This window comes from Heterodontus francisci, chromosome 6, assembly GCF_036365525.1.
Source record: "Heterodontus francisci isolate sHetFra1 chromosome 6, sHetFra1.hap1, whole genome shotgun sequence".
In the NCBI taxonomy this organism is placed as follows: domain Eukaryota; kingdom Metazoa; phylum Chordata; class Chondrichthyes; order Heterodontiformes; family Heterodontidae; genus Heterodontus; species Heterodontus francisci.
The window spans coordinates 121,601,967-121,880,991 of NC_090376.1; the positions used below are offsets into that span (position 1 = coordinate 121,601,967).

Consider the following 279,025-nt stretch of genomic DNA (forward strand, 5'->3'; position numbering starts at 1 on the left):
ACCTGATGTAAATCAATTTGGAGTATTGGCAATTTTATATTGCATGTAAAATGTAACACATGCTGGGGTATTGATTGAAAAAGAATATATGTGTTTTTCCTTTGAATATAATCAACTAATGAAGGGGAAACTGTTTTCTTGTTGGCCAACAGCCAATTGATTAAGGATCAGGTGACTGGCAGAAGGCTATTACAACCCTTTGTGAGGTCATCACAGAAGGATTACAGCAAGGATTGACTTGGTACCCAGCAATTACATAAAGAGCAATAGATTCATGGGAGTTATTACAAGGGTGGAATATTCAAAAGGGTCAGGTGACCTCACCAAACTCAGAGATTCCAGCATCGCTTGCAGCTTTGCCCAAGGTTAATCCTTAGTTCACATAAGTGTGAAAAGTAGAGAGATGGCATGGTGCATTTACTCTTCAAGCTCCAACAGACAGTACCTCAGGTGATAGAACCTTGGTTCACACTTGATGACTTCCAACACAACAATCACAACTTATATTTATATAGCATCTTTAATGTAATAAACCATCCCAAGGTGCTTCACAGGGGCATCATAAAACAAAATATGACACCGAGCCACATAAGGAGGTATTCGGTCAGATGGCTAACAGCTTGATCAAAGAGATAGGTTTTAAGGACTGTTTTAAAGGAGGAAAGCGAGGTAAAGAGATTTAGGGAGGGTATTCCAGAACTGAGGACCTAAGCAACTGAAGGCACAGCCATCAACTTTGGAGCAATTAAAATCGAGGTTGCACAAGAGGCCAGAATTAGAGGTGTGCAGACATCTCAGAGGGTTGTGGGACTGGAGGAGATTACAGAGATAGGGAAGGGCGAGACCTTGAGGGATTTGAAAACAATAATGAGAATTTTATAATCAAGATGCTGCTTGACTGGAAACAAGGTAGTGAGCACAGGGGTGATAGGGGAACAGGACTTGGAGCGAGTTAAAACATGGGGTACAAGAGTTTTGAATGACCTGAAGATAACGAAGAGTAGAATGTGAGAGACCAGCCAGGAGTGCATTTAAATAGTCAAGGCTAGAGGTAATGAAGGCATGGAAGAGGGTTTCAGCAGATGAGCTGAGACGGGGCAAAGTTGGGTGATGCTATGGAGGTGGAAATCGGTGGTCTTAGTGAGGGCATGAGTATGAGGTCAGTAGCACATTCTTGATCTTGACTGAGCCGTCAAGGATAGCTGTGTTGATTTGACTCAGGGAAGGAGGGATATTTAGAGGAGGATGTATTTATGCAATAGCTACAGTCCAGATGGCTCAGATTTGTTTTGGGAGATTCACCCACCGTAATGGCGCATCTAAGACACAGGGAGCAATGAACAGTTCAGAAAAAGTTAGGGGAATTTTTTACAGAGTAGGTGACACATCACATTTTCCTGGGACTTTTGCATCGCTCCATCATTACCCTCACTGGATTAATGACCATGGACTCAAAAGTAGCTGGAAAATAAAACCTAGTTCACGGCACTCGCCTTTATTAGCGCATTTAAGACTCAGCGACTTGTGGCGAGGATGAGATTCCCCATGACCTGTTGCTGGATGATTTGCTCCGATCTGTCGTTAGCCTCCTGAAAAAGGCTGCTTGTCCTCAATCTCCCTTCGGGTTTAAGGAAATTGCTGCATTTGCTCATTAATTACCATTAAATTCACCGCAGAAAGTTAGGGCTGGTATTTCATGGCAGAAGAACCCTATTAATAAAGTGATTTATGCTCCTGACATGAAACTCATTCTAGGAGTCTTAGAAAGTGGCAATTGAGATTTTGGAATGTCATTCCCATAGATAAAAAATTATACCTTGTGGTTTATTACATTTATACTGCAAATTTTTTTCCTTAACTTTCCTTTTTGACTTTTTTCTCTCTTAAATCCAACTGTTCTTTCCCTCTCTCTATCTCTCTTCCTGTAACTGGTTTAACTCGATTTCCTTCTTCATTGTTCCTCTGTCTCTTTTTCAATTCTTACAACTCATTGGTTGAGGAGACAGACTGTTGGAGCTGATGTCCAGGAGGTTGCACTGGCCCTATTGCAACATTCCATCTAAACAGCATCAGTGTGTTGCCACACAGCAATCGGGAATGTACCGTGCAGGGGACAAGCAGCCCGGACATAAGCAGTGGTCCCTTTAAGATGCACGTATCTATTTCCATGCGGAAATCTTAAAGGGACTGCGTAATGCAACCATGCACAGTGAAGGGAAATTAAAGGGAACTTTGCCCTGTTGCCTCCACAATTCGCATTTCCATCAATCTGAAAGGTGAGGAAAATAACAGTGCTCGCTGCGCGATGCCCCGTTCTAGCAAGTTCTGGGTCAAAGAGTCCAGGAGGTCCAATGGACCACCTGAGCTCTTTGTAATGCAGGTTTGGCATGCTATTGGAAGTTACACTCCATACAGTGTCAAACCAAAGAGGTGGAAAACTAATCCTGTAATCGCCCCTTGCTTCAGTCAATTAGGCCAGGCTCTGACTACTGATTAACACTGCCAATTTTTAAAAACAAATCTTCTCTGGATATCTTCTTCTTTCATATGGTGGCATCAAAAACAAATCAAATTTCAATATCTAAGACTGATATCCAAGCCAAAGTTCATGGGGTAAAAGCATAGATACCTTGTAAGTTGCCTGCGGATTTCTTCAGAGGGCAATGTTCATTCGATGTGATCCAGGGGTCTGATTAAGAGCTCTGCAGTCACATGATGTGGGTAATGCTGGCAAGATCCCATTTATACTCTATCTCAAATTGCCCTGAGTAGGCTGAGATTGAGGCCAAAACATTGTATGTTTTCAAGAAGGAGTTAGATATAGCTCTTTGGCCTAAAGGGATCAAAGGGTATGGGGAGAAAGCGGGAGCAGGTTACTGAGTTGGATGATCAGCCATGATCATAATGAATAGCGGAGCAGGCTCGAAGGGCCGAATGGCCTACTCTGCTCCTATTTTCTATGTTTCTATGACTGCTGCCTTGAACTAATGTAATCTTGCAGTTTAGCATAGTGTGAATCAGATATCATCTCACACTGATGTCAAACCTTTGACCCCTGTCCTGAACCAGTTAACAGGCTACATTTGGCTCAGGAGTGAGGGTCCCATCTCACCTAGAATCATACAGCACAAGCGGAGTCCATTCAGCCCATCATGCCTGTGCCGGCTCTTTGAAAGAGCTATCCAATTAGTTACACTCCCTGCTCTTTCTCCACAGCCCTGCAAATGTTTCCTTTGCAAGTATATATCTAATTCCCTTTTGAAAGTTATTATTGAATCTGCTTAGAGCACCCTTTCAGGCAGCACATTCCAGATCACAACAACTCACTGTCAAAAAAAATTCTCCTCTTCTCCCCTCTGGTTTTTTTGCCAATTACCTTAAATTTGTGTCCTCTGGTTACCGAGCCTCCTGCCAGTGGAAACAGTTTCTCCTTATTTAATCTATCAGAACCCATCGCCTAGTCAAAGAATGGTGTATAGACTATGCAGGTCCTGAAGGGGAGAGGATGATAAAGCAGCAAAACTGGAAGGCAAAGAAGGATTTTTTTAAAGAAAAGATTTTTCATTCTGGCAAGGTGGCAGCCATTTTGATTGCAGTTGGAATGTAGAAGTGAAGGCTTGAAGCAGATTGTGTTGTTGAACTTTTATTACAAGGACCTTTATATAAATATTCAGCATCTTAGAATCTGTCCAAGCTACTCAGTGTCCTTGTATTTTCTATAAACTACCAACCTGTAAATTGTAGATTGACAGAGATGACAGATTCTCTCAAATCCTCTGACAGATTGACAGAGGATGTAAAACATGTTCTTGTAGTTTTTTGTTTTTTTTATTTCCAAAATATACTTTATTCATAAAAATCTGTAAAAATTACATTCCCAAACAGCTTAAAACAGCATCAAGTCAAAAAATACAAACAGTGCAAAGGTGATCAGTTTCCTTCTATACAATTATGAATTGCCTCACAACCCTTCCATTTCATTGTCATGCCAGATACATTTTTACATTTACAGCACACAAAATTTTCCCGATACAGTTCGAAGGGTTTCCCATGGATCCAGCCCCTCAGTTCAGCTTGGTGGGGGGACCTTACACTGTGGTCTTTCCCCATTGAGCCTTTGCTGCAGCTGCCCCAAGCTTTAGTGTGTCCCTCAGCACGTAGTCCTGGACCTTGGAATGTGCCAGTCTGCAACATTCGGTGGTGGACAACTCTTTGCTCTGGAAGACCAGCAAGTTTCGGGCAGACCAAAGGGCATCTTTCACCGAATTGATAGTCCTCCAGCAGCAGTTGATGTTTATCTCGGTGTGCGTCCCTGGGAACAGCCTGTAGAGCACAGACTCCTGTGTTACAGAGCTGCTTGGGATGAACCTCGACAAAAACCACTGCATCTTTTTCCACACCTGCTTTGCAAAGACACATTCCAGGAGGAGGTGGGCAACCGTCTCTTCCCCACCACAGCCATCGCGGGGGCATTGTGCGGAGGGAGTGAGACTTCGGGTGTGCATGAAGGATCTGACGGGGAGGGCCCTTCTCACCACCAGCCAAGCTACGTCTTGGTGCTTGTTTGAAAGTTCTGGTGATGAGGCATTCCGCCAAATGACTTTGACGGTCTGCTCGGGGAACCATCCGACAGGATCCACCATCTCCTTTTCCCGTAGGGCCTTGAGGACATTCCATGCAGACCACTGCCTGATGGACCGGTGGTCAAAGGTGTTTTCCCGCAGTAACTGCTCCACGAAGGATAGGTGGTACGGCACGGTCCAACTGCATGGAGCGTTCCGCGGCAATGTGACCAGGCCCATCCTTCGCAACACCGGGGACAGATAGAACCTCAACACGTAGTGATACTTGGAGTTTGCGTACTGGAGGTCTACACACAGCTTGATGCAGCCGCACACGAAGGTGGTCATCAGGATGAGGGCCACGTTGGGTACATTTTTCCCGTCCTTATCCAGAGATTTGAACATCGTGTCCCTCCGGACCCGGTCCATTTTAGATCCCCAGATGAAGCGGAAAATGGCTCGGATGACCGCCACAGCGCAGGAGTGGGGTATGGGCCAGACCTGCGCCACGCACAGCAACAACGTGAGTGCCTCGCACCTGATGACCAGGTTCTTACCCACAATGGAGAGAGATCGCTGCCCCCACATGCTCAACTTTTGTTGTACCTTGGCTACTCGCTCCTCCCAGGTTTTGGTGCACGTCCCGGCCCTTCCAAACCATATCCCCAGCACCTTCAGGTAGTCTGACCTGACGGTGAAGGGGACAAAGGATCAGTCAGCCCAGTTCCCAAAGAACATGGCCTCGCTCTGTAGTTTTCACCTTGGGAGATCAGGTGAAATTGTCCTGCATTGGTGGATATCTCTTGTACCTCACAGGCCACTTTAACCTTTTATGAATCTCTATATATTACACAAAGTTTGGATATATGAGCCATGAATTACAAGTGTGCATGTATAGGGGCAGCCACATGAGTTTAGGAGCTTATATGATCACTTTTGGCTCTTTTAGCCACAAGACAAATCTGCACCATTCTTGAAACAATATATGTGCTATATATGTATTACAATAATTTACTATGGAGCATTTATTTGACATTATCAACTCCAGTGTAATATAGCAATATTCTTTCACAATAACAACTTGCATTTATATAGTATCTTTAATGCAGTAAAACAACCCAAGGTGCTAACAGGAACATTATGAAACAAAATTTCACACAGATCCGTGTAAAGTGATGCTAGGAAAGAGGCAAGTTTGAAGGAGTATCATAAGGAAGAGAGAGAGAGAGTGGCAGAATGGTTTAGGGAGGGAATTCCAGAGTTTAGGGCCCAGGCATTTGAAGGCATAGCTGCCAATAGTGGAGCGAACTAAATTGGGAATTTTACATGACTATTACACTAAACGCATAACATGAAAGACTCAGTAATTTCCCCTACATATTACCGGTCTACAAATCACAACAAGCAAAAGGAGAGCAAACACAACTGTAAAAGACTTCCACTTAAAAATAAATCCTTTTTTTCCCCTCTAACCCATCGAGTCCATCTCTCCCTCTTGGAGCTGGTTCACCTCTCATTACAAATACAAATGCAAGTCACAGCCTATAGAAGAAAGAGAAAGAACTTGGAATTATATCGCATTTTTGACAACTTCAGGGCATCCCAAAATGCTTTACAGCCAATGAAGTACTTCTGGAGTGTTGTCACCCTTGGAATGTAGGAGATACAGTAGTCAATTTGTGAACAGCAAGCTCCCACAAACAGCAATGTCATAGTTAATCAGTTTTGGTTATTGGTAGAGGGGTAAATATTTGCCAGGACACTGGGGAAAACTCTCCTGTGCTTGTTCGAAATAGTGCCGAGGGATCTTTTGCATCCACCTGAGAGGGCAGATGGGGCCTTAGTTTCACATCTCATCCAAAAGGCAACACCTCCAACAGTGCAACACTCCCTCAGTACTGCACTGGGAGTGTCAGCCTACATTTTGTGCTTAAGTTCTGGGGAAGGATTTGAATCCACAAGGTTCTGACTCAGAGACAAGACTGCGACCCACTGAGTCTCGGCTGATGCAATAAGCAGCAGGAGTGAGAACACTAGCTATTTTTCCCCGCCAACGTTCTGGGATGTTTGAACCATTTGTTGCACCCCGACTGCACTCTATTTAAGCTCAGCTAACTCTGCATTGATTTATTTTTCTTAGGAAAGTGTATTAAGGTTTACGAAACCAAGGCAGGCAGATGGAATTGAGATACAGATCAACCATGATCGAAGAGGCTTGAGGGAGCTGAACGGCTTATAATCTGTTCCTATGTTCCTAAACCTGTATGTTTCAGCATCACACAGAGTTGGGCATTTACCCTCTCAAACGTTAAGACTTTTAAAACATTTTTCCAGGTCTCTTCTTCTTAGTGATATGGCTGCTTTCATACTATACTGTCATATTTGCATCACATGATGAGGAGAGCCTAATCACACAAATTAGTTTTCCAATAAAAACAATTGGGCTGATTTTAGTTGTGCCGGTGGGGCTCCCCAGCACCGGGCTGAAAAGGCGAGGGGAACCCCGCCTTGGCCTTTCAGAGCCCGCCACCTCTGCGGGGGTGCAGGGGGGGAGGTGGGGAGGGGTTGGGGGGTGCGATTCAACAGCGCTCCAGTGATTAACAGCCTGGTGCCGGGTTCGCTGTCCTTTTAAGGATGGGAGTCCCGCTTCCAAGAGCTGCCAGCCAATCGGATGGCCTGCAGCTCAGTAGCGTCAGCTGTGCCACCAGGAGCAGTGGTCACTGCTGGTACTACACCAGACCGGCCCAGTGCTGGAGCCCCAGACCAGAGGTAAGTGAAGCAGGGTCACTGGGGCCAGTCTGGCAGGCCCCAGCAATTGGCAGGGGGGAGGGTGGGCAATGAGGGCTGTGTCTGTTACCGGAGGTACGGCCTTTGCCGCCAGGGGCCCTCTCTGAGCCAAAGGAGGCCCTCCCTCCCGCAAGCCCGCAGAAAGGACATTTTGTTTTACTGGGTGACTTCCCAGCATGGCAGAGGCTCCCTCTACAGTTGGTTTAATTCCAGCGGCGGTGGGAAGTGGCGACTGATTGTCCACCTAAGGGCATCAATTGGCCTTTTGGGGGGGAAGACCATCTTTGACCTTTCCCACCCCCAACTTAATCGCGGTGTGGCAGGAAGGCGACGGGACCTCTGCCCCACCCCACCTTCCATCGCAATTCTATAGGTCTCCTCCACCTCCTAGCCTGTCTCCTGGTGGCCCATTAAATACTCCCCAATATTTCAGTCCAGGAAATTTACAGAGCTGTGGGGAAAGCGGAGGTGAGAATGGGACAAAATTTTCAAAGAGTCGGCAAAAGCATGATGGGTTGAATGGCCTCCTCCTGTGCTGTAAGATTCTATGAAAATTAGATGCATATGCTTTTTTAAATTCATTTATGGAATGTAGGCATCGCTGGCCAGGCCAGCATTTATTGCCCTTGAGAAGGTGGTGGTGAGCTGCCTTCTTGAACCGCTGCAGTCCATGTGGGGTAGGTACACCCACAGTGTTGTTAGGAAGGGAGTTCCAGGATCTTGACCCAGCCACAGTGAAGGAACGGCGATATAGTTCCAAGTCAGGATGGTGTGTGGCTTGGAGGGGAACTTGCAGGTGGTGGTGTTCCCAAGCATGTACTGCCCTTGTCCTTCTAGTTGGTAGAGCCCGCGGGTTTGGAAGGTGCTGTCTAAGGAGCCTTGGTGCATTGCTGCAGTGCATCTTTTTAGATTAGATTAGATTAGAGATACAGCACTGAAACAGGCCCTTCGGCCCACCGAGTCTGTGCCGACCATCAACCACCCATTTATACTAATCCTACACTAATCCCATATTCCTACCAAACATCCCCACCTGTCCCTATATTTCCCTACCACCTACCTATACTAGTGACAATTTATAATGGCCAATTTACCTACCAACCTGCAAGTCTTTTGGCTTGTGGGAGGAAACCGGAGCACCCGGAGGAAACCCATACAGACACAGGGAGAACTTGCAAACTCCACACAGGCAGTACCCAGAATCGAACCCGGGTCCCTGGAGCTGTGAGGCTGCGGTGCTAACCACTGCGCCACTGTGCGTCGGTGGTGGGTGGGAGTGAATGTTTGTGGATGGGGTGCCAATCAAGCAGGCTGCTTTGTCCTGGATGGTGTTAAGCTTCATGAGTGTTGTTGGAGCTGCACCCATCCAGGCAAGTGGAGAGTATTCCATCATACTCCTGACTTGTGCCTTGTAGATGGTGGATAGGCTTTGGGGAGTCAGGAGGTGAGTTACTCGCTGTAGAATTCCTAACCTCTGACCTGCTCTTGTAGCCACGGTATTTATATAGCTACTCCAGTTCAGTTTCTGGTCAATGGTAGCCCCCAGGTGGTTAATAGTGGGGGATTCAGCGATGGTAATGCTATTGAATGTCAAGGGGAGATGGTTAGATTCTCTTTTGTTGGAGATGGTCATTGCCTGGCACTTGTGTGGTGCAAATGTTACTTGCCAATTTTCAGCCCAGGTCTGGATATTGTCCAGGTCTTGCTGCACTTCTACACGGACTGCTTCAGTATCTGAGGAGTTGCGAATGGTGCAATCATCAGCGAACATCCCCATTTCTGACCTTATGATTGAAGGAAGGTCATTGATGAAGCAGCTGAAGATGGTTGAGCCTAGGACACTACCCTGAGGAACTCCTGCAGTGATGTCCTGGACCTCAGATGATTGACCTCCAACAACCACAACCATCTTCCTTTGTGCTAGGTATGACTCCAACCAGCGGAGAGTTTTCCCCCGATTCCCATTGGCTCCAATTTTGCTAGGGCTCCTCGATGCCATACTCGGTCAAATACTGCCTTGATGTCAAGGGCAGTCACTCTCACCTCATCTCTTGAGTTCAGATCTTTTGTCCATGTTTGAACCAAGACTGTAATGAGGTCAGGAGCTGAGTGGCCCTGGCGGAACCCAAACTGAGCATCATTGAGCAGGTTATTGCTAAGCAAGTGCCTCTTGATAGCACTGTTGACAACATCTTACATCACTTTACTGATGATTGAGAGTAGACTGATGGGGGTGGTTATTGGCCAGGTTGGACTTGTCCTGCTTTTTGTGTACAGGACATACCTGGGCAATTTTCCACATTGCCGGGTAGATATAAGTGTTGTAGCTGTACTGGAATAACTTGGCTAGGGGTGTGGAAAGTTCTGGAGCACAGGTCTTCAGTACTGTTGTCGGAATGTTGTCAGGGCCCATAGCATTTGCAGTATCCCATGCCTTCAGTCGTTTCTTGATATCACGCGGAGTGAATCAAATTGGCTGAAGATTGACATCTGTGATGCTGGGGGAATTCAGGAGGAGGCTGAGATGGATCATCAACTTCTGGCTGAAGATCGTTGCAAATGCTTCAGCCTTATCTTTTGCACTGATGTGCCGGGCAACCCCATCATTGAGGATGGGGATATTTGTGGAGCCACCTCCTCCAGTTAGTTTTTTAATTGTCCACCACCATTCATGCTGCAAACATAAATGATGGTATTACAAAGATGTGATTTGACGTTTAAAGTACTTGTGGTCACAACAAGACCCAACAATCTGACTCGCAGTTTTATTGCTTGGGTTTTTTGCAGTCCATCTAATTACTTAAATGCTGGATCACTGCAACTGATGTGGTAGCTTTTATCTTCTCTGTGACTATGGTCATTTGTAATAAGCAGCTTGGCTGTTTCTTATGTTAAGTTTATCCCCTCCTGAAGACATTGACGGCTTGCAGTGTTTGCGGTCCAGTACCTAGCTGCGGTAATTATTATTCATGTGTGATCCCACTTTGTGAGCGCTCACAGGTTAGTTGACCACAGTGGTAGTGGGGTGAAGAGGGGCGTAGACAGGGTATCACAGAGAAACCTCATCCAATGTCCACACGGCTTCAGCATGGGACAATCAATGGATAACAATCAGAAGCGCAAAGCCCAGGTGAGCCTTCTTAATTCTTGAGTTGATGTCAATTGTAGCATGCCTATTGTTTCCCTGGGTAGTGGATTTATCAGAGCAAAGTTAAACCTAGCTGCAACGTAGCCCTTAATCAAATAACTTGCTGGAAAAACTTGTACATGAATACAGAATCATAGAATCACAGAACTGTTACAGTGCAGAAGGAGGCCATTCGGCCCATCATGTCTGCACTGGCTCTCCTAAAGAGCATTTCACCTAGTGCCACTCCCCTGCCTTCTCCCCGTAACCTTGCATATTCTTCCTTTTCATAAAACAGTTTAATTCTCTTTTGAATGCATCGACCGAACCTACCTACACCACACTCTCAGGCAGTGCATTCCAGACCTTAACTACTCTCTGTGTGTAAAAGGTTTTCCTCATGTCACTTTTGCTTCTTTTACCAAATACTTTAAATCTGTGCCCTCTTGCTCTCAATCCTTCTACAAGTGGGAACGGTTTCTCCCTATCTACTCTGTCCAGACCCCTCATGAGGTGGATTGGGAAAATATATTAAAAGGTATGACAGTACATAGACAATGGATAGTCTTTAAAGAATTATTACATAGTTTACAGCAACTATACATTCCTTCAAGGCACAAAAACCCCAAAAGTAAAGGCAGTCAACCGTGGATAACAAAGGAAGTTAAGGATCGTATAAGATTAAAAGAAAAGGCCTATAAAGTTGCCAGAAATAGGAATAAACCTGAGAATTGGGAGGATTTTAGAATACAGCAAAGGAGGACCAAGAAACTGATAAAGAAAGGGAGAATTGGATATAAATGTAAACAAGCAAAAAAACTTAAAAACAGACCGTGAAAGCTTCGATAGGTACATAAAAAGGAAACGTTTGGCTAAGACAAATGTGGGTCCATTACAGGCAGAGTCAGGAGAATTTATAATGGGGAATAGAGAAATGGCAGAAAAGCTAAATGATTACTTTGTGTCTGTCTTCACTGAGGAAGATACAAGAAATCTCCCAGAATTAGAGATCCAAGGGATTAGGGAGAATGAGGAATTGAAGGAAATTAGTATTAGTAAGAAGGCTGTATTGGAGAAATTAATGGGGCTGAAGGTTGATAAATCTCCGGGACCTGATATTTGACATCCCATAATGTTGAAAAAGGTAGCTATGGAGATAGTGGTTGCATTGGTGATCATCTGCCAAAATGCTATAGATTCTGGAGTGGTTCCTGCAGATTGGAAAGTAACAAATGTCACACCACTATTTAAGAAGGGAGGGAGAGAGAAAACAGGGAACTACAGACCTGTTAGTCTTACATCAGTAGTAGGGAAAATGCTAGAATCTATTCTAAAGGATGTGATAAATGGACACTTAGATAATAATGATCTGATTGGGTATAGTCAACATGGATTTATGAAGGGGAAATCATGTTTGACGAACCTTTTGGAGTTTTTTAAGGATGTTACTGACAGAATTGATAAAGGGGAGTTGGTGAGTGTAGTATACTTGGATTTTCAGAAGGCTTTTGATAAAGTCCCCCACAGGGTGTTGGTTAGCAAAATTAAAGCACATGGGATAGGAGGTAATATACTGGCAAGGATTAAGGATTGGTTAACAGGCAGAAAACAAAGGGTAGGAATAAATGGGCCATTCTCGTGTTGGCAAGCTGTGACTAATGGGGTACTGCAAGGATCAGTACTTGGGCCCCAGCTGTTCACAATATTTATAAATGATTTGGATGGGGGGACCAAATGTAATATTTCCAAGTTTGCGGATGACACAAAACTAGGTGGGAATGTGTGTTGTGAGGAAGATGCAAAGCGGCTTCAAGGGGATTTGGACAGACTTAGTGTGTGGGCAAGAAAACGGCAGATGGAATATAATGTGGAAAAATGTAAGGCTATCCACTTTGCTCGAAGGAACAGATGTGCAGAGTATTTCTTAAATGATAACAGATTAGAAAGTGTAGATGTACAAAGGGACCTGGGTGTCCTTGTCAATAAGTCACTGAAAGCTAGTATACAGGTGCAGTGAGCAATTAGGAAAGTTAATGGTGTGTTAGTCTTTATTGCAAGAGGATTTGAGTACAAGAGTAACAAAGTCTTGCTCCAATTGTATAGAACCTTGGTTAGACTGCACCTGGACTGTGTGCAGTTTTGGTCCCCTTACATTAGGAAGGACATTATTGCTATCGAGGGAGTGCAACAAAGGTTCACCAGACTTGTTCCCGAGATGGCGGGACTGTCCTATGAAGAGAGATTGGGGAACTGGGCCTGTATTCTCTAGAGTTTCGAAGAATGAGAGGTGATCTCATTGAAACCTAAAAAATACTTAAAGGGGTTGACAGGGTAGATGCAGGTAAGATGTTTCCCCTGGCTGAGGAGTCTAGAACCAGGGGACGCACTTTCAAAATAAGGGGGAAGCCATTTAGGACAGAGATGATGAGAAATATCTTTACTGAGAGGATCGTGAATCTTTGGAATTCTCTACCCCAGAGGACTGTGGAAGCTCAGTCATTGAGTATGTTTAAAGCAGAGATTGACAGATTTCTAAATACCAATGACATAGAGGGTTATGGGGATAGTGTGGGAGAAAGGCCTTGAACTGGATGATCAGTCATGATCGTGTTGAACGGCGGAGCAGGCTCGATGGGCTGAATGGCCTACTCCTGTTCCTATGTCCCTATGATTTTGAATACCTCTATCAAATCACCTCTCAGCCTTCTCTTCTCCTAAGAAAACAGTCCCATCTTCTCCACTCTATCTTCATACCTGAAGTTCCTCATCCCTGGAATCATTCTCGTGAATCTTTTCTGTACTCTCTCCAATGCCCTCACATCATTCCTAAAGCGCGGCAACCAGAACTGGACGCAATACTCCAGCTGAGGCCGAACGAGTGTCTTATATAAGTTTAACGTAACCTCCTTGCTCTTGTACTCTATGTACCTATTAATAAAACCCAGGATACTGTATGCTTTATTAACTGCTCGCTCAACCTGTCCTGCCACCTTCAATGATTTATGCACATATACACCCAGATCCCTCTGCTCCTGCATCCCCTTTAGAATTGTACAAGCAATTGCGAATCAAATCTGGGATTTTCCTGATTCATATAATTCAACTACCCTTTGGAAAAGCTTGCGAAGGGATTGGTTGAGTTATTCTGTTTTTTAGCAAGGACAACAACTGACATTTATATAGTGCCTTTAATATAGGAAAACATCCCAAGGACTTCACAGGAGTGTTATCAGACAAAAACTGACACTGAGCCACAAAAGGAGATGTTCGGCCGGGTGACCAAATGCTTGGCCAAAGTGGTAGATTTTAAGGAGTGACTTAAAATGGGAGAGGTACAAAGGGAGAGAATTTCAAAGCTTAGGATTTAGTCAACTGAAGGCAGGGTCACCAATAGTGGAGAAAAGGAAATCAGGAAGCGCAAGAGGCCAGAATTGGAGTAGCACAGAGATTGCAGAGGTTTGTAGAGCTGGAGAAGGTTATAGAAATAGTGAGGGGGTGAGGTCATGGAAGGATTTAAACACAAGGATGAGAATTTTTAGATCAAGATGTTGCTGGATCGGGAGCCAATGTAGGTCAGCGAGCACAGGAGATGATGGGTGAACAGGACTTGATGTGAGTTAGGACACGGGCAGCTGAGTTTTGGAGGGATTCTAGGGGAAGAACAGTTAGAATTATAAATGTTTTCTTGCAAAGCAAAACTTAATCAGTTATCACCCAACTGTCTTTTCAAAAACTTTCTCCTCTGAATGATACTCCCGTCTCTTAGCCAAGGTACTGAGACAATTAGAATGCTGCTACGACCCTCCTGACTGGGATTTGCTAATGCAATCCAGACTCTAGACTGAACATGACACCTTCATAATCTGGATTACTCACAGGATAATTTCATTGAGCCATCAAGAAAATCACATTTACATTTCTGAAGATAAGCAACCATAGATGGAAATATTACAGGCTTATGCTCAAGATAAACCTTGCAAAAAGCAATAGGGATTCATCAAGCACACCTTTTAGCCACTCCCCCTTCATGCTTTATTAAGCTGATGAGTATTAGACAGGCAGCGTTTGATGCATTTCCCTTTTGTCCCCAAAGATCAATAAATTACTCCAGTCGGTTTTAATTTAAATGAAACGATTTATTTAATTGGGAAAATTCTCTCTGTTGTGAAGATGATGTTGTCAAAGATTGTAATAAAGGACCTTGAAACAATGAAGACATTGGTTAGGGAAGCCCTAGGCATGAATTAACAGAATAAAACAAATGTTGCCTGCATGTCCTGTTGAGATGAATTAAAATATTATGCAAAAACATACAATGTTGATTGTATTAGTTCCATGGGCTTATTTTGGTTTTATGTTACTTTTGGAGACTTAGGACTGGTATATTTAATATTAGTACATTCACACTTTACCTAATACATCTTATTTTATTTTTATGCTCTGTGCATAATCTGGTTACATTGAAGAAGGTTACATGTTCTTCAAAATATTATAAATTACAAAGTATAGATCAGATTGCAATACTGAATTATGTTACCAATTCACTCACTAACTCTGTGATACATTTACTAAATCATGACCCCCATTAAGGCATTTGACAAGTGAATACTTATTAGGATATAGTGCAAGTGTCCTGTAAAACAATTACACCTAAAACTAAGTCAATAGGTTAAGGGAATGCAATAAATAACATGGTGTACAGTTGGGGTCAGGGACAGATATGTAGGTAGGCTGGTATATGCTTTGCATATGACAGTGAGAGATGGATTTCATTTTGGTGCATTTGGAAGTGTGCACTTTAATTTCATAAACAATACCACACTCACCAGTTGCGGTTGTTATTTGAATGTAATGAATCATGTTTATAATAGTACTCCATGTAAACTGCAAGAATATATATATATAATTTCACAGTTACATTTTGGTGCTATATTGCAAGGCATACATTTGATACATGCTCGTGGATGGAATATGCAGACTGATATATATCCGTTAAGTGAGTGGACAAAAATCTGGCAGACGGAGTATAATGTGGGAAAATATGAAGTTGTTCACTTTGGCAGGAAGAATAAAAAAGCAGAGTATTACTTAAACGGAGAACGATTGCAGAATTCTGAGGTGCAGAGGGATCAAGGTGTTGTGCATTAGTCACAAAAAGTTAGTATGCAGGTACAGCAAGTAATAAAGAAAGATAATGGAATGCTGTCCTTTATTACCAGAGGAATTTGAAAATAAAGGTAAGGATGTTATACTTCAGTTATACAGGGCATTTGTGAGATCACATCTCGAATACTGTTTGCAGTTTTGGTCTCCTTATATAAGGAAGGATGTAAATGCATTGGAGGCGGTTCAGAGGAGGTTTGCTCGATTGATACCTGGAATGAGCGGGTTGTCTTATGAGGAAAGGTTGGACAGACTGGGCTTGTTTTCACTGGAGTCTAGAAGAGTGAGGGGAGACTTGATTGAAGTATATAAGTTCCTGAATGGTCTTGACAAGGTGGATGTGGAAAGGATGTTTCCTCTTGTGGGTGAGTCCAGAACTAGGGGGCACTGTTTTAAAATTAGGGGTCGCCCTTTTAGGATAGAGGTGAGGAGAATTTTTTTCTCTCAGAGGGTTGTGCGACTTTGGAACTCTCTGCCTCAGAAGGTGGTGGAGGTGGGGGTCAGTGAATATTTTTAAGGCGGAGGTAGATAGATTCTTGTTAGGAAAGGGAATCAAAGGTTATTGGGGGTAGATGAGAGTGTGGAATTCGAGACACAAACAGATCAGCCATGATCTAATTGAATGAAGGAGCAGGCTTGAGGTGTCGAATGGCTACTTCTGCTCCTTATTTGTATGGTTGTATGTTGTCACAAAGTGAAGATCGGACAAAGTAAATCAGAATTCCTAGAAGTCATGGCTGAACTGGGATTTGCAACATATTATAGGTATTAGAATTTAACAGCAGGGAAACAGGTAATTTGGCCCAAAAGGCCTATGCCAGTGTTTATGCTCCACATGAGCCTCTTCCCACCCTCTGCATCTAACCTTTCTCCCATATGTGTTTATGTAGCTTCCCCTTAAATGCATCTATGCTATTCACCTTACCTACTCCAGGTGGTAGCGGGTACCACATTCTCACCACTCTCTGGCTAAGGAGTTTTCTCTTAAATTACTTATTGGATCTATTAGTGTCTATATTATATTTATTTTTATTCATTCATGGGATGTGGGCGTCTCTGGTCAGGTGCATTTATTGCCCATCCCTAATTGCCCTTGAGAAGGTGGTGGTGAGCTGCCTTCTTGAACCACTGCAGTCCATGTGATGTAGGTACACCCACAGTGCTGTTCGGAAGGGAGTTCCAGGATTTTGACCGAGCGACAGTGAAGGAATGGTGATATAGTTCCAAGTCGGGATGGTGCGTGGCTTGGAGGGGAACTTGGAGGTTGTGTTCCCATGCATTTGCTGGCCTTTTCCTTCTAGTTGGTAGAGTTTGCGGGTTTGGAAGGTGCTGTCTAAGGTGCCTTGGTACGTGCTGCAGTGCATCGTGTAGATGGTACACACTGCTGCCACTGTGCATCGGTGGTGGAGGGAGTGAATGTTTGTGGATGGGGTGCCAATCAAGTGGGCTGATATGACCCGGATGGTGTCGAGCTTCCTGAGTGTTGTGGGAGCTGCAGCCATCCAGGCAGCTGTTTTAAAATTTAAAATTAAAATTATACACCCTACCTTTGGACTATGTCTACTTTATCAAACCACTTCATAATTTTGAAAGACCTCTGTCAGCTCAACTCTCAGCCTTCTCTTTTCTCGAGAAAAGTCCCAACCTGTTCAATCCTTCCTGATAGATATAGATCTCTTACTTCTGGCATCATCCTTGTAAATCTTCTCGAGTATCTCGATGTTCTTGATCACAATCCAGCTTTCCTAGACTAAGAGTGAATGCCCTTTAATAGGAGCATAGGAACAGGAAGAGGCCATTCAGCCCCTCAAGCCTGTTCCACCATTCAATTAGATCATGGTTGATCGGTATTGCAACTCCATCTACCTGCCCTAGTTCAATAACCCTTAATGCCCTTACCCAACAAAAATCTATCAATCTCAGTTTTGGAATTTTCAATTGACTCCCCAGCCTCAAAAGCTTTTCTGGGGAAGAGAGTTCCAGATTTCCACTACTTCTTGTGTGAAGTACTTCCTGACATCACCCCTGAACAGCCTGGCTCTAATTTTAAAGTTTAGCCCCCTTGTTCTGCACTCCCCCCACCAGAGGAAATAGCTTCTATCTACCCTATCAAATCCTTTAAAAACCTGGAACACCTCAATTTGATCACCCCTTTATCTTCTATAGTCAAGGGAATACAAGCCTTGTCTTTGCAACCTGTCCTCATAACTTAATGCTTTTAGCTCCTGTATCATTCTGGAGTGAATCTGCACTGCACCCCCTGCAAGTCTAGACACCTGCAACCTACAGCAAGAGTTAAGATCCTTTTACACCTGACTAGGTCTTTCACTTGAAACACTGAAAATTATATTCTCAAAACAACTGAGATCAATATTCCCATATTCATTCAAATATTAAATGATGTAATTTTTAAAAATGATCAGTAATGTTTGAATAGACTTTAACAATTATTAGTTTAATGACTAGTAAGCTTATGAACGTACCACAACTTGGAACAATTAATAAAGATTATTTGCATAAGTGGTAAAATGGATAAAGAACATTTCTATATTTAAGAAAATATAATTCACACATTGAGGTAGAACAGGTAGTAAATCTATAAACAGTTAAAAATGTGGCAGATGCTGAATCTTTGCTGATTTTCCATGGATTTACATTATCAAAGTAGAACAAACAAAACTATAGACAACTGTGAAATAAACAATTAATTCTAGTACGTTTCAAGTTTGGAGAAAGACGTGCACATTTCATGACCTCAGGATGTCCCAAAGTGCTTTACAGCCACTTTTACTGAAGTGTGGTCACTGTTGTAATGTAGGAAACGCAGCAGCCAATTTTTGCACAGCAAGCTCCCAGAAACAGCAAAGTGATAATGGCCAGATAATGTTTTTTGTGATGTTGGTTGAGAGATAGTGGTGTTAGCCAAGGACACGGGCGGGGGAGAACCCTCCTGGTCTTCTTCGAAATATTGCCCGTGGGATCTTTAAAGTCCACCTGAGAAGGCAGACAGAGCCTCAGTTTGATGTCTCTAAAGAGAGGTTATTGTTTTATGTCTGGAATGAAACATGCATTTAATACTGATTCAAATGACCTGTACACTCTGGAAAAGCTGGAGAAATTGGGCTGTTAGCAGCAAATGGATATTCGCAAGATAATGGTGATGCCGACAGTGCCTTAGTTTGTTTAGTGCCATGCAGGAACACCTGTTCTATATTATTTACAGTACAAAGTGACAAAGATGGAGTGTTCAGCGGTGATTTTTGCACTTTGAACACTACATGACTTCCAGCCCTATTGGAGCCATTCGTAACTCTAGATCCAGATTACAAGTTTGATTTGTAGAAAAGGATTTTTTGGACTGCTCTTCAGCTTGTTTTTACAGAAGCTCCAGTGTCTTGTATATGTGAAAGCAACACACACCAAAAGCACTTTACTTTGCACGATGTGCTCATTTTATTCAGATGATTGTCTTGAGTCACAGTACAGTTCAAAAGAATTTCCAATGTTCATATTTGCAAGCAATGCTGATGCAGTGAAATAGTTTTACTTCAAAAAGATGTAATGATAAATCTCTGACAGCAGGAAGTACACTATGGGACCAGAAAAGTAATCACTGTGTGACATATGCTTCAATCATTGCCTTTTTAAAAAATGTCAAAATGCAATTAACCATAGGATAGCAAAACAACTTTAGAACTTTCCCATTTTTTAATTTGATATGCAAAAAAATCAAAAACACATCTGTTATTTCTTTAAAAATAATTGGAGGTAATATTAAAATATAACCTGCAGTCTCTGGAGGAGCCAGTTCAGCTGATGTGTAAGCCTTGGGACAGGGTCAAATATTTTGTTATTTGTGAAAACCCCTCACTTTCTGAAGATCTTTCTCAGCAATGCGAAATTCATTTGCATTCTATAGTAACCAAACTTCGGCCATTCAGCACAGGATCTCTGCTCCATTGTGTAACAATGGGAGATTGTTGAGCTTGTTTACCCTGATACAAGCCGGGCAAACCTTTAGTTAAACAGGCTTGTGCCCTGGCCCATTAACTAGCTAAAACATCTGACCTGCAGCAGTGTTTTGTTTATTGTGATATGAAAACTGACAGGGGTCCACCCAAAGAAGCTCCGCTGCACCATGTTTCTAATCGTTGCACCAGAAAAAAAATTACCACAGCTCAGTATCTATCAGTGTCCCTAACTATACAGTATAAAGTTACTGGGGGCTAGTTATGCACAACTGCCGCACTCAGTAGGACAGTTTGGTCTATACAATCTTATATGACTACACCATCCTAAAAATTGAGCAAATGTTTTTTATTTAAATTACAACGGCACAGGTCTTAAGGTATCATATTATTAAACCACAGCAGTGATGCAGTGACCTCCATAACACTTCCCACAAACAACTGGTCTCTGTCTCCGTTTTCTGCTGACCATTGCATCTGCCAGTGATCTACGGCTTGAGCCTCTCTCCTTTCAAGTTTTCACATTTCTTTGATGATTGAGGCCAGCGTCATGATGTTCTGTGCCTGCTTCAAAGATGGCATGTCGATCATACTTCCGTGTAAAGTGAAGGCCCCCTGGCATAAATCAAAAAAAAACAGTAAGAAGAACTTTCTGCTTCCCAGAACAACGACACACTGTCATTTTTTATTACCTGAGACTTCCCTTCCCATTGGAGTATTGCAAAGTCAAATATTTGAAGATTGAAAGTATCAATGCTGAAATGTTACCTTGCAAAATCAGCGAATAACAAGAAATATTTTCAAGATAGCGAATGCAAGAAGTATGACAGTAAAAAGACACACAAGATCAACAGTACATTATTTTCTCTCCATGTCGGAGTTAGGATAGGGTACCATTTATTTCCTATTACCTTGGCACAGTAGACTATTAACCTCATCTAAAATTATAAAGTTTCCTCGAAATGCTTCACAATTATTAATTACATACACTTACTAATATGCACCTTGCAAGTAAAAAGAACACAAATAATTTTCATGGTATTTTATCACACTTCATTTTGCAAGGACTTAATTTTTCGGAATTGTAATTAATAGTCAAGCTTTTTTCTGTAATTTTTCAAGATTTATAAATTGTTACTCCTCCAACTGAAACAACAAAAACGTGACATTTTCTTTCATGCCAACAAATATGATTTTGAACAAAAAATTCTTATAAAGGAAGACGCCAAACTTGGGCAACTGTTGGGATGGATGATGAGGATTATATGGTGTTAAATTGTTCCTATGGAAGAGTTCATAGGATGTAAACATAAGGTTCTTCTAAGATAATTAACTGACAACGCCACGATTACCACAAATTCTTCCTCCAGGCTATCCTTAATCTGAGCATCAGTGGGACAAAGCAGGAGCAGACTGTGGATCACCACTGAAATATATATACAACAATAACCCACAGAGCAGGAAGCACAATGCGATTCAATGATGCAATAAATTAGGAAAGCAATGCGACATCACTAATTTACTTCTATTTGCCACACTAATGGGCCTCAAAATGTTTTAATCCCATTTGAAGAATTTAGCTCTCATACAGAGACTTAATAATCCTAACATTCAGTTGCAAAAATGGCAAAACTTCAATTTGGTCATTAACCAAACTGTTCAAATAATTAAGTAAGGATGATGCGTGCAAGTACGAAAGTTCACCTTTCCCAGTTTTTGATGTTCTCCAAAAGCATCAATCAGTTCCCGAGCCCATTTCACTCTCTCAGGATTTGGCGAAAATGCTTCTTGTACAATTGGAATCTGACTGGGGTGAATCACTTGTTTACCTGAACACAGAAACCACATCACAATTTATTATTCTTGCACAGTACTCGCAAAGACACATTTTCGAAATACACAGCATATTTATTAATTGTGGAATATTGGCTAATATCCTGCATGCATCATTACTCAGCCCAGCTGTGGCACTTTGTCACATCAATCACCCTCTGTACGGACAACTGCTTTTATTTTATATATGCGCACACAGGTATACCTTTCTTCAACATGTCCACTTTGCAAACAATAAGGGTACTAAATAAATAAGTTATTCAGCAGAATACTGTCATTTTAATCATGATTAACCCTTCAGTTACTATTTCCAGAATTGCACACTTTATCTTTGGTCATGTAAATCTTATTTTGTGCTTTGGGGATAAGAATTATCTGTGTACATATATTTACAACACTCATTTCACACCTTGGCTGTTTGGTGTTAGACAGAAAGTTCTGGCCACCCATAGAACATTGATAAACGGAAAAGCTTTCTATAAATTAATTGCGGCAATTAAATTTATTTTTCAATTGGAGGTACATCCTCTAAAATTACTTGTGTTGTGTTCAATGTTGTATTTACAATTTACTGAGCTGCAGCTCCAACCTAATCTTCCTGAATACATTTGGTTGAAATACACTGTGTATTCACACTACAATTTTGTAATACCCATAAGTTAAAGTATGACTGTGTGCATCCCAAAGAACACCTCATATAAGGAGTGGATTTACGCACTTTCAAAAGTTGTATGTTACTGGGCACCATCATAAATGTAATTTAAGCATTTATCACAGTTTCAAGTTAAATTGTAAACATTTAACATGCTAAATTGAGACTGCTAGTTGGTATCAATAAGAATATAAAAGATAAAATGTGTTTGATTAAATGCAAGATATATACAAGATCAGACGTCTGTCATATTTCAGAACTGTGCAGGCAACAATATTAGAATTCAAATAGTTAGTGCAAATACATAATCAGTATTATTTTATACAGCTATGTATCTATATAAATAATAGTTTTTTTATTTTATTTATATAGAATAGTCTGTATTATTTTATATAAATAGTTAGTATGCTTTGTTATATATATTGCATGAAAAGTGCTCGATGCAGATTATATAATATATAAATTCATAGGTTTTGTCCTGTAAGCTTCCAGATCAGAGCCACAAGTTTGTATGCTAGGCTTTATTAGATGCTCAAATTTACCTGAATTTACTGACCAAACTTCTTTCAGCCAGTAGTCACAATGGCGGCAGGCATTTTCTATGTCTGGCCACAGTACAAGAAGGTAAAAGAAAAAAAAAGTACTGGCAGGATCAATTGTTTCCTGAATCAACAGACCGCTTCCATTCTGCTGACCATGGGACAGTGTCGCTGGGCACCCTGGAAATTTCTGTGCCTTGAATTATGCTGCCTCCCCAGTCAAAGAGGGACCGTTTTGCTGGGAGTCAGCAGTGGGGGGCACGATGAGGCCATCATTTGTTCGTATGTATGTAAGTGTATGCCCGTGTGGGGGTGAGAATCATGTTTTAAAAGATTAAACATGAATTACCTGCATGCTTAATGTACTTCTGAATGTAGGTGAAAAGCTATAATCACTGGATTCTGAGCCTTCTAATAACACGATATGCAATATTCCCTTTCGTCACTGTCATCACACTGATCACTGTATGCAAACTTCAGAAATAATCGTAAAGTTGATTTCTATTGTTAAATTTTGCACGATTCCAATTCCTTAATGAAAATACTTTGAACTAGGTAGCCTCAAATAAATAGTGAGTTAAATATGCAAAATTACTAAGTTGTTACATAAGCTTAAGTTCATATCGCAGACTGTGCTGACTGACAGAAAATCACTCTTTAGTAAGTATTTGAAAAAAGACACTGTACAAAACGACAATTTTGTGCCAATGTTAATAACTGACTGGATGGCTTTAGAACATTTCAAATATTTATTTACAAATCCGTTTCATCTAAATGGATAATCCAAATAATGTACCCCATTAGTAAATTAATGTCAGTTTCCAAAAACTCAAAAATATTACCTGCAACAGCAAGAATATCTGTGAATATCCGTCAAAATGAATATTATAAAGTCAAACTATAGACATGAAAGGAACAATATTTAATTGTGGTACTTTTTAAGTGAAGTTCACAATAACTGGGTTAAAATACTGGTTAAGTTGTTTTAAGTGCAATAATTACAGTGTTGCTGAAAAAGCTCCATTGCATGTTATTAACTGTTACAAATTCATATTCATAGTCATCAATCATATTGCTAATTTAATGCAGAATTGCAGGTAGAGAAAAATCAGCACTCAGCATCATGGTAACATTTTTAAAACATGTTTCAAATTGGTTTCTCGCAATTTAATGTGAGCTGCAAAATTTCCAAAAGCTGAAGTTCATAATAAAACACCAAAAGGTAGTCACAGGAGTTCTTCTCCATAAAGAAAATGTTGAGTTATTTGAGCACAGTAAGGTGGCATTTCTGATTGACAAAAATTACGCCTATTAATCGTGAGCTAAGAGCATGAAAAATCAGAAAAGATTGCGAAGGCGCGATTATTTGCAGCCAGCAAAGTACGTCCTTGTAACACACCATTTGATATGTCCTGTTTTTGATCAATGTTTGTCAGATCCATGCTGAAAGGACAGCATTAACATTCCTTATTGTTTTGTGACTAGGACAAAAATGCTAAAACATATACAATCATTTCTTATTTAGGGCTTTCCTTTTACGTGTGTTTTTCATGTTCCAAACTCCCATACAAGTTAGAAAGTAGCTTAATTTTTAAGCTTATGCCGTTGGTACGAAAATGTTAATTTTTATTTTAAAATAAAGAACTATTATAGCAAATGCATTGTAGGCTTTTTAGGGAGAGTTTAATGAGCCACATAAAACTGATAACATCTTAGTGCAAACTATTTCCCTCTTCTGCAAACAAATAGTTTTTCCTGAGATAAAAATGCATTAAATTCAGGTGCAGCAACACCATAGTTCATTTATGCAGTAGTTTATTTCTGATCTGATTTGCCAGTTTGGGAAAACTAGGGCACAGTATTTCTGTTTTCCATGTGCTACATCTCATTTAATAGAGGAAGAGGAAAGTCACAAATGTTGGAAAACTGATTTTTTTTTTAAAAGCAGAAAATATTGTAAATGTACAGCTTGTTTCACTGAAACAGACTCGATGGGCCGAATGGCCTTCCTTCTGTGCTCCAATATTCTTTGATTCTCTGATCAGTATCTGAAAGTGGAAGGCTAACAGTTTGGGTTCCAAAAGATGCTCACATCTATAAGTAATAATTAATAAATTAGTTCTTTAACAATACTTTTCTAAGTTCCTTAAAGTACATTAAAAAAGAAAGATACAACAAAGAATGATTGAGGAAACTGAAATCCTGCAAAACACTTTGCAAAATCATCTGTGTAATTAAGTCCCCAGAATGTAATTTCCAAAAACAACTAATTTCTTTTGCTTATTTTTAACTGAATTTCTGAATAATCAATTTGACATAATTTGTAATAATTTAAGTACCAATGGAAATATTTATTAGCATTTATTCCTTATTAAAGAATGATTTCCTGTTAAATAATTAAAATATGAGGGTGCACGTTTAAATTTTTTTAACCACTTCAAACTCAGGCACATGACATATTATATGTTGCCTATTAAACTCCCTGAATACATCAAAAATATTTTTTTAAAATTTTGATGTCATGTCTAGACGCACTTTTTGTTCCATCCACTATTCTAAAAAGGGGCGTGATTAGTGGAAAACATACCAGTGAACCCCATCAAGGCACCCTCTCTCGATTGCCTGCGAAGGCCTTCTTCATCCTTGTAGTCAATATAGACAAGATCTATGGCTTGGAGACCAAACGCCTTTGCTATAACAACCACCTTCTGCCTCGCATAAACTAGCTCTCTAGCATCTTCAGTTCTGGTCGCACCTGGAGCAGTTCAACAAAAGTAGTAAAAGCACAACTGTTGTAATTCCACAAGGAAATGATTTCACAAATCGGTTTTGAAATAGTTACATCCCGCAAGCAGGACAGGCTTCTTTTCCACTAGATATTACTGACGTATTTCATGTTTTAAAATAATTGATACATACAAAATGAATTACTATGAAAATCTTAAACGATGTTTAATCTTCTTGCGAAAAGCTCGATTAAAACATTTCTTGTGAATGGCAATGATTCCCATGCTTTGTTTTAATATTTCTGCCTGCTGTTTGTAACAGTTAACTGAACAAATTAAATACTGAACAAAATATAATACAACTAAAAAGTTCAGTTGGAAATAGAAACTAGGAACATATAAATATTTTATGAATTTGTTTTTTCAAGTTAGCTAATCACTATGATCATCAAAAATAAAATGAAGACAAAGAAGTATATTTATATATTTATGGTGGATTGAAGGTTGATTTCAGTGATACAAAAATAAAATTACTAATTTAATTATTTTTCTGTTTAAAAAGTAAAATACCTGGAAGATTTCTAAACAAATTTAAAGAAGTAAAACACAAAGAATGAGCCTGACTGTAGGCCGCAAAAGGAGGAAAAGAAACATTAAGGAAAAGGCCCTTTTTCTCACCTATGCTGGCACAGAAATCATCCGACCCAAATACCACCCCATCGAGCTGAAAGCCAGCATGCGCTCCTAAACGCTGTGCTTCTTCACATCCAGCCTTCAAGAAAAATAACATTTCACAATAACAATGTTGATGGAATATTCTATTTACCTTGTAACTTCCAAATCGGGTTTAAATCACGCTAACGTTATCAGGGGCTATAATAACCATTCAAACTGCATGAAGGACACTAAGATTTTTTTCCTCCCTGATGTGCTAAGCAAATGTGAAAATTCTACTTCATAATATTTTTGGGTCGCTAGGTAAAAGGAAAATCATTTAATTAAGAAAAAAAGAGCAGCCATAGCTTTTTTTCCTGGCCAACTCCTTTATGAAAGACAAAATACAGACAAGTATAACCCTCCACAATTCAGTTACTGTGTGCTTATCCACTTATTTTTCTTGTGGTATTCTGGTTAGCAAACTTCAAGAAGTTTTTGATTACACATTTTTTTTCATATTTGTGGTGCTGAAACACAATAATCTTATTGTAACCGGAGAAAACGTGCGAGAAAAAAATATTTTAAACATTTTCAAGCATATTTTTGGACATATATTCAGAAGCAGCTTGCCTTTCAGCATTACTAATTACGTATAAACTCTTTAGGGTGTCAGAAATCTGTGTGTAACAGTACACATTTCTGTTCTTTATTGACCATCTCATTAATTTTACACATTCTTATTTTTAATGTTTTTCAAAATAAAATAAATCTTTTCGTCATAAATTAACTTATAAAATAGCATTTATGATTAAATGTTACCTGGATAATTTTCAAACTAGTTTTGTTTGCATGCTGGACATTTCCCAACATTTTTACTGAAATGTGAATGCTTTGTTGTAAATAAAATTAAATATTTATTTGAATTTTTGTTGCCTGGATTGAGTTTATATGAAAGAGCACGTGGCTAACTGTATTTAAATACTGTAATGCCTTAGTTTTCAATTTATGAAACCATGGTAATATAAAACTTACATATGCAAAAATACTGACTGTGCTTTTTTTTTTGCATTGTTCTGTTCATCCATGATTAAAATAAATGATTTTGTTTGAATATATTTTTGTTACCTTGAAATTCAGCAATCCTACTGCTGTCTCCACAAAGGTGATTAAATTCATTGGCTCCTTTAATGTCCGACCCTTTGAGTATTTTGCAAATCTGTCTGCAAACTAGAAATGGAAATCATTTATTTATTTTTCCCTGTTTTAAAAAATTGAAGAAATAATGACTGAGCAGGATGCGAATTGTACTCCAAGGTTTTAATTTCTACAATATGCAAAGTCATTTTATATTTTTTATTGAGTACAACTGCGTTTACGAGGCCTCTTTGGAAGATACTGAAAATTGAGGTGTTTTTTAAACAGTTCTTTGAGATTATAAAATACTTTAATGGCTTTTTAAAATAAAATTTACACGTAGATTTTATAAGTCTCACGTCATTAACACTTGGATCAATGTTGATCTACAACTTAAAAGTGGCTAAATATTCATCTTTAATTTATTGATGTGATAGTATGCTAATTTCAAAATGTATAAATAAAAAACATGCACTTTAATGAATAAATATACTTGATTCTAGCAATACTCAGAAATTAACACCTTTATGTATATTGCTTTTTGTGTGTATTTTACACTGAGGCTGCACCACCTCTCATAGTACTTCATTCAATTTCTGGAGCAGATTTGAATTAAACTGAAATATATTATTAAATACACATAATATGACACAAAGTCTAATAATTCAGAATTCTGAAAGGCAGGGATTACAACAGACAAATCCTTTTGCCATTTTATTATGGGTGTAATTCCCAAATGAAGAATCGGCCTTTCAGACCAGCAAGCTCTCTTTTCACCTTTTATGCTATATGATTTTCCCTAATACTTCAAGTTTTACTTGGGAGTCATGAAGAAAGCAGGTTTCTTTCTTTGAACACCAAGGATTGCAAAAATTGTCGCCAATTCACAGCCCGTACTGGGTTGTCAGTGGGGTAGCCCAAATTCCAAAATCTATCATCTGGAAAGATACAATAGCTCTTGCAATCTACTCTTTTTGTTCTTCTTTCAGAGGCAGGATTAGAGTACAAAAGGTACTACATTTAAGTTGTAATCATCATAGTTCTATAGTTGATAAAAGTATCTCAGGTAAACCAGTGAAGACAAAAAAAGCAGACATCTAAAAATTTAAAGAATATTCATTGCTGAAGGATTTCAAATGAAAAAGTGGAATTTTAATCATCTCCCCATTCAATCTCAGTTGGGTAAATCATATCTAAGAGATTTGCATAAATATAAACCATCAAAGCCTTTTCATCTTCAAAGGGGGTTTCGGGACCCTATAAGCTTTGTACTGTAATCATCACAGGTCACAACCCTGCAGGAGTAGAGCTGCTATGGCAACATAAGAAACTAAAGCTACAGGCTTAACATAATATTCTGGTTCATAGAAAAGTGGAGTGACAGAAATGCCTTTTATAGATGGCCAACTTATATTACAACACCTGAATTTCACTTTCGACTGTATAAAGTCCCAATTCTTTTATTAATTACATGTGTAGATGCAATTAGTTTTGGATTCGCTTTTTTTAAAAAATAAAACAAACTATTACTTCATTTTGTTACACAATTTTCACTCCTCCTTACCGCACCGAAAGGTTCTTTTGCTTGTGCAAATTGCAGAGTCAAACCACAAATTACAGCGAATATTAACACACAAAAGTGCCTGGTAAACAGGTTTCAATTAATTTTTTTTTCTCTCTCAAAGAGACGATTAAAAGTTTCCGGCTCGGTCCAGTGTTCACTGCACTAAAGTAAAAGAAAGAGAAATTGGGGAGGAGAAGTAGCAAGCCTCAGCAATTCTTTCAATTCCAAAGCACACCCAATACTATGTTGGCAAGAATGCACACTGTTCAGGATTTGCGCTGGAATTGTTTTACAACAAAGGAGGCAGAGTTACGCTTGTTATAGTCCAATAAGCCATGCCAGTCAAACAAGTGCCCATAGCCAGGACAAAGGAGAGCAAGAGATTCTCACACAATAGACAACAAGTAAGTCCATCTTTTAGTTACAAATCAGCCTCCAGGTTTATTCTTCATATGATTTTTTTTTCAAATGGGCAAAATGAACAGTAAAGGGATTTCGGTTATGCTTGCAATCTGTGAGAATGAAAATGGCCGTGTTCAAACTGGGAATCCCCATGAGAAATCGAAAATTAAGCCAAGGCCGGTCAAACAAAGTTATCTACCAACTCGTTATGTTGTAGCTTTAACATCACAGAAGTGGGGGCTGTGTGTATTGGTGATGGTGGGGTGGGGGTGGAGAGAAAAAGGACTATTAATTACAGTCACTGTCATTCTTGCCGTAAATGCAGCCAAACCACTTTTCATTGGTGCTGAAGATTCACATTTAGATCAAGTTCTGTAGCCATTGCAAAATTTAAAAAAATATAGAAACAATACTGCAGGTTTTAGTGGGTGAACTTATTTATATTTTCATCATGAAAACAACTGCAGTAAACACTTCAAAATGAGTAAGTATTTCACTTGTTCATCATAAAAATCAGAGTTAAAGATCCTTCTTAAAGTTTTATAAATAGGTCTGCATCGATCCTATTTAAGATTAACTGTTCCTATATTTTATAATCGTCCCCATTTATTGAAAGCATGTTAAGGTAATGAGGGTTATTTCAAAGTTGACTTAAGTAATTTGATGTGTCTCCTGTTTTTATTTCAAGACTTTATGGGCTTAAAAAACTCCAGTCATGAAGCAAAAACACACCTGCTAGCAATTAAAAAGGAAGAAATACAGAACTATTCAGGAAATAATATCTGTAGTAATTAAAAACAGTGGTTAAAAGCTTCCTGTTCATTTCTCTGGTTTGCCCCAAGCACAACCCCTTATATTTCTTTTCCTCTTTTTCATTTAACCCCTCTCTCTTCCTCTATTTATACCGGCCTGAATTCATACTTTACTTTCCCATCCCCGGAATCCCACTTTCAACCACAGCTGGAAAGGTCAGGAGGTGTGGGCGGTTCGAACTTTCCTGACCTCCCTTTGGCCCAAATGATCTGGTGTATGATCAAAGTGCAAGACTTTGCCAAATCGCGGCCAACTCACCCATTTTATTTCTTCGACAGTTTCCACTTTAGGGAGCATTAGGGTTGGAGGAAGATCTTTCGATTGTAAGATACCTTCCATGTCCAGCTCAGCCAGGCCACTGGAGACAGAGTTGATTCGCACACACAGATCTGTGCGGCCTGCGTGAGGTTGAGAGAGAGTCTTTACGATAGTCAGCCGTGCTTCTTCCTTGAGTCAAAAGAAAATCTTTTCTCAGCGGTGACTTGCGGTTTGTAAAACGACTTAACGTATCATCAAATAAGAAAAGCATTCAACAATTTACACTGCCTGCAATAGTCATCTCTTTTAATACAACTTGAGAGCATGCATATCTGGTAATGATATGCTGTAAAATGAGGTGCATTGCGATGTAAAATAATCTATAAAAATCAGCAGTTTCAGGCCTGCTATATTAAATTTAGTGGCATCTGTTTCAATGATTCAACTGTCCCTGGTGCTGGATGTTTGTGAATGGATCAGAGATTGACGACAGTTCTAGTAAATCGCGTTACAAAGCCCTTGTGATATTATTTTTGTTAAATATCATGTATTTGCCATATGCAACACAAAGAAACATTAGGAGAGAAGTGAAGTCCAGCATTCTGTCAGGGACATGGGCACAATCATGAATTCCAAACAGACAGATCAAAAACTATGCCAAAGCGCAGAAAAAAAAATGGCAATAAGATTTGAAAATGTGGTCTGAGTTAAATGGCATGAGGAAACAGTAGCTTACAGTTGTCAGATCAGATCAGAAATGGGCACATAAAGTAGCTTAAGACAGCTCCGCAGAGCCACTGATTTACGGGGGTCTAGGCTGCTGATAATTAGGGTAAGCACAGACACAGAATGAAGTGATGGCTCTCTGCAGTTCAAGTGAAAAGAATAATAAACCCCAAGGTTAATGAAACCTGAATCAAATAGCCTTGAGCCTGGTATCATCACACTTTCATGAAGGGCTAACACATGCCAGTCAGTGGGAGGGTGAAGCTGGAACCGTCTGGTGATCATTACTATAATGCACAAAATGCTGCAAGTAAAAAATAAATAAATAAATAAAGGCGTATGTGAACCTGCAGACAAATCCAGATGCGACTTTACAAGAAAAAGAAAAAAAAAGTACAGTGCAGCCAAATAGACAGCTGTTCATCATTCTTGTTGCAGACGAAATAGAACACTCCTGTCCAATCAAACAACCAATCAAATCACACTTTCAGTTCCAATATGCTGAGGACAAACTTAAAACGGACACAGTTAGGTGCGTTGTTCCTCAGGATTTCCAAACTGTTAACTATTCAACTCTTCAAGTTCAAACATGTGAAGTTATCCAAAATCACTAAGGAATGGTCACAATAAAACCCTTTATTACAGAAACTTACAGCACAGAAGGCGGCCATTCAGCCCATCGTGCCTGTACCAGCTCTTTGAAAGAGCTATTCAATTTTTCCATTCCTCTGTTCTTTCCCTATAGCCCTGCAAATGTCTTCTTTGCATGTATATATCCAATTAACTCCTGAAAGTTACTTTGAATCTGCTTTGACCATCCTTTCAGGTAACGCATTCCAGATCACAACAACTCACTGCGTTAAAAAGTCTCCTCATCGCTTCTTCCGATTGTTATGCATGTACAATATTCTCCACTTAGTCAAACAGTGCATTTCATAGTGAGAGGGAAGTACTCACTTGACCACCCCTGAATGGTTGTTTTAAGTGTTTGAACTGCTTAGAACATACTTTTTCCTAAGGATTTAGTAAGGAAGCACTGATCCCAAACACAGCCTCAACAATACTTTGCCATTCAGGGCACAGTATTAAGTAGATTTCCTTGAAAAATGTTCTTGAGTCTATTCATTTGTGTATAAGATGGATATAAACATGTCAAAATAGATTTGAAATCCCCATCAGACCCTATGGTTTCTAATGGGATCTGACAGTAACAGAGTTACACTGAATCATCAGTCTGGCTGCTTTGTGCAGCAGCTGAAAATGTTCCTAGTTGGATGTTGTAGGTAATCTCAAATGGTCATCTTCATCAGGCATGATCCTGATATTCAGTCACATGGACATTTCCATCATTGCCAGGCACAGACACCCAAAGCAGATGATATTATTCCCACAGCAATGCAATCTGGTGCTCTACTCCAAACAATCTACGTGACATAGTTAGAAAGCAAGGCTGTGCTACCACAACCAAAACTTGCTTTTAAATAAAGGAATTCAGAACAAAAAAGCTTCACATTTTTCTCAATATCCGAGCTTAAAATTGTACGACTCTGAAATGCTCCTCAAATATAAAACCTAATTCTTTCCTCATCACTTATTTCTGCTTCACAAAATTGCTCCTCATATTGCCACTGATTTGTCCACATTATCAACCCCACGCGTCCTTTGCATGAATGTAGAACTGTCCCACACCTTGGGATTCTGAAATCTCGGTAACCTTTCTCTAAAAGATCTGGCACAGGCACGATCGGCTGAATGGTCTCCTTCTGTGCTGCATCATTGTAAAATGTATTTTTGTTACAAAGTAAATAGTGTTTTCCGACTCGTGACACTGATAAACATGTCAAATTCCCACAATGCAATGCTCTCAGGGTAGCGCCTAGGAATTACAATAGCCTTTTCTACTGAAAAGCATTAATGAGTCTTCCATTGTCACCTCTTGTTTTAGTTTCTGACATTACAAACACAGATCATCGCTGTGAAATTCAATTTTTAGCTCTGTCCCATAACCATCTAACAGCACAGGAGGACCAGTGACTAATAAATATGTTATTGTGCTGATTCTCACGTACAGCTGTGAGCTGATGAAAAGCCAAGAGACATTAAGATTTCTGCTACCATGCAGCCACAAACACCTGGAGCAGAATAGAGCCAAGCTGATAGAGAAGTCAGGCTGTACCAGCCATAAACACACAAGATGGCAAAAATTAAAGATTAGAACTCGCCGGCAGTCACACAAAAGAGGGAAACAAAAAGATAAATCAGCAGCCATTAGACCCACTAACCAATCAGCCTTGTGTGTTCCAAGCTCCTGAATTATCAAAACTGTAAAGAAAACAACATCCGTCCACTTTCACACTCCAGTGGAAGTGGTGGTCCCTCACGGCAGGGCTGCACAGTCTCACCATCTGGAGAATAAATCGTGTGTGAAGTACAGTATAGTTTGGGATCGAAATCTGTGGCGGCAACTCAGCGGTTAGTTCATTAGTTCCAAACTTCCAGGGATTAGTCCGGCATCTATTCTGCTGTCAGAAAGGATAAGACGGACAGAATGCAAAAACTTCAAGGAGGACAGGGACAACTAGGGAGAACGTGGCAACACTAGGGCTCATTTTCACAGTACAGATTATAACAGTGTATATTCACTCCCCCACCATGCAAAAAGAAATTATCAATATTATTACTAAACAAAATGACTAATTCATTTGTTTGACTGAAGAATATTAAACAAGTCACATGACTGAACAATGTTTCAGTTTTTCAAATGGGAGTGCTTAACAAGATCGTACCACACAGCATAATTCCATAGTTTAGTGGTTACATTACAATAGTGTGGTCATGGGTTCTTAGGCTAGTGCTGTCGGACACTTGAATCGCCCATCTACACGTATTGTAAGTTCTGTTATTTCCCTGGTGAAGGGAGACTTACTCAGCTTCAAGATAAAGCAAAACAAAAAGGTCCATTTAAAAAGGTTTATTCAGTGTGGCACAGTGATCAAGTAAGCAGTCAGTATCATTCAAACAGATTACTTGGTCATTATCACACCGATGGTCGTAGGTTCAAGTCCTACTCCAGAGACATGAGCACAGAAATCTTGACTGGTGCTCCCAGTGCAGTACTGTTGGAAGTGCTGTCTTTCAGATGAGACAATAAATCAGATTTGGACATGACAAAGGCACATCCAGCCCAGTCAATCCTGCAAAGTCCGCCTCATTAACACTTTAGATGCACCCAAAAATGAAGTGCCAAAGCTCTGCAGTCCTGCCACATCTAGCCTTGAACGGTGGACAATTAAACAACTAATGGGAGGAGCAGGAGGAAGCTTCACAAACATCCCCATCATCAATGATGGGGGAGTCCTGCACGTCAGTGCAAAAGACAAGGCTGTGAAACATTTGCAACCATCTTCAGCCAGAAGTGCCGAGTGGATGAGCTATCTCGGTCTCCTCCTGAGGTCCTCACCATCACAGAAGCCAATTTTCAGCCAATTCGATAATTCCAAGTGATATCAAGAAACAGCTGAGCACATTGGTTACAGCAAAGGCTATTGGCCCCAACAACATCCCAGCTGCAACACTGAAGTCTGAAACTCCAGAACTAGCCATGCCCCTACCCAAGCTGTTCCAGTACAGCTACAACACTGGCATCTACCGGCAATGTGGAAAATTGCTCACGTATGTCCGGTCCACAAAAATCAGAACAAATCAAATTCAGCCAATTACTGCTCCATCAGTTTACTCTCAATCAACAGCAAAGTGATGGAGGGTGTCACTGACAATGCTTTTAAGCGGCACTTACTAATAACTTGCTCACCGATGTTCAGTTTGGGTTCTGCCAGGGCTACTCCGCTCAGACCTCATTATAGCCTTCGTCCAAACATGGACCAAAGATGAGGTAAGAGTGACCGCCCTTGATATCACGGCAGGATTTGACAGAGTGTGGCGTCAAGGAGCCCTACTAAAATTGTTGTCAATGGGAACTGGGTGGAGGGGGGCGGGGGAAGCACTGGCTGGAGTCATACCTAGCACAAAGGAAGATGGTTGCAGTTGTTGGCGGACAATCATCTCAGTCCCGGGACATCACTGCAGGAGTTCCTCAGGGTAGTGTCCTAGGCTCAACCATCTTCAGTTGCTTCATCAATTACCTTCCCTCCATCATAAGGTCAGAAGTGAAGATGTTTGCTGATGATTACACGGTGTTCAGTATCATTTGCAACTCCTCAGATACTGAAGCAGTCCGTTCCCTCATGCAGCAAGACCTGGATAACATTCAGGCTTGGGATGATAAGTGGCAACTAACATTCATGCCACACAAGTGTCAGACAATGACTATATCCAACGAGAGAGAGTCTATCCAACTCCCCTAGACATTCAGTGCTGAATCCATCACTATCAACATCACTGACCAGAAACTTAACTAGACAAACCATGTAAGTACTGTGGCTACAAGAGCAGGTCAGAGACTGGGAATTCTGTAGCGAGTAACTCACCTCCTTACTCCCTGAAGACTTTCCACCACCACCTACAAGGCACAATCAGGTGTGTGATGAACTATTCTCCATTTGCCTGCATGAGTGCAGTTCCAACAACACTCAAGAAGCTCAACACCATCCAGGACAAAGCAGCCCACTTGATCAGCACCCCACCCATCACCATAAACATTCACTCCCTCCACCACTGGTGCACAGTAGCTGCAAAAACAACTTGCACGTAAAGAGCGTCTTTAGTAGAACATCCTAAGATGCTTCACAGGAGTGATAGAAAACAAAAATTTGATTCCGAACCACATAAGGGGATATTAGAAAAGATGACCAAAAGCTTGGTCAAAGAGGTAGGTTGTAAGGAGTGTGTTAAAGGAGGAGAGAGAGGTGGAGCGGCGGAAAAGTTTATGGAGGGAATTCCAGGGTTTAGGGCCTAAGTGACTGAAAGCACCCAGGATACGATATAAAAGATTTGTTACAATTATTAAGGATGATGCAATAGTAGCACTTTCATTGCTCACAACTTCCAAATTGAGGGCAACTTTACAGGAACTTTGTGCAGTCTTGGGGGGGATTTGTGATTGTTTTGTATTGTGGGAGTCATGGCCAGTGATAGTTACGCTATTTGCTGCTTAATGCTTTCAGCCACAGCTAACATAGCAACACAACAAAAAGCAACTTCACATGTCAGAGGGAAATGATGCCACACAACCAGCATTCAGCACCAATAATCACATGTCAGCACCTTAATGGACAGGAAATAAGCATGTCACCCTCTTGAGAGACACTAGATGGGCAATAATCCACATGTGCTGATTGAACAAGTGTAAGCTGATCAGAGTCAGCATGGATGTATAACGGGTACGTCAAAGGTTACGACATGGCACAGGCACAATGGGCCGAATGGCCTCCTCCTCTGCTGCAACATTCAATAATTCTTGCAATCGGCCTGTCAAGAAAACAAAGAAGGTTTTACTGAGGCAGATGGTGGAATTATTGAGGAGAGCAGCATTCTTAGGCGCTGGACCTCACTTTCCCAATACCAGAGGGCAGGAAGAAATCCTGAGAGGAAATGGCCGTGCACCTGAATGCTATTTCGACCAACAATAGGGTGACAGTAATTTTATAAATGACTTAAGGAGTCAGGTTTGGCTCAAGGGGTAGCACTCGCTGCTCTAAGTCTGGAGGTTCTAAGTTCAAGACCCACCCCAGAGACTTGAGCACAGAATCTAGGCTGAGACTCCAATGCAGTGCTGGGGATGTGCTGCACTGTCAGAGTTGCCGTCTTTCAGCTGAGACATTAAACTGAGGCTCAGTTTGACATAACAAGATCTTATGGCTATTTTGAAGAAGAGCAGGGGTGTTTTCACCAGTGTCCTGGGCTAATATCGCTCAGTTATTATGACTAAAAAAAAAACCTGTTCATTGTCTCATTGTTGTTTGTGGGATCTTGCTGTGCACAAATTGGCTGCCATGTTTCCTACATTAAAACAGTGACTACGCTTCAAAAGTACTTCACTGGGTGTAAAGCGCTTTGGGACGTCCTGAGGTGCTATGTAAATGCAAGTCTGTCTTTCAGCAGAGGAAGAAAGAAAATCAGACCCAAAAATGTCACGTCTAACAAACGCAAGAATGTAAATAATTAGCAACCCTTTACAATACTGCGCTCTTCCAATAAGTTCACAGTGAAACCTTGTGCTATTCCATATTTGCATCTTTATTTGTATGCATTATGTAGTACCTTCTTGTTTAATGCAACACCATCTTCACAGTCAAGGACAGCACAATCTACATGGAGACTGGTAATCTTGTGCAGCTTCCTTTCATCATTTCCGGGTACATAAAGCACAGCTCTCCGAGGTATGTACTTGCGATTGGTGTTTGCACTGCAGGCATAGTGACAACACTGCACAGGCCTGATAGCGCTGCATGTCTTGGAAGAGCTACATCTGAAAAAGCAAGGGTGAATGTCATTGAACATTCAAAGTCATACTAAAACAAAGAGAAACAGGCTTCAAAACTTCTCAAACAGATTAGAAATACCAACTATCCACTTTCTTTTTATGGGGAAATACGATTAGTGTCAGTGCTGGAATGTGAATCTCTGCAAGCTATTGATAGCACACCTTTAGTGACAACTTGGGTTACAGTACAGATTAATTTATAGACAATGTTTTGTGTATCCTGGTGGGTACTGGATTAAGAAAATGGTTCACAAAAGGGTCAGGTTCAGTTATATGGCTGCACTAAATGGGGAAGAGGGAGTGGAAAGGGGCAGGAGAGGGGTTGATAGTAGGGAATTGGACAGGATGTGAGGAGAATGGGAAAAGGAGAGTGGGAAGAGGAGGGTCACGTCAACAACAAGCTGCATTTATATTACGCTTTTAACATAGGAAATAACAGGAGCAATTATCAGACAAAATTTGACACTGAGCTACATATTAGGTCAGTGATCAAAAACTTGATCAAAGAGGCAGGTTTTAAGGAGTATCTTAAAGGAGGAGAGAGAAGTATAGAGACGGAGAGGTTTAGAGAGGGTATTTCGGAGCTTAGGGCCCAGGCAGCTGAAGGCACGGTCACCAATGGTGGAGTAATTGAAATTGGGGATGTGCAAGAGACCAGAATTGGGGAAGTGCAGAGATTTTGGAGATTTCTAGGGCTGGAGGAGATCACAGAGGGATGAAGCCATGGAGGGATGTGAACACAGGGTGGAGAATTTTAAAATCAAGGTATTGCTGGACCGTGAGCCGATGTAAGCCAGCGAGCTCAGGGGTGATGGGTGAATGGGACAGTGCGAATTAGGATACAGAGTTTGGATGAGCTCAAGTTTACGGAGAGTGAAAAGTGGGAGACTGGCCTGGAGAGCATTGGAACAGTGAAGATGAAAGGTAAAAAAGGCATGGATGAGTGCTTCAAAAGCAGATGGGATGGAGGCAGGGTTGGAGATAGGTGACGTGTGGGTAGTGGTGGAAATAGACAGTCTCGGTGACAGTGAGGATATGGGGAGGAGGGATGGAGAATGTTTAGCATTTTAGAGCTCGGGGGTACAGTTTCTCAGGGCCTGTTTTGATACCTTGTGGAAGGGGGTGCAGGGAGCTGTGGGTCAGGAACAATTTTCCTGCTCACAGGGGAAGGGGCTGTTAGACTGGTTCAAGGTCATTGTGTCTTTGGACACCACCAAGTTTAGAAGAATGAGAGGTGATCTCATTGAAACACATAAAATTCTTAGAGGACTAGATGCTGAGAGATTGTTTGCCCTGAGAGAATTTAAAGCTTGTGGTGATAACCTCAAATTAAGGGATTGGCCATGAGGAGAAATTTCTTCACTCAGAAGGTTGTGAATCCTCTACCCTGAAGAGCTGTGAATGCTCAGTTACTGAGTATATTCAAGACACAGGTTGATAGATTTTTGGGCACTAAGGGTTTCAAAAGACATGGGGATAGAGCAGGAAAGTGAAGTTATGGTAGAATTTCAGCTATGCTCTGACTGAATGGCAGAGCAGGCTCAGAGAGACGAATGGCCTACTCCTGCTCCTATTTCTTATGTTCTTATATCTTGCCACGGAGGTGGGTCAGCAACAATTTTAGCACGTTGTGAGGGAGAGGAGGAAGAGCGACTGAAGAGTTGGTTGGTGGGTTAGAGTATGGTAACTAATGATAGTGGACTAGCAACCCAGAGACGTGCGTTGACATGTGCATACCGAATTGTGAAACTGAAGCCAGGATGGGTGATTGGTAAAGTTGTTAAAGACTGACACTTTTTTTAAAGGTTTTTTCCCCACAGGATGTTGATACAGCAACTCACTCAGCGATTTTAATATATAACCTGTCAATTCATCATGATTTTCACCAAGACTTAATTGTTTTTTTAATTATAATCTTCTATAGTTTTAACTTTAAAGGGTTTAGTCATGGCAGGAGAGCTTGAAAGTTTGCTCCTCTTGCTGCATGTGGGAATCCGGGAACATTTTCAGTCCCCGGGACCAGCACATGTGCAGGAAGTGTGTCCAGCTGCACTTCCTGCAAGCTCGGGTTTCAGAGCTGGAACGGCGGCTGGAAACACTGTGGAGCATCTGCGAGTCTGAGAGCATTGTGGATAGCACGTATAGAGAGGTGGTCACACCGCAGCTGAAAGGACTTGAGGAAGGAAGGGAATGGGTGACCACCAGGCAGTCCAAGAGAAACAGGCAGGTAGTTCAGGAGTCCCGCTTGCAAATCGGTATTCCATTTTGGAGGCTGATGAGGCTGGTTCCTCCAGGGAGTGCGGACAGAGCCAAGCTTCTGGCACCGCAAGCAGCCTGGCTGCACAGGAAGGGGGAAAGAGAGGAAGACCAATAGTAATAGGGGATTCTATAGTCAGGGGAACAGATAGGCGCTACTGTGGCCGTCAACGTGACTCCAGGATGATGTGTTGCCTCCCTGGTGCCAGGGTCCGGGATGTCACTGAACGGCTGCAGGGCATCCTGAAGGGGGAGGGTGATAAGTCAGAGGTCATGGTACATGTTGGTACCAATGACATAGGTAGAAAGAGGGATGAGGTCTTGCATCAAGAATTCAGGGAGTTAGGCAGTAGACTAAAAAGCAGGACCTCTCGGGTTGTAATCTCTGGATTACTCCCAGTGCCACGTTCTAGCGAGGATAGAAATAGGAGAATAGCACAGCTGAATGCGTGGCTTAAGAGTTGGTGTAGGAGGGAGGGTTTTAGATCCCTGGACCACTGGGACCGTTTCTGGGGAAGGTGGGACCTGTACAAGGGGGACGGTCTACGTCTGAACCAGAGGGGGACTAACATCCTTGCTGGCGGGTTTGCTAGTGCTGTTGGGAGGAGTTTAAACTAATTTGGCAGGGGGAGGGGATGTAGACTCCTAGCAGAATAGGGACACAGCTAAACACAGGAAAGCGAACAAGTCCGAGGGAATACAGCAGAAGTAAGTTTCAAGGGAGTAAGACCAGGATGGAAGGCCTCTACTTTAATGCCAGGAGTATTGCAGGTAAAACGGATGAGTTAAGGGCAATGATTGACACGTGGAATTGTGATATAGTAGCCATCACGGAGATGTGATTGAGGGAGGGGCAGGATTGGCAGCTCAATATCCCGGGATATAGAATCTTCAGGCGAGACAGAGGAGGGGGATAAAAGAGGAGGGGGCATTGCAATATTAGTTAAGGAGTCAGTTTCTGCAGTAAGGAGAGATGATATCTTGGAGGGGGCATCAAATGAAGCTTTATGGGTAGAGTTTAGGAATAAAAAAGGGACAGCCACATTGTTAGGTGTTTATTATAGACCCCCAGATAGTCAGCGGGAAATTGAGGAGCAAATATGTGCGCAATTTGCAGAGGTGTGTAAAAATAATAGGGTAATTATATTAGGTGATTTCAACTTTCCCAACATTAATTGGGATAGTCATCGTGTTAAGGGCTTAGATGGAGTCGAGTTCTTAAAATGTATACAGAAGAACTTTTTAGCTCAATATGTAGAGGATCCAACAAGGGAGGGTGCGGTGCTGGACCTAATTCTGGGAATGAAGCCGGACAGGTGGTTAATGTGTTGGTGAGGGAGCATTTTGGTGATAGCGACCATAACATGGTACAATTTAAGCTTGTTATGGAGAAAGAAATAGACAAGTTGCAAAAAATTGTTTTGGATTGGGGTAGAGTGAATTTTAGTAAAATAAGGCAGGATCTGGCCAGGGTAGACTGGAAAGAGTTACTTGTCGGGAAATCTACAGAAGAGCAATGGGGGGCATTCAAAAAGGAAATGGGGAGGGTACAGGCCCAACATGTTCCCTCTAGGGTAATAGGTAGGAGCAACAAGCCCAGAGAACCATGGATGACCTGAAACATTCAGGGTACGATGAGAAGGAAAAGAGAGGCTTTTAGCACATACAAAGAGAGCAAATCAATGGAAGCATTAGTGGAGTACAGAAAGTGTAGGATGGAGCTTAAGAAAGCAATTAGGAGAGCAAAGAGGGGATAGGAGAAAGCTCTGGCTGGTAAAAGTAGGGAAAATCCCAAGCTATTCTATAAAAGGATAACAAGGGAAAGAGTAGGACCCATTAGGGACCAAGGGGGAAATTTGTGGGTGGAGCCAGAGGACATTGGTAGGGTGTTGAATGAATACTTCACATCTGTCTTCACACAAGAGAATTAGGATGTAGAAATGGAAATTAGAGAGAGAGACTGCGAGGTTCTTGAGCAAATTGTCATAGGGAGTGACAAGGTATTGGAGGGTTTAAAAGTGGACTAATCTCCAGGTCCGGACGATTTGTGTCCCAGGATGCTGTGGGAGGCGAGGGTGGAGATTGCAGGGACTCTGACTCTAATTTTTAATTCCTCTCTGGCCACGGGGGAGGTGCCAGAGGACTGGAGAACAGCTAATGTGGTCCCACTATTTAAGAAAGGCTGTAGAGATAAGCCAGGGAACTACAGACCAGTGAGTCTCACGTCAGTGGTAGGGAAATTATTGGAGAAAATTCTGAAGGAGAGAATCTATCACCACTTGGAGAGGCAAAATTTGATTAGGAATAGTCAGCATGGCTTTGTCAGAGGGAGGTCATGCCTAACAAATCTGATTGAATTTTCTGAGCATGTGACCAGGTGTGTAGATGAGGGTAGTGCAGTTGATGTAGTTTACATGGATTTCAGCAAAGCCTTTGACAAGGTCCCACATGGGAGACTTATCAAGAAAGCAAATGCACATGGGATACAAGGTAACTTGATAAGGTGGATTCAAAATTGGCTTAGCTATAGGAGACAGAGAGTGATGACAGATGGCTGTTTTAGTGACTGGAAGCCAGTGTCCAGTGGCGAACCACAGGGATCTGTGCTGGCTCCCCTATTGTTTGTCATTTATATAAACAACATAGATGACTATGTGGGGGGTAGGATCAGTAAGTTCACGGATGACACAAAGATTGGCCGAGTGGTTAACAGTGAGGTGGAGTGTCTTCGGTTACAGGAAGATATAGATGGGATGGTCAAATGGGCAGAAAAGTGGCAGATGGAATTTAACGCTGAAAAGTGTGAGGTGATACACTTTGGAAGGAGTAATGTGACACGGAAGTATTCAATGAATGGCCTGACACTGGGAAGTTCTAAGGAACAAAGGGACCTTGGCGTGTTTGTCCATAGATCTCTGAAGGCAGAAGGGCAGGTTAATAGGGTGGTGAAAAAGGCATATGGGACACTTGCCTTTATCAATCGAGGCATAGATTACAAAAGCAGGGAGGTCATGTTGGAGTTGTAAAGAACTTTGGTAAGGCCACAGCTGGAGTACTGTGTGCAATTCTGGTAGCCACATTATAGGAAGGATGTGATTGCATTGGTGCAGAGGCGATTCACCAGGATGTTGCCTGGGATGGAACATTTAAGCTATGAAGAGAGGTTGGATAGGCTTGGGTTGTTTTCACTGGAGCAGAGAAGACTGAGGGGTGACCTGATCGAGGTGTACAAGATTATGAGGGGCATGGACAGGGTGGATAGGGAGAAGCTGTTCCCCTTAGTTGAAGGGTCAGCTACGAGTGGTCACAAGTTTAAGGTGAGGGGTGGGAGGTTTAAGGGGGATTTCAGGAAGAACTTTTTTACCTAGAGGGTGGTGACGGTCTGGAATGCCCTGCCTGGGAGGGTGGTAGAGGCAGGTTGCCTCACATCCTTTAAAAAGTACCTGGATGAGCACTTGGCACGTCATAACATTCAAGGCTATGGGCCAAGTGCTGGCAAATGGGATTAGGTAGACAGGTCAGGTGTTTTAATGCATCGGTGCAGACTCGATGGGCCGAAGGGCCTCTTCTGCACTGTATTATTCTGTGATTCTGTGATTTTGCACTTTGGGAGTCATGGCCAACTTCAGTATTCAGAAGGCAGAGGATTTGGCAGTGGATTTTTTTTAATTAAGTTTTTTTGTGGAATGTGGGCATCGCTGGCTAGGCCGGCATTTAATTCCCATCCCTAATTGTCCTTGAACTAACTGAGTGGCTTGCTTGGCACTTAGAGGGCAGTTAAGAGTCAACTACATTGCTGTGGGTCTGGAGTCACATGTCGGCCAGACCAGGTCAGGACAGCAGATTTCCTTTCCTCAAGGACATTAGTGAACCAGATGGGTTTTTACAACAATTGACAATGGTTTCATGGCCATCATTAGACTAGCTTTTAATTCCAGATTTACTGAATTTAAATTTCACCATCTGCCATCGTGGGATTCGAACCCATGCCCCCAAAGCATTAGCCTGGGCTCTGGATTACTAGTCCAGTGACATTACCACTGTGCCACCGCCTCACCCTTGGAGGATAATTGGACCCAGGTGAAGGAGCTGGATCAGAGAAGATAATAGGAGAGGAAGGAGATAGATGGAGATGGGTGAGAGATAGAAGGAAGGGGTGAGGGAGGGAGAGAGGAAGGGAGGGAGGGAATGGAGGGAAGCAGGTGGCATGGGGGACAGGCAGAGAGAGAGAAAGGGGACAGGCAGGAGAAAGGGGACAGGCAGGAGAAAGGGGTGGTGGGATGCCAGTGTGGCACTGGGCCGGATCACATTCATTCACAGTAAGAGGTGAGGGTCATGGAGCGAGGACGAGGAAGGAAGTTCGGGAGGAAAACAAGAGGAAGAGGTTAGGAGGTGAAACAGAAGTGCTGGGCGGCACTGGGTCAGGGAGAAGTTTCTATATCTAAATGAGGTGTTTAAAATGATTGGAGGAGTCGATAGGGTAGATAAAGAGAAACAAATTCCTCTGGTTGTGGGAGCTCAGAACAAGGGGGCAGAACCTTAAAATTAGATCCAGGTCGTTCAGGGTGATGTCAGGAAGCACTTCTTCACACAAAGGGTAGTGGAAATCTGGAACTCTCCAAAAAGCTCCTGAGACTGGGGTGGGGGGGGGAGGTGCAACTGAAAATTCCAAAACCGAGATTGATAATTTTTTGTTGGGTATTTGGGTATTAAGTGTTACGGAACTAAGGCGGGCAGATGGAGTTGATACAGATCAGCCATGATCTAATTGAATGGTGGAACAGGCTTGAGGGGCTGAAGGGCCTCCTCATGTTTTTTTCTCCCCACAAGGAGGAGCTGACAGGACCAATTCCAACCCAATGGGTGGCGGTAGAGTATAATTTTTCTCATGGAGATGAGAGAAACATTACAGAGGTTTTTAGCTCAGGGTTTGTGGGTGGGGGGGGGGGGGGGAAGAGTGTTGCTGAATTGCTTTGGGTGAGAGGCTTTAATAGGCATGAGTTGTTGCTCAATAGATGGGGAGGAAATTATCTTCTCATTGGGAGGGGTGACTTACTATACATGGCAGCAGGTGGTGAGGAAGCCGACCACCATCTGAACATTAAGCTGCATAGTCTGTAAACTATATGTCTCCCTTGCAATAGCCTTGGGTAGCACTCTCACCTGGGAGTCGGAAGGATGTGGGTTCCAGTCCCACTCCAGAGACTCGAGCACAAAGTCTAGGCTGACACTCTAGTGCAGCACTGATGGAGTACTGCACGATTGGAGGTGGACTAATTGCTGAAAAGTGGAAGGGAAGAGCCAATGTGAGCATTTTTACTTCGTGGGTTAAGATCGATGGTTGTGTTTCTGCTCAGTTGCAGACAGATTTACAGATTTTTATGATAATATTGAAAGACTTGCATTTATATTATGACTTTCACCACCTCAGGCCATCCTACAGTGTTTTACAGCCAATGAAATACCTTTGAAGCGCAGTCACTGTTGTAATATAGGGAATATAACAGCCAATTTGCACACAGCAAGCTCCCACAAACAGCAACATGATAATGACCAGATCATCTGTTTTTGTGATGTTGATTGAGGGATAAATATTGGCAAGGACACCGAGGAACTCCCCTGCTCTTCATCAAAATAGTGCTGTTACGACCACCTGAGGGGATAGATGAGCCTGGTTTAACATCCCTCCTGAAAAAATGGCACCTCCAATCATGCAGTATTCCATCAGTGCTGCACTGGAGTGTCAGCCTAGACTTTGTGCTCGAGTCTCTGGAGTGGGACTGGAACCCACATCCTTCCGACTCCCAGGTGAGAGTGCTACCCAAGGCTATTGCAAGTGAGACATATAGTTTACGGACTATGCAGCTTAATGTTCAGAACACGTGGCATGTGGCAATTACAGGACACCTCTCCCTGTGATCCCAGAATCTGTCCCTGTGTATTCACGCCCTGGGACCCTCCTCAAAATACTTCTAGACGCTGAGATTTCATCCGTGTTCTCTCAAATATCCAGTTGATAACCAGAGGACACAGGTTTAAGGTAACTGGCAAAAAAACCAGAGGGGAGATGAGAAGAATTTATTTTACGCAGCGAGTTGTTGTGATCTGGAACGCCTGAAAGGGCAGTGGAAGTAGATTCAACTTTCAAAAGGGAATTGGATAAATACTTGAAGGAGAAAAATTTACAGGGCTATGGGGTGATGGGCAGGGAGTGGGACTAATTGGATAGCTCTTTCAAAGAGCCAGCACAGACGTGGTGGGCTGAATGACCTCTTTCTGTGCTGTAGCATTCTCTGATTTCACATCTGCTCATAACGGTTATGTTAGTGTCCCTGGTAATACTACTTGGCATAACCGCCCTGTTCTTATGAAACTTCCGATGCACCAGAAGCAACACCCTGTGAGAAATCTGTTTTATACATCAGATGGTGACAGATTGGAGATTGGTTGTGATGCTCCTTACTATCAAACAGTTTTCTGTCACTGTCTGGGCACACACAGAGAACCCCAAAGGTTTAGAGCACAGAATAAGCAATTGAAAACAAATTTCACTTCCTCCCCATAGTAATGTATCTTCCTCAACTTGAAATATTTATCCATTTTTTTTCCTTAAAAGATGCAATGGTTTCTGCCTGAACTATTCCCAATGGCAAAACATTGTACGCTAACGATTGTGAAGAAATTTCTCCTAGTCTCTCTTAGTAACAGTCTAAATTTAAAATCGCTCAACACCTATTCCCAAAGCACAGGAAATGGCCTTTTCCTTTTTGCCCTATTAAAATCCTTTAGAATTTTAAAAGCTGCTATTAAATTGCTTGACCTCCTCTACTCCAATGGAAATAATTCCAGTAAATCAAGCCTCTCCTCATAACGATATGTTCCCATTCCTGCTTTTATCTCAGTGAATCTAAATAGATGATCTCTATAGCTTTACTGTGATTTCTACATATGTGGCCTAGCCATTGCCTTGCACATATTTACCTCACCTTGTAGCATCTGTCCATTTTCACCAAAAGCTTTCTGAATATCTGTCTCCAAAACACTTCCAGAGACTTGCCCCCCGCCTCCTCTCCCCTCTCTCCTGAAAGAAACTACCTGCATTTATAGGACAGCTTTCATATCCTCAGGACGTCCCAAAGCGCTTTACAGTTAATGAAGTACTTTTGAAGTGTAGTCACAGTTGTAATGTAGCAAATGCAGCAGCCAAGCTCCCACAAACAGCAATCTATTTTTTAGTGATGTTGATTGAGGGACAAATATTGGCCAAAGTCTTTCTGCTCTTCTTCCAAATAGTGGCTGTGGGATCTTTTACATCCATCTGAAAGAGCAAACGATGCTTCAGATTTAAAGTCTCATTGGAAAGACGGCACCTCTGACAGTGCAGCACTCCCTTGGTACTGGATGATGTGCTCAAATCTCTGGCGTGGGACTTGAATCGACAACTTCTGATTCACTGGTGAAGTGTGATTCCCACCAAGCCACAGATCAAAGATCTCTCTAAATTTGCAGTTTATACAAAACTGAGGAACTGCCAACCACTGGGAAAAGGCTGAATAAATCAGAAGGATCTGGCTAAGTTCAGGAGCTGGTCAGATGAGTGGCACATTTCATTTAATATGAGATTGGGAAAGGATAATAATTAAAGGTTCTTTATCTGAATGCACACAGTATTCATAACAAGATGGATGAATTGATAGCACAAATAGAAATAAATGACTATGATATGACAGCCATCACAGATACCTGGTTGCAAGGTGACCAAGGCTGGGAACTAAATATTCAAAGATATTTGACATTTCAGAAGGATAGGAACAAAGGAAAAGGAGGTGGGATCGCTCTGATAATAAAGGATGAGGTTAGTACGGTAGTGAGAAATGATCTTGGCTTGGAAGATCAAGATGTAGAATCAGTTTGGGTGGAGACAGGAAATAGCAAAGGACAGATGTCACTGGTGGGAGTAGTTTATCGCACCCCCCCCCCCCCCCCATCCAACAGTAGCTACACTGTCGGACAGAACATAAATCAAGAAATAGTGGGGGCTTGTATGAAAGGTACTGCAATAATTGTGGGCGATTCCAATCTTCATATAGATAGGACTAATCAAATTGACAAAAGTAGCCTGGAGGATGAGTTCATAGATTGTATTCAGGAAAGTTTCTTAGAACAATACGTTCTGGAACTAACCTGGAAGCAAGCTATTTTAGACCTGGTAATGTGTAATGAGACAGGATTAATAAATGACCTCAACGTAAAGGACCCTGTCGGCAAGACTGATCATACAATGATAGAATTTCACATTCAGTTTGAGGGTGAGAAGTTTGGATCTGAAACTAGTGTCTCAAAGATAATTACAAGAATCTGAAGACACAATTGGCTAAAGTGGACTGGGAAAATAAGTTAAACACATGGGATCCAGGGTGAGCTAGCAAATTGGATACAAAATTGGCTTGGTGATAGGAGGTAGAGGGTGGTAGTGGAGGGTTGTTTTTCAGATTGGAGGCCGGTGACCAGTGGTGTGCCGCAGGGATCGGTGCTGGGCCCTCTGTTGTGTGTCACATATATTAATGACTTGGATGTGAATGTAAGGGGCATGATTAGTAAGTTTGCAGATGACACCAAAATTGGTGGTATAGTAGACAGTGAAGGTTGTCTAAGGTTACAATAGAATATAGATCAACTGGGAAAGTGGGCAAGGGAGTGGCAAATGGAATTTAACACAGACAAGTGTGAAGTGATGCATTTTGGGAAGTTAAACCAGGGCAGGACATATGCAGTGAATGGCAGGGCCCTGGGGAGTGTTGTTGAGCAGAGAGACCTTGGGGTGCAAGTACGTAGCTCCATGAAAGTGGCAACACAGGTAGACAGGGTGGTGAAGAAGGCGTATGGCATGCTTGCCTTCAACAGCCGAGGCATTGAGTACAAGAGTTGGGACTTCATGTTACAGTTGTACATAACGTTGGTTAGGCCGCATTTGGAGTACTGTGTGCAGTTCTGGTCGCCGCACTACAGGAAAGATGTGATTAAGCTAGAGAGGGTGCAGAAAAGATTCACAAGGATGTTGCCTGGTTTGGAGGGCTTGAGTTATAAAGAGAGATTGGATAGGCTGGGTCTGTTTTCCCTGGAGCGAAGGAGGCTGAGAGGGGACATGATAGAGGTATATAAAATTATGAGAGGCATAGATAGGGTAGATAGCCAGAGTCTGTTTCCCATGGTAGGGGTGACTAGAAGTAGAGGGCATAGATTTAAGGTGAGAGGGAGGAGGTTTAACGGGGATCAAAGGGGTAAATTTTTCACACAATGAATAGTGGGTATCTGGAATGATCTGCCTGAGGAGGTGGTGGAGGCAGGAACAGTAGCGACATTTAAGAGGCATCTGGACAGGTACTTGAATGAGCAAGGCATAGAGGGATATGGAATTAATGCAGGCAGGTGGGATTAGAATAGATAGGCATTATGGTTGGCATGGATGCGATGGGCCGAAGGGCCTGTTTCTATGCTGTACAACTCTATGACTCTAAAGGTAAGACAGTAGAGAAACAGTGGCAGATGTTTAAGGAGATATTTCATAACTCTCAACAAATATATGTTCAATTGAGAAAGAAAGGCTCTGAGAAGTATGTACCATCTGTGGCTAACTAAGGAATTTAAGGATAGTATCAAATTGAAAGAAAAGGCGTACAATGCTGCAAAGATTAGTGGTAGGGCAGAAGATTGGGAAAGTTTTATAAACCAGTGGAGGATGACTAAAAAAAAGAGGGAGAAAGTAGAGTATGAGAGTAAACTAGCGAGAAATATAATAACAGACAGAAAAGCATCTACAAATATATAAAAAGGAACAGAGTAGGTAAATGAAGCGTTGGTCCCTTAGAGGATGAGACTGGGGAATTAATAATGGGAAACAAGGAAATGGCAGAGGCTTTGAACAAGTATTTTGTATCTGTATTCATAGCAGAAGGCACAAAAAGCATCCTAAGAATAGCAGAAAATCAAGAGGCAAAAGGTAGAGAAGAACTTAAAACAATCACTTTCACTAAAGAAAAAGTACTGGGAAAACTAATGGGACTAAAGGCTGACAAGTCCCCTGGACCTGATGGCTTAAAAGAAGTGGCCGCAGAGATAGTAGATGCATTGGTTGTAATATTCCAAAATTCCCTAGATTCTGGAAAGGTCCCAGCGGATTGTAAAACCGTAAATGTAACACCTCTATTCAAGAAAAGGGGGGTAGGGGTGACAGGCAGCAGGAAACCGTAGACCAGTTAGCCTGACATCTGCAACTATTTATGATCTATATTAATGACTGTGAGTTGCGAGCTGCTGAGAGTTTCTTTCACTTTTTATTCTTAATTCTTTATTGTGATTTCATTTCTCCATCCTGTCCTGAAGGTGGCGACTTGCATTGAGCTACAGTCAGGTAACCCCAGCGGCTTATTCTTTGTCTGAAAGCCTGAGCAGTTAGTGCTGGTGGACTACTGGACTGTAGAAGGCATCACAACTGAACCTGAGCTGTCGTCCACACAAGCTTATTTTCTAGCGAGGAGTCCCTGTATGAAGATCTGAGTTGGATGCCCTGTTTGATTGATTTTCCCTCCTAGTCCCCCTGCACCCCTCATCCACGGGTGCTGAGGACAATTGTTTGATCTCAGCTGCTGATTACCTGAGTTCAGGTAATTTAGTACAGAATGGGGATGAACACAGGACTGTGTGGGTTGTTTGGGTTCATATTACTCTTACTAACTGATCCTTTATAAAGCTCTGGTTCAGCCCCAACTAGACTATTGCGTTCAGTTCTGGTAACCACAATTTAGGAAGGATGTGAGGGTCCTTAGAACGATAGAAAAGTTACAGCACAAAAAGAGGCCATTCAGCCCATCATGTCTGCGCCGGCTGAAAAAACTAACCCAAACTAATCCCACCTTCCAGCACCTGGTCTGTAGCCTTGCAGGTTACAGCACTTCAGGTGCATGTCCAGGTATCTTTTAAATGAGTTGAGGGTTTCTGCCTCCACCAGCGATCCAGGCCGTGAATTCCAGACACCCACCACCCTCTGGGTGAAAATGTTTTTCCTCATGTCCCCTCTAATCCTTCTATCAATCACCTTAAATCTGTGCCCCCGGTAATTGACCTTTCCGCTAGGGGAAATAGGTCCTTCCCGTCTACTCTATCTAGACCTCTCAAAATTTTGTACACCTCAATTAAGTCACCCTTTAGCCTCCTCTGTTCGAAGGAAAACAACCATAGCCTATCCAATCTTTCCTCATAGCTGCAACTTTCGAGCCCAGGCAACATTCTTGTAAATCTCCTCTGTACTCTCTCCAGAGCAATTATGTCCTTTCTGTAATGTGGTGATCAGAACTGTACGCAATACTCCAGCTGTGGCCTAAGCAGCGTTTTATACAGTTCCAGCATTACATCCCTGCTTTTGTATTCTATACCTCGGCCAATAAAGGAAAGCATTCCATATGCCTTCTTCAGCACTTTATCTACCTGTCCCGCCACCTTCAGGGACCTGTGGACATGCAATCCAAGGTCTCTCACTTTCTCTAACCCTCTCAATATCCTCCCGTTTATTGTGTATTCCCTTGCTTTGTTTGCCCTCCTCGAATGCAAAACCTCACACTTCTCTGGATTGAATTCCATTTGCCACTTTTCTACCCACTTAACCAAACCATTGATATTATTCTGGAGTCTACAGCTATCCTCTTCACTATCAACTACATGGCCAATTTTTGTGTCATCTGCAAATTTCCCAATCATGCCTCCCACATTTAAGTCCAAATCATTAATATATACCACAAATAGCAAGGGACCCAACACTGAGCCCTGTGGAACTGGAAACCGCTTTCCATTTGCAAAAACATCCGTCAACCATTACCCTTTGTTTCCTGTCATTGAGCCAATTTTGGATCCAACTCACCACATTCCCCCGTATCCCATGGGCTCTTACCTTTCTGACTAGTTTGCCATTTAGAACATTACAGCGCAGTACAGGCCCTTCGGCCCTCGATGTTGCGCCGCCCTGTGAAACCATCTGACCTACACTATTCCATTTTCATCCATGTGTCTATCCAATGTCCACTTAAATGCCCTTAAAGTTGGCGAATCTACTACTGCTGCAGGCAGGGCGTTCCACGCCCTTACTACTCTCTGAGTAAAGAAACTACCTCTCACATCTGTCCGATATCGATCACCCCTCAACTTGAAGCTATGTCCCCTCGTGTTTGCCATCACCATCCGAGGAAAAAGGCGCTCACTATCCACCCTATCTAACCCTCTGATTATCTTATATGTCTCTATTAAGTCACCTCTCCTCCTCCTTCTCTCCAACGAAAACAACCTCAAGTCCCTCAGCCTTTCCTCGTAAGACCTTCCCTCCATACCAGGCAACATCCTAGTAAATCTCCTCTGCACCCTTTCCATAGCTTCCACATCCTTCCTATAATGCGGTGACCAGAACTGCACGCAATACTCCAGGTGCGGTCTCACCAGAGTTTTGTACAGCTGCAGCATGACCTCGTGGCTCCGAAACTCGACCCCCCTACTAATAAAAGCTAACACACCATATGCCTTCTTAACAGCCCTATTAACCTGGTTAGCAACCTTCAGGGATTTATGCACCTGGACACCAAGATCTCTCTGTTCATCTACAGTACCAAGAATCCTCCCATTAGCCCAGTACTCTGCATTCCTGTTACTCCTTCCAAAGTGAATCACCTCACACTTTTCCGCATTAAACTCCATTTGCCATCTCTCAGCCCAGCTCTGCAGCCTATCTATGTCTCTCTGTACCCGACAACATCCTTCGGCACTATCCACAACTCCACCGACCTTAGTGTCATCTGCAAATTTACTAACCCACCCTTCTACACCCTCTTCCAGGTCATTTATAAAAATGACAAACAGCAGTGGCCCCAAAACAGATCCTTGCGGTACACCACTAGTAACTAAACTCCAGGATGAACATTTGCCATCAACCACCACCCTCTGTCTTCTTTCAGCTAGCCAATTTCTGATCCAAAGCTCTAAATCACCTTCAACCCCATACTTGCGTATTTTCTGCAATAGCCTACCGTGGGGAACCTTATCAAACGCCTTACTGAAATCCATATACACCACATCCACTGCTTTACCCTCATCCACCTGTTTGGTCACCTTCTCGAAAAACTCAATAAGGTTTGTGAGGCACGACCTACCCGTCACAAAAACCGTGCTGACTATCTCTAATGTACTTATTCTTTTCAAGATGATTATAAATCCTGTCTCTTATAACCTTTTCCAACATTTTACCCACAACCGAAGTAAGGCTCACAGGTCTATAATTACCAGGGCTGTCTCTACTCCCCTTCTTGAACAAGGGGACAACATTTGCAATCCTCCAGTCTTCCAGCACTATTCCTGTCGACAATGACGACATAAAGATCAAGGACAAAGGCTCTGCAATCTCCTCCCTAGCTTCCCAGAGAATCCTAGGATAAATCCCATCTGGCCCAGGGGACTTATCTATTTTCACACTTTCCAAAATTGCTAACACCTCCTCCTTGTGAACCTCAATCCCATCTAGCCTCGTAGCCTGAATCTCAGTATTCTCAACAACATTTTCTTTCTCTACTGTAAATACTGACGCAAAATATTCATTTAACACTTCCCCTATCTCCTCTGATTCCACACACAACTTCCCACTACTATCCTTGATTGGCCCTAATCTAACTCTAGTCATTCTTTTATTCCTGATATACCTATAGAAAGCCTTAGGGTTTTCCCTGATCCGATCCACCAATGACTTCTCGTGTCCTCTCCTTGCTCTTCTTAGCTCTCCCTTTAGATCCTTCCTGGCTAGCTTGTAGCTCTCAAGCGCCCTAACTGAGCCTTCACGTCTCATCCTAACATAAGCCTTCTTCTTCCTCTTGACAAGCGCTTCAACTTCTTTAGTAAACCACGGCTCCCTCGCACGACAACTTCCTCCCTGCCTCACAGGTACATACTTATCAAGGACACGCAGTAGCTGCTCCTTGAATAAGCTCCACGTGGGACCTTGAGACAGTGAAGAGGAGATTTACCAGAATGGTTCCAGGGTTGAGGGATTTTAGCTACAAGGTTAGGTTGGAGAAGCTGGGGTTGTTATCCTTGGAGCAAAGGAGATTGAGGGGAAATTTGATGGAGGTGGACAAGATTATGACAGGTTTAGATAAGGTAGACAAAGAAAAGCAGTTCCCATTAGCTGATGGTGCAAGGACTAGGGGACACAGATTGAAGGCTTTGGGCATGAGATGTGGTGATGGTGGGGGGGGGGGGGGGGTGGGGGGGTGGTGGTGCGGGGGAGTGGGGGTTGCGCAGGGGGAATGTAAGTAAGAATTCTTTTTGCACAGTGAGTGACAATAACCTGGAACTCGCTGCCTATGAGGGTGGTGGAAGCGGAGATGATGGAATGATTTCAAAAGGAAATTGGATGGGCTCTTGAGAGAAATAAACTTATAGGGCTACAGGGATACAGCAGGGGAATGGGGCTGATTTGGATTGTACTACGGAGAGCCAGCATGGACTCGATGGGCCGAATGGCCTCCTTCTATGTCATTATAATGACTCTGCGACTTGGACGAAGGAACCGAGCGCATTGTAGCCAAATTTGCGGACAATACAATGATAGGTAGGAAAGGAAGTTGCGAGTCTGCAAAGAGATATAGATAACTTGGCAGATGGAGTATAATGTGGGAAAATGTGAGGTTATCCTCTTTGGCAAGAAGACTAGAAAAGCAGATTATTATTTACATGGGGAGAGACAGCAAAATGCTGTGGCACAGAGGGATCTGAGTGTCCTTGTACGTGAATCACAAAACATTAGCATGTGGGTACAGCAAGTGATTAGGAAGGCAAAAGCAATACTGGCATTTATTGCAAGGGGGATGGAATGTAAAAGTAGGCAAGTCATACTACAATTGTACAGGGCATTGATGAGACTGCACCTAGAGTACTGTGTACAGTTTTGATCTCCTTATTTAAGGAGGGATATACTTGCATTGCAGGTAGTTCAGAGAAGGTTCACTAGGTTGATTCTTGGGATGAAGGGGTTGTCTCATGAGGAAAGGTTGAGCAGGTTGGTCTATACTCATCAGAGTTTAGAAGAATCAGAGGTGATCTTCATTGAAACATATAAGATTCCAAGGTGGCTTGACAGGGTAGATGCTGAGAGGATGTTTCCCCTCATGGGGGAATCTAGAACTAGAGGACACAGTTTGAAAATAAGGGGCATTCCTTTTAGGACGGAGATGAGACGGAATTTCTTCTCTCAGAGGGTTGCTAATCTTTGGAATTCTCTTCCCCAGAGAGCAGTGGAGGTTGGGTCATTGAATATATTCAAGGCTGAGTTAGACAGATTTTTGATCTACAACCGAGTCAAGGGTTACGGGGGCAGGCAGGAAAGTAGAGTTAAAGCCACCATCAGATCAGCCATGATCTTATTAAATGGCGAAGCAGATTCGAGGGGCCAAATGACCTACTCCTGCTCCTATTTCTTATATTCTTAATGGCAGAGAAAGTAAATAGTGAGGCTGTTAGATTCTTGTATGGGGACATGACACAGGAAGGAGATTTTGGCGGGGGGAGTGGGGGGAACTGGTCAATACAGCACTGAAGCCATCAGCACATTGTGTAACAGCAGTAAAGAAAACAAATTGGATCTTGGGCTGTATTGAATCACAGAATGTATGAAGTAGAATCACAGGGCAAAATGATAAGATACTCATCAATAGACCCAATAGGGAACGCAGGAGAAACTTTTTTACCGAGAGAATGTGGAACTCACTACCACATTAAGTGGTTGAGGTGAGTAGCGTAGATGCATTTAACTGGAAACTGGATAAACACATGAGGGAGAAAGGAATAGACGGACATGCTGATGGGGTGAGAGGAAGAGGGGAGAGAGAAAGCCCATGTGGAGCACAAACACTGTCATGGACCTGTTGGGCCAAATAGAACACAAGAACATAAGAAATTGGAGCAGGAGGGGACCATTCAGCCCTTCGAGCCCGCTCCGCCATTCAGTGAGATCATGGCTGATCTACTTCAACACCATTTTCCTGCGCAAGCCCCATAACCCTTGATGTTTTTAATATGTAGAAATCTATCAAACTCAGTCTTGAACATACTCAACGACTGAGCCTCCACAGTCCTCTGGAGCAGAGAATTCCAAAGATTCACCACCCTCTGAGTGAAGAAACTCCTCCTTACCTCAGTCCTAAATGGCCTGCCCCTTATTCTGAGACTGTGTCCCCTGGTTCTGGGCTCCCTAGCCAGGGGAAACATCTTTCCTGCATCAACCCTGTCGAGCCCTGTAAGAATTTTATGTGTTTGAATGAGATCGTCTCTCATTCTTCTAAACTCCAGAGAATAAAGACCCAGTCTATTTAATCTTTCCTCATAGGGCAGTCCCTCCATCCCAGGAATTAGTTTGGTGAATCTTCCTTGCTCACCCTCTCTGACCAGTATATCTTTCCTTAGGTAAGGAGACCAAAACTGCACACAATGCACCAGGTACGGCCTCACCAAGACTCTATATAATTGCAGTAAGACATCTTTACTCCTACACTCAAATCCTCTTGCAATGAAGGCCAACATACCATTTACCTTCTTAATTGCTTAGGCCTATTATTGTGTTGTAAATACCATGTAATACCATGCTTGTATTTGGAGGGAATTCCAAAGGTTAGGGTCCAGGCAGCTGAAGGCAGGGTCACCAACGGTGAAGAGATGAAAGTTGGGCTTTTTCAAGCGGACAGAATTGGAGGAGTGCAGAGATCTCAGAGGGTTGCAGGGCTAGAGGAGGTTAGAGATATGGAGTGGTGAAGTCATGAAGGGATTTGAACTCAAGGATGACAACTTTAATTTGAGGCATCAGAACCCCTGTATTCCAGAGAGCATGGGGTAAATGGGACTTGATACGAGTTAGGATACCGACAGCAGAGTTTGGATGAGCTCAAGTTAATGAAGATTCCAAGGAAAGAATCTCAGCTGGAGTAACGTATAATTCTGAGCACCACACTTTAGGAAGAATGTCAAGGCCCTGAAGAGAGTGCAGGGCAGATTCATCAGGATGATCCCAGGGATGAAGGACCTCAGCTATGTGTAGAAACTGGGATTATTCCCCTTAAAACAGAGAAGGTTAAGGGAAATCCTAATAGAGGTACTCAAAATTATGAGTGGTTTTGACGGGGAAATTGTTTCTTCTGACAAGTGAGTTGGGAACCAGAAGTCATAGATTTAAAATGTTTGGCAAAAGAATTGAAGGGGAAATGACGATTTTTTTCACACAGTGGGGCTGCTAAGATCTGAAATGCCCTACCTGAAAGGGTGGTGGAATCAGATTCCATAGGGACTTTCAAAAGGCAATTAATTTAACTAATTTTCAGGCTGCATTTCCATGTTCCTACAGCAGAGGGTATGTGCACTGGAATGTCACAGAAAGGGACTCCTGATCTTCCACCAGATGATGCAGGCCAGGCTGCTAACGTCCTTCCCATGGGGAAGGATAAGCACAGGCAGTAGCACAGAAGAGGAGCAGGGCGGGGGCAGAAGTTCTCCCCAGTGTCTGGGCCAATATTTCTCCCTCAACCAACATCACTAAAACAGATTATCTGCTGTTTGTGGGAGCTTGCTGTGCACAATTCTGGCTGCTGCGCTTGCCTGCATGACGACAGTGAATACGACTTCAAAAGTACTTCATTTGGTGTAAATCGCTTTGGGATGTCCTGAGTTCGAAACGGTGCTATATAAATGCAAGTTTTTCTTTTTCTTCTACAGACTAGGATCCAACCTCAAGTTGTTGAATTAAGAATCCAGTCCTCTTGTAACTGTAGCATCAGAGAGCCAAGATTTATAAAGGTTTAATCTTTTCTTTTAATAGAAGCTTTCTGTCTTTAACTTGTATTCCGATGTCAAACTATTATTCTGAAACATATGCTGTAAAGCAATTAATATACACATTCCACAATAATGAGTAAAATTGCTATAGTCAAACTGTGAAAGCCTATTTCCTGTGGAGACAATAAGTTTCTGCAATTCCAGTACAAATTTTCCATTTATTTTTCTTTTTAAAACATCTAGTGCTCAGTTTTTTTCCCCAGTTGCCAGTCATTTCCTGGGTGTATTTGTTAAAAACAGGAAACTGCCAACAACACCAGACCTTAATTCAAATCATGAATCAAAACCACAGCCCTGTAAACAGGAACTTCTTGACTCTTAGGAACTGAAAAAGAAACACCTCCAATTAAGATAAGGTCCAGTTACCGCTGCAAAATTGTTTAATAGCTTACATGCATGCATTACTTGAGTTCATCCAAATCTCTGCTACCTATGTCCTAGTTCACACCACGTCCCATTCATGCACCACTCCTGTGCTCATTGACATACTTTTTTTTAATTTCCAAAATATACTTTATTCATACATTGGCTCCCAGTACAACAAAGCCTCGGTTTTATAATTCTCATCCTTGTTTTCAAATCCTTCCTTGGCCTTGCCCTTCCCTATCTCTTTAATTCCGATTTTAACCAGTGGCAGCCATACTTTCAACTGCCAAGGCACTAGGTTCTGAAATTCCCTCCTTAAACTTCTCCGCCTTTCTGCCTTTCTCTCCTCCTTTAAGACAGACCTTAAAACCTACCTCTTTGACCAAGCTTTTGATCACCTGCCCTAATACCACCTTATGTGGCATGGTGTCAAATTTTGTATGATAACACTCCTGTGAAGCACCTTGGGATATTTTACCATGTTAAAGGCACTATATGAATGCAAGCTGTTCTAAGGGTCAGCGACAGCAGGCGAGAGCAGCCTGTTTGCTGTTGGAGCCAATCCTGTACAGAACAGGGGGCATCAGGTTTATGATGACACTGGCCAACAACAAACTGGTCTTGGCAAAATTGGGTTTGAACAGAAAGTGAAGAAAGGGTGTGTGAAAGTCTTTCTTTCCCAAACATCAACTCTCCCTTGTAAAGTTTGTTTTGACTTGAGCTGCCCATTCAACAAGGTTTGCAGTGTGGGCCAGCAGTTCCCAATGGTCTATCAAAGCCACATCAGATGCAATTGTTCCACACTTAGTCAGCCCTTCTGTGAGGCTTAGCAGATACCAGCTGAATAAATCCTTTCAAGAGCAAGCACAATTGAGCAAAGGGGAACAGATTAAGAATCCTTAAAAAAAATAACAAGGACAAAAATTTACATAATTCTAATTAAAACTGGAAGACTTGAGATGTTTGTTGTAAACAACGGCAAGTCTTACACAAACACTTACAGTTCACAGCTACTGAAATTCAGTTGTCGGCACTTTGCCTTTGCCTAATCAGTACAGTTGTCCAAACAGTTTTACCATTCCAGCTGCAAACCACACATTTTATCAGAAATGTCGATGATCACTGCTAACTGCTTCTACTTCCCACTATTGGTTCTGGTGTCTTGTTTTCTCAAGCAATTAACCCTAATGAATTGAGAAAAATTGCATGGATCATATAAATCTAATCGCAGTGGAATAGGCAGGTTCACCTGCTTTTAAATTGCAACTATTCCTTTGGGGTTCGTGTGTGTGTGTGAGAGACCAAAAAAAAAAGAGGTTACTCCTAAAAGTGAATGATGAAGCGTTTTCTCTCTCTGCTCTCATTGTTCCCACATAAATGTAAAGTCACTTCAAGAGGCGCTTAATCCCATCAACTACACTGACAATTGCCTTGAAGCATCAATCAAACAGAATCAGAACCCCGATGAAGTACCGCTATGTGGTGTAATTAAAAGCAATTCAGGTAGTTGTGCCTTTGGGCACTTTTCACATACGAATACATACAGTACCTCAACAGGGATCTTAAATACTGTAGTGTTATAAAAAAAAAAGAGGTCAGTGACAATATCTCTGAGCAAAGGGGAGGGGTAAATAAAGGGAGGAATAATCACGGCTTTGCTTTATATGGATTGTAAAACAGCAAAAGGGGGAGGAGCATTCAATCGCCCAGGACAAAACAAAACCCCTATAGTTACTGTATTGATCAGGAACAAAAACAAAATCAGAAACAAGGGGAGGGTGAGGGGAGAGAAAAAGAGTTTGGAAAATCTTAAGAGTGCAAGTGAAAGGGTGGCGTGGGAGGTACAAAGTGCTCAATATTAACTATAAGGGCAAAGCCGAGGCAAAAAGCAGAAATTAATGAAGTGGCGTTAGCCAGGAAACGAGTTTAAAGTAAGGATTATATCATTGACACATTATTGTAATAAGCTCCATTTATGCTTGTGTGGTGGGATTACAGATGGCTACAAACCAGTACATATTTTCCTACCACTACAGTTCATTTAACACATTACCATGTATTAACAAGTCGGAATAAAACACTGCAACCAATTTCTAGAAATGCAAAGAGCAAATCATAAAAATACAGGGTTCCCCGTATAGATTTAAATACAGTGCTTCACTAGACTACCTTCAAGGAGATTCATGTGACCCGGTTCTTGTCTTTTGTATCTACCACAGAGTAAAAAAAGACAGAACTTGCAATTATATAAGTGTCTTTCACAACCTCAACATGTCCCAAAGTGCTTTACAGCTAATGCAGTACTTCTGAAGTGTAGTCACTGTTGTAATATAGGAAATGCAGCAGCAAATTTGCACACAGCAAGCTCCCACAAGTGGCAATGTGATAACTGACCACAGAATCTGTTCATCATGATGTTGGTTAAGGGAGAATAATTGACCAGGACACCGGGGAGAACTCCCCTGCTCTTCTTCAGGTAGCATCATGAGATCTTTTTGATCCACCTGAGAGTGCAGACAGGACATCAGTTTTAACTATTAAAAGAAAACAAGCAAGAACTTGCATTTATATAGCATTTTTGATGACCTCAGGTCATCCTATTGTTTGTCATAGCCAATGAGGTACTTTTTCAATTCTAGTCACTGTTGTAATGTAGGAAAATGTACACAGCAAGGTCCCACAAACAGCAGTGACCCTTAGTACTGCCTTGAAGGGTCAGCCCAGATTTTGCACTCAAGTCTCTAGGGTGGGGTTTTTACCAATGACCTTGTGATGCAGAGGCGACAGTGCAACCCACTCAGCAAGGCCTAAAGCTATAGTTTCAAATTCTGTTCATTTGTATCCCATTTTTAAAAATCTCATTGCTGTTTGTGGGAGCTTGCTGTATGCAAATTGGCTACCACGTTTTGAACATTAGAAGAGTGACTAGACTTCAAAATTATTTTCTTGGCTGTAAGGTGCATTGGGACATCCTGAGGTCGTGAAAGGAGCTACAGAAATGCAAGTCTTTCATTTTTTAATATCATCTCTGGAGATGGGGGTGAGGTCACTTTAAATAGTGCTTGTGAAGGCTGCCTCCTGACTCCTCCTACCATGATTTACTGGGCGGGGTTAACGTCTGACAAATCAGGGGCTGGTATGAACCAATTTCCCAAATGGGTCCTAAATCAATGCAAGGGCCCTCCTTATAATATTTTAATCGGCTCCGCACTTAACTTAAGGTAGGTGCCTGGGATGCTGACATCAATACGGCATGCGGTGCACTCCTGTTGTATTTCAGTCATGCGGTGCTTTGTATTTTGGGTATGTGCTTCGTGCCTGTAAAATTGCATCCTGTTGTGCTGTCAACCCCTTTTGTTCTATTACAACGAAGGTTAGAAATATTAGGAATGGCTGAACAGGCTGGGCCTCTTTTCACCAGAAAAGAGAAGGCTGAGGGGCGACGCAAACATAAGATAGTCACCCATAAATCCAACACTGACAAGCAAATCCAATAAGGAATTCAGGAGAAACTTCTTTACCCTGGGAGTGGTTAGAATATGGATCTCTCTCTTGCATGGAGTGGTTGAGGCAAATAGTATAGATGTCTTTAAGGGGAAGGTAGATATGTACATGACGGTGGAAGGAATAGAAGGATATGTTGGTAGGGTGAAATGAAGAGGTGTGGGAGGAAACTCGTGTGAAGCATGGACCAGCTGGTCTGAATATCCTGCTTCTATACTGCAGGTTCTATGAATGTGTGCAGTATCCCTCTGGTATCTCACCCAAGTGGTCATTATTCATGTGTCAACCACGACAATGATTGTCGGCTGCTTATATTTGACGGTTGAGGCATAACTACCAAGTCTAATCCTGTCCTTCAATACATTTCCAGCAGAGTTCACTGGATAGTGCTTAGGAGTAGGAACCCTGTCTAACATTCACTGCCCTAACATACCATTGCCCAGGCTAACTATAGTATCTTGACTAATGCTGAGATTAGCTACTTATCAAAGACCATGGATGAAATTTGGGACTTCCCTGATCTGTGTGCTTCACTGAGATCGGGAGTCTTTTCAAACTTGTCTATAGTCATAAATGAACTATTTTCATACTCCTCAATCATATTTAAAAGATTTCACGATACTTTCCCAATCATCAAAAGTTTAACATGTTACTACAGCTGCTAGCATAATCTCAGGTTATGTTACCATATGATCTGGGTTACTGACAGCTATCCAAGAGGATACAAAATTAGTTTGGATAGGAAGAGTTCAGCATACAGGAAAACATTAAGGAAATGAGCTAGGGAGGGAGAAAAACGAATGGTTCATAAAATACAAAGCTTCATAAAGTCAAAGGTCAAATCCTTACTTAGCAAAGTACACCATCCATCTTTCAGATGAGACCTTAACCTCAGGCCTCGTCTGCTCCCTAAGGTGGATGTAAAAGATCCCACAGCACTAATTCGAAGAAGAGCAGTTGAGTTCTCCTCGGTGTCCTGGCCCAATATTTATCCCTCAAGCAACATCACTAAAAGAAATACAGATTATCTGGTTATTATCACATTTATGTTTGTGGAATCTTGCTGTGCAGAATTCGACTGCAGCTTTTGCTACAGTAGTGACGACACTTCAAAAGTACTTCATTGGCTGCAAAGCGCTTTCCTGAGGTTGTGAAAGGCGCTATATAAATGCAAGCTCTTTTATTTATGAAAAAAAGCAGTGTACATACATACATATGAATTAGGAGATGTAAGCCATTCGGCCCCTCTAGCCTGCTCCGCCATTCAATAAGATCATGGCTGATCTGTTTGTGTCTCGAATTACACACTCACATCTACCCCGATAACCTTTGATTCCCTTGCCTAACAAGAATTATCTACCTGCGCCTTAAAAATATTCAATGACCCCGGCTCCACCACCTTCTGAGGCAGAGAGTTCCAAAGCCACACTAACCTCAGAGAAAAAGATTTCTCACCTCTGTCTTAAAAGGGCGACCCCTAATTTTAAAACAGTGCCCCCTAGTTCTGGACTCACCCACAAGGGGAAACATCCTTTCCACATCCACCTTGTCAAGACCATTCAGGCTCTTATAAATTTCAATCAAGTCTCCCCTCACTTTTCAAAACTCCATTGAAAACAAGCCCAGTCTGTCCAACCTTTCCACAAAGCGTTGGTTTTTAAAACTATTATCTCAAGAATGGAGTTAAAATATTAATGCAGACAATATGGAAAGACATAAGATTGTGCGAAATGAGTATTTCAGTCACTGTTTCAAAAATGTTTGCTCTGTGCTCGGACAGTTAGAAACCGAGGCAGAAGAAAAGAGACTGCTTTTCTATCAAATGGAAAAAGAAAATGCTGGTTAATGTGTTGTGAAAGAATATTGGCTCAAAAGAAAAAGTAAACTTCTCTGCAAATTTCTAACAAGACAGAAAATGAAAAGGAGTATTCAAAGGAGAGTTTACTAGGCAGTGTCAGGGAACCATGCAATATTTAGGTATGTTTGTGTTCATCCCTCCACGGCCTTGCCCTCTTCCTGTCTCCTCCAGCCCGGCAACCCTCCGGGATCTCTGCGCTCCTCCAATTCTGACCTTTTATGTGTTCCTGATTTTCCTCACTCCACCACTGGTGCCTTCAGCTGCCCAGACACTAAGCTCTAGAATTCCCTCCCTAAACCCCTTCATCTCTCTCTCTCTCTGTCCTCCATATTCCTACACCATGGATTTGAAGAGCATTGGCAATGCTCACTGGGAGAAACGTGGACATAAGAAATTGTACTTATGAAATTCTAGAAAGTTGTCAATGCTTTTGGAACTGGAGTCCAGCATCAGTCCCACTTTCACGTAAGGAAAAACAGAAAGAGTTGCATTTTTATAGCACCTTTCATGATCTCATGGCGTCCAAAGGCATTTTACAGCCAATAAAATACTTTTCAGGTGTTGTAATGCAGGAAACGTGGCAGCTAATTTATACAGAGCAAGCTCCCACAAACGGCAATGTGATAATGACCAGAGAAGGAGAAATTGAATAGACTGGGGCTATATTTCCTGGAATTTGGAAGAATGAAAGGTGATCTCATTGAAGGAAGAAAGAAAGACTATCATTTATATAGCGCTTTTCACGATCTTTGGATGTCTCAAAGCAATTTACAGCCAATGAAGTACTTTTTGAAGTGTAGTCACTGTTGTAATGTAGGAAACATGGCAGCCAATTTGCACATAGCAAGATCCCACAATGTGATAATGATTAAATAATCTGCTTTTTGTGATGTTGATTGAGAGATAAATATTTACCAGGACACTGGAGATAACTCTCCTGTTTTTCGAAATAGTGCCATGAGATAATTTACATCCCCCTGAGAGGTTAGACAGGGCCTTGATTTGTGGGCGGCACAGTGGCGCAGTGCTTAGCACTGCAGCCTCACAGCTCCAGCGACCCGGGTTCAATTCTGGGTACTGCCTGTGTGGAGTTTGCAAGTTCTCCCTGTGTCTGTGTGGGTTTCCTCCGGGTGCTCCGGTTTCCTCCCACATGCCAAAGACTTGCAGGTTGATAGGTAAATTGGCCATTATAAATTGTCCCTAGTATAGGTAGGTGGTAGGGAAATATAGGGACAGGTGGGGATGTGGTAGGAATATGGAATTAGTGTAGGATTAGTATAAATGGGTGGTTGATGGTCGGCACAGACTCGGTGGGCCGAAGGGCCTGTTTCAGTGCTGCATCTCTAAATAAATAAATTAAAAAAAAATAAATAACATCTCACCTGAACGAAAGCAACTCTGACAGTGCAGCACTCCCTTAGTGAGTGTCAGTCTTGATTTTTGTGCTCAAGTCCTGGAGTGGGACTTGAACCCTCAACCTTCTGACTCAGAGGCAAAAGTGCTACCAATTGAGCCACGCCTGACACACAAAACAAACAAACAAACATATTTTGTACGATACATATAAGATTTGTAAGCGTGGATGCTGGAAGGATGTTTCCCCTGGTTGGGGAGTCCAGAACTAGGGGTTGCAGTCTCAGAATAAGGGGTTCACCATTTAGAACTGAGGTGAGGAGAAATTATTTCACGTAAAGCATTGTGAATCTTTGGAATTCTCTAACCTAGAGAGCTGTGGATGCTCCATTGTTGAGTATATTCAAGACAGAGATCGATCGATTTTTGGAAACTAAAGGAATTAAGGATTATGGAGATAGTGCTAGTAGGTAGAATGGGGTAGAATGATCAGTCATGATCTTAGTGAATGGCAGAGCAGGCTCGAAGGGCAGAATGGCCTGCTCCTGTTCCTACTTCTTACTCTCTTCGGTTCTAATCAGTTGACAATAACGTTGCTTGAGGGATAAATATTTGCCAGCCCACCAGAGAGAACAACACTGCTCTTCTTTGAAATTGTGCCATGTTATCGTTTATGTCCACCTGTGAGGGCAAACCGGGCCTTAGTTTAATTTCTCATCCAAAGGGCAGCACCTCCAATAGTGCAGCACTCCCTCAATACTGCACTGACAGTGTCAGTTTAGAGCTTTGTACTCTAATCTCTGGAGTGGGACTAGAACCCAGAACCTCTTGATTCAGAGGCGAGAGTGCCATCCACAGAGCTACTGCTGATGCACAGAAAGGGCAAAAAAAGTGAAAATTTGAGGGCAAAGAGGAACAAACAATTAAAGCACTGTACTGCTTTCCAAAACCAGAGTCAGAACTATCAGAAATGTGCAATAATTAACAATTTCCAAGAAAAATTATCTTTTATCTATCAAGTACACAGAGAGCTTAAGTGACCCATTGATATACCTCTGCAGGAAGAAATGTATTATGTGACTACTGAAGATTACAAGTTAATACTGTAATTGCAATACTGTAGGGGATTCCAAATGACTGAAATACTTATGAAGTGAGTTGACTGCACAATTTGGATCAAAAGTTCATTATGGCGATTATAAACCACAGCACTATAGAAATTACATTGCAAAACGTGTAGATGCGAAACTCACAAAACATGAAATGGTCCCAAAATAATTTTTATGATTCAATTTTGTGTTTGTTCTTTTCAGCTATTTTAAGGCATTTTGTTTATTACCACAGATTGCTTTTGCTGGATCACGTGACACTCCCTGAAGCCCTAACTCAAGAGTGCAAACCAATGCAATAAAAGTTAGTACCCAGCATGAAACAGCAAGTCATTAAATCACCAAAGTAAAGCATTCACAATAGAAGGACAGGCCAAAAATTTACTGAAATTATCTGGAGCACAAAAGAATGGAGAAGGAACTAATCAAATTATTCTCCTTAATACAACTCCTGATTCAATGTCCCTGTCTTCATTAAATGGGATAAACCAGTGGTAAGTGGTTTCAATAACCGATCTCAAGAGCTACCAAGTACCACTTTAGCCTGTTTATTCCTTACGGCCTCATTAGTAAGGATTTTCTGTCTGAGTCCAAATAGTTATGTGTTAGTTATGTTAAATGCAACTTCTCTTAAGAGATGGCCAATCCATAAGCGAAACACAAGCAACCAAAAATAAAACGATTACCTGAAACATGATATATGGCCAAATGTGAGAAATCATTACAGATGGTAAACTGGGAAGGAGCTGTTAACTTAGCAGTTTATTGACTTTGAGATACAGAATAACCTGGCATATTATAGTGTGCGTTCTGGAGCAGACATTCAGTGCCTTTGGTCCCTATTGTCCTACTTTGAAGAGAATAAAGAGAAACCCCACTGTTTGGAATCCAGCAGAACATCCCCACAACACAGCACAACTGTTCCCTCATGCATGAATGGGAGAGAGATAAAAGAAAAAATGGACTTCTGAGGTACGGGGAGAAACAAAGGCAACAATAGTGCTGATCATGAGGGAATGACACAACCCGTTGCTGGGGAAAGGGAGACAGAAAGAAGCTCAAACAATAACGTGGACAGCTAAGTAAGTGACTTGTAGAAAAATTGTAAAAAAAAAAATAAACAGAAGAAATGCTTCTTTTATTGTGGTATAACTTAATGGGGAACAATGCACTTCAAACTCCTTCAGCTTTAAATAAAATCAATTTTGTTACTACAGTAGCAACTCAATAGTGAATGTGGACATGCCTACAGCAAGCACACTTCAAATAGCTTTAATCAAATCTGGCTGTACTTTTCTGCTCTACTCCAAGAGCCCAATTTAGAATGATTCAACCTCCAATTCCAAATGAATGAAAGACTTACATTTATATAGCGCCTTTCATGACCTCAGGATGTCCCAAAGCGCTTTACAGCCAATGAAGTCCTTTTGAAGTGTAGTCACTATTGAAATGCAGGAAACGCGCAAATAATTTGCACACAGCAGCAAGCTCCCAAAAAACAACAATCTGATAATAACCAGATACTCTATTTTTTGTAATGTTGATTGAGGGATAATTATTGGCCAGGACCCTGGTGAGAACTCCCCTGCTCTTCTTTGAAGTAGTGTCCTGCGATCTTTTACACTCACGGGCAGACTGGGCCTCGATTTTAACGTCTCACCTGAAAGTTGTCACCTCTGAAAGTGCAGCACACCCTCAGTACTGCACTGGGGAGTGTTAGCCTTGACTTTTGTGCTCAAGTCTAGAGTGGGAACCCACAACCTTCTGATTCAGTGGTGAAAGTGCTTGCCACTGAGTCACGGCTAAAACATAAAGGATGCTACAAGTTGCCTAGTTGAGAGATCTTCAGGACCAAGCAATAAACACTCAAACCATAAACATATCTTTCTTTTTCAGTGTTTCCTAATCACTTGTTTCCTTAATAGATGGTCTAATTAATGTTTATTCTAAAAACATAGGTGGATTAAAATGGTGGTATGCTCATTCTAATGAAGGGTCATCAAACTGTAACATTACCTCGGCTTCTCTCTCCACAGATGCTGCCTGACCCACTGAGCGTGTTCCAGCACTTTCTGTTTATACTTCAGATTTCCAGCATTACAGAATTTTGCTTCCGTTAGTATATATCTTCAGATGGTCCACACAGACCATGAGTTCCTCAACAATTCCTGGCATGTGTTGAGTTAGCTGATCTCAGCTGGGCTGGCAGTACGAAAGCCTTGTATTTATGCAGTGACTTATACAACCGCACAATGTCCCAAAGCAGTCTACAGCTAATAAAGCACTTCTGAAGTGTAGTCACTGTTATAATGTAGGAAACATGGGAGCCAATTTATGCACAGCAAGCTCCCACATACAGCAATGTGATAATGACCAGATAATCTATTTTTGTGATGTTGGTTGAGGGATAAATATTGGCCAGAACACTGGGAAGAACTCCCCTGCTCTTCAAAATAGTGCCAAGAATGTTTTGCATTCATCTGAAAAGGCAGTTAGGGCCTCGGTCTAACATCTCCCCCAAAAGATGGCACTTCTGACAGTCCAGCACTCCCTCAGTCCTGGCACTGAGTTCAAATCTGTGGAGTCGGACTTGAGCCTATCATTCCTGGTCTGCTATTGTCTTCTCCTTCTCATTCTTTTTCTGTCTTATTTTTCCTGCTTCTGTAGACCTCTTTCTCTAACTAAAACCTTGCCTTTACCTTACCTTTCCTTCTGCCTTCCATCGTTCATTTCAGAAGTAGAAGTAGCTTCCAAAAATTGGGCATTCATTGACTGAGCCTGTGTCCAAAAGCCATTTAATCTCTACTAAATAAGAACACATCAGATCAGGACTACTCACCAAAGATTGCAATCTGATAAATAAACAGTGGATTAAAATCACAGTTTCAATAGCTACCCAAAGGCCTTTTGTTGGGAAGGTAACTGAGATTTAATTTACCACTTTCATAGGATTTTGCATTTGAAAACAGATTATTTCTGTTTCCCATTTCACAAGTTATTTCTACCTCTAAAGGCTCTTCCAATGCCATTCCCTGACTACAGGTAGGGAGCTGATCTGTTCTCTGACATCTATTCATGTGTCACTCTGAACCACAGACTGAGGTTCACTCGCCTTTCAACTCTCCTCGCTGTGATGACACATCTTACCTTTCCCAGATGATCTGAGTTCCCGAACTCTGTATGAGGAGACACAGAAATTAAAGCATGGAAACAGATCATTTGATGGTGCTAGCTGGAGGTTAGCTCCAAACTAGTCCTAATCTCGCTTAGTTTCCAAATCCCTTTATTTCCCCTGTCCTTCAATAATTTATCCAACCTATTCTTAAATGTTGGCACAGCCCGTCATTCTTCGTAACATTCTAGTAAATCTCCTCTGCAAGGACTTGAAGGATGTCAAATGTGGTGCCCAGAATTGGACACAGTATTCCAGCTGAGGCCTAACCCATTTATTTGTAAACGTTTCTAATAAACGAGTCACTGCCTCAATCACTAACTCTGGTGGTGCATTCCATAGCCTCACAACCCTGTGTAAAAAAAAAAGGTTTCTCCTGATCTTTCTCCTAAATCTCCTGCATTTAATCTTATATCTAGATCTCTTCATATACCTCTCAATCACTGGAAACAGTCTGTTACAATCTACTCTTTCCCATCCATTCAAATCTTTCTTTTCAGTTTGTGGAGCACAAAGTGGCACACAGTTCTCCAACTGTGGTTTCACTAACGTTTTATACACATTCACCATTATAACTCCCCTTTAATATTCCATAGTCGCTGTCATAAAACCCATTATTCCATTTTCTTTCTTCATGCTCTTGTCACACTTGACATGCTGCTGTTAGAAACCCCCCAATCCCTCTGCTCCTCTACATCATCTGGCTTTCCATCATTCAAAGTATAATTTCTACATTTTTTCCACCAAAATCAAACTTAGCGACATTTGTCCTTTTTTGCCTATTTCGCCATCTTATCACGATCTCTTTACAGCTTCCTTTAATCCTGCTGTTCTGGTATCATCTGCAAATTTGGACACCAGTCCCTTTAGCCCTTTATCCAAATCATTGATGTATACAATGGACAGAAGCGATCCGAGAACAGAGCCCTGTTGTACACCACTACACATTTCCAACCACTCTGAAACTCCGACTCAACTCATCCTCTGTTCTGCTTCCTCCCTTTGAAACAGCTTTTAATCCAATTTTCTATCATGCCCCTAATTCTATGCCAATCACTCTTCTTCAAGTCTTATCAAAGGCCATCTGAAAGACCACAGTGCCACATCTACTGCATTTCCCCCATCACCATCCCTGTCACCATTTCAAAGATTTCTATCAGGTTTGCCAACAACACACTTCTCTAAAATTTGTCTTTGCCACTTCCATTTTTTCTCTTCCTTTATATACTTTGTCATTTAATCTTTAATTTAAGATTCCAACATTTTCCCCTACCACAGATGTTAAACTAACTAGCCTGCAGTTACTTGGGTTGGGTCCGTTTCTCTTACTGCATTTGCAACTCTCCAGTTCTCTGACAATTAGCCACTCTCCTACCATTTCATGGCACAAGGCTTTAATATATCAATGTACTTCAGTGCACAGCTGTCTATTGGAATTATGTGGTAGATACTGTCTGCTCTCTCTGGCGCACATATAAGATCCCATAGCACGATTTCCAAGGAGAATAACCAACGTCACTAAAACAGATTATCTGGTCATCATTACATTACTGTTTGTGGGACCTTGCTGTGTGCAAATTGGCTGCTGGGTTTCCTACATTACAACGGTGACTACATTTCAAAAAGTACTTCATTGGCTGTAAAGTGCTTTGGGATGTCCTGAGGTCATGAAAGGTGAGATATAAATGCAACTTCTCTCTCTCTTTAGATGCAATATTATTAAATATACATAACACTCACAACACATGGATGCAGAACAGTGAATTATCTAGGGAGTGGCTTCAAGATTTAGGATTGAACGCACATTCACCTGTCAGGGGGTGGGGGGTCAATTTTTTTGCATTTCTCTACATCACCAAATGCACAAAAACTAGTCTTGAGTGATGAACCCTTAAACTTCACTCACTTTCCAAACTCGCTTGTGCAAACTCAGAGCATGTTATCAGTGAATAATTGCTGCTTGATAGCATTGTCGATGACACCTTCCATCACTTTAATGATTGGGAGTAGACTGATGGGGCGGTAACCGACTGGATTGAATTAGTCCTGCTTTTTTCGACAGGACGTGTAGAGAGACTGAAAAGGGTTGTTTTCCTTGGAGCAGAGAAGGCTGAGGGGGGACATGATTGAAGTGTACAAGATTATGAGGGGCATTGATAGGTTAGATAGGGGGAAACTTTTTCCCTTAGCGGAGGGGTAAAGAACCAGGGAGCATAGATTTAGGGTAAGGGGCAGGAGTTTTAGGGGAGATTTGAGGAAGCATTTTTTCACCCTGAGGGTGATTGGAATCTGGAACGCACTGCCGAAGAGGTGGTGGAGACAGGAACCCTCACAACATTTAAGAAGTATTTAGATGAGCACTTGAAACGCCATAGCATACAGGGCTATGGGCCAAGTGCAGGAATATGGGATTAGAATAGTTGGGTGCTGTATGGCCGGCACAGACACGATGGGCCGAAGGGCCTGTTTCTGTGCTGTATAACTCTATGACTCTATGAGTCTATGACTCTACAATACAGACTCATCAGTGCGGGAGGGAGGTAGAAAGGCTTCAGACAAGGCATCCCATCCATCATGAGGTGTGGGGCAGGCTTGATGGACCAGCTAGTCTTTTTGTGCCCGCCAGTTTTGTATATTCAGTGAAATGTTGCAACAAGGATTTGAGACAGCATGAGCACATTCAGTGTGCACCATCATCCCTGCGCTTGTTGACCTACATTGGCTCCTGCCCCTGCAATGCCTCAATTTTAAAATTCTCAGCCTTGATTTCAAATCCCTCCATAGCTTCACCCCTCCCTATCTCTGTAACCTCCTCCAGTGCCTCCGAGATCTCTGTGCTTCTCCAATTCCGCCCTTTTGCACATTCTCGATTTTCATTGCTCCATCACCGGCGGTCGTGCCTTCAGCTACAATGACCCTAAACTTCGGAATCCTCTCCCTAAACCTCTCCTCCTCTACCATGTTCCATAAAACCTACCTCTTTGACCAAGCTTTTGGTCATCTATTCTGATATCTCCTTATGTGGCTTGGTGTTAAATTTTGTCTGTTAATGCTTCTGCAATGCTCCCTGGGATGTTTTACGACCTTAAATAGCACTATATAAATGCAAGTTGTTGTTGTTCAGTTGAACTCTGGAGGAACACAAGAAATAGAAGCAAAAGTAGACCATGTGGCCCATCGAGCCTGCTCCGCCATTCAATACGATCATGGCTGATCTTGGGCTCCAATTCCACTCTCCTGCCCGCTCCCCATATTCCTTGATTCACTGCGAGATCAAAAATCTATCTATCCCAGCCTTAAATGCATTCAATGATGGAGCCTCCACAACCCATTGGGGTAGAGAATTCCAAAGATTCACATCCCTTTGAGTGAAGTAATTTCTCCTCATCTCAGTCCTGAATGACTGACCCCTTATCCTGAGATTGTGTCCCCGTGTTCTAGATTCCCTGACCAGTCAAAACAATCTCTCAGCTTCTACCCTGTCAAGCCCTTTCAGAATCTTGTATGTCTCAATTAGATCACCTCTCATTCTCCTAAACTCCAGAGAATATGGGCCCAATTTACTCAGCCTATCATCATAGGACAACCCCCTCATCCCAGGGATCAATTTAGTAAATCTTCACTGCACTGCCTCCAGTGCAAGTATATCCTTTCTTAAATGTGGAGACCAAAACTGCACACAGTATTCCAGGTGTGGTCTCATCAAAGCCCTGTACAATTTGGGGCAGCACAGTGGCGCAGTGGTTAGCACTGCAGCCTCACAGCTCCAGCGAGCCAGGTTCAATTCTGGGTACTGCCTGTGCGGAGTTGATAGTTCTCCCTGTGACTGCGTGGGTTTTCGCCGGGTGCTCCGGTTTCCTCCCACAGCCAAAGACTTGCAGGTTGATAGGTAAATTGGCCATTATAAATTGCCCCTAGTATAGATAGGTGGTAGGGGAATTGTGGGGATGTGGTAGGAATATGGGATTAATGTAGGATTAGTATAGAGGGGTGGTTGATGGTCAGCACAGACTCGGTGGGCTGAAGGGCCTGTTTCAGTGCTGTATCTCTAAATAAATAAAATAAAAATTTTAGTAAGACTTCTTTATTCCTGTACTCCAATCCCCTTGCAATAAAGGCCAACATGCCATTTGCCTTCCTAATAGCCTGCTGCACATGGATGTTAACTTGTGCGTTCCTTGTAAGAGTATCCCCAAGTCTCTCTGAACATCAACATATTACAGTTTCACACCTTTTAAAAAATATTCTGCTTTTCTATTTTTACAACCAAAGTGAACAACTTCACACTTCCCTAAAGGAGGAAACCAATGGGTATTGAATCCATGGACCACATGAATCCACAGATTATTATGAATGAGTTTTAGAAATGCTGCCCATCTAACACCATCTACGGAATTGAAAATGGTATTCTGTGGGAGTCAGATAGATAGATGAGACACGGCCTGACCACATAGAAGATGGTGATGACAATCAGCTATCATCCAAACACTGAGCACATCTTAGCTGACACTGAATTACATGCTCATTTCAATTTATCAAATGATGCCAAATTTGAGGGTTTCCAAAAATAGTTTATTCCACCATAACTCTTGTGTTTCAATCACTTTTTGTGTTTCCTTTTGTTGGTTCAGCAATTTAATTGACACACTGCACTTCAAGCAGTTCAAGGTCAGTTCTAACCATTCCTCTGTCTCTTGAAAATAGTTTTAATTTTAGGATCAGGGCATAATATTTAGCCCTTCCTAATTTTGGAGGGGAAGGTGGTGAGAAAGTGGACGTTAGACACAAAATTTTAAGGTAAATGCATTATTAGGCTAATGATATTGTGTACTTTGCATTCAGGATGATGCATTGAATCTGAAGGAAGCTGCACATATAAATGAAAGATCTTGGTTGCAACAGCAAGTTGGTCATAACAATAGAAGTGAACAGATAAACTCTGTGCATAGATCACAATGGCTGTTAAAATGAGCTGTTAGAGAAATACTGAATGATACTGAGTGGAAAGATGATGAAACCTTTTGTGATGTGTGTAAATGAAGATATCTGAAGATTCCACCATCAATCAATACAATACTGTAAAATAAAGATAACATAATCAAGATATTTTCAGTCTGCTGTTTACAAATATCTAATGGGCAGAGTCTGGAGACGGTGCAGTTTGTCATGTGACCAACCAACAACTGCACAAAAGATTTCTTCTTCTTTGGCCTCCTTGTCTCGAGAGACAATGGGTAAGCGCCTAGAGGTGGTCAGTGGTTTGTGGAGCAGCGGCTGGAGTGGCTATAAAGGCCAATATTAGAGTGACAGACTCTTCCACAGGTGCTGCAGATAAAATTGGTTGTCGGGGCTGTTACACAGTTGGCTCTCTCCTTGCACTCTTGTCTTTTTTCCTGCCAACTGCTAAGTCTCTTCGACTCGCCACTCTTTAGCCCCGCCTTTATGGCTGTACACTTGAAAAGCTTATGTGCAGTCAAAGGGCCAGGAGAAGCATCTGTTACCTTTCAAAGTTTCCTTCAAACTTATACCTGATTGGATCAAATATATACATTAAACAAAAGAAAGAACTTGTAGTTATATAGCACCTTTCACAACCTTAGAATGCCCCAAAGCGCTTTACAGATGAAGACCTATTTCGAATCATACTCATTGTTGTAATGCATGAAATGACAGAGCCAATTTGTGCACAGCAAGCTCCCACAAACAGCAAGGTAATAACGACCAGAAAACCTTTTCTTTCTAAGTGATATTGGTTGAGGTGTAATTATTGTCCAGGACACCAGGGAGAACTCCCCTGCTCTTCTTAAATATTGAGATGTGGGATCTTTTACATCCACCTGAGAGGGCAGGTGGGGTCTCAGTTTAATGTTTCATCTGATAAACAAAGAACAAACTAACAACTTGCATTTAATACAGCTCCGATAATGTCGAAAAATAGAGTCAGAGAGATACAGCACTGAAACAGGCCCTTCGGCCCACCGAGTCTGTGCCGACCATCAACCACCCATTTATACTAATCCTACATTAATCCTATATCCCCTACCACATCCCCACCTTCCCTCAATTGTCCTACCATCTACCTACACTAGGGGCAATTTACAATGGCCAATTCACCTATCAACCTGCAAGTCTTTGGCTGTGGGACGAAACCGGAGCACCCGGCGGAAATCCACGTGGTCACAGGGAGAACTTGCAAACTCCGCACAGGCAGTACCCAGAATCGAACCCGGGTCGCTGGAGCTGTGAGGCTGCGGTGCTAACCACTGTGGTGTAATTAAAAATAATGGACCACATGGCAAAGGAGGAGATATTAGGGGAGAGGTGACCAAAAGCTAGAAAGAGAAAAAATAAAGACTTACATCTAAATAGCGCTTTCACGTCTTCTGGACATCTCAAAGTGCTTTATAGCCAATTAAATACTTTTTGAAGTGTAGTCACTGTTGAAATGTAGGAAACGTGGCAGCCAATACACGCACAGCAAGCTCCCAAAAACAGCAATGTGACATTGTGACATTGATTGAGGAATAAATATGGCCAGGACACCAGCGAGACCCTCTCTGCTTTTCTGCAAAATAGTGCCCTGGGACCTTATACATCGACCTGGCAGGAAAATCGGGCATCGGTTTAATGTCTTATCTGAAAGACGGCGCCTCCGACAGTGCAGCGCTCCCTCAGTACTGCAGTGGGAGTATCAGCCTTGATTTTTGTACTCAAGTCCTGGAGTGGGACCTGAGGCTGGAATCTTGTGACATGGAGTCAAGAGTGCTACCAACAGATCCATGGCTGACAACTAAACAAAGAGGTAGATTTAAGGAGGATCTTAAAGAAGAGAGTGGGGGGGGGGGGGGGGGGGGCAGAGAAGCAGAGAGTTTTAGGGGGACAATTCTAGAGCTTGGGGCCTCGGCAGCTGAAGGCATGACTGTCAATGCTGGGGCGGTTCGAAGGGGGATGTGCAAGAATCAGAATTTGGAAGGGTGAGGCAATCAAAGGATTTAAACACAAGGATGTCAATTTTAATTTTAAGGCCCTGGGAGACTGGCAACCAATGTAGAGCAGCAGGAATGATGGAGAATGGGGACTGTTACCGTAACAGCTTGAAAGCAGAAGAGAAAACAATTAAATTAGAAACATCAAACCTCAAAGCACAGGAGGAGGCCTTTTGGCCCATCTTGCTCTTAGAGCTATCCAGTTAGTCTCACTCCCCTGCCCTTTCCCCATAGCCTTGAACCTTTTTTCCTTTTCAAGTATTTATCCAATTCCCTTTTGAAAATTACGATTGAAGCTGCTTCCACCGCCCTTTCAGGCAGCGCGTTCCAGTTCATAACAAATCCTGATGTGCTGGGGTAGTCCTGGTGAGCGAACTCCCAGTGGGGGCAGGGAAATCCCACAACAAGAGAGGTGCAACATTTCCTTGTGGTGCTTGGAGGAGCACTCATGCTGCTCCTGCCCACAAGGCAACTAAGACGATAGGAAAAACTTACCTTGCTGGGCCTCTCCTGATCCTGGCTCCTGTTCTTAGCAGGTTTGGTCTGCCAGGTAAGTGACTACTGTTTCTCTCGCACGGAACTCAAGGTAAGTTTTTTAATTCCCGTGATGACTTTAAATAGAATAATACAGAACAGAAGGAGGTCATTTGGCTCGGTGGGCCTGTGTTGGCTCTTTATAGAGCTATCCAATTAAACCCATTCCCCCCTGCTCTTTCCCCATAGTCCTGCAAATGCTTTCCCGTCAAGTATTTATCCAATTCTCTTTTGAAAGTTATTACTGAATCTGCTTCCGCTGCCCTGTCAAGCAGTGCAATCCAGATCACAACAACTCACTGTGTAAAAAAAGCCCTCCTCATCTCCCCTCTGGCTGTTTTGCCAATTACCTTACATCTGTGTCCTCTGGTTACTGACCCTCCTGCCACTGGAAACAGTGTCTCACTATCTACTGTATCAAAACCCTTCATAATTTTGAACATCTCCATTAAATCTCCTCTTAACCGTCTCTGCTCTCAAGAGAACAATCCCAGCTTCTCCAGTCTCTCCACGTAACTGAAGTCCCTCAATCCTGGAAACCATTCCAGTAAATCTCCTCTGCACCCTCTCCAAGTATTCCTAAAGTATTGTGCCCAGAATTGGACACAATACACCAGCTGAGGCCTGACCAGTGTTTTATAAAGGTTTGGCATAACTTCCTAGGTTGGTTGTAGCAGTGTCGTTATGATCAATCTTTAATTCCTGGAGACTTCAGGGCAATCCTGGAGGGTTGGTCACCCCATCCCTTACCAATTCTATCTCCTAAGTGCAGTAACATAATGCTGGCTTATAGTTGCATAAGGACAGGGAGCTCACCAACCCCCCATCCCCTGCCGCCCATTACCTTATCATCAGCATCTTTCATTCTTCCAGCATGAGCCTAGGTGATGAGCATTAACAGGGCACCAAACAACAAAAACATGCATTTATAGAGCCACTTCAAGGTAGTAAAGCATCCTAAGGCAGTTTACAGGAGCGTAATCAGACAAAATTTGGCACTGAGCCACATAAGGAGATATTAGGACAAGTGACTAACAGCTTGGCCAAACAGTTAGGTTTTAAGGAGCGACTTAAAGGAAGAGAGAGGTGGAAAGGTTTAGGGAGGTAATTCCAGAGCTTAGGGCCTAGGCAGCTGAAGGCACGGCCGCCAATGGTGAAGAGATGAAAATTTGGATGTGCAAGAGGCCAGATTTGGAGGAACATGAGATCTTGGAGGTTTGGAGGATGTTATGGAGATAGGGGGGAGCGAGGCCATGGACAGATTTGAAAACAAGGATGAGAATTTTTTTTTATTCGTTCATGGGATGTGGGTGTCGCTGGCTAGGCCAGCATTTATTGCCCATCCCTAATTGCCCACTGAAGGCATTTAAGAGTCAACCACATCTGCCACACCAGATAAGGACAGCAGGTTTCCTTCCCTAAAAGGCATTAGTGAACTAGATGGATTTTTACAACAATCGACAATGGCTTCATGGTCACCATTAGACTAGCTTTTAATTCCAGATTTATGAATTGAATTCAAATTTCACCATCTGCCATGGTGGGATTTGAACCCATGTCCCCAAAGCATTAGCCTAGGCATCTGGATTACTGATCTAGTGACATGATCACTATGCCACCTCCTCCCCAAAAACCAAGGCTTTGCCAGACTGGGTACCAACATAGGTCACCTCCTGCAAACATATGAGGAAGAGTTCTTATATTCACCACTTTTAATGAAATCCTGCAGACATTCTAAAAAAACCTTAGAAGCATCTTCACGTTATGCTTGTAATGTTGCCAATACATAAGGGTCAGAAGAAATCTTTTGTCCAGCCAATCTGTAAAGAAAATTGCAGTTCAATGTTACCTTCCCTAGCCTGGGGAAGGAAAGAATATAGTTCCACTTTTATTGCTTTTAACCATTCAAACCTGCGATTTTCTGATCTGTTTGGTTTAAGTGCAACACTGGACAATTGGGGAAAGGTATTGTAAGACACATAACCCAGCTGGTAGTGTCGTGCCCATCCATTTGATGTAACCCTGCTACTATGAACCCTAAAGATTTGAGCTGCTTTTTAATTAGTCTAACTGGTACGATTTCTGGTCTGTGCTGTGAGCTGATGTCGGCACAGCAATATTATTAAAGGAAAGAAAGACCTTGTATTTATATAGCACCTTTCGTGACCTCAGGACTTCCCAAAGTTCTTTACAGCTAATGAAGTACTTTGCTGAAATGCACTCACTGGGCTGGATTTTACCAAGCCCATGACGTCGGGCTCCGTGGTGGGGGAGCGGAAGATGGTGCCAGCAGCAGTCCGCCATGGAGTCTGACGCCAGAAGGGCCCAGCCCGATCCTCCCAGCAGCGGCAAGGCTCTGTGGCAGCCAATCCGCCGTTGGGCAATGGGACCTGGATTTAAATATTTAAATTAATGACATGCATAAATTTAAGTCAACTTGCCTTCAATCTTTCAATCTTCCGGGCCTGCCTCAAGCTTCGGCACGGCAGCCGGCACTCCTGCACCTTCAATTCATCATCCAGAGAAAGCCTGCGTGACACTGGTGGGGGGGGGGGGGGGGGGGAGAAAGTTAATATTTTCAGTACGGTGGGGGGCGGGGGGGGGAACGGGGTCAAATAAACATTATGGGTGTAGGGGGTGGTGGGAAGGGATGAACATGAACTTAAAACTTTGTGCAGTCTTGAGGGGGGCGGGGGTGGTGCTGGTGGGAGAAAGTCAGATTTAAAAGGCAAGTGGTTTGGGAGGGGGGAAGGGTAAATACTTAACATAATTGTTATTGGGGAGTGGGAAAAGGGTGTTAGAGATTTATTTTTCACAGGCAGCTGGCGCCATTGCTGGGGACGGACAGCCTGCTCCCTCCAAGTAATTGTGGGGGTGGGACACCCCAGCTATTTAAATGAGCTGCCGCGCGGTAGATTGCGGCGGTTCTTTAGCGTGCGGCCCGCCATTTTCTGAGCTCGCTGTTGTGATGTAGGAAACACAGCAGCCACTTTGCGCGCAGCAAGCTCCCACAAACAGCAACGTGATAATCACCTGCTTTTAGTAGTGTTGGTTGAGGTATAAATATTGACCAGGACACCAGTGAGAACGCCCTTGCTCTTCTTCAAAATAATGCCTTGGGATCTTTTGCATCCAACTGAGAGGACAGACAGAGCCTCGTTTTAGCATTCCATCTGAAAGACAGCACTTCCGACAGTGCAGCACTCCCTTAGTGCACTGGAGTGTCAGTCAGGATTATGTGCTCAAGTCTCTGAAGGAAGACTTGATCCCACAACCTTCAGACTCAGAGAATGCTGCCAACTGAGCTGCATAAATACACAAGACAGAAAAGAATAGAAGGAGACGTTGACAGTGTTAAATGAATTAGAGTGGCAGGAGGCTTCTGTGGATCATAACATCAGCATATCCTAGTTGGGCTGAATGGCCTGTTTCTGTACTTTAAAGTACTATTTAACTCTATGTAATTCAGCTTCTCCACCCAGACCCTGTAGACCCCTGAATAAAGTTAAAGCTACTGTCTGAAAACATGAATACTGGCCCCTTTCAGTGCAGTGTTGGAGGGTTGTTAGTGCTCAAGGAATGCTGGGGAGAATCACCATCTTAGGAGAGGGTCAGAGAAATAAAAACAACAAAAAAAAGTGTCTACAAATGAAAATGGTGAAAAAAGATGAACAGTTATTTCAAATTTCATTTGGGATCCAGGGCTTTACAAATAGCATGCCAAAGCATGGAAGTTGTGCCAAACCTTTATAAGTCGCTGACTAGGCCTCAGCTTAAGTATTGTATCTAATTCTGGACACCTCACTTTAGGAAGGATGTCAAGGTCTTAGAGAAAATGCAGCGGAGATTTTTGAGAATCATTCCAGGGATGAGGGACTTCAGTTATGTTGGAGAGACTGGAGAATCTGGGATTGTTCTCCTTAGAGCAGAGAAGGTTGTGGGGTGATTTAATAGAAATGTTCAAAATCATGAAGGGTTTTGATGGAGCAAATAAGGAGAAACTGTTTCCAGTGGCAGGAGGGTCGGTAACAGAGGACACAGATTTAAGGTAATTGGCAAAAGAACCAAAGGGGAAATGAGAAGAATTTATTTTTACACAGCAAGTTGAAGATAGACAAGTCTCCCGGGCCTGACGGGGTATATCCAAGGATGTTATGGGAAGCAAGGGATGAAATTGCAGAGCCGCTGGCAATGATCTTTTCATCTTCTCTGCTGACGGGGGTGGTACCAGGTGATTGGAGGGTGGCAAATGTTGTGCCCCTGTTCAAGAAAGGGAATAGGAACAACCCTGGGAATTACAGGCCAGTTAGTCTTACTTCGGTGGTAGGCAAGTTGATGGAAAAGGTGCTGAGGGATAGGATTTATGAGCATCTGGAAAGACACTGCTTGATTCGGGACAGTCAGCACGGTTTTGTGAGGGGTAGGTCTTGCCTCACAAGCCTGATTGAATTCTTTGAGCAGGTGACCAAGCAAGTGGATGAGGGTAAACCAGTGGATGTGGTGTACATGGATTTTAGTAAGGCATTTGATAAGGTCCCCCATGGTAGACTTATGGAGAAAGTCAGGAGGCATGGGATAGTGGGGAATGTGGCCAGTTGGATTAAGAATTGGCTAACTGATAGAAGGCAGAGAGTGGTCTTAGATGGTAAATACTCAGCCTGGAGCCCAGTTACCAGTGGCGTGCCACAGGGATCAGTTCTGGGTCCTCTCCTGTTTGTGATTTTTGTTAACGACTTGGATGAGGAAGTCGAAGGGTGGGTCAGTAAATTTGCAGATGATACAAAGGTTGGTGGAGTTGTGGATACCGAGGAGGGCTATTGTCGTCTGCAAAGGGACTTGGATAGGTTGCAGTGCTGGGCTGAAAAGTGGCAGATGGAGTTTAACCCTGAAAAGTGTGAGGTCGTCCATTTTGGAAGGACAAACATGAATGCAAAATACTGGGTTAACGGTAGGGTTCTTGGGCATGTGGAGGAGCAGAGAGACCTTGGGGTCTATGTGCATAGAGCATTGAAAGTTGCAACTCAAGTGGATAGGGCTGTGAAGAAGGCATATGGGGTGTTAGCGTTCATTAGCAGAGGGATTGAATTTAAGAGCCGTGAGGTGATGATGCAGCTGTACAGGACCTTGGTAAGGCCTCATTTGGAGTACTGTGTGCAGTTCTGGTCGCCTCATTTTAGGAAGGATGTGGAAGCCTTGGAGAGGGTGCAGAGGAGATTTACCAGGATGTTGCCTGGAATGGAGAATAAGTCTTACGAGGAAAGGCTGAACATTCTAGGCCTCTTCTCATTAGAAAGGAGAAGGATGAGGGGTGACATGATAGAGGTTTATAAGATGATCAGGGGAATAGATAGGGTAGACAGTCAGAAACTTTTTCCCCGGGTGGAGCAAAGCGTTACAAGGGGTCATAAATTTAAGGTGAAGGGTGGGAGATATAAGGGGGATGTCAGGGGAAGGTTCTTTACCCAGAGAGTGGTCGAGGCATGGAATGCCTTGCCCGGGGAAGTTGTTGAGTCAGAAACTTTAGGGACTTTCAAAAGGCTTTTGGATAGGTATATGGATAAAGGAGAATGATGGGGTATAGATTAAATTGTCCTTGACAGAGGACAAAGGATCGGCACAACATTGTGGGCCGAAGGGCCTGTTCTGTGCTGTATGTTCTATGTTCTATGTTCTATAAGTTGTTGCTATCTGGAATGCGCTGCCTGAAAGGGTGGTGGAAGCAGATTCAATATTAACTTTCAAAAGGGAACTGATTATAACAACACAAGAAATAAGGGCAGGAGTTGGTCATTCGGCCCCTTAAGCCTGCTCCGCCATTCAATAAGATCATGGCTGATCTGATTGTGGCCTCAACTCCACTTCCCTCTTTGCCCCCGCATAATCCTTGACTCCCTTGTAGATCAAAAATCTGTCTATCCCAGCCTTGAATATATTCAATGACCCAGCCTCCACTGCTCTTGAGTACAGAATTCCAAAGATTAACAACCCTCTGAGAGAAGAAATTCCTCCTCATCTCCGTCTTAAATGGGAGACCCCTTATTTTGAAACTGTGCTCCCTGGTTCTAGGTTCCCCGACGAGGGGAAACATCTTCTCAGCATCTACCTTGTCAAGACCCCTCAGAATCTAATATATCAATAAGATCACCTCTCATTCTTCTAAACTCCAATGAGTATAGGCCCAACCTGCTCAACCTTTCCTCATAAAACAAACCCTTCATCCCAGAATCAGCCTAGTGAACCTTCTTTGAACTGCTTCCAATGCAGGTATATCCCTCCTTAAATAAGGAGACCAAAACTGCGCACAGTACTCTAGGTGTGATCTCACCAATGCCCTGTACAGCTGGAGCAAGACACAAAACTGGGTGGGAGGGTGAGTTGTGAGGAGGATGCAGAGGGGCTTCAGGGTGATTTGGACAAGTTGAGTGAATGGGCTAATGCATAGCAGATGCAGTATAATGTGGATAAATGTGAGGTTATCCACTTTGGTAGCAAAAACAGGAAGGTAGATTATTATCTGAATGGCTATAAACTGAGAGAGGGGAATATGCAGCGAGACCTGGGTGTTCTCGTACACCAATCGCTGATGGTAAGCATGCAGGTGCAACAGGCGGTAAAAAAGGCAAATGGTATGCTGGCCTTCATAGCGAGAGGATTCGAGTCCAGAAGCAGGGATGTCTTGCTGCAATTCTACAGGGCCTTGGTGAGGCCACACCTGGAATATTGTGTGCAGTTTTGGACTCCTTATCTGAGGAAGGATGTTATTGCTATAGAGGGAGTGCAGCGAAGGTTTACCAGACTGATTCCTGGGATGGTGGGACTGACATATGAGGAGTGATTGAGTCGGTTAGGATTATATTCGCTGGAGTTCAGAAGAGTGAGGGGGCATCTCATAGAAACCTATAAAATTCTAACAGGACTTGACAGGGTAGATGCAGGAAGGATGTTCCTGATGGTGGGGGAGTCCAGAACCAGGGGTCGTACTTTAAGGATACGGGGTAAACATTTCAGGAATGAGATGAGGAGAAATGTCTTCACCCAGAGAGTGGTGAGCCTGTGGAATTCGCTACCACAGAAAGCAGTTGAGGCCAAAACATTGAATGTTTTCAAAAAGGAGTTAGATATCGCTCTTGGGTCTAAAGGGATCAAAGGGTATGGGGTGAAAGCCGGAACAGGTTAATGAGTTGGATGATCAGCCATGATCATAATGAATGGCAGAGCAGGCTCGAAGGGCCAAATGGCCAACTCCTGCTCCTAGTTTCTATGTTTCCCTACTTTTATACTCCATCCCCCTTGCAATAAAGGCCAACATTCCATTTGCCTTCCTAATTACTTGCTGTACCTGCATGCTAATGTTTTGTGACTCATGTACAAGGACACCCAGATCCATCTGTACCACAGCATTCTGCAGTTTCTCTCCATTTAAATAATATTCCACTTTTTTATTAGTCCAACCAAAGTGGACAACCTCACATTTTCCCACATTATACGTCATCTGCCAGTTTTTTTGCCCACTCACTGAACTTATATATATCCTTTTGCAGATACTTTGGGGGGAATTTTATGCTCTTCCCCATGGTAGGTTTGGAGGCGGGGAGAGCATAAAATCGGATGGGATGGTGGCGGAGGGGAACCCCGCCACCTTCCCGCCTCTGCCAAAATTAAGTCCGGGGCTGGAAGGCCTGTGAACAGCCTTCCCGCTCCACCACCAATTGAGGCCCTTAACTGGGCAATTAATGCCCAATTAAGGGCCGCATCCCGCCACCACTTCAATTTGTGGCGGGCGGCCCTGTCACCACATGGGAAGCATGGCATGAAAAACTGTGCAGACTGCTTGCAGGGTCCAGTGGGCAGGGGGGGATGGAATCTTATTAAAAGGCATTTAGTGCCTGAATGAGTGACCTGACACTGGGAAGCAGGGGGCCCACTGAGAGCCACCCCTCTGCTCTTGCTAATGACCCCCCTACACCCCAAGCCAAGACCCCACCCTGTGAGACCCCTCCGACCCTGACCTACCTATGGATTGGGTCCAGTGACTCTCCTGGGCCTTGGGTAGGTGCTCCACCGGCAGCAGCCACTGCCTCTGCGGTGGCGCTGCTCAGTGGCAGAGCTATCAGCCTCTGATTGGCCAGCAGCTCTCCGAGAGCGTATCTTCCATCGCCGGGGTCCTTGATCCCGTGGAAGGCCCGCCGCTGTCCACTTAAATGCCTAATTGGCACTAGATTTGGTGGGCCTTCCGCAGAAGAGGTAACGCGGGTTCTCGGCATCGCTTTTTCCGGACGTCAAGACCCCCATTGCCAGTAAGAGCTGGCATAGGCTAGATGGCCTGAATGGCCTGCCCCTGTGCTGCATCATTCTATGAAATTGCTCGAGAATGCAATGTATAGAATATGTGATTGCATGATATAAAAGATACCAGGTTTAACTTTAAACAATTCTGCCAAAACATTAAATCCATTATATTTTGTGGGAATCACAATGTGGATCAATGGGGAAAAATATGACAGAACTCAGTACAGAAGTAAGTTAGAAATCTGCTGAAACTTTAATACTTGTATCGCACCTTGCAATGGGTTGAGTCGTAACTAAAGAGCTATTATTAGGCTTATGAAAGCCTGCCACAAAGCCTGATTAATGGATAAATGCTGTAATTGATTAGCAGAGGAGTGGGAATTAAAACCGAGTTCAGCATCAATAATGATTGCTTGACAAAGGCAGCTGACATAAAATGTAAAATGATAGCCTGCAGCCATAATGCCATCAAAGAACAAAAACAGTTCAAATCAGGAGACTGCCTGGTCTCCTGTGCTCTGCATTTCTCGCCTTTTCTTTTGCTAATGTTGTGTGTTAAACTGACAGGAACCATTATGGAGGCTGCTCGTCAATTCACCTTCATACATCAAGTTGTAAAATTGCAACAGAAGAGAGCTAAATGGCTCCATTATATTCTGTCCCCTTAATCAATGAAGAGGTTTTTTTCCTTCTCGTCATTTCAAACATACCTTTCTCTTAGCATCATACATAGTTATTAAATCAAAACCCGATAAACTCACTATTATCTCTTTGGAATGAAATCATTCGAAATGCAAGATTCCTTCATCTTCAATCAGCACAGATTAATATTACCTTACCATGTGAAAAAGGAAGCCTTCAATAAGTTTATGTTTCAGCTTCCCCCGAGAGTTGCAACATGGCATTTAAGTTCAACAGTTCTTTTAAACAAAATAAGAGTTTAATATTAATCAGTCAAAGACATATGCAGCACCAGATAACTTAACAAGCCATTAATTTTTCAAGAAATATGTCAATCATTTTCACAACAATGAGGTACTGGCACTCATAGAGTCATACAGTACAGAAGAGGAACATCAAATGAAGTGAGAGGGGGCTTGCTACTCATAAAAATAAATCAAATGATTGTGTGACTTTAAGTATAAATAGCCAAAAGAACAGCTGCTCGGTCGGTGTCTGGTTCTTTAATGTAAAATTTAAGCAATTTAATTCAGCAGAGGACAAGCTAAAATGTCAATATTACCTGAAGGACAAAAAGATTACACTTTTTTCTCCAGTGTCTTTTGGAATCATTTGGGAGAAAGAGACAGTTCAAACAGCCTCGCAATTGCAGTGAGAAGGTGCTAATATTGTGCAGCAGGAAACTGCGTGCACCTCACATGCTCAGACTGTGTCACCTCCCTGAAGCAAATATAACAACTGTGGAGCAAAAATACCAAATTTATTTAGTTTTTATTTATTTATTTAGAGATACAGCACTGAATCAGGCCCTTCGGCCCACCGAGTCTGTGCCGACCATCAACCACCCATTTATACTAATCCTACACTAATTCCATATTCCTACCACATCCCCACCTGTCCCTATATTTCCCTACCACCTACCTATACTAGGGGCAATTTATAATGGCCAATTTACCTATCAACCTGCAAGTCTTTGGCATGTGGGAGGAAACTAGAGCACCTGGAGGAAACCCACACAGACACAGGGAGAACTTGCAAACTCCACACAGGCAGTACCCAGAATTGAACCCGGGTCACTGGAGCTGTGAGGCTGCAGTGCTAACCACTGCGCCACTGTGCCGCCCAAATCTTTTTGATGGGCTGAAGCCTTGGAATGACAGAGCACAGAAAGAGGGCATTTTTAACATCATGCCAGCGCCAATTAATTCCACTCCCCTGCTCTTGCACCCGCGCCCTGTATTTTTTCTTCCTTTTCAAGTATTTATCCAATTCTCTTTTGAAAGTTATTACTCAATCTGCTTCCACCGCCCTTTCAGGCAGTGCATTCCAGATCATAAAAAATTCTAATCTCCCCCTGTTTCTTTTGCCAATTCTAGGTTGCGAGGGGTGGGGGAGTCTGTTGAAAATTTGAAAACTGAGATTGATAGATGTTTGTTGGGCAAGGGTATTCAGGGTTATGGAACAAAGGCGGGTGGATGGAGTGAAGACACAGATCAGCCATGATCCAACTGAATGGACAGGCTCAAAGGGCTGAATGGCCTATTCCTGTTCCCATGTTCCTAAACCAATGACAGATATTTTCTGCAACCGGGGATAGCAGCAGAGTGGGTATGTTTGTGAAATTGCAGTGATGTGCAATACTGAACAATAAGAGACATCCTCCTATGTTCAGCTCGGTGTAAGTGCACTGGTCCAGCCGCCGCACAAAGAAGAATTAAAACATGAATATTTCTTGAGATAAATAACATTGAAGGAAACAAAAGATAGGGCTAAGCCTCTATCTTTAAAGAGCTGTAGGCATGGGGGAGGCTCGCAATTATTAAGTCCTGTAAATCATTAACCCTCCTTGCTAAGATAGTCATCAATCAGGAGGGCCATCTGCCATGACAGGACTGAAAAAAGAAAGACTTGGAGTTATATAGTGCCATTCACGATATCAGGATGTCCCAAAGTGCTTTACAGCCAATGATGCAGGTTTTGAAGTGTAGTCACTGTTGTAATGTAGTAAACACGGCGGGCCAATGTGAACACAGCAAGCTCCCACAAACAGCAATGAGATATAAAAGCAGATAATCTGTTCTTTAGTGATGGTGTTTGAAGGATAAATATTGGCCAGGAGATTGGGGAGAACTCCCCTGCTCGTCTTTGAATAGAGCTATGGGATCTTTTATGTCCACTGAGAAGGTAGATGGAGTCCACACACCAATTGGGAGCAAGAACCCTGAACCATTTTCCTGTTCCCTAACCTAGTGAGTCCTTATCACCATCTGGGCTGATACCAGATGACTCAGCACTGTACCAAGGAGTGAACTGAGAGCTCTCCATTGTCAGTATGGCTTATCTACTCACAAGATAAAGATGCTCAGTCTTTGGGGGTGCTCCCAACCTGCATACTTATGAACGTGTTCTGATGAAAGGTCATTAGCCTGGAATGTTAACTTTGTTTCTCTCTCCACAGATAACACCTGACCTGCTGAGCAGTTCCACAATTTTCTGATTTTATTTCTTATAAAAGTAATCTTTATAAAATGTAACTCCCCTTCACACCCTTACCCCACTCCACAGATTTGAAGAGTGGCAGGCTATAATGGCAATACCACAGAACATTTCGATGGATTTGATCCATCTCCTCTTCGAGATGGGAAAACTGAAATTATCTTTTCCACCACCAAGAAATGATTATCCCTGTTGACCAATCTTCAGAGAACAAGTGTAGCTGTGGAATGATGCTAACAGTTTTGTGCCCTTTCACATTCAGCTGAGGAGGCACGAATGAATGACAAAATACAAAGTTGTTAAAAGGTAAGCCTTTAAAATTGAAGCACTTCAACATTTAACTCCTTGTTTATCCCAACATAAGTATGGTTCATAGTGTCCCTTGTCTGTCCTCAACTCCTGTCAGAATGTGTTGAACCAACAATTGCATTTATCTTCTCTTCTTCTTCTTTGGCTTCCTTGTCTCGAGAGACAATGGGTAAGCACCTGGAAGTGGTCAGTGGTTTGTGCAGCAGCGCCTGGAGTGGCTATAAAGGCCAATTCTACAGTGACAGACTCTTCCACAGGTGCTGCAGATAAAATTGGTTGTCGGGGCTGTTACACAGTTGGTTCTCTCCTTGCGCTTCTGTCTTTTTTCCTGCCAACTGCTAAGTCTCTTCGACTCGCCACGCTTTAGCCCCACCTTTATGGATGCCCGCCAGCTCTGGTGATCGCTGGCAACTGACTCCCATGACTTGTGATCAATGTCACAGGACTTCATGTCGCGTTTGCAGACGTCTTTAAAGCGGAGCCATGGACGGCTGGTGGGTCTGGTACCAGTGACGAGCTCGCAGTACAATGTGTCCTTGGGGATCCTGCCATCTTCCATGCGGCTCACATGGCCAAGCCATCTCAGGCGCCGCTGGCTTAGTAGGGTGTATATGCTGGGGATGTTGGCCGCCTCGAGGCCTTCTGTGTTGGTAGTACGGTCCTGCCACCTGATGCCAAGGATTCTCCGGAGGCAGCGAAGATGGAATGAATTGAGACGTCGCTCTTGGCTGACGTACGTTGTCCAGGCCTCGCTGCCGTAGAGCAAGGTACTGAGGCCACCTATAGCACCTTTAACATAGCAAAACATCCCTAGGTGCTTCACAGGAGTGTTATCAGACAAAATTTGACATCGAGCCACAGCAGGAGATACTAGGAAAATCGGGGATGCGCAAGAGGCCAGAATTGGAGGTGTACAGAGATCTCGGAGGGTTGCAGTGCTGGAGGAAGTTACAAAGATAGGAAGGGTGCAAGGCCATGGAGAGATTTGAAAACAAAGTTGAGAATTGTAAAACTGAGGCATTGCCAGACTGGAAGCCAATGGAGGTCAGCAGAAATGCAGCAAGACCTGAACAATATCCAGGCTTGGGCTGATAAACGGCAAGTAACATTCGCGCCACACAAGTGCCAGGCAATCGCCATCTCCAACAAGAGAGAATCTAACTACCTCCCCTTGACATTCAATGGCATTATGATTGCTGAATCCCCCACTATCAACATCCTCGGGGCTACCATTGACCAGAAACTGAACTGGAGTAGTCATATAAATACTGTGGCTACAAGAGCAGGTCAGAGGCTAGGAATCTTGCGGCGAGTAACTCACCCCCTGACTCCCCAAAGCCTGTCCATCATCTACAAGGCACAAGTCAGGAGTGTGATGGAATACTCTCCACTTGCCTGGATGAGTGCAGCTCCAACACTCAAGAAGCTCGACATCCAGGACAAAGCAGCCCGCTTGATTGGCACCCCATCCACAAACTTTCACTCTCTCCAATGCACAGTGGCAGCAGTGTGTACCATCTACAAGATGCACTGCAGCAATGCACCAAGGTTCCTTAGACAGCACCTTCCAAACCCGCGACCTCTACCAACTAGAATGACAAGGGCAGCAAATGGTTGGGAACACCACCATCTGCAAGTTCCCCTCCAAGTCACACACCATCCTGACCTGGAACTATATCGCTTTTCCTTCTCTGTCGCTGGATCAAAATCTTGGAACTCCCTTCCTAACAGCAATGTGGGTGTTCCTACCTCACATGGACTGCAGCGGTTCAAGAAGACAGCTCACCACCACCTTCTCAAGGGCAATTAGGGATAGGCAATAAATGCTGGCTTAGCCAGTGATGCCCACAGCTCATGAATGAATAAAAAGATGGCTGAACAGGACTTGGCACCAGTTAGGATACAGGCAGCAGAAGCCAGCCAGGCATGCATTGGAATGGTCAAGTCGAGAGATAAAAAGGGAATGGGTGAGGGTTTCAGCAGCAGGTGAGCGGAGGTGGGGCAGAGTCAGGCCACATTACGGAGGTAGAAGTAGGCAGACTAGTGATGGCATTACTATGGGTCATTTGATGTTAGAATCAGCCCTATCTAGTCCTATCCAGACAAAATTCCTCAAATAAAAACTGAAAATGTTGGAAATACTCAGGAGGTTGGGGAGCATCTGTGGAGAGAGAAATAGAGTTAATGTTTCAGGTTGATGACCTTTCATCAGAACCGGAAAAAGTTAGAAATGTAAAAGGTTTTAAGTAGGTGAAATGGCAGAGGGTGGAAAAAGAACAAAAGGGAAGGTCTGTGATAGGGTGGGGTCAGGAGAGATTAAAGAGTTGGCGGTGCAGGGCCAAAGGGTGTGGTAATGAGACAAGTAAAGAAACAGATGTGTCCAGAGGAGGTGTGAATGGCAGAATAATGAACAGCAAAAACAAGCGAAAAACGAGAGTGAAACCAAAACCTGCAAAGAAAAATGAAACAAACTGGGGGCAGAGTTTATAGTCCGAAATTGTTGAACTCTATGTTGAGTCTTGAAGTCTGTAAAGTGGCTAATTGAAAGATGAGGCGCTATTCCTCAGGCTTACGTTGAGCTACACTGGAACACTGAAGGTGGGCAAGGACAGAGAGGTCAGTGTGAGAGCAAGGTGGAGAATTAAAATGACAGGCTGCTGGAAGCTTAGGGTCAAGCTTGTGAACTGAACAGAGGCATTCCACAAAGAGGTCACCCAATCTGCGTTTGGCCACCCCAATGTAGAGCAGACTGCATGGTGAGCAGCGAATACAGTATACTAAATTGAAAGAAGTTCACATAAATCGCTGTTTACAAATTTCTCTCTACTGAGTTGAAGGATTGACTGAATCTACATCTTCTATGGTTGTTTCCACAGGAAATCTTGGAAAGCAGAGTATCTTACCTGTATGGTCACTGTTGGTTTCCACCAACGCAATCCTCTTTAGCCTACGTATGAAACCCTGACCTCCACACTTTTGATTTGTTCCCCACGTCCCCAACTAATCTAAATCTTGACTCCAGCAAGAGCCAGGACTGAATTGTCAAACTTAAAAGTGCCTGTAGTGTGTAGCTCACAAGGAAGCTGTTGTAAGAGCATAAACAATGCAATAGATCTTAATTCTCTCTACTGCAATGATGGTAAGCAGTAACAAACTCTTTGTTACATTCAATGAGCTTGGGTAACTTGGTTGCAAAGCTAGAGTTATCATTGGTATTCTGGCCCCTAAGTTACAAGTCGTCTCCCAGGAGCAGCATCAGAGGTTTAAAATATGGAAATTGAACCATGGCTTCAAAGGCAAAGGGAATATTTGGAAATAGCACATTAAGAGCCAAAAGCTTTCTCATGGAAAGCCTTAATTTTGGCAATTGTAGGAATCCTGAATGATGTTACCCATCTCTTTCTCAGCAGCACTAAGGGATGTTATAGCACATTTACTACCATATTACCAGCATTATGATCTGGAATTCAATGCCTGAAACTGCGTTGGAAGCAGATTCAATAGAAAGTTTCAAAAGGGAATTTGGAGAAATACTTGAAAACTAATTAGATATCTCTTTCACGATGGGCCGAATGGCCTCCTTCTGCGCTCTAGCATACTATATCACAGCAACAGCCAGTGCCTTCAAGAGAGAAGGATAGCTGTAAGACAGTGATCGTGTATATACACATCTTGTATCAATGCATAAAGACACAAAGGGAGTTTAAGGAAAGTCTTACACTCCAAAACAACTAGAATTCTTTTTTCCCTATTAATTCACTAATCAGTATTTAAAAGTGGCACCTGAACAACAGCCCTCATACAAAGAGCAGCAGGGTTAGTTGCAGAATGGCACATTCCAAAGATTTAATCAGCGTTATGAATATACATGTCAAGACACTGCATTCCGATGTCATTAAATGTAAACCCTGTCAACAACAGCATGAGATGGCAACACGGTAGGGAAATAAAGCTCTCACTTAGACGCAAATGCTTGGTGCAATCTTTGAAGAAGAGGTAAATTAAAATTTAATTAAGTGAAAAAATTTAGAATATAGAAAAAAAAGGCACTGTTAACTTGCTAAAATGATCAGAACAGACATGGACAAGAAACTAAATGAAATTATTTACTACTTTGGACAAAGGCATATTTAGTGTTCTACAAAGTCTTGAAAGTTTTAGCAACAGGTGCTGTGCTTTATTTTCTTGAGACTCTTACATTGATTTATTTTGTGGAAAGTGCAATGCCACATGCTTATAACAATAACCTGCTTGGCAGATCCCCTTTGAAAGGCTTCATGTGATGACTGGAGATCAAGATGGTGATTTACCAGAGATCCTTTATGAGAAATTAATTTCCATATTTTCAAATTCATAGAAACATATTTTTACATACTCCCTCCTCAGCATTGCAGAAGACATTTAATAGGAAAGTGAATACAAAGTAAGCAAATCTAACTTTGTACGATGAAAAATCTGCAGGCCTATGGGGAAACAGCAGGAGATTTGAAGTAATTGGTTAGCTCTTTCAAAAGCTGCCACAGGCACGATGGGTCGAGTGGCCTCCTTCTGCGTGTTGGCATACAGATCCTTGCAGCTTTCCTCTATGATCTCCCACATGACTTTTCCATGTGCATTATAGCTTTGATAGGTTTCTCAGCTTTGGGTGGATGAAGAGATGACCTCATTTCTGTTCTGAACTGAATTTTTCAGCAGGGATCACTAGGTTAGAGTGATGAGGAACGGGAAGCCTGGCTAACTTTGCTCCAGGCCAGAGTAAAACGATTCCATCCCATCAACAACTATTTATTTAAACTATTTATTTATATAGCACTTGTTAGTTTACTAAAAGCATCCCAAGATGCTTCACAGGAGCATTATCAGTCAGAATTTGACACTGAACCACGTAAGGTGATATTAGGGACAGTGAACAAAAGCTTGGTCAAAGAGGTAAATTATAAGGTGCATCTTAAAGGAGGAGAGAGAGGTAGAGGGGCAGAGAGGGTTAGGGTGGAAATTCTAGAGCTTATGGCCCAGGCAGCTGAAGGCATGGCCACAAATGACAAAGCGATTAAAATCGCAGATGTATAAGAAGCCAGAATTGGAGCAGCACAGAGATCTCAAAGGGTTGTAGGGCTGGAGGAGGTTCCTGAGATAGGGAGGAGGGAGGCTATGGAGGGATTTGAACACGAGGATGAAACAATCAACATGCAGAAACCATGGAGTACAGGGATAATGACCTACATTAGTTCCCAATACGGCAACAATTCTCATCCCAGTTTTAAAATCCCTCCATGGCCTCGCTCCTCCTATCTCTGTAACCTCCTCAAGCCCAACAATTCTCTGAGATCTTTGCACTTCAATTTTGGCCTCTTGTACATCCCCGATTTCCTTCGCTCTGCCATCAGCAGCCGTGCCTTTTGCTGCCTGGGCCCTAAGCTCTGGAATTCTCTCCCTAATCCTCTCCCCCTCTCTACCTTACTCTGTTCCTCTAAGATGCATCTTAAAACCTGCCTTTTCGACCAAACTTTTGGTCACCTGCCTAATATTGAGAATAATTTCATGCCAGTGCACTGGCATCCCTTACTGCCTGGATAGCTGCATTTGAATCATTGAATTTACAGCAGAGTAAAGTCCTTTTCACCTTGCTACACAGTGCCATTATAGCAATGGACAAGGCTTAGTTTAGAATATAACTGGGTTGACATCTTTTGAGCTTTTCAGGACATGCAATGTTTTATACTGATGTGGTATCAACATGTAACATCATCCAAATGAACAGTCCATGAACTGGGAGTCAAGCAAGTTTCACCATACTGAGAGAGTCTTGGTAATGCATCATCTGAAGAAACTGTCTAAAATATCAAGAGCATACAACATTTTTCATTTTCCTTTGCTAAACGCATGTTTTCCAACATGCAATGCCTTCTGTCACTGTATAAGTGATACTTTCAATTCTGTTTCATTTGGGTATTTAGTAAAGATTCGGGAGTCCTGCTGAAAATTATATCAGAAGTGACAATATGGAGTTGAACAGAAAAAGGAAGAGTTCAGAATCAAACTTAGCAAATTGAATTTTGGCATTTATTGCTAAAGGAATAGAGTATAAAAGTAGGGAAGTGTTGCTGCAACTGTACAAGGTATTAGTAAGACTGCACCTAGAGTATTGCGTACAGTTTTGGTCCACTTACTTGAGGAGGGATGCAGTTGCATTGGAGGCAGTTCAGAGGAGGTTCACTAGATTGATTCCAGAGATGAGGGGTTTGTCTTAAGAGAGATTGAGCAGTTTAGGCCTTACTCTCTAAAGTTTAGAAGAATGAGAGGAGATCTAATTGAGGTATAAAAGATGACTAAGGGAATTGACAAAGTAGACGTAGAGAGGATGTTTCCTCTGGTGGGGCAATCTAAAATGAGAGGTCATAGTTTTAGGATAAGGAGTAGCAGATTTAAAACCAAGATGAGGAGAAATTACTTCTCTCAAAGGGTCGTGAGTCTGTGGAATTCACTACCCCAGAGTGCGGTGGATGCCGGGACATTGAGTAAATTTAAGGAGGAGATAGACAGATTTTTAATTAGTAATGGGCTAAAGGATTATGGAGAACGGGCAGGAAAGTGAAGTTGAGGCCGAGATGAGATCAGCCATGAGCATATTGAATGGCGGAGCAGGCTCGAGGGGCTGAATTGCCTACTCCTGCTCCTAGTTCTTACGAATGTAACATCGACAGATGCAAGGGAACTGAGTTGGAAAAGTCACTTTAAGGAACAAAGCATAGCATACCGTGTTCTCTAAACTCTTTGAAGGAAATAATGAAACTAATTATGTTTCTTAGATACATGGGAAAAAGTCAAATTAAAGGTGATGAATATTCCTTGTTATATACCATTCAATGCTTGATGAGAATATCCTTGCATTTATTCTAAGTTTATTGAGTAAATTGGAGACTTTATCCCCTCCATGTACTTGTAACAGCAACAACTTTCATTTATATGGCACCTTTAATGGAATAAAATGTCCCAAGTTGCTTGACAGGGAAGCTACAAATCAAAAATTTGACACCAAGCCACATAAGGAGAATTAAACTTGATCAAAGTGGTGGGTTTTAAGGAGGAAAGCGAAGTCGAGAGTCAGACAGAGGTTTATGGAGGGAATTCCAGAACTTAGGGCCTTGGAAGTTGCTGTTGTTGTCATTCAAGTTTTTTTTTACCTCTTCTCTCTTAGGCAGTTACTCGGGAACGAGGATGACTTTCTTCTACTCCAAGGTTGTGTGTCTTTGGGTGACTGAATAGTCCAATTCTGGATCTGCACATTCTGCCACAGATGGGGCAGATGGTGTTTGGTGAGGCAAGTGAATGGGATGCTCGAATTTCCAAACACTCCTTCCGCTGTTTGCACTTGGTCGCTGCCTGGTCACGTCGACGTTGTTCGAACTGGCTGACACCTTCACGGATGCTTCTTGTCTATTTTGGGCGGTCTCGGGCAAGAGATTCCCACAAATCGGTGGAGATGTCACATTTTTTCAGGGAGACTTTAAGGACATCCTTGTAGTGTTTCCTCTGCCCTCCTGGTAACCTCTTGTTGTGACAGTGCTCGGAGTGGAAAGCTTGTTTTGCGAGTCTTGTCTCAGGCGTGTGGACGATGTGGCCCACCCAACGTTACTGATCAGCCATGACCAGTGTCTCGATACTGGGGATGTTGGCCTGAGAGAGGACACTGATATTGGAGAGCCTGTCCTGCCACTGAATTTGCAGGATCTTGTGGAGGCACCGCTGGTGATATCTCTCCAAGGCTTTGAGATGTCACTATTAAGTGACACGGTGAACCATCGGACAATGTGGATCACTTCTCATACCCTGGGAGCCTCCTCTCATCAAGGGCAGACATCGACGATGAAATTCAGCATCGCCTCCAGTGTGTCAGTGCAGCCTTCAATTGTCTGAGGAAAAGAGCGTTTGACAACAAAGACCTCAAACCTGGCACCAAGCTCATGGTCTACAGGGCACAGTGTTACCTGCCCTCCTGTATGCGTCGGAAACATGGACACTGTACAGCAGACATCTCAAAGCCCTGGAGAGATATCACCAGTGGTGCCTCCACAATTTTTTTTTACCAACATGCTAATAAGTCACCAATGCAAACACTTCACCCATTGATCACGCAGTGTCACACAAGGATAGGGTGGATTATATATAGTCTGTGCAATTCATATCGGAAGGCAATGTCAAGTTCAGTTTTTAGAAGTGTTGGGTTTAGAGGGGGCTAACTGGAAAAGGAGGAGGTGGAAGAGGAGGGAAGTTTGAAATAGCTCAAGCCTGATTTCTGCAGCAGCAGCTGAGTTAAAATTGGGCAAAGACATTTTTGTTACATTTAACCTTGTTATTTTTAGTTCTACTTCTTCTGCTTAACTCTGGCTGGCTCAATCTTCCCAACAAATGTATTTATTTATAAACTTATATTAAAAAATTATAAATATACCCAAACTTCTTGCAGTTGATTGATCACAAATGTTTTTCACCTCAAACAAATTCTTTACAACTAATTACTCAAAAAATTACACTTCAAGCAAATATCTTTGAGCTAACTGGTGAATTCAAAATTATTCATTGGGATTTACTCATATTGTTCAATGAGTAAAAGACTAATCAAACAAACCAATCTAAAATTCCAACGTCATTTGTCTGCCATTTTCCTCTCCGTAATTAGGAATTCATCATCTCATCTTTGGCCTCCTTATCTCGAGAGACAATGGATACGCGCCTGGAGGTGGTCAGTGGTTTGTGAAGCAGCGCCTGGAGTGGCTATAAAGGCCAATTCTGGAGTGACAGGCTCTTCCACAGGTGCTGCAGAGAAATTTGTTTGTTGGGGCTGTTGCACAGTTGGCTCTCCCCTTGCGCCTCTGTCTTTTTTCCTGCCAACTACTAAGTCTCTTCGACTCGCCACAATTTAGCCCTGTCTTTATGGCTGCCCGCCAGCTCTGGCGAATGCTGGCAACTGACTCCCACGACTTGTGATCAATGTCACACGATTTCATGTCGCGTTTGCAGACGTCTTTATAACGGAGACATGGGCGGCCGGTGGGTCTGATACCAGTGGCGAGCTCGCTGTACAATGTGTCTTTGGGGATCCTGCCATCTTCCATGCGGCTCACATGGCCAAGCCATCTCAAGCGCCGCTGACTCAGTAGTGTGTATAAGCTGGGGATGTTGGCCGCTTCAAGGACTTCTGTGTTGGAGATATAGTCCTGCCACCTGATGCCAAGTATTCTCCGAAGGCAGCGAAGATGGAATGAATTGAGACGTCGCTCTTGGCTGGCATACGTTGTCCAGGCCTCGCTGCCGTAGAGCAAGGTACTGAGGACACAGGCCTGATACACTCGGACTTTTGTGTTCCGTGTCAGTGCGCCATTTTCCCACACTCTCTTGGCCAGTCTGAACATAGCAGTGGAAGCCTTACCCATGCGCTTGTTGATTTCTGCATCTAGAGACAGGTTACTGGTGATAGTTGAGCCTAGGTAGGTGAACTCTTGAACCACTTCCAGAGCGTGGTCGCCAATATTGATGGATGGAGCATTTCTGACATCCTGCCCCATGATGGTCGTTTTCTTGAGGCTGATGGTTAGGCCAAATTCATTGCAGGCAGACGCAAACCTGTCGATGAGACTCTGCAGGCATTCTTCAGTGTGAGATGTTAAAGCAGCATCGTCAGCAAAGAGGAGTTCTCTGATGAGGACTTTCCGTACTTTGGACTTCGCTCTTAGACGGGCAAGGTTGAACAACCTGCCCCCTGATCTTGTGTGGAGGAAAATTCCTTCTTCAGAGGATTTGAACGCATGTGAAAGCAGCAGGGAGAAGAAAATCCCAAAAAGTGTGGGTGCGAGAACACAGCCCTGTTTCACACCACTCAGGATAGGAAAGGGCTCTGATGAGGAGCCACCATGTTGAATTGTGCCTTTCATATTGTCATGGAATGAGGTGATGATACTTAGTAGCTTTGGTGGACATCCGATCTTTTCTAGTAGTCTGAAGAGACCACGTCTGCTGACGAGGTCAAAGGCTTTGGTGAGATCAATGAAAGCAATGTAGAGGGGCATCTGTTGTTCACGGCATTTCTCCTGTATCTGACGAAGGGAGAACAGCATGTCAATAGTCGATCTCTCTGCACGAAAGCCACACTGTGCCTCAGGGTAGACGCGCTCGGCCAGCTTCTGGAGCCTGTTCAGAGCGACTCGAGCAAAGACTTTCCCCACTATGCTGAGCAGGGAGATTCCACGGTAGTTGTTGCAGTCACCGCGGTCACCTTTGTTTTTATAGAGGGTGATGATGTTGGCATCGCGCATGTCCTGGGGTACTGCTCCCTCGTCCCAGCACAGGCATAGCAGTTCATGTAGTGCTGAGAGTATAGCAGGCTTGGCACTCTTGATTATTTCAGGGGTAATGCTGTCCTTCCCAGGGGCTTTTCCGCTGGCTAGGGAATCAATGGCATCACTGAGTTCCGATTTGGTTGGCTGTATGTCCAGCTCATCCATGACTGGTAGAGGCTGGGCTGCATTGAGGGCAGTCTCAGTGACAGCATTCTCCCTGGAGTACAGTTCTAGGTAGTGCTCAACCCAGCGGTCCATCTGTTTGCGTTGGTCAGTGATTATGTCCCCCGATTTAGATTTGAGGGGGGTGATCTTCTTGATGGTTGGCCCAAGAGCTCTCTTCATGCCATCATACATTCCTCTGATGTTTCCGGTGTCTGAGGCCAGCTGAATATGACTGCATAGGTGTTGCCAGTAGTCGTTTGCGCAACGCCTAGCTGTTCTTTGTGCAGTACTTCTGGCTGCTTTAAGTGCTGCGGATGTTAAATCGCTGGGGGCTTTCTTGTAGTTCAAAAGTGCAATGCGCTTAGCGGCTATGACAGGTTCCAGCTCTTCATTATGAGATTGAAACCAGTCTGCATTTCTCTTCGCACTTTTGCCGTAGGTGGTCAAAGCTGACTCATAGATGGCGTCTCTGATGTGGGCCCACTTGGTCTCAGCATCCCCTGTGGGAGTGTTTTGAAGGGCTGTTACAAGTGAATTTAGAAATTTTTGTAACAGCTGTGAGTGAGAAATTCTGCTCGTGTTGATGCGCGGGTGGCCCTTCTGCTTGGAATGATGCAACTTCTTTGGTCTGAGTCTAACCTTGCTGCACACCAGGGAGTGGTCGGTGTCGCAGTCCGCACTGTGGAAGCTGCGTGTGATTTGAACACTGTTTAAGGCGGCTCGCCTTGTGACAATGAGGTCTAGCTGGTGCCAACGACGTGATCTTGGGTGCCTCCATGAAACCTGGTGACAGGGTTTAGTGTGAAAGAACGAGTTGGTGATGCAGAGGTTATGATAGGTACACAACTCAAGCAGTCTCTGCCCGTTCTCATTCATCCTTCCAACGCCATAGCGCCCAAGGCAGGAGGGCCATGAGTCATGGTCGGCCCCAACCCTGGCATTAAAGTCCCCCAGCAGGAATAGGTGTTCGGTGTTGGGGATGCTGCTAATGATGTTATGGAGTTGTTCATAGAACTGGTCTTTAGCTTCAGGTGCGGAACAGAGTGTTGGAGCATAGATGCTGAGTAGGTGTACTGGACCAGAGGTGGTGAGCAGTCGGATGGACAGTATGCGTTCCGAGCCATTTGAGGGAGGCTCTATCATGCTGAGCAAGGAGTTTCTGATGGCGAAGCCCACTCCATGCTGTCTTGGTTCTTCAGGATCCCTGCCCTGCCAGAAGAAGGTGTAGTCTTGCTCTGCTAGAGAGCCACTCGCGGGGAGGCGAGTCTCCTGAAGTGCTGCAATGTCCACATTGAGTCTACTGAGCTCGTTGTTAATGATGGCGGTCTTCCGAGAATCGTTGATTTGTGTAAGGTCTTCCGACAGGCCAGGACACATAGTTCTGACGTTCCAGCTTGCAAAGCGAAGGGCTGGTACCTTCTTTCCTTTTTTCATGTTGTTTGGTGCGGTGTATCAGTCCACCTTTCGGGCAATGACCCTGAGCTCCAAGCACCCATTGAAGCAGGCAGACTGTGGCGGGACAGAACCTTATTGACCGGGGGCTGCCCGGTTTGAGGCGGGCGGTAGCTGTCCAGTGAGGTGCAATGACCTCTCCCACCGACAAAGGCAACCCGTGGCGCCCAGTTTCTACGCCAATTTATCTGGACTTATAACCCGTAACTGCTGCCTTCCGTGTTGTTTCAGTCGCTGTGAGGCAACTATGGAGTGACCTCTCCATGGCGCATGCCTGGGCAAATTTATGGAGGTTGAGAGTTGCCCAGTCGTCAAAACCCCCCTCTCGGCCTTTCTGGTGGGGTCCAAAGGAGTGCAGGACACGACGTTTGGCACCAGTATGGCTGCAGGAACTGCCGGAAACATGCCAAAGGTGACACATGACCGCCTACGGGGTTCCGCTCCGGATTTTCTGTTTGGGTTTACTCCCTTAGCCTTGGTCTCTCCCGAGACGCCCACAAGGCAGTGGGGTTGTTGGGGCCCCTACACAGGTGTAGGATGGTGCCGGTGGGAGGAGGGGATGCAAGGGGGAGGGGTAGAGGGAGGGGGTGGGGGGGGGGTGCAGGGGAAGGGGGTGCGGGGTGAAGATGGTGCGAGGGGGGGGCGGGCTGGGACGGGGTTGTGAGGGGGTGAGCTGAGAGGGTGGAGCAGGGAAGGGGACGGGGGTGGGGGGGGGGTAAAATGGGGGGGGAGGGGGGGTGGAATCTGGTGCAGGTAATAAGCCATTTCCTCAGTGCCCACCATCGACGTCCGGAAAGCTCATCCACGTCCTTCGGGAGGTGAAGCATCATTTGGCAGACTTAGAGGTGATTACATTTGTTAAGGGTTTTTTTTTGCAGTGGTTTAAATAAAGGCATGCAGCATTGCCGACAGTGCGCTGCAGATGCTCTCCGAGCCATCTCCCGCGGGCGCTTTGAAGTTGCGGCCGGGGGGGCCGTTCGTGGATGTTTTGGGTGTTCGGGGCACCTTTTCACAGGACTTCTCTCGGGTCCCGCAGCTCCTTCTTCACCTCAATGGACTTACCGCATGCCGTGGCTGCAGACACTCTGGACTGTGAAGACAGCAGGATCGGAGATTAAAGTATCGGCAGCTGTTCTCGTCAGTTTCATCCGGATCAATTTCATTGAGAAAACAAAGAGCAGGTGTGGCTGGGGGAGGGCAGTGGGCCCAGGTAACATACACTAAACTAACTGTTAACTTTTAGATAGGGCTAAAATGAACTGATTTAAAGAGCCAGGGGAATTATAACATCCAAAATAAGGTTTTAAACAAGTGCATCAAAAAGTATAATTTCACAATAACAGCTGCACTGTTGGAGGTGTCACCTTTAGGACAAGACATTAAATTGAGGCCCTGACTGCTCTGATTCCTTGATTTTTTAAAAATACCTTTATTAAAAATTTTACTTTACCGGTCAGGCCCCAGCTGCAGTATTCTGTCCAATTCTGGGCACCACACTTTAGGCAGGATGTCACGGCCTTGGACAGAGTGCGGAGGAGATTTACTGGAATGGTACCAGGGATGAGGGAGTTACATGGAGAGACTGGAGAAGCTGGGATTGTTCTCCTTAGAGCAGAGAAGGTTGAGAGGAGATTTGATAGGTGTTCAAAATCATGAAGGGTTTAGATAGGGTAAATTCCAGTGGCACTTAGGTTAGTAACCAGACGACACAGATTTAAAACAATTGGCATAAGAACCAGAGGGGAGATGAGGAGAATTTTTAATTCATGGCAACTTGTTGTGATCTGGAATGTGCTGCCTGAAAGGGCGGTGGAAGCAGATTCAATAGTAACTTTCAAAAGGGAATTGGAGAAATGCTTTAATGAAAAAAAAAATCAGGACTACGGGGAAAGAGAAGAGGGAGTGGGACTAATTGGATAGCTCTTTCAAAGAGCCAGTATGATGGACCGAATGGCCTCCTTCTGTATCATTCTACAATTCTAAAGCTTCAGTTCATCACAAAAAGCTGGGCTTGAAGTTGATATTTTGACCTACAGCATTGTTAGCTTCAGGGACGTGACACAGACTGAGCATGTGAAGCTTACACCATATCCCTTCACGCATTATTAGGACTTTCTCATGAAAGTGAAAGGTTGGTTATCTTGCGAGAAATTCTCTGACTTTTTTCCCCAAATGATTCCAAAAGACACTGCAGAAAAATTATAATCTTTTTCTCCTTCAAGGAACATTGGCGTTTTAACTTGTCCACTGCTGAATTAAATTGCCTAAATTTCATATTAAAGAGCCAGATACAGAGCAACTATTTTATCTGTTATTTATACTTAAAGCCACAAAATCATTTTATTTACTATGATCAGTGGAAAGCCCCCCTCTCCATTTTGAGTTCACATTAAACAAAGGCTTGCATTCATATAGTGCCTTTCATGACCTCAAATTGCTTTACAGCCAATCAAGTACTTCTGAAGTGTAGTCACTGCAATTTGCGCACAGCAAGCTCCCACGAACAGAAATGTGATAATGACCAGATAATCTGCTTTTTTTTGTGATGTTGGTTGAGGGATAAAAATTGGCCAGGTCAACAGATCATCTTCAAAATAGTGGCCATGGGATTTTTTACATAGAGCAGACAGGGCCTCAATTTAAGGTCTTGTACGAAAGGCGACACCTTCAACATTGCAGCACACCCTCAGTACTGTGCTGGGAGTGTCAGCCTACATTTTGTGTTTAAGTCTCTGGAGTGGGACTTGAACCCACAACCTCCTAACTCAGAGGCGAGAGTGTTACCGACTGAGTCCCAGCTTTGACACATGTAGCAAAGAAGTATTTTTTGTTTTCAGTCAAATGAACTCTCAGTTCAGCATCATTGGGAGTTAAGGTAAGGATGGAAGGATGAATGTTGTGAAAGTGAAGGTGGGGATTCCTGCTGATAGTTTCACTGGTCTTTCATCTTACACCTTATATAAATCAGCTCCAACACTCTGCTACCTGTATGCTATACTGCAACAAGTCCTACTCACCCATCACCTCTATGCTCGTTGACCTAATTGGCTCCCCGTTGTCCAATGCTTCCAATTTAAAATTCTCAACCTCGTTTTTAAATCCCTCCATAGCCACAACCCTCTCTACCTCTGTAACTTCCTCTAGCCCCTACAACCTGCATTCCTCTAACTCTAGCCTCCTAGATATCCCCACCTTCTTTCGGCCACCACTGGCGGCCATGCTTTCAGCTGCCCAGGCCCTAATCTCAGAAATTCCCTCCTCAAACCTTTCTGGTTCTCGACTTCTCTGTCCTCCTTCAAGACACTCCTTAAAACCTACTGCTTTGACCAATGTTTCAGTCACATGCCTTGTATGTCTTCTGGGCACCATAAGTTAGAAAGAATCATACTTTTGACTTAGAATGGCTGGAGCTCTTTCTTTGTTTCGCAAAGCCTGCCATGCTGCTTGGTAGGAACTGCTTTAGACCGGTGTTGTGTTATGCGTCACACGATTCAGTGCATTCGTGAATCTGGCACACTGGAACACACTTACTTACACCTAATAATTAGTTGCGAGCTAATTAATTCCTAGCTCTTTACAGATATGTAACATCCCTCTTTCTTTAAAAAACACAATGCCTCTATATCAATATAACAGTTCCAATCATTAACTTTTTTCTAAAAATATTATTCACAGTATCACTTCGGTGGTAAGATGTTGTGCTTCCATCTTGTAGATTTGGCATTGGTTGCTCTCAGTGATGAGTTGGCTTGCTGCACAGGCGATGTTATGCTTGTTTCTCCTGGTGTTCTAGGAGTTGTGCTTGCTGTTGCTAATGTTGTGTCACTGGTTACATTGTTGATGTTGTCTCACTGGATAGTGATGTTTCCGGTGTTGTTGATGATCTTTTCTGTTTTTCCAGCTCAGTTGTATGGACTCTGTTCCTTCTCATTTGCTTACCGGTTTCAGTCGGAATGATGTATGACCTTGGAGTCTCAGCTTCATCAAGAACTTTTGCTGGGCTCCAGGTTTTCATGATTGGGTCCATGTACAATTTGTCCTTTTAACAGCTCAGGTAGTCAGTGAGCTGTTGTCTCACTTCTTCCTGGTCACTTGCAGGATGTATTTTGCTTGGCAGAGTAGTCTTCCATTCAACAGCTCTGCAGAAAGTTTCACGTCAGCCTTGAGAGATGTAGATCAGAGTGACAATAAGGCAAGGTTTGGGTCTTCTGTCGTCTCTCAGCATTTTGCAAGGGTTCTTTTGACCGTCTGGACATGTCTTTCTATAAATCCGTGTCCCCATAGGTAGTGTGGTGATGAGGTGAAGATGTTGAACCCATACTGGTCAGCAAATTCCTTAAATTCTCTGGAGGTGAATTGGGTGCCATTGTCACATATTGAGCTTTCAGGAATCGCTTGCTCAGTGAACAGAATTCGTACTGCGGAGGTGATTATTGTAGCTCTCAAGTCTTTCACCTTCTGGATAAAAGGGAACTTTGAGTAGTCGTCTGCGAGTATTGAGATACCATTCTTGATTGTGTGTGAATAAATCGGTTCCTACATGGTCTGGGTGGTACTTCAGTAGCTATCACCTCCTCTTTTTGCTGTGTTTTTCTATACTTCTGGCATACATTGCATTGGACACCATATTTTCTATGTCTTTGTATATGCCTATCCAGTACACAGCTGATCTGACTCTGAGCTTACACTTTTCCATTCCCATGTGGCCTTCATGTATCCTCTCGAGAAGTTCTTCCTGCATTGTTCTGGGTATAGTTATTCTGGATCTGGCTAGCAGAATGCCATCTTCTAGTGAGATGTCCATCTCTACCAGACCAGTACTTCCGTATTGCTGGCTGTGTTTGCTGTCTCTTATCAGGCCATCCCTGGATCACTTGCAGAGAGAGCATCTGGAACTCCTCATCTTTGCAGGTCTCATCTCTAATTTGACTTAGTTTTGGTGCTGTTATGTTCATTCACCAGGTGATGAATCTTTATACCTAGAACTTCTTTGCTTCTGATTGGAGGGTGCTTTTCAATGGGTGTATGATTTTCAATGGGTGTATGATCTTTAACCCTCAGTGTCGCCTCCTTCACCTAACAGTTTACAGCTCTTGCATGAATTTCTCTCTCTCTGGCATGCATTATTTTGTTGCTGTTTCACTGCATCAACCCTGCTGCCTTTTTCTTGGCTTAACTGAAGGCTAGCCGTTTGGGTAGTCAGTGTCTTCATCTGTCTGCTTCTGGCTTCATGTGCTCTGGTAGTGTCTATAGCCTGCGATATTGTGAGCTTGTCCTTCCCAATTAGAGATTTCTGTACTTTAGGTTATGCAGGACCCCAAACTAGCTGATCTATCAGCCTTTCACCTGTGTCTTTAAATTTGCATTTTATGGTTGCATTTTTCAATCTCGTTATGAAATTGTCAATAGGCTCACCTAGTTCCTGTCTGAGGCCTTGAAATTAATATCGTTAGATCCAATGGTTTGATTTTGGGTGGAAATGAGTGCAGAATCTTTCAAAGATTATGGGTTTCTGTTGTCCTCTTCACTCAGCTCCCAACTATTTAACAAATTTAATCCTGTCTCTCCTGCCCACAGAAGGATATAGCTGACTCTCTCTTCATTACTAGTCAGAAAACTGCTAAATGTTAATTTGCACTTTTGTTTAAACTTCTCAAATGCCTCTACATCATCAGCTTCCCAATTCATTATGGCTGTGGCTGTGCATTGTTGTACCGGCCAACATTTAATTTTTTGCACAATCTACTCAGTTTCTCTCTTCTCTCTGGTACTAATTTGGGTTGATTTTTTTTTTCAATCTAATTCAGCATAAATTAGTTTAAAATGCTTTAGGTTTACTCACAGATATCTGCTGCCGCCATATTCGGTCTTCTGGTTACCATAAGTTAGAAAGAATCAAACTTTAGACTTGGAAAGGCTGGAGTTCTTTGTTTATTTCATATAGCCTGCTATGCTGCATAGCAGGAACCGCTTTAGACCGGTGTTGTGTTACGCGTCACATGACTCAGTGCAGCAGTGAATCTGGCACACTGGAACACACTTACACCTAACAATTAGTTCCTAGCTCTTTACAGATAGTATAACAATATATAACATGCCCTAATATCTCCTTTGGTTTTGCGTTGAATTCTGTCTCATTGAACGTCTGTGAAGCAATTTGGAACATTGTTCCAACAACAACTTGCATGTATATAGTGCCTTTAACGTATTATCCCAAACTGCTTCACAGGGGCGTTATCAAACAAAATTTGACACCGAGCCACATGAAGAAGTACTAGGACAGGTGAAAGAGATAGGTTTTAAGAAGCCTCTTAAAGGAAGAGAGAGAGGTGGAGAGGCGGTGAGGTTTAGGGAGGAAATTCCAGAGCTTAGGGCCTGAAGACAATGGTGGTGCGATTAAAATGTGCAATGGACAAGAGGCCAGAATTGGAGGAGCACAGATATCTTGGAGGGCTGTGGGGCTGGAGGAGGTTACAGAGATAGGGAGGGACAAGGATGAGAGTTTTAAAATTGTGGCGTCGCAGCAGCCAATGTGGATCAGCGAGCACAGGGGTTCCACATTTAAAGTGCTATATAAATGCATGTTGTTTTTGTCCCCAATTCAAAAGTAACTATTGTAGAATGAATTCCATTTCAGATAGTTACTTCTGGCTGATATAAAAATTCCTGTTTTCTATAAATGGTTGTAACATTACTGAATGATCACTGTTGCTATTTACTCACTAATCACACTTTTTTTTCCAGTCAGACAAATTCAGAGGAAGGAAGACATAAAACAAATTTCCAAAGAAGTGGTGGGGGAGGGGGGAAGGGGGTGGTGAATGGACTGATGTATGTATTTCAGTGCAAACAGTAAAAGAAAAACACATTGGTCACAGTAAAGGTAGGAAGTAGCTGATTGAGAATTGCCAGACTAGATTTAGTTATTTGGCTTTTGGACTGTGGGAATGAAGGGAATACAACACCCCAGAGACCTGTCAACAAGTGGCTAGGTGGCAGTCTGATGCCTCCCCTCCCCTACAGCCAGGAAAAAACCAGTGAGCCCCTCCTTCAGGATATGTCAAACAGGAAGGAAGAAGAAGGCAGAGACCGAACTGTTTCATAAGCCCAGGCTGTTACTGATGAACGTCAAACTGTCAATTCAGCACATACCAACTCCATGTCATTAAAGTTTTTTTCAGTTCTCCATCCTTTTTGGATTACAGCTGTTTATTTTATCATTATTAAAACAAAACTCATGCTAATTCCTTTTCTTTATAGATGCAAGTTACTTCTTTCCAATATTCAAAGGCCCCGTTTTGAAAAATACTTAAACGGTCATTTAAGGAGATCAAATGTCTGTAACAAGTTGGCTCCTTTTAGCCATATAGATGTACTGTACTTTCTAATTATCACCTTTTAAGGCACCAGCTGGGCTCCATTGTTCACCATCAGGGGGCAATTCCATTTGCATTGCTCCTAGACTTAGTCATGATCAACCAGTCTGGTGGTGAAGTTCATTAGACATCAGGGCCACACTATTACAGCCAACAACACTAATACAATATACACTGTATCTGGTACCCAGCTGCTAGCAGGAGAGTGGACAGCCGGGGGATGTTTTCCTTCTTGCCGCCTTAAACGACTTTAATTCTAACTTTATCCGAGTGCAAATATCACCCCCGCAAAAAAAAATTAACTGAAATGAGTAAACGAAAAACCACAATAAGGCAACAGGGATCATTTGATTAGAAAGAAGGCATTACAAAGTGTTAAAATCGTTTGTTGCCCTCATCTGAGGGAAGTCAAATCAATGCATAATGAGTTGTTTACTGGTGCAAATTCGCCCACAACATTTAATAGGTGTTAATTATATTAGAAGAAAAATGCTTTCATCCTGGCCGTTTGATCTGATGTCATTTTCCCATGAGAAAACTACAACTTCCTGCGTTCACTAGAATTTGGCATTTGGAGGTGCAAATGTTTAAAGCAGGATGAGAATATTTATCACAGGTGAGTTTTCAATAAAATCGAAGTATCTAAACATCTGTTGGCTCCACAAGTTCATTTTGGTGGCAGCAATGCAACAACAACCTGCATTTATATCGTGCCTTTAATGGAGCAAAATGTGCCAAGATGCTAAACAGGAGCGATTATCAAACAAAATTTAACACACGCAAGAAAATAGTAGGACAGGTGACCAAAGCTTGGTTAAAGAGGTAGGTTTTAAGGAGTGACATAAAGGATGAAAGAGAGTTAGAGAGAGACAGAGAAGTTCAGGGAGGGAATTCCAGAGCTTACGGCCCAGGCAGCTGAAGACAATGGTGGAGAGATTAAAATCCAGGGTGTGCAAGAGGCCAAAATTTGAGGAGCACAGAGATCTTGGAGGGTTGTAGGGCTGGAGGAGATTATAGTAGAGATAGGGAAAAGGGGAGAGACCATGGAGGGATTTGAAAAAATGGATTGAGAATTTTAAAATCAAGGGGTTGCCAGTCCAGGAGCCAATGACAGCACAGCAGCAGTCGAGGTATTGCAAGAAGTGGTGGAAAGATGGATCTCAGTGTCACCAGCACACATGTGGAAACTGACTTCATGCCTGGGATGTTGTCACCAAGGGATAGCATACAGATGAAGAAAAGGAACAGGCCAAGCATGGATCCTTTTGTGGGGGGGGGGGGGCGGCTGGCAGGGGGAAGGACACCCAAGATGACGGTGCAAGGGGTGGGGGAAGAAGGATTTACTAGTGTCTCCTCTCCAGTAAGGAAATTCACTTCAGGATTGAAAGCATTATGGGCGGCACAGTAGCGCAGTGGTTAGCACCGCAGCCTCACAGCTCCAGCGACTCGGGTTCAGTTCTGGGTACTGCCTGTGCGGAGTCTGCGAGTTCTCCCTGTGTCTGCGTGGGTTTCCGCCGGGTGCTTCGGTTTCCTCCCACAGCCAAAGACTTGTAGGTTGATAGGTAAATTGGCCATTGTAAATTGCCCCAAGTGTAGGTAGGTGGTAGGAAAATGGTGGGGATGTGGTAGGGAATATGGGATTAATGTAGGATTAGTATAAATGGGTGCTTGTTGGTCGGCACAGACTCGGTGGGCCGGAGGGCCTGTTTCAGTGCTGTATCTCTAAATAAAATAAATAAAGATGGTAAACATGGCAACCATTCTGACAATCATCTGACATGCAGAGGAGATTTCCAGGATGCTACCTGGGATGAAGGACTTCGGTTACATGGAGAGACTGGGGATGCTGGGATTATTCTCCATAGAGCAGAGAAGGTTAAGAGGAGATTTAATTGAGATATTCAAAATTATAAAGGGTTTTGCGAGGGTAAATAAGGAGAAACTGTTTCCGGTGGCAGGAGGGTCAGTATCCACAGAACACAGATTTAAGGTAATAAGCAAAATAACCAGAGAGAAGACGAGGAACAATCTTTTACACAGTGAGTTGTTGTGATCTGGAATTCACTGCCTGAAAGGGCGGTGGAAGCAGACACAATAATGACTTTCAAAAAGTAATTGGATAAATACTTGAAAAGGAGAAGTTTGCAGGGCTATGGGGAAAGAGCAGAGGACTGGAACTAATTGGATCGCTCTTTCAAAGAGCTGGCATTGACATGATGGGATGAATAGCCTCCTGTGCTGTATGATTCTATGATATCAGGGAAAGTCTGTGCCAGAAACAAACAAATCTGTGCAAGATGGTTGGCCAGATTAATTCAATTACTTTGAAATTACAACACACAAACAGGCTGTGCGCCTGCTCAGGTCCTTTCCCTTCAACTCTTGACAGCACAAAAAGGAGGCCATTTGGCCCATCGTGACGTGTCAGCCCCTCCCTACCTCTGTAACCTCCACTAGTCATACAACCCTCTGAGATATCTGCACTCCTCCAATTCTGGACTCCTGGCATCTCCAATATTAATTGCTCCACCACTGGTGGCAATGTCTTCAGCTGCCTAGGCCCTAAGCTCTGGAATTCCCTCTCTAAACCTCTCCTCCTCTCTACCCCTCTTTCCTCCTGTAAGATGCTCCTTAAACATTAACTCTTTGATCAATTCTTTGGTCGCCTGTCCTAATATCTCCTTATGTGAGCTGGTGTCAGATTTTATTTTTTGATAACGTTCCTGTGAAATGCCTTGGAACGTTTTACTACATTAAAGGAGCCACGTAAGTACACAATGCTGCTGCTGTTGTCAAGGATGGGTATCTGGGGACAGTAGCTGAGGGAAGTCCCGCCCAGAGAAGCTTGCTGAATCCCAGCACTATGACCAGCAGTGAAAGAAATGCTAGAACACTTGAGCGTGCTCACATTTCATTCCTGAGTCTTCTGCCATGCACAAAAATGGCATCTTTCCACACAACCTCAGAACATGCCAAAGCACTTTACAGCCAATGAAGGATATGTGAAATGACCACATAATCTGTTTTTTTGTGAGGGCTAACCATTGACCAGGGCACCGGGGAAAACTCTCCTGCTCTTTGTCAAAACAGTACAATGGAATCTTTTACGACCACCTGAGAAGACAGATGCAGCCTTGGTTTAACATCTCAGCTGCAAGAGGAAACCTCCGACAGTGCAGCACTCCCTCAGTACTGCACTGGGAACGTCAGCCATGATTTTGTGGTCAAGTCTCTGGAGTGGGTCTTGAACTCGCAACCTTGTGACTCAGAGGCGAGAGTGCTACCCCACTGAGCTGTGGCTGACACCATTATTAATTTAGAAATTTGATTTCATGATTATATATTGGGCAAGTGAGGAATTGCCGCAGCCCCAACTCAGAGATTTGAGTAGATAATCTACACAACCTACTAAAACACATTATTTGGTCATCATGTTGTGCATAAATTAGCTGCTGCGTTTCCTACATTATGATAGTAACTATGCTTTGAAAATACTTCATTGGCTGTCAAGTGCTCTGTGAAAGGCACTATATAAATTTACTTTCTATATGTGAGCGATGCACCTACTGAGCCTGTTGTGGCCACATACCCTGCAAAGTATGGGACCACTCCCCAGATATCCTTTGGCCTCATCCTCGTCTTCCTCCTCCAAGGAGCTGTGCCATTCCAGTGCTTCTCCCTCCTCAAGGTCCACACCTCTCTGGAGGGTGATGTAATGGAGAACGCCACCCGACTGGTCAAGGTAGCTGAGCCTCTTCAACAGGAGGCTGATGGCCTGATCAGGTGGTATCGGCTGCAGTGTCTCTCAGCCTCTCTGGCAGTGTGACGCACTGGAGTCACCAGCCATCTCTTCAAGGGATAAACCTTATCCAGTGACAGCCATCCACGGATTTCTGACGGCTCCCTGAAGAGCCGCAGCAACTGCGATTGTCGGAGGATGAAGGCATTATGACAGCTTCCAGGATAGCATGCACACACCTGCATAAAGCCCTTGTGGTTGTCACATACCAGCTTAATACTTAGTGAGTGGAATCCCTTCCTCTTGAGGAATCTCCCTGGCTGGTCAGTCAGTGCCTCGATGGCCTCATGGGTGTAATCAATGATCTGCTGTACCTGAGGGAATCCAGTGAGGGAGGCAGATCTCACTGCCCTTCGAGCTTGAGTGCTGATATGCACCTTGACTTTAACGTTATCCCCTGCCATCACAAACAGAGCATCCGTTACCTCCATGAAGCAATGATGCAGTGCTGCTGTCTGTGAGATGCCACCAATGTCTGTTGCTGCTCCTTGGAAGGCAACTGGTTGCAAAATAGTACAAGGCCACTGTGACTTTTACAACCATGGGAAGGCCACGGCAACCGTTCCTGCGAACCCTCAGATAACCGTCAATGACACAGGTCAGCAACCATCTGTCTGGACAGGAGCAGCGTTCTGCAACACTGAGGCTTCGGCATGTCCAGGCAGCTTTGCTGGGTGTTATATTCCAGAAAGCACAACTGATGAAGGATAGTACTGGAACCAATCTTTACTCAGTCTAACATTTACTCAGAGTGAAACATTACAAGCATACACCTCCTAACTCAACACAGTTTCAGTAAGTGTCTCTTTATACTTTCTCAAGTGAAATCTCACCTGCATATAATTAAACACCCTATGCTTAGGGTGTCGCCTTCATTGCCTTCCTGCCCCTTGTTCTTTACCCCTGCACCTGTGATGCCAAGGGGTCTGCCTTTGCCCCTGCAGATGCTGCTCCTCATCACTAGTTGGTCCAAGCTCAGAGTAGCTTAATTCCATTTCCTGTTACATTCTTTCTTCCTCTCCACTGGAGTGTGGAGTCTTCCTGAACCCCCGTCACAAACCCTTGAGGCCCATAAGCAGAAAGACCTCTCCGCCCCTGCCCCCCAAAATGCCCTTGTCTAGAATGCAGAGATATGACAAGTAATTTTTCTGACTCAGCTCACTTTGGGCGGGTTGCCTCCTCTGGCTCCCGTCAGAGCCTTTTAAACTCAGAACGTGCCTGTTTCATGCCAAGAACATAAGAAATAGGAGCAGGAGTAGAACATATGGCCCATCGAGCCTGCTCCATCATTCAATATGATCATGGCTGATCTTGGATTTCAACTCTACTTTCTTGCCCGCTTCCCATATCCCTTGATTCCCTGAGACTGAAAATCTGTCTATCCCTGCCTTAATTATATGCCGACCTGAGGGATGGGTTTAAGCGACCACCCACCCCCGATTCCGCCCTCTCATTCAAATAAAAATTTCACCCGACATGCATGTGTAGCTCGTAAATGTCTTTCATTTCATTGCTGTCTCATAGAAACATACAGCACGGCCATTTGGCCCATCATGTCTGCTGGCTTTTGAAAGAACTATCCAATTAGTCTCACTCCTCCCGCCCCACAGCTCTGCAAATTTTTCCTTTTCAAGTATATGTCAATTCTATTTTGAAAGGGAATTTCATATAATGCCTCGTATTGTTACGCTAATCTAACTTCTGCCATTTAACCATCTCTTGTTTTCCAATAAAGTATTTAGAGGTAATTGCATTTATTCTCGTGTGCATGTTTTTTCTTGTCTTGATCCCTTTATTCTGTTCCATTTTTCAATGCTGTTCACCTGTAACATCTTCCAGTTCTGATGTAGGGTTATCTGAAATATTAACTTGTCTGTTTCTCTCCACAGATCCTGACTCACCTGTGGAGTTTCTGGGATCCGAGCTCATTCCTTTCACTCCCAAGCTGAGACATATTTAGGTCAATTGTAAAACCCCTGTATTCTCAGCAGCTGAGATCCGCTAAGCAAGTGTCAAACTTGGGACGTTCCTAATTTGTCTGGTTTAGGTTGATATGTCGTAATGTAGCTGCAAATTGAGCCATCAGAGTAAGAAAGAAAGGTCTTGTATTTATATACATCACCTCAGAATGTCCCAAAGCACTTTACAGCCAATGAAGCATTTTTGAAAAGTAGTTGCTGTTGTTATGTAGGAAATGCAGCAGTCAATTTGCACACAGCAAGCTCCCACAAACAGCAACGTGATAATGACCAGATAATCTGCTTCTTTTGTGATGTTGGTTAAGGGATAAATATTGGCCAGGACACCAGGGAGGAGGTCCCTGCTCTTCTGCGAAATAGTGCCGTGGGATCTTTTACATCCATCTGAGGGGGCAGTTGGGGCCTCGGTTTAATGTCTCATCCGAAAGGTAGAAGTGCTGATAGATTTCTTTTTAAGTTATGAGCAAACTATGAAAATTATTAAAAATATGACAATTTGAATCTTGAAATTGGGTATTGTCTGCATTTACATTGTCCAAAAAGAAGAATATTTTCCAACTCTCTTAGGACGTGATAAAGCTAAGACATACAGGATTGCATTGCTTTCCACATACCAGATGGCAAAATAATCACACATTTGACATCTAGGCCCACTGGACAAATCCAGTTTCAAAAAGCACAACAATTGATATGAGCGTAAACAGCTATTAATACATTGAAGGTACAGAAACCTGCTGGGAAAGAGGCAGAATTCTGCTGCAATAACATTTTCTGCTCAAAAACCAGGGCAACGAGCATACAGATCACTGTTCAATGCAGCCGAAGCACAGCAATTTGTAGTAAAAAGTTGAGGATTCAACTGCTAATAAAAAAGATAACTTGTGTTGCAACAGCAGGGGGGGGTTAACTGGAAATGTTCACAGTGGCGACACCACAAATAACTGCCGTGTACTTTGGTGTACCCATGGTAACAGGAAAACGTTCCCTTAACATTCAATACTGTGGTTGTAAAGCAAGTCATACAGCTACATTTCGGCTTAATTTCTACATCATTTGTATGGGAAGTGTATCCTCATGATTAAAAAGTTGTATACATGCATTAATTTTAAAAATATCATAGAACCACTTCTGCATTACTGGAAACTGCAACGCACTGCCTGAAAGGTGATTCAACAGTGACTTTAAAAGGGGCCACGGATAAACACTTGAAAAGGAGAAACTGTCAGGGCTACGGGGGAAGAGCAACTTTAGCCCGTACTGTTGGATCTTGTAGAGGCAACCCTCCCATTTTGAGTGTGTTTTCAGGCCAGCACCTTGATCTTGAGCCAGTCATATCCTCTTATTTCTATCCCATGCTCTCCTTCCCACTCTCTCGATTGGATCACTTCCAACTCCTTTTCTCTCCCTCCACCTCTCTCCCCTCCCTTCACCTCACCTCTTCCTTCTTTAGTCTCACCTGCTTCCTCCCTCCATCTCATGCCTTTTTCTGCTCTCTCCCTTTCTCTTCTCTCTCCCCCCCCGCCCACCTGCCTCCTCCCTCCTTCCCCTCCCATGCCTTGGTCCCTTCTAACTCTGCTTGACCAAAATCCCATACTTGGTCTTAAATCCCATTGTACAATGTCACAGGGGATTGATGAATAGATTTTTAAAATTTACTTGCAATTATATTTGAATTTCCTGAGCAACAAGAAAATCTCTACTGAAACTGTATTGATTTCCTTATTGCGCAAGTTATAAAACTGTTGCCTGGCAAAAAATCAAGGGCTGGGAGATGAGGAGAATGTTTTTTTACACTATTAGTTGTTGTGATCTGGAATGCGTTGCCTGAAAGGGCAGTGGAAGCAGATTCAATACTAACTTTCAAAAGGGAATTGGATAAATACTTGAAAAGGGAATTTTTCAGGGCTATGGGGAAAGAGCAGGGGAGTGGGACTAATTAGATAGCTCTTTCAAAGAGCTGGCAGAGGCACGATGGACTGAATGGCCTCCTGCTCTGTGTGATTCTACTTGATGTGGGTCAGTGCTGTGCAATTCTCCCAGCTTACATTGGAGGGTAAATGTCAGAGAACCTGTGCCAACAAGCAACTCTACACATGCCACCAACTGCTTAAATACTGCGAATGAACTTTGGGACTGTATCCACACAGTAGCTGTGCAATACTAATGAGGAGTTCCCAGGCTTGATCGTCAAAGCTCAGCTTGCTGAGACAAGGATGCAACAAGTGCATACTTGGGTTAGGGAGGTGCAAATTGTCCAGGTTCCCACTCCCGCTGGACGTACATGTAAGTATATGTCAGGTTAAGACATTATAGGTGTTCAGTGTGAACCCCCGCTTGGAATCAAGTAGCTTGCTAATACCCGTTATGCATGGTCACTTGGGTGAGGTACATACCAGAAAACGCCCAGCACTCTGTGGAATTGTAATCCAGCAAGGAAGCTGAAGCCTTCAGGAGAAGTGGAAAAGCAGAAATAGCTGCAAGAAAGGTGCAAATCACAGGCTTCATTTCTGGCTACTGAATCTTTCTCTGGTGTCTGGGGAAGACTGGTTTAGGCCAGTGATGTGAAAATCACATCTTTGGTCTGTATGGCCTGCCTATAATGAGAATAAGATGGCACTGCCAAAGGCAGCTGGTTACATCGACACTCCTGCACTGCTGCCTGCAAAAACTATTTCTTCTGGTGGGACTTTTGCACCTTCAAAGCCAATGGCATCACCATGCCTTAACCTTAGCATTGATGGGCTGAGAGACAGATAGACGGACAGAAAAAACAAAAGAAAGGAAATTAAAACAAAAGATTTGCATTTATATGGTACCTTCCAGGACATCCCAAACACTATACAGCCAATTTGCATAGTCACTGTTATAATGTAGAAAACAAGGCTGCCAATTTGCACATAGCAAAGTCCCACAAACAGCAATGAGATCATGGCCAGATAATCTGTTTTTTTGTGATGTTGGTTGGTGCTAGGACACCAGGGAGAACTCTCCAGCTCTTCATTGAAATAAATAGTGGCTGTGGGATCTTTTACACCCACCTGAGAGGTTTAATGTCTCATCTGAAAGGCAGCACTTCCGACACTACTGGCACTGGGAATATTAGCCCAGATTTTCGGTGCTCAAGTCTCTGGAGTGAGACTTGAACTCACAACTTTCTGACTTAAGAGACAAGCGTGCTACCCACTGAGCCACTGCTGAGAGCTAAATACTAATGTCAGGGCTGCTACCAGTGGCAGCACTGGAGGATAAATACAACAATGGAGTTACTGGTATTTCGTAATCAATTTACTTTATTTATTGTATACATCATGTCCGTGTGATATGTTTGCTCACCAATACTGATAATTGTGCTTGTTTTCTGTAATATTTGAAAGATGTTTAAAAAAAACTTGCATTCATATACAGCCTTTAATGTAACAGAACTCCCAAGGCTGTAAATCTAGGGGGAATGTTTTCAATTCAACTTATTCCCTTTTTATAGAAGAAAGCATTGGTAGCAATAGAATTCCAATTACCTGTCTATTTTGAAACAATTTTTTATTTTTGGCATGGAGACATCTGAGACAAGGTTTCCCTCCCTCTGCTGATGTCACCAATGCAGGGTGACCTGATTTGCCATCCTTCAGCATGGTTTGCCAGATATGGGTGAACCTCTGCCAGGAGGATGCCCTCCAACACCATAATGGTATATTGTGAAGAGCAGGGGAGTTTTCCCCAGTGTCCTGGCCAGTATTTATCCCTCAATCAATATGTAAAAGCAGGTTATAAAAACAAGAAATGCTGGAAATACTCAGCAGGTCTGGCAGCATCTGTGGAGAGAGAAGCAGAGTTAACGTTTCAGGTCAGTGACCCTTCTTCAGAACTGACAAATATTAGAAATGTAAAAGGTTTTAAGCAAGTAAAGCAGGGGTGGGGCAAGAGATAACAAAGCTGAAGGTGTTGACAGGACAGGGTCACAGAGAATAACTGACCAGAAGGTCATGGAACAAAGGCGAACGACATGTTAATGGTGTGCTGAAAGATAAAGCGTTAGTACAGAGAGGGTGTGAATGACTGTAAAGCACAGAGCACTCCAAGCACAAACAGACTATCCCAAGCCCCAAAACACTCCTTTCAGGTGAAGCAGTGATTTACTTGTACTTTTTTCAATGTAGTATACTGTATTCGCTGCTCACAATGTGGTCTCCTCTACATTGGGGAGACCGAGCGCAGACTGGGTGACCGCTTTGCGGAACATCTCCGCTCAGTCCGTAAGCATGACCCCGAGCTTCCAGTTGCCTGCCATTTCAACGCACCCCCCTGCTCTCATGCACACATCTCTGTCCTGGGATTGCTGCAGTGTTCCAAAGAGCATCAACGCAAGCTCGAGGAACAGCACCTCATTTACCGATTAGTCACACTACAGCCTGCCGGACTGAACATTGAGTTCAATAATTTCAGAGCATGGTGGGTTCCCCTTTTTATGCTTAGTTATTTTTTCTTTTTCCTTTTTTATTTGGCTATTTTATTTTAGGTTTTTCAGTTTGTTTAGCTTGTTTCCACTGTGCTTACCCATTGTTTTGGTTTTTTTTTAATGTGCTTTTTTATGTTTGTGCTTGGAGTGCTCTGTGCTTTACAGTCATTGACACCCTCTCTGTACTAACACTTTGTCTTTCAGCACACCATTAACATGTCGTTCGCCTTTGTTCCATGACCTTCTGGTCAGTTATTCTCTGTGACCCTGTCCTGTCAACACCTTCACCTTTGTTATCTCTTGCCCCACCCCAGCTTTACTTGCTTAAAACCTTTTACATTTCTAATATTTGTCAGTTCTGAAGAAGGGTCACTGACCTGAAACATTAACTCTGCTTCTCTCTCCACAGATGCTGCCAGAACTGCTGAGTATTTCCAGCATTTTTTGTTTTTATTTCAGATTTCCAGCATCTGCAGTATTTTGCTTTTATTATGTAAAAGCAGCTTATCTATTTCTGGGAACTTGCTGTGCGCAAATTGGCTACCGCGTACCCTACATTACAACAGTGACTACACTTCAATAATATGCCATTGGCTGTAAAGGGCTTTAGGGTGTCCTGAGATAATGAAAGGTGCTATATAAATGCAAGTCAATCTTTCTTTTCTTTCCATCTCCGTAACATCGCCCGTCTCCATTCTTGCAACAGCTCATCTGCTGCTGAAACCCTCATCTATGACTTTGTTACCTTTAGATTTAACTATTCCAGTGCAGTACTGAGGGAATGTTGCACTGTTGGAGGTGCTGTCTTTCAATTGAGTCCTTAAACCAAGGCCCCGTCTGCTTGCTTAGATGCATGGAAAAGATCCCAGGGCATCATTTCAAAGAAGAGCCGGGAGTTCTCCCCGGTATCTGGGGCAATTTTTATCCCTCAATCAACATCACAAAAACAGATAATCTGGTCATTATCACATTGCTGTTTATATGAGCTCACTGTATGCAAAATTTATTGTCATGTTTCCGGCATTACAACAGTAATGAAGTACTTCACTCGCTGTAAAATGCTTTGAGATGTCCAGTGGTCGTGAAAGGTGCTATATAAATGCAAGTCTTTCTTTTCTTTTATTCTAACACGCTCCTGCCGGCCTCCTACATTCTACCCTCTGTAAACTTGAGGTCATCCAAATTTCTGCTGCCTGTGTCCTTACTTACACCAAGTCGCATTCACCCATCACCCCTGTGCTTGCTGACCCACAATGGCTCCCGTCAAGCATCAACTTGATTTCAAAATTCTCATCCTTGTTTTCTAATCCCATCGTGGCCTCACCCCTCTCTATCTCTGTAATCTCCTCCAGCCCCACAATCTTCTGCAATCTCTGCACTCCTCTAATTCTGGCCTCTTGAGCATTTTAATTTCTTCACCATTGGTGTCTGTGCCTCCAGCTGCCTAGGCCCTAAGTTCTGGAATTCCACCGCCCCCACCCCCGCCACCGCCACCAATACCTCTCCGCCTCGCTTTCCTTCTTTAAGACATTCCTTAAAACTCAACTCTTTGACCAAGCTTTTGGTCATCTGCACTTACATAGCCTTATGTAGCTCAGTTCAAATTTTGCTAAATGGCACTCCTATGAAGTGCCTTGGGACGTTTTATCACATTAAAGGTGCTTTATAAATCCAAGCTGTTGCTGTTTTTGAAAGAGAGAGAGAAATTATATTTGACACTTTGGCCCTAAAGAAGTTCTTGATCTTTGAAAAGTATTTGTCTTATTGAAAGTTATAGTCTACAGCAATATTCAAAGGTCGAAATCCTAATGGGGAAGTGATAAAACATAGCCAATACACAAGTGTATTTTTTGCCCATCGTTGTTGCTTATCCATTTTTCCATGGAAATATTCTGCAAACAAACTGCAAGATACCATCAATGTAAATATAGAACTAACTGGATAGGAAAGAAATATATGCTGGTCCAAAACCTATACGTGGCATAAAAAGTGCTGCATTCACTTGGTTAGATGGTTTTCAATGACAGCTTTGTAATCCATCTGCTGTCAATAATAATGTGACCGAATGGAGACCTTTCTTTTTAATACCTTAACTGTATAATTGTGTTGGGACAGCAGAACTTCTAAGTAAAAAGAACACTGAAACACTACAACATGAGTGCTTTAAAAGTTTGCACCTCCATGGAAAGGTTCTGGACCTCAGCCTTAACCTAATAGGAAAACAATTCATCCATCAGATGGCGGAAGTTCCTGTATTACACCCTAAAGTCCAATTAAGCACGTCAAGAGATTTTTAAAAAAAAATTAAAAATGTACACTGTTTTGCCCATATCGTCGGAAAGAAATATTCATGAAATAACACTGATGTTTTGCCACATCATGGAGGAATGCCAAGTCACTGCCTTTTAATACTTTTGTCAGCTATTTCAAAACTTGCAGGAAAATAACAGACAAAATAATCAATATGATTTTTATTGCTTTTCCTATCCTCTTAACCCTCTAGTTACCAGGAAAACCATTCTTAAAACTGGACCCAATGTTGCCTTGGAGTTCATTGCCGTCCAGATTTAAAATAGATCATTAAGTAAGATACTGATTCCATGTTAAAATGGAAATGTAATAATATGACAAAACACAAGATAATGAACCACTCTCAGCCTGAAGCTACAGTTTTGAGAAATCTGGAATGAATTGGGGCTCCTAAGTGATTGCACAAGGCGAGTTACAGAAAGTAAATTATCAAGGTACGCTAGTTATAACTGAACAAATAAACTTGGCTCATCAGATTATGGCACTGGCAGGATGGGCTGAGTGGCCTTTTTCTGTGCTGTATCATTCCTTGATTCATTCTGTGATTAGCTGAGACGTGCACAAAAAGAAGGTCCCAAGATCAATACCCAGACTGTGTTCAATTAGCTCAATCTGCAAGGAAGGGTAGGGGTGCCACACATGGCCTCTTCTCTGTGGGTTAAGGAAGGAATAACAAATGTCAGCCAGAGATCCTGCACTTAATTGGTATCCAATAATTCCTGCTGAAAGAGTGTGTGTATGTCAGGATTGGCCTTGGATTACCATCCGTGCAACTGCTTCTCTCCATCCTCCTGTCCAACACCCCTACCTCCCCACAATCTCCCAACTCTACCCAAGAAACCCTGCAATTTCGCACCCATTTCCCCACCTGCCCTCTCAAAACTCAAATATAATCATAGGACATAAAGCTCCACCAATATCCTAGCAGCTAAAGGCCAATGTTCATCGTGGCCATACAGAAAAATAGGCTCCATGTTTAATTTCTAACCTGTGCCAAATTTGCCCATCTCCACCCCTCCCTCAGCTCATCTGCTGCTGAACCCTCTTCCATGCCTTTGTTACCTCTAGACTTGACTATTCCAATGCTCTCCTGGCCGGCCTCCCATATTTCAGCCTCCATAAACTTGAACTCATCCAAAATTCTGCTGCCTGCATCCTAAATCGCACCACGTCCCGTTCACCCCTCACCTGCTGACTTACACTGGGCCCCGGTGTGCCAGTGGCTCAATTTTAAAATTCTCTATCCTTGTTTTCAAACCCCTCCATGGTCTTGCCCCTCTCTATCTCTGTAATCTCCTCCAGGCCTACAACCATTCGAGAACTCTGCGCTCCTCCAGCTCTGACCTCTTGAGCATCCCCGATTTTAATTGCTCTACCATTGGTGGCCATGTCTTCAGTTGCCTGGGCCCTGAGCTCTGGAATTCCCTCCCTAGCATCTCTCTCTTCCCATTTAAGACATCCCTTAAAACCTACCTCCTTGATCAACTTTTGGTCACCTGTGCTATTATCTCCTTATATGTCTCTTATATGTCATTTATGCTCCATTGAAGTGCCTTGGAATGTTTTAATACATTAAAGGTGCTATATAAATGCAAGTTGTTGTTTGTGTTCAGTTAGGTAGCATTTGGAGCACTAGAACTGGACCTTTGACTAAAGAGGTCAAAAATCAACCAGGGTTCAATCCCAATCCAGTTTAGTGTATGGTAATAAAAGCAAAATACTGCGGATGCTGGAAATCTGAAATAAAAACAAGAAATGCTGGAACCACTCAGCAGGTCTGGCAGCATCTGTGAAAAGAGAAGCAGAGTTAACGTTTCGGGTCAGTGACCCTTCTTCTGCTTTTATTACCATACACTAAACTGGATTGGGATTGAACCCTGGTTGATTTCTGACCTCTTTCGTCAAAGATCCAGTTCTAGTGTATGGTAACCCCACTCTTGATAATTCATGTGTGAACATTATGGGTGAACAGATCCAGACTTGTCTGTGACGCTCTCCATGCTGGAAAACCTTAGCAATTCTCATGGTCTAGGAATACACATGAAGGAAGGCCACTTGGGCAAGGTACAACAGAGCCATCACAATTGTATAACTAGCCTTAGAAAAGACAGAACTAAAGACCCACATTTAAATAGTACCTGTCACCACCTCAGGACGCTCCAAAGCGCTTTACAACCAATGAGGTACTTCTTTTGAAGTGGAATTGCTGTTGTAATGTAGGAAATGCGGCAACAATTTGTGCACAGCAAGCTCCCATAACCTGCAATGCGATAAATGACGAGATAATTTTTTTTCAAAGTGTTGGTTGAGGGGGAAATATTGCTCAGAACACCGGGGAGAACTCCCCTGCTCTTCTTCAAAGTAGTGTTATGGGATCTTTGAAGTCGACCTGAGAGGACAGAAGGGTTACGGGTTCAAGTTGCACGCCAGAGGCTTGAGCATAAAAATCTAGACTGATAACCCAGTGCAGTACTGAGGGAGTGCTGCACTGTCAGAGGCAACGTCTTTCGGATGAGATGTTAAACTGAGGCCCCGTCTGCTCTCTCAGGTGTACACAAAAGATCCCATGGCACTATTTCGAGGAACAGGGGAGTTCTCCCCGGTGTCCTGGTCAATATTCATCCCTCAGCCAACATCACTTATAACAAAAGCTCTGGTCATTATATATCTGGTTAGTGTGTGGGAGCTTGCTGTGCGCAAACTGGCTGCCGCGTTTCCGACAGAACAACAGCGACTACACTTCAAAAAGTGTTTCACTAGCTGTACACCACTTTGAAGCATCCTGAGGTTGTGTATAATGCTGTGGAAATGCCAGTCTTCCTTTCCATATAAATATTTCCCTTTTACTTGGCTGTGTTGTGCAGCAGCCATTCAGTCATTACTGATCTGATCCAAGGCAAATTTAGCAATTTGTAGCACCACCTTCTGGCAAGGCTGATTTTAGCAGATCTGACTTGACAGAATTACAATGAAACACCGTCACATTAATCTACTGATGCAGCAAACAAAACACATTCTTGAATCTCTTGTATGAATTTAGAACAAAATCATATTCGGTGTTGGAACAGACTCATAAGCAAATGGTTTATATCTATTAGCAAAAAAACTCAGTATCACAGAATTGTTACAGTGCAGAAGGTGGCCATTCGGCCGATCGTGTCCACACTGGCTTTCTGAAAGAGCAATTCCCTCAGTTCCATTCCCCTGCCTTCTCCCTGGAATCCTGCACATTCTTCCTTTTCATATAACTACCTAATTCCCTTCTGAAGGCTTCAATTGAACCTGCCTCCACCACACTCTCAGACAGCACATTCCAGACCTTAATCACTCGCTGCATGAAAAAGTTTTTCCTTATGTCACTTGTGCTTCTCTTACCAAATACTTTAAATCTGTACCCACTCGTTCTCAATTCTTTCATGAGTGGGAACAGTTTCTCTCTATCTACTCTGTCCAGATCCCTCATGATTTTGAAGACCTCTATCAAATCACCTCTCAGCCTTCTCTTCTCCGAGGAAAACAGTCCTAACTTCTCCAATTTATCTTCATTACTGAAATTCCTCATCCCTGGAACCATTCTCGTGAATCTTTTCTGTACTCTCTCCAATGCCCTTACATCTTTCCTAAAATGTGATGCCCAGTACTGGACGCAATACTCCAGCTGAGGCTGAACTAGTGTCTTATATAAGTTCAATATAACTTGCTTACTGTTGTACTTTATGCCCCTATTAATAACAGGACACTGCATGCTTTATTAACCGCTCTCTCAACCTGTCCTGCCACCTTCAATGACTTATGCACATATACACCCAGATCCCTCTGCTCCTGCACCCCCTTTAGAATTGTACCCTTTATTCTATATTGCCTCTCCATGAATCACTTCACACCTCTGCATGGAACTTCATCTGCCACATGTCCGTCCATTCCACCAACTATATCCTTTTGAAGCTCTACACTATCCTCCTCACAGTTCACAATGATTCCTAGTTTTGTATCATCCGCAAATTTGAAGTTGTGCCCTGTACACCAAGGTGTAGGTCATAAATATATATCAGGAAAAGCAAGGGTCCCAACACTGACCGCTGGGGAACTCACTACAAATCTTCCTCCAGCCTGAAAAACATCTATTAACTACTACTCTTTGTTTTCTGTCACTCAGCCAAATCTGTACCCATGTTACTGCCGTCCCTCTTATCCCATGAGCTATAACTTTGCTCACAAGCCTGTTATGTGGCACTGTATCAAATGCCTTTTGAAAGTCCATGTACACCACATCAACAGCATTGCCCTCATCAACCCTCTCTGTTAGCTCTTCAAAAAACTCCAGCAAATTAGTTAACCACGATTTTCCCTTAAGAAATCCATGCTGGCTGTCTTTAATTAACCCGCATTTGTCCATGTGACTATTAATTTTGTTACGAACTCTTCTTTCTTGAAGTTTACCCCACCACCGAAGTTAAACTGAGAGGCCTGTGGTTGCCGGGCATATCTTTACACCCTGCATTTTAAAATTCTCATCCTTGTTTACAAATCTTTCCATGGCCTTGTCCACTCTCCCTGTCTCTGTAAATTCCTCCAGCTGCACAACCCTCCAAGATCTCCGCATTCCTCCTTTTCTGGCTTCTTGCACAGCGCTGATTTTAATAGTTTAACCACTGGTGGCCCTACCTTCAGCAGCCTGAGCCCTAAGCTCTGGAATTCCCTCCTTAAACCTCTCTACCTCTCTATCCTCCATTAAGTGTCAGGCAATGACTATCTCAAGCAAGAGAGAATCTAACCATCTCCCATGACATTCAATAGCATTACCATCGCTGGATCTCCCACTGTCAACATCCTGGGGGTTTCCATTGACCAGAAACTGAACTGGACCAGCCATATGTGGCTACAAGAGTCAAGGTCAGAGACTGGGAATCCTGTGGCAAGGAACTCACCTCCTGACTCCCCAAAGCCTGTCCACCATCTACAAGGTACAAGTCAAGAGTGTGATGGAATGCTCTCCACTTTCCTGGATGAGTGTGGCTCCAACAACACTCAAGAAGCTCGGCACCATACAGAACAAGGCAGCCTGCTTGATTGGCACCTCATCCACCAGCTTCAACATTCACTCCCTTACCACCGACGCACAGGGGCAGCAGGTGTACCATCTACAAGATGCACTGCAGCAACTCACCAAGCCTCCTTTGACAGCACCTTCCAAACCCGTGACCTCTACCACCTACTCTTACGACCAAAGTGAATAATTTCACACTTCCATACATTATACTCTATTTGCCATCTTGTTGCCCACTCACCTAACCTGTCTATATCTCTTTGCAGCCTCTCTGTGTTCTCCCCACAGCTTACCTTTCCACCTACCTTTGTATCATCAGCAAACTTAGATACATCACTCTGTGTCTCTTCACCTAAATCATTAATATGGATTGTAAATAGCTGAGGCCTCAGCACTGATCCTTGTGGCACTCCACTATTCACTGCCTACCAACTTGAAAATGCCCCATTTATGCCCACTCTTTGCTTCATGTCCTCTAATATATTACCCCCAACTCCATGAGCACTTATCTTGCCTATTAACCTTTTGCAAGGCACCTTATTGAATGCCTTTTGGAAATCCAGGTATACTACATCTACTGGTTCCCCTTTATCTACCCTAGTAGTTACATCCTCAAAAAACTCGAATAAATTTGTCAAACAGGATTTCCCTTTATAGTAAAACCATGCTGACTTGTTCTAATCATACTGTGCTTTTCTAAGTGCACTGTTAAGACTTCTTTAATAATAGATTGCAGCATTTTCCTAACGACTGATGTTATTCTAACTGGCCTGTAGTTCACTGTTTTTTCTCTCCCTCCTTTCTTGAAAAGCAATGTAACATTTGCCAACTTCCAATCTGATGGGACCATTCCTGAATCTAAGGAATTTTGGAAAATCATAGCTAACACATCCACTATCTCCGGAGCTGTCTCTTTTAGAACCCTGGGGTGTAGGCTATCAGGTCCCAGGGATTTGTCGGATTTTAGTCCCTTAAGTTTCTCCAATGCTTTTTCTCTGCTGATATTAATTTCCTTCATTTCCTCACTCTTTTTAGTCCCCACGTTACCATCTATTTCTGGTATGAAACTTCTGTCTTTTACTGTGAAAACAGACACAAAATATTTGTTCAATGCCTCTGCCATTTCCTCATTCCCCATGATAATTTCTTTGATCTCTGCTTCTAAGGGACCAACGCTTACTTTAGCTACTCTTTTTATATACCTATTGTTATGAACGAGGCAGGAGGAGTGCACTGTTAACTCAGTCCCACTTCTCCACAGGTCACGACATATTCTTTAAAGTTTTCCCACTTGTTGAAACAGTCAATCAGATATACTATTTTCCCCAGAATAGAACACACTAACCAGGTTTCTTTACTGAACAACAAAATTAACAGTTTATTCTAAAAACAAGTCTTAACCAGTAATGAAGTAAAACAATATCACATAGAACAAATTTTTTTAAAGTCCCCTTTTCTACCTTAACCAATTTTAAAGTCCCTTTTTACCTTAGTCCCTTCACACTCACACGTACACATACATATATATACCGGTTAACCGAAAAAGTGCAAAAAAAGGATTTGTAGATCAGAGCTCTACTACAGACAAAAAAAACACACACACTGGCTATCACTTGCCCACCCCTGAAAAACAGATGAGAGACACTGCACCAAACTGGCACATGTAGACAGAATCTCTAGAATCTTCCAGAATTATCTCTCTTTAGGCAGTGTTGAAAAGTAATTTCGCAGGCCTTCTTGAAATACAGGAAACAAGACAAATTCACAGTGAAATTCACAAAGCCTTTTAGGGAATTGTGAGAAAATGAGCTGGGTTGTAGTCTTCTGTTCTTTCTTGGAATGCTCTCCTTCTTTTGTCCTTTTTTGACACTTCAGCTGCACTTGACTTTTTAAAAAAACATTCAGCAAGAATCTGGTCTCTTCCTCCAGAAGGTAAAACACACACTCTGCCTAACAACCAAACAGCTTGGCAGTTTTCTGCCCACCCAGATGTTCTCTATTGCTACTGGGCTTGTCCAATCAAAGAAGTGCTTGTCATTTTTCTGCCCATTTTGCTAGGGCTTCTGCTCTAAGCCTAGCCCAAGCCATGTGACAAACAGCAACACTGTTGCCAATCTGGCTCCCTTAGTCCTCTTGATTTAAAAACTGATCCAACATTTATTTATCTTAACTATAAATTCCTTTTGTAAAAAATTATTTTTAACAAAACAGATTCACTTTCATAACACTATAAAGGCTCTTACAATCTGTTTTTATACTACTTGCTAGTTTACTCTCATATTCTACTTTTCCTTTTTTATCAACTTTTTGGTGGCCCTCTGCTGGTTTCTAAAACATTCCCAATTCCCAGGCTTGCTACTCTTTTTTGCAACATTGTAAGCCTCTTCTTTTAATCTGATGCTATCCAAATAGTCATTTAGTAGTACTGAACTTGAGTATTGCTGAAAACAGACATTTTGTCGAAGATTTTCATCTTGCACTCATCAGGACAATTCGCAAGAATACCAATGTAAGGGAAGCAACAAGTTTATACTGAAAGAGAAGAGAGTGCTGATTGGTTGACAAGTGGACTTTGTTTGGTAGAAGCATTGCCATGAAGAATGCACCAGTTTATGGTGACTCACAGTTAACTGCCAAGCTTTGTTTGAAATTTAAACCAGGCAGCTTGACTCTGATTGATCAAGGCATTGCCTTGAAGAACGAACCAGTGAATGGCTGTCACTTATTTTGTTTATCTGAAACAGGCGCAATGTATGTACATGTTCTTTCTGTCACATACAGTATAAATTTGTTGCTTCCCTTACATTGGTATTCTTGTGAAATGTCTTGATGAGTGCAAGACGAAAAGCTTCAACAAAATGTCTCTGTTTTCAGCAATACTCATACTATCCTTAAATTCCTGAGTGAGCCATTTGAGTGAGTCTTTCTTGCTGAGTGCTTGTTTTTCAATGTAATGCAGTTAAAACAGTGACTGCACTTGAAAAATACTTCAATGGCTGTAAAAACACTTTGAGACATCCTGTGGTCTGAAAACCGCTACATATATGCAAGCTTTTCTTTTCTGGAGTATTTAAAATCTCTCCTAAACAACAGATTTATTGTATATATTACTGTTAAGTACATGCACATGAACTGCAGTTGAGAAGAGAGGTCGCTTTGAAATTGCCATTGTGAGGTGCACAACAGCAATCTAGGGTAGATTTCCCCTTGAATTTTCCTCTTCATCTAACCCTCTCAATGGCAAACTACAAGCCAACCCCATAGCTATACAGGTGGGATTACAGGGAAGAGAGGACAGACATGCAACGAGACCTTTCCCAATCGGTGAATACGATCAGCTCTTACATGAAGCAAAGACATCAGAGACAACACAAGGGATTCAATAGATGTGTTCAAAATCATGAAGGGTTTTGATAGAGTAAATATGGAGAAACTGTTTCCAGTGTCAGCAGGGTCAGTAACCAGAGGACACAGATTTAAGGTGATTGACAAAAGAACCAGAGGCGACATGAGAAAAATATTTTATGCAGCAAGTTGTGGTGATCAAAATGCATTGCCTGAAAGGATGGTGGAAGCAGATTAGATAGTAGCAGTCAAGACAGAATTGGGGAGCAGGGGAGTGGGATTAATTGAATAGCTCTACCAGAGAGCTAACACAGGCCCGATGGGCTTAATGGCCTCCTTCTGTGCTCAGCCATTTTCAGATTCTATACAGCACCAACAGACTAAATAGAAAATTACCCCAACAACCATTTAAATGGCATTCGCACAACTGAACTGAGTTTGTCCATTGTTTGAAACAAATTAATCTTCATCTTATTCATTCTCTGACTGTTACTTGAATGATCTACAATATCAGCTGGCTAATTTACCAACATCCACTAAGGAAAACATGCAATCCAGAATGAACACCAATTTTTTTTTTTCATAGTTCAATAGAACCTGATACATAGTACTTGCTCGATAGAGATATGTCATGGATTACCAGCCTCCAAATAGTTTAGATATATTTGTCACAACTGATTTATGTATTAAGTTAAATTCAGTTAATATACAGTACAAACGGTGCAGGAACCGAGTATTTCTATGAGTAATGCGAGCAGACAGTCAAAGCTGTGATGTCCATTTCGAGTATCTTGGACCGAGTGAAAGAAATCACATTGCCAAGTACTTAAGTACATGAATGCAGCTCTATTCACTGGCCTTCTAAGTACCGACAAGACTTTTAATGTCAGTAAACAACAAATGGTCAAACTAGCTCTTTGCTTTCTCTCGTCCCTTCGCTCCTGAAGAGTCTCAAGGATTCATCATTGGGTATTGTTCCAGGGTTGTCGGCGCACTCGTAATCCCTCGCCAACAACAACTTAGGTTTATAAAAAAACATGGCAAGGTACTTCACAGGAGATTCATGAAACAAAGTTAGACACTGAGCTACACAAGGCGATATTAGGGCAGATGGCCAAAAGTTTGGTCAAAGAGGTAGATTTTAAGGACCGTCTTAGAGGAAGAGAAGTAGAGAGTCAGAGAGGCTTATGGAGGGAATTCCGGAGCTTCGGGCCTAGGCAGCTGAAGGCACGGCCGCCAATAGTGCAGCAATGAAAACTGGGGACGTTCAAGGGGCCAGAATTAGAGGAGCGCAGAGATCTTGGAGGGTTGTGAGGCTGGAGGAGATTACAGAGTTGGAGAGGGGGCGAGGCCATGGTGGAACTTGAAAGCAAGGATCAGAATTTTTGAATCAAGGCGTCGCTTGACAGGAACTAATTTAGGTCAGTAAGCACAGGGGTGATGGGTGAATGGGACTTGGTGTGAGTAAGGACATGGTCAGCAGAGTTTCGGATGAACACAAGTTTATGGAGAGAAGAATGTGGGAGGTGGGCCAGGAGTGGCTATGTTTCTGTAGGCTATGGGCCAAGTGCTGGCAAATGGGATTACGTAGACAGGTCAGGTGTTTTAATGCAGACTCGATGGGCCAAAGGGCCTCTTCTGCACTGTATTATTCTGTGATTCTGTGATTCAGTGCATCGGATAGTCAAATCTTGAGTAAGAAGAGCATGGACAAGGGTCTCAACAGCAGATGAGTTGAGACAGGAGTGAAGTCAGGCGATGTTATGGAGGTGGAAATAGGCTTAGGAAATAAGCAAAGGGATTAACTAACCTTTATTGAATCCACATTCAGTTGCTGGTCCTTGCTGAGTGCCAGTTTGGAGATGCTAAAATTGGTTTAAGGACTCCTGGGCTGGCAAGTTGAAAATACAAAGCAAAGTTTCAGGCTCCTGCTTGCCACCAAACTGATTCTGTTAGAACTGTATATGTTTGTGTAATGTGTTCCATTGTGATTCTACCCACCTCCCCTACAATTCAATGGCTGACGTTTGTTGCTTAGGTTCATGTGTGAAGATTGGCTGCTAGGTAGAAGTATCAGAAGGTGGCTAGCTGGTGTTTAGGGAGTTTTCTGGATGTTTGTCTCAATTCCACAATAGCCAAACCATTTGGCCACTAAGCCATCAGGGCATCTTATTTTCAATTTAGGACCGTGGCCCCATCTGCCCGCTCAGGTAGAAGTAAAAGAAGAACAGGGGAGTTCTCCCCAATGTCCTAACCAACATTAATGCCTCAAACAACATCTAAAAACAGGGGAGCTGGTCATTATCACATTGCTGTTTGTGGGAGCTTGCTGTGCATTACAACAGTGACCATGCTTTTAAAGTACTTGATTGGCTGTAAAGTACATTGGGATGCCCTGAGGTTGTGAAAGGAGCTACATAAATACAAGTCTTTCTTTTTAAGTTGCAATAACACTTCAAGCTACCACATTACCACACTTCAGACATAATTGTTTGGTTGGAAAGCAGCTTGGCACTTACTGAGGATGTGATATGGCATTTTATAAATACAGGTTCCGCCTTCTTGTCTCACACATGTTTAGTTGTGGGACAGTAGTCCCCTACTAAAACCAGCTCCCCTATCGGAACAGGTGGATAATAGACCATCACATCTTTTTCTTCTCTCTTTAGCTTTGCACTATAAACATGCGAAGCTGAAAAATCATTCTCCTACCTTCTGACCCACCTCACTTTGATTCCAGCCTAAAAATCTCTCAAGTCATAAGATCATAAGAAATAGGAGCAGGAGTAGGCCACTTGGCCCCTCGAGCCTGCTCCGCCATTTAATAAGATCTTGGCTGATCTAATTGTGGCTTTATCTCCACTTTCCTGCCTGGCCCCCGCCCCATAACCTTTGACTCCTTTGCAGATCAAAAATCTGTCTAGCTCAGCCTTGAATATATTCAATGACCCAGCCTTCACTGCTCTCTAGGGAAGAGAATTCCAAAGATTAACGACCCTCTGAGTGAAGAAATTCTTCCTCATCTCTGTCTTAAATGGGAGACCCCTTATTTTGAAACTGTGCCTCCTAGTTCTAGATTCCCCACGAGGGGAAACATCCTCTCAGTATCTACCCGGTGAAGCCCCCTCACAATCTTATATGTTTCAATAAGATCACCTCTCATTCTTCTAAACATCTAAAGTCCTTGTGTGAAAATGTGATTAAAAGCTAAAAATGCACATAATTATATTAAAGAATGATAATGGAATTTTGTGGGACATACTGTGACTAAAAGGGATGGTATTTTTCTTACTATGTTGCATATGTTTTGCTACCTAATGTCTCACTTAAGAGGAGGAAGGCACAGTGTTGAAGTAATACTGAGAGGTGATCTGATAACGGTCTTTAAAATTCTGAAGGGGTTCGATAGGGTAGAACATAAAGAAGTTTCCACTTGCGGGGGAGACCAAAACTTTTTACCCAGACAGTGGTGACAATGTAGAGCTCGTGACAACATGGAGTGTTTGAAGTGAATAGTATAGGTGCATTTAAGGGGAATCTGGATAAACACATGAGGGAGAAAGGAATAGAAGGTTATGCCAACAGGGTGAGATGAAGAGGGGTGGGAGATGGTGCATGTGGAGCAGAAACAGCAGCATAGACCAGTTGGAGTGTATGGCGTGTTCTGTCTTGTAAATTCTATATAATATCTCAGAAATTCCTACTGTCCTTAATTTGAACCATAATGTAAAGCCTGGCTCGGGTATAAAATTAAAACCTGACCCGGGCCCAACCCGACCACAGCCAACCCGAACCCGAATCCTTCAATTTCTTTTCATGCCTGACCCAACCTGAAAATATCAAACATGTTATTAATACAGAAACATAAAATCGCGCCAAAACGCAGACTAAAAAGAAAACAATACAAAACAAAATCCGACCACAGCCAACCCAAATCTGACCCGACCCCGAATGCTGGACACCGAATATAGACCCGACCAGACCCGAACCCGACACATGTAGCCACGCTTTACCACAATGCCATTATGCTGTTTACATTATTACTTGTTACTTGATTTTTCTATTCCTTTCAGAAGTAGCTGTAGAAACAATACTGGCTGGTCCAAATGTGCTGACAGTTTATGCCTTGTCACACTGCCCTCAACGACTGTTGAACACTAGGGTTTTCAGAAACCTATTACAAATGCAAATAAACATTGTCCATATCTGTGTGACCAAATAGTAACTTAACCTTCTAGAAATAAACAAAAAAGCCAATCATGATTCAACTAGACTCCTGCTTTTACCCCCTCATGTGATCAACTTAAATTTTGGAATTGACTATTCATTACAGCCCAGCACAACTCAAGGCATAGAACTTAAAAACAGAGAGGTTATGTTAAACTTGTATCAAACCTTCCTCACAGCAATGTGCACAAGGTCTAGTCTTCAAATTATAAAAAAGATACAAAGGCACTGGAGAAAGTGCAACAAAGATTCACAAGAATGATACCCAGAGTTGAGAGGTGATAACTATCAAGAAAGATTGAACAAATTGGGGCTCTTTTCTCTAGAAGAGTGAGAGGTGACCTGATGGAGGTCCATATGATTATGAGGGGGTTTAATAGGGTAGATGTGGGGAAGATGTTTCCACATGTGAGGGAGTCCAAAAGTAGGGACTATAAATATATGATGGTCACGAATAAATCCAATAGGAAATTCAGGAGAAACTTCTTTATCCAGAGAGTGGTGAGAATGTGGAACTCATTACCACATGGAGTGGCTGAGGTGAATAGTATAGATGTGTTTAAGGGGAAGCTAGAAAAGTACACGAGGGAGAAAGGAATAGAAGGATATGCTGATGTGGTGAGGTGAGGTAAGGTGGGAGGAGGCTCATGTTGGGAGCAGTTGGGATGAATGCTCTGTTTCTGTGCTGGAAATTCTCTGTAATTTTGCATAAGTAATAACACTGATAATTCAAAAGTGTGCTTTCCAAATTTGTCACAGCGACTAACAGAAAAGTTACAAAGATTTTAAACGAAGAAAAAATTAAGTCCAGTTGCAATAAAAACCATTATTTAACTATTTCATTTGAAATGTATTTTACATTTACTCGCTCTTTTTCTAATATATTTTTCTTCCCTTATTAGCTTTCAATTATGTACTGTAACGGTTTCTCATTAGGAAAATGAAGAGTTTGAAACAATATGACTTGCATTTCTATAGTGCTTTTCACCAACTCAGGACATCTCAAAATGCTTTACAGCCAATGAAGTCATTTTTGAACTGCACTCAATGGTTTTAACGTAAGAAATGTGGCAGCCAATTTGAGGAAATCCCAATTAGAGGTAGTTGGTCTTTTGTTACCTAGCTGTGTGTTCTCAAATGATTTACCTACATTTGTCATCAAGTCTTTGGAATATCAATTAAGTTAGAGTTTTCACAGCTGTTGTACACGCAGAGCCAGGAAACACCCAGCAAATGTCTAGTACTAACAAAAGAGTGTTGATTAGTTTAGCACCTAGTATCGTTGACTTTTCAATAGCATGCAAATAACTCAGTGGTCTACTTTTAGTTGACAAACGTTAAATGAGGAAACTATCATATGGTACTGCATCAATTAATTCAGCAAACTAATCATTAGAATGATAAAAAGACTCAACAAGCCTCTAGATACCAAACCTACTGCTATGTGAGTACTTGGGTCTATAATCATATAAAAGCGGGGCTAAAGAGTGGCGAGTCGAAGAGACTTAGCAGTTGGCAGGAAAAAAGACAGGTGCGCAAGGAGAGAGCCAACTGTGTAACAGCCCCGCCAACCAATTTTATCTGCAGCGCCTGTGGAAGAGTCTGTCACTCTAGAATTGGCCTTTATAGCCACTCCAGGTACTGCTTCACAAACCACTGACCAATACAATTTCAGCACAGAATTTTGAATTTCCCAGGAATTCAAATAAACTAAATTTTGAAAACTACTCAATAATCTTCTTGGTCTTGACTTTCAAGACCAAGTGTAGGATTTGGGTCAAGCAGCACTTAATTGGACTGAGACACGGGGGGGGGGGGGGGTGGGGGGGGGCAAGATGGAGAAGATGGAAAGGGAGAGAGGGAACAGAAAAAGGCAAGTTGGGGGGACAGAGGAAGAAGAGGAGAGCGGAAGAACTGAAAAAAGACATGAGATGAGGGAGTACCAGGTGAGACAAAAAGGAGAGAGGGGTTGGGTAATGGGAGGACAGGGAGGTGGGGAGGGAGGGGCAAAGAGTGGAGGTAGGTAGGGGATGAGGAGATAGAAGTAATTCAGTGGAGGGGCTGAGAGGTAAGCAGGAAGGATGAAAATGCAAAGATATGACAGGCTCAGGATTAGGGTGCCTGCCTGAAAATACACTTTTTTATATATTCATTCATGGGATATGGGCATTGCTGGCCAGGCCAGCATTTATTGCCCATCCCTAATTTCCCTTGAGAAGGTAGTGGTGAGCTGCCTTCTTGAACTGCTGCAGTCCATGTTGGGTAGGTACACCCACAGTGCTGTTAGGAAGGGAGTTCCAGGATTTTGACCCAGTGAGAGTGAAGGAACAGCGATATAGATCCAAGTCAGGATGGTGTTGGCTTGGAGGGGAACTTGCAGGTGGTGGTGTTCCCATGCATCTGCTGCCCTTATCCTTCTAGGTGGTAGAGGTCGCAGGTTTGCATTGCTGCAATGCATCTTGTAGATGGCACACATTGCTGCCATTATGCGTCGGTAGTGGAGGAAGTGAATGTTTGTAGATGGGGTGCCAATCAAGCAGGCTGCTTTGTCCTGGATGGTATCGAGCTTCTTGAGTGTTGTTGGAACTGCACTCATACAGACAAGTGAAGAGTATTCCATCACACTCCTGACTTGTACCTTGTAGATAGTGGACAGGCTTTGGGGAGTCAGGAGGTGAGTTACTCGCCGCAGGATTCCCAGCCTCTGACCTGCTCTTGTAGCCACAGTATTTATAGGGCTACTCCAGTTCAGTTTCTGGTCAATGGTAACCCCCAGAATGTTGATAGTGGAGGATTCAGCGATCGTAATGCCATTGAATGTCAAGGGATGATGATTAGATTCTCTCTTGTTTGAGACAGTCATTGCCTGGCACTTGTGTGACATGAATGTTATTTGCCACTTATCAGCCCAAGCTTGGATATTGTCCAGGTCTTGCTGCATTTCTACACGAACTGCTTCTGTATCTGAGGAGTTGTGAATGGGACTGAACATTGTACAATCATCAGCAAACATCTGCATTTCTGCCCTTATGATGGAGGGAAGGTCATTGATGAAGCAGCTGAAGACGGTTTCCCCAGGACACTACCCTGAGGAAGTGATATCCTCGGACTGAGATGATTGACCTCCAACAACCACAACCATCTTCTTTTATGTGAGGTATGACTCCAACAGCGGAGAGTTCTCCCCCTGATTCCCATTGACTTTAGTTTTGCTCGGGCTCCTTGATGCCATACCCGATCAAATGCTGCCTTGATGTCAAGGGCAGTCATTCTCATCTCACCTCTTGAGCTCAGCTCTTTTGTCTTTACAAGGGAAAGTTGCAAAGGATTGTTTAAATTATTGAAATTAGGCCAATTTCAGGCTGGCCTCAGGCCTCCGTGTCAGGTCCAGAACTTCACTGAGCACCAGCAGCTTGTTTGACCATGTGGAGAAGGCATCCCAGCTGATCCAGATCAAACTGACACAAAACCACACACGTACATACACCCACGCACACATGTACACACACAGCCCCATGCATGCAGACACGAGCCCTCACACAACTACACACGTACACAAATGCATAATCGTGCACACACCCACCCATGTACACATGCACACACCTACCCAAGCACACACACATATAAGTATAAAAACAAGAAAGGCTGGAAATACTCAGCAGGTCTGGCAGTATCTGTGGAGCGAAAAACAGAGTTAATGGTTCAGGTCAGAGACCTTTCATTAGCACACATATTGGTGACTGGCTAGTGATTAACAGCAGGAACTCTAAATCCCCCTCTCTCTAATCCAGAAACACTGAAACCAATGGGTGGTACTACCCCCAGCTGAGATGACTTCACTTAGCACAGATTTGGAAAGGCGCCTTTCATGGCTTCAGGATGTCCCAAACCCCTTACAACCAATGAAGTAGATTTGAAGCACAGTCACTGTTATAATGTAGGAAACATGACATAGCAAAGTCCCACAAACGGCAACGTGATAATGACCAGATAATACTTTTCTTGTGATGTTGATTGATAAATATTGGCCAGGACATTGGGGAGAACTCTCCTGCTCTTCTTCAAACTAATGCCATGGGATCCTGACAGCACCTTGGTTTAACATCTCATCTCACCGCTGACAGTATAGCACACCCTCAGTACTGCAATGTGAGTGCCAGCCTAGATTTGTGTGCTCAAGTCTCTGGTGTAGGATTTGGACCCATAACCTTCAGACTCAGAGGCAAGATTGCTACCAACTGAGCAATGGCTTAGAACCAGAGAACCACAGCAGGAATCCATTTAACTCTCTTTGTCAATTCTTTGCTATAGCAATCCAAATTCCTGCATAACAGTGCACTTAAGGCAGTGAGTAACCTCGATAAAATTTAAAGTTTGAAAGGGATTGTATTGAAAGAGAGTGAGAAAGCATCAGGCACCATTTAGTGACTTGATATTGGGCTGGGAAGAAATGCTGAGGGCAGTGCCCCACAGGCTAGTACTTGGAAACTCACTCTTTATAGTCTACATAAATACCATGGATTCAGAAATGTAATGCAAGCTGATGGAATTACATTAAATTGGGCAAGAGGAACAATCAAGCCTGATAAATTGGCTGAGGAACTACAAGAACTGCATAGGGACATAGGAATAGGAGGAGGCCATTCAGTCCCTTGAGCCTATTCCATCAACGCTGATCCGTACCTTTAACTCCATTTACTCACTTTGGTTCTGTAACCCTTAATGCTCTTGCCTAACAAAAGTCTATCAATCGCAATTTTGACATTTTCAATTGACCCCTAGCCTCACCAGCTTTTTGGGCGCCAGAGTTTCCACATTTTGACTTCCATTATCATCTGTAAAAACGAATGCAAAGTATTGAGGGTTGTAAGATTGTAGGAGGTTACAGAGATAGATCGGACGAGGCCATGGAGGATTTTGAACACAAGGATGAGAATTTTAAAATCAATGAAAATTTAAAAATGATTATTTCCTGGAACTTTTACATATTAATAATTTATGAATTAATATTTAATTAGGCTTTACTATGGCACAAGTTTGCAGCAAATCCAAGTCCTATATAGGATGTAACTGCAGTTAGCGATATGTCAAACATGAGGCCCCACAACCGTCTGTCTTTTTATTTCACAGTTAATCCAAGGATGTTTATAAGCTTTTTCTTGAAGTTTTTGGCAAGTATCTGCCACTTTTCTAGATTGGCATGTTGGGTTTGCATGGAACAGTGAACTAAGAAAGTCATTGAGCCTCACACGGCCCTGCTTACTTTTGTTAAGAAAAGATTGCTTTTGGCAGGACCTCAGGCGGCTGGTACACCAGCAACAGCCACCACCTTCGGGAGGGGAGAGATAGAGAGAGTAAATCGTGGGGGAGGGGAGGGAAGTAAAACCAAGGCGGAAAGCTCTCAACCTCTGCCAACACTCATCTGTCTTTCAAACATTAGACTATTAAACATTACTTCTGCTTTCTCTTTGCATACTGTGCAACTACTCTTATATGCCTAATACTTTCCCGAAAGATAAAAACATGATTGATACCCATTCGAAAAGACCAAATACATAAACCTACAACCGTCCCTTAAACTTCATGTTCAGATCTATACCTTTCTGCTTAGCTTTGTTTATACAGGTGCAAGCCACCATCTCCTCGTGTCCATCTCAATCGGATCTGTTCCGTAGATCAAAGATTCTGTGCTGGAATTGAAGATGTTGTTCGTCTGGAACCAGCACTTTCTATGATACTCCAAACCTAGTTTTCCATCTGCTATCCTTATGTATTTTGGGTTATCCTAAAGTCCAAGCTAGCAGCTCAAATGCCCTCTATATAACAACTTAGTTTATTCAGCTGGTTAAAAAAAAACTTTTTGACAACTGTCTTTGTTCGAACATTACACAAGGCAATAAGAGACCATTTACTATATTCGAAAAGTAGCAAGACTGAGACTTTGAGCTTTCACTCTGGCGTACGGCTGCTCAGTTACTTGAAAGTGCAACAGTCTTCAGGATAACAAACACACAACAGATGGAAGGTAACTCTGCTGGACCCAGTGTAACTGTGCACAGTATGTTGCTTCTAAGGTCTCCTCAGAGTTGGGCATTAAGATACACACAACACAAATACCTCCTGAGAGCTTATGATATGTGGACCCAGCACCTTCTATGCAGGTCTGTTGGTGACACCGTATTATATTTCACTGTTAAATTAAACTGAGAGTATAAAGCTGTGTCAGACTTCTTACTGTACAGGAGGGAGGGGTGAAATTACAATGCAAAAGTAGAAAGCTGAAGAATTATAAAATTTCTTCTTTCAAAACAGTGCAATATGGCACAGAAGAAGGTGCTGTTTTTCAGATGAGATGTTAAACTGAGACCCATCTGCTCTCTGAGGTAGGCGTAAAAGATCCCATGGCACTATTGTGAAGAAGAGCAGGGGAGTGTTCTCCCCGGCTTCCTGGCCAATACTTATCCCTCAACCAACACTACCACAAACAGCTGATCGAGCCATTTATCGCATTGCTGTTTGTGGGATCTTGCTGCACACAAATTGGTTGCCACATTTCCGACCTAACAGTGACTACACATCAAAAGTATTCCATTGCTGGTAACACACTTTGGGATGGCCTGAAATTGTGAAAGGTGCTGCGTAATTGCATATGCTTCTTCTTTCTTTCAACTGTAATGGACTGGGTAGGGAGTAAGTTAGAATTTTAAGATATAAAAATAGCCATGAAGTTAAGGATCAAATGGTTGAAAAATAAAATCAATATTTCTAGAGATATTCACCAAAAAAATATTACCTTGGTATCCAATTTCTGTAGTACGGCCATTATCCCAAAAGTCGGCATGGGAGAAGTACATGATAAAATTAGCTCTGCCAATGATCTCCCAGCCGGCCTCCCAGCTACCAGCCTCTCTAAACTTGAGGTCATCCAAAACTGTTCCCCGAATCTTAACTTGCACCAAGTCCTGTTCATTCCTCACCCCTGTGCTAACTCCCAGTCTGGCAACACCTCGATTCTCAATCTCATGAACGAATCCCTCTATGGTCTCACCCCTCCTTATCTCTGTAACCTTATCCAGCCCTACAACCCTCTCAGATCTGTGCTCCTCCAACTTTGGCCTCTTGCACATCCCCCATTTCCTTTGCTCCATCATTGGCGGCCATTCCTTAAGCTGGCTATGCCTTAAGCTCTGGAATTCCTTCCCGAAACCTCTCCATCTCTCTACCTCTCCCTCCTCCTTTATGACGTTCCTTAAAACCTACCTCTTTGAACAAGTTTTTGATCACCTAATATGTCTTTATATGGCTTGGTGTCAAATTTCATCCGATAACACTCCTGTGAAGCACCCTGGGACGTTTTACTGTGTTAAAGATGCTATATAAATGCAAGTTGCTGTTCTTGGATATATGCTAGTTAGGGCAGCAGAGCTTTGGATGTGTTTAAGTTTATGGAAGGTGGGAGACCAGCCAGCAGAGCATTGGAATAGTTGAGTTTAGAAGTAACAAAGGATGAGGGTTTCAGCAGCACATGAACTTCGGCAGGGGTAGAGATGGGCACTGTTATGAAGGTGGAAGTAGACAGTCTTGGTGATGGAGAGAATGTGGAACATCTAGCACACCACTCCCAGATCCCAAAATCCCCCCTCCCAATAACTGCAGCACCTATAGGGTACCCAATACTCTCAGATATAATGCTCTTCTGCTCCTTCCATCATTCCTAGGCTACCCTCCCAATAATATTAAAACCACATCAACCTCCTCAATAGTTCTACATACCTACCTGCAACCTGGCACGTCCCTACCACCTGCCTGTGTATTTTGGTCTTTTAAAAAATAGTAAGACATGCATTACACTGCTGAACAAACATACCAAGATAATGAACATCACAGATTTATAACTTGCATGAAATTGTGGACATCATGACACAATTTGAACTCAACAATACTGTGAACACTCCCGTAATTTCTTTAAAATTAAGAAACCAAATTTATTTAGTCAATAAATCAGTGGGTTCCAATAACCTATTTACATTAGTGGATTTTCCAAGGCATTGTTCAATGCGAGTCAAATAATATGTTTTTTCTCTTACCGGCCTCTGTCATCTTTGTGTGCCTGCTTTTTTTCCCCTCTTCTTCGAACACTCTCCTGCTGCTGTCTTTCCTTATTTTATCATCTGGTTCCCTTCTTAAACCAAGGCCCCATCTGCACTCAGAAGTTTTAAAATTCATTCTTTGGGGGTGGACATTGCATGCAAGGCCGACATTAATTGCCCATCCCTAATCACCCTTGAGAAGGGGGTGGTTAGCTGCCTTCTAGAACCGCTTCAGTCTGTGCGATCACTATACTTTGTTGTGGCAGCGAACGCAAATAGATGTAAAAGATCTGATGGCACTATTTCGAAGACGAACATGGGAGTTCTCCCGGGTGCCCTGGCTAATATTTATCCCTCAATCAACATCACTAAAACAGATTATCTGGTCATTATCACATTTGCTGTTTGCGAGACCTTGCTGTGCGCAAAATTGGCTGCCGCGCTTCCTATAGTTTCATATAGTAAAACCAGTATACACAGACCCCTTTTAAAATCCCTGTGCAGTTAGCTACCAGGAACAGGTTCCAACAGCAATGGAAATTAACAGTTCACCTACTTAACCTATTGAGTTTAAGCAGCATCAAAAGTAACTATAAACGGACTTCAAACATTGCTACTAAAGTTCCACTCCATGCTTGCCAAGCATTGTAAAATCTTGTTGATCAAAGTGTTGCCATGATTTCTTAATGCATGAAGGACATACTATCATGGAAAATAGGTCAATATGAACCATTGCATGTCAGTATAATACACAAAGTTGCTTAAGGTAGGTCAATCTTGGACAGTGAAGTCATTCTGTAAAACGATAGCTAACTGCAATGTTTGATATTTCTTCTTGTTTAATGCAAATCTAGCCTGCTCTTAATTTATGGCTTAGTATAGAAACACAGTAAAACTGGACTTATGCTTGATCTAAGGGAAGATTAGGGTCAGTATGCATAGATTACTTGGCATCTTGATATAATTTTAGGTTTTAGTTTTATCATTCACTTGAATTCAGCACATTTTGCTTTGGCTTGTACAATAAAGTTCTCTGTTGCCAGCACTACTCTTAATAGATGTCCACTATGCCTTCTCACAAAATGCCAGTGCTCCTGCTAGTTACTTTCCCTAAACAGCTATCCTCTTAAATAAATTCCTGGGCACTGACGTAGTTCAAATCAGTACCAGATGTCTGTTTACCATTCCTGGTCCACTGGTCCGTCTTTATACAGGTAATGTCCAGTACAGCTAACATTGATCGGTTATTAAAGGCAAAGTGAGACTAATGGACAAAAAGTGGGATATGGATATTTTTAGGAAAACAAATCTGACATACCAGGTAGGTTGCCATGAGTGGTGCGATACTGGGCCATACAACAACCTGTACTTTTACAGCACATTTACCATAATAAAGTGCTTCACAAAAGTGAATAGAACAACAGACTCTGAGCAGTGTTGGAGATGAGTCATTAAGGCCAGGAAAGAATTAAGTGGGTATAGTTAAGCTAGTGGTTATGGTACTGGGCTAGCAACCCAGGCATTGTCATTTCAAAATACATTCAAAAAATCTGGTAACTTGTGGGTAAAAAGAAGTGTCCATGAAAACTGCCAGACTGTCGAAAACCCAACTGGTTCACTCATGTCCTTTAGGGAAGGAAACCTAGTGTCTTTACCCAGTCTGGCTTTATCTGACGTCATCATTAAGATGAGACATTAAACCATTAAAGTGTCCTGCCCTCTCTAGTGGCAATAGTCTAAGAGCAGCAGGAGAGTTCCCCCCAGTCTTGGTCAATATTTATGCATAAACCAACACCATTAAATGACGTTATCTCATCATTTAGCTCCTTGATGTATGTGCCACTCAAATTAGCTGCTTCTTTTGCCTACATTACAACAGTGACAAAAGTTTGAAATTCAATTTGCCGTGAAGCGTTTTGGGACGTCCTGAGTTCATGCAAGACGCGATATAAATGCAAGTTCTTTTTTTCCTTACCTGACTGCAATACTGTTCTATGTGGTTGATTCTTAATGCCCACTATTCAATAAATGCTGCTTTGCTGGGGTCACCTATATCCCAAGAACAAATCAGAAAGAAAGGCAGAGAGGTTTGGGGAGAGGATCCACAGTCTGGGATGGCCGTAGGTTCAGTGCCAAAGGTACCAAGCAGAGAAACATAGGGTGCAAAGGTCGCCAAAGTTGGAAAGACGAAGGCTTTGACAAAAATTAATCATCTTTCTTACCTGTCATCGTGTCCATAAAAGGAAAGATCTTGCATTTATATAGCACCTCTAATGACCTCAGGATGGCCCAAAGCGCATTACAGCCAATGAAGTATTTTTGAAGTTTTGTAATGTAGATGTGGCAGCTAATTTATGCACAGCAAGCTCCCACAAATATTAATGTGTTAACGATCAGATAATCTGATTTAGTGATGTTGATTGTGGGATATTGGCCAGAGCACTAAGGAGAACTCCCCTGCTCTCCTTCAAAATAATACTGTGGGATCTTTTGTGTCTGCCCAAGAGGGCAGACAAGGCCTCGGTTTAATGTCTCATCCAAATGACAGCAAATTCGACAGTGCAGCACTCCATCAGTACCGCACTGGTGTGTCAGTCTAGATTTTGTGCTCAAGTCTCTGGAGTTGTTTTTAAAGAGAGTTGCAATTGCCATGGTCTTAACGGGTACAGGCACAATACCTGAGGAGAGTGAGACACTGATTGTGTTGATGAACATTGGCCCAAGGAGGGATAATTGTGTGATTTAGGAGTTGGGTCGATATGGGCGCAACAGCAGAGGAGGCAACGATCTTGCTTATGGGTGTGTGGGGCAGGGGAGGATGCGGCAGAAATTGCAGTGTGATATGGAACAGAAGGAAGTGCTGACCCAGCCAGTCAGATGGATCTCAATTTCTGAAACAACTACATCCGTGAATTCCTTGAAATTTGGTGCTATCAGTTAAGATGGGTGAGTGGAGGGAGATAAGCTTGTAACTGAAAAGAGGGGCATTGAATTGGATTTCCTAGGTGGGTTTGGACATGGAAGGCCCTGCCTTGTGCTGAATTGCTGCAACTGTTCAAATCATCCTCGTGTTTAGCACCTGGACCATGCTAATACCTTGACTTTAAAATCCTCATCCTTGTTTTCAATCCCTCCCTGACCTCTCCCCTCCCCATATCTGCAACCTCTCCAGAACTCAGCGCTCCAACAATTCTGGCTTCCTGCACATCCCAACCTTTCATCACCCCACATTAGGGGATTCTCTGCCTAGGCCCTAATCTCTGAATACCCTTCCTAAACCCCTCTGCTTCTCAGTACTACTTTAAGATGCTCCTTAAAACCTACCTCTTAAACATTTTTGGCCACCTGTCCTGATATGTCCATATGTGGCTCAGTGTTAAATTTTGATTGATAACACTCCTGAGAATCACCTTGGAACGTTTCAATACATCTAAGGTGCTATATAAATGCAAGTTGTTGTGGTTGGTAGGGAGAAGGAAAATTTGGTTCGGAGTCTTATTCAGTACACCCAATGGCGCATTTACTCATTGAGCCATCTTGCAGCCCATATTACATTGACCATTACCAGCTGGACAATATTACCTTTCCAAAGTGTATCAAGCAACCAAGATTTAAAAAGCCGAGCAGTTATGAGCCTTATGGTGATGCTGCTAACATTCATCATCAAATCAAGGCGGAGAAACAAGAAATTAACCTTACGATTGCAAATGCTTAAAAGGTATGGTGGTTGACATGATAATACACTCCATGTCTTACTCAGTGAGAAGATCCTCACTGCAAGGTTAATTAGCTTAATCATTGCAGCTGATTGTGGCAAATCACTACATTGATAATTGGAAAACTACATGATACTTTTAAACTGGTACTTGAAACTGAACTTGTAGGAGGATGGGGTGGGGGGTGGGGGGTGGAGAGGAGAGAAGTAGCAAATTACACTCAAATAATTTGCGTATTAAGAACTGTTGTTTCACTGTGACCATATAGCCATGTAACACCTTGAAACTGATATCACAATAGCTTTATTCACTCCTATCTGCACAGAACCAAAGGAATTGGCACATTCAGTAAGATAAACTTTAATAATTTCTGCAAGTATTTTAGGAAGCAATGATTGTTGAGATTGACTGATAATTGGTTCCATTGAATAAACATAAAACACTTAAACAAGGATGCTTTAAATATATGATTTTGTGTTTGAAGTAGTGTCTAATTTTGTAGAGATCATTTTATTTTCTCTCAAAGTATGGGAAGTTACAATTTATTCATCTGTACTATAAACGATTTTAACAATACTTGAACAGGCAAGATATGAAACACTGACAGAATTTGCAAAAGCTTTTAAATGTTCGTTTAATGCACAGTAAGAGCAGTGTAGTAAAATCTAATGCAATCAAAAAATGCAGCTTAAAGCAGTGCAATTTCACAACAAAATAAAATGAGTAAATTACATTACAACAGTGAGGACACTTCAAAAATACTACATTGACTGTAAAGTGTTTTATGTCCAGTGGTTGTGAAAAGCGCTATGTAAATGCAAATCTTCTTGAACTGATGATTGTTCTTGTTCACGTGATTACTAACATAGCACTGAACGGTGATGGAGGAATCCGCCTGTGAGGGGCGCTATAAGTAACATTTAGGAATGGAAAAATTTTACAAAATATTTAGAGCTCCATGTTGCTAGTTTTCACTGAAAAATTAACAGATTTTTATTTATGTTCTTAATTTTTCAAACATTATCCGAACCCTGTTTTATTTTTGGTAATACGTTGTCATTAAAAACACAGTTTCTCTATATTTTAAAAATCTGAACATGCTGTTTCCACTGTCCCGAAAACCTACATGCCCTGAAATAATCCTGTTCAGGGATCAAAGCGAAATACATTTCCCATACATATATTCACACTGAATGCTTGGAGTTCAAGTTCCATTCAGGGCAAGAGCGCCTAAATTTAAACTAATAGTTCAACGCAGTACAGAGGGAGTGCTGCGCTGTCAAAATTCACCAACTCACAGAATTGTTACAGTGCAAAAGGAGGCCATTCGGCCCATCATGTCTGCACCAGCTCTCCTAATGAGCATTTCACCTTGTGCCATTCCCCCACAATCCTGTACATTCTTCCTTTTCATTAAACTGTCTAAATTCCCTTTTGAATGCTTCAGTTGAACCTCCCTCCACCACACTCTCAGGCAGCGCATTCCAGACCTTAACCACTCGCTGCGTGAAAAATATTTTCATGTTGCTAATGCTTCTTTTATCAATTACTTTAAATCTGTGCCCTCTTGTTCTTGATCCTTTCACGAGTGGGAACAGTTTCTCTCTATCTGCTCCGTCCAGACCCCTCATGATTTTGAATGCCTCTACCAAATCACCTCTCAGCCTTCTCTTCTCCAAGGAAAACATTCCCGACTTCTCCAATCTATCTTCATAACTGAAGTTCCTCATCCCTGGAAAGTGCTATCTGTTGTTTGAGATGTTAAAGTGACTGACTGTACAAGTGAACGTAAAAGATCCGATGAAATATCTGAAGAGGAGCAGGGAATTCTCCCAGAACCCTGAGCAACATTCCTCCCTCAATCACCACCAAATACATTAACTAATCATTCAGCTCATTTGTTGTTTGTGGGATCTTGCTGTGTGCAAATTGAGCTTGCCTATATAACAAAGGTGACTACATTTCAAAAGTAATTCACTGAAAGTAAAGTGCTTTGGGACATCCCTAAGATACAGTGTTTCAGTGCTGTATCTCTAATCTAATACAGTAAGAGATGATATAAATACAAGAGTTATATTGACACAAATGCTGTGACATATGCACTCTCTTTTCGCTAGCTGTGTAACAATGTTTTCAAAAGCTATTGCCAATCTTATGGCATGTAACAAAACTCCAGTGATCCCTGTATTTTTCTCTTCCACAGCAGATTTTGGGAAAATCCTGATGCCACTACAACTTGTATTTATAGTGCATGTAACATGGTAAAATGTCCCGAGGCGCTTCACAGGAGCATTATCAAACAAAATGCCACACCGAACCACACAAGGAGATATTAGGACAGGCTTGGTCAAAGAGGTAGGTTTTAAGGAGTGTCTTAAAGGAGGAGAGAGAGGCAGCAAGGTTTAGGGAGCAATTTCCAGAGCTTAGGGCCCAGGCAACTGAAGGAACGACCACCAATGGTGGGATGATTTAAATCAGGATGTGCAAGAGGCTAGAATTGGAGGACTGTGGATACTGGGAGGGTTGTGAGGCTGGAGGAGACGACAGAGGTAGGGCAGGTCAAGACCATGGAGAGATTTGAAAACAAGGATGAGTTTAAAAATCGAGGCATTGCTGGGTGAATGTCACTTGGTTCAAGTTAGGATACCAGCAGATCTTTGGATAGATGCAAGTTTATGGAGGCTGCAAAGTGGGAGGCCAGCCAGAAGAATACTGGAATAGTCAAGCCTCAAGGTAAAAAAAAGGCATGGAGCAGGGTTTCAGCAGCACATAAGCTAAAGAGGAGGGCAGGAGACAGTGATACTAGAGATGAAAGTAGGTGGTTTTAGTGATGGCGTGGTTTTGTGGTGGGAAGTTCATCTTGAGGTGAAATATGACACCAAGTTGCAAACAGTGTGGTTTAGCCTCAGACCGCTACCAGGGAGAGGGATGGAATGGGTGGCGAGGGAACAGAATTCGTGCTGGGGAGCAAAGACAATGGATTTGGTCTTCCCAATATTTGGTTGGATTTCTGCTTTTCCAGTACTGCAGTCTGGCAATTTAGAGACAGGTGAGGTAGAGCTTGGTGTCATCAGCGTACGTGTGGAAAATGACACTGTGTTTTCCGATATCGCCGAAAGGCAGCATGTAGATGAGAAAGAGGGGGGGTCAAGAATAGATCCTTGGGGGACACCAGAGGTAACAGTGCAGGAGTGTAAGAGAAGCCATTGTAGGTGATTCCCTGACCATGACTGGATAGAGCACAACTAAAGAATACTTCACAAAGTTGTGTATTTAGCAGTAAAAAAAAATACACCCATTTTTTTTGGTCTGTCAATATTTATTATCATTGAAATAGGTTAATACATTGAAAGTGTTATTGACTGTCATTTAAATCTCTCCACACTTAAGTTTCTTTAGCAAAGATGCCGAAACAAAATTACACTTCATTAAGAAAAGCCACAATGAATAAAGGATTTAATATCTGACATGCATTCTAAATTATAAAGATGCATACAAGAAATAAAGCCTTGTGCTTATGTACCATTTTTCACAACCTCAGGATGTCCCAAAGTGCTTTACAGCCAATGAAGGACTTTTTTTGAAGTGCAGTCACTGTTGTAATGTAGGAAACGCGGCAGCCAATTTGAGCACAGCAAGTTCCCACAAACAGCAATGAGATTCTGACCAGATAATCTATTTTATTGATTTTGGTTGAGGAATAAATTGTGGCCAGGACTCAGGAGAACTCCCCTGCCCTTCTTCCAAAGCTGTCAGCTTTTACACCCTGCCATGGGACTTGAAATAAATTTGAAGGAATAATCCAGCATCACAATACTGAAACCACACAAATGAATTACTGCCTTGTAGTTCACTTATATGTATCCATTATCCTCTATAAAAGTATTGCTGAGCAAATTTGCAGTCATTAGTTGCTCATGTAAGACAGAGCAGTATCATGCTTCGCCTGTTAATTTTTCAAGGGTCAGCACAGTAAAGTTAAAACTCAAAAAATGCAGCAACTGCCTCTTTTTTAAAACTATACATAATTTATTGGTGCACCTAAACTAAACAGCAATTGTGACAGATCTGCATTTTATACATAATTGACTTGTCAGATTACAATTTAACCTATTTATGTACAAATGGAAGTTCAAGCTTTCCATTTTCTGAATTTGTGATGAACAAAACAAGTCTCTGCTTTGTTAACTGAGTTGTGTCACTGGCCATGCTGGCACTTTATCAGTTAACCCAAATTGTGAAACAAAAAATCTGCAAGAGTCTAAGTGGCTAGGCTTAATTGGATATGTTGTAGGAAATAGATTACACTTCTGATTTTTATAACCTGTACTTTAAAGCTTTTGCAGGCCAAAAAAAGGGGAAACTGCCCATTAACTTATCAGTTCCAGGCCTTGCCTTTTTAATTGACAACCTCAGGGCTACTTTCATCACTTGTCGACTTCATGCTTGCAGTCAATTTTTTTCCTTTGGGATATTACTTAATCTTTGGCACGGCGGTGTTCCTGATACAATGCAGCCCGCACTAGAAAGCAGGCAAAACATTCAAGCTCTGCAGTAAAATAAAACATACCTTTCACAACGGATGCCTTGCTGAACATACCTACATAACAACAGTCAGTGAACTTCAAAGGCAATTAATTCACTGGTGAAGCACTTTGAGACTTGTTGACATCAGGTTCGATATAAATACAAGCAAATATTATTTTTTAGAAATCAGTAAAAACCTAAATTATTAACCTTTTCCTTCACATCCAGACGCTCACATTTTATGTTGCTGCAGAACTACAGCAGCAATCTAAAGTTCACATGCCTCATCTGTCAAAGCCACTAATAGCTTTGATGCTCAACTTCATTATCAATGTGACATAAAGTTTATGTACAGTAATATATTCTAGCATATATCTCAATGTAGCCATAACATGGCGTGACAGATACTCAGTATACTCTTGCACTCAATTCTGTGCTGAAGATTAGCAGAACCTCTGTAATTGGGTCTTTGGAATGTCATCTGCCATGAATTACATACACCTGGGAACATGGTTTGATGCTCAATATGGACAGATTACTGGAATTTTCAAACCGTGCTTTCTTTATAATTGACATTTAAATTGTTTGAAGTTTCTCATTAACTTCTTTTACAAATTAAGTACAGATGTATATAACTTAACAGTGTACAGTACAAGGAAAATTGATGATTGAATCACAATTTCTTTTTAAAATCCCGCACTAGTGGATTTAACTCTTCCAGTGCTGGTGAGTCCTAAAATTCAGAGCTGTGCATTCTTGCATTTAATCCTGGGGTTTAGGTAAATTCTGAACAGTTTGTCTCGGTGGGTAGCACTCTTGCCTATGAATCAGAAGGTCATGGTTCAAGTCCCACTCCAGAGACTTGAGCACAAGAATCCAGGATGACACTCCAGTACAGTACTGAGGGAGTGCTGCACTGACGGAGATGTCAAACTGAGGTCCCATCTGCTCTCTCAGCTGGACGTAAAAAGATCCTGCGGCACTATTTCAAAGAGCAGGGGAGTGTCCCTAATGTCCTGGATAACATTTATCCCTCAACCAACATTACAAAAACAGATTACTGCGGAAAATAGAGACATTTTGTCGAAGCTTTTCGTGTTACAGTTATCAGGACAATTCGCAAGAATACCAACGTAAGGGAAAGCAACAAATTTATACTACATGAGAAGAGAGTGTTGATTGGTTGGCAAGTAGACTCTGATTGGTAGAGGCATTGTCATGGAGAATGCACCAGTTTATAGTGACTGACAGTTAACTGCCAAGCTTTGTTTGAAATTTAAACCAGGCAGCTTGACTCTGATTGGTAAAGGCATTACCCTGAGGAACGAACCAGTGAATGGAGCAGTCAAATGAGCTCCCTTTCCTTGACGTACTAGTTGAGAAATCTGATAAGGGGTTCTCTACCACGATCTACTGCAAGCCTACCTTCAATGGTCAATACACGTGTTGGGATTCTTACAGTTCCACGCACTACAAGATTGACCTTATTGGCAACCTCGTAAACAGGGCCCCAACCATTTGCTCACCATGTAAGCTTGATGCTGAAATTGTGCGACATCCTGCGTGACAATGGCTACCCTGATCAGATCATTTCTCGCTGTATATCGCGCAAACTTATGAACGGGCTTAAGGCCATCATTTTCGGCCCTGAAAAGTGCCCAGTCTACCTCAGATTACCCTAGCTGGGTAATGCATACCAAAAGTTTGAGCAACAGGTGAAACTAGCTGTTTCACGCTGCTGCTATGCAGTAGCAACACATGTGGTGTTCGCCACTAACAGGATGCTGCCATCAAGTCAAAAAGACGTTCTGCCTATCAAACAAGTGTTTCTTGCTTTTCAAAGTAATGACCATGATTAAAACCTCTTCATTATAACTGAACAGAAACGACTCGAACGCTCCCTGATGCATCAGTCGCAAAAGTGCTAGATTCGATATCCTGCCTGTGTTGAATTAGCTTAACTCAGTCAGGTCAGCAGCAGAGAGGTTAAAACTGATCTCAGTCGGTCTCAGCGAGAAAAAAGGGGAAAATCATCCAAGGTTCCCGGTCCCTGTTAAACGCCGACTGCAACATGCACGTGTGGGAGAACAGGAACGATCTCAGCTGCCTCAATGCTTAGATAAAATTTTGTCACTCACTGTCCCTTGATCCCATCACCCTTGCAAACTACCATCCCATTTACAATTTCCCTTTCCTCTCCAAAGTCCTTGAACATGGTGTCGCCTTTTCTGGAACTCCATGTTTGAATCCCTCCAATTAAGTTTCTGCCCCTGCCAAAGCACCGGAACAGCTCTGATCAACTTACAAATTATATCCTGTCTGACTGTGACAGAGGTAAACTGTCCTTCCTCATTCTTCTTGACCAGTCTGCAGCCTTTGACACAGCTGACCATAACATCCTCCGCCAACATCTCTCCACTCTCATCCAGCTGGGTGAGACTGCTCTCACCTGGTTCCATTCTTATCTATCTAATCGTAGCCAGAGAATCATTTGCAATGACCTCTCTTCCTGCTTCTGCACCGTTACCTCTGGTGTCCTCCAAGGATCTATCCTTGGCCCCCTCCTCTTTTGCATCTACATGCTGCCCCTCGGTGACATCATCAAAAAGCATAGCATTACTTTTCACATGTACGCTGACGACACTCAGCTCGACCTCACCACCACTTCTCTCAACTCCTCCACTGTTGCAAAATTAACAGATTGCTTATCTGACATCCAGGACTGGATGAGCAGAAATCTCCTCCAATTAAATATTGGGAAGACTGAAGCCATTGTTTTCGGTCTCCGCTCCAAACTCCGTTCCCTAGCAAACGACTCCACCCCTCTCCCTGGAAATAGTCTGAGATTAAGTCAGTCTGTTCACAACCTTGGTGTCACATTTGACCCTGAGATGAGCTCCCGAGCTCATATTCGTGCCATCACAAAGGCCACCTATTTCCACCTCCATAACATCTCCTGACTTTGCCTCTGTCTCAGCGCATCAGTTGCTGAAACCCTCATTCATGCCTTTGTTACCTCTAGACTTGACTATTCCAAAGCAATCCTGGCTGGTCTCCCACATTCTACCCTCCGTAAACTTGAGGTCATCCAAAACTCTGCTGCCCATGTCTTAACTCGCACCAAATTTTTTTAAAATTCATTCATGGGATGTGGGCGTCGCTGGCCAGACCAGCATTTATTGCCCATCCCTAATTGCCCTTGAGAAGGTGGTGGTGAGCCGCCTTCTTGAACCGCTGCAGTCCATGTGGGGTAGGTACGCCAACAGTGCTGTTAGGAAGGGAGTTCCAGGATTTTGACCCAGCAACAGTGAAGGAACGGCGATATAGTTCCAAGTCAGGATGGTGTGTGACTTGGAGGGGAACTTGCAGGTGGTGGTGTTCCCATGCATTTGCTGCCCTTGTCCTTCTAGTTGGTAGAGGTCGCGGGTTTGGAAGGTGGTAAGGAGCCTTGGTGCGTTGCTGCAGTGCTTCTTGCAGATGGTACACACTGCTGCCACTGTGCGTCGGTGGTGGAGGGAGTGAATGTTTGTAGATGGGTTGCCAATCAAGTGGGCTGCTTTGTCCTGGATGGTGTCGAGCTTCTTGAGTGTTGTTGGAGCTGCACCCATCCAGGCAAGTGGAGAGAATTCCATTACACTCCTGGCTTGTGCCTTGTAGATGGTGGTCAGGCTTTGGGGAGTCAGGAGGTGAGTTACTCGCCGCAGGATTCCTAGCCTCTGACCTGCTCTTGTAGCCAAGGTATTTATATGGCTACTCCAGTTCAGTTTCTGATCAATGGTAGCCCCTAGGATGTTGATAGTGGGGGAATCAGCGATGGTAATGCCGTTGAATGACAAGGGGAGATGGTCTTTGATGAAGCAGCTGAAGATGGTTGGGCCTAGCACACTACCCTGAGGAACTCCTGCAGTGATGCCCTGGAGCTCAGATGATTGACCTCCAACAACCACAACCACCTTCCTTTGCGCTAGGCATGACTCCAACCAGCGGAGGGTTTTCCCCGATTCCCATTGACCTCAGTTTTGCTAGGGCTCCTTGATGCCATACTCAGTCAAATACTGCCTTGATGTCAAGGGCAGTCACTCTCATCTCACCTCTTGAGTTCAAATCTTTTGTCCATATTTGAACCAAGGCTGTAATGAGGTCAGGAGCTGAGTGGCCCTGGCAGAACCCAAACTGAGCGTCACTGAGCAGGTTATGGCTATGCAAGTGCCGCTAGATGGCACTGTTGATGACACCTTCCATCACTTTACTGATGATTGAGAGTAGCCTGATGGGGCGGTAATTGGCCGGGTTGGACTTGTCCTGCTTTTTGTGTACAGGACATATCTGGGCAATTTTCCACATTGCAGGGTAGATGCCAGTGTTGTAGCTGTACTGGAACAGCTTGGCTAGGGGCATGGCAAGTTCTGGAGCACAGGTCTTCAGTACCATTGCCAGAATATTGTCAGGGCCCATAGCCTTTGCAGTATCCAGTGCCTTCAGTCGCTTCTTGATATCACACAGAGCGAATCGAATTGGCTGAAGTCTAGCATCTGTGATGCTGGGGACTTCAGGAGGAGGCCGAGATGGATCATCAACCCGCACTTCTGGCTGAAGATTGTTGCAAGCACTGATGTGCTGGGCTCCCCCATCATTGAGGATGGGGATGTTTGTGGAGCCACATCCTCCAGTTAGTTGTTTAATTGTCCACCACAATTCACGGCTGGATGTGGCAGGACTGCAGAGTTTAGATCCGATCCGTTGGTTATGGGATCGCTTAGCTCTGTCTATCGCATGCTGCTTACGCAGTTTGGCACGCAGATAGTCCTGTGTTGTAGCTTCACCATGTTGGCAACTCATTTTGAGTTCTGTCTGGTGCTGCTCCTGGCAAGCCCTCCTGCACTCTTCATTGAACCAGGGTTGGTCTCCTGGCTTGATGGTAATGGTAGAGTGGGGGATATGCGGGCCTTGAGATTACAAATTGTGGTCGAGTACAATACTGCTGTATCTGATGGCCCACAGCGCCTCATGGATGCCCAGTTTTGCATTGCTAGATCTGTTTGAAATCTATCCCATCTAGCACGGTGGTAGTGCCACACAATACAAAGGAGGGTATCCTCAATGTGAAGGCAGGACGTCATCTCCACAATGCATGAGCGGTGGTCACTCCTACCAATACTGTCATGGACAGATGCATCTGCGGCAGACAGATTGGTGAGGACAAGGTCAAGTATGTTTTCCCCTCTTGTTGGTTCCCTCACCACCTGCCGCATACCCAGTCTGGCAGATATGTCCTTTAGGACTCGGCCAGCTCAGTCAGTAGTGGTGCTACCAAGCCACTCTTGGCGATGGACATTGAAGTCCCCCACCCAGAGTACATTCTGTGCCCTTGCCTCCCTCAGTGCTTCCTCCAAGTGCTGTTCAACATGGAGGAGTACTGACTCATCAGCTGAGGGAGGGCGGTAGGTGGCAATCAGCAGGAGGTTTCCTTGTCCATGTTTGACCTGATGCGATGAGACTTCATGGGGTCCAGAGTCGATGTTAAGGACTCCCAGAGCAACTCCCTCCCTACTGTATACCACTGTGCCGCCACCTCTGCTGGGACTGTCCTGCCGGTGGGACAGGACATACCCGGGATGGTGATGGCAGAGTCTGGGACATTTGTCTGTCAGGTATGATTCTGTGAGTATGACTATGTCAGTCTGTTGCTTGACTAGTCTGTGGGACAGCTCTCCCAACTTTGGCACAAGCCCCCTGACGTTAGTAAGGAGAACTTTGCAGGGTTGACAGGGCTGGGTTTGCCACTGTCGTTTCCAATGCCTAGGTCAATGCCAGGTGGTCCGTCTGGTTTCATTCCTTTTTTTTTTCACTCTTTTGCTCGCTGACCTATACTGACTCCCGGTCAAGCAATGTCCTGATTTTAAAATTCTCATACTTGTTTTCAAATCCCTCCATGGCCTCGCCTCTCCCTATCTCTGTAAGCTCCTCAAGTCCCACAACCCTCCAAGATACCTGCACTCTTCTAATTCTGGCCTCTTGAAAATTTATTTATTTTTATTTATTCAGAGATACAGCACTGAAACAGACCCTTCGGCCCACCGAGTTTGTGCCGACCAACAACCACCCATTTATACTACTCCTACATTAATCCCATCATCCTCTCACATCCCCACCTTCCCTCAATTCCCCTACCACCTACCTATACTAGGGGCAATTTATAATGGCCAATTTACCTATCAACCTGCAAGTCTGTGGCTGTGGGAGGAAACCAGAGCACCTGGCAAAAACCCACGCGGTCACAGGGAGAACTTGCAAACTCCGCGCAGGCAGTACCCAGAATCGAACCCAGGTCGCTGGAGCTGTGAGGCTGCGGTGCTAACCACTGCGCCGCCCATTGCTGATTTTAATCGCTCCAACAATGGTGGCCGTGACTTCAGTTGCTTAGGCCCCAAGCTCTGAAATACCCTCCCTACACCTCTCCACATCGCTTTCCTCCTTTGAGTCACACCATGAAACATACCTCTTTGACCAAGCTTTTAGTCATCTGACCTAATATCTCCTTATGTGGCTCGGTGTCATACTTTGTTTTATAAGGCACCTTTGAAGCGCCTTGAGACATTTTATTATGTTAAAGGTGCTATAATATAATTGGTTGTTGTCTAGCTCAAACATGCAGAATAACCTCTAGGTGATGTATTTGAGTCCACCTGCCAGCTGCTGGCAATGAAGCTGTATTCCAGCATGAGTCAGCACCTTCAGGAAAGGAAGAAAGACAATGTGGGATGGGGGGATAACTATCTCCAAACAAATTTTCAACAAGTTTCACTTAATGAACATGCAGTAAATTGTCATTTTCCTCCATGCCCCAACCTACAAAAAAGGAATCAACTTGCCAAAAAACACTATCATCTTGTCACAAGAGATAGTATGAACAAAATTTAACTCATTCCCACATCAGCAATGTACTTAGTATGTTACAACTCAGGAGGCTATTCAGCCCATCGTGCCTGTGTCGGCTCCGTGAAAGAGCTATCCAATTCGTTCCACTCTCTTGCTCTATCCCTATAGCCCTGTAAATTTTCTATCTTTCAACTATTTGTCCAATTCCCTTTTGAGTTACTATTGAATCTGCTTCCACTGCCCTTTCAGGCAGCACATTCCAGATCACAACAACTTGCTGTGTAAAATAAATTCTTATCTTCCCGCTGGCTCTTTTCCCAATTACCTTAAATCTGTGTCCTCTAATTTCCAACCCTCCTGCCAGAGGAAACAGTTTGTCCTTATTTACTCTATCTAAACCCTTCATATGATTTTCAACATGTTCATTAAATCTCCCCTGAAGCTTCTCTGCTCTAAAGTGAACAATCCCAGCTTCTCTAGTCTAGCCACGTTACTGAGGTCCCCCATCTCTCGTACATGAGGGTTACTAGCAACTACATACCCAGTAAGGAGTCTGGAGAAAATCAACAGAAAAACTGGCAAATAAAAAAACTTGTTATAAGTTTCAACTGGTACTTGTCCCATTATCACCTCCTTTTGCCTTGCAACATTATCCCTTTTGTCATTTAACTTCTGCTGCCCACCATGCTGTCACAGACTTGCCCCTTTATTCTTTCCTCACCTTTTTCCCTGGCTCTGCACTTGCTTAGGTTTTAAAATCTCTAATTTCTTCCAGTTCTGATGGAAGGTCATCAACCTGAAGCATTAACTCTGTTTCTCTCCACAGATGCTGCCTGACCTGCTGAGTGTTTCCAGCATTTTCTGTTTTTATTTCAGATTTCCAGCATCCACTTTAGTCTGAGAAATGATCAATCTGTTAAATAAACTGTGGAGTAATTGGGAAAAAAAACAGACAGGAGAATCATTAACAATAACTTATATTTATATAGCACCTTTAAAGTAATAAAACATCCCAAAGCACTTTACAGGAGCATTATAAACAAAATATGACACTAAGCCACAAAAGGAGATATTAGGACAGGTAACCAAAAGCTTGGTCAAAGATGTAGGTTTTAAGGAGCGTCTCGAAACAGGAAAGCAAGGTGGAGAGGTGTAGGGAGGGTATTCCAGAGCTTAGGACGAGACAATTGAAGGCACGGCCACCAATGGTGCAGCAATTAAAATCAGGGATGCTCAAGAGGCCAGAATTATAGGAGCGCAGATATCTTGGAGTGTTGTATGGCTGAAGGAGATTACAGAGATAGGGAGGGGCAGGGACATGGAGGGATTTGAATGGATGAGAACTTCAAAATCAAGACGTTGCTTGACCGGGAGCCAATGTAGGTCAACGAGCACAGGGCTGATAGGGGATTGGGACTTGGTGATTTCTTAAGGTCCTGAACAGATCAACTTCTACAGTATTCATGACCAGGTGTTTAACCAGTACTGATGACACTTTTAATAACACATCTACCTCAACACAACGTGATTGTATCTCAGTTTACAAAGAAATAAAAAGGTCAAAATAATAATTTCAGGGAATTGTCAAAGCAACACTTACATACCGATTATGCAGACAATTACAGGAGGGAAATCTTAATGACATACTTTAACCTCACATAGGGAAGAATGATTGTCGCTGTTGTGAACTGCCTGCCAATTTATGCATTTAACTTTCCTGACAATCTGCCTGATATTATGTGGTCTTTGGCTCATTTTGAACCAAATAAATTATTAATAATTGTCAGTTAAGTTTAAAAAAAAAAAAAATTTACATTTAACACTAATCTCATCCACAATTTGCTCTTTTTCCAGCTAATTCTGCTCCGTAGCAATAACCCTTGTCAACCTGCAATTTGGATAGTTCTGCTATTGCAACTTCCTAACTAACCTGTGACATTGAGCAGAATACAGTGTCATTCAGGTTTTCAAAAGTATGAGAGAGAAGTGAAACAGAAGTGACTTTTGTTTTCTGAAAAGAGCATAAAACGCATGAGACTATTTCTGAGATCAAGGTGCAAACAAACTCAGTATATTGGTCTTTGAGCACAGAATCAAACACTGATGGCAAATGTAAAGGGACATCAGAAATCCATAACGCACATCCCCTGAAGGATCAAAGAGCTTTATCCAGTGAGTACGGGATCGAGCTAGGTTCACCTGGTTGAATTGCCTGTTGGCAAGGCTCACACATGGTCACTTCAAGAGTGATCAATGTTCCCTATGAAACCATTACCCAGGTAAAGAGAAGGAAAAAAATTGGCAAAAAGGTGAGAGAAAATTTAAACATAATCAAAAATGCTGCAACAAACACAGATGAGGGGATCTGGATATAGCAAAATTTAATTGGATGAGTACTTGAAGGGGTAAATTTGCAGGGCTATGGGGAGAAAGCAGGGTAGTGAGATTAATTGGATAGCTCTTTCAAAGCGCCGGCACAGGCACAATGGGCTGAATGGACTCCTTCCGTTCTGGTATGACAAGAATACAGGACTTCTATGAGCAGCTTGAGAGAGTTTAATAGAAACATGGGCTAACTGGTAAATGAAATTTGAAGAATATTTTCTGCAATATTCTATTTCAATAGTTTACTCACAAATACATTCCTCTGTCAACTGTTCTGAAGCAGGTATTGTGTTGTGGAGAAAACCATCCTGCTACATTGGTGGAGGTCCTGCAGGAAAGATTACAGCATTAACTCCAGCTTTAAAGTCATACTTTGCAGTCACCATCTTGAATTAAGACAATCAAACGGGAGTAAAGCTATCTTATTAATATTTACATTTTTATAATAACATTAAGTGTCAGGAAAAGGCTGAATTAAATCCATCCCTTTCTCACGGATCAATTTCAAGCACATTAAACTGGTGCAGTGGTTAGCATTGCAGCCTCACAGCTCCAGTGACCCGGGTTCAATTCTGGGTACTGCCTGTGTGGAGTTTGCAAGTTCTCCCTGTGTCTGCGTGGGTTTCCTCCGGGTGCTCCGGTTTCCTCCCACATGCCAAAGACTTGCAGGTTGATAGGTAAATCGGCCATTAGCAGTTGCCACTAGTATAGGTACGAGGTAGGGAAATATAGGGACAGGTGGGGATGTGGTAGGAATATGGAATTAGTGTAGGATTAGTATAAATGGGTGGTTGATGGTCGGCACAGACTCGGTGGGCCGAAGGGCCTGTTTCAGTGCTGTATCTCTAAAACTAAACTAAACTCAGGAAAAACACTCTGATACGTTTTTATTTTAATGGGGAGGCAAGTCATCAAATTTGTAAATTTGAAATGTGACGGGTTATTTTCTGCACATCATTTTTCAAGTTAAACTTTGTTTCACCAATAAATCTTACTTTTGGAATCCTCAGTGGATATAAATTGTACCATGTACCAGTGTATTCCTAAGTCTTTCTGCTTAGAAATCAAAATATCAGTAACCTTATTCTCCACAACCATTTATTGAAAATCTGCAGTACAACTGCCAAGCAGGTAATATGATTCAAATGGTTCAAGTAATAGATATACTGTGGGCTTTGTAAGGTTAGTTGAAGTAAACAGGGTAAATTTCCACTTGGCTCAGGTGGTAGCACACCTGCCAGGTTGTGGGTTCAAATCCTCAAGCACAAATATCTAGGCTGGCACTCCCAGTCAACAGGAAGCAAGACATCAACAGCAACTTGCATTTATATCGTTCCTTCGACATAGAAAAACATGCAATCAGACTCAATAAACAGCAAAGCAAAGGAGATACAATAAAAGCTTTGTTATCCGGCACGTGCCCAAGAGTTTCCAGGTAATCGAAAATTCTAGTTAAACAAGAGTTGTACGACCAAGGCAATACAACAGATTTTATTTTGAGAGAAATGATTACATACAAAGTACAAGATGTACAATGCATAAATCCCGAGGCAGTAAAGATGCATCAAATTCTTGAAGTACAGTAAACTTAATGTATAAACTACACTAAACTTCTGTCATCTTGCAGATCCTCAAGGTCATCAACTTGAATTTCAAGTGTAGATGTAGAAGGTGATGGGACAGAGTCTGTACTGAGCCTATGGCAAGCCCTGGAAGCTTTGTTGAAAAGATTATGGATATCAGTTTGCCTACTTGCCTTCTGCCTTTTTTGCATGAAAATGCAAAATATGCAGCTGCATAACCTCTTGTACAGAATAACAAGTCTGCCTTTCAGCAAATTTGATGAATATATCAAATGCTGAAGCAGCATTAGTCCAAGTTATTTTCTGTTCCTCACTAAAATCTTCTTCTGCAGAGTCTTTTCAGTTTCCTTAGACTTTTCAGGATTCAGGACACTATTATTTCTGCATCACTAACAACATGTCACTTCAACCTCCTAGTCAGCTTCAACGTCATTTTCACTAAGCTTCATGTCAAGAATTTGTGATTTTTTTTATGCCGAACATTAAAGCCTTCAAATTGCTCTTCATCAGAAGACACTTCTGCAAACATAACACTGGCCGCAATTTTCTCCAATTTCTCCTTAATGTTTCACCTTTAACCGAATTCCATGCACAAGCCACATTGAAAATTACATCTTTAATGTGATAATTTGATTGAAAGTTTTGCATTGTGCCTTCACGATTGATTAACTTTCTTCGGAAATCTCTCCCGTAAAAAGATTTCATATTCTGGATGACGCCCTGGTCCATTGGTTGAATCAACGAGATAACATTGGCAGACAGGAAGATGGTAAAATTATTACCGGACACTAACTCCAATTCACAAGGGTGAGCTCGGCAATTGTCTAATAAAAGAATAGCTTTGATGTCTTCAGGAATGTTCTTTCACTGAATTTACAAAAAACATTGTGAAACCAATCATAAAAAATGTCTTTGTCCATCCATGCATTGCTTTGTGCTTGTAATCAACAGGTAGAAGCTTTACACCTTTAAGTGCTCTAGGATAGAACATAGAACATTACAGCGCAGTACAGGCCCTTCGGCCCTCGATGTTGCGCCGACCTGTGAAACCATCTGACCTAAACTATTCCATTTTCATCCATATGTCTATCCAATGACCACTTAAATGCCCTTAAAGTTGGCGGGTCTACTACTGTTGCAGGCAGGGCGTTCCACGCCCCTACTACTCTCTGAGTAAAGAAACTACCTCTGACATCTGTCCTATATCTATCACCCCTCAACTTAAAGCTATGTCCCCTCGTGTTTGCCATCACCATCCGAGGAAAAAGACTCTCACTATCCACCCTATCTAACCCTCTGATTATCTTATACGTCTCTATTAAGTCACCGCTCCTCCTCCTTCTCTCTAACGAAAACAACCTCAAGTCCCTCAGCCTTTCCTCGTAAGACCTTCCCTCCGTACCAGGCAACATCCTAGTAAATCTCCTCTGCACCCTTTCCAAAGCTTCCACATCCTTCCTATAATGCGGTGACCAGAACTGCACGCAATACTCCAGGTGCGGCCGCACCAGAGTTTTGTACAGCTGCAGCATGACCTCGTGGCTCCGAAACTCGATCCCCCTACTAATAAAAGCTAACACACCATATGCCTTCTTAACAGCCCTATTAACCTGGGTGGCAACTTTCAGGGATTTATGTACCTGGACACCAAGATCTCTCTGCTCATCCACACTACCAAGAATCTTCCCATTAGCCCAGTACTCTGCATTCCTGTTACTCCTTCCAAAGTGAATCACCTCACACTTTTCCGCTTTAAACTCCATCTGCCATCTCTCAGCCCAGCTCTGCAGCCTATCTATGTCGCTCTGTAACCTACAACATCCTTCGGCACTATCCACAACTCCACCGACCTTCGTGTCATCCGCAAATTTACTAACCCACCCTTCTACACCCTCATCCAGGTCATTTATAAAAATGACAAACAGCAGTGGCCCCAAAACATCCTTGCGGTACACCACTAGTAACTAAACTCCAGGATGAACATTTGCCATCAACCACCACCCTCTGTCTTCTTTCAGCTAGCCAATTTCTGATCCAAAGCTCTAAATCACCTTCAATCCCATACTTCCGTATTTTCTGCAATAGCCTACTGTGGGGAACCTTATCAAACGCCTTACTGAAATCCATATACACCACATCCACGGCTTTACCCTCATCCACCTGTTTGGTCACCTTCTCAAAAAACTCAATAAGGTTTGTGAGGCACGACCTACCCTTCACAAAACCGTGCTGACTATCGCTAATGAACTTATTCTTTTCAAGATGATTATAAATCCTGTCTCTTATAACCTTTTCCAACATTTTACCCACAACCGAAGTAAGGCTCACAGGTCTATAATTACCAGGGCTGTCTCTACTCCCCTTCTTGAACAAGGGGACAACATTTGCTATCCTCCAGTCTTCCGGCACTATTCCTGTCGACAATGACGACATAAAGATCAAGGCCAAAGGCTCTGCAATCTCCTCCCTGGCTTCCCAGAGGATGATTATATTGATCACCAAAAGGTTCACTCGGTGCGTTCCCGCGGCATTAGCACACGCAAGCACAGTTATTCTGTCTTTATTTTGCTTAAAAGCTGCAGCACTAGATTCACTTGCACCAGCTGGGATAGAATTAGGCAATCAGTGTCCAAATAGGCCTGTTTCTACTGCATTGTAAATTATTTTGGGCATAGATCATGTTCAGCAATTAATTTGTTGAAAAAAATCACAATATTTTTCTGTAGCCTCATGGTCAGCTTATTTTTATTCATGCCATGCCATGCCGCCAGTTAAAGCAAGAAAGCCACCCATCAGAAAACGCACATGGTTCAGTCAATTCTATTTGCTTAGGAAAATCTTTTGCCTTTGCAATGAACATTGGGCCCGAGACTGGGGCACTCTCGGAGTTTCAACGAAAATAATTCGTACAATACACTGTCTAGCTGCTCTAATTTAAGCTTAGGTAGAGTCTGGTGTGTTCAACAGCTTTATTAGTCTCAGAACTAGCAAAGAATTTCAACAACTGTTCTTTTTGACCCTTGATGTTGTATATCATTGACGAACCAACATTATATTCATTCATCAACACATTACGATTTTCACTTTTTTCAAGATGTCTGCAAATGTCTATTTTCTGGTTTAGCATCAACATAACCTTTTTCCTCTTTTCCTGTTGATGGTTTACTGGGTGCCATAATGGGTGGAAGGTGAGATAAATCGCGGTATTAGCACAACAACGCAACTGTGCACTCAACACAATGGCAGAGGCGAACAAATGGACTGCGGGCAGTGCCACTAAGATGACTATCAGCAGCATCACTAACTAATGCCAGCAACAATCGACTGCACTCAAGAAAACACGGCCTGGGAGGGCATTGGGAGACAGGTTTAGGGAGATTTTGGAAATTCAGTTTAGTAGAGCTTGCCAGTCGGTAAAGTGCCGGATAACAAAGCTTTTACTGTATAAGAAGTGGTGACACTCCACACCCCAGGTCCCCCTCGCCCTCATCCCCCTCCCTCCCCAACCTCCAAACACACCTCCCTATCGCCCCAAACTCTCCCCTAACACGCTCTTCTTGAACAGCAGAACAGGCTCAGGAGGCTAAATGGCCAACTCCTGTTTCAGCTTTTACTACTGCTTCTCCCCCTGCCCCATTGCAGGGTTTGAGGATGGTCTTAAAGGAAGGAAAGGGAGATGGAGAAGCGCAAGAGTTTTGGGAGACCATTCCAGAGTGTGAGACTAATGCCGCTGAAGCACAGCCACAATGGGGTGAAAGGAGGAAGGATGCACAAGCGGCCAGTCAGAGGAATAGGGAGTTGTGGGGTGTAGGGGGCAGGGACCTGTCGGGGTGGAAGAGATTGTATAAGGAGGGGTGAGCTATGAAATTATTTATTAACCATGAGGATCAGAATTTAAAACTAGGTGCAATGAAGGACCAAGTGAGTGTAGATCACAGGAATGATGGATGGGCAGGACTTAGTGTGGGATAGGCAGCAGAGCTTTGGATGAGTTTCAGAAGCTGACGCACTGAGGGAGGCACAGAGGCCTGCAATGTAAAGAGGTGGAAGTAAGTAGTCTGTGTGATGGAAAGGATACGAGGGTCAGAAGCTCAGATTGGGGTCAAATAGGAGATTGTGGCTCATCCAAGACTGGATGTCAGGAGGGCAGTCTGACAGCAAAGTGGCAGTGGAGAGGTGATGGAGACACAGCGCCAGATGTTGTCAATGTATAGCTGGAAGCTGATCCTCGTATCCTCTGAATGATGTCTCCAAACAATAGCATGTTGATGAGGATTAGAGACCCAAAGATAGATCCTTGGTAGACTCCAGGTGTAATGATGCAGAGGCGGATAGTATGAGAAAAGGGAACGCTGACTAACACAGAGGCAAGTGCGGTGATCAACAATGGACAAGATCAGTTCAGAGAGGACACAAGAAACCAGAGGAGGATGTGTGATCAGGACTGTGGAGGGGTGGGTTGGGGGGAGCAAGAGGTTTGCTGAGCAAGGGGCAGGGAGAGAAGCAGCATAAAAAGCTGAATGCAGCCAATAGGAGTTGGCCATTCAGCCCACTGAGCCTGTTTTGCTATTCAAGGGAAAGGTGTTGGAGGGGTTTGAAGGAAAGAGATGGGGGAGGGTGTCGGAGGAGGATTGGGACGGGAAGAGGGGGTGGGGCTACCCCCCGGAACGGCTCTGACCCTATAGGTCGCAGGGCCCAGACCGAGCTGCGGGGTCTATTAAAGAAACAGCGGCCGGGTTAATTACCCAGCACCGGCCCCACAACAACTTACAGCAGCCGCCGCGCCGCCATCTTCCCGCCCAGAGACAACTGCGCTGATTGGCGCGGAGAGACACGCCACCTGATTGGCTGGTGACGCGCCGCTCTGCTGGCGTGGTTGCTGATTGGTGAAATGCGACACGTATGCTGATTGGCTGACGAGTTGATTGACAGAATCCTGGGATCCGCCCTGACTGTCAATCTTAGCCCTGGGAGCTGCTGGAAATACACTGCTGCACTTAGCATTGATAGAAATTGTATACAATTTGCAAATGTACCAACATCAAAATGTGGAGTATGATTTAATGCATCTTAGTTGCAAGACCCTTGGATACATGTCCTGCCAATCCTGTACAGCAATGTGTTAATTTATTTCATAGTATAATCCCTGTAGCTTCAGCAGAACTACTTCTTTCCCCCTTCACTGACTGCTCAGATGCTCTTGGCTGATGTCCTTTGGGTTTGGGGCCCATGAGGGCCCTGCAAGGATGCTCCACCTGCATCTGTGTAGGGGCAGACGCTGCCATTGGGACAGGAGGCAGCATGTAGGGCTCTGACTGAGTCGGGGGTTCCAGCAAGGGATCAGGAGCGGAAGTGCTTCGAGCAGAGACCCCATTTCCACGTTCCCTTTCTCTATCTTCCCTCTCATGGCACATTAACCCTAACTATAATCGATGCTTCCCTTCTAGCCAAGAGCTGGACCTGCACTTTGCTGCACTTCATGAGGTGCTGAACGGTGAAAGCGAGGTTTTCCTCCATCCTGATTAAGGTGGCCGATTGAGTGTACAACATGCACTTGGTTCCCTTCCGCATGTGTTGCACCATGCCGGTGGCCATCTTTTCCATGGACATAGAGATCAGTGTGAATGTCTCAAGCCAGAGACAGATTTCTCCAACCTCCCTTTTCCAACTATTATGAGCACAACCTTTGCCTTTTGTTCCATGGCTTTTCATCTGTCTTTTCATCTCTCCTGCCCTCAGTCCTATCACACACCTTCTTTTTGTTCTTATGCCATGTGGCTGTGTGTTATTTAATTCTGTCACCAGGTAGCTGGGAAACACCCATCTCTCCATTGCCAATGGCCAGGGACATACAGACCTCACTTACCTCCAGCACTTTCTGTTCTGTTTCTGTCAGCGTGACTATGAGTGGGCGGGCCACTCCCATTTCTCTGCCTCTACCTGGTGTTCTGTGCTCTTTACTCCTGCAAGAAGAAGAGAGTTATGACTGTGAGCTGTGGAATGTTTTGTGAAGATGGAAGGAGAACATTTGTGGAGGGTCACTGAGGGTGGCTGTGACATTTCAATGAGATGAGGGTGAGTGTCAGTGATGACTGGTCAGTTAGGGATGTGAGTAGGTACCTTGAGGGAGAGGGATGGGGTCACCTGCAAAGTGTGCTGGTCAAAAGAATGATGGTGCTAGAGAAGGCTGGGGGAAGGCACAGTGAGGGGTTGCATTTGAATGTGTCATGCCACTCACCTTCCCTCCCCTGATCAGGTCACTAAACCTGTACAGGTCACTGTATCCAGGAGCGAGGGTCCTGCTGCTGACCTCGTCTGCCATTTCAGCCCATGCTTACTTGTTCTTTGTGGCTCCCTTCTTCCGCCTGTTAACGGGGAACAGGACCTCCTTGCGGGCTGTTACAGCATGATGTCCAGAGAGGCATCTGAGAACTGTGGTACAGCCTTTGCACGTTATCATAGGAGCATAGGAGCAAAGGAGCAGGAGTAGGCCATTCAGCCCATTCCGCCATCAATACGATTATGGTTGATCATCCACTTCAATGCCTTTTTCCAACACTATCCCTTTATGTCAGTTGTATTTAGAAACCTGTCAATCAATCTCTGCTTTAAACATACTCAATGACTGAGCTTCCACGGCCTCTGGGATAGAGAATTCCAAAGATTCACAACCTCTGAGTAAAGAAATTTCTCCTCACCTCTGTCCTAAGTGGCTTCCCCCTTATTTTGTAATTGTGTCCCCTGGTTCTAGACTCCCTAACCAGGGGAAACATCTTACCTGCATCTACCCTGTCTATCCCTTTAAGTATTTTGTAGGTTTCAATGAGATCACCTCTCATTCTTCAAAACTCTAGAGAATACAGGCCCAGTTTCCCCAATCTCTCTTCATAGGACAGTCCCACCATCCCGGGAACGTCTGGTGAACCTCCATTTGTCCAGTTGCTGGCTCAGTCTGTCTTCCATTCAGACTCTCGCGTGGTTCCTTTAAATAATACAACTGTGTTATTTTTATATATGAAATATATATGTGTGTGTTTATAAAATCCAGATGGAAATGCCATGGCTGTTAAAAAGCCATTGACAAGCGTGCTGCTGAAACTTCTGGGTTCCTGACGCACTGCCGGCCTCCCCTTCGACAGGCTGAATTTAGTTGAACTCCCGATGTTGGGCTCCGTGGTGGGGTGGGGGCTGGAAAATCACTGAGGCAGCGTCCAGCTACGGAGCCCAACTCCGGGATTACTGAGCCCAACCTTCCTGGTGGCAGCGAGGCTCTGTGGCGGCCCCTCTGCCACACGGCAACAGGAGCCGATTTTAAATATTTAAATAAACTCTATGCATACATTTCAATCCAATTTCCTGCAATCTGACCTTCAGTTCCAGTGCTTCAGTGCAACGGGCGGCACACGCCCCTTCACTTTCCCGTCCAGGGAAAGATGGTGTTACCAAGGTGGAGAAAGAGGGACCAGAACATTTTTAGTGTAGCTCGGCCGGCAACAGGGTCAACACTGCATTTTTAGTGTGGGGGGGTGGGGGGGAGGGGAGAAGGGGTGGTCTCTGCACTTTGTGCAGTTGGGAGGAGAATGGATTAACTCTGCAATTTCAGTGTATTGGAGAGCATGCATTTATTTTTAACGTAGTTGGAGGGTGGGGGGGGGGGCGGGGGGGAATTGCGGTCAACTGTTATCTGTGAATGCAGGCCTGGCAGCCCTTATAGAATGGCACCTGCGCAGAAACAGGCGATGCCAAGGCCAGCCCCGCCACATGATTGGGGGGTGTAGCCACCCTGCATATTATTATAAGCCGCTGTGCGCTAAACCCCAGCGGCATGGCGGCGCTTTTTCGCTGAAAATAAAATCCAGCCCCACGAGTGGTTCAGAATGTTAAAATTCAGTCCCTGATCTCACCAGGCATTCCTCTGTCAAAACTACACTGCGTCCCTCAGAGATAATGTAGGAACTCACAAAGGGTGTCCCTGCTCCCTCTTATATTGAAGGTGAGCAGAGGCTGCGACTAGCAGGCCATCTCAGGTGCTTTAAAACAAGGCCAAGACACACAATATCTGAGTGCTGGCCCAATTTTCAGCACACCCCCCTGAAAATCTGTGGCCCCCGTTAGATCTGTCAGCGCCAGTGTCCAATTTGCCACTTATCTTACCAGTTTTTTTGATCTTTCTTGTTCCTTCTTTCATTGGTTCAAGAACACCATTCCATATGTTCTTTTTCCTCATTTTATCCCTCAAGCTGCAGAACTCAGATTTTGCCAGTCTTTCCTGTCTCCTCTTTTAAAACTCAGCCTTGGTGTCAACGAACCTTTATTTCTTGATTTGCTTTATCTTTTATTTAACTCTTTTTGACCTTGATTTTGACTGGCACTGTGACTTTTGGGCTTTCATTTTTGTTTGTAAAGGAAAGAAAAGCAATGTTTCTGCGGAGATGAACATGAAGTAGTATTACAAGACAACCATTGTCATGTATTTAGTTCCCTGTGTTCTCTTTCATAAGTGCCAGTGCTGAAATGCTGGCTAAAAATCTATGGCACAATCTGCTGCACCACTGCCTCAGCCTGACCCCGAGTTTCCAGTCACCTGTCATTTTAATTTGCTGCCCAACTCCCATTCTGACTTCTCTGGGGGTATTCCATAGGCCTCCAAATAGTGAGAGAGAAGTAGAGGAGCAAATCTGCAGGGCAAGAACTATAGAGTGATATTGGGGGAACTTTAATTATCTAAATATCAATTGGGATAATGTTAGAGTAAAGGGTAAGGAGGGGGAGCAATTTCTGAAATCTGTTCAGGAGAACTTCCTTGATCAGTATGTTCTTGGTCCAACTAGAAAGGAGGCATTGCTGGATCTGGTGCTGGGAAATGAGGTGGGCCAAGTGGATCAAGTGTCTGTGGGGGAGCACTTGGGTAAGAGTGATCATTGTATCTTAAGGTTTAGACTAGTTTTGGAAAAGAGCAAAGAATAACTAAAGTAGAACGTCTAAATTGGAAGAGGGTAAACTTCAATGTGATGAGAAGGGATCTAGCCAGGATAAAATAGAACCAAAGACTAACAGGAAAAACTGTGACAGAACAATGGGTGATCTTTAAGGAAAAGATGGCTAGGAACATTCCAACAAGGGCGAAAGGTAAGGGAACCAAGGCCAGAGCTCCATGGATGATGAGACAGGTAGAGAATTTGATGGAACAAAAAAAGAGGGTATTTGATGCATGTCGGGTGAATTCTTCAATCGAGAACCAGGTCAAATACAATAAGTTGAGCGCGGAAGTGAAGATGAAAATGAGACTGGCAAAGAGAGACTATGAGAATAGAATGGCAGTAAAAAGGGAACCCAAAAATCTTCTACCGGCATGTAAATAGTAAATGTAAAGACAGTCTTAGTAACTACAGGCCAGTCAGGGACTGTTAGGGACAAAGAGGGTGGTATATGTTTAGAGGTTCAAGGCAAGGCTCTAATACTGAATGTGTACTTTGTATCGGTGGAGAATGCTGACAAAATATCAGTTGAAGTGGAGTTGGTAGAGGTAATAGATGATGTGAAAATTGATAGGCAAGAGGTACTGGAAAGGCTGGCTATTCTTAGAGTGGATAAGTTCCTGGTCCGGACAGCTTGCATCCAAGGTTGCGAAAGGAAGTGAGTGTGGAGATAGTGGAAGGGCTTGCCATAATCTTCCAGTCTTCCATAGATATGGGGAAGGTGCCAGAGGACTGGAGAGAGGCAAATGTGCCAACTTTATTCAAGAAAGGGTGTAAAGACGGTCCTAGTGACTACAGGCCAGTCAGTTAAACCTCAGTGGTGGGTAAGGTTTCAGAAACAATAATCAGGGAAAAATCAACAGGTACTTGGAGAGGTTCGAGATAATTAAGGATAGCCAGCATGGATTTGTAAAAGGCAGATCATGCTTGAATAATTGAATTTTTTGATGAAGTAGAGTAGGTTGATGAAGGGACTGCAGTGGATGTTGTGTCTTTGGATTTTAAGAAAGCATTTGACAAAGTACCACATAAAAGGCTGGTTAACAAAATTGAGTCTCATGGCATAGGAGGGTCAGTGTCCTATTGGATAAAAAAAATTGGATCAAAGGCAGAAGACAGCAAGTCATGGTAAATGATTGTTTTTCAGACTGAAGGATGGTAGACAGTGGTGTTCCCCTAAGGACTGTGCTGGGAACACTTTTTTGACATGTATAAATGACTTGGATATTGGAATAGAGAGTAACATTTCAAAATTTTCCGATGATACCAAATTTGAAGGAGTGGCAAATAGCGAGTATGATACAAATTGATTGCAAAAGGACATAGATAGGCAGCAGAATGGGCAGACAAGTGGCAAACTAAATTTAGTACAGAAAAGTGTGAAGTGATGCATTTTGACAAAAGGCATGGGGAAAGGTCATATAGACTTAGATGCACAGTTCTAAAGAGTATACAGGAACAGAGGGAACTCTGCATAATCCTGGTGGCAGGACATCTTTAGAGAGTGGTTAGCAAAGCCTATGGGATGTTGGGCTTCATAAATAGAGGCATAGAGTACAAAAGCAGGGAAGTTATGCTGAACATTTATAAAGCTCTGGTTAGGCCCCATCTGGAGTATTGGGTCCAGTTCTGGTCACACCTGAGGAAGGTTGTGAGGGTCCTTGAAAGGACGTAAATGAGATTTACCAGAATGGTTTGGGATGGTGGATTTTAGCTACAAGGTTAAGTTGGGAAAGCTGGGGTTGTTCTCCCTGGAACAAAGAAGATTGCAGGGAGATTTGATAGAGGTATACAAGATTCTGACAGGTTTGGATAAGGTAGACAAAGAAAGACTGTTACCATTGCTGATGGTACAAGGACTAGCAGACACAGATTTAAGGTTTTGGGCAAGTGATGCGGAGGGGGTGTGAGAAAGAACACCAAAGTTCTTGAAAGGTCTCTCTTACCTGGTATTGAGAGCATGATCATCAGAAGTCAGCTTCGCTGGGTTGGCCATGTGGGTCACATGGAGCATTCCCACAAACCAAAGATGGTATTCGACATCCAGCTGAGCACGGGAACCTGCACCACAGGACATCCCAAACTTAGATACAAAGACATTGTGAAAGCCAATCTCGGAGCCTGTAAGCTGGATTCCACTATAAGAGAAAAAACAACCATGGACAGATCCAAATGGAGAAGTCTCTGTCATCAAGCAATCTCAACATTTGAGGAGAACAGAGTCAGGTCCCTACAGGACAAGCAAAAATGCCCCAAAACCAGTGCCTTTACCCACCCCTCCAAAGGTAACTTCATAAGTAATAGTTGCAGTCAGACCTGCAAACCAAAATTTGATTTAACATCACATATGAGATGACACCAACCTAGATGGTGAACAAACAGTCTTCATGCTGAACACTCATCCATCAAAGTGACAGGAGAATCCATAATCATCAATTGTGTTTAATTATATGTGGTCACTAGGCATTAACTGAGGATTCACTTGTGCTCCTATAAATAGAAGCAGACTGAAACTGTGGCTGTTGGGTGAGAAGGTACATGTTTGTAATGTGTATCTCCGTAAGTAAAAGCTTATAAAATTGTAAAGATTGGCTCCAGTTCTCTCTTTCACTGCCTGGCTATCTGGAATATGACAACAAAGTGGAGAGACTGTGTTTGCAACACCTTCCACAATTTGTTTCAAAACATTACCATGCAAAAAAAACCCCACAATGAATTGAATTACGATGCATATACAGCACACTGCGTAAATCACAATATAAATTATCTTAGCTAGGAATGGAGAACGTGGAAAAAAAGATTCACAAGGATGCTACCAGAACTGAGATGTTTTAACTATCAGAAAACATTGAACAGGTTGGGGCTTTTCTCTCTTAAGAGAAGGCTGAGGGGTGACCTGATAGAGGTCTTTAACATGAATGAGGTGTTCAATAGGGAAGATGTAGAGAAGGTATTTCCAATAGTGATGGAATCCAAAACTTGTGGCCATAAATATAAGACAGTCACTAGTAAATCCAATAGGAAATTCAGGAGGAACTTCTTTACCCAGAGAGTGGTGAGAATGTGGAACTCGCTACCACAGGGAGTGGTTGAAGTGAATAACAGAGATGCATTTAAGGGGAACATAATCACATGAGATAGAAAGGAATAGAAGGATATGCTGATGGAATCAGCTAACGAGGTGTGGGCTGAAGTTTAGACTAGTTAGGCCAAATAGTCAGTTTCTATGCTGTAAAATTCTTTGTAAACCTTGAATGTACTTTAAGTTAAACTGTACAGAGTGGGACAAGGGGGGCACAGGTTCAAACTATACAAAAGGTAAGTTTAGGACTGATATTAGGAAGCTCTTCATGCATTGTGATCAACATATGGAATTGTGCAGTGCAGGCACAAACCTTGGATTTGCTTGGATGTAGCAGGTGGGGTGGGTTTGGTGGGTGTCTTTCTGGTTCGAATGGTGAATTACCATGGGGTAAAGGTCTTCCCTTATTCATGAGGGTCTTGTGAACTCTATCGTCTATTCCTGTCCACTCATTCTTGATAGAATCCTCCACTTTCTCCCACATCTTGCAATATATCTTTTTGCACCTAACCCCAGTATTCACTTTCATCTCAATGGTTGTCCTTGCAGTTGCATGCTCTGCATCATAGGAAAGGTAAAAGGGAATCTCAATTGGGGATGTATAGAAGAGAAAATGGAGAAAACAAGAGACAAAAAGAGGGAGTGAAAGAGAAAACGAGAGACCAATGGAGAGGTGCAGATACCACAAAGTGAGAAGAGAAAAAGAAGTAGACAAAGCAGTGAAAGGCGAATAGAAAAAGCCATGAGCTTCAGGGAAGGAGGGTCTGGCAGTGTCCACAAGCTGTGCATCTGCATATTTCATTCAACTCAATGCGGATGCTGCAAGCTTAGTAAATTCAACCTGCATTCTCAAGACTGTCACCTGCACATGTACACCTTCTATCTTCCATCTTAACTTGTCTCCCATTTTTCTTCTAACACCTTCTCAACACCAAGAGGCTCCTGTAGAAGTACAGACCTCACTGCCCTGAGAAGCGCAGCCTCCTCCTTTGCTGCTCCTCAGATAGGTCCAAGAAGGTGGCTCTTAGATCCTGTGTGCTCAGTGCAGTCTCCTGCACACAGCCCCGCTCACCTGTTCTCTTCTGAGACACACATGCGCTGATGGTTGTGGCTGTGACGGTTTCTACTGCTGCTCCTCTTCCTTCAAGTCTCTGCTATGACTCAGTGGGTAGCAAGCACTCTCATCTCTGAGTGTGATATGAACATAGGGAATATGCATTGTACTGAATTTAAGTTGAAGAGGTCATTGTTGTGGGGTCAAGTCCCACTCCAGAGACTTGTACACAAAAATCTAGGCTGACACTCCCAGTGCAGTACTGTGGAGAGCTGCACTGTCAGAGGTGCAGTCTTTTGGATGAGACGTTCAACCAAGGACTGTCTGCTCTCTCAGGTAGACATAAAAAGATCCCACGGCCACTATTTCGAACAGTCACATTTATCCCTCAACCAACATCACTAAAAATAAATAACCTGGCCATTGTCTCATTGCAGTTTGTGCAAATAGGTATCCACATTTTCTGATAGTATAACAGCAACTACACATTTAAAAAAGTACTTCATTGGCTGGAATACACATTGGGACACTCTGAGGTCATGAAAGGCGCTATATAAATGCAAGTTCATTCTTTCTATCCGGGACAAAGGCAGACAGTTAATTATATCCCATACTGAAGAATCAGATGCAGTCTGTGTTCATTTTTGAAATTTCCAACATTTCAATTTGGTATCAATTACAAGATTGCTGAAATTGTTAATTTTAGTAAAAAGTTAATACAAGTAAAAAGTATAACAAAGTCAATAATTTCAAAATAATTCAGCCATAAGTCCTTCCATAAAACAATAAAAACACAAGAAATTGGAGCCAGCTGAAGTCCGTGTGTCAGCTATGGCTCCGTTGGTAGCACTCTTGCCTTTTAAATTAGAAGATTATAGATTCAAATCCCACTCTGGAGACTTGAGTATGTAATCTAGGATGATACTCCCACTGCAGTGCTGCACTATCAGAGGTGCTGTCTTTTGGATGAGATATTAAATGACAGCCTTGACTGCCCTCTCAGGTGGACATAAAAATCCCACGGCACTATTTCAAAGAAGAGCAGAGGAATTCTCCCGGTGTCGTGGCCGATATTTATCCCTCAACTAACATCACAATAACGGATTATCTGGTCATTTTCACATTGCTATTTGTGGAATCTTGCTGTGCTCAAATTAGCTGCCGGGTTTCCTACATTACAACAGTAACTACGCTTCAAAAGTACTGAATTGACTGTAAAGCACTTTGGCACGCCCAATGGTTGTGAAAGGCATTATGTAAACACAACTCTTTCTTTAAGCCATTCAGCAAGTCAAGCCTACACTGTCATTCCATAAGACGATGGTTTCTATCTCAACTCCACCTTCCCGCACTATCACCACATCCTTTGATTTCCTTAATATCCAAAAATCAATTGACCTCTGTGTTGAGTATACTCAATGACTGAGCATCCACATGGTTTGGGGACAGCTGCCTCATGGAAGCCAATACTATTTATTATTTGGATTTATTTTTAGCTACAGTCCTCTGGGCATTTCAGCCTCAAGTGTATTTTGCATCATTGTCATTATTCCACATGTATCGTTTATTTATCATACTGCTAGAGAAGAGGAAGCACTCAAATGTTCCTGTCAATTCACAAACTGTATTTATGGGAAGGTTATATTTGGCCAGGTGAGGAGGGGTCACAAGGCTCCCCTCATGTCCTTCCTCTTATTTGTCTGCAACAGAGATTATTCTTTTTTTAAACAGTGGATGTGTTTACCATCTCAGTGTTTTACCTTTTACCTTTAATGTGATTGTGAAAGAACCAATCAGACAGGTTTTGCTGAGTTTAAACAAGAAAGTGGTGAATTTATTATACTTAACAATCTAAACCCCATCTTAAAAAAAGTAATAAAAATATGCCACACATTCACATGAGAATCACACACACACAAATAGATTACAGAGTGAAAAGTAGATTTTGTGGTTGGATTAGAATCCAGAATAAATGGAAATTAGACACACAGGTTGAATGATTCGGTGGTCTTCCGGATGAAGTTGCATTTTGAAGTCTTTGGCCGGTCAAAATGCACTTTGTGGCTGGCCTGCTTGGCTTAGGGTTTTCTTGGAGGCAGACTTGTAGGTGGCTCTCTTCCCCGGTTTCTAACTGTGGCAATCTGTAGGCTTGGAGGGTCCCCAGTTACAGATGGTTTTCAAACTTGTGATGTTATCGGGAGAGAGAGACGGAGTCACACAGCCTTTCTGCTGCTGCACAGTCTTAGTTACTGTTAGTTTCAGGAAAATCCCAGCTTTCACAGAAATGGACAGATGGTCACATGACTGCCTCAGTGCATTCTCTGGAACCTTCTAATGAGATTCAAGGTTCAGAATTGGCTCTCCAGGCCCCAGGATGCCAATATATACACTTGGAGGGGTTTGCCCTTTCAAAGTCAAGGTGTTCGGATTGCCTTGAATGCTGTGCTAATGAAGCAATCTTAGGTAATTCAATCACTTAGAGCAAGCCATTGTTCTGGGTCTGTGCTCCTCAGACCTCTGTCTCCTGTTGAAGGGTTTGGAATGTGAAATGGTGTTTCAGATGCAAATTGCATTGGCTATCTTGGCTGCCAGTTTTTAAAAAGTTAACTGCAGGATTTTTACATTAAAAATTTAATGTAAGTTCCCAACCTATGAATATTCCTTATTTGGCATATTGCTTTCCTTGACACTGGTTATGGTATCTATTTGGTCAGAAAGTATCTTCCTTAGGGCATCTGCTGCTGAAACCCTCATCCATGCCTTTGTTACCTTCAAACTCAACCATCCCAGTGCTCTCCTGGCCTGTCTCTCACCTTGCATCCTCCATATATTTGAGATCATCCAAAACTCTGCTGTCCATATCCTAACTCACACCGTTCACTCATCAGTTCTGTGCTTGCTGACCAACACTGGCTCCTGGACGAGCAACGTTTCCATTTTAAAATTCTCATCCTTGTTTTCAACTCCCTCCATTGCCCGCCCCCCCTCCTCCCTATCTCTGTAACCTCCTCCAACCCTACAACTCTCCAAGATCTCTCCGCTCATCCAATTCTGGTTGGGGCACATCCCTGATTTTAATCACTCCACCATTGGTAGCCATGTCATCAGCTGACTAGACCATAATGTCTGGATTTCCCTCTCTAAACCTCTCCGCCTCTCTCTCCTACTTTAAGACTCTTCTGTCCTAATATCTCTTTATGTGGTTCATAGAATCATAGAATGGTTACAGCACAGAAGGAGGGCATTTGGCCTGTCGTGTCTGTGCCGGGTTTCCGCAAGAGCTACTCACCTAGTCCCACTCCCTCGCCTATTCCCTTTAGCCTTGCAAATTGTTTCTCTGCAGATAATTATCCAATTCTCTTTTGAAAGCCACGATTGAATCTGCCTCCACCACACTCTCAGGCAGTGCATTCCAGATCCTAAACACTCGCTGCGTAAAGAAGGTTTTCCACATGTCGCCATTGCTTCTTTTGAGTAAATCAATGCCCTCTGGTTCTGGATCCTTCCGCCAAAGGGAAGGGTTTCTCCCTATCTACTCCATCCAGACCCCTCATGATTTTGAACACTTCGATCAAATCTCTTAATGTTCACGTCTCCAAGGAGAACAACCCCAGCTTCTCCAAACTCTCCGCATAACTGAAGTTCCTTATCCCTGGAACCATTCCTGTGAATCTTTTCTGTGCCCTCCCTAATGCCTTCATATTCTTCTGAAGGTGTGGTACCCAGAACTGCACACAATACTCCAGTTGAGGTCGAACCAGTGTTTTATACAGGTTTATCATAACTTCCTTGTTCTTGCACTCCATGCCATTATTTATTAAGCTCAGGATCCCGGATGCTTTATTAACCATTTTCTCAACCTGCCCTGCAACCGTCAATGCTTTGTGCACATATAACCATAGGTTCCTCTGCTTCTGCACTATTTCAGAATTGTACCCTTTATTTTATGTTGACTTTCCTCTTTCTTCCGACCAAAATGAATCACTTCACATTTTCCTCCATTAAATTTTATCTGTCATTTGTCCGCCCATTCCAATGAATTCCTCTTGAAGTCTATCATTATCCTCCTCACAGTTCACAATATTTCCAAGCTTTGTGTCTTCCGCAGATTTTGAAATAATGCCCGTCCACCCAAGTCTATATCATTAACATATATCAAGAAAAGACAACACCACTACATACATTCCTTTAATCTGAAAAACAATCCTTCACCACTACTCTCTGTCCCTTTTATTCCATGGGCTTCAATGTCGCTGACAAGCCTCTTATGTGGCACTTCATCAAATATCTTTTGGAAGTCCATGTACACCACATCAACTGCATTATCGTCATCAAGCTTTCTGTTACCTCATCAAAATAACTCAAGCAAGTTAGTTCAACACAACTTGCCTTTAACAAATCTATGCTGGCTTTCCTTGACTAATCCACATTTGCCCAAGTGACTATTCATTTTGTCCCAGATTATTGTTTCTAAAAGCTTTCCCACCACCGAGGTTAAGCTGATTGGCCTGTAGTTGCTGGGCTTATCCTTATACCCTTTTTGAACAGGGGTATAACTTTTGCAATTCTCCAGTCCTCTGGCACCACCCCTGTATCTGAGGAGATTTGGAAGATTCCGGCCACTACCTCTGAAATTTCCAACCTTACTTCCAAAAGTATCCTAGGATGCATCTCATCCAATCCTGGAGACTTATCAACTTTAAGTACAGCCAGCCTATCTAATACCTCCTCTTTATCAACTTCTAGCCCATCCAGTGTCTCAACTAACTCCTCTTTCACCATGACTTGGGCAGCATCTTATTCCTTGGTAAAGACAGATGCAAAGTACTCATTTGGTACCTCAGCCATGTGCCCTGCCACCATGCATAAATCCTCTTTTAGATCCCTAATTGGCCCCACACCTCCTTTTACCACCATTTTATTAATTATATGCCTACATAAGACTTTTAGATTCCCTTTTATGTTAGCTGCGAGTCTCTTATACTCTTTCTTTGCTTATTTGTTTTTTCACTTCCCCTCTGAACTTTCGATATTCAGCCTGGTTCTCAATTGTATTATCTACCTGACATCTGCACCCTTTTTCTGCTTACTCTCAATCTCTTTTGTCACTCGGGCGCTCTGGATCGGTTTGTCCTACCTTTCGCCCTTGTGGGAATATACCTTGACTGTACCCGAACTATCTCCTCTTTATAGGCACCCCAGTTTTGCCTTCCACTCAGACTCCAAGTTACTTGGACCAGATCTGTTCTCACTCCATTGAAGTTGGCCCTTCCACAATTAATTATCTTTACTCTGGCTTGCTTCTTATCCTTTTCCATAGCCAACTTAAACCTTGACAATTTTTATTTGGTAATGTTGCTGTGAAGTGCATTCAGATATTATGCTACATTAAAAGCATTACACAAATGGTAGCTGTTGTTGTGAATGGTAGCAGCTAGTCCAAAGCAGTTAAAGTTAAAACTTTTAGAATCCATAATTTGAGATAAAATTTGTTTGTAGAAATGAAACAAAGGTCCTGAATAGTCTGTGTGTTCTTGTTGACTAGCACAAAATAAAATAAAAATAGAGACTTGCATTTATATAGCACCTTTCATGACCTCAGTACATCCCAAAGTGCTTTACAGCCAACAAAGTACCTTTGAAGTGCTGTCACTCTTGTAAAGTCGGAAATGTGAGTCAATTTGTCCACAGCATGTGCCATAACAGCAATGTGATAACGAGATAACCTATTTTGGCGATGTTGATTGACCAGGACCGGGGAGAACTCCCCTGCTCTTCTTCAAAATTGTTTCATGGGATCTTTTATCCTCACACAAGAAAGCAGACAGAGCATTGGTTTAAAGTTTCATCCGAAAGATGGCACCTCCGACAGTGCAGCACTCCCTCAGTACCGCACTGGAGTGTCAGCCTTGATTTTTGTGCTCAGGTTCTGGTGTGGAACTTTAATCCTTGTGACTCCAAGGTGAGAGACAGCGTCATCCATTCTCTTCAGGCACAGCTGAAATTTGACTAACCACAGCAAAATGTGCACGGAGATGAAATCTTTGTTGGAAATGTGCAGTGCTTCTTTAGAATGGTTTCATCCAATACTCAGTCTAACATACATTGCAGAATAACATGGGTGTTAACAGGGGGTTAAAAATTACACTTGCATCAATGTACTAAGGTAGACAGCTGCCCCTCAAAGGAGATTTGCCATCCTGCGGTGAGCTGAAGTGTGATTGTGGTAACAATTCAGATCAGCCGGAGCAGTTACCATGGAAACATTTCATGGTATCACCGAGTCCCAAACTGTGATGGTAATAGGAGCTGTATCTATGAACACCTAGGAACAAAGCACATCGAGTAAAAACAGACTGATGCCTAATCTACATAGAAAAGTCTACTCGGTTGGACTATCATAGCATGTCTTTATGAGGCCGATTAAAGTATTCAATGAATTTACCAGTTTTCTACAAGAAACAAAATAATAAGCAATTCTTTTTGATTTCTGTCCCCCAAATCATGAGATTAGCAATTAACCCAACTTCAATGAATAACTGCATATTGGGATTTACAGAGGATTCCCAATATACAAGAACAAGAAAAATAGGAGCAAGAATAGGGCATTCAGCCCTTCGAGCCTGCTTTGCCATTCAATATGACTGACCTACCTCTGTTCCACCTTCCAGCACTATCTATCGATCCCGGTCTTGAATATTCTCAACAAATGAGCATCCACTCTTTGGGGTAGTGAATTTCAAAGATTCACAATCCTTTGAGTGAAGACATATTTCAGTCCTAAATGACTGATTCCATAATTGAGACTGTGACCCCATGTTCTAGACTCACCAGCCAGAAAAAACATCGTCCTAACATCTACCCATGCCAAGCCCGTTGAGAATGGTGTTTCTTTCGATGATCACCTTTCATTTTTCTAAACTCCAGGGAATACAGGCCTAGTCTAATCAATTGCTCCTCATGGGACGATCCTCTCAGCCCAGGAATCAGTCTACTAAATCTTTATTGCATCCACTCCAAGGCAAGTATATCCTTCCTCAGGTCAGGAGACCAAAACTGTACATGGTACTCCAGGTCCCTCCAAGGCCCTGTACAATTGCAGTTAGACTTCCTCACTCTTATATTTAATTGCTTTGTAATTAGGCTAATATGCCATTTGGTTTCCGAATTGCTGGCTGTACCTGCATGTTAACTTTGTGATTGATGGTACAAGGACATCAAGGTTCCTTTGAATACCAACATTTCCCAGTCTCTCACCATTTAAAAAACATGTGTAATTTATTCCACATGGACCAGAAATTTTATGAACACAAACTAAGAACCCATGAGGGACCAGAAGGTTATGTTAATAATTTTATCACGATAGTCTGACAATGCCTTAATTTTAAGATTCTCATCCTTGTTTTCAAATCCCTACCTATCTCTATAATCTCCTCCACTCCCACAAATCTGAGCTCCTCTAATTCTGGTCTCGAGACCCCTGATTTCCATCGCTCCATCATTGGCAGCTATGCCTTCAGCCACTTGGGCCCTAAGCTCTGGAATTCCATCCCTAAACCCCTCTACCTCACTTTCCCTTCCTTTAAGACACTCCTTAAAACCTACCTCTTTGACCAAGCTTTTGGTCATCGGATCTAAATCTGCTTATGTGGCTTGGTGTCATACATTGTTTTAAAATGCTCCTGTAAAGTGCCTTGGGATGTTCTATGTTAAAGGTACTATACAAATATAAGTTCTTGTTGTTCTATGTAAAAAAAAAATACACCGTGGGTAGCCTACATAGATTTCGAGGTAGCATTCGATCAGTAGATATGAACTCAATTTTGGTTATTTCTAAAGCGAATGGATGCTCTGGATAATTGGTATGACCCATGCAACTCCTAAACAAAGATGCAACCAGTTTCATGTACGATACCAGCACCACCTTTCGCAACTAGGCCTGGAGTTGGGCAACGATACTTCATTGGCTCACATTCATTTCTGTTGCCCACGGACAGTATCTTGGGAGTCAGTGGAAGCATAAACACCTCTGAACTGTATTTGGAAACATGCAGCAGCCCTGACTACTGGCACAGCATATCCCTTCTTGAGATGGCAAATCTGGCACCGACCATCCTCAAAGCATTTGACCCTGACCCTCAACTGGTAGAAAAAGCAAATCACAGCAGTTTGGACTTTCAAACTCTCTGATATTGCACTCCATTATTCTAAAGTGTCAGCTGAGATTAAGTCACTGGAGTGGATCACAACCTCTAGGCTTTGAGGCATGAGGCTGCCTAATTTGGTTCAGAAACTTAAGCTACTAATGATTTTTAGTACTTTAATTCTGTTCTATTAAACAATTTCTTAACCTTCCAACTTCCACTCTTAACACGCACTCAGTTTTTGGAGATCTGCAGCCAAATAATTCTATATTTTCCTTTAATCTTCTACATTTCTGGAAACCTTAAAATTTGGACAGAGCATGACTTAAATACCTTAGATAATTACCAAGGAAATTCCACACAGAGAACATAGCCATTAATGACCAACCAAGAGAATCAATTCGACCGTTCAGATCAAGGTTGCTTGAGGTTCTTTTTCAATTATTGACCTTTGCTATCCACAGACTACACATTAATCAGTCTTAATTGGAAACATTGATCAATTCTAGCATTTGTGAACCCTTTGCCTGTGCCGATTATTTCCTCCAATGTATAGATTAACCTTTCTGACCAAGCCAGATTGCCTGTAATGTATCCAGATTAACTAATCTTCCTACACTCATCTCCAAAATCCCTAGAGTTGCATAGATTCACTCACCAGTGTAAAAAAAACATTTTAATGGCTCACCAACAAGTATTTGTTTCTATAATAAGTGATAGAAACAATATCTTTCCATAAAAGCTTTTTAAGATCCACAGAAGAACACTTAAGCAGAAACAACTCTCAGCATACTGATATCTGTTTTGAAAAAGGCTGAGTATTCAAGGACAAGGAAAGGCCACCAAGCCCCAGAGTAAGGCTTTAACAGCACAATCTTCTGACTCAGTAGTTTTGAGTGTTGCTAATGGAGCAAAACTGACAGTTGAAAATGAGTTTAAATCAAAACAAATATAGTTTGTATTTTAACAATATTATATACAATTCCAGGTGGTCTTTGTTCAAAAATTGGGACAACATTTTGCAAAGAAGTTGAGAAGGCTGTTAAAAAAGCAAATGGGATCCTTAGCTTTAATAGGGCGTAGTGTGCAAAAGCAAAGAAGCTACAAAGAATTGTGGACTGTCTCTCCCATACCTGTAACTTGCTCTCCTTGACTAGAAGCATCAAGAAAACTGTGGACATGGGACAAGGTGTTGCATCTCCGCCCCTGATCACACTAAACACCCCCCCACTGGAAGTGGTTAGCAAATTCTGCTACTATGGGTCCACGGTGACAATCTGTCCCTTGATGCAGACCTCGATACACACATAGGGAAAGCAGCTACCACCTTTGGCCGGTTTGCAAAACACACATAGGATAACACCAGCTATCCCTTAGGACCAAGCTGATGGTTTATGAGGCCTGTGTTCTCAGCACCTTGCTGAATGGCTGTGAAATATGGACGATTTACAGCCACCAGGAAAGGAAGCTCAATAATTTCCATCTTCGCTGTCTGCTGCACATTATGGGTATATCCTGGCAGGACAAAATCAGAAATGCAGCAGTCCTCAAAGGCAGAGTTTCCAAATGTGTTGGCACTAATCAAACAGAGGCGGCTTTGGCGGATCAGACACGACCATAGACGGAAGATGGTCATGTACCCAAGCACCTTCTATATGGCGAGGTAGCCGGGGCCAAATGACCAGCGGGGCACCCAAAGCTCGCTTCAAGGATGTTTGCAAGCATGACATGAAGGCCCTAAATGTTGACTACCATACTTTGGAATCACTAGCTGGCAAGAGGGAAATGGCAACACATCCTGTGGACTGGTGGATACTACCACAATGACCAGTTGCTACAGCTTGACAACAAGCGCCAAAGTCAAAAACAACTCTCAGCATCAATTGGCAGCTTCACGTGCAGCACGTGTGGCAGAACCTGCCTCTCAAGGATTGCCCTTCACAGCCATCAACAAAGGTGCACCAAGAGAGACACCTCACCTAAATGGATTGTTTGCTGTGTGTTCATCTTTCATAGATGGAAGGATGCCAACACTTAGAACTTGAGTGCAAATGCGAAGAAGTTTGCTAAGCCTTTATAAAAAACTGGTTTGGCCCCTGAAGCAGTGTGTTTAATTCTGGACACCACACATAAGGATGTCAAGGCCTTGGAGAGGGTGCAGAAGTAATTTACCAGAACAGTAGCAGGGATGAGGGACTTCAGTTATGTGGAGAGACTGGAGAAGCTGGGATTGTTCTTAGAAAAGCTGAAGAAGAAATTTGATAAAGATGTTCAAAATCAAAACCAGAGGGCTGTGGGGAAAGAGCAGAAGAGCAGGGAAGTGAGACTAATTGGATAGCTTTTTCAAAGAGATGCGATAGTCTGAAAGATCATCTTCTGGATAGTATCATTCTATGATTCGATAAGGAAGGATTTGCATTTGCATAGTGCCGTTCATGACTTCAAGGTGTCCCAAAGTGCATTGCAGCCTACAAAGCACTTTTGAAGTGCCGTCACTGCGTCAGCCAACTTGCAAAAACAGTTCCACCCAGTCTCCCCTTCTGCTGAGGTTGCCAACTTTCCCTGTATTACTGCAGGAATACAAATGGAGACAAGATGTGCGAGGCAAGTTTTTTTTTTACACAGAGGGTGGAATGTGCCTGGAACTTGCTGCCAGGGGAGGTGGTGGAAGCAGATACGATAGCGACGTTTAAGAGACATCTTGACAAATATATGAATAGGAAGGGAATAGAGGGATATGGGCCCCGGAAGTGCAGAAGGTGTTAGTTTAGGCAGGCATCAAGTTCGGCGCAGGCTTGGAGGGCCGAATGGCCTGTTCCTGTGCTGTACTGTTCTTTGTGACAATTCCTCATAATGAATGAGTGCTGCTTAAGTTGATCACTTGGGAGTGCCCAACCCCGGAGGACATTTCACTTGTTTGTTGCAGTGACAGGAGATATGGGAATTGTGGGAAGAAAATGGATATCCAGAAAAACAAAATTTATTGGGTATACAAAAAGTCACTTTTCAAAAAAATTGAGAGGGGGAATGGATGAGCTATGTAAAACAAAGGTTTGCATCATGTCCTTGTGTCATTGTACCAGTTAGAATGAACTGAAAAAAGGAAATACCAATAGAATTACTTATGGTTTTGCAAAGTTTTCCCAAATCGGGTATCAAATGTACTGCCATACTGACCAAAACTAGGGGTCCATAAATATGATGGTCACTAATAAATCCAAAAGGGAATTCAGGAGGAACTACTTTTCCCAGAAAGTGATGAACGTTTGGAACCTGCTACCACATAACGTAGTTGAGGTGAATATCAGATACATTTAAAGGGAAGCTGGATAAACACGAGGGAAGAAAATATTAGATTGGAATTCAGGAGAAACCTCTATACCCAGAGTGTGGTGAGAATGTGGAACTCATTACCACAGGTAATGATTGAGGTGAATAGTACAGATACATTTAAGGGGAAGCTAGATAAACAGAAGGGAGAAAGAAATAGAAGGTTATGCTGATAGGGTGAGGTAAAGAGGGGTGGGAGGAGGTACATGTGGAGCATGAACACCTCACTAGACGTGTTGGGTCAAACGACATGTTTCTGTGCTGTAACTTCTAAGTAATTGTTCGAAAGGGAGCACAGTTTACTCAAATTTGTCCAGTGCGCCTTCTTTCCCCTCCCACTTTGGCAAACTCAAGAAATACTTGTAAAATAGGTAAGCATACAAAATATTTAATGAATTCACTTTCCGTGGTGTTCATTAATGCAGTTTTGTGAACATGTTCATTACATTACCAGTGTAAAGGGAACTACACCAGAGCGAGACACTAATAGAACTGATGCAAATATGGACACATCAAACTTGTTAAACTGCGGGGAGCTGAATTGCAAAGGGCTTGACATGAATCAGTCTTAAAACTGGATTAATTAACAAAAAAAGCAAAGCAACCAATTTAACATTCAGCAAAAATTAGCAGTTAAATCAAAACTGACATGAAAGAAAGTCTATTAAGTGCATGGAAATATTGCATACAACAAAAATATTTGAAATTAAATTGTGTCATCAGATCAGGAATTAATGAACCTCTGATGCAAAGAATTAGGATGTTGGAAAATGCTTGGCAGAAATGCTAGCTAAGCATTACACCAGAACACAAAATAAAACAGAAACTAAAGGTGCTAACACAGCTGGCACATTCAGGAATTGTGTGCAAATTAGAATGCATGGAATTTTTGTACCTTTTTCTTTTGCAGCTGTTCTCCTTATTCTTGGTAATGCCAAGTACATTAAAGTAAGCATTACATAGAATTCACAGCACAGGAACAGGCCATTTGGCCCAACTGGTCTGTTATTATGCTCCACACAAGCCTCTTCCCACCTGACTTCATCTCACCCTAAGCATACCCTTTTATTCCTTTCTCCCTCATGTGTTTATCCAGCTTTCCCTTAGATGCAACTATACTATTCACCTCAACCACTCTATGTGGTAATGAGTTCCACATTCCAACCACTGTGGCTAAAATCTTGACAAAATTTATTTTAGAAAACACAAAAACATACATTAGCTACTTGAATAGGAATGCAACTTCTGTTATTGGCAAGGTGGAAATGGTCCACATAATGGACAGAATGTTAATCAACTGATAATTTGGAGTAAAGTTTAAAACTAATATATTGCACCCCATGCAGAAGGCAGGCTGAAGCTAGTGTTCCAATTATGTGGTTGCGGAATGACTGATCAGACCCAATCTTGGATTATTGTAGGATCACCAACAGTAATGCACATTAGATCCACCATTATTCTTCAAAGTGGCACCATTCTATGCAATTGGGTCAGAGCATAGGAACAGCAGGCCATTCAGCCCCTCAAGCCTGTTCTGCCGTTCAACTAGATCACAGCTGATCTGTGTCTTAATTCCATCTACCCGCTTTGGTTCTGTATCCCTTAATACCCTCACCTGACAAGGGCTGTTTGAGAATTTAACAGTCAATGGCATTTTAATAATGGATGGAATTGAAATAAAGTGATGACATGTTTTGGAACAAACTCTGCCATTTTATGTCAGAGTGAATGATGGAATGTAGGAAACTTCAAAACAACAGTCTGATACAGGAACTGTATTAATACTTGTCATTTTTTTCATTTACATTTTTAAAAACATTAAGTAGATCAGAAAAAATGCAAGAATTAGTTTTTGCAATTTAACAGACATGCAAACAATACCATGAAAAATTTTCATGACCAGCAGCTCGGATTTAATCTTTTGCCATCATAAATCAATAGTTTTCAGGATCACTATTTTAAAAAGTTTTGATTAGCACCACATAGCATATATAAAACAATTATTCAATCTATTGCTTTGTATGATAAACAAACCCAATCAACTTTTTTACCATGTTTTTTAAAAATGAATAAGGCAACAGATAAAAACTTTTTTTTACACAAGGTTTATTGAACAAGAGACTGTATGTTTGCAAACTGAATGATTCAGAGTCAGTGTTAGCCAGGCCTGGAGTCATCCCAACTCATTAAAAAAATAAAGATGCAGCATTCAAAAACCAAATCATCCCATTAAAAAGGTGTCTACCAATTATAAACAAAAACAGCCCAACACATTCTTTCACAATCATATTGAATATTCAAGTTCTTCAAAAATCAAATTAATGTTGTTCTAGCCACAGAAAAAAAAAATTTATATTAAAAGTTTCTAAGCAAATAAAGTAAAAATCTTCAAATAGTCATCACATACAATCAAGAATTACTAAAATAGGCCTTTCCCCGTCAAATACAAACCTCAAATCAACATAGCATAAATTGATTCCTTTTAATTTGGTGGTGTAGCATTAAGCATATGGAACATGAAAGAAACAAGCATGGAAAATGGAGAGCAGTTGCAAAAATATTTTTTCGACTTCTCTTCCTCTTTCCTTCTCTTCTTGTGTCCACGAGCATGTTGCTGTCCCTTACACCTTACATTCCAAATTTATTCCTTTGCCTTTTTAAAAAAAATCATCTTTACAACCTTTTTCAGCATTGCAGGGTAACGCAACAAGATTGAAATGGAAAAAATAGCTTTCCTGTGAAATATGAGTTTGCAAAATACAATTGAGGGAGGATTGAAAGGAGGCAGCTAAAAATGATCCTAGGAAAATATGAAAGGGCAATTTTTTTTTGGTTGAGTGGGGCAACTAACAGCATGGAAAAAGCAAAGCAGGAATAACAATCATTTTTGCATATTGATGAAAAAGAAAAGTGCTGCAATCTATGAAACCAGTCAGGAAATTCTATGTCTTTAAAACATTTTGATAATCCATTCTAGGTTACTGAACACTTTAAAAAAAAAAACTGGACGCATATATATTTTTCATTTTGCTCTGATGTGACTGATCAACCATTCTCATGGTCACACAACTAACTCTGAGGAGACTGCACAGCCAGCATCACCACACCAATAAATATTACTTTGAGAATAATTGCTTTGAAATTATGACCTGAGATGCTAGCATATGAATCGTTAACATGTTGATCTGAAGTGTATTCCTCTGCTGCTGTAATGGGAGGCATTAAAAATGTGTCAACGCCTCAAGGTAACAAGGCAAAAAGGAATGTCACACAAACTCCTTAATTGCTCGCACAACTATTGTGTTGCAACTTCAAGGCCAATTAATAAACAGAGGAGAGTAGAAAAGTGGAAAGATAAGTAACAATGTGTTTTCATTTAGAAACCAGATTTTTGGCTTATTGCACTGAGTTTTCGCTATCTTGAAACACAGGTATTTTGAATATTAACAATCTCCATTTCAGTAGACAGTGTATACCACAATTTACAGAAGCATTATTGTGTCACAAGTACCTTTCTAAGCAACTGTGCAAATAGAATTATAAAATATAAAACAAATCCCAACGCCAAAAAGTAACCGGACAGATATTCTTCCGAACTGAACAGTGTGCAATCATTTCAAGACTATTTATCTCCCAACAAGTTTTAGATAGAAAATATAAACGTGTTGCCAGTATTTTGTACAATTGTTCTTCTGATTCAACCAGACTCTTCAATGTACAGGCTTATCAAATCAACTCGTTAAACACAAGTTTTGTTAAATATACTTACACTTCCCCCCCAACAAAAACAGTTCTTTTAATCCACCTTGACAATGCTGTAGATCTTGGTCACAAACCAAAAACATGCCAAAAACCCTATAGTTCCTGAAAGAAAATATAGAGGTTGTAAAATAAAATCAGTAATATTCACGTGCACAAAAATGCAACAGCACTTAATTTAATTTTGTTAATTTCTTAGCATGACTCACTGGTGAGTCAGCCTAAGAAACACAAATGATATCATTTTTCTGCTCTTCAAAACTACTGATGTTTTACCAGCTCATTTCCTATGATACCTTGCTACCAACCCAGCTGTGAATCAGAGAGATCCATCTTGCAGCTAGTGGCATTCTGCCTGCTGAGGCTGGCCAATGACCTGGAATGCAACAGGAACGCCGGTGCCAATAGCAAGTAAATCACTCACTTAGCAGGGCACCACTAGAAACTACAGTGCTGAACATTTTCCGAATCTGTCTTTTCCTCTTAGCTGAATAAACCGATGTAGAGTGTTTGTGACATGGGTTCGTGCACTGTCAATTATGAGGAACAGTAGAATTACAGATTTATTCTTGTAGCTTTTCATACCCACAAGGCCAGTACTATAGGCAACGTGCTCAGTTCTGAATGGAAAGTGTTCAGTCCCATCTACTGGATGGCCGAAAACATTTCAACAGTACATTAAATCAAGAAATTGCTTGTAATCTGACCCACAAGTCGGATAGGGAACGATTTTTCAGCTACATTTGCAAATGACTTTTGCCTCCTTTAGAGATCATGGATTTCTGGCTGTGGCACTTGTGACTGGAAACACAGCAACGAAGAAGAAAAAGACTTGAATTTATCTAGGAGTGTTCATGACCTCAGGATGTCTCAAAGCACTTTACAGCCAATGAAGTAGTTTTAAAGTGTAGTCACTGTTGTAATGTAGAAAACACGGCAGCCAATTTACACACAGCAAGCTCCCACAAACAGATGCGATAGGGAGGGGGATAAGAAAGCAGGAGCGGCAATTTTGGTCAAAGGAACAATTACAGCTGTTAGGAGGCTTGATATGTTGGAAGGTTCATCAAATGAGACCATATGGATCAAGCTAAGGAACAAAGAAACACCGCCGGGAGTGCACTATAGACCCCCAAACAGTCAGAAGGAGATAGCAGATATGTAGGCAAATCTCTGAGAAGTGCAAGAACAATAGGGCAGTAATAGTAGGGGATTTTAATTACCCCAACATTAACTGGGATAGTTTTAATGTGAAAGTAATTGAGGGAGCAGAATTTTTGAGGTGCATTCAGGAGAACCTTTTTGCCCAGTATGTAGCAAGTCCAAATAGACAGGGTGCAGTTTTAGACTTCGTTTCAGGAAATGAAGGAGTAGCAGTGGGAGAGCATTTTGGTGGTAGTGATCATAATTCAGTCAGTTCTAACATAATTATGGAAAAGGACAAGGACAGAACAGAAGTTAGAGTTCTCGATTGGGAAAAGGCCAATTTTACTAAACTGAGGAGTGATTTAGCGAAAGTGGACTGGAAACAGCTACTTGAAGGTAAATCAGTGTCAGAGCAGTGGGAGGCATTCAGAGGGGAGATTCAAAGGGTTCAGAATAAACATGTTCCCACAAAGAAAAAGGGTGGGACAGCCAAATCTAGAGCTCCATGGAGGTCAAGGAGCTTACGGGGTAAGAAAAGGCAGAAAAGGAAATCTGATGTCCGACACCGAGAACTCAATACGACAGAAAGTCAAGAGGAGCATAGAAAGTGGAGGGGTGAAATCAAAAAGGAAATCAGGAAAGCTAAGAGAGAGCATGAAAAAGTATTGGCAAGCAAATTCAAGGTGAACCCAAAGATGTTTTATCAATACATTAAGAGCAAGAGGAAAACTAAGGAAAAAGTAGGGCCCATAGAAGGCCAAAAAGGTAATCTATGTGTATTGAATTGTGGGGCAGAAATTGTTGGTATTGTTCTTAATGATTACTTTGGGTCTGCTTCACAACGAGGGGGATGACGCAAATATTGCAGTTAAGGAAGAGGTGTGTGTAGTATTGGATGTGCCAAACATAGGAAGAGAGGAAGTATTAGTGGGATTCGCATCTTCGAAAGTTGATAAATCACCAGCACCAGATGAAATGTACCCCAGGTTGTTAAAAGAAGCAAGGGAGGAAATAGCGGAAGGTCCTTTCCAGTCCTCACTGGATACAGGTGTGGTACCAGAGGATTGGAGGACTGCTAAAATTGTACCTCTGTTTAAAAAGGGAGCAAGGGATAGACCGAACAAGTACAGGCCAGTCAGTCTAACTTCAGTAGTGGGAAAATTATTGGAATCAATTCTGAGACACAAGATAAACTGTCACTTAGAAAGGCAGGATTAATCAAGGACAGTCAGCACGGATTTGTTAAGGGAAGATCTTGTCTGACCAACTTGATTGAATTTTATGAAGTAACAAGGAAGATAGATGAGGGTACTGCAGTTGATGTGGTCTACATGGATGTTAGCAAGGCTTTTGACAAGGTCCCACATGACAGACTGATTAAAAAATAAAATCCCATGGGATCCAGGGAAATGCAGCAAGGTGGATACAAAATTGGCTCAGTAGCAGGAAACAAAGGGTAATTGCTAACGGGTGATTTTGCGACTGGATGGCTGCTTCCAGTGGCATTTGCAAGGCTCAGTACTGGGTCCCCTTTTTTTTGCGGTATATATTAACAATATGGATGTAAATGTAGGGGGCATGATCAAGAAGTTTGCAGATGACACAAAGATTGGTCGTGTGGTATATAGCGAGGAGGATAGCTGTCGACTGCAGAAAGATATTGATGGTCTGGTCAGATGGACAGAAAAGTGGCAAATGGAATTCAATTTGGAGAAGTGTGAGGTGATGCATTTGGGGAGGTCAAACAAGGCAAAGAAATACATGATTAATGGGAAAACACTGAAGTGTAGAGGAAGTGAGGGACTTTGGAGTGAATGTCCACAGATCCCTGAAGGTAGGACAGGTCGATAAGATGCATAAGGCGGCATATGGAATCCTTTCCTTCATTAGCTGAGGTATAGAATACAAGAGCAGGGAGGTTATGCTGGAACAGTATAACTCATTGGTTCAGTCACAACTTGAGTACTGTGTGCAGCTCTGGTCACCTCATTACAAAAAGGATGTAATTGCACTAGAGAGGGTACAGAGGAGATTTTGTTCTCCTTGGAACAGAGATCTGATTGAAATGTACAAAATTTTGGGGGGCCTGGATAGAATGGAGGATAAGGGCCTATTTACCTTAGCAGAGAGGTCAGTGATTAGGGGCATAGATTTAATGTGATTGGTAGAAAGATTAGAGGGGAGATGAGGAAAAAGTTTTTCACTCAGAGGTTGGCGGAGGTCTGGAATTCACCTCCTGAAAGGGTAGTGGAGGCAGAAACCCTCAACTCATTTAAAAGTGCCGTAATCTGCAGGGCTATGGACCAAATGCCGGAAGGTGGGATTAGAGTTGGTGGATCATTCTTCGGCTGGCATGGACGCAATGGGCCAAGTGGCCTTTTTCTGTGCCATAAACTTTCTATGATTCTAACAGCAACGTGACAATGACCAGATAATCTTTTTGATAAATATTGGCCAGAACACTGGGGATAACTTCCCTGCTCTTCTTTGAAATATTGCCGTGGGATCTTTTATGTCCACCTAAGGCGGCAAACCGGGCAACAGTTTAAATGTCTCATTTGAAAGACAGCACCTCCAGCAGTGAAGTACTCCCTCAGTACTGTACTGGATTTTCAACCTAGATTTTGTGCTCAAGTCACGACTTCCAACTCAGAGGTAAGAAGGCTACCAAATGACCCACAGTTGACATTGCCCTGCTTCGAGTTAACAGAGAGCGCCTCTGAATAGGTGAGGTGTAGGGAGGCTTCTGTAAAGAGAGCCACAGAACTCTTGAACACAAAAAAAAATGGAGTTCCCTCAAAGGGAAACTAACTAAACTTATTTATGTACCCAAATTCCAACACCCCAAGGATATTCAATGGAGTGGCAAGTGCGCACTAGGCCAGTTCTGCTTCTTAGAAATCCAACTGGTGTTAACATTACTGCCTTTCTCTCTCATATTAAAGCACTGTAATTATTTTTCTCACGACTGTTGCATTCAGACAATTACATTGCAATTACAGCTGGCTGTAGGGAAGTAAAGCACCTTTCCTCCCATATAGCTGCCAACAGCAAATTTCAATATTTCAATCATATTTGTTTGGAGACAAGAGCCAAATAAATAAAAAGTGTCAGCTGTGGGTGACACTCACCTCCAAGTCAGAAGGCTGTGCGTCAAGACCCACTCCAGAGACCTGAGCACACAATCCAGCATGACGCTTCCAGTATAGTACTGAGCGACTGCTGCACTATCAGAGGTGCCATCTTTCAGATGAGAGGTTAAACCAAGGCCATGCCTGCCCTCTCAAATGGATGTAAAAGATCCCATGGCACTATTTCGAAGAGCAGCACAGGTCTCCTGGGTCAATATTTACCCCTCAACCAACATCACGAAGACAGATTATCTGGTCATTATCACACTGCTGTTTGTAGGACCTTGCTGTGTACAAGTTGGCTGCCACATTTCCTACATGATAACCAATGAAGTACTTTCGAAGTGTTATGCAAAGCACTTAGGAAACATCTTTAGGTTGTGAAAGGCACTACACCACTGAAAAACTTTCTATTTTCTTTCATAAATATTCATGAGCCCCATAACTCATTTATAAATTGGAAAATGGGACCAAAATGGCCTAACCAAATAAATTCTTCATCCAAGAGCTTGTAATAATCTTAATAAAATAATGTAAACGAAATTATGCCTAGATTTATAGACAGAATACTGAATGCAGGACAGTTAGTTTAAAAAAAAAAGAGATCGAATTGAAGGATCTGGGACAATGCCAAATTGACAGTGTGAAGTTTTAGTGCTTTATTGACTGAACCTTAAAACTTCAGTCAGACATTTTAAAAAGGGGGTATTTCCTTTAATTTAAAACCACAATTTTTATATGCCAGGATATAATTGTAATTTAGGACCTCAGAAACCATGTTATTCTGATGATAACATTCCTGTGTTTCATTATTTGCCGTAGAAGACTATTAAAATGGTTACAAGAGATTCAAATCTTGCTTGTGAAATACACAATCAGTGCCTGTGAAATTTTTTTTTTTATTCGTTCATGGGATGTGGGCATCGCTGGCTAGGACAGCATTTACTGCCCATCCCTAATTACCCTCGAGAAGGTGGTGGTGAGCCGCCTTCTTGAACCGCTGAAGGATCCAATGCTTCCAAGGAGAGGAGGGGAAACGCTAATACAAGACTAACATTCAATAGAGGGAAATACCAGTCTGCATGGAATTGTTCTTAATAGCTTACCTGTGAAAAGGAAGAAGATCAATGTCATTATCATTGTATATCCAAAGTACAAAATGATGCTGGCAGTGCCAGTTATCTGGAGTTTGGAATAGAAATAATGGACTGCGTAGATTAAAAAATATACTGCTGTAAACCCACTAGTTAGGAACGATCGCCATTGCCAGTGGTAGTCCTGAAACGATAAGGAATAAAATCATCTTTTAAAAAAAGATATTTGAGGGTGTAGTAGGATCACATGCTTCACTCACAGTCCTGCAATAATGGGATCAAATTTGATTCTTGATTGGTCAACAAACTCAGCAATCAAACAGGAGATAACCATCATTTACCAGGCAGCGTTGAGATTATGAAAAGTGGACGAAGAACTCACTTCCCAGGAAACAGTCCCTTTAAAGTACTGCACTGCTGAGTGATCATAAACCTAAGGTATAACTTTAACACTGTCCAATGTGTATTACAGAACTCAGAATGTTACTTTGACTTAAGTTTTACCTTTACACATATTACATAGAATGCACAGTACAGTTTAGGCCGTCTGGCTCAATAGGTCCATGCTGGTGCTTATGCTCCACACGAGGTTCCTCTTCAATCAGCATAACATTTTATTCCTTTCTCCCTCATGGGTTGCCGATTTGTTTTACACCTGATTGCAGTTTTGCGAAAGTTATCTGGAGTGCATCTTGTTGAAATGAGTGGTGCATGCTACTCTTAACTCTGCAATTATAGTTCCTCCAGGTAGGATAAATGTTTAGCAAGATGCTGGATAGGTAGGTTGGAGAATTAAAAGGGTCCTTTAGTCTCATGGTTTCATTATCCCTTCATCTATACCTTAAAAGATTCATGAGATTATCTCAATTCCACACGAGCTTCAATAAAACAATTGTGCATTATTTTGCATATTATTTGCACACAACTGTAGCAATTAAATGTGACCTTGATAGTTCGTAGATTTTTTAAAAAATGGACAAATGTTCCTGAATGGCATTGGACATCAACTTTTCATCACTTCATCACCTTTATAAATTTACATTTAAAGTTGTTTCCAGTTCCGAAGAAAGTCTTTTGTAACAAAACTATCAATTTTCAAAATATTTTCTAATTATAAGCACGCACGATTTGTATCATTTGCAGCCAAATTACAGGAACATACTAAACCATCTCTTCAATTTTCTTCAAATTTAAACAATCTAATTTTATTTGGTTCCAATGATTGCTGGTATACTTCAAATGAACAGATCTAATGCAATAACAATGCAATTAAAAAGCCACATTGACTGCTGGAGTTCACTACTGTTGCTGAATTACCAGTATATAGTTAGTACAAATTAACTTTTTGCCTTCTCCTTCAAATTCTTGCAACTGTTTACTTAACATTTAATTAATCTACAACATATGCTACTGCACTAGAATGAAATCAGGGATTAAACAGTGCAGCTTGCTTTATAACTAAATTTCACATTAAAATTTCAATTCAAAGGGGTGTGCGCATGTATGTACTTACATATTACATATACAGTAACTCTCATGCATAGATCAAATCAGTACAAAGCTGGTCTCAGATGTGAGCACGGAGCTTACTGAAGGAGTATCTTTTAAAAATTGATTTCTTGTTGGGTTTAAAGTGTGACCTTGTAGCAATCGGCAAGAAATACACATCCTTTTGATGCATGCAGAGTTCAAATCAGAGTTAGGCTGTCTGTAGAATTAACTTGCACTGATGTACTTTGCACCAGATTGTTCATGAAGAAATTTACAAATTGCATGCAATATGCTATTTCTGCATACTTCTACATTTCATCATAAAAAAGGACTATCAAAACAAAAATGTTTCACAAAACCTAAGTAACTACTATAAATTACTCTATGAACGTACCTCAGCACAAAGGTGGAAATAGCAGAGAAGAACAGTTGCCTCAGAGCAGGTGAAGATGAGAATAATGAATACCAGAAACAGGAAACCAAACATGTAATACATCTGGTGAGACCTGCAATGATATTTAAATTAGCTACAGATGCAGAAGATACAACTCCATCAGAAATCAAATTCCCATTAACTGGGCAACACGAATAATTTAAGCTGTTGTGCAGTTTGAGGAAAAGGCATATTTATTCTCTGATTAATATGGTAAAATACAAAAAAATCTGAACTGCCCCTTTCACATATAGGATGCCAAAGCCACTTTGTATTTTGACAGATACATCTATTGCAAGAATAAGTCTGTGAATAGGATTATATTGCTGACTTTTCTTTCTACAATAGGACTCACCATATACTATTGAGAATGAAGAAAAGCTGAATGAAGATGCATCCAAATGGCAGTATTCCACCCATAATGATTCCAGGCACACACTTTGTATAGAAAGACTGTTCAGGGATCTGACGTGGGATCTGATTAATGCGAACGGGATGTTCCATTGCCTGTAAGAGGAACTGCAATATTCAGTGCTACCGAACAGTTATTGATTCATACAAGCAGGTCTGAAATTGAGTCAGTCTCCACTGATGTTTTAAGAAAAGCAACAAAGTGCAATAGTTAATGTCATAGTGTCATGACACAAGACGGACTTGCCTGACACCCGACCTGACCAATCTGTTATCGCCACATCCTGAAAGTTATTTTTCAATAAATTGATGTAAATGTGGAGTGGTGGATGTAACATGTTACACAAGACCCTGGAAAGCCACTGATTAGTCTAAGACATTGCTCACTGCAGTAATTATCACAGATAACTGATTTAAAAAGAGATACTCATCGAGTGGAAGCCTGGATGATCCAGAAATTCAGATCCTGTGTGGGATTATATTAACCATTTGGTAAATTGGTTGAGTAATTTTTCTATCTTCTCACCACTACTGCTCTCCACCCATCTCAGGGTGTACAAGTTATGGTAAATAAAACTTGAATGTATCTAACCTCACCCCTTATCATTCCATTCAAGGCAACCTATCTTGACATGCTGAAGTCATTTGGATCAACATTAATGTGCGAACCAATCTCATTACGCTTCCGAGAGTCAACATTCTAAAAACAAATGCAACAAAGCTTCTCTTTCAGGTGCTGCTAGTACACCCTCTAGGAGTTAAACATCCCCAAATCTTTCAGACCAGGTTATTACAAATATAGCTGTCAAAATGGTGCTCTTGGCTTCTAATTACCAGGAGACAGCCTTAAAATTAAAGAGTTAGGCCATTCAGGGTTGAGATCAAGAAGCAGTTCTTCACACAAAGGATAGTGGAAATCTGGAACTCCCTCCCCCAAAAACTTGAGTTTTTTTTTGGGAGGAGTATTATCGTCAACTGAAAATTTTAAAACTAAGATTGTTAAGATGTTTTGTTAGACAAGGACATTAAGGGTTAAGGAAACAAGGCAAGTTACAAATAAATCATCCATTTGGATGGCAGAATGGCTCAAAGGGCTGAATGGCTTTCGTCAGTTGATACTGAGAACCACGGATGCAGCCCTTAAGAGAATGCAGTACAATAAGCCCTCACTGCTCACAGCTCCAGGCCATTTGGATTAAACTCTAATTTTCGCACATAATCTAGCGATTTCCTCTACCCAGCATACAAATACTCAATGATCAGTGATAAGTATTGTTAATGATCAGTACGGTTAACAAGACCCTTCACAGGACGAAAACAACTTTTCCTGTGTGATATCTCAAAAAAGAAAATCCCTCAATGGTATGGGAAATGGATTCCAGAACAGTTAAGAAAAAATCTGACCAGTGTCACAACCGATCAAGTTACTTGCATCCACCTCATCTGCTGACAAACATGTAGAAAATAAATCCCGACACCCCGCAAAAACCTTTCACAAAACACTGTCCTGGAAGCCTCTTGAAAACACAAGCAGGCTTGCTTTTATATGGGGCCTTGCACAACCTCAGGACATTCCAAAGCATTTTGCAGCCAATGAAGTTCCTTTGTACTCACTGTTGGTATCTAGGAAACGCAGCAGCTAATGTGCCGACAGCAAGATCCCACAAATGGCAATGTGATAATGACCAGAGAATCTGTTTAGTTGAGGAATAAATATTGGTCAGGGCACTGGGGTAACTTGCCTGCTCTTCTTTGAAATAGTACCAAGGGATGTTTTACGTCCTCCTGAGAAGGCATACGGGGACCTCAGTTTAATGTCTCACCCGAAAAACAATGCAGCACTCCGTTAGTACTGTATTGCGAGTAGCAGCCTAGGCTTTTGTGCTGAAATCTCTGAAGTGGGACTATAACCCATGATACTCTGGTTCACAGGTGCGAGTCCGAAACACTAAGTCATGGTTTCCATAGTAGTATCTACTGCACAGTCTTCCTGCCCATATGCAAAGCATCCACCAACACCACCCACACAAAACCATGGACAGGAATCTGGCAATGAAAAGAAAAAATTGGCGAAATAAAAAAGGAAATTTCGGGGGGAGAAGGGGAACAATATACCACCTTTCAGTAGGCCAAGAACTGCATCAATTTAACACAACTTTGATTTTGCAACCAGTTTGTGTTTTACTAGAGGAACTCTGGAGTACAGGGAAAACTCTTTTGAGTTTATTGGACATGCCTCATAATTGATCGCAAAGGACCCATTTCAATTCATAGAAGGAAATAAATAGATCCAAAAGTGGAACTCATGCAGAATTAGGTAAACTACTAAGATTTTTTACACAGCTTGTAGCTCCTTCTCCTGCAGTGAAAACAAGCTCAAAGTCCAATCTGCAGGACATGGACACAACTGCATGAAGAAAATAACACACATATACAACTTGTACAGAAAATATTACATTAATATAAGTATTTGCACCTTGTCAAATTTTGTTTGATAATGCTCCTGTGAAGCGCATTTGGACGTTTTACTATGTTAAAGGCACTAAATAAATGCAAGTTGCTGTTACACAACTTTAGCACAGTGGCTTACAGTACACTTGTGAGCTAGAGATACACAGATTGGTGAGCCAAGTAATCAACTACAGATTTAATAACTTCAAAATTGGTTAAGTGAATATTGATTGGTATGACAGTATTAATTAGTTCAGCTATTGAGTGAAGAATCTTCCCCAAAAAAAGATAAACTAACAAAGAAACTTACATGTTCCTTAAAGCCAAAATAGGCACCAATAAATGTCAGAGGCACTGAAATGCCGAACCACAATGCCAGGACAGCAACTAGCGTTCCAAAAGGAATAGCCGCTGAAGATCCTTCTCCCCACAGAATCAGGTTCATGAGAAAGAAAACAGCAAAAACAATCCTGGGGGTAAAAACACATACACATGTCATCAAATAGCAATTTTGGTTGACAGATACTGCAAGCAGAAAATCCAGGTGTTTGTATGTTCAAAGAATGTTTAGATATAAAGACATTTGTTAGGCATTCATCACTGCACCCTCCCTCCCCCCACTCTACCTTGGGCATATTACATTTAAAGTTCTGAATAAATACTTATGAATTTTGAAGTAATTGACTTACCCTGGGCACAGAAAAGAAGTCAATAATACATTTGTTTTCCATTTCTCCCCACCAAATGCTATTAAGAGACAAAAAATAGGCATAATTGTTTTATAACTATGCTAGCAATACAGAAATTTTCCTTCATAGGATCTTGTACAAGCGCGAGTAAAATACTGCATTGGAAATATTTAGCTCCCTGTGGTAGGTACACAAATGAAAAACAATTAATGGTAGAATACATCTGTTACTACTTATCTCAGCACCACTTTTCAATCCTAGTTTGATAAAGTGTGGCTTAAGACTGGAGAATCTATATACAACCAAAACCATGGTCATATACTTGGGTTTAAAGACATTTTATTACAAAGTATTACAAGGAGGTGGGCAGTGAACAGAATTACTGGAATAAGATAATAGGCTGAATATGCTGTATGGTTCTCTGTGGTGGCACAGCTCATGGATCCATTAACATGTTACAGCACGTGACGATACGTGGCTTTGTGGCCACAGTCCTGGACATGTTTAGTTTCTGATCTCAACTGTGTTGCCTCAAACAGGTACCAAGCAGACACCAACCCACGGAAAGGAAGAGAAAGGGTAGAGTGGGAGGGTGCAGGGAAAATGTTGCTTCTGCGTACCTCCAAACACCAGCACTGGCAACGGCCTGGGAACAGGTAATTTGTGCTCTTAGTATGAAAGCAATCAAAAAGGGAAAAAAACATATATTTAATCTCAATTAAAAAAAGCAAATGAATAAGAACTTCAATAATTATATTCCACTGCATATTTTCCAACTTTCACTTAAAAAAGCAGGTTATAGAGACTTAATTAGATCTTAAAAGGCTATTCCAAAAATAATTAAGCTGTTCAGTTGCCAAAGGGTGATGATAATTGAAACTAATGAATAGAAATCCTGTCAGTTTAAATTTCTCTTACTTACATTTGTAAAATCTGGCAGCTACATAGCCTGCTGGGGTCCCAAGCAGCACCCACAAGACAACAGCACAAGTCATTAAAGACCCTCGGTTTGCAGGTGACAAAAATCCCAAGCACGCAAAAACTAAAGAATTAAACAACAAAAATAAGAAAGAATATCCGATAAAGTGTACACACACACACTGTAATGGGAATAAAATATACCTAGAAATATATAACTACCTCCATTTTGGTTAATGGAATCAGAAAAAAAACCCCCATAAAAATAAGCACAGTTCATGGTGACCGACATAGTGAATTTGATTTCAGACATTGCAAGATGAACTCATTGTACTCTAGAATGAAAAGCTATCGATATGAAACTCACATTTTACATTGTAATCTTTTCAACTTTCAGTTCTCTGATTTGCTCCATTTGCAATTATCTAGAAATATTGATTGGCTACTTTAAGTTTAAAAAATATACGATTGTTTACTTACATAGAGTAACTAACAGCATGATAAAGATTTGAGCACCAGAACCCAGGAAAACAGATAACATCATTCCCTTTCGAGGAGGTCTAAAGACATCACCATGTACCAATTTCCATCCAAATTCCTCCTGGGCTTCTTCCTGGAAGAAATTAAAGAAGATCTTAGAGTACATTATTCTTTATACAACATAACCAATTAGTTAAAATAATTTCAGATAAAATATACCCAGTCAGATAACACCTATTTAAGCTTCAAAGCACAAGATCAATGCTACTTTACAGCGAAGGAAGGAATCAATGTTAACTTATACTGGGTGCTCCAGCTGTAGAAAAGCAGCATCTGGGCCGAGATCCATGACTAAAAAGTTTCTTTTCTTTTCATGGCACCTCTGCACAGTCAGCAGCAGAATAAGGTTAGTTTTCTACAGCTCCAACCGCAAGAACTCAGATCTCATGCTAGGATTATTTAATAGTACAATATTAGTGATCAGAGAGTGAACCAGAGAGCGATAGAAAGAAATAAAGTATTAAATTATGATTGCATAATGCATAAACCTGATTTGTATTCCTTTGCATTTAGAAGGCTGAGGAATAATCCAACAGAACTGCTTAAAAATGATAGAGATTCAACAGGGAGATGCAGCAAAACAAAGTCCACTGGTGGGGAAACCAGAACACTGGGGAATAATCTTTAATTTAGAACCATGCCATTTAGGAGTGAAATTAGGAAGCACCTTTCACACAAAGAGTAGTGGAAGTCTGCAACTCTCTACCCTGAAGGACTGTAGATTTAAATTTTATTTATTCATTTGCGGATGTCTCCAGCAAAGTCAGTATTTATTGCCCATCCCTATCTGCTCTTGAGGTGGTGGTGAACTGCCTTCTTGAACCACTGCAATTCCTGTGAAGCTGTTCCCACAGTGCCATTAAGGAGGAAGTTTCAGGATTGTGAGCCAGTGACGATGAAAGAACCATGATACATGGTTGGGATGGTGTGTGACATGGAGGGGAACTTGCAGGTAGTAGTACTCCCATGGCAGAGGTCACGGGTTTGGAAGGTTGTGTCAAAGAAACCTTGGTGAGCTGTTATAATGCATCTCGTAGATATACACACTGCAGCTAGTGAACATTTGTGGTGGTGGATGGGGAACTGGTTCAATTAAAATTTTTATGACTCAGATTGATTTCTGTTCAGCAAGAGTATCAAGTGGTATGGACCAATGGTGGATAAGTGGAGACGAGATACAAATTAGTCATGATCTAATTGAATGGCATAACAGCCTCAAGGGGCTCAGTGTGCTACTACTGTACCTGTATTACAGTGATCAGGAAGCCAGGAGTCTTTACTCTTCTTTGAATAGTTTCATGAGATTTGAAACAGTGGTATAGATAGTTCGGAGTTTAATTTAGTGGTAACTTTAAAAGTCAGTGCCATTGGATAGCTTTTTGCAATAAATACTAGATCTGCTCCAAAATGCAGCACCTCTGAAATGAATATTCCAAGCAGCTTGAGGCAGGAGGACTTCTTTTGTATATTTCTGGAACTATCAAAAATCGTAAACATAATTTTTCAAATGTTGATTAGATCAATTTGATTTCTTTAAAACTAGATATGACACACTCTTTAAAAACACCATCCAGCAATTGGTGCATTCCCATTTACTTTATGACTTTGACTTCCCTCCCCTATTGGATGCTGCACACATAGGAACAGGAGAACATGGGTGATCTGTGACCTAATTCCATATGCCCACCTTTGCCTCATATCCCTGAATACCTTTGGATAACAAAAATCTATCAATCTCAGTGGTAAAATGAACAAATGATTTAGCATCAATTGCCGTTTGTGGGAGAGTTCCAAACTTCTATCCCACTATGCACGTAGAAGTGTTTTCTTCCTTCATTCCTGAATGATCAAGGTCTGGCTCTAATTTTTAGACGATGTCCCCTAGTCCTAGATTCCCCAACCAGCAGAAATCGACGTTCTCTATCTACCCTATCAATTCCCCTCAATATCTTGAAAACTTTGATTAAATCACCCCAACCTTCAAAATTCTGGGAAAGAACTCTTAGTTTGCATAATCTGTCAAAATCTGGTATCATTCTGGTAAACCTATGCTGCACTCCCTCCCAGGCCAATATATCCTTCCTAAGATGTGGTATTTAGACTGCTCTCAGTACTCCAGCAAGCAATTTCCTTATAGGAACAACAAATGCAGCACTCACAACTGAATCCATTTGATTGTATCTTGCTATGTCCTTATGCAAAGTTCGAAGCAAAATCATAGCAACCATACCAGAAAGGAACAGAACAATGATCAAGGAATTCATAATGCTGCAAAAGAGAAAAAAAACCTTTTGAGTTTTAAGTAAATTATGTAGATTTTATTCTTAACACACCTTTTTACAGAAAGTATTTTAATTAGTTAAAAAAAAAGACTAATTGTCATCAACAACGTCTAGTAAACAAAATGGGACATCACACCACTGTCACACCATAAACCTAAAAGGATTTGCAATTTTTTAATCATTAGAAAATTCATAAAATACAAAGTGGCATGGAACTCAGTTGAAAACTGAATTCCAGACAAAAACAAGATATACAAGAAGAGACAGAAAGCAAAGTTATTGATGCTAAGATCCTACAGTCGCAGGTCAATTGGCTGAAAACCTTTAAGTTACATTAAATTGTATGGATGAAATATTTAAGAGTTCGTTTTGCCACAATTAACTTATTCACTAACTGGCATTTTAAATTCATCAACTGAAAGATCTCCTTAATAAAATGACCTTTATAGAATGCTCTGAAAGACAGACCTTTCAAATACACACAGCTCCAATTTGCCCTTTGAATGAAAAGGCCAACAGCCGAAAAGTATCAGTAGCACACAGTGCAGAGTAACTGCGATCACAGTCTATTTTACTGAGGTCTGAATGTCATGCCAGTTAGGTTTACAAAGAGCTACTCATTCCACCCAATCCAAACCATTCCTTGACAGATTGGGCTGAAATATGGCCTGTTCCCAGGCATGGGCTGTGCTGTGACCAGCTAAAATAGTCTGTCTTTTAATTTCTCTCTCTCCACTTTCCCAGTGAAGATGTAGCCTATCTTTACAGCCTGGCCAAAAACAAGAACAAGCCATTTGTGAAGGGAAGGGGGAGCTGGTGGTGGGGAGAGGAGATGCCTAATCCCACGACTATTGGTACAGTGAGTTTGTCAACTAATTCACAATACCACTGAATTTTGCCAACCAAAATCAGTCTGCATTATGAGAATGTCTGCAGTGCATTGCTAGCTAAATCATTTTGAAGTGTTCATTAAGTCAACAAGAGAAGGAGGGAAAAAAATCCCTCAAAACCAGGGTGCCCAATCCTGAAAACTATTCACCAATCCTTGCGTGAAAATGTGCATTGGTAGACATCAAGTAAAAGCACTGGGCCTGGTCTTTTTGTAAAAATAACAGCATGTTACCAATGCACACTTAATAATAAGGAAATTGACTAGCAAGTTCAAGGAACGAAAAGATATGGAATAAGTTGCGAATCTCTAGAACTTGCTGGTCGATTTATGCTACTCCACTGATTAATTCACACAGAGCTTCTCGCCCTCAGCCTCCCTTTTTTAAAAAAAAAGCTTGCTGGATTTGCACATTAATTGCCCATTAAACTCACAATGATAAGTCTGGTAATTAACAAACTAAGCATCTTTTTAACTGTGATAATTGTTACTGCAATGCAAGGCCCTCTCTGGCCCAGAAAGGGAACAATTTAAACCAAGGAGTCTCATTCCTTCAGGCGGTAAAGTGTTCTTATAGATTTTAAGATACCAATTTCTTTGTAAAATTTATTGTTCCTTTTTGTCATTAGTTTAAATTAACAGTTAACTTGAAGCTTGGGTTAAAAATGCACCCACTGTTAGAATCAGGGGAACCTAAATAGAAGAGAGGATTTAGTGAAAAGAAAGAGCAACGGGTGGCAGCAAATGGCCACGGATAGACGTGAACAGTGAGAAGTTCCCGAGGGAGCTGACTGCCCAGGAGCCAGCTTACTTGGCAGAAAAACTGACCTTACCTTGTGAGCTCTAGTTAAGATCTGGATTTGGTTTTTCTCTCAAATCTGGCTTCAAATTCCTGGCTTCACTGTACATCAAGATCATGTTTATGCGCTGGACTACATTGGAAAAAATGTAAGACTCTGCTTCCATCTATAATCTGCTACATTTTTTGTTTTTCTGATCTGTGATCTGTGGAAAAGATCTGGAAAAATCCAGATCTAGATCTTTGAAACTTGGCTTCAAATTTTTGCTCTTGTTATGACTGAGGTGGGAGGAGTGCACGGTCTTTCTCTAGTTCCACTTCTCCATACGTCAAAACATATATTTAAATGTTTATCCAGTTACTGATACTGGCCAATCATATACTCTATTATTTCAATATAAAATCCACCAACCAGGTTTCTTTTATAATAAATGGTTAATTTTGTTTATTAAACAAGACATCCAGTAAAAATGCTAAGCATTAACAGATTGAAATATGAAAGTTCCCTTTTAGATTAGCCACACACACACACACACACACACACAGTTAAGGAAAAAATAAAGAAATTTTCTTCTCTGCAGAGATCGCTTTACAAAAAAAAAGACAAAAAAATACTTTGGCCAAATACTTGTTAATTCTTGAAGGTAAAGGAGAAAAGATATGGAACGATATCAGTTGTCCCTTTATTCTGGCGCCCCCAAAATGCGTAGACGGCTGTTAATGGGATCTTTTTGGAGCAGTTATCTTCAGATGACGCAGAGGATTAGTCTGGTAGGCTTTCCAGGAGAAATGTAGCATCAGGGGTTTCAGCTATGTCACTGGATTTGCAGGGTTACTGAGAGAGGTGGAGAAAGGATGAGCTGGGTGCTTCTCAGCAGGCTACAATCCCAACTGACCCACAGCAATATCCAAAACGAAACCAACTTTTAACCACTATAAATCTCAACACGTCATTTCTCTGTAAACAACTCCCCTAGTCACCAAGGCTCCTGTTGTTTACTTAGCTTAAGACATGTGACATCCAGTAAAGATTTGTTTTTAACCAAAAACTCAAGTCCTTCCAGTGATCTTTTAAAAAAGTCCAGCATCTATAGAATTACTTAAGTCCTCCAAATGAATCAATTTCAACAATTTTTAAATACAAGTCCTCAAAAAATATTTTAAAAATGGATGCATTTTCATAACACTCTGGACGACACTGGTTATAATGCAAGGTCCAACTTTGTTTCTGAATTGCTGCTCTGTTGTGATATTTAAAGTAACTTCTTTCCCCCACCACTGCTGTGATTGTGAAACTTCAATCTCCTGCTGAGCCTGTGACTGGTTATACAGGTTTTTCCGCTTCAGCCTGGCCAGAAAATCACTTGCCTGCGTTGAGTTCACTTCTAAGCGATCTAGTCATCGCAGACTGACCATCTGAGTGCATAGTAGCTGGAGGGCTTTGGGGGTGGAGGTGGGAGCTGCTCCCTTCGCACACCTGGAGGACACGATTACATCTACTTTTGTGCCAATCTTGATCCCTGCTGGTTGGTGCCTTCAAACTTAGCAACATCAAGAGCTAATGGCTAAGGGAAGTAAACTCAATAAAATCTGGATGAGTCCCATTAGACAGTTGGTGTTTCCCTCGAGTTAGCACCTTCTGCAACCAAATAGGTTTCAGATATACAGGCTTTCGTCTTTCCTCTGGACACCAGCCCATTAGGTCGAGGATTTGGGGGGGGGCGCGGGGGGGTTGGCGGTGCAGATGCTAGGTGAGCATGCACCTCCTAAAACCATGCCTAAGCTACACAGCAAAGAAAGGTAACCTTTCGGCTTGGGAGCCAGCAGGTGAGGACTACACATCCTTGAATGGACAGAGACCTACAATCCACAGTGAGTGTACGCATGACAATCCTGATTGACTGTGAGCTACACAAGCTTGGTGTCGACATTGCTGTTCTACAAGAAACCAGATTAGCCACACAGGTTCTATTTGAAAGGCTAATTATACATTCTACTGGCATGGAAAGAGCACTGAAGACCCCTGTGAGCCTGGTGTAGACTTCGCAGTGAGCAACCAGCTGACACAGTCAATTGAGCCACCAGTAGCAACCTCAGAGCGCCAAATCTCCCTGCGGCAATTATCTGATGGAGGCACAATCAATATTAAATGCGTCTATGCACCAACTCTGAACGCCAGTATCTCAGATAAAGGAACATCCCAAATGGCAAGAGGCTATTCATCCTGGGTAACTTCATGGCACATGTTGGAGCAGACAGTGATTCATGGCCAACATGAACATGGGGCGGGCAAGATCAAAGATAATGGATGACAGCTTCATGAGCTTTGGGCTCTGAATGAACTCTGCATCACCAAGCACCTTCTTCCAGGACAGACATTGCCACAAGGTATCATGGAGTTACTCAAGATCTGGTCATTGGCACCAACTATACCTAGTCATCATGAGGAAGCACAATCTGCCCAGTGTTTCTCACACCTGCCCCTACCATAGCGCAGATTGCGACACCAACCACTCTCTTAGCAGCAGCAGAGTGAAGGTGCACCCCTGAAATTTCCACAGTTCCAAACAAGACAACCCACCATGCATCAACATCCCTTACATAAGCTATGATGCCAAATAACAGCACTTTGTACTGTCGCTAGAATACTTGCTCCCACCAAAGCCTTAACAGGAAGCACCGATGCCAGCATCAATGAAGCCTTGGAAGTCATTAAGCTCAATCATCTATGAAGCAGCAGAAGCACCATTTGGTAAAGATGGAACCCACAAAAATGGCTGGTTTGAGACTAACTCAGCTGAGATGATATTTGCCATCGATGCAAAAAACAAAGCCTACATGATGCACAGCATAAATCTAACAGCTAAAACACTGCACGACCTGAAAGTAGCCAAATCTGCCGTGCAAAGGTCAGAGAGATACTGCGCAAACAAACGCTGGATCAGCTTATGGCAAGAAATCCAGACTGTATGTGACAAAGGAAATCTATGAGTTATGTACGAAGGCATCAAGAAGGCGCTTGGCCCTGCCATCACCAAAGTTTCTCCCCTGAAGTCAACAGAAATAAACAAACAGATGCGCAGCTGGGCTGAACACAACTGTGAGCTGTACTCCTGTGAGTCGGACATCTCCCAGTCTGCGCTTGATGCTCTCCTGCAAATTTCTATCATGGATGAGTTCGATGAAGAACCTTCATCAATGAAGCTCGAGAAGGCTACATACCACCTAGCGGACAGAAGGACACCTGGCAAGGACAGAATCCCAGCTGAACTGCTCAAGGACGAAAAGTCCCATCTATTGCCAAACCTTTATGACCTTCTCCTTCTGCTGGAAAGTAGGCTCTGCTCCACAGGAGATGCGTGATGCCAAAATCATCACACTATACAAAAGCAAAAGTGACAAAGGAGACTGTGACAACTACAGGGGCATCTCAATCCTTAGCGTCATGGGGAAGGCCTTTGCTAGGGTCATACTTAAAAGACTCCATTTACTTGCAGACTGAGTGTACCTGCAGGCGCAGTGCAGTTTGAGCCGGCAGATCTACTGTGGATATGATTTTCTCCATAAGCCAGCTACAACGGAAGTGTAGGGAACAGAGTATACCATTTTATTTTTGTAGATCTCACTAAAGCATTCAACACGATCAGCAGAGCAGGGCTCAAGATTTTGGGAAAAATTGGCTGTTCACCAAAGCTCCTCAGTCTCATCCACTCTTTCCATGACAACATGCACTGCACTGTACAGTTTGATTGTTCCACTTCCAACAGTTTTGGAGTAAAGAATGGCATGAAACAGGATTGTGTCTTAGCCCCCACCCTATTTGGCATCTTCTTCTCCAGGCTCCTTCGCCTTCCCTGCATATATGGAAGGAGTCTACTTGCACACTAGGTCAGATGGCAATCTATCAAGCAAAGACAAAAACACATTGCATCCTGATCAGAGAACTCCTCTACACTGATGATGTTGCGCTAGTTGCTTACATGGAAACTCAGCTGCAAAGACTTGTGGACTGTCCCTCCCATGCCTGTAACTTGTTGTCCCTGACTAGAAGTGTCAAGAAAATTGTGGTGATGGGACAAGGTGTCGCATCTCCGTCCCAATCATAATAAATAACACCCCACTGGAAGTGGTTAGCAAATTCTGCCACCTTGGGTCCACGGTGACAGACAATCTGTCCCTTGATGCAGAGCTCAATACATGCAAAGGGAAAGCAGCTACCACCTTTGGCCGACTTGCAAAACTTGCATGGGATAACACCAAGCTGACCCTTAGGACCAAGCTGATGGTTTACAAGGCCTGTGTTCTCAGCCCCTTGCTGTACGGCTGTAAAACAGGGCAGTGAAAAGAAGCTCATTACTTTCCATCTTAAGATGTCTGTGGCGCATTATGGGTATATCCTGGCAGAACAAAATCACAAATGTGGCAGTCGTCTCAAAGTCAGAGCTCCCAAGTGTGTTGACACTAATCAAACAGGCAGCTTCGGGTGGATAGGACACGTCTGCAGGATGGAAGACAGTGGCATACCCAAGGACCTTTTGTATAGTGAGCTAGCTGGGGCCAGACAACCAGTGGTACCCAAAGCTCTGCTTCAAGGATGCTTGCAAGGGTGACATGAAGGCCCTAAATGTCGACTATCGCCCTTGGAAGTCACTAGCTGGTGAAAGAGGGAAATGGCGACACATCCTGTAGAATGGTGTGCACTACCACACTGCCTAATTGCTACAGCAGCTTGGCAACAGGCACCAACGCCAAGAACGACTCACAGCATCACTTCAGTTCCGAAGGGGGGTCACTGACCCGAAATGTTAACTCTGCTTCTCTTTCCACAGATGCTGCCAGACCTGCTGAGTGATTCCAGCATTTCTTGTTTTTGTCACAGCATCACTTGGCAGCTTCATCTGCGGCACTTGTAACAGAACCGGCCTCTCAAGGATTGGCCTTCATAGCCATCAGCGAAGGTGCACCAAGAGAAGTCACCCCACCAAAATGGATTGTTTGCTGCATGACCATAATCTTTTGTAGATGGAAGGATGCCAACCAACCAACGTTTCCTTTTTGTCTTTTTTTTTCCCCTCTCAATCCAATCATTCGTTCCCTGTCTCTATTTCCTGTTCTTTACCTGATTTGACTCTAGTTCACCCAATTTCCATCTCCATAGTACCTCTGCGTCTTTCTCAATCCTCAAATCTCACGGGTTAAGGAAACAGACAGTTGGTCCTGTCATTTACTGAGGTTCCACTTACCCTGTTGCCCTCGCTGCACCATTATCAGCTCACACTTCCAGCAAATTATGGTTCAAAAGAATTTTGAGCTGAAGGGTGAGGGAAAAAGTCTAACTAATGGGGCACGTGCGAGATTCTCCACTCCAGCAAGATCCGGCTCATGAAATAAGGCTATGCTACAAAGTAATTTACAGTTGAATACCTATCCAATCAACACTCACAATCTCAGCTGAAAAGTGAAAAATGTCAAGTGAGCACAACTTGCTGTTGTGGAATTATATCCCATCAAGAATTATTGCATTTAGGGAAAGAGAGGAAAAAAAGGGGAAGGAAATTGACAAAAATTCGCAGTTCCGTAATACCAGTATATCAACCCGGAATTATTGAATAAGACCATCTTAATTGCAAAATCCAAGTCATATTGGTGCATACAATTAAGATGTCTTCTCTTCCTGGCAGAACTGCAGATATGTAGGCACATGTGTGCATTTTTCTGGCAGAGGCGAGAGCACTCAACTGTAATGGTAGTACAACCCCAGCCCACATGCTTTATCCACAGACTCTCTCACAGTCTGCTGCAAAGGATCAGAATCGCACCAATAGACAGCTTCACCGCACACCATGACATGCAATGAACTTTTGAGGTTTTGTGTTATCTTCAGTTATAGCAATGGAACCATAATAATGCTACATGAACAGTTGGTAGTCACCCATTGGTGTGTTTTAATCAAGACAGATAAGCTGCAGCAGATGAATACTAAGTGGCTCTTTACTATGAACTCGATGTTTAATTTCCGATGCATGTTTATGCACAATTTTTATTCTTAAGTGACCTGGGTTTTTATTGAGACAGTTTTGCAGTATCACAGCATGCAAGCTGAAAACTTTAGCCAGTCCACCACTGGGAATTTCTTGGAGCTTTTAACAGTTTAAGGGTTAATATCATTTTCAATATCCACATGTACTGCCAATTTGACATGCTGGTTGAGTAACATGGAAAACTAGGAGACCTCACATTCAGAGAACATGAAAGGGTATCAAAACCCTGTTAAAAAAAAAAGAACTATATCTCCAAACTCTCTCAGATGATGTAAAGGTAACAAATGTTTCTAAAAAGGGGACATGGTAGTAAGCCATAAAAGCACATGGAACTCTACCTCCAAAATGTCACTTCCCTCCCGAACATTATTTCAATAAATGTATAAAAACCTCAGAGCCAACAGAGCAATGATTTGCGAAACCTTCAGATCCAAAAGCCACAAAATGCACAATGAGATTTTCCCATATTTAATTTTTAAAAAAATCACAGAAAAGACACTTGCCTAATCTTCCTCTCCTGTGCACACGTCAAATGGCACTGCACACCTCAACAGTAAAACAGTAATCAAGTCTTTCAATAACACATAAGGCCGTAAGTATGGCACCACGCAAACGACACACAAAAATTCACAATGGCTCTGAAAATCTCAATCACACTTGGCATGAAAAGCTTACATCAACCCATAACTGGCCTTTCAGATATTCGTTAGTGATAATTTTGTTTCCATTATGCAGCTTTCAAGCGTACTAATGTTTTGACTGTGATTAAAGTTCACACGGCTATTTGTCTACACATGTTTCAAAGCCAGTACAATAATTCCTTACCTAAACCACTGAATGTTTGTGTGGTGCATAGATTCCAAAATATAATCCCATCTTGATGCCCACTTAATATTCGACTTCTGCAAATAGAAAAAGTGACGAGCTGTCAGAATCTCTGCTGATACTTTTGGAAATCATTGCAAATAGTTAGCTGATAGGGAAATGACAAATTATTTTTCAAAAAGTTTTGCGGTGACAGAACTTAGTACCATTCCTTTGAAAGCAGCAGCTTTAAGCCATGCCAGCATGTCAGTTCTCTACAAGATTATTTCTTGAACAGTAAGAAAGGAACATCTCCAAAAGGAGGAAAGCAAAATTGGAGGGCAACTTAAGTCACCAGCCAATTTGAAATCTTCAATTTTATACTCCTTATCCTTGGCCCTGTTGTTTATTTAAGTTTGATATCCACTGGAACAGATTCCCAGCAGATGCCACAGTAAACAAAAATATGGACAGAGGGTCCCCGCCAAAGCTAAGCATAGAAATAATGCACAGTATGGAGCATCCAAGACATAGCCTCTGAAGTACCCTGAAGCTAATGGCACACTACAAAAATCAGTGAAACCCCTAGTGAAGGATATCTGCACATTTGTTTCACACATAATTTTCAAAAATGTTTTGGGGTTCAAGAGAGAAAAATATAGAAAAATAAATCTGAAGAAAAAAAATGGATTCAAAAGATTGCAGCTCAAAATTAATACCAATCAACCTTCAAAAGGCTAGTGGGTTTTGTTATCTACTGACCACCACATATGAACTACAGAACTTTGGAATAGGGCTCATAATCCAGTATTTTCGTACTGAAATGGGGCAGATGGAATGAGTGAAGGCAGCCACTGTTGACATTCCACTGACTTCCCACAAGGCCTTTACCACCTGCAGCCAGTTCTTTTGATCAGATACAACACCCACAAGTGCATGTTTCCTTCATAGTACTACATGCTGGGCTGGATGTTAAAAATGCCTTGCCCATAGTTTTGAGCACCTTCTTTCCCTAACTCGTTAGAAACCAAAAAATCTCGAGTGTTGAACAAAACATTTTGCAACACCATCTCTTTCAAAGACATCCAGATTTTCATAGCTGAGATGTGTTTCAGGAAAGCTAAGAACTCCATCACTACACTTCGCTCCTGTGTCTGTGCACAACCCAGAAAATAGCATCAGGAATTTTGTTTGAGAATATAACATTTTTTAAACACTACCAATCAATATAATTTTTGTCCATAACTTATTCCTTCTGCACATTAACAATCTAATCCACAAATCATCAAATCCCATCCACTATCCTGCTCATCCCCCTTCACACCCCGCCCAGGCATAAAATTTGCATTCCTTTTGCAGTGCAATGGCGGAATCTTTCTTTCCTGCACAATTTCTTGCCTCTTTACCATTGATAATCCTAGTTAGGTGGTTCTTCTGAACCTTTCTTTCTTGTTCCTTCAATCCAGCCTGCATGCCCTTCATTTGCCCCATTAAATTCAAGTCAGAATTCATCATAATTTTCTGCCGTAACTTATGTTTTCATAGGAGCTTTCACAGTGGAACTCTTTCTTTCTTCTACAAGCCAAATAAGGTATCCCACACTGTGGACCTTGGCCTATCACCATGGCTCACAAGAAGTTAACATTACTTACAGCATATTTAACAGAGTAGGTATAAACAATACTAAGTTTCTCTTTAAATTCATTAGGGATACCCATAGGTGGTCCTGAGCAGTCGAGCTTATCGGTTTGTGTGTGCTTGAAGCTGTTAAGACATAAATTAAGGACTTATAATTAAGGGTGGAAATTAATTTTCACCCATCATGACTAAAAACTTAAAAATTTCTACAAAACAAGCATTATCAACTACTTTGTTATCTAGTTACGAACAAAAAAAACTTCACTTAGCTTGATTGGAAAATTAAGATGACTGTTAATGCTTAGGTTGTATATGTATACAAGTACAAAAACAATGTGATCTTGACCAAAGATTGAAGACTGGCAGAGAAAAGCTCAAACCCCTAATTACCACCATTTTGCTGGGGAGTGGGCTCAGAGTCTGAATCTGGCCTAGGTTGACAGGATGAAAACAGGAATAGGCCATTCATCCCTCAGAGGCTGTTAGATCATGACTGATCTGTATGTTAACTTCATCTACCCGCCTTGGTTGCATAACACTTAATACCCTTGCCTAACAAAAATCTATCAATCTCAGTTTTGAAATCTTGAGTTGATCCCCTGCTTTAACAGCCTTTGTTCATTAAGATCTGATGTGAAACAAGATTTATACACTGAAGGGTGCCAACAAGCACTGGTATTTCCTGCTTTTTTTAAAGCCTAACATGACACTCATCTTGAAACTGAAACATTATTGCTCCACAAATGTGCATCCACATATTAAAAAGTAATCATTCTATCCCAACCTCATTTGCTGATGACAAAACTACTGATGTGATTAGTCATCAAATCACAAATGTATTTTTTTGTATTCATTAGTGGAATGTGGGCATCGCTGGCCAGGCCAGCACTTATTGCCCATCCCTAATTGCCCTTGAACTGAGTGGCTTGTTAGGCCATTTCAGAGGGCATTTAAGAATCAACCACATTGCTGTGGGTCTGGAGTCACATGTAGGCCAGACCAGGTAAGGACAACAGATTTCCTTCCCTAAAGGACACGAATGAACCAGATGGGTTTTTACAACGATCGGCAATGGTTTCATGGTCACCATTAGACTAGCTTTTTTCTGTACTGCTGTAATGTTATACAGACATACAGTACTTACCATTCACTTCCAGATTCAAGCACAACACTGGGACACAGGCAGCTTGTAGAACACAAAGCCCAGTATTCCTACAGAGTTTTCACTGAGGATCATGTTTCTGCCCTGGTCACTTCTGACCCGAGTCAAAAGCAGCAAAACAAGCTTATGGTAGAGCAGAGTCAGCAATTGTATGTATGCTGAAGAGTTTTAAATTATAAGCCTACTCAGTGAAGAATGTCATGCACCCTTTCAGAAGGTATGCTTGAAATAAATGGAGTCAGGTATATGCAGGTCAGGAGCATTTAGATAAATTTAAACTCAAATTTCATTCAATAAAAGAAATTAATTGCGAGTTCCATATACCAGTTTTGCAAGAAGCAAGGTGGGGATAAAAATAAAAGCAATAAAAGTATACATAAATCTGTGCTACCCTTTGATGCCTCTTATTTAGTGTTTCTAGAACATGCAGCATCATTTTTGTTTAGCTACCTTAATGGGAAAGTCACATAGTACAACACCTATATAAAAATGGGGAGGAGAAGGAATGGAGAATATATTTGTTCAACATCTTGTAAACCTAGTATCTTTTAAAGTAATGAGAAAAGATTACTAGCTAATCTCATGTGGCGTTTCACATGGGAGTTCAGATCAAGAGAAGTCTTTGGATGAAATGGAGTCAGCAAGAGGAGATAATTGAACCAGGGCATCCAGACTTAATTCAGCCCCATTTAATAATCTTACATTTTGTTCTTACATATTGATTTCCACATTGAATTCCTAAGTCCACATTTATAATGAAACTGCCTGTGTAAACTTATTGGGTCAGAATTTACGCTGAAAATAAGCGTGGGGTTAACAATGCTGACCATTATTTATGCACAGAACAGATAGCAACTTCAGCGGGTTAAACGCGAAAATTCGTAAGATACACCGCTCCGCCGTTAGTTTCACGAAATTGACACGCTGCTGTCTGACTTACTATTTAAATGCATTGAATGGCATCAAGTTTCTGTACCTACACGGTGGATATGAAGTCACCCTGCCACAAAATGTTCTCTTCTGTCAGCACCTCCACTGAGTGGAGTCCAATTACAAACTGACAAGTTTTACATTGCCATTTTCTATAACAAGTATTGATAAAATAATTTATAATGGTAAAAGTATACAGGAAGTGCACTCAGGCATGGTTTTTAAACATAGTCCAGATCGCTTGGTAAAGAAGTGTGTAATATCCAGTGACGACATCTTTTTCTTTAGATGTTCTATGTATTACATTTAGCCATTTGCATACCTTTTTGGTTCTAACTTGGCAGCCACAAGCCTTGCTTCAGTCTCATCTTCGCTGTGGAAATATATTGTGATATCCACATGATTGAAGATATAAAAAGTGTCCTTCTCATTGAAAGAAGACTATACAAAAGACAAAAAGTAAGCCATAAAAATAGTTATAATCAAAATGAAGATTTGTACTTAACTGCGTGAAAGCAGTTTACTTGTTTCTTTACCTCCGAGATTTGCTTTAAGAATATTAATTCAAGAACTTCCTTTAAGTGGCATCGATGACAATTAAACTTCATAAGTCACTAAAATGAGCAATTACAAACTTATTTCTGCATTTCACTGCACAATAAAGGTTATACAAAAATGTCTATCTCAAAGCAAAAATGTGTATTTATGTACAGAGAAAAAACATTGCGCATTTCTTCTTAATATAAACTTTATGACCTAACCTAAACACTAAAAGCTACCTTTCAATTGGACTGTTAACTTTAAACAACAATGAACAAAGGGATGTTGCAAATGGGTACCCGAAGATCCTCTTTCCCCATAGAGTTCTGCACAGTGTTAAATGTAGCAGACCCACAATATCTGAATCACAAACTCAAGAGTCCAGGTAGACAAAAGAGAAAGTATGATATTATAAACAATTCAAATGGAACTAAAACTAAAAGTGACTGTGTTGAGAACCCTTGCACACTCATGATTACTCCTGTGCTTGCTGACCTACACTAGTTTCCTGCAGCCTGGACTGGAATTAAAGAGCAAACCTAGCAGCCCACTGTTAACACTGAGCCATACGAAACAGAAGAGACAGAAGTTGGTGTGCCAAAATTTATAATATATATATTATGTCTTCCTGGGGAAAAAACAGCGTTAGCCAAGATTCCCCACTCCTGATCACTGACATCCCCCTGCTGGGAAGTATATGTGCACAGATGTCAGATAAGGACAAGACTGGAAGCAGCTTTGATCCCATCCATGTTTCAATAACCTGACAACATACATGAAGGACAGACAACTGGACAAGGTATTGGCTGTGCCAGTATTGGGCATGGAAGCTGTGGAAACAGTACCAGCAAGAGACAGCACCTTCAAGAAATGAAAAGGGACAAATCTGGCAAAAAAATGTGGTGCTGATGCCCAAGACAAGCAGTGCAAGAGTATAATCTACACTAAAGTTTTTTTTATTTGTTCAGGGGACGTGAGCACCGCTGGCTAGGACAGCATTTATTGCCCATCTCTAATTGTCCTTGAAAAGTTGGTGGCAAGCTGCCTTCTTGAACCGCTGCAGCCCTTGGGGTGTAGGTACACCCACACTGCTGTTAGGAAGGGAGTTCCAGGATTTTGACCCAGCGACTGTGAAGAAACGATGATATATTTCCAAGTCAGGATGATGTATGGCTTGGAGGGGAACTTGCAGGTGGTGATGTTCCCATGCATCTGTCTTTCTACGCGAGAGGTTGCAGGTTTGAAAGGTGGTGTTGATGGAGCCTCGGTGAGTTGCTGCAGTGCATCTTGTATATGGTACACACTGCTGCCACTTTGTGTTGGTGGTGGAGGGAGGGAATGTGGATGGGGTGACAATCAAGTGGGTTGCTTTGTCCTTGATGGTGTCGAGCTTCTTGAGTGTTGTTGGAGCTGCAACCATCCAAGCAAGTGGACAGTATTCCATCACACTCCCAACTTGTGCTTTGTAGGTGGTGGACAGGCATTGGGAAGACAGGAGGCGAGTTACTCGCTGCAGAATTCCAAGCCTCTGACCTACTCTTGTTGCCACAGCATTTATATGGCTGGTCCAGTTCAGTTTCTGGTCAATGGTGACCCCCATGATGTTGATAGTGGAGGATTCAGCGATGCTAAAGCCATTGAACATCATGGGGAGATGGTTAGGTTCTCTCTTGTTGGAGATGGTCATTGTCTGGCACTTCAGTGCCACAAATGTTACTTCCCACTTATCAGCCATAGCGGGGATGTTGTCCAGGTCTTGCAGTATATGGACACAGGCTGCTTCAGTATCTGAGTCGTCGCGAATGGTGAGCATTGTGCAGTCCCCACTTCTGACCTTATGATGGAGGGAAATTCATTGATAAAGCAGCTGAAGATGGTTGGGTCTAGGACATTACCTGGAGGAACTCCTGCAGTGATGTCCTGGGACTAAGGTGACTGACCAACAACCACAACCATCTTCCTTTGTGCAAGGTATAACTCCAACCAACACACAGTTTTCCCGATTCCCACTGACTCTAGTTTTGCTCGGGCTCCTTGATGCCATACTTGGGGTCAAATGCTGCCTTGATGTCAAGGGCAGTCACTCACCTCTCTGGAGTTCAGCTCTTATGTCCATGTTTGGACCAAGGCAGTAATGAGGTCAGGAGCTGAGTGGCCCTGGCAGAACCCAAACTGAGCGTCAGTGAGAAGGTTATTGCTGAGCAAGTGCGACTTGATAGCGCTGTTGACAACCCCTTCCATCACTTTGCTGACGATCGAGAGCAGACTGATAGGACAGTAATTGGCCAGGTTGGATTTGTCCTGGTTTTTGTGTACAGGACATACCTGGACAATTTTCCACATTGTCGGGTAGAAGCCAGTGTTGTAGGTGTACTGAAACAGTTTGGCTCGGGGCACGGCTAGTTCTGGATCACAAGTCTTCAGTACTGTTGCCGGAATGTTGTCAGGGCCCATAGCTTTTGCAGTATCCAGTGCCTTCAGTTGTTTCTTGACATCACGTAAAGTGAATCAGATTGGCTGAAGACTGGCATCTGTGATGCTCGGGATTGCCGTAGGAGGCAGAGATGGATCATCCACTCGGCACTTCTGGCTGAAGATGGATGCTAATGCTTCAGCCTTGTCTTTTGCACTGATGTGCTGGGCTACCCCATCATTGAGGATGGGATATTTGTGGAGCCTCCTCCTGTCAGTTGTTTAATTATTCACCACCATTTATGACTGGATGTGGCAGGAATGCAGATCTTAGATGTCTATTGCATGCTCCTTCCGCTGTTTGGCGTGCAGGTATTCCTTTGCTGTAGCTTCACCAGGCTGACACTTCATTTTTAGGTATGCCTGGTGCTGCTCCTGGCAAGCCCTCCTGCACTCTTCATTGAACCAGGGTTGGTCTCCCAGCTTGATGGGAATGGTACAGTGGGGAATATGCCAGGCCATGAGGTTACAGATTGTGGTTGAATACAATTCTGCTGCTGCTGATGTCCCACAGCACCTCAAGGATGCCCAGCTTTGAGTTGCTATATCTTTTTGAAATCTATCCCATTTAGCAAGGTGATAATGCCACACATGATGGTGGGTACCCTCTGTGAAGATGGGACTTAGTCGCCACAAGGATTATGCGGTGGTCACCAAACTATCATGGACGGATGCATCTGCAACAGGTAGTTTGGTGAGGATGGGGTCAAGTATGTTTTTTTCCTTTTGTTGGTTCCCTCACCACCTGGCGAAGACCCTGACTAGAAGCTATGTCCTTTAGAACTCAGCCAGCTCGGTCAGTAATGGCGCTACCGAGCCACTCTTGGTTCTGGACATTGAAGTCCCACATCCAGAGTACATTTTGTGCCCTTGCTACCTTCAGTGCTTCTTCCAATTGGTGTTCAACATGGCGGAATGCTGATTCATCAGCCGAGGGAGGGTAATCAGTGGTAATCAGCAGAAGGTTTCTTTGCCCATGTTTGACCTGATGCCATGAGATGTCCGGAGTCAATGTTGAGGTCTCCCAGGGGAACTCCCTCCAGAATGTATACCACAGTGCTGCCACTTCTGGGGGATCTGTCCTGCTGGTGGGACAGGACATACCCAGGAATGGTGATGTCTGGGACATTGTCTGCCAGGTATGATTCTGTGAGTATGACTATGTCAGGCTGTTGCTTGATTAGTCTGTGGGATGGCTCTCCCAATTTTGGCACAAGCCCCCAGATGTTAGTAAGGAGGAGTTTGCATGGTCGACAGGGCTGGGTTTGCCATTGTCGTTTCCGGTGCCTAGGTCGATGCCGGTTGGTCTGTCCGGTTTCATTCTTTTTCTTAGACTTTGTAGCAGTTTAATACAACTGAGTGGCTTGCTGGGCCATTTCAGAGGGCATTTAAGAGTCAGCCACATATAGCCAGGTTTGGGAAGCTAGACATACATCAAAGGAATATTTATAATTTTACTCAGCCTATTTTTCTGGATATCTAGGCAGTATCAATAAGGATGCTGATAAGACCAACCCCTGTCATACATTTGTTCACCAAAAGACATTGTTTAAATCCTTGGTCAAGAAAGCAAACTGCTTTTAATAATTAGTGTTGGAGTAGTATTAGGGCCAGCATTTAAATATTTACAAACTTACACTAACAACACAAGCACCTTTCGGATGACCGGTTTTTGTTATGTAGCAACCAATTGGAAATCCTGGATTGCAGAATTTCTGTTCATCTTCAACGTCATAGCACCACGTGACAGGCATATTATCAATGATCCTGCAAACACAATGAGGTTGAGTACATATTGAGAATTGCACAAACGTGTTCTCTATTATATATATGCAAGAAGCAGTCATTTGAACAACTTACATTTATATAGCACCTTTAACGTAGCAATAGTTCCAATGCCCCACCTAATCAAAGTGCCACAGGGGAGTGCAGCAGAATCTGCACAAAGACCTGCAGGCAGGAGTGTCCCAGAGAACAAAGGGGAGATTAACAAAGAATCCTCCCCTACACTCAAAAAAAAAGCAAACCACCCATCCTCTGAAGTCAAAAGCCTTTGCATGACTCAGCAAAGCACCGAGTGTGTCTTCAGGTTCAGGATAGACCCGTCCACGACTAACTCTCCTGAAAGAAAAATTACCTCAGCAGGAACAAAAGCCCTAGGCAGCCATGGAAATAGGCAAACTGAAGAAAAACTTCCCCAAAGAACTCCATGGTTGCTGGGATGCCAAAAAGGGGGAAATTAAAGCAGCACTGGCACCCAGAAAAGACAGTTTTAATAAGCTTTAGTATTTATGAATGAATGGCACTGAATGAGAGAAATGCATGGTTTTCTGCATCATATATATTCTCGCAACCCTTTTAATGAAATGCGCCTTTTTTTTCAAATCGCATTTCATTCACCTGGGTGTGGAGGTGTCATGCAGGCCCCCAACTGCCAAGAATGAGGGGCATTAATTTTGCCACATGGACATTAAATTTCAAATTCTTGCTGGGAAGAGAATGCCTGTTACAAGGAATTGCCAGGCCCCTGGCCGGAAAGACATTTTTGCATATTAACAGACAGTGTTGGAACACGGGACCATTCCCTGAGTGGTTATACCAATCGTGTGACTACCCTGCTGGCCAACTTGGGGAGTTTTAAATTGTAGAGAGTTTGAACTGGCAGAAATCTCTTGGCTCCTGGATTGAAAAGAGCCTCTCCTGTCTGCTCCCATCTCTTTCTCATGGAACTCCAAGACCCATTGAAGATACATGAACCCCAAGAGGAAAAAGTCCCCTACAGTGATCAAGGTTTAAGAAGAAAACTGGGCCCCAACGAAAAGAATTACCTACAAACAATGACTCTACAGTGAACTCAAAAAACTAACAAAAACTCTTCAGATATTGCCTCAAACTTATCAACTTTATTTTTTTCTTCCGCTCTTTCCTGTCCCTATCTGCATGCGTGTATTGCCTACGCATGCTGGTGTGGGGGGCGTCGTGTATCCGTAGGCGTTAACCGAAATAGAGCTTCGGTTTAAGTTTAATAAATTTCACTTTTCTTCTTTAAACCCAAGAAAGCCTGTTTGTGCTCATTTCTTTGCCTTATAATTGGAAAATGGTGCTCAAGGATTCACCAAGGGGGAGCGCAAAACACGGTGTGTTTAAAATTAAACCCTGTTACAGTAAGACCAGGTGAAGGCTGAGAGGGAACCCTAGACTCCTTTCTCACCTGGTCGTAACACTAAGCTTTAACACTTTACCGACCTTTATTTCTTCTGTCAGCTTCGCTCAAATGGTGGGCTCTTGTGTTTGATCACAAGGTCAAGGATTCAAGCTCCACTGGAAGAATGCGTGTATATAATCTAGGCTGAAACTCCAGTACTGTACAGAGAGGCTGTTTCATTATAAGTACTGTCTTTTGAATGTTAAACTTAAGCCCCAGAAGTAAAAGATTTCATGGGCAATACAAAGATCAGGGAAGTTTCATGATATTCTCGCCAACATTTATCCCTCCACCAATGCCACCAAAGCAGATTATCTAGTCATTTATCTCTACTGTTCATGGGACCTTGCTGTGAGAGGGGTCACTTGGTAATGTTTCCATTTGGCTGTGTGTAAAACTGGAAGAAACCAGCTGAAAGCAGTTAGTTTTGACAGACTTTCCAGCCAGGCGTATTGAAGAAAAAGCTGTTTTATTCTCTCTCCGCAAAAATTTTACAAGGAGCTACAAGCCATGTTAATTCCCTGAGTAAAGAAGAAAAGCCTTCTTTTTCAAGAAACCTTTGATATTGCTGTGCTTTTTGTTCAAAGAACTGTTTAATGCTTGCTGCAGCCGAAGAGTTGAATGCCTATCTACTGAAGGACTATCGATATCAAATCCACGTGAAGTCTTCAAGTGGCCTTTGACTATTTCAATATTAGAATTCCTCATCCATTAGGAACGTAATCTGCAAAGACTTTCTTATTTTATTTATTCTTGAGACAGCTAATTTTAAAAACTCCACTTTTAAAAACTGGTTAATTACTGTTTCTTTTCGAGTGTGTGTGAGAGAACACGGGAGTCAGGTTAAAATAAGTTAAAAGGTCTTTAGACATAGGTGTTTAACATTTAGATTTTTTTTTCATAAATTGTTAATTTGTTCTTGTCTAAAGATACCCGGTTTGACCTGTTTCATTCTGGGGTTACTATAGTGTTTAATTTAGCTGTTTTCCAATTGGGGGTGAAAGCTTCATAATATGCTGTGACCTGTGGATTGATGGGACTGAACTGACAGCGCGTTGCTCCCGTCACTGTCGTAACAGAAGTTTTATCTGATTTCTCCATTAGCTTTGCTTGAACAATGACCCTGTACTAATTGCTAACAGGCACTTCACTTGATCAGTGAGGCTGCAGTTTTACCACCTCTCTTCTTTTGAAGAGAAACTTGTATTGTTGCCAGAGCAATCACCTCTGTGTATGCTCTAGGAAGACATAAAGCAGTGGTATGCAAAGTGGCACCAATTTATCGCAGTGGTTGGATGCATCTTTTAAAAAAAATACGGTCAATTATATACAAGTTACAAACAATTTTCATGGACATATGACAAATATGGAATTGTAACACCATAGTTTTTAGCAGAACATGTTAGTAACCAAAACAAATAAAACTTATAATTTTAACTAAAAGCAACAGCGAACTGCTTCTCACCAATGGTGTTGATAGTTTAAATGCATGCCATTCTTCAGAAACGTCAACTTTGATATGTCATCCTTGTTCCCTGGATTGTATTCTTTTCTACAGACCTGCTGACACACTTCTTCCTTCTTAAAGTGGAACTGCAATTTAAAAAAAATATTTCTTCAGTTGTTTCAATAACTCAGGGCCCTGGTTCAACTAAACTATGATACAGTTCACATGAAAGTGCAACTTATGACAAGCCACTTCATATTTCTTCCTCTGTCCGTAACCTCAACAATTATTGTGGCTTTTCTAGGGAGGCTGCAGGAGGAGATGAAAACGAGGACACTCCTGAGGCCCAAATTTGCAACAGCAAAAAACTTGAACTTCACAATAGGAACAAAGAAACATTGGAAGATAGGAACAGGAGTAGGCCATTCAGCCCCTCGAACCTGTCCCGCCATTCAATCAGATCATGACTGATCTGCAGCCTAACTCCATATACCTGCCATTGGCCCATATCCCTCAATATCTTTGCTTAACAAAAATCTATCGATCTCAGATTTAAAATTAACAACTGTTCTAGCTTCAACTGCTGTTTGTGGGAGAGTGCTCCAAACCTCTACCACCCTTTGTGTGAAGAAGTGCTTCCTAACATCTCTCCTCAAAGGTCTGGTCCTAATTTTTAGATAATGGCCCCTAGTTTTAGAATCTCCAACCAGTGGAAATAGTTTATCTTTATTTAGCCTGTCTTTTCCTGTCAATATCTTGAAGACTACGATCAAATCACCCCTTAACCTTCTAAATTCTGATGACAACAGGCCTAATTTGTGTAATCTCTCCTCGTAACTTAACCCCTGTAGTCCAGGTATCATTTTTGTAAACCTACGTTGCACTCCCTCCAAGGCCAATATATCCCTCCGAAGGTGTGGTGCCCAGAACTGCTCACAGTACTCCAAGTGGGGTCTAACTGGAGTTTTGTACAGTTGCAGCAAAAAGCAGCCTGATGAAAAGGGACTCAATTCTGCTAAAATCTATTGGTACTTTTTAAAGGAAAATTGAGAGAATCAGTTAGGAAATTCAGCATACAGCAATTTTTTTTTTGTCAGGTGGTGGGGAAGAAAGGAAAGAAAATATTTTTCAAAAACCTTTCAAATGTTTTCATATTCTTTCCTCCTTTCCTTTGACTTTTATATTTGGCATAATTTTCTGCCATTTCAATTAACAACAGTTCTGTGCTATCCAGTTCAGCTGATTTGGCATTGGACATTCTTGCTCTCCGGATTCTTAACTGCCATCTAGAGAAAGTTGTATGACAGCTTGATTCAAAAGACATTCAATTTAAACAAGAAACAGAACTCGTGGTAATCCTGGTCAATTTTCCCCTCCCTAACCCGGAACAGTGAACATTACAGCAGCTGAAATCAGCAAACTCGGCAGGGAACTATGATTAAAATTGGGGCTTTTGTTTAGCTCAGATACTTTGATAAACTCACTGAACGAGAAACAAAAACAAGAAATGCTGGAATCGCTCAGCAGGTTTGGCATTCCAGCATTTCTTGTTTTTGTTTCAGATTTCCAGCATCCGCAGTATTTTGCTTTTATTTCACTGAACGAGAAGCCTTTTCAACTATCCATTGCTCTGGCTGCTTCATACTTCAATATCTTAGAACAAGATACATTTACATCAATATATTAAAACAGCAGCCCAGAATAAAGTTCCTTTTTGATAAGAACCTTTTTATCCCAGGTAGGCAAACCCATACCTTGTATGGAGATGACTCAATTCTCTCACCAAATAGTACTTGGCCAAGGTTTTCCGAAGGATGCTTTTCCTCTTCCAATTGACAGAAATCAAACCTTTAGCAGGAAGAAACATTTTCAGGACCTTATCTACTGCAATTTTACTAGCTCAGCATTCTTTAATTACAATGCAATATCCTTATATTATTTGCACATGTAAACACAGCCAGACAATATACTAAGTCTAAAATATTATAAGTCTGAATACATACCAAAGGCTTTAAATGAAGGTAAATTTACTTACGCATCATACTCATAAGGCAGGACAGATTCCACCGAATCCAACCTGTTCACAAATAGTTCAATAGCACTCTGGAGGGGGACAAAGAAGAAAAACAAGCAACATTAAAAATCTCAACTTTTCCGACTTCAAGTGTTTTAATGTTCTTTTGGGGTGGAGAACAAGATTAGCAAGCATCGTAAAAACCTTTGTGCCCTACAAAGAAAGATGTAGTAAGATTTTAAACAGCTGAAGCATAATGTAGAGTTGACGCTTTTAAAAAAAAATACACAATATTCACAAGTTCAGCATCACTGGTCACTCTTGCTCCTCCACGATTTGGATTGCACTTTTTCCTGCCCAATACAGTTAAACAAAAGCATGTCCCTGGGATCATGATAGAGCCCCCTTATTCCACATATCTGTACTGAAATATGACACACAACAAAATGACAACTCTCTGCTTTTCAGGAATTATGACTGAAAAACAGACCATTGAGACATGGCACAACTTGATGCCAAGAGCTGTTTTATTTACTTTACAAATCTAAAAGAGCTTCATTCAGGTTTTATATACATATAATTACATAGAATTTTACAGCACAGAAACAAGCTATTCAGCCCAACTGGTCTACAACAGCCATTATGACCCAGACAAGTCTCCTCCTACCTTTCATCTAAGTCCAATAAGCATACCTTTCTGTTCCTTTCTCCCACGTTTATCTAACTTCCCCTTAAATACATCTATGCTAGTTGCCTCAACTACTCCACGTGGTAGCGAATTCCTAGTTATCACCATTCTTTGGGCAAAGACGTTTCTATTGGATTCTTTACTGGTGACTTTCTTATATTTATGGTCCCTAGTTTTGGTCTGCCCCACTTGTGGGACAATTAAATTCCCGTGGTTGCTCAGTTATTAAAAATAATGAAGACGTAAACAACTTGTATTTATGAAGCACCTTTAATATAATAAAACGTCCCAAGGTGTTTCACAGGAGCGATATAAAGGATAATTTGACACCCAGTCACTTAAGTAGATATTAGTCAGATGGCCAAAAGTTTGTCAAGAAAGTAGGTTTAAGGAGCGTCTTAAAAGGAGGAAAGACAGGTAGAAAGGCCATCAGGGAGGGAATTCCAGAGCTTAGGATCCAGGCAGCTGAAGGCATGGCAGCCAATGGCGGAATGATGAAAATCGGGGACGGGCCAGAGGCCCAGAATTAGTTGAGCACAGATACTGGAGGGCTGTAGGAGGAGATTACAGAGATAGGGAGGGGCAAGAGGCCATGGAATGATTTGAAACAAGTTTGATAATTTAAAAGGACTATTCCAAGACAGAATCCCAAAAAGGCTTTTATTAAGCACTTGTAGAAAATAATTCTCCATATTACACCTAAATCGAACTTAGTTTTGCAGTTAAATTCCCCTCCCACCCTCACTGGTGAAGGGAACATCTTACAGTGGTTGTGCTCATAACCAAAGTGGTCAGAGTCCTATGGTTACATTCAAGACAAATACATTTGCAGCCTTGGTTAATGGCACGGAGGCTACATTTTGTAGCCCCATGCCATCCGGGCTGAAATAGTGGGAGACCAGCGAACTGAAACAGGTAACTGGAACCTGGAGCCACCATGTTCATATGGTTCAGTTACAAGTTGCTTTAAGCACATCAGAACTATCAGAGCAACCACCACAGTTAGCACTTTTCTTGATTTTATGATCCAAATTGCATCATCATCCTGCTTATTACCTGGTCAATGGGACCAGCAAGCAACCTATTCCTCAGCCTCTATTGATTGCTAGCTGGTGCATTAAAGCAACAGTCAATGCCTTACTCACATTTATTCCTGTGACAGCAGTCTCCACCCAATGATTCTCTTAACAAAGCAACTGACCTGCAGGAGAAATTAAGGATTTGACACTAAATCTACTGCTTCAGGGGGAGTGCACTGGAATGCCAGTGGCAATTTTAGTAAGCAGCAAATAATTCCCCCTTTCTCTAAACTTCCTAAACTCTACGCTTTCCTATAACTAGGCATACTTGGCAATTTATCCAGGTTCATCAGACACACCATGGAGTCTCTCAGTCAAGGATATGGGAACTTCCAGCATTGGTCGTCCCTGCACCTTGGTATGGCCTTGTTTGAAGGCATGTGGGAGCCCTAATTTGTGACCCCCACAGCATACAAACAGATACAACAAGGTCCTTTTCCATAAAGGTAACTAACTGGTTTGTTGAGCAGCGCCTAGAGCGGCTATAAATGCCAACTTAGGGTGGAGGCCAGGAGAGAATAAATGACAGAGACGTCACAGAACAAAAGGCAAAGGAAGTGCTAATAGTTGCAGGAAAAGACAAAGTATTAGTTCAGAGAGAGTGTTAATGGCAGAATATTGAACAGCTCTGTCCAAAAGTAAAAACATGATAAAACAAGTTTAAGACAGGCACATGGTTAAAAAAAATTACAATCATGCTCTGAAATTGTTGACAATGTTGAGTCCAGAAGGCTATAACATGCCGAATTGGAAGATGAGGTGTTGTTCCTCGAGCTTGCGCTGAGTTTCACTGAAACACTGCAGCAAGCCAAGGACAGAAATGTGGGCATGAGCGCAGGGTGGTGAATTAAAATGGCAAGCAACCGGAAGCAGAGGTGCGCCGTAAAGCTCGTACTTCTTTCTATTTAGTATAATGTATGTGCTGCTCACAAAGCGGTCGCCTCTACATTGGGGAGACCAAATGCAGACTGGGTGACCACTTTGTGGAACACCTCCGCTCAGTCCGCAAGCATGACCGAATCTGGTTGCTTGCCATTTTAATTCACCACCCTGCTCTCACATCTACATTTCTGTCCTTGGCCTGCTGCAGTGTTCCAGAGAAGCTCATTGCAAGCTTGAGTAACAGCACCTTCGTCTTCCGATTAGACACTCTACAGCCTTCTGGACTCAACATCGAGTTCAACAACTTCAGAGCAGGACTGCCATTTTTGTCAAATTTATCTATTTATTTTTTAAACAATGTGCCTATATTAAACTTGCTTTTCCTGTTTTTACTTTTAGACAGAGCTGTTCAATATTCTGCCACTAACACACACTCTGGATTAATGCTTCGTCTTTTACTACTACAATTAGCACTCCCTTTGCCTTTTATTGTGACATCTATCATTTAATCTCTCCTGCCCACCACCCTAATACACACCTTCCCTTTTGTTGTTCTTCCCTCCTTCTCCCCTTTCACTTGCTCAAAGCTCATTACATTTCTAACCTTTGCCAGTTCTGATGAAAGGTCACAGACCTGAAACGTTAACTCTGCTTCTCTCTCCACAGATACTGCCAGACCTGCTGAGTATTTCCAGCACTTGCTGTTTTTATTTCAGATTTCTAGCATCTGCAGTATTTTGCTTTTATATTAATATAGTAGCAGTTGTTCTTTCAAATGAGTCAGAGGTTTTTTTTTTTTTTAAGTAGAAGGGTGTTCTGCCAATAACAAGGACACTGATTTGTCGGGAATGGGGAAGCCCTTGTATCTGGGAAGAAGGCCTAGGGTCTCGCAGGACTGGGATAGACTCTGAGGGCGCAGCAGTAATTTGAGAGGTTATAAGGTCTGGGAGCATTAGGAGGGAAGCCCTGAGGTTTAGGCACACTGCTGAAAGGGCTCAGGACGAGTACACTATACACAAGACGTGTTCTCGCCTAGATGATCACTCCACCGTTGGTGCCTGTGCCTTCAGCTGCCAATATCCTAAGCTCTGGAATTTCCCCCCTAAACCTCTTCGCCTCTCTATCGCTCTTTTCTCTTTCAAGTTGCTGCTTAAAACATATCTAATCGGTCCTAATATCTTATGTGGCTCGATGTCAAATTTAGTTTGATAATGCTCCTGTGAATCGTCTTCAGATATTTTACTATATTATTGTTACAAGATTTTGTTATTGTTCTTGAACAGTTTTATTCGTTTTGGGCACTTTGTACAGTAGGTACATGTTTACAACTGTGGAGTTCCTAGCAGTCAAGTAAGTAGTGATTCACTATTGGTCTACAGTAAGAATAAATGTAAAATATCTTCTTTTATATACCAATTCAACAATTACTGTCATTCAAGTTTCTTAATACCCAACTGCAAGAAGACAGGAGGCAGGGGTTGGGAATAAGGGGTGATGCAGAGCATAATAGCTGCCTTTTATCTATCCTCTCATCCACTGACAATTGTCTGAAGTGGTAGCACTCTTGTCTCAGTTAGAAGGCTGTGGGTGCAAAGCACCATTTCAGGACTTCAGCACGTAATCCAGCTTGCAACTTCAGGGTAGTAATGAGGATGTGCAACACAGTTGGATGAATGAGATGTTAAACAAATGTGATATTTTGGTGATTCAGGTGGACACTATATGTAGAGCTGAGAGTTTTCCTAGTGTTCTGTCCAACATCCCTCCAATCAACACAATCAAGTGGATCTGTTGTCATAATTTCATCACAACAGACTCCAAAGTTATATTTAAAAAAAACTAAACATATGAATCTATGTTTCTCTTCAACATTATCTTAGTGAGCATTTTCAGAATGTTCTGTTTTATTCTGACAATGACTTATCTGAAGTGAAATCCAAAATACATTATTCCCACTCCAGGACTTCAACTCAAAAATCCAGATGGACACTCCAATGGAGTGCTGAAGGAGTGCTGCAATGTTAGAGGTGTCGTCTTTTGGACGAGAGGTTAAACTAAGGCATGTCTGCCCTCTTGGCTGAATAAAAAAAGATCCCACGGCACTGCTTTGAAAGCAAGGAGGTCTTCCCAGTGTCCTGGCCAATATTTATCCCTCAATTAACAAGACAACAAATTATCTGGTCATTATAATATTACCGTTTGGGGGATCTTGCTTTGCAGAAATTGGTTGTCACTTTTTTAAAAAAATTCATTCATGGGATGTGGGCGTCACTGGCTATGCCTGCATTTATTGCCCATCCCTAATTGCCCTTGAGAAGGTGGTGGTGAGCTGCCTTCTTGAACCGCTGCAGTCCATGTGGAGTAGGTACACCCACAGTGCTGTTAGGGAGGGAGTTCCAAGATTTTGACCCAGTGACAGTGAAGGAACGGCGATATAGTTCCAAGTCAGGATGGCGTGTGACTTGGATGGGAACTTGCAGGTGGTGATGTTCCCATGCATCTGCTGCCCTTGTCCTTCGAGGTGGTAGAGGTCGCGGGTTTGGAAGGTGCTGTCTAAGGAGCCTTGGTGCATTGCTGCAGTGCATCTTGTAGATGGTACACACTGCTGCCACTGCGCGTCGGTGGTGGAGGGAGTAAATGTTTGTGGATGGGGTGCCAATCAAGTGGGCTGCTTTGTTCTGGATGGTGTCGAGCTTTTTGAGTGTTGTTGGAGCTGCACCCATCCAGGCAAGTGGAGAGTATTCCATCACACTCCTGACTTGTGCCTTATAGATGGTGGACAGGCTTTGGGGAGTCAGGAGGTGAGTTACTCGTTGCATTACAACAGTGAATATATTTCAAAAGTACTTAATCATTTGTAAAGGGCTTTGGGACATCCTGCAATTGTGAAAGGTGCTGTATAAATGCAAGTCTTCCTTTCTTTCCAGGAAACGCATTTCCAACAAAAACAAATCCCAAATTCTCCAGGAGTTCTGGCATATTTCTAACACTCATTTTGGCAGTTTAGGAATCTAATTAAGCCAAATGAAATATCTAAAGAAAAAATACATTAATACCACCAATAACAGAAATATCTCAAAAGAAACATGAGATCACAGTGAAAAGACGAGAGAAAAAATTCTAAAAGATAAAATGTCACTGTTCTTAAAAGCATCACTGCCAGAAGTGATCTGAAAAAAAAGAAAAAAGACACAAGCTGTTGAATAGTTTATCGCTGTAATATGGACAGTTTTATTAACTTGGAATCTTAGTGATACCTACTTGACAGCAACTGAATAGTTACTCAATAGTTTTGTTAACTTTAAACTCTAGCCATGAAATTAGCCCATAAACACAAATACATGCAGCCCAGTGTTTACAGAGCTGTAAAGTGCTTTTTTCCTATCCTGAGTGGCGTGAAACAGGGCTGTGTTCTCGCACCCACACTTTTTGGGATTTTCTTCTCCCTGCTGCTTTCACATGCGTTCAAGTCCTCTGAAGAAGGAATTTTCCTCCACACAAGATCAGGGGGCAGGCTGTTCAACCTTGCCCGTCTAAGAGCGAAGTCCAAAGTACGGAAAGTTCTCATCAGGGAACTCCTCTTTGCTGACGATGCTGCTTTAACATCTCACACTGAAGAGTGCCTGCAGTCTCATCGACAGGTTTGCAGCTGCCTGCAATGAATTTGGCCTAACCATCAGCCTCAAGAAAACGAACATCATGGGGCAGGACGTCAGAAATGCTCCATCCATCAATATTGGTGACCATGCTCTGGAAGTGGTTCAAGAGTTCACCTACCTAGGCTCAACTATCACCAGTAACCTGTCTTGAGATGCAGAAATCAACAAGCGCATGGGAAAGGCTTCCACTGCTACGTCCAGACTGGCCAAGAGAGTGTGGGAAAATGGCGCACTGACACGGAACACAAAAGTCCGAGTGCATCAGGCCTGTGTCCTCAGTACCTTGCTCTATGGCAGCGAGGCCTGGACAACGTATGTCAGCCAAGAGCGACGTTTCAATTCATTCCATCTTCGCTGCCTCCGGAGAATACTTGGCATCAGGTGGCAGGACTGTATTTCGAACACAGAAGTCCTCGAGGCCGCCAACATCCCCAGCTTATACACACTACTGAGTCAGCGGTGCTTGAGATGGCTTGGCCATGTGAGCCGCATGGAAGATGGCAGGATCCCCAAAGACACATTGTACAGCGAGCTCGCCACTGGTATCAGACCCACCGGCCGTCCATGTCTCCGCTTTAAAGACGTCTGCAAACGCGACATGAACTCCTGTGACATTAATCACAATCGTGGGAGTCAGTTGCCAGCGTTCGCCAGAGCTGGCAGACAGCCATAAAGACGGGGCTAAAGTGTGGCGAGTCGAAGAGACTCAGTAGTTGGCAGGAAAAAAGACAGAGGTGCAAGGGAGAGCCAACTGTGTAACAGCCCCGACAAACAAATTTCTCTGCAGCACATGTGGAAGAGCCTGTCACTCTAGAATTGGCCTTTATAGCCACTCCAGGCACTGCTTCACAAACCACTGACCACCTCCAGGCGCTTATCCATTGTCTCTCCAGATAAGGAGGCCAAAGAAGAAGAAGAAGAAGAAAGTGCTTTTGGACACTGCAAGGTTCTGAATGCAAGCCTTTTTATTTATATTACTTCTGAAAACATTGCCTCCATGGCTAGTGAAATATCTACCCCCAGCCCCTCTCCCCCATTTATCTTTTTGCTTTAACTTTTATACCCTCATGAACTGACCTGTAACCTATAGTGTACAACCCATGTTTTAATCTAGAATTTAACACAGAAGGAGCCACTCAGCCCATTGTTGCAGTGCTGACTTTTTGAAAGAGCTATGCAATTAGACCAATTAATCACACCCTACTCTTTCTCTGCAGCCCTGCATATATTTGCTTTGTGTACTTACACAATTCTCTTTTGAAATAGCTTGAGCAATACATATTTGAATTACAGGTGTCTCCTGCCCATAGATAACAATGTCGACAAACAGGTCAGATCCTGATCTGTGAATGTGTTTTTCTTGTCCTTTACTTCCTCCTTCTCCCATCTGCCCTGTCCGCTTGCATTATTCCACTGCGAACACCCATATTAGCGCCTTTCGCAACCTTATACTTCTGAAGTGCAGTCCCAGTTGTAATGTCAGAATCATGGGAGATAATTTGTACACAGCAAGCTCCCACAACCACCAAAGAAAAAGACCAGATAATGCTTTTTTAGTGATGTTGGTTGAGAGATAAATATTGCTCAGGACACCAGGCAGAACTCCTCAGTTCTTCTTTGAAATAGTGCCAGGGGATCACCTGAGGGGGCAGAGGGGACCCCGTTTAACATCTAATCTGAAAGATGACACCTCAGTACTGAAAATGGGGAGCGTCAGCTGGATTTTGATGCTCAAGCCTCTGGAGTGCCACAAAACGTCCGACTTGAAAGTTAAGTGCATGATCCACTGATTGACGGCTGATCCCAGCATATAGAACCCCAGAAAATGAGTTCGGTTGAACCAAAACCATCACACAATAAACTATTGAAACAGCAACTTTAACGTACTAAAACATCTCAAAGCATTTCATAAAAGTATTATAAAACAAAATGGAACACCGAGCCACATTGGGACATATTAGGACAAATGACCAAAAGCTTGGTCACAGAGGTAGTTTTTAAGGATCGTCTTAAAGGAGGAGAGAGGGGTGAAGAGGCTAAGGATTTAAGGAGGGAATCCAAGATCTTAGGGTCCGGGCAGCTGAAGGCACAGCAATCAAGTAAAAATCGCAGATGCTCTAGAGGCCAGAGTTGGAAAAGCACAGAGAGCTCGGATGGTTGTGGGGTTGGAGGCAGTCAGAGAGATAACAAGGAATGAAACTGTGGAGGGATTTGAAAACAAGGATGAAAGTTTTTAACGTCAAGACACTGCCGGTCTGTGAGCCAATGTAGGTTTGCGAGTACAGGTGTGATGGGTGAACACGACATGGAGAGTTAGGACACGGGCAGCAGAGTTCTGGATGGCCTCAAGTTTAATGTGGGAGACTAGCCAGGAGCGAGTTGGAATAGTCAAGTCTGGAGCTACTATTGGCATTTCATTTGCCAAGTTTCTATCAACATATGCTTGTATTTGTGACAACTGAATCAGACGGAAGGGGGACATTTGGCCCATCTTTCCCCTACTAGTCCCTGTCCAATTTCGTACTTATTCCCCTGTTTTTAAAGTAGGAAACGCCTGAAGGAAGTTTTTCTCCCTGACTAATGTTAAGGTAGGTCCCTGGGGCGAGAGTTTGAGATCCAGGGTTAATGCAGGCTGGTGACAACTGACCGGCCTGAGGCCTTCTCGGGTTGTTGCCCGCCTGCCCGCTCACTCCTACCGGGGTCGTTGCGAAGGGAGGTCACGCTCAGGCCCCGGTTACCTTGCACTCGCCGTTCTCCGTCTCGCAGAAGTTGACAGGCGCCAAGCCCGGCAGGTAGAAGCTCGAAGCGACTCCCAGAACGGCCGCCAGCAGCACCGAGAAGGCAGAGAAACGGCTCGCCATCTCCGCCAACCTCCCGCTCCGTGCCGGATGCCGGCCGTCGGCCCGCCCGCCTGCGTGCGCAGCATCGCCCCTGCGCATAAACCCGACACGTCACTCACAGCACACGCACTGCATTGTGGGATATTGGATGCCTCCTCCGATGGTTGAAAGATAGGTCTGGCAAAGAAATGGGGAAAAATGATAGGGAGATTCATTGGATAGTTCTGCCAAGCAGCAGGCACAAGCACGATTGGCTGAGTCGCCTCCTTCTATGATTCTATTCCAAATTGCACCCATTGAAAAGAACCTTGCACCTTGTTAGGGGCGGCACAGTGGTTAGCACCGCAGCCTCACAGCTCCAGCGACCTGGGTTCAATTCTGGGTACTCTGGTTTCCTCCCACATGCCAAAGACTTGCAGGTTGATAGGTAAATTGGCCATTATAAATTTCCCCTAGTATAGGTAGGTGGTAGGGAAATATAGGGACAGGTGGGGATGTGGTAGGAATATGGAATTAGTGTAGGATTAGTATAAATGGGTGGTTGATGGTCGGCACAGACTCGGTGGGCCGAAGGGCCTGTTTCAGTGCTGTATCTCTAAAACTAAAACTTGTTAGGACCAGGTGAGAAAGGTGTCTAGGGTTCCCTCTCAGCCTTCACCTGGTCTTACTGTAACAGGGTTTAATTTTTAAACACACTGTGTTTTGAGCTCCACCTTTGCTGAATCCTTGTTCACCACTTTCCAATTATAAGGCAAAGAAATGAGCACAAACAGGCTTTCTTAGGTTTAAAGAAGAAAAGTGAAATTTATTAAACAAACTTAAACTCTAATTTGGTTAATGCCTAAGGATACACGACGGGCCCACGCTAGCATGTAGATGCGATACATGCAGATAGGGACAGAAAAGAGCAGAAGAAAAGATCAAGTGGAAAAGTTTGAGACAATTTCTGAGGGGTTTTTTTTGTTACTGTGCTTCGAGCTCGCTGTTGAATCCTTGATTGTAGGTAGATCTTGCTTTTCGTTTGGGTGCAGTATTCTTCTTAAACCTTGTTCACTGTGGGAGACTTTTCTCCCTTGGGGTTCATGTGTCTTCACTGGGTCTTGGAGTTCTGTGAGAAAGAGATGGGAGCAGACAGGAGAGGCTCTTTTCAACCCAGGAGCCAAGAGCTTTCTGCCAGTTCAAACACTGTTTTTACAATTAAACTCCCCAGTTTGGCCAGCAGGGTGGTCACCTGACCGACTGGTTTGACCAGGTCTTTTCTGTGTATTGTAAGGGAGCAGGGGATAGTTCCTTTGTTCCAACACTGTCTGCTAATATGCAAAGATGTCATTCTGGCCAGGGGCCTGGCAATTCGTTGTAACAGGCCTTCTCTTCTTCCCAACAACAAATTGAAATTTAGTCTCCATGTGGTGAAATTTATGTGCCTCATTCTTGGCAGGTTGCGGCCTGCATGACACACCCATTGGAATGAGCCTTGCAACCATTAGAAAGAAACCTGCATCCATTGGTAAGAAATTAAAACCATGAAGTCTTATATCAACAAATCACCCCCTCAACAGTGTTAGAGGACCTGGGCGTCAAGTCATAGGCCCTGAGGTTGCTCACGAGAAGGAAGACTTGCATTTATAAAGCATTTTTGATGTCTACAGAACTCACCAAAGCACTTCATAGCCAATGAAGTACATTTTTATTGAAGTATAGTCACAGTCTTTTAGACAGATTTTTGGTCTCTCAGGGAATCAAGGTGTATGGTGAGCGGAAGGGAAAGTGGAGTTGAATCCTAAGATCAGCCATGGTCGCTTTGAACGGGAGCAGGCTCGATGGGCCGTATGGCTAATCCTGCTCCTATTTCTTGTGTTCTTGTGTTGTAACATAGGAAACATGGCAGCCAATTTGTGCACAGCAAGCTCCCACAAACAGCAATGTGATAATGACTAGATTATCTGTTTTAATGATGTTGGTTGAGAGAAGTATTGGCCAGGACGTGAGTGAAAACTCCCTGACTCTTCTTCAAAATAATAGTCAAACGATCTTTTACGTTGACCTGAGAGGGTAAATGGCGCCTCGATTTAACGTCTCATCTGAAAGAAGACGCCTCTGACAGTGCAGCACTCCCTCAGCATTGCCCTGAGAGTGTCAACCTAGATTAAGGCACTTCCTGTGTCATCTCTCTGACAGTTAACCTCATAATGGAACTGGTTTGGAAAACAGCAGAAAAGTATTTTAATGGAATTACAAAAAAGCCGAGCTGATGGCATGCCCAAGTGAAGTTCATTAGTGGTAAGGAATAACACTTGCAAGAATGATTTCATACTTATGGCGTGGTCGATAAATCGTTTCACTGCTAAGAGTTTTGAAAAGTACAAAGAATGCAGCTGTGCAGTCTATATATTCCTCACAAAAATGTCTAAAGGAATAGATTGATAAAGGGCAATCTAGCAGTGAGGTCCCAGAAATGCAGGCATTCGTAAGCACAGAAACGGAGTGATGCAAGCATACTGTAGGTGGTGGAAACTAATCTAGCATGCCAAGAATGTGTGGTACAAGGTTACAGACAACATCTATGCTATCATCAGAACCACAAAGCATTTACCAACTGCGCAAAATGTAACAAAGAGCCTAAAGGTTAAGCTTGAGTGTTAAAGTATGACAGATGAAACTGACAGGCAGGAAAAGACCAGAACGTCCATCAAGCCTACGCCATGCTTATGATGGTCGGAGCACTGTGATTGGAGACTTCCTCTCTGGTCCGCCCACCATCACTCCCCCCACCTCCTGCAGCCATAAAATCTCCCAAAAGAGACAGAAAGCACAGAGTAAAAACACCAGCCCAATAAGTGGACAAATACGATGGAAAATTCCTCTCTGACCCTCTCAGGTGATCAAAACCAGCCCAGTCCAGGACCAAGTGTTCTCTATAAATACATCTATGTGAATGCTGTATATATAAACATGAGGAATGGTCATAACTTTGAGATATTTGTGAACAAATCTGTACTGAAATAAAGCTATTTATTAACAATACATCTGGCAATGGTGGAGTGATGAAAATTGGGGATGCACAAGAGACCAGAATTGGAGGAGCGCAGATATCTTGGAGTGTTGTCAGACTGGAGGAGGTTACAGACACAGGAAGGGGGTGAGGCCATGGAGAGATTTGAAAACAAAATGAGAATTCGGAAATAGAGGCGTTGCCAATGTAGGTCAGTGAGCACAGGGAATGATAGACGAACAGGATTTGGTGCGAGTTAGGATACGGATAGCAGAACTTTGAATGAGCTATGGAGGGTATAAAATGGGAACATAGGAACAGAAGGAAGCCATTTAGCCCCTTGAACCTCCTCTGCCATTCGGTGATATTGTGACTGATCTGCAACTTAATTCCTTGTGAGTCCAGCCAGGAGAGTTTGTTGTTCCTTCATCATGCAGAGAAATAAAATGTCAGATAACCCAAAAGCCAAACTGAAGATATGCAGTACATAGCAGAAAGTAAACAAAGAACAATTCTGTGGTTGTAAATCTGTCCAATTGCAGAGTTGACTGGAAGAAGTAAAAAGCGAAAACCTCACACATTTACCTTCCAACTTAAAGTGACTGGTTTGTTACTGGTATTTGCTGTATCGTGTCTTCCCTCTTTAATACCAAGACTTATAGTAGTTACTCATCCAGATCCACACTGAGACCTCACTTCAATATTATGCAACGGACAAACTTGTGGCTATAATTTTGCAACACCATTAAAACCCTCCTTTGATTCATCTGAGCATGTAAATAAATACAGGAAATGCTGGAAATACTCTGCAGTTCAGGCGGCATCTGCGAAGAGACAAATGGAGTTAACATTTCAGGCCAATGACCCTCTATTGCAACTGGAAAAAATTCGAGATGTGACAGATTTTAAGCAAGTACAGAGGCAGGGAAAGGGGGAGGGGAAATGCAGAGGTAAGAGCAAACGGGGAAGGTCTGTGATAGGGTGGAAGGCAGGAGGGATTAAACAACAAAAGAGATGAAGCTGCAAGGCGAAAGATTAATAATGGAACAAGTAAAGAAAGGTGGGTCCAGAGCAGCTATAAATGTTAACAGTAGAGTCATTACCAATAGCTGCTTTCCAAGGAATAGGGAGCAGTGTTTAGAATCTGAAACTATTCAACTCAATGTTGAGTCCGGAAGGTTGTAAAATGCTGAACTGGAAATGAGCTGCTGCTCCTCGACCTTCCATTGACCTTCAAGTCTCGGTTGGAGACTTGGGCGGAGAAATGGCAGATGGAGTTTAATCCGGACAAATGTGAGGTAATGCATTTTGGAAGGTCTAATGCAGGTGGGAAGTAAATGGCAGAACCCTTAGGAGTATTGACAGGCAGAGAGATCTGGGCGTACAGGTCCACAGGTCACAGAACGTGGCAACGCAGGTGGATAAGGTAGTCAAGAAGGCATACGGCATGCTTGCCTTCATCGGTCGGGGCATAGAGTATAAAAATTGGCAAGTCATGCTGCAGCTGTACAGAACCTTAGTTTCGGCCACACTTAGAATATGGCGTGCAATTCTGGTCGCCACACTACCAGAAGGACGTGGAGGCTTTGGAGAGGGTACAGAAGAGGTTTACCAGGATGTTGCCTGGTCTGGAGGGCATTAGCTATGAGGAGAGGTTGGATAAACTCAGATTGTTTTCACTGGAACGACGGAGGTGGAGGGGCGACATGATAGAGGTTTACAAAGTTATGAGCGGCATGGACAGAGTGGATAGTCAGAAGCTTTTCCCAGGGTGGAAGAGTCAGTTACTAGGGGACATAGGTTTAAGGTGAGAGGGGCAAAGTTTAGACGGGATGTGCGAGGCAAGTCCTTTACATAGAGGGTGGTGAATGCCTGGAACCTGCTGCCGGGGGAGGTGGCGGAAGCAGGTACAATAGCGACGTTTAAGAAGCATCTTGACAAATACATGAATAGGATGGGAATAGAAGGATACGGTCCCCAGAAGTGCAGAAGGTTTTAGTTGAGGCAGGCATCAAGATCGGCACAGGCTTGGAGGGCCGAATGGCCTGTTCCTGTGCTGTACTGTTCTTTGTTCATTAGAACATTGCAGGAAGACGAGCACAGAGAGGGCTGAGCATGTAAATGTTGTTTGAGTATTCCCAACGTGCGCTTCAGGAGAATTTTGGTTTGCCTTCAAGTGAGAGCTAGACCTGTTTCTGACTGGGGTGGAGATCACTTTTTTATTCATTTGTGGGAAATGAGCATCGCTGGCAAGGCCAGCATTTATTGTCCATCCCTAATTGCCCTTGAGAAGGTGGTGGTGAGCTGCCTTCTTGAACTACTGCTGTCCATGTGGGGTAGGTACACCCACAGTGCTGTTAGGAAGGGAGTTCCAGGATTTTGACCCAGCGACAGTGATGAAGCGGTGATATATTTCCAAGTCAGGATGGTGTGTGGCTTGGAGGGGAAATTGTAGGTGGTGGTGTTCCCATATGTCTGTCCTTCTAGGTGATAGAGGTCACCGGTTTGGAAGGTGCTGTCTAAGGAGCCTTGGCGAATTGCTGCAGTGCATCTTGTAGATGGTACACACGGTGCGTTGGTGGTGGACAGAGTGAATGTTTAAGGTGGTGGATGGGGTGCCAATCAAGTGAGCTGCTTTGTCCTGCATGGTGTCAATCTTCTTGGGTGTTGAAGCCGCACTCATCCAGGCAAGTGGAGAATATTCCATCACATTCCTGACTTGTGCCTTGTAGCTAGTGGACAGGCATTGGGGAGTCAGGAGGTGAGTTAGTCACTGCAGAATTCCCAGCCTCTGACCTGCTGTTGTAGTTACAGTATTTATGTGGCTGGTCCAGTTCAGTTTCTAGTCAACGGTAACCCCGAGGATGTTGATGGTAGGGGATTCAGCCATGGTAATGTCATTGAATGTCAAGGGGAGAAATGGTAGATACTGCACAGAATTATCAGTGACAGAGTGGTCTCCTGGACTAGCTTTTGATTGAGGATGCTGGAGAGGACTTTCCTAGATTTTTTCCCCCTGGGCTTTTAACTGTTTTTTCACCTCTTCCAGGGGATCACATGATTTTTGAATGGGGTGGAGAAGAGACATTGTGATACACAAGGCACCACAATTGTGTGGGTCAGGCTGGATGGACCAGAGAGCCTTTTGCTGTCTGTCATTGTCCTTATGTGGCCAATTCTGGGCAACATAGCTTACGAAGGACATCGAGGCCTTGTAGAGGCAGCAGAGCAGATTTACTGGAATGGTTTCAAGCCACATTCCAGAGTTTATGCACATAATCTGGGCTGAAACGTCAATGCAGTAACAAAAGAATTTGCATTTATATAGCACCTTCCTGACCACAGCCAGTGAAGTACTTGTTGAGTGTAGTCATTGTTGTAATGTAGAAAACGTGGCAGTCAATTTGCTCACAGCAAGCTCCCACAAACAGCAATGTGATAAATCACCAGATAACCTATTTTAGAGATGCGAGTTGGGGGATAATTATTGGCCAGAATACCAAAAGAAATTCTGATGAAAGGTCACAGACCTGAAACATTAACGCTGCTCCTCTCCACAGATACTGCCAGACCTGCTGAGTATTTCCAGCAATTTCTGTTTTTATTAGCGATTTCCAGCATCTGCAGTATTTTGTTTTTATTATTACCAAAAGAACCCATCTTTCTTTGAATAGAACGAATCTGGAATCTTTTATGTCTATCTGATGGCAGATTGGCCCTCAGTTTACTATCTAAAAGGCTAATGGAATGTCAGCCTTTATCTCAGTGGAGCTGAATACAAAGGGGACAAAGTGATACTTTAGTTGTACAGATCCTATGTCGGGGCTAATCTGGAGTAACTGCATTCAGTTTTGGGCATTGCATCTCAGGAAGGACTTATTAACCTTGTAGGGGGGAGGGGCAGCGTTCAATGCAGATTTACCAGAATTATTACTGGACTTAAAGGGCTATGTTATGACGACGGAGTGCATAAAGGTAGCTTGCATTCCCTTGAGTTTGGATGGTTAAGGGGTGATGTAATCAAGGTGTTCAAAGCGATGAAGAGATTCGATAGGGTAGATCCAGATAAACTGGATAAACCACTGTGTAAGATCCTCCCGCCCCAGTGAACTGAGGGGCTGGACCCATGGGAAACCCCTCGGGCTGTATGCACCAAATATGGGTTTGCTGTAAAATGTACATGGCATGTAAAATGGAATGGAAGGGTTGTGAGACAACTCACAGCTACATTGAAGAAAACTGATTTCCTTTGCACTTTTTGGAATGTCAACTTGGTGCTGTTTTGAACTGTTTTGTAATGCATTTTTTTTAACAGATTTTTATGAATATAGTATATTTTGGCAAAATAAATCCCGATAAATTGGTGGGAGTATCCAGAACAAGAGAACGATCTTAAAATTAGGAGCTAGACCATTTAGGAGTGAAATTAGAAACTACTTTTTAACATTAAGAGCAGTGGAAATGTGGAACTTTGCCGCTCCCCCTCTTCCCACAACCTCCCCTTATTGGCTCAATGGAAATTTTCAAGATGTAAATTGATAGATTTTTATTAGTCAAGGGAATTAAGGAATCTGCATCAAAGGAGGTAAATGGAGTTGAGTTAAAGGTCGTCCATGATCTGATAGAATAGTGGACCAGACGCGAGGGCCGACTCCTGTTCCTTTCTCACCCAAAAAGCAGTTTAGCATGCCTTCAGTACTGCCCTGAAGTATTGGCCTAGATTATAGAGTCATAGAGTCATAGTCATTATGTGCTCAATCTCTGGATTGGGGCTTGAGCACACCATGTTTCTGCATTTGGAAGTGAGGATTGAGTCGAAGCTGACATTTTCTGACGAAGTGCTACATTGTTGGAGGTGCCGTCTGTTAAACCAAGACCCAGTTCAGCGAGATCCACAAGATCCAATGGCACAATTTCGAAGAAGAACAAGGAGTTCTTGTGGCATTCCGACTAACTTTGATCCTTGAACCAACAACGATAAGAAAAGATTAACTAGTCGTTTATCACTTTGTTGTGTGCTGTGTGTAAATTAGTTGTTGTGTTTGCCTATGTAGCACTTAAAAAAAACAGGAATTAATTGGCTGTGAAGTGTTTGGTGACATGTTGGCAGCTTATAAGTGCATTTTCTGTCTTTATATTTATTACCTCCAAAACAAGCAGAAAGGGAGCTGGGAGAGCAGTTTTGGAATGTGGCTAAGACTTTGCATTTAGAGTGTAATTTAGTTTAATGTGTACATGGCATCATGAAATACTGGCTTGAGATCCATGTAGTTAAAAAAAGAACTACAAGAGGCACAGTGTGACAAGCTGTCTGCTGTATGTATTGCAGTTTTGACAACCTTAACATAGGAAAGAATGATGATGAATGGTATTATGACCACAGCGGGAGCAACGCACTGTCTATTCAGTCCTGTCACTCCACAGGTCGCAGCGTATTATTATTACGCTTTCACCAAATCGGAAAAACAGCCAAATTAAACATTCTAATCCCCAGAATGAAAGAGACCAAACCAAGTATCTTTAGACAACAAAATAACAATTAAAACTAAATCTTAAATACTATTAAGATAAACCTATGTCTAAAGATCTTATAACTTATTTTAATGTAACTCCCCCATACACAAACACTCAAAAGTAATAGTTAACTAGTTTTTAAAAATGTTGTTTAAAATTAGCAGTCCCTTAAGAATAAATAAAATAAAGTCTCTGCGTTTTACATTCCTGGTGAATGAGGTCTTCTGACGTGAAGATAATCAAAGTTCACTCGACGTCTTCATCCGGATTTGATGAAAATACTCTTCTTGATCGGTATTCAACAATTCGGTCAGTAGTATTAAACAGTTCTTTCAATGATGAGCACAGCAATACAAATAATTTGTTTCAAAAGAAAATCTTTTCTTATTTACTTAGGGAATTAACTTGGCTTGTAAATAGTGGTTTTGGAAACCATTAACTTGGAACATGCGGTCCACAGGGTGGCAAGAGGTAGAAAAACTTTCAACACATTTATGAGTATCAAAAATCTTAACAGCCCAGATTTTCCTGAAAATATAGTGGCATGTCTAATGACACTCGCTGTTATTAATGTGTAAATCTGCCAGCAACTTGTGGTGAGGAAGAAATTCTCCGTGAGTTGTGAATCACCACAACTTACTAGATGATTTGCTTCACTCTGCTTTTAGCCTAACGAAAACGGCAGCTTGTCCTCAACCTCCCCGTGAGTTTCAAGAAATTGCTGCATTTGCACATTAATTACCCATGAAACTCACCACAATAAGTTAGGGTTAGTACTTAACAGCATAAGGACCCTTTTAAGGATGAGATAGTTGTTAATGACTGCTAATCAACCTCTCTAGCCCAGAAAGTAAATAATTAAAAACTGCAGGCTTATTCCTTCAGGAAGATGGTGGCATAGTAGTAATATCACTGTACTAGTAATCCAGAGGCCCAGGCTAATGCCCTGGGGACATGGGTTCAAATCCCACCTTGGCAGCTGATGAAATTTAAATTCAATCAATTAATTAAAACTCTGGAATTGAAAGCTAGTCTCAGTAATGGTGCCCTTAAACTATCAAAAACCCATCTGGTTCACTAATGTCCTTTAGGGGAGGAAATCTGATGTCCTTCCCTGGTCTGGCCTACATGTGACTCCAGACCCACAGCAATTTGATTGAATTTTAACTGCCCTCTGAAATGGCCTAGCAAACCGTTCAGTTGTTAAGAACAATTAGGGATGGGCAACAAATGCTGGCCTTGCCAGCAACGCCCACATCCATGAAAAAGAACAGGAACAATCTTTATTTCCCTCTCTTTATTTCTCTTTCTGTCCCTGATTTGACTCCAATTCAGCTGATTTCCTTTTCCATCATTCCTCTGTTTCTTTCTCAAACCCTACATCTCATTGGTTAAGTAGATAGACTGTTGGTCCCCGTTCACTGATGTCCCAGTTTCCCCATTGCCCTCACTGCACCATTATCAGCTCACACTTCTAACAAGTTACAGGGAAAAAACCTAAATGTGCACAAACAAGTCTAGCTAACAGGGCACATCATGAGATGCCTCACTCTGGCAAACTCTGGGCCAAAGTCAATTCTGACTAAATTATTCATCCGTTTGAAAAATAAAACAATGAGATCTGATAATATGGAGCCAGTTAAAGAATTCCTAGCTAGAGGGATAACATCGAAATAATAATTGGCCTCGCATTCATTAAAGGATAAATTAGTGCAAAATCAAAATACAGAACAAATATATTCAAGGCATGTTAATTATAGAGCACTGAGAGGATCCAATGTGGGCACTGAGGGTTGGAATTTTATGGTGGCTGGTTCCGGGTGTGAATAGCACCAATATGGAAAGCCTGGAGTCAGCCTGAAATTGAACTGCGGGCCTCAGTAACATTACTTGGGCTTCTTGCGGCTCCAGAGGCAGCTCGCCTGTTTGAAGATTAATATTGGGCCACTTGTGTCACCGGAAGGGGCTCAAGGGCATGTTCCTGGGCACCACTCTGCAAAATCCAATTTCTGTAAGGGTGGGGGGAACGGGGCTGAGCACAGGCATCAGGCATGGGGTGCTGGTCACTGAAATTTTGCCCGTTGTTTGCCTGGAAAATACTGCGATGTAAATCTACCCACGATACTGTGTGCACAGTATGTTGGGGTACTCACAAGTAGATCTCTTGCTGTCTGCGGTATGAATATGGTGTATATGGTATGAATTTAATACAACAAACGTACCACAGCAATAGGTGACGTGGCTGGAAGTAAAAACATTACACACCTCACCAATGACAAAAGTTATAATCCGGGAATTTCTGCCATTAAAGTTCTCTCTAGACTAATGCTTCGTTTTCTACTACAGCCATTAGCACTCCCTTTGCCTTTTGTTCCATGACATGTATGCAGGTATTGCTGGCAAGGCTGACATTTATTGCCCACCCTAATTGCCCTTGACAACTAAGTGGCTTGCTAGGCCATTTTGGAGGGCAGTTCGCAATCAACCACATTGTTGTGGGTCTGAAGTCACTTGTCAGCCAGACGAGGTAAGGATGGCAGATTTCCTTCCATAAAGGACATTAACGAACCAGATGGATTGTTATGACAATCGATGATAGTTTCATAGCACCATTACTGAGATTAGCTTTCAATTCCAGATTTTTTAATTAACTGATTGAATTTAAATTCTACTAGCTGCTGTGATGGGATTTGAACCTGTATCCCCAGCGCATTAGTCGAGGCCTCTGGATTACTAGTACAGTGACATTAGCACGACACCACCATCTTCCCCCCCCCCCCACCCGCCACCAGCCCCGCACTGTCATTTGCTCAAAGCCTATTATATTTCTAAGTTTTGCCAGTTCTGATGAAAGGTCACAGACCTGAAATGTTAACTCTGTTTCTCTCTCCATGATGCTGCCAGACCTGCTGAGTATTTCCAGCACTTTCTGTTTCAATCTAGGAATTTCCTTGGGAATTAAACCAATTGGCAACGCACGTATCCTGGTTTTATGTCGAAACTGTGAATATTTACCCACCACGTTACAAATCTTGCCGAAGCTGTAAATGACATTGCTTTCCCATCTACAAAACTATTTGTTTTTATCCTCTTATGTTGTAATATTCATTTTTGTTTTACTGCCCTTTGTGGATTTGTAGCATTTGCTTGCAATGCAAGTACTTTGTTCCTTTATGCTTCCCTGGGTCTTCTCCCTTTACTTTCTGTAGTGGATTTGTAGTCTGCGCTGAAGCTATTACTCCCATGCCAAAACTGCTCTTTGCCACTAGCACTATTGAGTGCTTGGTAATCAGCACCTTGAAAAAGCCACAATATCTCCCTGACTTTAACTACAGTGTCTGAGTTCAGAATCGGGCTCCAGGGTAAACAGCAACACAAAGCAAATCTTCATGCTCATTGGATAAAAGGTAAATACACGGGGAGGAAGGAATAGAAGGATATGCTGACAGGGTGAGATTGGGGGGCGATGTTCAGGTGAAGTATAAACACCAGCGTGGACCATTTGGGCCGAATGGCCTGTTTCTGTGCTGGACTTTCATTACTGTCTACACCACAGCCCTTCTTTACCTGTTGAACAGGGGTGCACACACCCCTTGACTTAAGAGTCAAGCACTGAACAGTGTTCCTAAACAGTGAGCTGATCTTATCCATAGCCCAGAAAAGAATAAAAATGATGAGGTCGAGTTTTTGCTCGTTATATCCGTGAGGAATCGGCAGAACGAGCACAAATGATCGGGAAATTTTAAATGTTCGGTGAGTTATACTCAAACCACTTGCAATCGTGTTTTCCGTGATCTTCTCAGGATTCAGGAATCAATTTGTTGGTGACAACTGTGCAGAGTTTAAAGGTTCCTCTCCAAAAAAGTGCCTCCAAACATTACCACCGTAAAAAGACTTTTATTGCAAAACAATTTTACAGGAGTATGGTTTTAATTTCCATTAAAGATAGATATGAATTTTATGTGTTCTGATTGGCTGACCCAGCAAGCATTAATCCCCATAAAGTCTTGTTTTCTCAGGGTGCTGTTTGAAAATAAAATTGCTTCTGCATGCAGGCTGCTTACTAATGATTGTGGCACAGTCTCTGGCAGCCAGTATTCTGCAATATAGGGGGAAGCCTTAAACTGATTAAAACAGTTACCTGGTGCCTCATGTTTTAGTCAGGCCTCCTCCTTATTCACTACTGCAATCTGCCACGTAACAAATTTTGGATGGTGTTAATATTTTTAATTTACGTGACTGTTATTTACAAATAGTATACTTAATGAAACATATCTTTTTTTGTATTTTGACTATTATATATGTCTTAATTTTTTTTGCATCTAAGTGAAAAATTTGCTTTGCAATTATTACCTTGTAGGTGTGGGTGGAAATTCTCTTTTATATGTTAGTGTTTGTCTCTGATATTGCCAGTTTCCATCGCTCCACCATGGGCAGCTGTGCTTTCAGCTGCCTGGCCCCTGAGCTCTGGAACACCCTCCCTAAAACTCTCTGCATCTCTAATTCTCTTTCCGACTTTCCGACACTCCTTAAATCCTACCTCTTTGACCAAGCTCTTGTTCACCTGTCCTAATAATCTCCTGATATGGCTCAGTATCAGATTTTGTTTGATAATGTTCCTGTGAAGCACCTTAAGTCATTGTACTACATTAAATACTTGTATAAAGACAAGTTGTTGTTACTACTGGTTGATCAGTTTTCTTCTACATTTGAGTGGTTGGACTGATTTTAGATTGCACATATTTGTGTAATGGATTCATGTGCAGAATATAGTTCTTGAACTTTATTCTGTGGCGAGCAACTTACCTCCTGATCCGCCAGTGCCTGTCCACCATCTGCAAGGCACAAGTCAGGAATGTGATGGAATAGACCCCACTTGCCTGAATGAGTGCGGCTCCAACAACACTCAAGAAGCTCGACACCATTCAGGACAAAGCAGCCCGCTTGATCAGATCCCCATTGACCACCTTAAACGTTCACTCCCTCGACAACCGGCACACCGTGGCTGCAGTGTATAATGTCTACTAGATGCACTGCAGCAACTTGCCGAGGCTCCTTCGACAGCACCTTCCAAACCTGCAGCTTCTACTGCCGAGAAGAACAGCAGCAGGTGCATGGGAACACCACCATGTGCAGGTTCCCCATGTCACACATCATCCTGACTTGGAAATATATTGGCCGTTCCTTATCATTGGTGGATCAAAGTCCTGAAACTCCCTACCTAACAGCACTGTGGGTGTACCAACACCAGATGAAGGCAGCTCACCACCACCTTCTCAACGGTAATTAGGGATGGGCAATAAATGCTGGTCTTGCCAGTGACGCCCACATCCAATGAAAAAAAAACTTCCAAGCTCGTTAAAACAGAAAAAGGAAGAATGACAAAAGATTTGCACTGTGTGAAAATGAATCACTGTGCTGAATATCTGAGTGTTCAAGTTTAATGACTTTATTAGGACAGAAAAGATAAAAAGAAAAACTCGCATTTATATGATGTCTTTCACAACGTCAGGACAAAGGTTACAGAGACAGGGGGAGGGCGAGGCCATGGAGGGATTTGAAAACGAGATTGAGAATTTTAAAATCAGATCGTTGTTTGACTGTGAGCCAGCGTTGGTTAACAAGCACAGGGGTGATGTGTGAATTGGACTTGGTGCGAGTTAGGATTTGGGGTAGCAGAGTTTTAGATGGAGACTGGAAGATGGGAGGCTGGTCAGAAGAGCATTGGAATAGTCAAGTCCAGAGGCAGCAAAGGCACGATGAGGGTTTCAGCAGCAGATGAGCTGAGGCAGGGTGCAGAGAAGGGATGTTACTGAGGTGATAATAGGCAGTGTTAGCGATAGCGCAGATATGACATCAGATATGACACCAAGGATGCAAACATTCTGGTTCAGCCTCAGACAGTTGCCAGGGAGGCAGATGGAGTTGGTGGCGAGGGAATGGAGTTTGTGGTGCGGACCGAAGACAATGGCTTTGGTTTTACCAACATTTAGTTGGAGGAAACCTCCGCTCCTGCAGTCATGAAGGTTGAAACAAGCAGCATGACAAATCAGAAACAGTAGAGTAAATCTGAAAGTCTTAAGTGATGTCTTCTAACTTGGCAATTATTGCAGCTCTGATATGAAAAGCTATACTTGGACAAAAACATTTTCAGGGTGGGGGAGAATTATAAAGCTTATAGTGCAATACAACTTATGGCCATCGAGTGTCGCCAAAACTCCAAATTTGCCATACCAGTTACTGACACTTTATGCCACCCACTAATCCACAAATTGAAATGAGAGATTTTAAAGAAAGGAAGATTTGCATTTATATAGTGCCTTTCACGGGATACCCCAAAGTGCTTTACAGCCAATGAAGTACTTTTGAAGTGTAGTCACTGTTTTAATGTTGGAATTGCAGCAGCCAATTTGTGCACAGAAACTCCAACAAACAACAATGTGATAATGGCCAGATAATATGCTTTTTTTTTCAGTTTTGTTGGTTATTGGATAAATATTGGCCAAGTCACCAGGGAGAACTCCCCTGCTCTTCAAAACAAGGCCATAGAATCTTCAACGTCCACCTGAGTGGGCAGACAGGGCCTCGGTTTAACGTCTCATCTGAAAGACGACACCTCCGACAATGCAGCACTCGCTCAGTACATTAGTGGAAAGGGGAACTTCAGCATTGGTTATGTTACTGGACTAATAATACAGAGGTCTCGATTAATGATACAGAGACATGCGTCTCAAGAACATGAGTTCAAATCCCAACACAGCAGCTGGGAATTTAAATTCAATTAATTAAAAAGAAAATGGAAACCTATGATGGCGATCATGAAATAATTCTGGAATTAACACGTCTCAGTAACGGTGACCATGAAATGACTGAATTGTTGTAAAAACCCATCTGGGTTCACTAATGTCATTCAGGGAAGGAAATCTGCCATCCTTACCCGGTCTGGCCTATATGTGACTCCAGACCCACAGCAATGCGGCTCTCTGGAATGGGCTAGAAAGCCACTCAGTTGTATTCAAGGCGTCAGCTTACCACCACTTTCTCAAAGGCAATTAGGGATGGGCAATAAATGCTGACCTTAGCAGCGATGCGCACATCCCATGAATGAATTAATAAAAAGCACTGGCAGTGTCAGCCTAAGTTCTAGAACATAGAACAGTACAGCACAGTACAGGCCCTTCGGCCCACGATGTTGTGCCGACCCTTTAATCTACTCTAAGATCAAACTACCTACATACCCTTCATTCTACTATCATCCATGTACCTATCCAAGAGTCGCTTAAATACCCCCTAATGTATCTGCTTCTACTACCACCGCTGGCAGTGCATTCCACGCACCCACCACTTTCTGTGTAAAGAACCTACCTCTGACATCTCCCCTAAACCTTCCTCCAATCTGCTCAAGACTCCGGACTGTGACTTGAACCCACAAGCTTCTGGTCAGAGAGGGGAGTACTACCCATTGAGGCAGGACTGGCAAATCAAATGAATGATAGAGTAGCTCTTGTGTGGAGACTTTTTTAATTGATCATCTCTTTCCTACAACATTATGTGATGTCAAGAAATTAATGAAGGGATTAAATTAAAGTTAAATTATTGTTTAATTCCCAATTTAAAATTCCCACTGCCAACAGTTAATTTCTACTGCATACCATTGCTGAGATTTCTTGGCAGGAAGGGGTTATTGCATCATAGGAAGGCTTGCCACCAAAGCCGCAGCACTGTTTCCAAGAAGTGACAGGTGGCAGGTACAAGGAATCGGGCCTGTTTGACGTTCTTTCCATTGCATTCCAGCAGGATGTTATAAAACCTGCAAGAGCCCTTCAACTCAAAACAAATTGTTTTCAGTTGATTTATTCCAAGAATATTATTCATGAAACATACATTTTCCAAATTCTGTTTCAGAACACTCTTGAGAAAGAGTTGAAGGAAACCAGTTTCTGCATCATTCTTTGTTTAGAGCAATACCAGTCTGTAACAGGGACTGTAAAAGGTGTCAGGATAGGAAAGTACGGCTACAGTGTGTCCCTCAGGAATAGATTAAATAGGAGCATCCGCTTTACATCTCTGGCAAAACAAAGCCCAGAGGTAAAAGACTTGGTAGATGGAGTGCCATTTTTAGAGGCTCAATGTTTGTTAATATAAAGTGAAGGGCAATTAGGGATGGACAGTCAATACTGGTCTTAACAGTGATGCCCACACCCCAGGAACAAATAAAAAAAAGTGGAGTAAAAACATATGAATGTACGTATTGACAGTCTTGAAAAGACTTACTGGTCCATCAAGGCTGCCCCACAGTCAAAATGGTTGGAACATCAGAACTAAACACTTCTTCCCTCTGTCCACAAAGTAAAAAAAAAAGGGAAAAGAGGAGGATGAATCTCTGGATTGTGTTCAGGAGAACGTCCTTAATTAGTATGTTCTCAGCCCAACTAGAAAGGAGTTATTGCTGAATCTGGTGCTGGGAAATGAGGTGGGCCAAGTGGACCAAGTGTCTGTCGGGGAGCAACAGGGTAAGAGTGATCATCGTATCACAAGGTTTAGACTTGTAATGCAGAAGAGCAAGGAACGATACAAGGTAAAACGTCTAGATTGGAAGACGGCTAATTTTAATGCAATGAGAAGGGATCTTATGAGGGTAAAATGGAACCAAAGACTGACAGGAAAAACTGTACCGTAACAATGGGTTATCTTTAAGGAAGAGATACTTCAAGTACAGGCTAAGTACATTCCAACAAGAGAAAAATGTTGGGGAACCAATAACAGGTCTCCTTGGATAACGAGGGAGATGGAGATTATGATCGAGCCAAAAAAGGGTATATGATGCATGTCAGGTGAATTCTTCAAATGAGAACCAGGCCAAATACAATAGTTGAGAGGGGAGATGAATAGGACAATAAGATTGGCATTGGACTGTGGCGTAGTGATAAAGTTACTGGACTAGTAATCTAGAGGCCTCAATTAATGCTCTAGGGATGTGAGTTCAAATCCCACCATGGCATCTGGTGAAATTTAAATTCAATTAATTAATAACTCTGGAATTAAAAAGCTGGTCTTAGTAATGGTGATCATGAAACTACTGGATTGTTGTAAAAACTCATCTGGTTCACTAATGCCCTTTAGGGAAGGAAATCTGCCGTCCTTACCTGGTCTGATCAATATGTAACTCCAGACTCACAGCAATGTGGTTGACTCTTAACTGCCCTCTGAAATGGCCTAGCAAGCCACTCAGTTGTATCAAACTGCTACGGTAAAGTCAAATAAGAATAAAATCGGACAGACCACCCGGCATCAACCAAGGTACTGGAAATGACAATGGCACATCCTGCCCAACTGACCCTGCAAAGTCCTTCTCACTAACATCTGGGGGCTTGTGCCAAAATTGGGAGAAGTGTCCCACTGACTAGTCAAGCAACGGCCTGACATAGTCATACTCACCTTATCATACTTTACAGCCACTGTCCCAGCCCACTCCATCACCATCAGAGGTGGCGGCACCGTGGTAGACAGTCATGAGGGAGTGATCCTGGGAGTCCTCAACATTGACTCCAGACCCCATGAAATCTGATGGCATCAGTCAAACATGGACATGAAAACCTCCTGCTGATTACAACCTACCGCCTTCCCTCAGCTGATGAATCAGTGCTTCTCCATGTTAAACAGCACTTGGAGGAAGCACTGAGGGTAGCAAGAACACAGAATGTACTCTGGGTGGGGGACTTCCATGTCCAACGCCAAGAGTGGCTCAATAACACCACTACTGACTGAGCTGGCTGGGACTTGAAGGATATATCTGCCAGACGGGGCCTGCGGCAGGTAGTGAGGAAACCAACAAGAGGGAAAAACCTGCTTGATCTCGCTCTCACCAATCTACCTGTCGCAGATGTATTTGTCCATGACAGTATTGGTAGGAGTGATCACTGCACAGTCCTGGTGAAAACAAAAATCCAACTTCACACTGAGAATACCATTCATCGTGTTGTGTGGCACGACGACTGTGCTAAACAGGATAGATTCAGAACAGATCTAACAACTCAAAACTGGGCATCCATGAGGTGCTGTGGACTATCAGCAGCAGCAGAATTGTATTCAACCACAATCTGTAACTTCATGGCCCAGCATATCCTCACTTGACCATTACCATCAAGCCAGGGGACGAACCGTGGTTCAATGAGTGTAGGAAAGCATGCCAGGAACAGCACCCAGGTATATCTAAAAATGAGGTGCCAACCTGGTGAAACTACAATGCAAGGCTACGTGCATGCTAAACAGCAGAAGCACCATGCTGTAGACAGAACTAAGCAATCCCACAACCAATGGATCAGATCAAAGCTCTGCAGTCCTGCCACATCCAGTCGTGAATGGTGGTGGACAATTAAACAACTAACTGGAGGAGGAGGCTCCACAAGCATCCCCATCCTCAATGATGGCAGAGCCCAGCATGTCAGAGCAAAAGACAAGGCTGAAACATTTGCAACCATCTTCAGCTAAAAGTGTCAAATGGATGATCCATCTCACCCTCCTCCTGAGTCCCTACCATCACAGATGCCAGTCTTCAGCCAATTTGATTCACTCCATATGATATCAAGAAACGGCTGAAGGCACTGGACACAGCAAAGACTATGGGCCCTGGCAACATCCCAGCTATGTGCTGAAGACTTCTGCTCCAGAACAAGCCGCGCCCCTAGCCAAGCTGTTCCAGTACAGCTACAATGCTGGCATCTACCCGGCAATGTGGAACGTTGCTCAGGTATGTCCTGTCCACAAAAAGCAGGACAAATCTAATCTGACCAATTACTACCCCATCATTCTACTCTCGATCATCAGCAAATTGATGGAAGTTGTCGTCGTCAGTGCTATCACGTGCCACTTACTTAGCAATAACCTGCTGACTGATGCTCAGTTTGGGTTCCGCCAAGGCCACTCGTCTCCTGATCTCATTACAGCCTTGGTCCAAACATGGACAAAAGAGCTGAATTCCAGAGGTGAAAGTGAGTGCCCTTGACATCAAGGCAGCATTTGACCACATGCGGCATCAAGGAACCCTAGCAAAATTAAAGTCAATGGGAATCAGGGGGAAAATTCTACACTGGTTGCAGTTACACCAAGCACAAAGGAAGTTGGTTGTGGTTGTTGGAGGCCAAACATCTCAGCCCCAGAACATCGCTGCAGGAGTTCCTCAGATTAGATAAGTCACCTGGTCCAGATGGCTTGCATCCCAGGTTGCTAAAGGAAGTGGGTGTAGAGATTGCGGAAGGGCTTGCCAGAATCTTCCAATCTCCCCTAGATATTGGGGAGGTGCCAGAGGATTGGAGAGTGGCAAATGTTATTCAGGAAAGGGTAAAATAACAGTCCTACAAACTACAGTCCAGTTAGTTAAACATCAGTGGTAGGTAAGGTTTTAGAAACAATAATCAGGGAATAAATCAACAGGCACTTGGAGAGGTAGAGTTAATTAAGGTTAGCCAGCACGGATTTCTGAAAGGCAGATCATGCTTGACTAATCTAATGGAATATTTTGATGAAGTAACAGAGAAGACTGATAAGGAGAACATGGTGGATGTTGCTTATATGGATTTTAAGAAAGCATTTGATAAGGTACCATATAAAAGGCTGGTTAACAAAATTGAGGCTCATGGAATAGGAGTGTCAGTGGCCAACTGGATAAAAAAATTGGCTCAAGGACAGAAAACAGTGAGTCGTGGTAAATGGTCATTTTTCAGACTGGAGGATGGTAGACAGTGGTTTTCCCCAAGGGTCAGTGCTAGGACCACTCCTTTTTTTGCTATCAAAAATGATTTGGATCTTGGAATAGAGAGTAAAATTTCAAAATTTGCCGTGATACTCATGCTCATGGAATAAAAGGGACGGTAGCACCATGGATACGGAATTGGCTGAGTCACAGGAAACAAAGAGCAGTGGTTCATGGTTTTTTTTGGGCTGGAGGAAGGTTTGTAGCGAAGGTCCCCAGGGGTCAGTGTTGGAACCCTTGCTTTTCCGAATATTTATTAATGACCTAGGCCTTGGTATACAGAGCACAATTTCAAAGTTTGCAGATGATACGAAACTTGGAAGCATTGTGAACTGTGAGGAGGATAGTGTAGAACTTCAAAAGGAATATAAAGTTGGTGGAATGGGCAGACAGGTGGCAGATGAAGTTCAATGCAGAGAAATGTGAAGTGATTCAGTTTGGTAGGAAGAACATGGAGAGACAATATAAAATAAAGGGTACAATTTTAAAGGGGGTGCAGGAGCAGAGGGACCTGGGCGTATATGTGCATAAGTCATTAAAGGTGGAAGGACAGGTTGAGAGAGCAGTTAATAAAGCATACAGTATCCTGGGCTTTATTAATAGGGGCATAGAGTACAAGAACAAGGCAGTTATGTTGAACTTGTATAAGACACTAGTTCAGCCTCAGCTGGAATATTGCATCCAGTCTGGGCACCGCACTTTAGGAAAGACACAAGGGCATTGGAGAGAATACAGAAAAAATTCATGAGAATGGTTCCAGGGATGAGGAACTTCAGTAATGAAGATAAATTGGAGAAGTTAGGACTGATTTTCTCGGAGAAGAGAAGGCTGAGAGGTGATTTGATAGAGGTATTCAAAATCATGAGGGGTCTGGACAGAGTAGATAGAGAGAAACTGTTCCCACTCGTGAAAGGATCGAGAACAAGTGGGCACAGATTTAAAGTATTTGGTAAAAGAAGCAAAAGTGACATGAGGAAAAACTTTTTCACGATGAGAGTGGTTAATTTCTGGAATGCGCTGCCTGGGAACGTGGTGGAGGCAGGTTCAGTTGAAGCATTCAAAAGGGAATTAGACTGTTATATGAAAAGGAAGAATGTGCAGGGATATGGGGAGAAGGCGGGGGAATGGAACTGAGGGAATTGCTTTTACGGAGAGCCAGTGCGGACACGATGGGCCGAATAGCCTCCTTCTGCACTGTAACAATTCTGTGATTCTCTGTAATTCTGTGATACCAAACTTGTACGAGTGGCCAACAGTGAGAATGATATGAACTGCCTGCAACAGGACATAGATTAACTAGCAGAAGGGGCAGACAGGTGGCAGATGGAATTTAATACAAAGAAGTGTCAGGTGCTGTGTTTTGGCAGAAGTGATAGGGTGAGGCAATATGGACTTAATTGCACAGTTCTAAAGAGCGTGCAGGGACAGAGGGACCTGGGGTTGCATGTGCATCGCTCTTTGAAGGTGGCAGGACATATTGAGAGAGTGGTTAGTAAAGCATATGGGATCTTGGGTTGCATAAATAGAGGCACTGAGCATAAAGCTTTGGTTTGGCCTCAACTAGAATATTGAGTCCAGTTCTGGTCACCACACCTGAGGAAAGATGTGAGAGTCCTTGAGAGGGTGCAGAGATTTACCAGAATGGTTCCAGGGATGAGGGATTTTAGTTACAAGGTTAGGTTCGAGAAGCTAGGGTTGCTCTACCAGGAGCAAAGGAGATTGAGGGGAGATTTGATAGAGGTGTACAAAATTATGACAGGCTTAGATAAGTTAGACAAGGCAACACTGTTCCCATTAACTGATGGTGCAAGGACTAGGGGCCAGAGATTGAAGGTTTTGGGCAAGAGATGCAGGGAGAATGTGAGGAAGAACTTTTTTATGCAGTCGGTGGTAATGACCTGGAAATCACTGCTCACAAGGGTGTTGGAAGTGGAGACAATCAATGATTTTAAAAGGAAATTAGATGAGCACTTGAAGGAAATTACCTTGCATGGCTACGGGGATCGAGCAGGGGAGTGGGACTGACTGGATAGCTCCACGGAGGGCTGCCATGTACTCAATGAGCTGAATGGCTCTGTCTGTGCTATAAATGACTCTGACCACCACCAACCCCCACCCCCCCTCCCCACAACCCCACCCCGCAGCCATGTAATCACTTGGAAGAGGCAAGAAAACAGAGAAAAATACCAAGGGCCAATAAGGGGAAAAATACTCGCAAAAGTTTCTCTCCAGCCACCTTAGGCTACCAAAGAATTTCCAGGAGATCCCACAGAGCAAGTGCTCTCTGAAACGCCACTTAGCTCCTATCTGAAATCATCTCTGCCCCAGTCAGGAACTGTTCCAGCTCCCTCTTTAACGTGTAGTGGACAAATTGGAAGTATGATGCAGTTGATTTGATGAGCTTCAGCACACTCAAATTTCCAACATTTGGGGTTCAGATCACTGAAGGAAAGATGGATTTGCTACCCCACTGAACTCCTCCCCTCCCTACCCTTCACCTCTCCTCTCCTCCCTTTTCCTCCCTTTCCTTTGCACTCCCTATGACTCCACTCCCCTCCCAACCCCTCACCTCCTTCCCTCTCTTCCCTTTCACTCATCACTCCATTCCCCTCCCTATCCCTCACCCCTCATCCTCCTATCTTCTCCCTACCCCTCCCATTCCCCTTCACTCCTCTCCCCTTGCTACCCCTCAACCCCTTGCTCTCCCCTGTTCTCCCTACCCCTCCCTTTCCTATCCTTCATTCTTACCAGCCTCCTCTCTCCTACCTACATGTTCACTCCCAACCCCCCCTAGCTTCCCTATCCGTCCCCTCCCCTCCCAACCCTTCATCTCCTCTCAACCCCTCCCCTCACCTCCACTCCCTACTCCTCTGATAGCCTCCCCTCCTCTCCCTGCCCCTCCTGATCCTTCCCCTCACTTCCATCCTCTCCCCTTCCCTACCTCCCTATCCACCTCCTTCCCCTCTCCAACCCTCTTTACCTCTCAACTCCCAACCATTCCCTTATCCTACCTACTCCTCCCCTCCCTCACCCTCCCCTCCGTCACCTACTCCTCCCTCGCCCTCCCCTCCCTTCCCAACCCCACCACATCCCTCCCCATGTAAAGGTACATCTCACAAAGTCTGTGATCAGAAAAATTATTTAAATATCAGGAAGAAACCTTTTGTAGTAAATTAATGGAATAAATGGTACTCAGGAGTTAATTATCAAAATATTTCAGTGGGCATTCAGTAACTAAAGGCTCCAAGAAAAGGAGACGTTTTATGATTCCAGAACAAAGCAGATCTTAATCAACATTTTGTCCAGTTTCCCTTAAAGAAAATGTTCTCTTCATTCTTATTTCTAGGTAGCATTTATCAAAAATAAAATCTCGAGGTGTTTCCAAAGAGCTGGTATTTGGTGGTTTCCTCACACAGGATGTGGTGGGATGAGGATGAGGTGCATGGCCATCAGGTCATAGGGCAGGACTTTTGCCTCGAGATGGGGGTGGGAATGGAGGTGGGCGGGCATGTGATCTCATACTGCTGGTACCATCCCGCCCCACCCCACCCCCAAGCCATTTTGCTGGGGGCTGGATTGGAGGCGGAACCACTACCCAGATGCCAGTTGCAAGTAGTTTGTTGAGATAATTTAAAGGCCAATTAAGGCAAAGTATCAGGGCTCGACTGGAATTTTCCAATCGGCTTGTGATCTCCCCACACCGGCATCGGGAGCACAGCAGCTGCCTGGAGGTGGCCTCCCGTTGGCAGACCAGGTGGCTAGCTCTCCATGCAGCATGCCTCTGAGGTCCCTCCCTGCCCATTTGGCGTTAGCTGCAGCTACAGGCTGCCCTGTGGCAGAGCTTCCCCTCCACAACGGTGGCCCGGCAGCTGAGGCCATTGTTTATTCATGATTTTTAAAAAGTTGCTGAGAGGGTGCCTCAAGATGGCGGTGTCCTCTATCTCCCTTACCTGCAGCTCTTTCCATATTGCAAGGCCTCCTATTGACCCTCCAGATTCGAGAGCCCGTCTGCCACCCTTAATTGGATGGTGAGCGCACCCTCTGGCCACTAATTGGCCAATTCAGGCAAAATTGCTGTTGGGTGCCTGCTGCTGACACTGTGCAGAGTTGGGGCCCCTTATTTGACCTCAATGTCAGAGGCCCAACCCAGAAACGCAAGACCCCGTCCATAGAGTCATTACGCCACAGGCCAAGGCCATTCAGCCCATCATCTTCATGCCATTACTTTGCATGTTATTTGTTTGGAAAGTTCATATACAGTGGTGATGGGTAGCACAAAAATTGAATGGATAAAATTCAATTTTAATTGCAAAAATACTACAGGAGGAACATTTAAAAAGAAAGTAAGATGTGTAACTTCATCATACCAACATACCCACATTGCCGAATTACAAACATAGGAGCAGGAGGAGGCCGTTCAGCCCCTCCAGCCTGTTCTGCCATTCAATTAAAGCATGGCTGCTCTGTATCTGAACTCCACTTACCCGCCTTGATTCCATAACCCTAAATACTAAATTTAGCACTAGGGAGCAGAGTCTAAAAATTAGAGTCAGACCTCTCAGGAGTGAAATTAGGAAACACATCTACACACAAAGGGTGGTAGAAATTTGGAACTCTCTTCCGCAAATGGGAATTGATGCTGGATCAATTTTAAATCTGAGATCAACAGATTTTTGTTAACCAAAGGTATTAAGGGATATGGGGCAAAGGCAGGTACATGGAGTTAGATCACAGATCAGCCACAATCTCAGTGAATGGCAGAACAGACTCAAGGGGTTAAATGGCCTCCTCCTTTTTCTGTCTTCCCACCCTTACTGAGCAAACATATAATAATTCCTGTTTTGAAATTTTGAAATTTTGAATTGCCCACCCCCAACTCCCTTGCCTCAGTCTCAAAGGCTTTTTGAAGGAGACAGTTCCAGATTTCCACTACCCTTTGTGTGAAGACGTACTTCCTGACATCGCCCCCGAATGACCTCGCAGTATTTTTAAGGTTATGCCCCTTTGTTCTGGACTCCTCCCCCTCCCCCCATCAGAGATAATAGTTTCATTCAATCTACCCCAAAAAGACTAATCTCCAGGACACTGCTGTGAGCAAACCAGGACTTTTAAGAAAAAAAATTCTTCAGACATTTTTGTTCATTAGTTCCAAAAATATTGAACACGGGACTGTTTGACTGACAGTCAAGAAGCATCCGATTGGGTAATGAACAGTTTGTTCATTTTCCAATTGGCCATGGGAAGGCAGGGTGACACGAGATTGGACATGTTGGGCGACCAATGGCAGGCGTGTGGCGTGGGGCTATTGGAGGCCAAAGGTTATGTGATGACACCTCCTGTAATATGTCCAACCCGATCAGAGAGGCATTTTGGATAAAAACAAAGAATTTGCAATTCTTATACACAGCACAGAATGAGGCCATTCGGCCCAAGTAGTCTATGCCAGCATTTATGGTCCACTTGAGCCTCCTCCCATCTTACTTCATCAACATATCCTTCTATTCCTTTCTCCCTCATGGGTTTATTAACTTCCCCTTATATGTATCTGTACTATTCAGCTCAACAACTCCAAGTGGCAGCAAGTTCCACATTCTCACTATTCTCGGGGTGACGAAATTTCTCCAGAATTCCTTATTTGATTTCTTAGTGACTATCTTATATTGATGGCCTCAGGTTTAATTCTTCCCCACAATTAGAGACACACTCACTGGCTGGGATTTTACTGGGCCCCCAATGTCAGGCTCCATGGCGGGGTGGGGGCTGGAAGATGGTTCCAACAGAGGCTTGCCATGGAGGTGGATGCTTAGAGGGTCTGGCCCGATCCTCCCGGCGGCAGTGAAGCTCTCTGGTGGCACCACCCCCCCGCCCCCCGACGCTGGATGACGGGACCTGCAGCTACATACTTAAATCAATAAAATCAATGCATTAACATGTACTTACTTCCAATCTACCAGGCCCACCGCAATCCTCAGAGTAGCGGCCGACACTCCCACGCCTTCAATTCCCCGTCTGGGGAAAGCAGGCATGACACTATTAGGGAGGGGGGGAAGGACTTGGATTTTTACTGCTTGGTGGGGAGGGATGGGGTCAAATAATCATCATCAGTGTAGGGGATGGTGGGAAGGGGTGAACTTTAAACTTTGTACAGTCTGTGGGGGCGGGGGCAAGGTCAGATTTTTAAGGTAAGTGTTTTGGGGGAGGGGAAGGGCAAATGCCTGTCATTTTTACTGGGGGGTGGGAAAGGGGCGTTACAATTTTATTTGTTAAATTTTGGGGGGTGGGGGATACCTCTTTAAAAATTTAAATTTTCCAGCAGGTCTGGCTGCCCTTTGCCAGTGGCACCAGCGCCTGCGCACAGGCAGCTGACGCCATTGCCTGCGATGGACAGCCCACTCCCTCCACATGATTGGGGTGGGGGGGGTGGGGCAGCCCGCCCTGGCTATTTAAATGAGCCGCTGCGCAGGAGATCACAGCGGCTCTGTGGCCTGGGCCGTCTTTTATTTGCCGCCTGCTTGGTGCAGCAGCAGGTGCTTCAAATCCGGCCATCTGTGTCTACTACATCAAAAGTTTTCATAATTTCAAAGAACTGTATTAGGACATTCTTCAGCCTTCTCTTTACAAGAGAACAGGGACCCAGTCTGTTCATCCTCTTCTGATAGACATAACCTCACTTTTCAGGATCTCAGCACACCCTAAAGTGCTTTACAGAAAATGAAGTTTTTTTTCCAATGTAGTCACTGATACTGATATAGGAAACATAGCAGACAAGCACAATGCAGCTAAGAGGAAAGATTGGATAGGTTGAAACAGAGAAGGCTGAGCGGAGGCCTGATTGAAATGTGTAAAATTTTGAGGGGCCTGGATAGAGTGGAGGTGAAGGGTCTATTCACCTTAGCAGAGAGGTCAGTGACGAGGGGGCATAGATTTAAAGTGATCGGTAGAAAAATTAGAGGGGGGGATGAGGAAAAACCTTTTCACCCAGAGGGTGGTGGGGGTCTGGAATCACTGCCTGAAAGGGTAATTGAGGCAGAGACCTTCAACTCATTCAAAAGAAGTCTGGATACGCACCTCAAGTGCTGTAATCTGCAGGGCTACGGACCAAATGCTGGAAGGTGGGATTAGAATAGGTGGATTGTTTTTTGGCCAGCACAGACACGATGGGCCAAGTGGCCTCTTTCTGTGCCTTAAACTTTCTATGATTCTATTTCTATTCTATGATTTCGAGGGCATTACCTTCTCTTTCCTATCCTTGGCACTGCTGATCATAATGAGAAAAATCTAGAGCTGGCAGACATTTTCCTGACAGTGGCCTATCAGACCTTTAGAGAAACAGGCCAGTAAAGGTAGAAAATAACACTTCAATCTCAAAGAATTTAATGATGGGTTTAGATCAGTCAATGATTCTCACAGTAATTCTTTTGTATTTTGTATTGGAAAAGGATGAACTTTTTAAAAAAAGTTAGCTTTCGAATTCATGGGCCAAGGTGAAATCTTTTAACCGGTTAAGCAATTTTCACTTTCCTGACAGGAAATAAAATTGTTGCCACAGAATCTGATAAGAGTCAGAGATGTTTTTTGCCCTAGTTTAATGCTCACATTTAAATGAGTTTGAATGTTCAATAAATCGCTTCAACTTGTAGTTCAAGTTTTAACTCTTTCAGTGACACACAACACTTTCTGGAAGCGTTAACTTGCTGTTTTTGTACAGTTTCGTCCAAATTTCTGTGCTCAGTTACAAAATGTCTCAACACTCGCCAGGTTAGTTCTTGCAAGGGACAAGAGTACCTTATCCTAACTCTCACTGTGTCTTGTTCACCTATCACCCCTGTGCTCGCTGACCTACTTTGGCTTCTGGTTGATCAACACCTTGATTTTAAAATTCTCACTATTGTTTTCAAGTCCTTCTGTGGCTGCACCTCTCTCTATCTCTGTAACCTCCTCCAGCCCTACACCTTCTGGGGTATCTGCAATTCTGGCCTCTTGCGCGTCCCCAATTTTCATCGCTCCACCTTCGACAGATGTGCTATCAGCTGCCGATGTCCTCAGCTCTGGAATTCCCTCCCTAAACAAGAGGCAAGTGTGCTACCAACTGAGTCATAGCTGTCACCAGGTGGAATATGCATTAATCACAGGGGACTCTGCAAACACACAAGAGTAAAAATAAAAACAGAAAATTGAAAGGTACAGCATGTCCCACTGCATCTTTCATTGATGTTCTAGTGCATTAATTTCACAGGTTTCCTGAATTCCTAACTGTTACGACCAGGTGAGAAGGGGTCTAGGGGTTCCCTCTCAGCCTTTGTCTGGTTTAACCGTAACAGGGTTTAATTTTAAAACACCATCTTTTTAGCTCCCCCTCAGTGAATCCTTGTTCACTGCTCCAATTGTAAGGCAAAGAAATCATACAGGTTTCCTTAGATTTAAACAAGAAAGGTAGAAGTTTATTAATCTTAAAGTCTAATCCGGTTAATGATATGCGATGCGACCACGCCAGCATGCATACGCGATAAACACACATGCAGATAGAGACAGATAAAGTAGAGGGAATAAAGGGGATAAGTTTGAGGCAATATCTGGTAGTTACAGTCCTTTAAGTTCAATGTGGAGTCTTTGGTTGCTGGTAAGTTTTGCAATTCACTGGGGCTCAGTTCACACTTCAATTTGTTCCAATGTAGGAGTCTTTTCTCTTTTGAGGTTTATGTGTCTTCCGTGGGTCCAGTGTCTTGGGGAGAAAGCGAGAGAGAGAGTCAGCGCCAGTGAGAGACTTGCTTGTTTCAGCTTCAGTTGCCCACTGCCTTCTGGGTCTTTCTCTGTGGCACAAGTCAAAATACCCCGCATTGCCCAGCAGATTAGTCATATAACCAGCTCCTTATTTGGAACAGTCTCTCCTCCGAGGTTTGTGGATTGGATTACTTTAGCAGTCTCTGGAATGTGCTTCCTCACACCTTCAATGTCTGGTGATCAAAATCCATTTGGGTTAATTGGAGCAGGAAATAGTCCTTTGTCTCCACAAGCAGTGTCTCTTAGTATGCAAATGTCCTTTCAGCCCAGTGTCTGGTGATCTTCAAACAAGTCATTTCTTCACTCCAACAACAGTTTAAAATCAATGTTCGTATAGCAAAATTAATATGCCTCATTCTTGGCAGGTGGGGGTCTGCATGACACTAACATTATCACACAGAGGCTCCTTTACAAAAACATCTTGTGAATTTCCACAATGATCATTTACAAAATGCTGCAGAACTCTTCTATCAAGAACTATTTCTACTGTCATTTAGTAACTTATGCTGTTGGCTAAATGATCATCAAATGCCAAGTGGCATCTATTGGTTATTAATTGCGGAGAGTTTGAACACTTCATATAAGTTACTTTACAATTGCAGTCACACTAAGTCTGTATATTGCGTATAGCAAGATCCCACAATAGCAATGCAATTCCTTCAATTCTGTCATCTCATGCAATCCCAATTTCCATCACTCCACCATTGACAGCTGTGCCTTCAACTGCCTGGGCCTTCAGCTCTGGAATTCCCTTCATAAACCTCTCCGTCTCTCTCTTCTCCTTTAAGATGCTCCTTAAACCTTCCTCTTTGACCTTATCACCTGATATGATGTAGTGTCAAATTTTATCCAATAATTGGTCCTTGGAGTGCCTTGGGATGGTTTATTACTTTAAAGGCGCAATGCAAGTTGTTGTTGTTGAGATGAAGGTTTAGTTCATTTATTATGATGGTGTTGCCTAAGGGATGAATTTTGTCAGGAGAATTCTGAACACTGATATTTGATTTTTCACATCCACCAGAACAGGCAGATAGGATCAATACATGGCATGTCCAACAAAGATCGCCCTCAAAACTGCCTTGAAACATCAGCTTAAAAGATGTTCTTCAGTTCTGCAACATGATTTGACGCAGAGGCAGGAAAGCAACCTAAGATGGAATGATGATGTAATGGTCACACTTGTTTTCAACATCTAAGGTTGTGAGATTAAAGCTGAATGGACTCCTACAGCACATAAGGAGGTCATTTGGCCCATCGTGCCTGTGCTGGCTCTTTGGTAGAGCTAATCTAATTAGTCCCACCTGCCCTTGCTCTTTCCCCATAGCCCTGTAAAAATTTTTCTTTTCAAGTATTTATCCAATTTCCTTTTGAAAGTTACTATTGAATCTGTTTCCACTGCCCTTTCAGGCAGCGCATTCAAGATCACAACACACTGCATAAAAAGATTTCTCCTCATCTCCCCCTCTATTTCTCTTCCAAATAATCTCAAATCTGTGACCTCTGTTACCACACCTACTGCCAGTGAAATAATTTCTATTTATTTACACTATCTAAACCCTGCCTTTTCTCTTGGACACCTCAATCAAATCTCCTGTTAACCTTCTCTACTCTACGGAGAACAATCCCAGCTTCTCCAGTCTTTCCACATTAACTGAGGTCCCTCATCCCTGGGACCATTCCAGTAAATCTGCTGAACAGTGGCAGAATAGAGCAGGATCAAAGACATATCATGACTTCGGCTATGATAGTCTGATGAAAATGAATTAAAAATCACAAAAGTCTATATAACTAATATTTCACATTATAAGAATAAACATGCTATTGGCAACTTACTCATGAAATTCCAGTTTTTTTGATGTCCAATTCTGATTTAAAAAATGTCTGCTCAAGGCATTCAGAAATCTGACTGTACAATCCAGAACCAGACAGCTGGGAACCCAGCTGCATCATGTTGATGGTGTGGTGCCGGCCCCCGTGGAGGATCAGCCACCTGATGGATTTCCTGAGCCTCCGCACAGCTTGTTTGAATAAGTTACCTCACTGGTGGCTGAAATCCTTCGCAGACTTTGAGCAAAAACAGTCTGCTTCTCCGAACTTGCCAGAAAGTTCTTGACAAAATCTGTCAGCCGCCATGTGTATGTGAGAGAGAGAGCGCGTGAGTGTGTGTGAGAGAGTCATCCAGTTATACAGCACAGAAACAGGTCCTTCGGCCCATCGTGAGTTAGAGTACATATGTGCGTGTGTCTGTATGTATATATGTTTAATACTAAATGCTTCTAACAGCTCTCTTTCTCTCATCAGTAACTCAAGAATCATAGAATCTTACATCACAGAGGGTTAAGAGGAATAAAAACAGAGAATGCTGGAAATACTCAGCAGGTCTGGCAGCAGTTTTGGAGAGCGATACAGAGTTAACGTTGCAGATTGGTGACCTTATGTCAGAACTGTTCTGATATGTACGGTGTTACACATATATTATCCAGTATTTTGCTTTTGTAGGGATAAAGCTATTTTTGATCTAGTATTGTGCAATGAGGCAGGGTTAACTAGTAATCTGATAGTAAAAGATCTGCTGGTGAAAAGTAATCACAATACAATTGAATTCCACATTGAGTTTGAAAGCGACATACTCCTGTCCCAAACAAGAATCCTAAACTTAAACAAAGCCAATTACACAGGTATAAGGGGAGAGCTGGCTGAGATGGATTGGATAAATTGACTAAAAGGTATAGTGGTAAATAAACAGTAGGAAACATTTAAAGAAACAATTCAAAGGGCTGAATTTTATAAGCTCCCTGCACGAAGGTGAGGCCCCCATTTAAATGGAGGGGGTGCTGAATGGCTACTCCCAATGACATAGAGGGGGCGGCTGCTCCATCCCAGGCAATGGCATCCGGCACCATCGCACAGGCACCGGTGCCATTTTTAAAGGCCTTCAAGCCCTTCAGCCTATTTAACCTTTTTAAAGAGACATTGCTTTAACATAGATTGTGAGAAAATCAATAAAGGCTGAAAGCCTCTCTACAACCACCTCCCCCTGTGAGGGGGACACAAAGAGGCTACAAAGAGATATAGACAGATTAAGTGAGTGGACAACAAGGTGGCAGATAGAATGGGGATGTGTGAGGTTATTCACTTTGGTAGTAAGAATAGAAAAGCAGAATTTTTTTTTAATGGTGTGAAACTAGTAAATGTTGATGTTCAGAGATACTTGGGAATGCAGAAAGTTAGCATGCAGGTGCAGCAAGCAATTAGGAAGGCAAATGGCATTTTGGCCTTTATTGAATGGGGATTAGCGTGCAAGAATAAAGAAGTCTTGCTACAATTGTACTAGGCTTTGGTGAGACCACATTTGTGCAGTTTTGGTCTCCATATTTAAAGAAGGATATGCTTGCATCAGAGGCAGTACAGTAAAGGTTCCCTAGATTAGTTCCTGGGATGAGAGATTTGTCCTATGATGAGAGACTAAGTAAATTGGGTCTATACTTTCTTGAGTTTAGAAGAATGAGGTGATCTTATTAAAACTTACAAGATTCTGAAGGGGTGGTTGTTTCCCCTGGCTGGGGAATCTAGAACGTGGGGGCACAGTCTCAGGATAAGGGGCTGATCATTTAGGACTGAGATGAGGAGAGATTTCTTCACTCAAAGGGTTGCAAATCTTTGGAATTCTCTACACCAGAGTGTTGTGGATGCTCCATCATTGAATATATTTTAGGCTGAGATAGACAGATTTTTGGTCTCGAATGGAATCAAGGGATATGAGGAGCAGGCAGGAAAGTGAAATTGAGGCCAATGACACGAATAGATGCGAACCCCTTGTAAGTTGTGTTCTGTGCATTTGAGTATTAATGTCAACCGCAATTTTATACAGCCTGTTTTAAGATTTACTTTTATGTTCTGATTGTCAAAATGGAAGACAGAGTTCATATGGTACAGCTTGTCCATATCCACACTATCTGACCTGCCTGAATTTGAAACTGTAACAGCTGAAGGTACAGCTTTTTCATTTACACAGCTGCCCTGTGCTGCCTGGCCACTTCTCCCTGAGAGCTCGTTGCAAGAAGCCATGGCCTGCCTGAAGCCTCTCTAAGGCCTTTTCAACAAGAAAAATTAAAAAGGAGCCACACTTTGACAAATCCAGCAAGATAAAAATCAACAAAAAGACAAGCTGCAGAAACAGCAGCAAAGTCTAATTTCTACCAGTTTCCTCTCCATCCAAAAGAAGGTGACTTCAGCAATCTAATTGCCTCCATTTATATCCGAGAGTGCCAGACGAAGAGAAATTGTCAGAGAAGAGTTATTCTCAACGACTCCTTCCCCTACCCAGCATTTCTAATTGGTGATATACAATTTTTGGACTTTTTCGGCTAAATTAACGGAAACTAGTTTTAACTGAAATTCATGGTAATTTAAGTTTCTATTTAGTAAATGTCCTTGCGGTTTTTATGCCTTTAACCTTTCCCTGAATGTTTGTGAGTGTGCGTGGTGAAGTTAAACCCCTTCCCGAGTTTAAGAGTGTGTTAATAAACCCAATTCTTTGTTTTAACTTTAAAAAGCCATGTTGTTGATGCGGTCATTTATTATTAGGGTTTAAGTGAGGGAAAGAAATTCAATCACGAATTTATGGTTGAAAAAACAGGGAAATTTGTTCAGAGGCAAAAAAAGATTAGCTACCTGTTCCTAATACCGAGAATCAGCCATGATCATATTAAATGGTGGAGCAGGCTCGACGGGCTGTGTGGTCTACTCCTGTTCCTATTTCTAATGTTCTTATGTTCTTATTAAACTAGATAAACACATGAGGGAGAAAGTAATAAAAGGATATGCTGATAGGGTGAGATGAAGTAGGGTGGGAGGAGGCTCATGTGGGGGATAAATACCAATATCATCCAGTTGGGCCGAATGGCCTATTTCTGTGCCATAAATACAATGTAACTGTAAATTTATAATCAGCAAGTTGGTAATGGTGAATTACCATAAAACAATGGAACAGCCTTTGTAACCTCTGTTATTCACTTCCATCAATTAACCCTATCAACTGATTCTTTGCATACAGTGTTTAGGTTTCGCTTCTTCTAACTATGACTCTAAGGTTAATAAACCATTGTTAGTTTGTGATTTTGTCAGAGAGAAACTTCCTTTGGAACAGGAGGAGGCCAGTCAGTCCCTTGATCCTGTTCTACCATTCAATGAGATTACTTGCCCCCAAGGTGGGCAAAATTCCAAATGCAATCTGACCAATGCTCCATATAATTGCAGTAATACCTCCTGGCTTTTATACTCTCAAACTCTCAAGGTGAAAGCCCATGTATCCCATTCACCTTTCGCACCTGCAGAACTCACCTGAAATAACTTACCTGTCACACCTTTCATACATCTTCTGTCCCTCCCTTTTCATCTTGCTTCTTTGTCGATATCATCTTTTGTTTCTGCTTCCTGAAATTTTTTTTTTCACTCATTCTTTGTTCAAATTCCTTCCCATGTGTTTCTCTCTTTAGTTTTAATATCATTCCAGGAGATCTGTTGCCTTTGATTTATGCTCTCAACAGTTCGAATGGTTTTTCATGAGTCAAATGAAATGTTTCAGAATTCAGAACTTTTGAAAAACAAAGTGGACTTTTTAAAGTAAATGTGCTTAAGTCTATGTCGGAAGATTCAAATCTATTTGATAAAATACCAAGAAATATCACATAAAATTAGACGCTTCTTAGACTTTGGGCCAGAATTACTGAGTTTTTCTTTCACAAACCTTTTCTTTCATGACTTAATTTTCCCTTCAGAGTGAAGAGAGTTTCAGTAATGACTCATTAATGGTACAAAGTTTCTCTAATCAGATGCAATAACATTGCTATTGTAGAAGAGTTTTGTTCTACTTTGTTCCTACAAGAAAGTGTGTCTTACAGAGGCTGCAGGAGGACAGGAACAGGGTCAGACTTGGCTATAATAACTTCCACAATTAAATAATCTGCCAAGACCTACTGTTGAGATTCAAAGACTGGCCTGTGGCTGCGGTTATACAGAACAGCTGGTACCCTTGAAACTGTCAGGAGTCAGTGCCTTCAGGAGAGGAAAGGAATGAAGAGATTGATAGAAAACAAAAAATACGACAAAAGTTTGCATTTATGTGGCACCTTTAATGTAATAAAATAACCCAAGGTGCTTCACAGGAGCGATATCAAACAAAATTGAATACTAAGCCACCTCAGGCACTATTTAAATAAAAGCAAAATACAGATGCTGGAAATTTGAAAAAAAAAGCAGAAAGTGCTGGAAATACTCAGCAGGTCAGGCAGCATCTGTGGAGAGAGAAACAGAGTTAATGTTTCAGGTCTGTGACCTTTCATCAGTTCTGATGCTGACTAACCTGCTGAGTATTTCCAGCACTTTCTGTTTTTATTTAAGGCAATATTTGGACAGGAGACGAAGAGCTTGGTCAAAGAGATGGGTTTTAAAGAGCATCTTACAGGAAGAGAGGTTTAGGGAGGGAACTCCAGAACACTTCCGCTCAGTCCGTAAGCATGACCCCGAGCTGCCGGTTGCTCGCCATTTCAACACCACCCACCCCCACCCCCCGACCTCTGCTCTCATGCTCACATCTCTGTCCTGGGATTGCTGCAGTGTTCCAGTGAACATCAACACAAGCCCGAGGAACAGCATCTCATTTACCGATTAAGCACGCTACAGCCTGCCGGCCTGAACATTGAGTTCTATAATTTCAGAGCAGGTCGGGCCTCCCCTTTTTATGTTTAGTTATTTTTTCTTTTTTATTTGGTTATTTTACTTTAGTTTTTTTAGTTTGTTTAATTTGTTTCTACTGTGCCTACCCAATGTTTCTGTTTTTTAAAAATGTTTGTGCTTACAGTGCTTTGTGCTTTACAGTCAATTCACACCCTCTCTGTACTAATGTTTTGTCTTTCAGCACACCATTAACATACCGTTTGCCTTTGTTCCATGACCTTCTGGTCAGTTATTCTCTGTGACCTTGTCTTATTAACACCTTCTCTTTTGTTATCTCTTGCCCCACCCCCCCTTTACTTGCTTAAAACCTTTTACATTTCTAATATTTGTCAGTTCAGATGAAAGGTCACTGACCTGAAATGTTAACTCTGCTTTTCTCTCCACAGATGCTGTCAGACCTGCTGAGTATTTCCAGCATTTCTTGTTTTTATTTCAGATTTCCAGCATCTGCAGTATTTTGCTTTTATGATAGATAGGGAGAAACTGTTCCCATTGGCCAAAGGATCCAGAACCAGAGGACACTGATTTAAGGTCATTGGCAAAAGAAGCAACAGTGACATGAGGAAACACTTTTTTTACACAGCAAGTGGTTAAGATCTGGAATGCACTGCCCGAGAATGTGGTGGAGGAAGATTCAATTGTGGCTTTCCAAAGAGAATTGGATAATTATCTGAAGAGAAAATATTTGCAGGGCTACAGGGAAAAGATGGGGGGAGCGGGACTAGGTGAGCTCCTTTTGCAGAGAGCCATCACAGACACAACAGGCTGAATGGCCTCCTTCTGTGCTGTAACCATTCTATGTTTCAATGATTCTGTGGTCCTGATTGCATCACTTTCTCTGCCCAGCAAGATTTCTGGGCAGACGCCTTGCATATCCAACCACACATTGGCGCATGGGAGGATAAGGCCATTTGCATTCTTAACAACACTGGAAGCAAAAGACGCGTGTGTGTCCTTGGCATCAATATAAATATCAAGTCCTAAATGTAACATAGCCAATCCAAACAAATTGCTGATAGCACCAAATGTTTGGAAGCAGAGGGGCTAAATTTGGGGAAGGAATCATCTTACAGTCTACTGCAGTACAGTTTGATTAACATCTGATGGTCTGATGGATAATTATAACTATAAGCCCAAAATAACTATTTTTGATATTTTCTGATTCATGGTTGAGTCTCTCCCTCTGTCGGTCAGATTTTGCTCTCAGCAGCGAGAGATGGCGCTTGCCATTAATTACACTCGCATTTATCTATAGGTTTCTAATGGACATTTGCAAGGCAAATCACTGTCAGTGTGGCAAAAGCACAGCACTCCCCACCAGACATCTGAGACTCGTGTGAACAGGGCAAACAACTGTGTGTCTCCTTGACTAATCAGATTGAAGAATCATCAATGAGCAGCACAGAGTTGAAACCAGGGAGCTTAAGTTAGGAATGCGAATTCAACATGAAATCAGGTACAGAAAGGGAACAGAGACAGGAGCAAAGATTAGATTAATAGAGAGAGAAAAAAAGAGACAGGAAGATTTAATCTCCAACAATAATTAAAAGTTGAAGGAATGAGATTCCACACAAGTTAAGGGTAATTTTCAGTGCCTGAGTTGTTTGGTGCTCCTTAATAAATATTACGCCATTAAAAGGGTACTTAGACTGAAATGGACAAGCCCTAACTTTCTGTGCTGAATTTAGTCCATATCTATGATGTCAGCACAAGAACTTCATGTCGTCCAATACAACAGAATGGTGAATCAGGTGGTGAGATGCCATTTCAACAAAGTTAATGGTGGAATGGTGCATCTCAATCAGCGACTTCTGAATTTCCATGTTTAACCGCATATTTCCACTTGCGTGAATTTAACCGCATAAATAACAGGGAGTACCATTAACCTCACTATTATTTTTACATTAAATTCTGGGCCTTTCCTATCTCATCTCCTCTCTCCACCCTCTCTATCTAATCCCTCTCCTCTCTACTCCCTATCCTCTCTGTATCATCTCCTGCGCTCTCCCCACCTCTCTATCTCATCTCTCTCTCCCCTTTTTCTCTCTATTGCATCTCCCTCTCTTTCCCCACCTCTCTCTATCTAATCTCTCTCATCTCTCTCCCCCCTCTCTTTCTTTTCTTTCTATCTCATCTCTTTCCTCTCTTCCACTCTCTCCTGCCTCTGTCTAACCTCTCTCCTCTCTCTGTCCTCTTGCTCTATCTCATCTCTCTCCTCTCTCCCCCTCTCTTCCACCTCTCTCCATCTCCTCTGTCACTCCCCTTTCTCTCTATCCCTTTTCTCTCTATCTCATCTCCCTCTCTCTCTCCCCACCTCTCTCTATCTCATCTCCCTCTCTCTCCCACCTCTCGCTATCTCCTGTCTCTCTCTCTCTCTCTCCCCTCTCACTGTCTTTCAATGCATGTGTATTGCTTGAAGGTACAGTCATGTGTTACTCTCAGCAACACTTCATTTACAGTTGGTAATAAGAAAGGATTAGGCTGTCAATCAGACAGCACCAAGGGAGAGGCAGCCTGTCACTCCACAGGGTTCCTTTACATAATGAACATTGACTCAGATAATTTATTTTTTCACCACCACATGGTTCCTTAGCTGGCACATTGAGGCCAATGTGGAAGAGAACGTGGATGAGGGGTGACCGAATAGAGGACTTCAAAATTATGAAGGTGTTTGATAGGATAGACGTAGAGAAGATGTTTCCACCTGTGGGGCCAACCAAAACTAGGGCTGGGATTTTCAATCACCCACGGGGGCAAGAACAGGAGCGGGTGCACTTTGAAAATAACGCTACCGGATGGTGTGTCAGTGTCCTGACACCTCTGGGACGTACAGATATTTTCAAGGTGAGAGTGGGAGTGTGGTTTGTGGGGAGCTGGGAATCTGCTTGCCTCCAATTAACAGCCTTTTAAGCTCCTCGAGGGGCTTGTTAATGGGACAGGGAGGGCCAGAAGATGATTTTCAAATCGCAGATCACTAAACCCAAACAGTCTGGTGCACATTAGTGCCCAGCTGTCGGGTGCAACGCGGGAGCCATCAAGCAATGTTTTCTCTGATGAAAAAGTTTTGGCACGAAGGGGTTTTGTCACATACTGGGTTCAGTGCCTCCTGGTTGGCCACTTGGCCATTTTTCTGCACCATGAGGTTTCTGGTCCTCTGTTGCCCTGCCTTCTCTATTCTGCAAAGGGGTGGCAGGCCCAGTCATGGTTGCCGTGTGGCCTTGACGATCATGCTCAGCAGCAGCTCCCCCCTCCCAGTAGAACCTGACATCACTAATTTGGCCGAAGTAGGGCATCTGCATATGAAGATAGCATCACTTGAGCGACGCAGACAGGGTATGGGTTCGGGACTTGGAAAGTATCCAGGCTTTGGGTTCCCAACGCCAGATCTCATAAATATAAGATAGTCACTAATAAATCCAATAGGGAATTCAGGAGAAACTTCGTTACCCAGAGAATGGTGAGAATGTGGAACTCACTACCACAAGGAGTGGTTGAGGTGAATAGTATCGATACATTTTAAGGGGAAGCTGGATAAACACACGAAGGAGAAAGGACTGAAAGGATATGCTGAAAGGGTGAGATGAAGTAGAGTGGGAGGGAGCTCATGTGGAGCATAAACACTAGCATCAACCAGTTGGACCAAATGTCCTGTTTCTGAGCTGTAAATTCCATGTAATTCTATGTATTAAGATCACTTGTGCCTGAATAACTGGAGATTTGCAGTCTTCAACCATCAGGAAGGAAAGAATTGCTTTGGCTGATGTGTGTAGCAACACTGCAAATACATGATACAAACACCTTCAAAAGACCCCAGCCTGTTCAGCCTTTCCTAATAGATAAAACCCTTCAGTTCAGGTATCATTCTTGTAAATCTTTTTTTGCAATTTCTTCAATGCCTCTGTATCCCTTTTGTAAGTGTACAGTGCTCCAAGTGTGGTCTAACCAAGCTGCTATATGAGTTCAACATAACTTCTCTGCCTTTCAATTCTATTCCTCTAGATTCCACTGCTCTAAACATTAAAATGCTATTTTTCCGTTTTATTTTAGCTTATCAGTCTGACACAAGTAAGACTGCTGAAGTGCTATCAGCTGTTTACATGTATAAGTTCCAAAAATATTCAGTTGTTTGGAGGAAGACAGAATGTCTTTGGTCATCAACTGAAGATTGACTTCCAGCTTCTTAATATTAGAAGTGAGATTTCTCTTCATTGACTTGAAACGCAGGGCTGAATTTTTCTGTGCATAGTTGCTGGGGCCAAAAGCGGGAGCCAACCCTACTTTGGTGGGCAGCAGGACCCTGGGGCGGCATTTTGCCAGCGGTGGCCAATTCAGAGGCCACCGTCCAATTGAAGACTGCGGCCCATCCCCAAGAGCTAGCAGCCCAATCAGAGGGCGGGCAGCTCAACAGCCTGAGGAGCGGAATGCTGAAGCTGCATCACCAGGGAGATGGTGCCTCAAGGGCAGGGTGCCCTCAAAGGGAAGGTGGGTTTTTGTGGGAAAGCTGGAGCCAGGTAGGCAGGCCCTGGTGATTGGGTTGCAATTCATTGGCATGATAATATGCCATGGTGGCAGGAAGGCATTGGTCTCCCCTCCTGACGCCTTCCCCACCGTATTGCCAGCCCTCCCACTGCCCAGCCTGTCTCCAATGGGTTGGGAAAATTCTGCCCATTCACTCTCTTTCTCTTCACAGATGCTACCAGACCTGCTGAGTATTTCTAGCAGCTTCTGTGTTTATTTGCCTCTATGATCCAGCTTGAAATTGAGCATCATCCCAATGATGAATGAATGAAAGCTTGAGTTGTAAGGACCACTGCTTGCTAGGGTTGCCAACCCTCCAGGATTGCTCTAGAGCTTCTAGCAATTAAAGATTAATCTTCTCGAAACTGCTGTCAGCAAATCTGGGAGAAAAATCGTGTTTTTTTCCCCACTGTCTTTTCACTAGTTATAAAAATGCTAGAAATGGGGAAATACGGATGTTTGACTGACAGTCAAGAGTCATCCAATTGGGCAAGAAACAAATAATCATCAGAACTGCAGGTCACTGACCTGAAACGTTAACTCTGCTTCTCTCTCCACAGATGCTGCCAGACCTGCTGAGTATTTCCAGCACTATCTGCTTTTATTTCAGATTTTCAGCATCCGCAGTATTTTGCTTTTATTTTATTGGGTAAGAAAGAGTCTGTTTTCTAATTGGCAGATCAAGGTTGTGAGTCATGAGGATGGACATATCAGGTGAACAATGGCGCGACTGTAGGGGTGTGGCAGTTGGAGGCGTGAGGTTGTGTGATGACACCTCCTGGAATGCTTCCAAACAGAGCTGGCCACCTTACTGGATTAATGCATCTCCAACAAAACTCAAGAAGCTTGTCACCATCCAGGACAAAGCAGCCCGCTTGATAGGCACCCCATCCACCACCTCATACATTCACTCCCTCCACCACCGGCGCACAGTGGCAGCAGTGTGTACCATCTACAAGATGCACTGCAGCAACTCGTCAAGGCTCCTTCGACAGCACCTTCTGAACCCGCGACCTCTACCGCCTAGAAGGACAAGGGCAGCAAATGCATGGGAACACCACCACTTGCAAGTTCCCCTCCAAGCCACACGCCATCCTTACTTGGAACTATATCACCGTTCCCTCACTGTCGCTGGGTCAAAATCCTGGCATTCCCTCCCTAACAGCACTGTGGGTTTACCTACAGCACATGGACTGCCGCGGTTCAAGAAGGCAGCTCACCACCACCTTCTCAAGGGCAATTAGGGATGGACAATAGGCCAGCAATGCCCACATCCAATGAACGAACAAATAAAACATCAGCTCACCTGCCAAGGCCACCTTGGTGGGTCTTTCCTTCCTGACTCACTGCATGTGGAGTTCCCTTCCATTCACCCAATTTAACACCAATTCCTAAGGCTGCGTTGTCGAAGGTGGTGATCAGGCATAGGATGAAGTAGTGAAGAATCCACGCTTCCAAAATAGAAGGAGCCAGTCTTCATCCAGTTAGCTGGGCAAAACAGAGATGAGGAAGATGTGAAGTTTGAGTTTTGGTGTGTGTTGGGCATAGTTGATCTCAGCCGAGAGAGTATCAAAGGCTTTAGTGGACCTAAGGGAATGGAAAAAAATCCAGAAATCCAATTAGAATCATAGAATGATACAGCCCAGAAGGAGACCATTCAGCCCATCGTACCTGTGCTGGCTCTTTGAAAGAGCTATCCAATTAGTCCCACTCCCCTGCTCCAAAATGCTCACAGCTACTGATTTTAAAAGCGATGGCAATCAGCTACAGTATCAAAGATTGAAGGGTGGTTGCTTAGCAAAGCATTAGCCTATAGAAAACATAGAAAAATACAGCACAGAACAGGCCCTTCGGCCCACGATGTTGTGCCGATCCTTTGTCCTCTGTCAAGGACAATTTAATCTATACCCCATCATTCTCCTTTATCCATATACCTATCCAAAAGCCTTTTGAAAGTCCCTAAAGTTTCTGACTCAACAACTTCCCCGGGCAAGGCATTCCATGCCTCGACCACTCTCTGGGTAAAGAACCTTCCCCTGACATCCCCCTTATATCTCCCACCCTTCACCTTAAATTTATGACCCCTTGTAACGCTTTGCTCCACCCGGGGAAAAAGTTTCTGACTGTCTACCCTATCTATTCCCCTGATCATCTTATAAACCTCTATCATGTCACCCCTCATCCTTCTCCTTTCTAATGAGAAGAGGCCTAGAATGTTCAGCCTTTCCTCGTAAGACGTATTCTCCATTCCAGGCAACATCCTGGTAAATCTCCTCTGCACCCTCTCCAAGGCTTCCACATCCTTCCTAAAATGAGGCGACCAGAACTGCACACAGTACTCCAAATGAGGCCTTACCAAGGTCCTGTACAGCTGCATCATCACCTCACGGCTCTTAAATTCAATCCCTCTGCTAATGAACGCTAACACCCCATATGCCTTCTTCACAGCCCTATCCACTTGAGTTGCAACTTTCAATGATCTATGCACATAGACCCCAAGGTCTCTCTGCTCCTCCACATGCCCAAGAACCCTACCGTTAACCCAGTATTTTGCATTCATGTTTGTCCTTCCAAAATGGACGACCTCACACTTTTCAGGGTTAAACTCCATCTGCCACTTTTCAGCCCAGCACTGCAACCTATCCAAGTCCCTTTGCAGACGACAATAGCCCTCCTCGGTATCCACAACTCCACCAACCTTTGTATCATCTGCAAATTTACTGACCCACCCTTCGACTTCCTCATCCAAGTCGTTAATAAAAATCACAAACAGGAGAGGACCCAGAACTGATCCCTGCGGCACGCCACTGGTAACTGGGCTCCAGGCTGAGTATTTACCATCTAAGACCACTCTCTGCCTTCTATCAGTTAGCCAATTCTTAATCCAATTGGCCACATTCCCCACTATCCCATGCCTCCTGACTTTCTCCATAAGTCTACCATGGGGGACCTTATCAAATGCCTTACTAAAATCCATGTACACCACATCCACTGGTTTACCCTCATCCACTTGCTTGGTCACCTGCTCAAAGAATTCAATCAGGCTTGTGAGGCAAGACCTACCCCTCACAAAACCATGCTGACTGTCCCGAATCAAGCAGTGTCTTTCCAGATGCTCAGAAATCCTATCCCTCAGCACCTTTTCCATCAACTTGCCTACCACTGAAGTAAGACTAACTGGCCTGTAATTCCCAGGGTTGTTCCTATTCCCTTTCTTGAACAGGGGCACAACATTTGCCACCCTCCAATCACCTGGTACCACCCCCGTCAGCAGAGAAGATGAAAAGATCATTGCCAGCGGCTCTGCAATTTCATCCCTTGCTTCCCATAACATCCTTGGATATACCCCGTCAGGCCCGGGAGACTTGTCTATCTTCAAGTTATTCAAAAACCCCAACACATCTTCCCTCCTAACGAGCACTTCCTCGAGCTTACCAGTCTGCTTCCCACCGTCCTCTTCAGTAATACACCCCTTCTCATTCGTAAATACCGAAGAGAAGTACTCATTCAAAACCTCACTTATCTCTTCCGGCTCAACACACAGTCTCCCGCTATTGTCCTTGACCGGACCTACGGTCCCCCTAGTCATCCTCATATTTCTGACATACGCGTAAAAGGCCTTGGGGTTTTCTTTTATCCTACCCGCCAAGCATTTTTCATGCCCTCTCTTAGCTCTCCTAATCCCTTTCTTCAGATCCTTCCTGGCCATCTTGTATCCCTCCAGAGCTATGCCTGTGCCCTTTTTCCTCAACTTTATATACGCATCCTTCTTCTTCCTAACAAGACTCTCAACCTCTCTTGTCAACCACGGTTCCCTCACATGACCATCCCTTCCCTGTCTGACAGGGACATGCTTATCAATGGCCCCTACTATCTGCTCCTTGAAAAAGTTCCACATTTCGACCGTGCCCTTCCCTGCCAGCATATGCTCCCAACTTATGCTCCTCAGTTCCTGCCTGACAGCATCATATCTACCCTTCCCCCAATTGTAAACCTTGCCCTGTTGCACATACCTATCCCTCTCCATTACCACAGTGAATGCTACAGAATTGTGATCACTATCTCCAAAGTGCTCGCCCACCAACAGCTCTATCACTTGTCCTGGTTCATTACCTAGTACCAAATCCAATATTGCCTCCCCTCTGGTCGGGCAGTCTACATACTGAGTCAGAAAAGCTTCCTGGACATACTGCACAAACACTACCCCATCCAAACTATTCGATCTAAAGAGTTGCCAATCAATATTTGGGAAGTTGAAATCCCCCATAATTACTACCCTGTGACTTCTGCTCCTTTCCAAAATCTGTTTCCCAATCTGCTCTTCCACCTCCCTGCTGCTATTGGGGGGCCTATAGAAAACTCCCATCAAGGTGACTGCTCCTTTCCTGTTCCTGACCTCAACCCACAGTGCCTCAGTCGGCAGATCCTCCTCGAAAATTCTTTCAGCAGTTGTTACACTATTTCTAACTAACAATGCCACCCCCCCACCTCTTTTACCACCATTCCTAATCTTATGAAAACATCTATAACCAGGTACCTCCAAAAACCATTCCTCCCCCTCACCTATCCACGTTTCAGTGATGGCCACAACATCGTAGTCCCAAGTGCCCATCCACGCCTTCAATTCACTCACCTTATTCCTGATGCTTCTTGCGTTGAAGTATACGCACTTTAACCCTTCTCCGTGCCCATCTGTCCTCTGTGACAGTGCTACCTTCCCCAATACCTCACTACACTCTTTGTCTTTCTGAGTGGACCCACTGGTCCCTGGATTACAAGTCCGGTTCCCATCCCCCTCCCAAACTAGTTTAAACCCTCCCGAACAGTACTAGCAAACCTCCCTCCCAGGATATTGGTGCCCC

At 42.7% G+C, this 279,025-nt stretch overlaps 2 protein-coding genes across 4 annotated transcripts; both read right to left on the reverse strand.

Annotated features, from left to right (window-relative positions):
• Positions 1-19,068: 19,068 nt before the first annotated feature.
• clybl (citrate lyase beta like) lies at positions 19,069-164,674 on the reverse strand. 2 transcript variants are annotated; one of them, XM_068034226.1, is made up of 9 exons: positions 164,618-164,674; positions 158,514-158,591; positions 37,131-37,338; positions 30,186-30,374; positions 27,140-27,241; positions 26,036-26,129; positions 25,219-25,386; positions 21,312-21,436; positions 19,069-20,222 (listed from the first exon to the last, which is right to left on the reverse strand). In XM_068034226.1, the coding sequence occupies exons 1-9, from the start codon at positions 164,635-164,637 to the stop codon at positions 20,127-20,129; spliced, it is 1,080 nt and encodes a 359-aa protein (XP_067890327.1). In that variant the 5' UTR covers positions 164,638-164,674; the 3' UTR covers positions 19,069-20,126. The 2 variants fall into 2 exon arrangements, with proteins under 2 accessions (XP_067890327.1, XP_067890328.1); XM_068034227.1 differs by lacking the exon at positions 30,186-30,374.
• A 20,132-nt stretch (positions 164,675-184,806) lies between these two features.
• tm9sf2 (transmembrane 9 superfamily member 2) lies at positions 184,807-233,948 on the reverse strand. Of its 2 annotated transcripts, XM_068034229.1 has the most exons (18): positions 233,767-233,948; positions 224,742-224,809; positions 224,461-224,554; positions 222,725-222,852; positions 219,692-219,821; positions 215,365-215,483; positions 212,965-213,076; positions 211,334-211,410; positions 202,657-202,765; positions 200,438-200,570; positions 199,962-200,081; positions 199,040-199,097; positions 198,661-198,820; positions 195,844-195,995; positions 195,450-195,561; positions 193,577-193,748; positions 188,204-188,298; positions 184,807-187,087 (listed from the first exon to the last, which is right to left on the reverse strand). In XM_068034229.1, the coding sequence occupies exons 1-17, from the start codon at positions 233,887-233,889 to the stop codon at positions 188,231-188,233; spliced, it is 1,935 nt and encodes a 644-aa protein (XP_067890330.1). In that variant the 5' UTR covers positions 233,890-233,948; the 3' UTR covers positions 184,807-187,087; positions 188,204-188,230. The 2 variants fall into 2 exon arrangements, with proteins under 2 accessions (XP_067890330.1, XP_067890329.1); XM_068034228.1 differs by having other exon boundaries at positions 184,807-188,298.
• Positions 233,949-279,025: the final 45,077 nt, after the last annotated feature.

What these genes read in the sequence shown, in the direction of transcription:
- clybl (XM_068034226.1), bottom strand. Translation starts at nt 164,637, where the DNA reads ATGGCGGCGCGGCGGCTGCT. An exon ending in CTGTCGAAGAAATAAAATGG is followed by an intron (nt 27,242 to 30,185) that starts GTGAGTTGGCCG and finishes TTCCATTTCTAG; the next exon opens with TTTGCAGACAGATTTGCAAA. An exon ending in AACATCAAAAACTGGGAAAG is followed by an intron (nt 20,223 to 21,311) that starts GTGAACTTTCGT and finishes GATTTATGCCAG; the next exon opens with GGGGCCTTCACTTTACACGG.
- tm9sf2 (XM_068034229.1), bottom strand. Translation starts at nt 233,889, where the DNA reads ATGGCGAGCCGTTTCTCTGCCTTCTCGGTGCTGCTGGCGGCCGTTCTG. An exon ending in AAGGTGCTTGTGTTGTTAGT is followed by an intron (nt 215,484 to 219,691) that starts GTAAGTTTGTAA and finishes TCTTTTGTATAG; the next exon opens with TCTTCTTTCAATGAGAAGGA. An exon ending in ATTTCCACCTTTGTGCTGAG is followed by an intron (nt 193,749 to 195,449) that starts GTACGTTCATAG and finishes TTATCGTTTCAG; the next exon opens with GACTACCACTGGCAATGGCG.